General features: G+C 49.2%; 3 protein-coding genes and 1 non-coding gene across 22 annotated transcripts; 1 reads left to right on the top strand and 3 right to left on the bottom strand.

Annotated features, from left to right (window-relative positions):
- Window positions 1-19,123: 19,123 nt before the first annotated feature.
- On the bottom strand, window positions 19,124-35,571 carry GOLT1A (golgi transport 1A). 2 transcript variants are annotated; one of them, XM_045183413.3, is made up of 5 exons: window positions 35,449-35,525; window positions 23,804-23,994; window positions 22,642-22,820; window positions 20,618-20,681; window positions 19,124-19,965 (listed from the first exon to the last, which is right to left on the bottom strand). In XM_045183413.3, exons 1-5 carry the CDS (start codon window positions 35,471-35,473, stop codon window positions 19,927-19,929), a joined length of 498 nt encoding a protein of 165 aa, XP_045039348.1. In that variant the 5' UTR covers window positions 35,474-35,525; the 3' UTR covers window positions 19,124-19,926. The 2 variants fall into 2 exon arrangements, with proteins under 2 accessions (XP_045039348.1, XP_045039354.1); XM_045183419.3 differs by having other exon boundaries at window positions 19,126-19,965; window positions 23,804-23,895; window positions 35,449-35,571.
- A 4,887-nt stretch (window positions 35,572-40,458) lies between these two features.
- PLEKHA6 (pleckstrin homology domain containing A6) lies at window positions 40,459-173,155 on the bottom strand. Of its 17 annotated transcripts, none has more exons than XM_045182340.2 (28): window positions 172,384-173,155; window positions 167,125-167,201; window positions 163,993-164,050; window positions 82,682-82,762; window positions 81,896-82,010; window positions 77,352-77,456; window positions 76,591-76,663; window positions 74,085-74,185; window positions 70,545-70,747; window positions 68,566-69,117; window positions 66,966-67,455; window positions 66,386-66,472; window positions 65,278-65,331; window positions 61,277-61,357; window positions 60,288-60,356; window positions 58,948-59,028; window positions 58,511-58,660; window positions 57,612-57,707; window positions 55,978-56,089; window positions 55,267-55,406; window positions 52,765-52,894; window positions 52,449-52,555; window positions 51,399-51,575; window positions 50,239-50,406; window positions 50,030-50,163; window positions 49,367-49,512; window positions 44,940-45,063; window positions 40,459-44,275 (listed from the first exon to the last, which is right to left on the bottom strand). In XM_045182340.2, exons 1-27 carry the CDS (start codon window positions 172,464-172,466, stop codon window positions 44,948-44,950), a joined length of 3,786 nt encoding a protein of 1,261 aa, XP_045038275.2. In that variant the 5' UTR covers window positions 172,467-173,155; the 3' UTR covers window positions 40,459-44,275; window positions 44,940-44,947. The 17 variants fall into 17 exon arrangements, with proteins under 17 accessions (XP_045038275.2, XP_045038277.2, XP_045038286.2 ...); XM_045182342.3 differs by having other exon boundaries at window positions 51,399-51,572; XM_045182351.2 differs by having other exon boundaries at window positions 70,545-70,687.
- LOC112318431 (U6 spliceosomal RNA) lies at window positions 137,535-137,639 on the top strand. The gene has a single exon (XR_002976214.1). It is a non-coding gene; the product is annotated as a U6 spliceosomal RNA (small nuclear RNA).
- A 26,893-nt stretch (window positions 173,156-200,048) lies between the features above and the next one.
- Window positions 200,049-208,226, bottom strand: PPP1R15B (protein phosphatase 1 regulatory subunit 15B). Of its 2 annotated transcripts, none has more exons than XM_024575005.4 (2): window positions 205,711-208,226; window positions 200,049-202,692 (listed from the first exon to the last, which is right to left on the bottom strand). In XM_024575005.4, the coding sequence occupies exons 1-2, from the start codon at window positions 207,625-207,627 to the stop codon at window positions 202,435-202,437; spliced, it is 2,175 nt and encodes a 724-aa protein (XP_024430773.2). In that variant the 5' UTR covers window positions 207,628-208,226; the 3' UTR covers window positions 200,049-202,434. The 2 variants fall into 2 exon arrangements, with proteins under 2 accessions (XP_024430773.2, XP_024430779.2); XM_024575011.4 differs by having other exon boundaries at window positions 206,464-208,224.
- Between the last annotated feature and the right edge of the window lie 8,914 nt (window positions 208,227-217,140).

The following is a 217,140-nucleotide window of genomic DNA, read 5'->3' as shown; positions in this document are numbered from 1 at the left end:
ACGAAACTTCGCAAACCACTTTTGACACGTTTGATCAGTCACAGCACCTTCTCCATACACTGCACAAATCTTTTATTGTGTTTCAGTTGTGTGTTTACCTTTTTTGAAATAATAAAGCATAATATGCCGAAAATGTTGCTCATTTTCTTCCATCTTCAATGTTAAAATGGCTACACGAAAAAATCACTAATTTTGACAGGTTTTTTTAAATGCACACTGATGTGACAGCTGTCACAATACAATCTAACAAAATTGTTTCAAATGAAGGTAAAGAGAAGTAAGTGCTACTAGAGCCACCTTACGGAAAACAAACAAACAAACAAACTTCTTGGCCAACCCAATGTACTAACAATGACCAGTACCAGTCAAGGAACTCCAGGAAGGTTCCCCCAAGGAAATTACCTGTGATCGGAAGGTCGCCCCAGCAGGCACTGAATAGCTGAAGAGGGGAAGAAAAGAGTTCCAATGGGAATAGCATGTGCAAAGGCCCTGAGGAGAGAGGGAACATGGTGAAAAGAAGGGCCTAAAGAAGAGACAGTTTGGCTCAACAGAGAGGAGAGGAAGTGAGGCGGGTAGTGGGGCTGGGATGGCAGAGGGTAAGGAGATCTAGCACGTACTGCATGCATGGCGATATACGCTAGGCACCACTTTAAGTAAGTGCTTCATGCATTTAATTCTTATAACAACCTTCTGAGAAAGTACCATTATTATTTCATTTTATAGGTGAGGAAATCAAGATATAGGAGGGTTCAGAAAGTACTTTGCTCATGGTCACACTGACAATAATTGATGAAGTCAGCCTATAAATTTAGTCAGTATGACCTAGAACTCATGACGTAGCTGACCAGAGTATCTTGAACTCCATGCTATGTTTATCCTAAAAGCAGTGGGTGAAGAGGTGAAGGAGAGACTGATGATGTAATTAAAAATGTTTGCAAAAACACTCTGGCGACAGTATGATCTAGCAAGGACTTGGGACCGGTCCAGAGTCATGTGGCCGTACCAGTTATAGGAAGCCATGGCGCTTGAACCAGCACGGTGGGCACGGTGGAGATAGAGAAGACTGGATGGAATCGAGAGAAATTTAGGAAATAAAATCTGCAGGATTGGGTGGTGGGTTGGATACGAGGAGTAAGGGAGATGCTGGATGCCTGGGGAAAGAGGGGGTACAATGAAAGAGAACCAGGATTCTGGAAGGAAAGCGGGTCGGGGAGACCATGAGTTTGAGGATCTGTTAAGAGCGGGGTTCCTTTGAGATATCCCAGGAGTGATGTTCGATGGCAGGTGCATGTATGGATCTGGGTGATAGATTTGTGTGTTATTTGTGACTGGTAGTTGATGCCACGGGTGTGGATGAAAGTAGCCAGGGAAGAGGGTGGAGAACAAGAAGGCCCAGACTCCAAGCTTTAATGGACCAGCGGTGGAAGAAGAGTCTGCAGAGGACGTGCCAAAGAGAGGCCAGAAGGTGGGAGGAAACATAGGTGTCCCTGGTGAGAGGGAGGAGAATGGCATGGAGGGATGGTGAGCAGTGGTGGTGCTGCCACCAGGGCAGAGGAGGTAGATTAAAACCTAGACACGTAGCCATGGTGCTGCTCACGCAGCTGTTTTGGTGGTACAGATGGCCAGAATCCAGGCAGGGATGGAAGCAGGGAGAAGAAAGCAGTGGGCATAGTACAGCAGCTATTTTGAGAAGTTGTGCTGTAAACAAAGGAGGGGATAGCTGGAGGGGAACGAGGACAAAGTGAGGGGGTTTCTTTCTTCTCTCTTTCTTCCTCCCCTCCTCCTTTTTCTTCCTCTCTTTTCTCCTCTCCCACTGCCCGCCCTTTTCTCCCCCTTTCTAATGATGGGAGGGGGCTGACTCTATTCAAAGGCTTAGAAAGGTCTCCTTTGAGAGGAAGGGATAACCAGTACAATAGGGTTCCTTAGACGGCAGAAGCACACGAGTGGGATACACTGGGGCAGAAGGGAAGGTGGGCACGTGCAGCGTCCATAGTTTATCTGTTTGGTATTGGAAGCTGAGGGACTTTCTGTCTGGTGACTGTTTTCTGGAGGGAAGCACTTCTACTGGAGTTGGGAATGGGAGGGGACTTGGAGGCATGAGGAAGATGATGAAAGTTTGAAATAATTATGGAATGTGGAAGGTGGGAAGAAGCTGGCCAGGAACACTAAGAGGATTTTTGGGAGGAATTAAGATGTCTGGAGATCATGACTTTATAGGAAGCCAGTTTGCTCTGTTCTCTGCCTCTCCTGCCACCGCCATAGTGCTTGGCTATTTGGGGACAGACACAAGGAAATTACGTGGCTGGTGTCATAGAGGGCTGGGCTGATGCCAGATGTGGTGATCAAAGATGAGAGACAAAGGGACCTAGGGTTTTAGCAAAAAAGTTAATGAAGGATAGGCTGTGGACTAGAAGGTGGGTATGGGGGGAAGTCGGGAAAGGACAGGATGAATGGGGCTGGAAGGAAGCGGAGGACCCAGACAGGTGAGGGGAAGAGCCATGGCGGTGGGAACCGTGGCAGCGTAAAGCTGGACGGCAGGGAGCTGGTCAAGACCTGGGCGTTTGAGATAGTCTCCTCAGAGAAGCAGTTCCAACGACAAACCCAGAGCAGGATGTTGGGGAGGATGGCTGCAGTGGAGTGGGGTGAGGCTCCTGCAAGGAGGACACTCGGGAAACTGGGGAGCAAGGGGGCTGGCCGTCACTGTCTGTGTGGGTGGTGATGTCACCCAGGAGGATTGCAAAGGGTACCAGGTGGAGGAAGGCCGTAAGCCAGAAGCCATGGCCTTTGAGAAGTGATGGGGTGAGACCTGCAAGTCCAGTAATCACAGCGGCAAGTGAGGGAGGGGGAGGAGTCCAAGGCAAAAATCAAGGGCCCGGAAGGAGGAGTCTTTTCCCCATGTCTACATCAGCCCTGGAAGCTGCGTGGACCAGTATCCTTGGAACATGGGGGGAAATCAAGACCTAGGGGGATAAGTAATGTTCCCTCATTCACACCTGGTAGGTGGCAGAGTGGACACTTGCATCTCCTATGTCATATCCTGCGTTACATGTGGGTCCAGCTGCCCAGGTGATGGGTGCCCTGCCCCAGAAGCTCGCCTGTCTCCCCCTTGAGGCCCTCAGCTGAGGGAGAGTCTGTCAGGGATCTCAGGAGAGAGGCTCCAGAGTGATATTGTCTCCTTCCTCACCAACAGGCCCCCTCAAGATTATGACCTGTCGTGGCCAGTGAACGTGACTGACCTCCCATCCTTCCACTCCCTCCCCTCTCTTCTCTAGAGCAGAAGGAGCAAGGAGCAGGGACAGAAAGCCGGTGGGGAGAAGGGGTCAGCCTGGAAGCTGCATCAGATCTCTAGTAACACCAGCAGTTTACTGAGCACTTACTGAGCACCTACAGTGTGCTGGGAAGCACAGCGGCCCTGTGAGTGGGTACCGTCACCCCCACTGTTCAGACGGGAAGCCGAGGCTTCAGAGAGTTGAGAGAAGGGCGAGCTGAATGCCCCACCTTGCAACTGCTCGTCCTGCTCTGTAGCCATGGGTGTCAGAGGTGACTGGCAGAGCCAATGGGGTTCACAAGAGTGGTGCCGAGCAGTGGCTGAGCTGCAGGGAGTGCAGCTAACCCCACAGAGCTCTCTGCGGGGGAGAGGACATTTTTTAAGTCCTACGCCCAGTTGTAGTTTAGACACCCAGTGCAGTGCACAAGACCCTCACATATATTTGAGGTCAGCAGTCCCCTCTCTTCTACGGCAAAAGCAGGGCCAAGGGGTCCTGCCGGCAGGTCTAGGCCCCCCCGTGGACCCAGGCTTCCACCCCTCCCCACAGCCCTGCCTCCTGCCTCCTGCCAGTGTGTGTAGTGCATGCTGGCCCTGAGAGCAGCGGGGGGACGAGTGTGAATAAGTGTGAATCGCCGCACCAGGACGGAGAGAGAACAATGTGAGGCGCAGTCAAACTGCACACCAGTGTTGCCGGGGGCCAGAAGAGAGGAAAGGGAATCACCCCCCAGAGGGTAACAGGTCCAGAAATAACAATCTCATGTTTTCCTGACACTCCAGCTCAGAGCCTGGGCAAGAAGCAGCCGTTCCTTGCTGTTTTCAAGTGCTTCTCTTGGTCCACCTTCTCCATTTGGCCGCAGGGTGTTACAAAGCCCTGGAAGGGTTTTCCAAGGGAAGCACAGCCAGCCAGGCCTATTCGTGCAGCCTGAGACCACAAGGAGTGGCCAGGAGTCTGGTTTTTGTTCTGTTCTAAGGAAGAAACACCTAGCAGCCAGCATTGCCCAGCGGAGTGAACGCCCGGTGAGGTGGTAAGCTCCGACCTGGGACAGAGCTCTGGGGTTTTAGGGCCTGGTGTGCTCTGACCTGTTACTGGGCCATTTCCGTTGTCAGGGTGGGGACAAGCCGGCCGGGGAGGTGGAACTGCCCAAGAGGCTCTCCTCTCCAAACGTAGGCCTTCCAGGGCCCTGGGCTGTGGGGTGGGAAGGAAAGTGGGTAGGGACCCTTATCAGGTCATCTCCCAAGTCCCTTCAGCCCAGGGGTCCAGTTTTTCTCACAGAGGCTCCCCGGGATCCCACGTCCGGGCCCCTGGCTGCGTCACCATGAGGTCAAAGGAAGTGGAGCGAAGAGACGCAGAGGGAAGGGTTGCGTGGTACTTGCCCTTTCCCAGTGGAGCAGACCCACGACCTCAGGAGATACATAAATCCAGGAGCCTGGCGCTTGCATCTCTCTTCAGATCCCATGGCTGGGCGTGTGGAGTGGGGGCAGGGACTTGGGGGATGGGGGCATCTCTAGACAAGTGGTGCTCAGGGTTTCTCTAAAAATGGCCCCAAATCCCATTTTGCTGTAGATGACCCTGAGGAGGTTCAGTGTTCAGACCAAGTCTGAGAGTGGCCAGCAGAAGACAAGGGCGGCGGGAGAAAATGCCGGTCACAGGAAAAGCCTGATTTTTGCTGCTTTGAAACAGTGGATTTATGCCTGGCCACCCTTAGTTTCAAGAACAGTTGCCATGGTCACTGCCCTAGGGAAGGAGGTAAAGAGGTGGGAATTGGACTTACTGAGGCTTGGAGTTGGGGAGCGAAACATCTCTGGCCCAGTACTGCTTCTGTTCATAAAAAGGAAATGGGAAAGCAGGAGAAAAGATTAAAAAATGGACGTGCCTTTGTTCACCTGTGCCCTGCCCCACATCATGCTTAGGCTCCAGCTGGCTCCTCTGAGGAATTTTTCAATTAGATGGGGGCACTGAGCTCAGCAGAGATGAGCAGATGGGGCCTTGAGACGAAAAGAAAGACCCAGAATGCAGTTTAATAAGCAGCCAGGGCTGCCTTGTGTGGGTGGACCCTCCGGAAGGAGTAAAGACACGGAGACCTCGGGGAGGCACTGGGGCTGGGACAGGAGAACCTTGAGCTGGGGGATGGGGGAGAGAACCAAGCATCCTTCTCTGGGGACCTTGAAGGAACAAGGAATTCAGACACAGGGTTGGGGTGATCCCAACCCGGGGCCTGCTCAAGGGGAAATTGAAGGCAGGTCACACAGGTCTTAGAGCTGCAGGGGTCTGGAGGGGCTGGGGACCTGGTGGAGAGCCTGGGGGAAGGGTGTCCCTGAAATGAGACACACCCAGTGCAGTGGGGCCAGATAGGGCATTCCGAGTCCTGACAGATAGACACATTATGCACAGACTGCTTTTCCCTGAATGGCACCAGAGGTCTGTTTCATTACAGAAAAGTTTAACCTGGGAAGTTCCTTTTGCAGAGGAGGGCATGAGGGCAGAGCAGCCTGGAGGTGTGTGTGTGTGTGTGTGTGTGTGTGTGTGTGTGTGTGCTGCTGGGGGTGGGGTGGGGCGCAGGTGACGCAGGATGGTGGTTCTGATGGGAGGGTGATGGGGGTTGTGTGCGAAGAATGTTACCAGCAGGAGGATGGCTGGGCTGGGGGAGGGCTGTTAGGGTAAGTGGTTGTGTCCCGAAACTGCATTGCCCAGGAAATGGACCCTTCCTCTCCCTATCTCCTCTTCCCTATTATTTTTTATTTGAAAAACAAATGCTCGTTTAAAAAATCAATAGAACTAAAAGGTTTATAATGAAAACTAGCAGATACCAGTCTGCTCCCAGTCCTGTTCCACTGACAGAGGCTGTGTCTTTCCACTTTTCCTGTTTTGCTTGTTGGTGGTCCATATTCCTAAATGTTATGCTTATACTGCCATTTCTTACATTTTCTATGTTATGCCTTATATATTGATCTTTTTAAAAAAGATTTTGTTTATTTTCAGAGAGGGGAAGGGAAGGAGAAAGAGAGGGAGAGAAACATTCATGTGTGGTTGCCTCTTGTGCACCCCCTACTGGGGACCTGGCCCTCAACCCAGGCATGTGCCCTGCCTGGGAATCAAACCAGCGACCCTTTGGTTCGCAGGACCCCGCTCAATCCACTGAGCCACACCAGCCAGGGTTATATATTAATCTTTTTATGGCAGGTGAGAATTTCTTTCTCTTACACTCTGACCCTTCAATTTTGGCAAAATCGAAAGTCAGTATTTACATTATTATAATTATTGTTCACATATTATGATTACATTTTTCTTTCTTGTGTAACTTTTGGCTTTCCACTAAGTTTATCACTGTCCCCCACCCCATTTTCCCCTCCTTGCTTCTCTTTTTAAAAATTTTATATATTTCCATCGCCATTTACCCCCCATCCCCTCTTCCATCTCCCCGCAGTCACCACCCTGTGTTCGTACTCCATCCTTGTTTTTCTGTGATCCTGTGAACTGGGCCCAGGGGCTCCAAAGCCCCTCTCCACCCAGTGTGATGTCCAGCACGATTTCCGCCCGGTAATCCCAGCTCCGTGTTCCTGCGTCGGCTGCACACTGCTCTCCGCACGCTGCATCTCTTCTGTCTCCTCTGCGGCTCTGCATCCCAGCTCTGGGGATGTCCTTTCGCAGTTTACACTTTGGCTGCGCATGTGCTCCCAAAGCTTGCTGAGAGAGGGCGCGTGGGAAGTAAACATTGCCAGCCCTGCCATGTCTAAAAATGTTGCCATTCAACCCTTCCTCGTAATAGTTCAGTGTGAATAGAATGTAGTTGTGAAATGTATTTTCCCTCTGAAATTAGAGGTTGTTTCCCAATATCTTATCATTTTAACAAGTCCGGATTCTCGCTCTTCTGTGGTTTCATCTCTAGGTGCTTTCACCGCCGCTGCCTTATCCCTGGCGTGGGACTTTCCCCACTGGTCACCTGGGCACACAGCGGCCACCTTCAGTCTGGAAATCCACACCTTTCCATTCTGGAACGGCGTCCTGCATCAACTCTGCCAATCTCTTCCCTGCCATTTTCTCCTTTCGTTGGAGCTCATGTGAGCAGGGCATTGCAGCTTCTGTTTATTCTCCAAGTGCCTTATTTTATCCCCCGATTTCTTTTTGTTCTGCCTTCTAGGAGACTTCCTTAACTTTATGTTCCAACTCTTTTGTTTCTTTAAAAATTTCCTTCTAAATTTTTAACAGCCAAGAGCCCTTTCTTATTCTTTGGTTATTTATTTATTGCATCTACTACTTATTTTATGTCCCCTGAAGATACTAATTACAGTCTAATTTTTTAAAATGTTTCTATGTTTGTTCACTTTTGGCTCCCGCCTCCCTCTGCCACGTGAGGACACAGCCAGAAGACAGCCGACTGTGAGCCAGGAAGTGGGTCCTCAACCAAGCACTGAATCTGGGGCCCCTTGATCTTGGACTTCCAGCCTCCAGAGCTGTGCGAAACAAATTTCCGTTGTTTACAAGCCATGCAGTCTGTGGCATTTTGCTCTAGCAGCCTGAATGGACTTGGACACCCTCCAATGCCAATGTCGAAAGGTCTTTTCTGTGGGGCTGTCTCTCTCCTGTCTGGGGAGGCCATACCTGCTGCTTTAATTCTGGGAATAGAGATTGGGACAGAGCTGGGGCTCGCCCAGACAGGCTTTCACATCATCCCTCTCTCAGCCTTTCTCTTCATCTCCATCCTTGCTGTCTTGTGTCCCCATGACTGGAGGTCGCCGCTGCGTCCTCTGGAGAGAAAGCCTCTAGCTTCTTCCCACTGTGCTGGTGGGTTAGCCTGGCTGTGTTAGCTGGGGATGTGGGAAGTCTAGCTTTTCCCCTCATTTGCAGCTCAGGATTCATCCCAGACACCTCCAAGTTCTGAGGCCCAGTCTGGGCTGAATCAGCCGTGTCCCCTCAGGAACCCCCTTTGCAGCTCTGAGAGGCAGCTTCACTTGTCCTGCCAAGCCCTCCCTCTAATTCCATGTAAGGAGTCTGGGTGTCATTTCTCATCTGCTGGGGGCTCTTCTCCCTTCTCTTTGACCTTGAGAGTTTATACCCATCTTGTTCCTTTGCTGTCTCTTAAGAGGCATGGGGAGTAAGCACACATAAAATGTGTCAAAAGTGGGTTTTTTAAAACATTTTGTGAAGATTATGTCTTGAAGGGACAGTTGTTGACTATATTGGACAGCTTTAGAGAAAACGTAGGCAAGCAAAACCTGAGAAGATGAGGAAAGTGGGGGCTGTTTTGTCTCAGCTCTTCCAACAATCAAAACCAGCTCCTGCCCCCAGGCTGGGAACGCATTGGGCTCTGATGCCTTTAAAGTGGGAGAAGGCACCAAAAGGGGAAGGGCATGCTGGCACTTTGTGGACGTGACTTCTGACCCCTCCCTGTGATCAAGTCTGGACTAGGGAAAGCTGCTTCCAGAGAGACAAGGAGACAGAGTCGATATTCAGATGCCTGGCCCCTGGCAGGAGGTTTGAGGGGAGGTGGTCTGCTCTGGGAGTTGGTGACTTCACCTGTATTGTCACTAAAGAAGTCTGGAGACGGATGCGATGGAGTTATACTCACTGCCAGACCTGCTTCCCAAGACAAAACACTCGGGAAGAAGGCTAGCTCTGCCCCACAGTGGGCTTGAGAAAAAGGAAAGGCTGTAGCGCAGAGGTCGCAAACACAAGGCCCGAGGGGCCGAATCCAGCCCTCCACCTTGTTTTATCCAGCCCGGCACCTTGTTTCTACCGAGTGAGCTCCTTGCCCCTAGTTAAGGAGTAGTTACATTTATGCAGTCGGCCCTTTGAAGGTAACCACGAGGCTGATATGGCCCCCGGTGAAAATGAGTTTGACACCCCGCAGCATATGGGAGACTGTGGTGTGTGGAGTTGGAAAGCAGTCTGACTCAGAGCTGTAACTTTCCAGCCACGTGGCCTCAGGCACACCACCTAATCTCTTTGAGCCTCGGTTTTCTCTTCTGCACAACAGGGATAGCATTGCCCACCTCACTCAGTTGCGAGGGTGAAATGGAATAGCCCGTGCTGGGCACACCGCAGGGACTCAAACATTACTTATTATTTTATCAAGAGTGATGCTAGAAGCAGAAATTTCCCTGCATCCCTCCCAGCCCCACCCACCATGTTCCTTTGCACAGGGGCATGAGCCCAGCTCCTACTATTATAACAGACTTACCCAAAGCAGTGGAACCTGGAAAGAGACCCTCCTACCTCCCTGTCTTCCAATGAAGGATGCCGGGCCTCCCTGGATGGTTTGTTTTTTGCCCCTTGGGACTGTCCAGAGACCCCCAGGAAGGAGTGGATTTGAGTGTCCCGAGGCAGCCCTATCTCCAGGTTTTGGGACTCTGGTGCCCTAGCTCTCTGAGCCCACTCAGAAAGTCTAAGGAGGGGGAATGGGAGTCCCTGGTGCCAGCAACGTTCATAGCCCCTCACAGCCCCCAACCTGCCCTGCACCCTCCCTTCAATCCAGGGGGCAGATTAAGAGCCAGGCTGGGAGCCTCGTGAAACCAAAGATGTGGTCCAAGAACTGCAAAGCCCAGAGTCTCACAGGCAGTAGTCCCAGGACAAGGAGCATGGGACAGGCAGACCCAGCTCTCCTCCCGCTCCCTGCTGGATCAGCTAGAATGGACATCTTGGAGGGACTTGGGTTGCAGTGGGAGCTGATAAGGCCCAAAACGTAGTTAGAAGGGCCCATCCCACACATGGAGTCACCCAGACACATGTCTATGGACATGCATAGTTTCTCGTGGTTACCCCCTCACACTCTCGCAGTGTGCCTCTCCTACCAGAGAACACGTCTCACGCCCCTGCCCCCGAAGCGCCCTTGCCCCCTTGAGCAAGCACACTCCCACGCTTCCACCTCCTATGTGTCTAACCCTGGCTCCGAGGAAGGGTGAGAGGGGGTCACCAGGAATTTTGTAAAATGAGGCTGGCTAAGAGTGGATTTCAAAGACCCATCAGGCTCTTCCTACTACACAGTCTTCACCAAGGAAAGACTGGTCCAGGCAGCAGGAGATAATTCACTTAACAAAACCGGTGTTGGGCTTATGATCCCTCTCCCTGAGGCAGAGACACCCCAGGCTGCTTGAGGGGATGCAGTGCCCTTCCAAATCAAAACAGCTCCCTGTCATGCCATGCTATAACATGAGCTCACAGCAGTATGGGTAATTTGAGAGGTCCTGGGAACAGTTTCAGGGGAGAGATGGGCTGGGACAGGTTGTCGTGTTCCCATGGCAGCCTATCTCATTGCCATAGCAACAAGGTTCTGACTCCGATCTATGGAGTCCTGGTTTCCATAATTGGTGGAATACTGTGGTGCTTCACAGGATGCTAAGTGGTCCCTATAACCCTTATGGGAAAGAACATTTTCATCCTAGACCAAGCAGTGGTAGTTTGAGGCTGTCAAGTAACAGCTGAGTTTTCCTGTGGGCAGAAAGAGGGCTTTTCTGGAGTTTCCCTACTGACAAACTCTACTCTTCCCTCCAGAAATTCCAACTCCCCAGCTATTGGGGGCCCGCCGAAATGTCCCCACAAGGCAGACATGGCTTTCCTGATGCCTACCACATCTGAGATGGAAACCCTGCCATTTCAGAGAGGCAAGACAGTGCATTGGGGGAGCCCAGCTCTGGCATCAGAACCCTGAGCAGGCTTGCCTCACACTGGCTGTGTGTCTTGTGTGAGTTATCTTTCTGAACCTCAGGGTTTTCACCTGTGAAATGTGTATACCATGCCCAGCTCCCTGGGTGGTTACAAGCATGCAGAGGAGTGAACGATATGTGTAAAGTACTTGACCCATTCAGGGCTCCCGTGGGGAAGGGGTTGGATAGCCCAGGTCACTGTGGACACCCCTTGTACACAGAATGGGACTTCAGTGTCTTGGGGCTGAGCACCTGGCACAGATCTGACTGTGAGGATGGGGTGACATTTAAGCCTCAGTGGACAGGACAGTGGTTGGCAACATCTTCCAGATCAAACTGTCCAACTGGCCAAAAACTTCCCCAGGGATTGGGAGGGCACTTAAACCATCCTCTCGCTGGCCTAGATCAGGGCTTCACACAGTGTGGGCTGTGGCTCACGCCCCTCTGCAAATCTAAGAATGAAGAGGGATAGCATTTAGAAAACTTTACAGAAACTCGGTTTGTTTTGGTCACTATTCAAAGTCATTTTTATTTGGTTGTGTAACCCTTCTTCCCTCCCCTCCCCATACCTCATACCCCTCCTCCAAGAATGTAAGCCTCCTGGCATTTTGCAAATCCTGGCAAAGAGGCATAGGCTCTGGGAATGGCAGCCCCTGGACACTTGATCCTGGTCTGCTGACCCCCTCCCCCGGCGGTCAGGCTCTTCCAGTTCGTCTGCCTGCCCACAGACCCAGGAGGAGAAGGCTTTGAGTGAGCCCATGACTGTTCCCCAAACCGAAGACCTCGTAGGCACCATCTTCAAGGGGCTCACCTTGGCTTCAGGAGTGTCCTGGGGGCAGAGTGGGCTGACTGGGGAGCAAGCTGGGCAAGGCGCCTACCACCCAGAGGGCCTCCTGGGTCACATGGGTCTCCACAGAGCAAGATGTAGGTCTTCACTGGAGGGGTGACACGTCCTAGGTTGGAACTGGGGGCTCAGGGCAGCATGGGGGTGCTGCCAGGGAGAGTGTTTCCCGCAAGCACGGTTGATAATGAGAGTGAGCTGAGCTGTGAGGACGGCCTTTTGACGGTGGGCCCGCTGCTCGCCTGAACTGCTGTCCAGATCTATCTTAAGGCCCATGACTCTGTGGGCCCTGGGGTCTTCTGATGAGGCCATTGCTGCTGTCACCGCACCTGGTCTAGCCGGGCCAAGCGATGGAAGGAAGGGCAACAGTTTTTGGCAGCCTCTTCTGGGATGTAGTTCCCCATCCAAGGACCAGATCTTTGATATTTACGGGATCAGATCCCCTGAGTAGCTTCTGCTGGGAGCTACAGGAACTGGCCTGGGGCAATTACAGGATTCCTTTCCATCAGCAAGATTGCTGTTGGGTCTTTGGGAGGCAGGCCTTCCACCACACAGACACCACTTCCTCCAACTCCAGCTGCTTCCTGACCCGGCATAGGCCTTGGAACCTTCTCATCCAGGCCTCAGTTTCCCAAACCTCAGTTGTTATCCGTCTGCATCACCAGTTTTGTTTTGCTATGTTCTTTACCTGTGGAATGCATGGAATACTGCTTACGTAACATGTCCTTTGTCCGGGGAACCTAAATAGCAAACAGTTATTTCTCATAGTTCTGGGTTTTGGGAAGTCCAAGATCAAGACATATGGGCTAGAAATTTGATATTGCTGAAACACCCAAGCAGCATCTAATTTGGGCTTCTCTTTAGTTATTTTTAAATTTTTCACTTTGTTTTAGAGAGAGAGAAAGTGTGTGTGTGTGTGTGTGTGTGTGTGTGTGTGTCAGAAGTATTGATCTGCCCTGGGAAAAAACAACCTGGTTCTTCAGCACCTCTAGTTTGAAAACCACTGCCCTCAATATTAAAACCATCTCAGAACCAGCTAAAGAGCCATTTGAGGAGAGAAGGAGAACAGTCTGTTCAGCACTGCTTGCAAAGATTAGCCACAAATCACACACGGGTGGATGAGTTGGCAGCATTACCTTTATTGATTCAAGACTGGAAACTCCAGACCCCCTCCCATTGCCTGCCCCCTTCTCCTACTCTGCGTGCCCAGAGCCCCTGTCACTCCAGGGCTAGAAGTTCCTTGTCCCTGGGCAACATCCCGGGGCACCTGCCGCCGCCTGCCATAGCGCAGTCCGAAGGAGTTCCAGTTGTAGGCAGGCAGGTCCTTCTCCCGCTGCACCAGTGCCGCGCCCCTCTGGGCTGGGATCAGGCGGCTCTGGGGCACGCACAAGGCTGGCCTCCGGGACCCCACCTTGCTCTCTTCGGCTGAACAGCGTGGGCTCTGCTCCCAGGCGGCCAGAAGCGGCAGGGGGCTGAGCTGCTGGCCTAGGACAGAGCCATAGGGTGAGACTAAGCCAGGAGAGCCTCCTTGAACACCCGCCCAAAGCCCCATCCTGTGCTTCCATTTTTTCCTTGGCCTCCAGGATACTCGGAGCTCAGTGCCAGCAGGGACCACCAGCATCTGAGCTTGGTGGTTAGGCCATTTGTTCCTCCCGCATTCAACACAGCTTTGATTGCAAATGTTTCCCAGAATTATCTTCGCTATCTTTATATGAAATTACTTCCTGCCCTGACTGGTGTGGCTCAGTTGGTTGGGCGTCCACCCGCAAAGGAAAATGTTGCCAGTTCCATCCCTGATCAGGGCACGCGCCTGGGTGGCTGGTTCAGTGCCCACTCAGATGTGAGAGGCAACTGATCGGTGTTTCTCTGTCACGGCAATGTGTCTCTCCCTCTTTTTCTTCCTCCCTCCCCTCTCTCTACAAATAAGTACATTTAATCTTTTTAAAAGAGAAGTTACTTCCTTTTAGGAATCAAACAGGGTAGAGCCTGGAAATAAAGAAAACTAAGATATTGGCTAGAAGTTCAGCTCGGCTCACTGCCTGGCCTTCTGCCTGGTTTCTATGTCAGGCTCCTCAGCTGGACTGTGTGTCCCTGGGCAGGTGGGGCTGTGTCCGTTCATCTCCTTATCTCCCAGAGCGCTTGAAACAAGGCCTTGCACGTCATAGGGCCTCAGTAGACACTTGTTAACTGTATAAAAGCTAATGAAATCTTGTAGTTACAGATGCCAAGAAAGTGAAGCTAAGATCATTCTGTTCCCACAGCCCCCAATTATTTAGCCCCTAAATAAGCTATATAAGGACTCAGTGAAAAACAGAAAATTATCAGAGTCACCCTAACCAGTTCAACTCCCACATTTTGGGTATAATCTCTCCTCTTTACACCGAGGGCTAACAAGGCTGATTTGGAAGGCACTCCACATGCAAGGCTCACTAAGTGCACTATGATTTCAGCAGTAAAATAGTGCAATGAGCTCTGAGTACACAATGACCCCAGCCAATTGTGGTAAGAGATTAGTGGAAATGAGGCCCAAGGTGTGTGAGTGGGTGTGTGGTGCAGGGGTGGTTGGCTTTAAGGCCCACTCCTCAATGCCCTGGCATATTTTGGAGAAGAGGGGTGTGGGTATGGCCCAGAATTCACGACAGTCTTCCTAGGAGGGCCCTCCCATGCCGCCTGGGGCCTGGCTGAGATGGGAAGGGGCGATGGTTTCATTCCAGGTCATACCTACTCTCCCAGCAGTAGAAGCACTTCTGGGGCTGCCTTTTGTGGCCTCATCTAAAGCCTTTTGCCAAAAAACAAACAGCAAACACAATGTCCCTGGGGCAGTGGTGAGGTCATTTTTACCCAGAAAGGACATCTGATCCCAGGAGAGAAAACACTCTTGGCAAAGGACACTGGGGGCCATGTTCTCTTTGTTCTGGAATATTTTATGGGCACAGTGATACCGCATGTGCAGATATGCTCCATGCTCCCAGTTCCGTAGCCAGAGGAGCTGCGGTCCCGGGAGGCTAAGCCACGCTTCTAGTTTGCCCGGAAAGCTGAACCCAGCTCCTGACTTGGGGGCAGCGCCAGTCCTCTCTCGTGCCACTCAGAGACACCCTATCGGGGAAGTCCCGCACGTGCTGGGCTTCTGTAGCGTTTGACTGAGTGATTGGGGAGCGTCTTTCCATCTTGGGGCCTCAGTTTCTCCAGCTCATCAGTACCATCACAAGCCCAAGAAGTTGACAGGATCTGTCCTTTTGTTTAGGTTCTGTTTTTTCAAACGCCCCATAATGGGACTGAGGACACTGATGAAAGAAACTTGCAGAGTAAATTCCTCCCCCGCAGATCTGCCCAGAGAGGTGATTGGCATGGAGGAGAGCACAGTGTGAGAAAACCAGGAAGGAGCATGGTGGTCAGCAAGCACCTGAACCTGGGGGAGCCTTCTGTGGCCCACAGCAGGTAAGCCAACCCTAACCTGCAAGGTTAATGGGGCCACCAAATGAGTTGCATGTTCCAGTTTTGGGTTTCCATTAAATACATTGTTTAGTCCACATCAGCATTCTAGCCAAACTCTGAAAAATGTAGTAAATTTCATTTTAAAACAACTCACTTGCTCCCTTCTGCCCTTTTCCCCAGACAACACATACCAGTGGATCTAGGATTCTCCATGGGTGCCTCCTTTTCTAAGGTTTCCCTGAAGGAGATAGCGCAGAGGAAAAGCATCAGCTGCCAAGAAGCCAGTAGGTTCATTCTGGTGAGAAGGCGCAGGTCCTAGAAGTGTCCTGAAGCCGAGACAGAGAGAGGGAAGAGGGGCTGGGTCAGGCACAGGCCCCAGCTGGGGGCTGGGGCATAACCCAGTGTGAAGGGAGGAGATGCCCCTGCCCTTGGAGGCCCCAGTAGAGGGATGAGTCTGAACTGACATATGATGGAGATGGGACTGAGACCACTTGCGCAGTATAGTCAAAGCTGACCTCATGCTAGGTAAGGATCATCAGGGAGGGCTTCCTGGAGGCCAGTCAGGATAGGGAAGAAGGAGGGATCCCTATTGGTGGGAGGGGCGGGACTGCTCAGATTAGAAAGCAGCCATAATTCTGAATCTCAGGGTTGCAATTCTGAATGTTGGGGAAATGAGCGGTGAGATATGACATGTAGGAGTGAGCAGGGAGGGGTGAAGTGAAGTGGGGCAAGGGGTTCCACCACGTGGAGGACACTGAGGTGCTTCCTCCCTGCTGCTGGGCTCTGCCTAAATCCATGACTTTCTGGGCTCCACCCTCCCCAGGGGGCTGTGCCTTCACTAATCTGGCCCAGTTCCTTCCTGCTGTGATAGAAACTTAGTTCTTTTCCTTTTTCATGAAAAAAAGGAAGAAAGGCAATGATCTTGCTCTCTGTGTAGCCGTTGACAGCCTGAAGACCATCGTTACATTGTCTTATTGCCTATAATTCAGGGAAAAGAAAAGCCTTTTCCTGATATGTCAGGTCACTTGTCTCCATATTCTGTTCTCTGTGGGCTCTGAGAGGGTATGAATTGAACTGACCTCATAATTTTGGCTGTAGAGGTGGGATCTGCATACCCTGACCCTCACTTCAACCCCTTTCCCTTACCCTTTCCTGCCCCCTCCCATCTCTTCCAGCTTCCAAGTCCAATTTCTCTTTGAAAAAGTCGTCAGACACTTGGAGATTGTCCAACAAACATGATTAAAAACAAATGATGGTGAGGCAGGAGAGCTGCAGGTGGAGCCAAAAGGGTGTGGACACCAGCTCTAAAGGCCAGAGCCACGCTGGGGCCCGGTGACGGGCCAGTGGGCGGTCAGGACCACCACGTGTGCCCTTCAGTCCCCTCCATCCCTCTGTTCTTGCCCCCACTCCCCATTCCCTTCCTGTTCCCTTCAGGACCCAGACATGGGGTGGAGGGGAAGAATCCTCAAGTGGGATCAGAAGTTCTTGGATCTGGCCCCAGCTCTGCTCGCCCCTCCTGTGAGACAGGCGCAAGTCACCCCCATCTCTGGGGCTTGGTGCTCCACCTGTAAAATGAGACCATTGGGTCAGAATGGCCACCGACTGTCCCCGCAGATGGCCACTTATCCTTGCAGACTTTGATTCTGTGACACCCTGAACCCCAGACCACAGCTTTCTGCACCTGCATTAAGGTGGGGCCGGGAGTAGAGGTGGGATTGATTCATTGGAGAGAAGAGCATAAAATCATTTTTTGTGGCTTCGAACTGTGCACACACAGTTTAATTTGGAAATTATTCCTTGAGTACCGCCTGGGTGCTGTGTTGGGTGCTAGGGTGCACAGGTGCTAAGACATAGGGTTGCTGTCAGCTGCTCAACCCTCATCTCAAATCTAGCACAAGAAATTGAGTCCCAAGCAGACCATATAAAAATAACACTGTAAATGACAGGCCAACAGGGGTCTTTGGAGACTATGGGAGCCTGTCCTGGAGGGTCCAGGTGGGTTTTCTGCAGGGGGTGGCCCCTGAGCTGAGTTTCTGAGCAAGAGTCAAGCAGATGAATAAAGGCTTATACGGAAGGCAGGAAGGCCAGCCAGGGCTGGGTGTGGAGGGAACTGCAGACCCTGTAGCCTGCCAGGAGGGCGGGCTTTGCTGGGGAGAGTGATGGGTCTAAGGAAGGGCCACACAGGGGCGTCACCCCAGAGGGTCTGAGACAGAGAAGAATGCATGTAGACCTGCATTTCAGATGGAGCACTCTGGCTGCTCTGCAAAAGCAGGAGGGTGAGTGAGGAAGGGAGCAGTATGCAGGCTGTGTGGTCCTCTCACCTGGCCCCATCGCCTCCTCCCCATCAGACATAGCACTTGCTGTGGCGCCACGTGAGAGGTGTGGTTTTCCCCACCACTTGTTCCCACCACACAGACACACACACACAGACACACATGCATGCCTTCACCCAACTCCTAGCAGACGTGGTAGAAATGAATTGCTTAGAAAAGAATAGTCAGCTTCCAAGGGGCCACAGTGGCTGTCCTGCTGTGGGTAATTTTTGTGGCTCCCCTATCTCAGGGGCTTTTGTGCCTAGTACCAGAGAAATTTCAGGCATGGCCAAAAAGCTTTTGAAGTGGGGTGGCTTCTTTCCTGGGGTGGCTTCCTTCTGGGGCAACCTTCTTAGTGCAGGGGTCCAGCAGGCTGTGAGGGGCTCCTTAGTTGGGTTTGTATTTGCCAGCCATAAGTTGGAAGAACTGTTTAGAGGAGACCCGTTGAGCTCATGAGCCCTGAGTGGTTCCCCAGCTCCCTCCAAAAGTTCCTCTGGCCTCTAATCCCAGTCACAAAGTTCATTCAATAATTGCAACGAATTGCATTTCATTCATTGCAATTATTCCTGCCACAATAAGAGGAGTCCTTGAGAGAGTCCTGACTTCACAAGTACAATGCAAGTCAATGTATTTACCCAGATACCCTAGAATAATCTGGCCAACCTTATAATTGGGACTGACCAGGCCCCCTTTGCCTGCCTGGGACACAACAGTCTTGGAACTAAGTTCCTGCTTCCACCTGGGGAGCCTCCCTGGGCCTGGGCAGACCCCTCCCCAAGTGTGGATGCCACAGTGTACCTACCTGGCTCTGTCCTGGGTCCTGTCCAGGGTCCTGGGGGGTGGCTGCTCCACAGGGTCTCTGGTGATGACACTACTTAGGTGGGTGAACACCCGTAGGGAGGGAGCTGGCTGTGCTCTTGCCAGCTCTCTGACCACATCCCTGGCCCTTTTATAAAGCCCTCCCTTTGTCTCCCTCTCCCTCCTCCTGGAGAGAAACTGCTGTCTCCGCCTCCTGGCTTTCATGACCAAATCATCCTCTTCTTCCCCTCCAGACCCCTCCAAGGCTGGTTTTCTGAGTTCTTTCTGGTCTCCTCCCCCTACCCCTGCCCAGACCACACAGTAGGAGACCCACTCTGCTCCAATCAATGTGGAAAAGGACTATTTGAGGAAGAATGTGGTGAGGGGCGAGTATGAACCGGTCCCCTCCAGACAATAGCCACCAATACACCCCGTGTGACATGAGAACCATGTGGGATCCGGGAGCTCTGGGTTCCCCACATGTCCCCAGCTCAGACCAGAAGGGGGCTCCTGGGCTGTAATCTGTGATGGAGGGTGCCTTCCTTTTTCCTTCCCCAGACAGTTACTGAGCACGTACTCCACACAGGGCTCTGAGGTGAAGATGACATGGTCAGCTGGGCGAGACAGATCTGCAAGCAGCTGTCTAAAAAAGCAGGATCCAGTGGTAGCTCTAGAAGGTGGAGGTACCCGGGCAGTACTGAGGGAACACAGAGAAGTGACTTCCAGGTGACAGCATGTCAGAAGGTGCTACTCCCTCCTTTGTGTCTTCGGCACCCGCGATTACAGCGTTTTGTAATTGCTGTGTACCCCGTGTTAAAGGGAGGGACAGATCTCCTTCCCTTTGTACCCTTAACACCCACTTTATTGCTCAGTACAGACATAGGGGGTCCTCAAAAATATTTACTAAATGTATCCATTGCAATGGACTCTCGTCTGTTTCTTGGGCTTGCAGCAATACTCGTTACCCTTGGATGGGGGCTCCCTCGGGCAGAGACGATTCCTTCTGTCAGACTGGGGCTGTCTGAAGGCAGAGGCCATGTCTTTACCCTCAGACAGGAAGCTCCGCCAGCTCAGGCTCTACCCGGCAGGTGCACTGTGTGCACGTCCACCTAACAGTTGAGAAGCGCTTCCTGTGGTACACAGGATTTATACCCACCTCTCGTGTAATGCCTCCTGCCAACGGGGGCTTGCAAACACAATACGTCACTCATCAGGATCAAACGAGCCAATAAGGGCAGGCCTGCCCCTCGCTATACGGAATGATGTGTACGTCGGCCTGCCCTGAGTCAGGAGATGGCCTTAACAGGCTAGAGACACGGACTTTGAGTCTCAGACGCAGTCACAGCTTGGGGATTTAATCTTTGCTTTTCCTCCCATAAATACAGAGCGGGATGTGGTACCAGCCCCAGTCCAATATCTGTGGGGCCCTGGGTCTCTGCTGCCAATGATCCTGATGGCCTCTTGAGCCGACTCGGGAATTTGAGGTCAGTCACCCAGCGCCATCCTTCCTTCTGGACTCAGGTGTGCCAGGTAGATGAGTCAGTGCAGGGTGGGGGCCTGAGAGGGTGGCCCCATTTCCTTTCCAGCCCCCTCAACCAATAATCCAAGTTCAAGGAGCTCATCTCTGCTGTTCAGACCATTGAGTTGGTGTCTTGAAGCCTCTGGAACAGCTGTGGGAGCCAAGAATCATTACTGAAGACAAAGAGTGGAGAGCAGACTCGATATCTAAGTTATTACCAAGCTGGCCTTGAGAGGTCGGGGCTGTGCCAAGCACAAGTGTGGAGGGGGGTGCAGGGATGTGCCCAGCTGGCAGACTGGCTGGAGGGCCTCGCTGGGTTTCTCAGAGAGCCCGTATTCTGTCAGGCGCTTCAGAGAAGGGTGGGGCAAGCACTGGGGACAACTGCCCCATGTCTGCCCCAAGGAGAGGACAGAATCTGCCACTGCTTTTCCTGCTGTCATTAGCCATCACACATCACCTCCACATCTGGGGCCCAGACTCAGCCAGCTCCCCAGGAATCTCTGCCACTTTCTGGCTAGTCTCCTAGACTCTCTGAGTCTCTGTTCCTGTGTCTCTAATAAGGAGCTATTAATAGCCACCGTCCTCTATAGGCACAGGTGCTCACGGGTCCCCTCAGCCTCATCTGCTCTTGTCAAATGGAGGTGGGTCAGGGAGGGAAGAGGAACTGAGGCAGGCCAACCTGGGCGAGGGAGTGCAAGGGGAGGTGGGGAAGGTCCCCTGCACCTGGGCAGCAATTCTACCAACTCCATTTGTGCCCCCCACCCCCAGGACCCACCACCAAGCCACATGCACCATGCACTTACCACACTCAGAAATGGGATGTTAAAGGCATTGCCCAGGAAGCCAAAGACAACAGGGAAAAAGCCCCTAGGAACAGAGGGGTGGAGGAAGGGGTCAGTGATGATCTGGGAGGGGTGGACAGAGGGGAGCAAGGCTGAGGTCCACAGAAAGGCTCCAGCTTTCACTCCCAAGAGAGAGGCCCCCAGGCACAGGGCCAGGCTTGGTTCTGCACCCCTGGTGCTTTAGAGGCAGCCAAGTGGAGTGGTTAAGAATGGAGGCCCTGGGGTGAGACTCCTTGGGTGCCAATGTTGGCTCTACCATTTACCAGCAGTGTGTAAACTTGGGCAAATTCCTTAATCTCTCTGGATCTGCTTCCAGCTGTAAAACTAGGTTAGTGATAGTATCCATATCCTAGGGCTTTACATGAGAAAATGCTCGGGAAATGTTTGTTTTTATTATTGTCACTGTCTTCTCCCCAGAATGGGTGTCACCACCTGCTGCAGGTCCCTGGGCTCCAGGCGGGGCTAGCTGTTGGGGGCTGTGCTCCTGTCCGTTCTCCCTCCTGCCTCCACCTCCCACTCTCATCAGACACACCCTACAGGGCCCGCCTGGGGACACAGGTGTGATCCCTCAAAGGGGCGCCAGGCTGCAGTGGGAAGGGAGCCCTGTGCGTAGAGGAGAGGTCAGGGGTTGGAAATTTGAATCCTGCCTTAGTCACGTCCTTTTCTTGGTCCCAGTTCGCCGAGGTTCGCCTGCATCCCTGGGGTATCTTGTTGCTCTGATTTATCCCCCACAGTGCTGCTGTAGAATGTCTCTGCCCAGGTTGATTTTGGGTTTGAACTACCGACTCAGCTGTGGCCCCACTTAGAGTCCTAAGGTCTCAACACCTGGTCTGAGTGACTGCTGTCAGAGCTTGTCTTCCCTACTGAATTGCAAGTCCTTAGGAAGTTTCTCCTTGTTTAGCACCATGTCCCAGACCTAGCCCTGCATTGGGCACATAGTATGTGCTTTTTATATATTTAACTCTGAGCAAATGTCTGAATATTAAATAAATGGATAGCAGAACATGTGTGAGAAAAATTTATTTCTAGAGGCTACACTATGTGATGTTTATGGAGTCTCTGCATTCAGCTAATCAGGGTGACTTCAAGGCTACACTGAGCAGACTCAGGGCTCCTATGAGAACAGAGGGGTTCCTGAGCCCAGCTGCTTCCCAGGATTCCATAGGCCATGCTTCTTCCAGGCCTCATCACCCCCATCCCACCCCTGCTCTCTCCACGGCACCGTGGAGACACTGGGAGTCTTCCCTGTCACCCCCACCTCCCCTAGGACCCTTTCCTTCTCCCTAAGTGCCCTCCAGTCTTCTCTTAGACCCTGCTCATCCCTCAAGGCCTGTCTCAGGTCCTGCTTCCTGTAGGACACACTCTGGCCCTGACAGTGGCTGCACATCTTCAGTGAGTCCCACCATGCCTTTCACCAGGCCCAGGCTGACACGGGACAGGCCAAGGGAGGGATAAGGAGCCAGGAGCCAGTGACAGCTGGATCAAATTCACATCCTCTGCACACTACCTGTGAGACCTCAGGCAGGGGCAGCCTCTCTGAGTGTCGGTTTCCTTATCTGTAGAGGACAACCCACACTGGCTTGTGCAGACGACAACGTAGATGATGATGGTGCTGGTGCATGTTCGGGGCCTAACAGACGTTAGCTCGCTACCCTTCCTCCCCACCTGGGTCATTTGACTTGAGCGTGGGCCCTGTGTGTTCTCCCTGGTGACAGACACAGTGCCAGGCACACAGCAGGTGCTCAATGTGTGCTGGTGGATAGGCAGATCACTGCGATTTATCCTTCAGCCTGCTGCTGGAGGGGCCTTTCCAAGTGTCTACCTGATTCCCCTCCCCATTTTCAATCCTTCCACAGTCCCCGTCTCTTGGGGGATAAGTCCAGCTTCTGCATACCCTGCTGGTCCTGCTACCCAAACCTGGTGGGCTGACCCCGGCTACCCAGAGGCCCTGGTGTCCCACCCAGGGCCAAGGGATTTGCACTCACTTGAAGAGGCTAAAGAATCCATAGGTTTCTAGAAACATGCCCAGGAGAGGCCATCGCAGGAGCACAATGACCACACCCCCCAGGAAGAAGCTGGTCCCCTTAAGCTTGTGCCTCTGGAAGAAGAAGGAGAGCGTCCTCCTCAGGCCAATGATGAGGGAGAGGCCGGTCAGGAACAGCAGCTGGGGAGAGGGAGAGGGGCATGAGCACGAACAGCCGCCTCCCGCCCCAGGGCCAGGGCCAGGCCTGGAGCGACTGGCCATCAGGTGTGGGGCAGGACTTGCTCGCTCTTCAAGGGGGGGCGATATCAGACCAGGTGACCCAGCCATGTGGCAAAGTTACAGAGCCTTGGATAATTTGAGTTGGTTAGGAATGAAACTGCCCAGAGGCAGGGGGCTGGACCAAGAGAACTCTGAACTTCTCTAGTTTCTCACCCGATTCAACCCAATTTCCTGGGTCCCAACCAGTTCTTCATATAGGACTTCATTTCTCATCACACTTCCCAAGGAAGATGGGATAGCTAATGAGGTTCTCTCTGCTTTAGGAAGGTGAAAACTGGGGCCTGCATAGGCTAGGCAGCCATGGAATTACTCCAGGCCCTCTGTTACCTGGCCGTCTCATGGTCTTCCACTTGGCTCCTAATGACCCCTCAAGAGTGAGTGCCCAGGATCTTGTCAAATGAGAGTCTGGCTTTCTTCCAGCATGTTCCATTCACCTGGAAGTGCTTTATCTAACCCCAAACCCACTTTCCTTTTCCAGATTCCTTTGTCATCTTTCTCTAACTGGGTAAGCTCTCTTTCCTCCAAGCACCTTGTTTCATATTAAATGTGTTTGTCTTATGGTGACTTTGCTGCACTCCTGCCTTCCTCCCCAGTTGTGTATGTTGGTGTGACATCCCTATCCCTAGTCGGTGGGATTACAATAGAGGGACAGCGTGTGATTCCTCTTGGTGCCCCCCAGGGCCTCACCCAGAACTTGGTGTGAGGATCCAGGTCCTCAGATTCTCTGTCCAGCAGGACCTGCTGTCTATCCCCAGCCACCTCGCTGGCCCAGGCTTGATGGCACCTGACTCCTGGATGGCCATAATCAGAAGGAACTTAGGGCTGGCCCCGGCAATAGAGATCCCAGGTAGGTTAGGCGTGGTTCACAGGTCAGGGGCACTCACGTTTCCAAAGGCCAGGAGCACAGAATCAAAGTACAGGAATACTCCAAAGAGGATGAAGAAGATGCCGAAGCCAGTGGTGCCCACACCAATCTCTGCAACAGGCAAGGAGGCTGTGATGGGGTGGGCTTTGGGGAGAGGGTGGGACAGGTGCCCTTTGGGGGTGGTCAGTGAGATTCCATTTCCATCAGCTTCTGTGCTGCCAGGGAGTGACGGAACGGGAAAGGAAGGATGGGCATGAATGTACATTTAGCACCTGAAAACTTCTGGTCGGTTCTACATGCCACAGCATTCTGTCCTCAAAACAGCCCTATGAGATAGCTAGAGCCACCACTATCCATTTTCAGCTTTCCCCTGCTTCCAGCCCTGCATTACTCAGGTCAGTAGCAGGGCTGGGCTCCCGGCTGAACACAACTGTCTGCCTACACTAATCCTGTCTGCTTGCAATTGGGAGCTGCTGGTGCTCAACTCACTCTCAGGCAACTGACAACTCATGGCCACCAGCCCAGAGGGTCTCGAAACCATCTGGCTGTCCTGCCTGTTTCTCAAGAGGCTAGCCCTCCTGAGTACCTCTTCACACTATCTCCATCCTCCTGACTGTCCCTGTCCCTGTCCCCAACTCTCTGGCGATGACTTCCCACCCTTGTTTGTAGAAACAGAAATCATCAGTCAGCAGTGTGCTCATCTTTCCACCTGGAGTCTATACCCTAGCAGCACCTGCTCACCTCTCCTCCCTCCCTCCTGCAGCAGCCTCCTTGGGTGCCACCACGCATCCCTGAGCCTCCTAATTTCAGCCACAGTGGCCCCGCAGTTCTGCACACGATTGGACCCGCACTGACAGCGCCCTGGCTCTGGTTTGCAGTGTGCCATTTCCTTTGGCTTTGTGTCTCAGGACATTCTCTGAGGCTGTAAGAGTTTGCTCAGAGCTGGTAAGTACAGCAGAAAGGTGTAGGACGTTAAGGTCCGTTTGTTGGGTCAAGGGCTACATTTTTGACATTTTGATACGTATTTCGGATTGCTCCCCTCAGGAAGAGTTCTGACAATAACAGGATATGGATTTCTTTTTTTTTCTCAAACCCTCTTCATAACACAGAATTGTTAATTTTACTTATCTTCACCACCGAGAGTCAACAAATGGCAATTCATTATATTGCTTCATTTTTAAATTGAAATTTTAAGTTGAGATAAAATACACATAAAATCTACCATCTTAACAATTTTTAAGTGCACAGCTCAGCGGTATTAAGTACATTCACACTGTGTGTTACCATCACCAGCATCCATCTCCAAACTCTTTTTCATCTTACAAAACAGAAACTCTGCCCCCACCACACACTACTTCCCCCTTCCTGCCTCCCACAGCCCCTGGCACCACTGTTCTGCTTTCTGTTCCTATGACCCTGGCTCCTTTAGGTACCCCACAGAAGTGGAATCACACTATCTGTCATTTTGTGACTGGCTTATTTCACTTAACACAATGTCCTGAAGGTTCATTCATGTAGTGGCACGTGTCAGTCAGAATTTCCTTACTTTTAGGGTTGAGTAACATTCCATGGTATGTATAGACCACGTTTCGTTTTTCTCTTCACCTGTGGATAGGCACTCGGGTTGCTTCTGCCTCTTCACCATCGTGAATATGCTTCTATGAACACGGGTGAACAAATATCCCTTCGAGACTCTGCTTTCAATACTTTCAGATATACACCCAAAAGTGGAATTGCTGGATCGTGTGGTAGTTCTATGTTTAATTTTTTGATGAACTACCATACCACTTTCCATAGCAGCTGCACCATTTTACATGCCCACCAGCAGTGCGCAAATGTTTTGCTTTCTTCACATCTTCACCAATACTTGTTATTTTGGTTTCATTTTGTTTTGGTTTTGATAGCATCCATCCTAATGATTTTGAGATGATATCTCATTGTGATTTTCTTCTTTTTTTAAAAAAAAGCTAAGTCACACTTTGTTTTTTAAGGGGGGGAAAAGGGAGAAAGAGAGGGAGAGAAATAAATATTGATGCAGGAGAGAAACATCGACCTCTTGCACCCTGACTGGGGACTGAACCTGCAACCTAGGCATGTGCCCTACTAGGAATCCAGCTGGCATCCTTTCACTTAGCAGGACGACGCCCAACCAACTGAGCCACACCCGCCAGGGCTCTTCTTGTTGTTTTGATTTGCCTTTCCCTACAGATTAGTTACGTTGAGCAACCTTTCATGTGCTTCTTGCTCATTTGTATATCTTCTTTGGAGAAGTGTCTATTTATAGAGTCCTTTGCCCAGTTTAAAAACAGGTTTTGTTGTTGTTGTAGTTATTGAGCTGTAAGAGTTCTGTATACATTCTGGATATTATCAGATATATGCTTTGAAAACATTGTCTCCTGTTCCATATGCTTTGAAACTATTTTTACTCCATTGATTGTGTCCTTTGATGAACAGAGTTTCTTCATTTCGATACAGTCCAATTTATGTCATTATTCCTTAGTTGTCTGTATCGTATCCCAGAAGTCAGTGTCATGAAGCTTTTCTCCTATGTTTTCTTCCAAGAGTTTTAAGTTTTAACTCTCACTTTGAGCTAAAATGAACTTTGAGTTAATTTTTACATATGGTGTAAGGTAAGGGTTCGATTTCTCAGTTTCCCCACATTATTTGCTGAAAAGACTACCTTTTCCCACTGAATGGCCCAGGCACCCTTGTTGAAAATCACTTGGCCATATATGCCAGGGTTTATTTCTGAGCTCTCTATTATATTCATTGGTCTACATATCTGTCTTTATGCCAGTCCCACACTGTTTGCATTATTGCGGCTTTGCAATAAGTTTTGAAATCAGAAATTGTGAAAAATCCATCTTTGTTCTTTCTTTTTAAGATTGCTTTGGCTATTTGACATCCCTTGAGATTCCAAATGAATTCTAGGATAGGTTTTTCTATTGCTGCAAAAAACACCATTGGAATTTTTTTATAAAGATTGAATTGAATTTGTAGATTGCTTTGGATGGTATTGACATCTTAACAGTATTAAACCTTCCCATCCATGAACACAGAACATCTTCCTATTTAGTTGTGTCTTTTACAATTCCTTTCAGTAACAGTGTGCAGGCAACCTCATTTTACCGTGCTTTACAGATGTTTCATTTTTTACAAATTGAAGGCAAGACCCTCTACCAGCAAAAAGATTATGACTTGCTTCATTGTGAGGGTTTGGAACCAAACCCTCAATATCTCTGAGGGATGCCTGTACACATCTTTTGCTTCCTTGATTAAGTTTATTCCTATGTATCTTATTCTTTTTGACATTATTATACATGGAATTGTGTTATGACCTTTTAAAAAATTACTGATGGGGTTGTACAACTTTAAGTTTATATTGCACATACAGTTTTGCAATTTGCTTCATTGACTTAATACAGCTAGAATGCCTTATTTTCTTTTTATTGTAAATTGTATGGTACATAGGGGTGTTGCATGGGTGTCTTTAAAAGATAAAGCAAAGAGAGCCATTTAAAACTGTAACATGTAATGTATAGTTTTTTAAAAAGATTTTATTTATTTAGTTTTAGGCAAAGGGGAAGGGATGGAGAAAGAGAGGGAGAGAAACATCAATGTGTGGTTTCCTCTTGCACACCCCCCACCAGGGCTGTGGCCTGCAACCCAGGCATGGACCCTGACTGGGAATTGAACTGGCAACTCTTTTGTTCACAGGCTGGTGCTCATTCAACTGAGCCTGTCAGACCCCTCCCCCACATACAGCACCACAACGCAGCAACCTGGGTTGCCCCGCTCTGGTGAATACCTAAGACTCTGCCCCTTACTAACAGGCCCCTATGTAACAGGCATGCTGAGAAAAAAAAATGGCCCAAATGAAAGAGCAGATCAAAGCTCAAAAATAAAACTAAGTGATGAAGAGATAGCCAACCTATCAGATGCACAGTTCAAAACACTGGTAATCGGGGTGCTCACAGAAATGGTTGAGTATGGTCACAAAAAAAGAGGAAGAAGTGGAGGCTATGCAAAGTGAAATAAAGGAAAATATACAGGGAACCAACAGTGAAGGGAAGGACACTGGGACTCAAATCAACGGTTTGGACCAGAAGGAGAAATAAACATTCAACCAAAATAGAATGAAGAAACCAGAATTCAAAAACATGAAGAGAGTCTTAGGAACCTATGGGACAACTTTAAGTGTTCCAACATCCAAATCATAGAGGTGCCAGAAGGAGAAGAGGAAGAGCAAGAAATGGAAGACTTATTTGAACAAATAATGAAGGGGAACTTCCCCAATCTGGCAAAGGAAATAGACTTCCAGGAAGTCCAGGAAGCTCAGAGAGTCCCAAAGAAGTTGGACTCAAGGAAGCACACACCAAGGCACATCATAATTACATGAACCAAGATGAAAGATAAGGAGAGAATCATAAAAGCAACAAGAGGAAATGAGACGGTTACCTATAAAGGAGTTCCCTTAAGACTATGAGCTGACTTCTCAAAAGAAACCTTACAGGCAAGAAGGGGCTGGGAAGAAGTATTCCAAGTCATGAAAGGCAAGAACTTACATCCAAGATGACTCTATCCAGCAAAGCTATCATTTAGAATGGAAGGGCAGATAAAGTGCTTCCCAGATAAGGTGAACTTAAAGGAGTTCACCATCACCAAGCCCTTATTATAGGAAATGTTAAAGGAACTTATCTAAGAAAAAGAAGTTGATGAAAAATATGAACAGTAAAATGACAACAAACAAACAACTATCAACATCTGAACCTAAAAACAAAAACAAACTAAGCAAACAACAGGAACAGGAACAGGAACAGAATCACAGAAATGGAGACCAAGTGGAGGATTATCAGTGGGGAGGTGGAGGGACGAGAATGGTGGAAAAAGCACAGGGAATAAGAAGCATAAATGGTAGGTACAAAATAGACAGGGGAAGGTTAAGAATAGTATGGGAAATGGAGAATCCAAAGAACTTATATGTATGACCCATGGACATGAACTAAGGTGGAGGAATGTTGGTGGGAGGCTGGGTGCAGGGCGGAGGGGAATAAAGGGAAGAAAAAATGAGAGAACTGTAATAGCATAATCAATAAAATATATTAAAAATATTGATGACACTGGTATAACTATACTTGATCCATTCCCTTCTACATATATAAACAAAGTTTCTGAGCATTTACAAAAAATGGATTAATTTTTAAAATTTGAAGTTGGCTCAATTTTTAAAAAGAAAACATATAGTAATTTTTAAAGAGAAAAAATTTACTCATTAACTAACATCTTAAAATTGACCCTACAATCTCTATGAAATTGGAATTATAGCTATGCTTTTACAGTTAGTTGTAAAATGTTAACTGTCTGGCTGTTAAGAGGCAGAACTGTAAAAACGAAATACAGACAAAATAATTGAGACTAGACTTACTGGCTGAGCTATATTTACAAGTGAAAGAAAATGAAACAGTCCCATTCTGGGTAGTTAAGCTTTCATAATCTGTCACTCTACAGACTTTAAGAGGATTAGGACCCGTTCCAGTATAGAAATATGGCCAAAGGGCTTCCTCAATAGAATTTTTAAAAATACTCAAATGAGATTTATTGTCCAAATATAAACCTCCCTCAATTTCTAGGCCAGACAGGTGCCGTCTTATCAGGTCTCTCCTTTGGCAGAGCTGGATTCTATGAGGTCCCAGTGCAACATCTTATCCGTCGACCTGTTTGTCCAGCTGACCAAACTCCGTGATCTAGCTGGGCTCGTTTCCTGCTTTCACCGCCCCGCCCCCCCCCAGTAATGCCTGACTGAATCCAACCTCTCATGGCCCAGGAAACTGGGCAGAATACAACCCCCTTGGGTCATTGCAAAGTTTGGGTTCTTTCCTTCCGTATTGCGTGACTCCTTCTATCCTCAGAGACACTAAGTCGAGGATCTGGAAGCACATCTGCTTTGTCATGATAATGTTATAGGCTGGGACGTTGCGGGGGAGGACCAGGACCGTATTCTTTCATCTGAACGACAACGGTATTTTACGTTTTTGTGCCCGTTATAAAAACATCTGGTCTTAGCTTACCCCTGCCACAGAAATACATCGTCAATTCCAGTTCCGACAATCCATCCTTCCCTCTGTCTCCCTTAGGTAGATGTTTTTTGTGTGGGAACAAAATGTGAACATTTTATTGGGTTTTCATTTTGTTTTGTTAAAATATCCATATGTTCATCCTGTAAACACTTAAGAACAGCCTCTTGCTCATTTTGTAGAAATAGCATAAGTTTTTCAAATTCACACTTTCTGTCTTGTCTCCTACATTACACCTTTTTCTGTAACAGGGATTTGCTGGCTTACATAGTTACTGCTTTCCCAACTTGCCCCACACTCGTCGTCAAGGGCTGGTGCAATTCCACAGACTGCCTGTGGTGGGCGCAGCCTGCTTTGTGGGCCACACTCAGTGCCTCCAGTGTTCAGTGGAGAAACTGCACCATGGACACAAACCCTCTCGGAAAAGGGTCAGAAGCGATTTCTCACACAAGCCTCAGACCTTCCTCTCCATCTCTCTCATCTGTCCCAGAGTAGCTTAGCAATTTCAGTTAAGTTACCAGTCTGGGGTTGCTCCTGAAGTTCTTCTTGGGGCACAAGCATGACAGAGGGCAGAGGTATGTGTGTGTGTGTGTGGCAGGGCGGGGAGGTGGTGGTAGTGGTGCACGTTACCAGGAGTGACAGAAGTGTCTGTAGCCCCATGGGATCTGGGCAAACGGGGCAGTGCGCCCCCTGCTGGAGAAAAGGACAAGAGGAGGCTCTGTTAACTTCAGGGAGGCCTGGCTCTCCAAGGCACCACCTAGTTAGAAGCGGGGGTCTCCCCAGGCCTCAGAAACAGACTGCCGTTAGGTCTTCTTGTCATGGCAGGCTGATGGCTGCCCTATTTAGCAACAACCTCAACCTGTAGCTCCAGAGCAACTGGAAAGAAGAGTCCACAGCCTACAACTGTTGCAGATGAGCTGGGCTGCCCCAACCCCCACTCTGTCACTTGCATTAACCGAAGCCAGGTTCAAAGTCTTTCTTGCTCCAGAAAGGAAAGCTGTATCTCTTGGAGCAGGTGGATGGGGCCCCTGAACCAAGGCTGTGCAGGGACTCTTGGGACACCATTCATCTCTCTCTCTCGCACACATACACACACACCTCTCTCTGTCTCTGTCTGTCTCTCAACAATCAACAAATGTACAGAAAAGCTGCAAATATAGTACAATTTTTTTTCCTGAACTATTTGAGAGTAGTTGCCACGGGTTATCTCATCATCCCTGAGTAATTTGGTGTGGTTTTCCTTTATTCTCCTATGTGGCCAGAATACAACCGTCAAAGTCAGGAAGTTACCACGGCTACATTACTACCATCTACACTCAGGCCATATTTAAGTTTCATCATTTGTTCCAGGAATATCTTTTTTAACAAAAGGATCTAATTCAGAATCACGGGTGGCATTTGCTTTCCATGTCTCTTTAGTCTCGTGTCTGGAACTGTACCTCAGTCTTTCCTTAACGTGACCTTGACACTTTTGAAGACCTGAGCCGTCTGTCCCTCTGTGTGGACTTGTCTGATGTCTGCTCATGACTAGATTCTGGCTCTGCAGAAATATCTACAAGGCGGGAAGCTGTGTTCTTCTCACTGCATTTGTTGGGTGATGCATGACTTCAGTTAGGCCCATTACGGATAGTTTCTTTCACCACTTGATTAAGGTGGGATCTGCCAGGTTCCTTCACTATGAAGTTCCTTGCTACCTCCTGCCCTGACACTGCCAGGACACCCTCCTTGCCCTACCTCGGCACCAAGCCTCCCCCACTGTGAACCCCTTCCACCTAGCTAGGGTTCTGACACCTGCTCTGGTACCCCCGCCCCATTCTACCTAATTGCTTTAGGACTGAATTGTTCAGGAAGAGGAAGGGGAAATGGGGAGAGGAAGAGCCTTCCTTCACTTTTCAACACTAACAAGCACACAGTGCCAGGCACAGTCTAGGCACTTGAAGTCTTCTTAACTCATTGGATGTTCATACCGCCTGTGAGGGAGGAATGCTGTCAGCCCCATTTTACAGGCACAATTGAAATGCGGCGATTGAGTCTGTTGCCCAGGGCACCAGCCAGCAGCCGGCAAACCAGGCTTTGGTCCCAGTAGTCTGGCTCTCAAACAAGTGCATTTAATCAACCCAGTCCAGTCCACTTCCACCCCCATACTCCTCCACAAGGATCGTTCTTGCTTTGGCCATCTGTGATGTCCATGATCTCAAATCCAACGGACAGTCAGTCCTCATCAGTTAGTAGTTGGCCACTCCCTTCTTGAAATAGCCTTTCTCTTGGATTCCATGATAGCATGTTGTTGGCTTCCTTCCTGCTGTCTGGCCACCCTGCCCCAGTCCTTTGCCCTTTCCCACTTCTCTCTCTCTCTCTCGGGATTCGAATTGCTCAGGGTTTTGGCCCAAGTTCACGTCTCATTCTGTTTTCGCATGTATGCCCATGTTTTTACATATCACTTGTGTGCTGACAATGTTGATATTTATCTTTAATATATTATATTCATGTAGCCCGAATAAATAAATAAGAGTGAGTCTGAGCTTCCAAACTCATATCCATCTGCCTACTTACATATTAGCTTGATTTTCTCTCTTCAGGACATCTTGAACTCAACAGGTGCAAACTGAGCTATTGATCTTCTTTCCTTAAACTTGTACTTCCCTTGGTTTTCCTCAAATGAATGAAAATGTCGCCACAATCCACCCAACAGCTTGCAGCAGAAGCCTGACAGCCATCACTGAATCTCCTCGCTACTCCCTCGGTCAGCTAAGTTTTATTGCTGCTCCTTCCCAAATGTACGTTTAAATCAGTCTGTTTCTCTCCACTCTTACCACTTAAATTCCAAGCCGCCCTCATGTCTGTTCTGGACCATCCAACATTCTCCTGCTAGCCTGTGCTTCACTCCTGCCACCCTCTTATCCCTTCTCCACACAGCAGTTGCCAATCGCAGAGAATACAGCATCCAATCATATTCGTGCACAGCGCAGAAGCCTTTGCAGCTCCCACTGGACTGAGATGAAACATCCGCTTCTTCTGCTCACAGGCCCTGCACAGTGGGGCCTAGGCCTGCTTGTCCAGCCTCATCTCCTGCCGCTGTCCTCCGTACCTGCCACGCTCTAACCACATCATTATTTCCATGATGAGCCTCCTGCTTCAGGGCCTTGGACTATGCAATTTCCTCCCACTTATCGCCTGCCTAATGCACACTCACCCTTGAGGTCTCAGTGCAAATGTCAGTCCCCAGGGAGACCTGTTCCACAATCCATTCCCTGACCTAAATCTGGTTCGCCCCTTTCTTTCCTTCATAGAATTCGGCACATTCTTCATCAGATTTAGCACATTTTGGTTTAATAAAATGTTGGTTTGCCACTGGGCTCAGGCCTCAGCCCTCTTCTCTCTGTGTTTTTACAAATATTAACGTCAGTTACTCTCAACGGGGGAGGGGTGATTTTGTTTCTCAGGGGACATTCGGGAATGTCTGGAGACATTTTTGATTGTCACAACTGAGAATGGGAGTGTGCTATTGGCATCTAGTGTGTAGAGGCCAGGGATGCTACTAAAATCCTATAATGCACAGGACAGACCCCACAACGAAGAATTACCCTGTCCCAGCCTTGGCTGGTGTGGCTCAGAGGATTGAGTGCCGGCCTGAGAACCAAAGGGTCACCGGTTTGACTCAGTCAGGGCACACGTCTGGGTGGTGGGCCAGGTCTCCAGTAGGGGGCACGTGAGAGGCTAAAACACATTGATATTTCTCTCCCTCTCTTCCCCTGTGTCTAAAAATAAATAAATAAAATCTTTTAAAAAGTTATCCTGCCCCAAAATATCAGTAGTGGAGAGGCTGGGAAACTGTGCCTCAAATGATCTCAAAGAACTTCATGGTTTTAAATACTGCCTATATGTGGACAACTCCCAAATTCCTCTCTCCACCCCAGACTCCTTCTCCTCACTACCTGCTTGACATCTCACCTGGATGCCTAACAGCAGCACACCAAACTCAACCCTTCTAATAGCTGTGGTTAAAAATATCGGAGGCATTCTCGTCTTTCTTCTCTCCCGCTCCACATCCATCAGCAAATCCTTTCAGCAATGTCCTCCGAACAGATCCGGCATGGGCCCCTCCCACCAGTGCGCTGCTACCACCTTGGTCTTCTCCATCCCACCCCCCACTGCAGCCCTGATATCCCTGTTGCTGACCCACCCCCTACAATCTATTCTCAACCCAATACCCAGAGTGATCTTTTAAAAAATAATAATATATTTATTGATTCCTGAGAGAGAGAGAAACATTGGTGTGAAAGCAAAACATCGATTGGTGCCTTTTGCAGACTCCCCAACCAGGGACTGAACCTGCAACCCAGGTAGGTGCCCTGACCAGGAAACAAACCCGCAACCCTTTGGTGAATGGGGTGACGCTCCAGCCAACGGAGCCACACCAGCTGGGCCACAGTGATCTTTTAAAAAGACAAATAGATCACATCACTCCTTTGCACAAAACCCTCCAAAGGCTTCCCATCTTTGGAGGCAAAAGTGAAGTGTTTACACAGTCTGGCCTCTCAGCGGCCTCCCTAACTAGACTCCTACTACTCTCCCCTTCGCTCACTTTGCTCCAGCAACACCAGCCTCCTTGTTTTTCAAGTACACCAAGTACGCCAATGCATCAGGGCCTTTGCACTGGCTCTCCCCTCTTCCTAGAACATTTCCCCTCCAGCTGCATGGCTTTTCTTCCTCACTTCCTGTGAGTCTCTGCACAAAGGGCCCCTTCTCAGTGAAGCCTCTCCTGACCACTGTATACAAAATAGTAGCCCTTCCTGCCTCTCCCTAGCCTACTTACCTGTTTTATTTTTGTCCAGAGGATGTATCATCATCTGTCATACTACATACTGACTTTGTTATCTGTTAATCTCCTATTCTCCCACTCTAAACTGTAAGCAGGGGATATGTCTGTTCATTCACTGTTGTATACTCTATGCCCAGTACAGTGTTCGGGACAAGAGGAGACAGATTTGTTCAGTGAATGAATGAGTATCACCTCCAGTTCACAGATGAGATGCTGGGGCTCAGAGGCTGTAAGTAACTCACCAGTTCCTGCCCTGCCTGACCTGCAGGCTACTTCCCTGCCCTCTCCCAAAGGAAGGAGAAGATTGTTTAGAAGTGAGGATATGGTGATTTGGAGAGTGGAGTGGAGTTTATTTTCTGACAAGAAGGGACCAGGGCCACAGGGGACCCTGAGAGCTGGTGGGGGAAAGATGTCTGAGTGAGCAGCAGCCTCCTGGGGCTAGCTTTGCAGCATCCCAGGTCTAAGAACCCCAGGTGGGAAAGGCACCAGCCTCAGTGGTGAACCTGCCAGTTCCCCCAGGCACCAGCCTTTGGGTACCTGAGGGCCCTGAGCAACCCCCAGCCACTGGAAGGCAGAGGAGCCACACCCGGTCACGGCCCTGCTGCAGGGAGGATGCCAACACAGCAGCTCTGGGCCATGGCTCCAGAGGTCACCTTACAGGTTTGCTACAAAGGGATCCCAGCTGGGAGGGGCATCATCTTGGCCCCCACCAAACCCAGACACCCCATTCCAGCCCAGCTCCTCTGCGGCAGGGCCCCTCACACTCACTTTGCCATTCTGTAATGGAGATCATGCTGCAGGCTGCCAGGGGGGCCTTCTGGAGTCGAAGCCGGCCAGGGGTGACAAGCGCAGAGAACCAAGCTTATGCATGCTACACGGAAGCCGAACCTTGGTAAATTGTGAAAGGACCGTCTGGTAAATCATTAACTCTCCCTTGACCACACTCACACACAAAGGGCTGCTGAAAGTCACAGGCTTCCTTCTCCTGGTTCTTCCCAGAGGGCAGTTCCACTCCACGGCTGGCCACCTGGAGCATCTTGTACCCCTCCTGACTCTTCTATTGCACCACCGCCCCCATGCCCTTGGGTTGAGTTCAGTTGCTTCCTACTCCTCCACAAAACTTGGACTGTGTATAAAAGAATTGAGACCTAGGGGTCCCCAGGCTCTTCACTGGGTTTGGTGAAGCGTGTGGGAAGAGTTGGAAGCTGTGTTTCTCTTTGCAAAAGTACGAGATTCATCTTGTAAGTAGTTTGCTTGTTTTGCGCTAGTACCCATGCTATACCCTAGGGGGCGGCAAGCAACTGAGTAAAACTTGCTGCTGCTAGTCTCTTGGGAGTGCGAGACTGAGTCAAATCTAGGACAAAGGCTCCCCCGAGGAGTTAGGCAACAAAGGGCTCCGACCTTCTTTTTCCCAGCTTTGGACTGTGGCGTTGAGTTATGGGAGTTAAAAGATGAATTTGGACTTGGGGTGGGGCTGGACTGCCGAGGAACCCTGGTTCTAGTCTACCTACCAGTTGTGTAGACGTGGGTACATCCTCTTCTCCCTCTGGGGGTCTGGAAAAAAGAGGGGTAGACGGTTCCTAACATCCCTTCTCCCATTGTAGAGCAGTGCCTCTCACACCCACTTGACCGAGCCCCCTTTACAACGTGCCCTCTGTCCTGAAATGAAGTTCACAGATGATATGACCAATCTACACACATCATTTTAAAAATGCAAATAAAGCTAATTATAATAAAAAAGAAAAAATAAGTTATAATAAAACATGATGTTCCCCAATATATAAATGCTTAGGCAAGACTTAGCAGAAGACATAAATGAAATAGGCAGATTACTTGCACTTATGTATAATGAATACAGTTGAATTTAAGAGAAATAGAAGACCAGAGACATTATGTAATTTTTAAAAAACCAAAAGAGTAATAGGGAGTAAATACTATTGTGGAATCAAAATTAATGTTAGGTAAGTAGTGACAGACAAGATGCTGATGTACTTGCGCATAAAAAGAGAAAAGGGGAAATAACCTACATTGAAGTAGGAATAATAAAGCAAGGCAAATTAAAGATGGCCAGCTGGAGAACATGAGGAAGCACAAAGTGAGTGCAGAGGAACTGGTTCTTGCGGGTGTTGCTGAGACAGCTCCCTCTGTTATGGCCTTGTGTGGGGCCAAGGGGGCGTGTCGCAGACACAGGAATCTCCGTCTTAAAATGCCATTATGTGTTGAAGTAAAATTCAGTTTGTAGGATCTTAAAAGGCCTTGGAGCTCATATATTAATAGGCAATGCGGAATAAAGGATGAAGTAGAAAGAGCGATGGTGATATACGTGGTTTAAAGCAATTGCGTGTAGGCGCCTGACACAGTGCCAGAGAAAGATTTTAAAAAACCCAAAACAAGCAACTCCCCAGAACGTTATTTTTAAAGATTTTATTTATTTTTAGAGAAGGAAAGGGAGGGAGAGAAACATCAATGTGTGGCTGCCTCTTGCGTGCCCCCTACCGTGGACCTGGCCCACAACCCAGGCATGTGCCCATGTACGAACCTTTTGGTTCGTAGGCCAGTGTTCAATCCACTGAGCCACACCAGCCAGGGCCAGGGCACATTTTTTTTTTAACCACACATAATCCTTACAACATAGGTGTTCATCCTAGGGCTGCAAAAACGTTAAAAAATATAAAGGATGGCAATAATATGAAATAATTTTTGGAAATATTTATTAAAGAGATCCAGCCAAATCCCGTGTTTCACGTGTCTTTGCTTTCATGCTGTTGGAGTCTCCCAGCTCTCCTGTTAGATATTTACACTCAGTCTCTTGTTCAGTCAGAGGTATTGCATTGGGACCATTTCCAACTGATACACAGGGCTGAAATGTTATACTATATTGTGTAGACATAATGTATTGTGGAGTACATTACTCAATAATTTTGAGACAATGTCTTCATTTCCTTTAAGTTATTTCTTTATAATAACCATCTTCTAACTTACTGAGTTAATCAGGAAACATACAAAAACTTGGAAGCTTATAAAAATGTTTCAGTACTACTATGAATTGCGTGCTTATGTGGTATCAGCTGAAGCCCACTTGCTCGCTACAAAGTTGTGTAGGGTCCAAGGCCAGTGATTATTGTGGAACTCTGTCCTGTGCACCGCAGCCACTAAATGCCAGTAAGAGTTTTGCCCCCTTAGCCCTGAGACAACTTGAGCTGCCCCCAAACTTTCCGAAGTCCCGCCAGGGGTGGTATCACCCTCATTGAAACCACTGGTCAGTTAGGGGCTCTGACTCTGAAGTCAGAGTACTCTGGGCTTCATCCTTCATCCGTGAGACCTTGGACATCTTACTTGTCCTTTCTGTGCCTCAGTTTCTTGGATAATGATAGTACCTTTCACATAGAGATAAAATAAGGATTAGCGAGTAAATTCATGGAGTGGGCCGAGGACCAGGTACCTGGCACATAGTGGACTCTTTGTGAGCCGTTATCACTCTTCTCGCCACAGCGCCGTCATGTGTTGAGGTAAAACTCAGTTTGTAGGATCTTCTCGTATAGTTGTAATAATTACCAATGTTATTAATATTACTATTATCAGTATGCTATTAAATGCTCTTACGTGAAAGACTTCTGCTCTCATCTTGAACTGTGGTTCTAAACTGCTTCCGCAGGTGTACCAAGTAGCTTGGAATACCTCTCCCCCGGCCATGGCGCCCGCGTGTGAGCTCCGAATTAAACTCGCCTGAAACTGGGCCCTCCGGGGCTGCTTCTCAGCTGGCAGCCCTGGGTACTGGAGCCAGGCCCAGAGGGGTTTCCACTGCCCACCCTCCGGGGGAGGAGCCTCTTCATGTGGGCAAGCCCCCGGAGGAGGATTTGGGCCCGGGGCTGATCCTTAGTCTGTGGCATCCCATGCCCTGGCCACCATGGGAAAGGCCTGGGAAGTGTCCTCTGCCCTGGGGCTGGAGGAGTAGAAGTGGAGAGGGGAAAGACACCTCAGAGGGCTAAACAGCAGGAGCCCTGGTGACATCTTCCGGTGAAGGGGGGGCATTGAGCAACACCCTCCCACTTCCCTCCTGATGCTCCCGAAGGCAGTCAAGGGGCCACACAGATCACCACCGCCTCCTCATGTTTGTGAGTGAATCTGCACTTCCCAAGTGTTTTTCTTCTATTTTCTCATTTGAATTTCTTGAGAGCCCTATAATGTGGGATAAATATTCCCATGTCACAGATGAGGAAACGGGGACTCAAGGATTTTAGTGACTAGTGCACATCTTTACGGAGCTAGCAAGGAGCCGAGCCAGGAGTTGAGCACGATATAACCTTCTCTCCAATCAGTCTCAGCAACGTGGGGTGCCAGCTCTTCACTGGAGGCTCAGGGGTGAGAGGTGCAGCCGGCCCAGTTCCCTGGCAACAGCGGGCCCGAAGCCAGGCTGCCTTCCTGACACTGCTATGCCATCATTTAAGAATAAATAAGTGGCCACACAGTTGCAGAGCACCACTCCTAAAAGGGCATTCTGCTAGTTGCTGTTTTATCGACATTTCCTGAGTGCCACCCCCTTTTACAGCCCAGCCTGTCTCCATCTGAGGGCTGTGCTGGGCCCCCATGTGCAGTGGACGGGGACCTGTGGGCATCATCCCTGGAGAGGAGCCAGCCTTGTTCGTGGGTATAGTGACACCCAGTGGTGCTCTGTGCTCTCACATGCCATCTCCTCTCCAAGCCGTGGGCTCTGGCCTACCTGGGGCTGCAGATACAGACGCAGCCAGGGAACTGACAAGTTCTGCAATACACCTCCCCAACCCAAAAGGCCTCTGTCTTGAGCCTGTATCTGGTCCCAACCCTCCCTGATTCTCAAAGAACGTGAGGGTTTATAGCACTCCCCAAGATCTTACAAAACCCCCAAAACAGTCACTTCATTTGCACCTATTCTACTAGCCCTTCAGGGATGAGGACAGGTGTCCGGGGTTCAAAGTCAGCCATTAGAACCAGACCAAGGCAAAATCACAGATTGGAGGAAGCTTGCCTTCCCATCTCCTCTTTCACAATTTTCTACTCTTCCTTGAACCATTAACACCTCCTTCTCTCCCCAGACATCCTGCATGAGTCCAGCTGAGGCCCACCACTGTCCTCACATCCTGTCTACTGCCCAGCCCCTAGAATTTATAGGGCTTCTTGACTCATTGTTCACAGAAAGAATTCAAATTGAGAAGCTTTAGTTCAGTCTTTCACATTGTCAATAACTGATAACCACTGATTGATTACCTGCCAAGAGAAATAAACCAAAGGCATTGAGTCTGGATGAAAAGAATTTGGGTGGCCTTTCTGACACCCCCTCCACAAATCACAGCGCTTCTTGTACCCTAAAGTAGAAATGCAGGGCATTGTGTAGTAATTGAGAAGGGCTGAGAATTATTTTTCTTCTACAGTCCTACTCTAAGCCTCAGAGACCAAATCAAGGAGAAGGTTCAAGGGCGTGAAGCATCTGATACTCCCAGTGTACAGGACCGTGAGACAGGCCTTGATCTGGGGCCACCCGAGCCAAAAAGATGACTGTGGGTTGGCAGCATGCCGTCAAGCCTGGTGCACAGGGAGGTGCACTCTTTTGAGAACGCTGGGGTTGCTGCCTGGGCAGGGGGTGGAGCTGTGCAGCCTGATGCAGAGGGTTGGGCTGGGCGTACAAATGCTTTGAACCCAGCTCTGCTCTTAGGAAGGCCTGGCCCCAGAATCCCCATAAATTGCCATGAACCCTGAGGTCAGCCACAAGCAGACATGGACACAGAGTGCAAGAGACACACCACTTGTACAAACCATTTTATTTCCTGCACTGGGTTTATACAAACTTGCAATATACAAACGCAGAGCTCACGGGGTTCTTCAGTCCCTATTTCTAAAAAGAATGCTGCTGAGCATGGACCCAATGGCTAGACTGTCAGTCAGGATGCCCCTCCCCGGGGGAGGGGACTCGATGGCTAGAAAGATGCTAAAGGGCTGCTACAGCTGTTCAGTCCCCTGACAGAGATGCCCTCTCTTTATTTAACCTTAACTTTTCTTCTAAGGTCACTTTTATACTAAATAAAGACACTGAGATCATACATTTCCTTGTATGGTTTATTGTCTAACACTAGCAAATCAGATTGGCCCAAATATGTGCATAAATAGATATATGTATATATGTATATTTCATATTTTTCCTTAGTTTTAAGAGCTTCCAGGTTGGGGGCAGTGCCCAAAGGGGAAAGGAGTTGGTTTCCTCTTGCCATACCAGCCCTGCCCCAAGAACATGCCTCTCCCCAAGGCAGAAGGGCAAACGCGCAGAGTTTGCAACCTCCGAAAATCTTTAAAGTGACAGTAGCAATATTTGATTGCAGCCTCTTGGTTACTGATCAGGGAGGTAATGTGCTAATTGGGAAGGCTCTAAATTAGTAACTAGGACTATACCCAGGTGGGTTACTCAGCCCTGGGCCTCCATCTGGGCCCCATTCATTCATAGCAAGATGCTGTAGGCTGGGAACTGGGGCCAGTAAGCGTCAAAAGTTGGGAGGTCAGGCTTCCAGTGCTGGCAGGAGCTCTGTGCTAGGTTCCAAACCTCGATTCCAAATCTAGACAAAAGAGTTCCATCTTTCCCAAATCTGTAAGAGACAAGAGCCACTTGCCCACTTTCACAGTTGATAAGCAGTTTGGAAGGCTGAGCTGGCTTAGTTCGGCACCCAGGGACAGCTGGCTGCGGAAAAGTCCTGGGGTCGTGGCCAAGGCTGCTGCTACATTGTCTGTGGGACCCTCCTCAGAAGCTGACTGTGCAGTCTGGATGCCAGACCGAGGTACCAGGCCCTTAACGACAGGCCCCAGAGGAAAGGTCCCAGAGGAAAACAGATACCACAGACGTGACCCAGACCAGAGAGAGGACAAGTGAAATGGAGTGTGAGAAGTCCAAGGAACTTGAACATGTCTGCGTGGAAGGACCAGGAATCCCAAACCATTTCCGTTGGCCTTTACTCCATACCCTGGGTCCATCAAGGAACAGACTGACATTCTTGGTGCTGCTTGGCACAGGCTGCCATGAAGCCATCCTCCCATTCAAGCAGGGTGATGGGGGAGGAGGTTCCAGAGGGTGTCTAGAAGTTCGGTGCCTGTATGGGCGTGCCTCTGAGCTCATGTAAACACTTTCCTCCAGAGGAGGCACATCTGTTACCCTAGAGGGTCATCAAGAGTGGACGGTGTAATCAGATCCTTAGACCAGGACTTCCAGAGAGTGTCCTTCCCTGGTAAGGTGCTCTCTGGGCGAGCTCTGGGGACGGCCCCATGCAGACGGGGAGGAGGGATAGGCAGCAGGGGGCTGCTGGGCAGAGGGAAGGGTGGAGGGCTGGACCTAGGGGCAGCCGCCCCAGTCTCCTCACATTTTTCACCAATTCCATTCAGACATTGCACATTTGAAAATAGATTTGCTTTATAATAAAAGCGTAAAATCGATCTGTCTTAAAATAAGTCTTTCTCTTCCCTTCTTTGGATCAAAAGGCATGGGGTACAGCTGCAACATGCTAGGAATGGTATGGAAAGTAAAAAAAAAGAGAAAATGAGCTGGGGAGGAGTTCTAGGAAAGGATCAGACATCCAAACAAATATATATATATATTACATATATATCTATAATATGTATAATCTTCATAAAACATATATTAAGGCATGTAAAGCAACATAAAGGGCCAGCTTTATGAAATAAGAGCTGAGAGAGAGGTGATGGACATATAGACATTAATCCTTGGTATTTTACATGTACTTCTTAAAATATCATTTTTTAAAAAAAGGAAAGACAGACAAATGAAGGGGAAGACATGGAAGGCCCTGAAAAATCTGTGTCTTGTGGATGGAGAAAGGTGTGGGGAAAGAGGAAGAGGATTACCTTGGAGCCAACCCCACCTGCCAGCCTGGGGGCAGAAGGGACAGTTTGGGGTGCTTGAGCTGTGCTAAAGGTGAGAAATGCAGCCCAAAACCTGCTAGAAGCAAAGACAAGTGGAATCCCCCCAGTCTGTACTCCCTCAGAAGCAGGATACACCATCCTAAGTACCTAGAATAGTGCCTGGTATGTAAAAGGTGCTCGATAAATATTTGTTGAATGAACTGCCACCTTTACTTGCATATGAACCAGGAACTGTCCCAGCCCTGAAGGAGTGGAGAATTGGTGGAAGATAGAGTAGTTGTTCTCAGGGACGCTGGAGGTCAGGCTGGAGTCTAAGCACAGAGGCTCTGGCAAAGAGAAGGTCTGGGGACTGAGGTGGTTCCGTTGTACTCTCTCCCCTTCCTCCTCTCTGGCTACACACATTGCAAGGTGGGCGAAGAAGAGAAGAATGAGTTTGCTTCTGTCTCTCCCGAAAGAGCCAACCTAGAAGGGGACCTCTGGTACAGCCTCAGCTGGTCTTCACCTGGGATGCCTGGGAGGCGGGGCCTAGAACCTGGCTTCCCAGGTTCAGACTGCATTTCCTCTCGCTGGTCACGCTCTCAGCTAGCCCACAGCACATTCCAGAAATGTCACAAAAAACGGTTAGGAAAGATCCCAAGGCTGACCACACTCTGCATAAGACAGGTCCTTCTCTCTGCTCCCGAGCCCAGGAGGGGAGGCACATGCCAGGCCCAGACCTATGAAGGGCTGTCTATGTCCCAGGCTGTCCTACCCAGCCCCTCACTCCCAACCCACATCCCCATGCCAAGTGCTTCTGCTGAAGGCCACCATGCGCTCACTGGTAAGGCCTCCTGGGGCCAGGCATCAGCAGGCCTGCTGACCCTGGGGATGGGGTGGGAAGGGCTGAGCTGACAGTCTGGCGCTATACTTGGCACCAAACTAAGGCTTGCCTCAGGAAACCATTCCTATCCCCCCTTCATCTCTGTCCTCTTACTCGCAAACGAGTCCTGCTGCTTCTTTTCCTTCCTTTCCTAGGACCTCTTCCTTCTTCCTTCTTCTCTCCTCCCCTCCCAACCTCCGCCAGACCCTGCACAGACCTGCTGCTCTCTTTCCCAGCCTGCACTGCCCCCTCTGGGGGCCCGGGAGTCTCTCCATCTCTCCTCACCTTGTCTTTGGCTCAAGCAGGGTGGTCAGTCTCCACTGGACTGCAAAGGAGCACCCATAAGCAAAGATGTGTCAGAGCCCTGGGTACAGCGGGGCAGTGTGTGGGGCCGATGGGGGAAGAGGAAGATAGCAGGTGCTGTCCTTGGTGTCAAGAAGGGCTGGAAGAGGCAGAGTGTTCATCTTGTCTTCACCTCTAGTCCTAACCTAAGGTAGCCCAGAGCATCTTTCCCACCAGGGTGTCTTCTCCATCAGGGAATGTTCTAGTAGGGCCATCACAACCCCAGCCAGAGTCAGGCCCAGGCTCCCTGTGACTTGGGCATCAGAGAGGATGCTCCCCACCCCACCGTCTGAAAAGTGAGGGCCAGGTGTGGCGGGTATGTGGACACCGTGCTCCTCTCGGCAGCAGCCCTGGTCCCCAGCCTGGCAGCGGGCAGTTTTCCCACAGGTGCACGGGGGGCTGAGGCCGGGTTGGGGCCAGGACTGCAGGAGGGCACAGGAGGGCTTCAGCGGGTGGCTCTGGGGAGCTTCACAGCGTTGGCGGCAGCCAGGGCTTGCACTGAAGAAGAGAGAAATCGGGTGAGAAAGGTGCCGCACAGAACAGACCTCAGACGACTCTTCCCAGGAGAGAGATGACTCTGGCTGTGAAGGCCTTGTGGGAACCCACCCCATGCCCTCAACCCTGAGGGAGGGGCAGAAATACATAGAAGTGAACATGCTTCTCCACCTGCCTGATACTGAGCGGCCGTGTGCTAGAGGTAAGGACGGTGCACAGCCTTGGCTATAGATTCCAATGTTAATTTACAGTAAGATCTGGGAGAAACAGCTTCTGGGTGCCCCTGAGGCAGGGCTACTGTGTATCTCAACAGATGCAAGGCTTGTGGGCTGACAGGAGGTATGGGAGAGGGGGCAGCAGGGGGTGTCTGAGAAGTCCCTTCCCGACAGCAGACAAGGGAGACCTCAGCTCTGTTCCCTGTCTGCTTTCCCAGAAGCAAAGCCTGTTGGCGTTGCAGCATCCAAGCAGCAGCCCTGCCAGCAATCCCTAGTGCAGCGCTGCACAAGGACAAGGGGGCTCAAGCAGAGGGATGGTGGGGAAAGAGCGGCATGGGTGCTGGGGCCTAGGGGGAAGTGATGCTGGAATGAGGCGGTACAGATGGCTCAGTGGAGTGAGGGCGGGGCTCCCACTCCCTGGGGAGGATGAAACACAGTAGAAAAGTGCTTACGTCAGAGCTCAGACCCGCATGGTATGGCTGCTGTCGGCGCCCCGTGGGGATTCAGACGACAGGGGGTTGGCTGGTGAAGTCGGGGAAGCAGGGGAGGTGGGAGGGCTTGGGGTGGCACATTGCACTGGAAACAGAAATGAACAGGGAAGTGAATCGGGGTGGGTGGGGTGAGCAGGTGAGGCCCTGCTCCAGGTGGGCGGGAGGCAGGGCAGGAGGCAAGCGGAGAGGAGAGCTGAGCCTGGGGACCTGCTCAAGCTAAGGCAGAGCGGCCTCGTTCCAGGTGCCACGGGGGAAGAGCATGGGACCCCAGAGGAGACCTGGCTGATCCAGGCTTGGCTGACAACCAGTGTGACTTGGCTGTGGGCAAGGCCCGGCCTCTCTGGGCCTAAGGCTCCCCTGCCATTGGGACAATGGGGAGGTTTGCACACCTCTCTACTATTGCGTGGATAGAATGGGGGATGGCACCTTATCTATGGTGATATCGCTACGATAATGATTAATAGTACAGTATAATCACACCAATCCAAATCATCAGGCCCCCATTTATGACTAGATCAAAGTGAAGTGATCACCATGTTAATCAGTTACAGTAAAACAGAGCCTTCTGAGAGGCTGAGAGTGAGTTCTGCTAACTGGGCTCGAGGGCTCAGCGTGTGTGCCCGGCTGCCACTCAAGACCCCTCGCTCAACCCAGGGAGGGCAGACTTCCCTCCACCCCTGGGCAAATCGTTATAAGCCTTAAAGTGGTGACTTTGAGTTAATGAGATTTTACTCTATTATCATTATTTTTCCATGTTGAGAACAATGAGATGGGAGCTGGATTGTTAGGGATCAGCTCTATGCAATCTCGGGCCCTTGGGCACCCTCCGCCCAGCTATGAGGCAGGAGGGGGACGGAGAAAATGTCTTCACTCAGGCCCAGAGAAGAACCAGACCTCAGCCAGGGTCACGCATGCTTACGGCAGGAGAGGGGTCCTGACATAAACTCCCTGCTCAACTCCCTCCCCACCTCGGCCTGGACCTCCTCACCTTCCCTGCCCTGTGTAAGAGAAAGGGCCTATGCGCTGCCCATCACACATGTACACACACCCACGCATGTAGCGAACACTCAGAGCTCTCTCGTGAGCGGGAGGCTGTGTCTGCCCACGCACAATACAGACTTTGTGCACGGGACCCAGCACAACTGCATCTTTACTTATTGCACACAACTCAGACATGTGTGTGTTTGTGCACTTCCACACGGCCCAGCACACCTGTAACTTTACGTACAAATCCATCACAAATGCTCTGAAACACACACTCCTGAACGTGTCTGTATCATGGTGGTTATCCCCTGGCAACCTCAGCTTCTCAAACAGTCAAAAGCCCAAACGCTAGGGCAGAGCTGTCTCCAGGAAGCCAGACAGAAGTTACAATGTACCTGTAGTGAAGCTCTTACAATTTACTCACAGGACAGCTCCTTGGAGTTCAGTTACCCTTGTTCATACATGGTGCTAGTAGGTGTTGACTGGCTGGGTTTCTAGCCCATGGGAAAATTAAAACGAGAACATTTTAAGAGAGAGGAATTGAGAGGCCCACTGACATCCATAAGAAGGTACAACTGAAGAGAGGAAATCTTCTGTAAAAAGTAGACATAATAACTTTAAATGTGTGACAGTTTGGGAGTATTTAATTAGCCACGAGTGGATCTGAACCAATTATAGCCTCTAACGGCATCCCTTCGACAGAGGTATGTGTGAAATCAGGATTATATGATGATACTAAAGGAGTAAGAGCAAGCAAGATTAATTACGTTGAATGTAACCCATTTAAGAAGGCAGAGAAGTCCTAAGTATATATTATTAGAAGTACATCCACTGAAATCATTAAAATTCATATATGTGTGAAGTATGTACGGGACAGATATGATATTATAACTGTGTGTTCACAAGTACTACCACATCTGCACGCACCAGTAAGCAGTCACACATACTCACTTTCACAGGCTCTCCCTCAGACCGCACACACAGAGAGGGGCTCGCACACTGCACAACACACACAGATCTGTTGCTGTCCCCACACGGCGAGCAAAGCCGGTCACACATGGGCACGTGCATTCATAAACGCTACCTCCAGCCGTACTGTGCCCCCACGTACACACATACCCATGCTCCAACGGCTTACCAGACACCACCTGTACTCACCGATAACGGATCTCCACACACCACCCATAGACGTTTTGCACACACATGCACGCAGTCATACATACCCCTGTATTTGTGCTCAAATACTCCTTCCCCCATGCACCACACACTTGCATACACACAAATAACATGTGTATCTACAGACACTACACATGACCTCAGGCCACATCTTCCCATATACCATGCAACCGAGTTTGCTCACACCGGGTGTTCCTGCCAAATGCCGCACTCGTCACGGACCACACCGTCCGCGCCACACACGCAACTCGGGTGCTAACTCTGCGTCCTGTGTCTGCTGCACTGTCCTCACGACCTGCGCCCTGCACCCCATGCCCACAGGCCCCAGCATGGACCTACACCCACACTGTGTGCCCAGGAATGGCCCTCGCTGTGCCTGGAGATCTGCAGCTCTGGGGACCTGGGCCACAGGCCATAGGCGGTGGGGACAGTGGGTTAAGTCTGAGGGGTGCCACAGCCATCTTTTAAATAGTTGGGGTTTTAGCAAAAGTCAGGTGACCGTCTGTTTTCAGTGCACAGACCCCGAAACGGAAGCCGGTGGGTAGGGAAGGGGAATCTGATAGGCCAGCAACTTTTGGCTGGGGAACTGTGGTAGAGAGAGCCAGGGGCTGGGCAGAGGGAACTACTAAAACAGTGTTGTATGCTCTAACCCTTGAAACAGGAAGTTTCCTTATGTTCAGAGCGTGTGGAATTTGATCTTTGGAGGGTTCAAGTGTGTTTCACAGCTAAACTACAGGGAGGTTTGACACAGGCCTCCTCGCAGCCAAATTGGTTCTGCTACCTTTGGCTACAGGACGGGCTCCCTGAGGCTCATCCTTCTCTTGCCCCCAAGTCTAGCCCACTGACAGCCTCCTTCTGATATATCTCCAGGGACTTCCCCTGGCCACCAGCTAACGTCCACTCTAACCTAACCACCTGCAGGTTCTTCCCTAAGGCTTCCTTAAAGCCTCTTCGTTGTAGCCTAAAACCCTCTGGTTTCTGAAAATATCCTATTAAAACAGCTAGAAAGAGCACAGAGAGTCCCTGTTCCCACACCAGCTACCACTGCTGCAACTGTGCCCCCACCATCACCCAGCGCCACCGCTCCCACAGCTGGCTGGCCTCTGTCTCGCGCCGGCTGAGTGCCTGGTGCTGTGCTGGGTGTTCAGCACACACTGTCCATTTCCCACACGACCAGACAGGAATTTTGATTTGAATTTTACAGAAGAGGAGCTGGAGCCCCAGAGAGCTAGAACTCAAACCCTCTTAATCACCAACACGAAATGCCATCGCCTCCAGGGAGCTCTTGGCCACCTTACCTGTTCGTGGCCCGACTCTCAGCCAGGCTGCTGTCACTGTGGCCAGCACCCCTGTCTCTGCTTCCTTGACCAAAGTCGTCCAACCTGGCATCCTCCCAGGGCATCCCTCTTGACTGGCCTTCAAAGCCCTCCCTTGCCCTGTCCCTTGTCCTCTCCCTCACACTCTCCCTCTCCATCCTAAACACCTTGTCTTGATGGGGAGAAAATATTTCATCTCCAACCTTTAGGACTTAACCACTCTTTTTCCTCTACCTTTCATGCTCCCATTCACACAGAATCTCTTCAATTCTTCCCATCTTCATCCATTTCATCCTTGCCAATTACACTCTGATTTACTCCAGGTAATGACTCAGGCTGAGTAGGAGTCCTGTTGACTTAACCTCACGGTGTCTATTCGGTACCTACTGCCCTTGGCACCAGTGTGAAGTCAATTCCTCAGACCATCATTTCTTAGCCGAGAAGTGTGTTGGGGTCAGTAGCCAAAAGGGTGATCATATCACTCTCAGCTCCTGGTTACCTGCACCATCTTCTCTTATCTTCCTCTCTGCATGCAGCAAGAACCGGAAGTGAAAGGATACCCTGGAATACCTGGCCCTCACACCAATCAAGTCAGTTATCACCTTTCTCTGTGCCTTTTCCAACCTGCCCAGGCAGAATGGCTCCCTGTGCTCCCCACATGGCCTCGGCCATTCCTCCACACAGGGCCCAGGAGGGTCATCACAGCTCTGAGCTCCTGCACATCAGCAACTCTGGCCCCTGTGCACCCCGAGCCTAGCACAGTGCCTGGTGCTCAATGGATGCTCTCCTGACCTTGAGGAACCGCTCCCTTGCCCAGTTCCTCTCTATCTCTGATCCCTGGTAGCACCGTGCCTCCTCCCCTACACATGGTCAGCTGTTCTCCCTGGCGGAGTGAGGTCCAGCCCCTCTCACCAGACAGCATGCGGCCCCTGCGGGAGGCCTCGGTCGCCAGGGCACAGGAGATTTCAATCCGCTTCTCCTGCTCCTGCAGCTGGCTCTCTGAGTCCTGGGGTATGTCCACAAGGTCCCCCTCGCCGACAGGCACCACGTTCTGCATACTGAAGAGGCACAGACACACAGACATGGTGGGGGGACAGGATGGTCCAATGGGCTTATGGGGGGAACCTATGGACTGAGGTTGGTGGAGGTGAGGGGGGGGGAAAGGGCATTGCAGACTCTGGTCCCCAACAAGGCTGTCCCCAGGGGAGTGGGACCTGGCAAAACACATGTTGGGACCCCTACCCACAATGTTTTAAAATGAATTAGAAGGTTCAAGTGAACATTTAGGGCTGCCTCGAAGGGGAAAAGAAATCAGCAGAGGGCAACCCATTGGCTTGTCTTGATGAGAGCGTGTACTCAAGCTCAGCAGTCCTTTGGGCACCCATGGGCACCTTCACTGCCCTGGCCTCAGAGCTGGGGCCAGTTCGCTGCCCTGAGCCACGGCCTCCATTTGCTCCACTCTGGGGGTGGGGGGCTCAGGGTCCCCAATGACATGGATTGGAGTCAGTGGCACCTGTGCCCCAGGTGCCCTAGGTGCCAGGTGGGCAGAAGTAGAGGTTCACCCAGGCTGGTTACCTGGACTTGGCAATGAGCGTCTTGATCCTCTCCACCTTCTTCTGCTTCTCCTTCAACTCCTCGGGACTCAGGGGAGTGTCAGGCTCCAGGTCAATGTACCGCTCAGGGATGAGGACTTTGTCTGGGGTGGAGAGCTGTGGAGGGACCAAAGTCATCGCCTTCATTCCTCCCAGGGCTTCTGCCCTCTCCGCCCCCTGGACTCTGCTCACCTCCTTATTGATGTCCACATCATAGTGTTGGGGCTCCAGCTCCATCTTACGAAGGCGGGCAATTTCCTCCCTGGGCGTCTCATAGGCCTGCCCACCAGGCTCCTCAGCCCGCAGGGCGGCCTCCAGGTTGGAGATGTCCACTTCGTGTATGCTGCGGTGACGGCGCACCTAGGGCACGTGGGCACCTCCACTGCTACCAGTGCCTCCGGGGAGCCCTAATCATGCTGTATCCTCGCCATCCCCACCCAGAACGCCCGATCTGGCTGCCACCCCACCGCTCCCACCGCAGAGCTGCCCTTCCTCACTGCCTGTCCAAAGCCTGCCTCCCTGCAAGGACTTGGGGGTAAAACCCCATCAATGTCTCTCCCCAGTCCTTGTCACTTACCGTCCTGCTGTGCCCTTTGCTCACTTCCTGTGACTTATTATTTTGGGCACTTGATTCAGTGTGTCTTTCATTAATCTCTAATCATTTCATGTTATAGAAGTCCCAATCCACTAAGCAGAATGTAAACGGTTTGAGGTCAGGACTTATGAGTCATAATTTCTTAATATTTTAGATATTTAATAAAAAGAAAAATTAGGCAGACGCCTTGGGCTCCCCCCAGCTCTGTACTTACTGGCTGTGTGGCCTAGGACCTCCCTAAATTCCCCTGACTTTGTTTCCCCATCTCTGAAAAGGCGATACTAATCCCTAAGCCAGCGCTGTGGGAAGGACTAAACGAGACGACACGACAAGGACTTATGAACTGTACTGCGCCAGGCACTGCCGAGCCACCACGGTGATTTTCGGGACACTCGGCCCAGTGCCAAGCACACAGAAAGTGCTCCAGACAAGTGATGGCTACTTCTGGGTGCTGGACTTTGTACGATCCTCTGTTAACTGAATTTTACATAATCTGTTTTAACCAAAACAATCAAGGCATTCCTTTGTGTGAATTATTTTTCTTTAAATACAAAAAAGGAAATATTTGTTGCAGGGTCTTTCCTTCCCAGTGGGCAGAAGCCTCCCCCATTCTCCTAGGTGCCCAGCCTGACCCTCCCCTGTCGCCTCCTCTTCTAAACCCCAGGCCATGCCCAACTACTCCAGCCCAGGCTGGCCACACCCTGGGAGTGGGCGGTGTTGGCAGATGTCAGGCCCTTGAGTGCCTGGGAGGACTTACTACTTTGTAGGCTGGCTGGGGGCTGGGGTCGGGGGCCGGGCTGGCTGGGAGCTGCAGGCTTCTCCGCTTCTCCTTCATGGAGCCACTCTGGTGCCGCCGCATGCGGTCAATCTGCTCCTCCACGCTCATTTTGACCTTGCCCTCGCTGGGGAACACAGCACTCTTGGGGCGCTCCTGCTGCAGTGGGAGACGGGGCTCTAACAGGTGCCGCACCCTCCACCTAGCTTTTCCATCTGCCCTAATGCCTTGACATTTGCCTTCTCTGGGAAGCTTGCCTACAGTAAATTAAATAGTGGTCCCCAAAAGGTCTGCCCAAGTCCTGACCCCAGTACCTGGGAATGTGACCTTATTAGGAAACAGGGTCTTTGCGGGTGTAATTAAGTAAAGGATCTCAAGATGAGGTCATCCTGAATCAGGGTGGACCCTGAAACCAATAATGGGCATCCTGAGGGGAGGACAAGAAGACACACGGAATAGGTGCAGTGAAGCTGGAGGCAGAGACTAGAGTGATGTGTCCCCAAGTCAGAGGACACCAAAGACTGCTAGCAGTAACCGTGAGCTGAGAGGGGGCATGCAGTGGGCTCTCCCTCACTGCCTTCAAAGGAACCAACCCTGCCAACACCTTGTCTGCAGGCCTCTGGCCTCCACAACTGTGAGAAAATAAAAACTTCTGTTGCTTTAAGCTCCCAGGTTTGTGGTGCTCTGTTCACTTCCTAGCAGCACCCGGGCACCGACGCACTGCTCTGGGCAGCACGCTGCCCTCTGACCACTGGTTTTTGCTATTCTTGTATTCCATCACTGGCACATCATCATAATTTTGTTAAATATTTTTATCATTGTTGTATACATATTCCTTGTCCTTTGACATGTCTCCTAGGAGAAGACCTCCTCTGGTGGGGCTGCAGCCCTCCTCCTGCTTGTTCTGCCTTCTGCCTGCAGCCCTGGGTTTTTTGAACAGTGGTGACAGGTGGGTGGACCCACAGAAGCCCCTGGGCTGCTGGTCTGGCCCAGGCCCACCTGAGCTCCCAGAGCCTGCAGGTGTGTACTCACCTGGGCGGAGAGACCATTGGTGAGCCTGTTAGCATTCCTCCTCACCACCGTTGACGGGGTCACGTCTTCATCGGTGGGTGACTTCGTCCGTGGGGGCACAATGCCAACTGCAGGGAGACAGAGCAGCTAGTGGGCCTCGTGGAGAGAGGAAGGCAGAGAGACAGGGGAGCCTGCTTCTCAGAGAGGCTCAGTCTCACCCCTGTGGAGATGAAAGGCCTGGGCAGGTAAGGACTCTCTTTGGAAATGAATGAGCACCTCCCAGGGCTCCTCTCTGACCCTCAGCCTTACTTCTAGGGGAAGATGAGTCAGGAAGTACCTTTGTTGAGAGCTGCCTGCTTCTCTACCTCCACCTCTTGCCTGGTAGGCACAAGGCTGATGTCTCTAGAGGTGTCCGGGGGTGATGTCTGGTGGGGCTCTTTTTTGCTTGGCTCATAGCTTGCCTTGGGCTGGGAAGAAAGAATGAAAAGATGTTGAATGCTAGAGTGACTGCCAGGAATTGGGCCCCCAGTGGTAGTTCTTTGTTTAACAATGGTTGGCGCACAAACCCTTGAAAACAAGGGGGACAGGGATACTCTATGTGTGCCAGCTATGCAGGGGGCAGGGAGGCATTAGGCTGGCCAATGCAAGGTCCTCTTGGGGACCTCCAGGTGGCCCCTCAACCTGACAGGTCCCCTTAGCAAGCACTAAGAAGCACGGACTTTCTGTGAGCCAGAAAGGAGGGGGCAACAAGGCCAAGGCTCTCTGAGGATTCTGTCAGTGTCCTGCCCAAGACTTGAGCAAAAGGACCAGGTGAACTTTGGTGCCAGTATTCTGGGGGCAGGAAAGGGGCACTTAGCTTGTGGCTCACAGAATCATGAGACTACAGAGGACCTTCTACCCCCACCCCCGCCCCTCCATTGTGCAGTCGAAGAATCTAAGTCTCGGTGAGGAACAGACAGAGAAGCCTAGGCCAGACAGAGGTCAGAAACCTCCACTCTAGCCCAGCTAGAGAGTACAGGTAAGTCCTACCACCTTCCTTCATCTGGAAAACAGAGGTGCCGTTACCTGCTCTGCCCACCTCGCGGGGCGGACCCTCAGGGTTATACACATGCCAGTAGCTGAGGTGAGAACATGAGTTTACCAGCTTTAGGCACAGGACTCTGTCTACTCACCGTGCAACCTCTTCCGAGCCTAACTGCACACCTCTCCTGGATCTTCGCTGGGATCCAGGTGAGAGAATGGCCAGAAGAGGGGAGAGAGGGGCCTGTATCATTACACCCCAGGGGCTGGTAAGACTCAGAGAGGACACAGACAAGGCAGAGACAGAGAGAGCATGGGAAGACTGGGGCCTGGGGTAGACAAGAGCAGGAAATTGGAATGGCACCAATATGTATGTGGGGGGTCACTCGATTCCCATCGGCTGGTCGTGCTGGTAAGGTGGGTCATATCACCACCTGGAGCCAAGCCCTCCCTCCGCCCCCCCACAGCCTGGGCATGGGGCAGGGCAGCGACTCATTTCCCCATTGTCCATAGAAAGCAAAAGGGGGAAAGAAGGCCCATGTGAGTGTCTCAACCGTCCTTTCCTTAGTCCTGAGTCCAACTAGACAGAGGGTCCAGCAGAAACTCAAGTGTAGAAAAATTAGTACTGGAATGTGGAAATGATTCAGCATCCTGCCTTGCCCCCTCGCCTGGCCTTTGGTCCCGTTCCCTCCACCCTACCCTCCAGGACCCAAGGGCACTGGGTACCTGACCCCTGGCTGTCTCGCCACCGCAATGCCAGGAAGGGGAGTTGGGATATGGCCAGAAGTGGCTCTCGTTAGGGAGTGGAGGCACGGTGGGAGGAGACTCCAGGGGGACGTAGGCTTTGGGGAGGGGGGGCCGTGGTGGGCCGGGCTCCTGAGGCAGAGAGAAGCCAGAGCATTAGGAGGAGCAAGAGCAGCCACTGTGAGAGCAGGAGAGAAGAGTGTTAGCAGAGGCAGACGACGTCGCTAGGACCCCGGGGTGCCCTGGACCACCAAACTCCCACCTGTGGCCTGAATGGAGCTCTAGCAGCAGAGCTAACTCTGCCTGGCCTTCCAGGCTCTCCTCCACTGAGTACCCACCTGGCACCCTCCCCATCGCTCCCCAGTTTTTTCCCAAAGTTCTCTCCTCGTTGCTTCACCAACACCCTGGACACCTTCCCACCCCTGTCCCTGCACTTCCCCATCTCCTGCCATGGCTTGTTCCGCTACCTGTGCCAATGTCCCAGGGCCCAGTTCAAGTCCCACCCTCTCTTTGGAAGGTCAGAGCATTTGTGGTCTGAACCACATGGCTCGGCACTGAAACACACATCGCCGTATTCCCGAGGCTGTTTACTGTATTTCAGTCTCCGTCCCCACTGGACACCAGGCTCCCCGAGTGGAGGCCTTGGGATGCATGGGTGTCTTTCTAGAGGGTCCTGCCTCCCTCTCCCACAGCCGGGCTTCAGTGAACACTTGCTGATTGACTGACTAGCAGACTGCTCCCTACACCAGCCCACGACCCTCTCACTCCTGGAAGCAATCCTGGATTTAAATTCCTAAGAAGTATCTAGTGTCTTTGCTACCTATCCTGGTGCTCTGGGAGAGACTTCTCTGGCAAGAAGCTAAAGATAGCAGATAAAGATGAGAGCAGGTAAAGGAGAGATCTGAAGGGAAGGCCGCGCGCTGGAGGTGAACGGCTACCTTAGACAGAGTGCCACCCAGCATGAGGCCTGGAGGCCTCTGGGGAGGAGATGGGCACAGAGTTTGTGGAGTTCCAGGCAGACAAGGATCTGGTCCTCCCTCCCCCAACGATTTTCTACTCCATTTTCTCAGCTTACCTCATTGGACCCAGACTTGGTGGGGGACCCTTGAGAGCCAGACACCAGTGAAAAGGGGCTCAAGGGGCTGGTGAGGCTGGCGGAGCTGAGAGGGCTGGCAGGGCTGTTGGAGCTGTAGGTGGCCGAAGGGCCAAGTCCTCCTTGGGGAAAACAACAGGAAAAAGATGAGGGATGGGGTAGGATGGTGGCTTGGAGTATGGATGGACTAGGTATGTGAAGGAGGCAGGGAAGGACCCAAGGACCTGGGAGGGAGGGCTTAGTGTCTTGGGGCCACCCAGGCCTGCCAAAGGGACTTCCTATAAAGGCTGGCTCACAGGCTGGGGAAGTGCACTGCACAGGGGAAGATAATGGAAGAATACTGTCCCCCCCAAGATGTCAAAGAAAGCCAGCCCCAAGTTCCAAGGCTGAAGGAAAACCCCAAGGAAGAGGTCTCAGACCACCAAGGGTCTGTGGGCTTAGCGGCTGGGAAGGCCAAGGTGCTCTATGACCTTTTCCGGGGAGGAATCTAGTGTATCAGAGCCAACAGCATCTCTGAGTGGTATGTGTGGTCTATTCCGGGACAAGGGGTAAGGCAGTCCCACCCACCATCCCAGGGTCTGGAGAGAGGAAGATTCTGGAGCCATGACAGGGCCCTGACTGGTTTTGAGCACGGCAGTGCTTCTGGTAAAGACAGAGGCCCAAGAGGTTGGTGGAGGAGGAGGAGGTGCCCACCTCTGTGCTTGGCCGTGTCTGTGCCCCGAGATGGGTTATTCTTCCTAAGCCCCTCCATCACGTCCTGGATCCTCCAGATCTCCTTCTGGATCTGCCGGTTGAGCACCTCATTCTGAAACAACCACGGAGCAGGTCAAAGAAAGTGGCTGCCAAGGAGTGTCCCAGCCCTTTCCCTGCGTCCCTTAAACCAGAGGTAGACGGAGCCCTGTGCATGCAAACTCATATAAATACACACACACACACCTCCAGCAAACAATTACACACACACATCCTCCGGCACACACCCCTCCAGCACACACACACATTATCCAGCACACACATCCCCCTCCAGCACACACACACCCCTGCAGCACATTTCTCTTTCTCATGGGCAGCCTCTGCCTCCCCAGCCTCCATAAAACAGAGCTGAGAATTAACAGAGGAGAGGACCCTGTCATCACAGGAAAGAGCCCCCTTAGGTAAATCTGAGGACTCAGCACCAAATGAGAGTAAGGACTCGCCCCTTACAGCCCCTCCAGGGGAGGCCAGGGTGGTCTTGGAGTCAAGACCCCTCTAGATGAACGTTTTATGGTAGCCTATTTTCCAGGGGTGAGAGATTCCAGTTTCCTGTTTTTCTTCATATCCAAATAGCTCTTCTGTAATATCCACATCCAACATATGCCTAAATACTCATGAATTATATTCAATTACAGCACCCACTCTTTGAAAACTAATAGCCGCCACTTATTTAGCTCCCCCATACCAGGCACTGTGTTAAGTGCTTTGACGAACCCATTTTGGCTCACAAATCTATGAGGCGAGGGCGGCAGCTGTCCCTGCTTCAGAGATGAAGGGACTTGGGTCCGACCATCTGTTGTAAGACCAGCATCTGAACAGGGTCTTTTTGTTCCAAGAGCCGTTGCTCCTGATCACAACACTACCCTACCTCCTGAAATCTGCCACAGACATGGTGATGTTTGGGGCCTCTGGACCAGGAGGGCCTTCACCTCCCCCCACCCAACCAGCTGCAAGGCTGGTGTGGAAAGTGTTGTTACCAGGAGGGAGACAGGAGTAAAAACGGGGAAACCAGGGTTCCAACTGCACAAGAGAAACAGGGCTCGCAACGCTAGCCAGAGAGGAGGCATGGGGCGTGTGTGCTGGGTAGAGAAAAGACAGAGGGAGGCAAAGAACAAGATGCTCCAAGGTCAGTGTGTCCAGCCTGCTGCCTCCAGATAGAGCTTTCGAACCAGTCCCAGAAAGGAAAGCCTCTTCCTATCTTAAAATACCCGAGTGCATCACTTCCTTGCTGACTACTCTTCTGAGGTCGGGAGAGATTCGTATTTATCTTGTATTTGTGTGTCTGTTAAATTCTTCCAGTCATGAAACTCCTGATGCCTAACTGAAGTTCCAATGCTTCTACTTGACTCTATCCCCTGTGATTTCTTGGAAATGAAGAACCCACATTATTTTCATCCTGAAATTTAGCATCTGCTTTAAGTGGCCCTGAACCTTGTCTTTTGTCTTAGAACCAACTCCTCATCTTAAATCTGAAATCTCTAAAGCAAGAAAGGAAGCCACCCTGGTCTCTTTCGACCAAAAACACAAGGAAGACCCAAAGCACACGCCAACCCCCACCTGCCCAGGGCCCTCTTCACCTGGACGTCCAAATTGAGCTGTTCCCAGAGGTCGTCGTGCAGGGCAGAGACCTCCGACTCAAGGCTCTCATACTCCACGGTGCTGTTGGTCAGGGCCTACAAGGGGGAGGGTTTGCTGAGACAGCGGCCATCACCCAGCATTTCTCCTCATCCTGCTGTTGGGCCTGGGGCCACGTGCCTGCCATCTGGCAGGTCTGGGAGGAGGGCATAGAGGGCCTGGAGGAGAGTGCACAGGGCTGAGGCATTCTAATGACAGCCAAACACCAACCTCACAGGAGGTGCCCCAGCCCACCCCGCTGCAAACCAAAATAGAGAGGACATGTCATTCCCTCCAAATATGTGGGTTGGCCGGCGTGGGAAACATTGCTCCCTCACACTCCTGTCCTCCGAGATCTGGCAGTTGAAAGTGGAGGACGAGAGGGAAGGAGATGGAGGGAGGGCTTGATCTCCTTTCTGGGCCATGCTTTCCTGGGGCTTTGGCTGCTGTCCCTAGAGCTATTACTCAGGCCTTCAGTACTGGAGGGTCTCCCTGTGCCCACCAGGACATGACCAGAACATCAGCATTGCTGCCAGTGTCCCGGGTCTCCAGGAGAGAAGGCAGAGGTGGGCAGCAAAGGTATTAGAGCAGCCAAGGAAGTAAGTGGCCCTGATTCCACGCCACCCTGAACAAATCCTGGTGCAGTTATAGTTGGTGGGAAATTCACCAGTGTTCATGGAGGCCCTGGAACAAGTAGGCTGGTGTGTCGGCTGTTTCTTTGCCAGGCAGTGTTAAAGTCTTTGTTTTCCGTGCCCCTCCCGGAGGAGCATCCTGCTCTGGCCCTCCAAGAAGAACTGGGTTAGGGGAGCACCACCTGGGAGGGAGGTTGTCCTGATGGGTGCAGACCCGGTGCTCAGGTTACCGTTGTGGCCTGTGACAGCTCCACCCGGATGTGGATGAGCTGGTTCTGCAGCGACTCCTTTTTATGCAGCAGCTTCTCTGGGTAGGCGGGTTGGCTTCCAAACATCTCCAGCTCCTGGTGGGTCCCCATCAAGGCACTTTCCAGGCTCTCCTGAAGAAAGGCAGGGCAACGGCTATGAGCAGCCCTGAGAGCTCCTCTGTGGGACTGTTAGCAACACAAGCCGGAGCCCTCGAGGTTCAATCAGGCAGAGCAGTGGAGGTTATCCTCACGCTGCCTGAGCTTCCCCAGGAGAGCTTCAGCAGGTCTGACTAAGCACAGGACACAAGTTCAAAGAAGGCAAAACTCTGTCAGTTTAGTCAGGGTGGAGATAGCAGCCCACACCTCCTCCAAGCCAGTCCCCCACCTGCCCTCACTCAAGGCCACCCCTTGGCTCTCACCTTCTCAGCACGGAGCTGCTGCACCAGCCGGTCCTGCTCCCTCACCACCTTGTTCTGCTCACACAATTTGCCCAGCAACTTCTAGGGTCCCGAGGGAGTGGGGGGCAGGAAGGGAGAGAGAAGGGGGTGAAGGACACAGTTTGATGGGGACCTGAGACATGGGTTGGCAGGGCCCGGCCTCTGGATACCGCCTCCTTTACCCTGCTGAGAAACCCTAGCCCTTCACCTTGACTTTGGAAACTCCTGGGAATAGGAAGGTGGTCTTTACCTTGGGAGACTCCCAAGTACCCACTGGGAGGGGAGGTGTGTTTATTTTCTGAGGGAGTGAGTCAGCTTGAGAAGAGAGGGCTGAAAGCCAGACATTAAGCTCCTGCATTCCTGTCCTCCTAAGGCTTCCAATTCATGAGGGTTGGGAGATAATGTGGCCTGACCTTCCAGGCCTCCTAGGTGAGTATGGACTCAATGGGTAGGTAGGGTGCGGTGCTTGGACCCCAGTCTCAGAAAACCAGTGAACAATGTAAACTGGTTCCACAGTTCCACATGATGCGCTCTCCCCTCCCCTCCCCAGCATCTCAGGATGGCTGACGCTGGCGTCCCTCGGAGGTCTGGTCCTCGTTTGGATGGAACCTCTCCCGGGCCTGCTGAGCAGATCTGCTGCCCAGGCAAGCCCAGTGATGATTGGGGGGGGGGGGGGGGGCGGGCAGGGTCGGGAGGGCTGGTCAGGCCAAACTTCTCTTCGGGAAAGACCTGTGCTTCTCTAGTGCACACCTTTATCCATGCCGACATTCAAACACCCCATGGCTCCTTTCCACTGAATCAGATCTTGCCCTCCGGGCCTTTAGTTCAAGGCCAGCTCACATGCTACCTGTTTTGTCCCTGACTCACCAGCCCGCAAGGTCTTACTACCTCACACTCCTGCAGAACCTACTGTCAGCTGTTCAGTCTAGGAATCATATACTGCTACCTCGTGTCTGCCACTACTCTGAAGTGCCCTGAGGGCAGGCGCATAGCCATGTTCTTCTTTCCAGTTACCTAGGGACTACCACTGACCTCCTGACAAAGTCTGTGTTCCTGCAATAAGCAGATCCTACTGCTGGAGACAAGGGTCCTAGAGCTCAGTGGGGAAACACACAGACAGCGCAAGAGGCAGGGATGAGTGGGAAGAGTGAGACAAGGGGGTGAGGAGGGACAGGCAAAATGTTGTCTTTGCAGTGAGAAAAGGACAGGGATCAAATGGATGAAGAGCCGTGGGGAGGAGAGGCCCCATGGAGGAGCCCGAGGAGGAGGACAACAGCGGGAGGGGCTGGAGTGCACAGAGGGAGCAGGAGAGCTGCTCTTACATCTGTATCTTGCTCGTTTAACTTGTAGGTGTGGAGGCTGTCCCGGAACACTTCTGGGTACGGAGGGACCTGCAGGAACAGGAGGCCGGTTACTGCAGCAGGGGACAGAAGGGCATGTGGAGGCGGGAAAGTGACAACCTTTGCTCCTTTTTTGCCAGAGACTGCATTACATCACCTCTGGTAGCTTCCATCTGGGGCCCTGAGCTAACTCTCTGTGCCCTGGCTGAGCAGCCTGGGATGGCCCAATGTCAGCTCCATCCCAATTGTCCTAGGCTGACCGTGGAGACAAAGATGCTGCTCAGCTCCTGCTATGTATCTCCCCTTCCCTAAGCTCTAGGATCTCCAGCTGAGAGGGATCCCAAGGGTGTAGAGCTCCTGACGGCCTGTTGGCAATGACCATGAGAACAATGGTGAACCTTCAGCTGTTTTTGAGAACAACTCATGGGAGAATGGAATGAGCATAGGAAATATTTGAGAACTATTGGCCTAGCAGATCGAACACCAGTCACAGGCTTGTGTTTAAACCAGGATTGGTACAAATTCAGAAGTGTCTCTGGGTCCAGTAAATGCATCCTACCCTTGACGACACATCCAGTAGCCACAGAACACTCTTCATACCTTTGGCATTGAATGGTTCCATATCACACCCCCATGCCCTTAACCCCAGTAATGTCTGTGGAGAAGATACCAAATAAAAAGTGGAAGGCCTAGGCAATTAAAAAGCAGATTTGTGATCCCTGCAGGCATGAGATGTTGATGCTGGCTATTTTAATGGTTTGGGAGATGGGCATTGGGTTTATCCATGAACACGAAGAATGGAGGAAACATAGTGGAATTAAAGGAGGGAGTCCAGGCTGAGCCTGGGAGATGAGGCCTGGCAGATGAGTGGGTTGGGAGGAGCAAGCCCCATCCCAGATGGGTTGACTCGACCATGCACAAGCAGCTGAAATGGTGTTGACAGGGACCGTGCTGCCAGGCAGAGGCCTTACTTGCATGAAGAGCTGGGCCCTGGGGGAGGAGCTCTCCACCATGCGGTTCACCATACTGATGAGAGTCTCGCTCTCACTCATCTGCAGCAGAGGGAGGAAGGGATGATTCAAACTCAGACTCACAGGTATCTTCCCCACACCCCCCTGTGCTTGTTTTCCAGGAAACAGAAAAGGGCAACTCCTCTTGGGGACTGCAGCAACCTCTCCTTGACCTTACCCATCGCTCTCCCTCTGTGAACTCCATCTCAGGACCAGCACTGAAGCTGCCTTTGAGGAAAGGCCACAGAAGGAAGCTGGGAGGCCACTGTGCCCTAGCTCACAGCTCTGAAGAGGCCCCAGCCCAAGGACACTTCCCCAGGGTGCCTGAGTATTGTGGGGCTCATCCACATTGGCCAAGGTCGTCATCTCCTTGCCCCAGCTCTCATTTCTCACACTGCTTTGGTCAAAGACCACACAGGCAGTCGCAAAGAACAGTCTCCCAAAATTTGAACTAAATGAAACAACAAAAAAAGGACAGCTGGGACCTGCTCTTTGGGTGGGCCTTCCCAAACATATAGGCACAGGTCTCTCTCCCCAACCCCTGCCCACCTCTTGGCTCTAGAGTAGAAAGGATTGCTAAACACGGTTTCCAGAGCTGGGCTGGTAGCATCCATGCCGATCTTGGATGACGCTATGGAGCAAATAAGGAGGCCAAAACAAGCAAGCCATGTTAAAGGGACACCAGATATTGGAACACTGCTCTCCCAACACGTTATCTTATCTTTCAAGGATCATTAGGAACATGGGGGGAAAGACTATTTGCCAAACGAAAAAGACAGAGAAAGAAAGAAAGGTGAAGGAGGGAAGGAGGGAGAGAAGGAGGGAGGGAGGGAGGGAAACGGGGGACAAGCCAACCAAATCAACCAGAAATGCCATCATTTCCCCCCACTGGTTCCACTGTGACAGCATCCAAAAGTGAACATATTAGGGAGTATCCTTGGCTATGTCCCTTTAACTCAATTCATCTGCAGGAACAGGCAGCAGAAGGGGTAGTGCAAGAAAAGCTTTTTGGGGAGGAGAAGTGAGTGAGGGAAGGGACAGGGCCACCTTAGGGCAGACCTTCTGGGTTCACAGTTCAGGAGGCCCCATGTTTTTTTGCCCTTGTCTTTCCAATCTTCACTGGACCCACATGCATTTCCCTGTCCCGTTCAGATGGCAATCCAAAGTCAGCCTTGCTTCCTTTCCGCATGCTGTGGATGGCGAGGGGCGCCCATCCACTCCCATTTGCAGGGTCTACAGCATTTTAAAAGGCTTTATGTCCTAGGATCTGATTTTTCTACCTCGTTAGCCTCGTTGGAAATTTTCCTATGGCATATAATGTCATTTAAGAGGCTTTCAAAAGAGCAGTTATGATATGAGGTTGAGTCTTTGTGAAACAGAAGTCAACAGGACATCAACCGTATTTTCTATAAGGGTCAGAACTCAAATTGATCCCTATTTTCTTGGCACCTGTGTGTGTGAGGTTGCATTTACTGTGTATGGTGGTGCATATATGTGTATGCTTCCGTCTGCTGCCTGTGTGTCAAACCTGTGGCCCGTGTGTGTATGGTGTGTGTATGTATGTAGGGAAAACAAGGCAGATCTACCAACACATCAGGCTTTGAGAGGGCAGGGGAGGCCCAGGCTCTCCCCGGACACCCCCTGATCTCATGCTTTCCCCACCCAGTGGATCTAACGTGATAAAGGAGAGAAGCAGGCTCTCTTCTCTCCCTGGCCTGTTCCCACCCCTGACGTGGCTTTGGGGATCTTCCAGCCCATGTGGGTCCTGTCTCTAGAAGAATTCCTGTGTACCGTCTTCTGTCTCTCCAAAGTGTTAGAGATCTAGTGAGAAAGCACCTGGCCTAGTGCCTTACACATAGTAAGGGTGCTCAGTTAATATTTTAAGTTCTAGAAGAAAACGAACAATAGAATAACCATAGCAGCAGTTACCACTCATTGCCAATGCCTGACAAAACGCTCTCATTCTTATTGGGGTCTCCCAACACATCTGTGAGGTAGAGAGGGCAGGTTCCATAATGTCCATTCTATAATTGACAAAACAAAGGCCCAGAGAGGCTAAGTGGTATTTGCAAGATTGAAAACAAATTTCTTGTAAATGGCAGAGCTGGAACTAAAGTGCTGTGTCTGACTCTATGTTCTGAACTCTTATCATATAAAACTGCCTTTTAAGAATATCTAGAATATCTGTTTATCCTGGAGGAGGTCCTCTGAGAGGTTATTTCTGAAGCTCCCAGCCTAAGGGCCCCACCTCTCTGGGGGGACAGAAGCCCAAGGAAAAGTCACTGTGGTCTGAATTGAATAACTGGCCTGTCTATGGCCGTACTACCCTGAACGTGTCTGATCTCATCTGAATAGCTGGCCAGCCAGGCACTGTGGGGGGGCCACAGGGAGCAAAGCCTGCCCAGAGGCCAGGGGCACAGAGCCCTGCTCCTCACCACTCCCGGGCACAGCAGAGCCTAGCAGCATTGGGGCAGGGGAGGGGGTGAGTGCACCCAGGCCTGCTCAGGACTGGCATCCTGGACTGGACGCCCACATGGACTGGACAACACATGCTGCTTTCTGGAATGAAACTGCAGTTCCCTGAGGGCTGGGCGCCTTCCCTGTTGATTAAAATACAGGTATCAGTGCTTCCAGTGCCCAAGGTCTTCATGAGGATGAACGCACAAGGACATGGAGGCCCAGTGAGATGCTGGCCATGTGGCCTGTGACTAGTACCACCAACAGTCACAGCCAAATCCTCTGATTTCACATTTATGGTGCTTTCTACAACATTGAGAGCACAAAATCATCCTGATGAGGCTGAGCCTAGCTTCGTCACATGTGACATGTTTCCTCAGCTACAAACTAGGTCAAAAGTTCAGAATCATATTCCAATCTCTGCCACGCACTGGCTGTGTGCCCTTGGCATGTTTCCTAACCTCTCTGTGCTTTCGCTTTACCAGTTATAAAATGGGGATAATCCGAGTACCCACCTTTGCAGGGTGGTTATAAAGACTAAATGAGTTAGGTTCTGTAAAGTGCTTAGAATAGTACGGAGCAGGGAGGAGGCCCCCCCTTATGGTAGCTGCTGCCATTGTTATCGTTATTACTGTCATTATTATTTTCGCCCCCACCTCAGGCCACCCCCATAGGGCAGTGTGTGTGTGGCCAGGTCCCGCATGATCTGTAGCGCAGATCTGAACGTCGGAGTATGTGCTCAGATAAATGTCCAGCATGTTGACCCTGGCCTGTCTAAAGTCACAGAGTGCTACAGCCCCCTTGGCCCCACGAGGCCTGGTAGCCAAAGGGTAGAGCCCTGGAGCCGGGAGCCCAGGCAGCCCACTGCCTCCCTCCAGTGGGAGTTACAATCACTGCCACTTCAGGACACTCATCTGTAAAACTGGGTTGAAACTGCTTCCTCAGTTCACCCGTGTGAGTTCTCAGGAAAACACAAGCTGTGTGTACAAAAGGACTGCAGGGAGGAACTACCAATACATGAATCAACAGTTTTCAAATCATCCTAGGATGGGTGTGAAGTCCTCAATTCACAAACCGTGGAGTTTAACAAGAACCTGTGGAGTATGATAGGATAATCTCCCAGATTTGTGCTGAACAAAATCCTAGCATTTTAGGCCCAAGCAACGAGCTCCCTCTGTCTCGGCTACTCTCTCCAGCAAAGATGCAAATTCCTGCCTGCCTCCCGGGGGGCATTTCCACTTAGGCCGAACAAACAAGAGGTAGCATTAATTATTCATGTGGTCATTTATAGTCTCTTTTTTCCCAAGAAACTCCCAGCTGCCCTAAAGAGCTTTGAAGACAAGGGGAGTGAAGGTGCAAACCAAAATATAAGCCACTTTGTTGTGTCCCAGTTGTGCCAACAAAGGTTATCAAATGGATGGACGAAGAGGAGGTGGGAAGGAGGTAGGAAGCGAGGAGACAGGGCAGGAGCAGGGGGGTGGCGAGGGAGCACCAGCTCTGCCTACCTGCTGATCCAAATACTCTAGGTTTCTTTGCAACTGAAGGTCTAAAAGTTCATCCTACCCGGAGCCCGAGGCCCAACGGCAACACAAACAAACAGGAACAGGACAAAAGAAAACAATAAAAAGGAAGCAAAGCAGTTAAGAGTTAGCTGGGCAAGGAAGAGCGCCTCTCCGCCCTGGAGGAGTTCTGGGGCAGGGTGGGTGGGGGCAAGGGGTTGGACCACCCAGAGCAGCCTCCACCAGAGACACACTTGGGCCCCCACTCCATGGCTCCCTGGTCAGCCTGGCCCTCCCCCGGTGAGCGAGACACCACTGAAGCAACCTGGCCAGCACCTCCTGCAGGCATTTTGAGTTTTCTGGGGAAACCTGTTGTTTCTGGATGGGTGCATTTACCGTGTATCAAGGCTGGAGTTTGGGCACTGGCAGGGGAGAATGAGAGAGGGAACAGAGGGGCAGCCCGCCCCGCCAGCCCAGGCCTCCTGCGCCTGGCCTCTGGGACCTGTGCAGGGAGAGGGGCCAGCACCAGGCCTTCGGCACGAAGACTCTGCCTGGGGGTTCCAGTGGGTCTCCCCAGCTCTGCAAGTGGGGCATCTGCCTCTAGTTCTCCAAGTGGAGACAAAAATTCTCAAGAGAACAAAATCCAGGAAGAAACACAGTAGAGAGGAAGAGGAAAAGAGGAAACACAATATGGAAAATCTTTTCTTCCTCAGTCCTGCCACTGTCTCCTCCCCCAAAGTGGCATTGCAGGCAAGGACAAACTGGAAGCTTAGTGGGGAAAGGCTAGATCGTGCCTGCTGTTGGGAGCTCTGGTCTGACTTTCTTCCCAGCCCATAATCTGAGGCCCTGTCCAGGCCCCTCGGCATGCTGCAGGATTGTTCTGAGGTCCAGAGGGTCAGGACATGACATGCTTCCAGCTCTTGTCCGTGCTTCTCTGCCCTGTGTCACAGAGATGGGGTAACTGGCACCAAACTCTGTTGGGGTTAGAGTCCTGGCTGGGAGGAAGGAGGTATCCAGAGGCGACTAAAAACCAGATGGGCCACAGATTGGGCCCAGAGGCCCTCCCTGGGAGCAGAGGTCCTGAGGGGTGGTGGTGGGGGAGGAGAGGACGTACCATCTTATCGTGGACCGTGGGGGGTGGTGGGTAGTTGTAGGGGTACAGCCCTGCAGGGACTGGCCGCCTGTCTCCCAGGTAATCATACTGGAAGAGAAAGGGAATTGGAAAGGTGAGGGGGTCCGGCTGGGACACGGACTTCCCCACCAACAGCAGTTCAAGGTTAGGGATATTTGTATCCTGTCCCAGAGCAGACTCCAGACTGAAATGGACAGCATTTATCCAGTGCAATATCCTAGCAGTGATCTGTTCAGGTCCTCAAGATTTGAAAAGACAGAATCTTCTCTGCCCTCCTATATAGAATTAAGGTTCTTGGCATAATCTGGCGATAGGCACAGAAAGCAATGTTCCTACATGGTGGGCAAAGCAAGGCCCCAGGGCAGCTCTTCTGGGGATGGAACCACAGGACCAGTGGCTCCCTGGGCAGTGCTCCTGGCTCTGTCAACACACAGCCCAGTGTCCCCGTGTCCTAGATGCTTCCACACCTCCACTTCTTTTCAGCAGGTGGTCTCGGGCTCCTGCTGGACCTCAGGGGATGAGGAAGGAGGGGACTTCAGGGATGAGGAAGGTGGAGGCTCACCTTGGGAGAGCTGATGGATCGCCTCATCACGTAGGCAGTGGGGTCGGCATAGATGTCCTCACTGCGAGGTGGCAGACGCTCAAAACGGGCACTGGGTGAGCGGACCGGGGAGTAAATGCGGGCGCGGTTGTAGGAGCCCTGGCTGGGCGAGCGGGGCACAGAGTGGGACCGCAAGGACAGGCGGCGCAGGGAGCTAGAGGCAGCATCCAACTCATTGTAATAGACCGGCTGCCGGGAGGGGCTGGGGATCCAGACGGTGCCATCCTGCCGTCCGTAGCCGGCAGGCTCCTTCCACCCACACCCGTTGCGGAAGGAGTGGCGCTTGTCCTCCAGGGCCCAGGGCGGGCTGATCCGATCGTAGGCGGGCATGGAGCAGATGCTGTCCGGCCGCACCCCTGGTGGGTAGTACTGGTAATCGTCGGGGTACTGGGAGGAGTAGGGGCCATAATACTCAGGGGCCCTGCGGGACATGGGGTAGAACCTAGAGGGACTGAGAGAGAGGACAGTGTAAGGAACTGGGCAGAGTGGGCACGTCCCTACCCCTCCACGGGGCCCCAGCCCCACCTCGGAGTCCTCTAGCCTGGAGTGGCCTTGTGAGCACACAGAGCGCCAGGTTTGTTTCCAGAGGTTCACAGAAGAGCCGCCCTCAGAGCTCCTCCCTCAACCAGCCCCCTGAGGCCCAAACGTCCACCAGCCAGAGCTTCCATCTTTACCTCTTTAAAATGAAATACCCCTAGGGAGAAACTTTAAGCCTTATTAGCCATCTCTATCTCAACGCTAACTGATTTATCAGATCCTGCCCAGAGAGGCAAACGGAAGAAAGCAAGCGTACCAGACACCTGAGGAAAGGGGCAGAGGAGGGACAAAAGGCATCTTCGCTGATTTTATGGGAGTCGTATGAAGGGAGGTGCTCCCCTGCACCCCGTCCCCAGGCAGGCCAGAGGCCCCTGGCGCCGAACCAGGCCGTGAGCAGCTTTCCCTGAGGCTGTTGTTACCTGCAGTTCCGAGCTGCCCAGACCCCGGGGCACAATAAGTACCTTCAGACGTCTGAAGGCCAGTCACCAGATAAAGGAGGAAATTGGTACAGAGGGCAGAACTAGGATCAGTGAGTGGCAACATTTTCTTTCTTTTCTCTTTTTAAAAACTGCCTATAAACATTGGCTTTCAAACAATTAGAGCCATTCAAAAATGGAGTTGGCTTGGCAGTTGATCAGTGAGTCTCCTGTTGGTAGAAACACCAGAACGGAGGATGTTGTTTGTAAGAGGGTCGGAACCTCAGGCAGACAGATGTCTGTCTGAAACAACGTTAAGGCCCCTCCCTGTGATCGCCTGCCTGTTTCCTGGGCCATCCAACACCCCTGTGGAGAGACACTGGGCACTCTGTCCCTTCCTCCGGAGGAAGTAGACAGAAAGCAAAATCAGGGGCAGAGAGAGAGCCACAGGGGCAGGGAAGGATTGGGGCAAGCTGGGAGTCCTGGGGTTTTCTTGGTTTCCCAACACAGCCTGTCTTCCCGAAGGTTTCCAACCGGGGTGCCTCTCACATTACACCCCCAGCCCAGCTTTAGTCATGACAACACCCCGGCTTTACCCCAGGCCTCACCTCCGAAGGTCTTCAGGTGGGAGCACCCCCCGACGCAGGTTCACCCACTGCTGAAGCTGGTTCATGGAGCTCTTGCGCTGGGCAATCTTGTCGGGGTTAGCGTGTTGGGTGAAGCTTGGCTGGTGGCCCCCACTCTCTGAGCCCTGAGGCGGGAAAGCTGTGCTCCCTGGTCGGCTTGGGGAGCTATACTGCCAGCCGTTGGGCTGGGTGAGCCGCTCCCTGCCCCCTGGAACCCTTGGGCCCTCGGGGTAAGGGCTGCCTGGTTCTGAGGCTGGTTCTAGTCCAGCTTGGATGCCGTTGACTTTCACCAGAGGCTCACCCTGGACTTCAGGCCTCTCAGGCCTCCTCTCTGCCTTCTCACAGCCTCGGCCATCCCCCTCCCCTCGAGTCTTGGCCTCCGGCTCAGGTTTGGGGAGGCTGTTGTGAGGTGGCTGGTGGAGGTGTTTGCTGGGTGGGATGTTTTCTGAATCTGGCTTCTCCTGGCTGCAGGGTGGCAAGGGAGATGTTGGAAGTGATTCCAGCCCAGCACGGAGTTGGGTAGGGGGTGGTACACTAGGAGGGAGAAAGGAGTGGAGAAGTTTGGGCAGAAAGGTAGCAATAAGAACAGAATTTAATACATTTCAGTTGTTTTCCAATTATTATAAAAAAGTCATCCGACTCTGCCTATGCATGGCATGCTCATTCTGTCCTCCGGGTCTCCTCCCATGGGTCACTCTACTCCCTTCGGCTGACCTGCTGTTAGCCCAGCCTTCAAGCTGTGGCCAAGACTAACCTCACCCAGCCTTGGTTTCCTCTGCAGTCCGTCCCTGATACAGCCCCCAAACTTGGCATACACTATACTAAGGGTTCACAACACCAACTGTCCTTGATGTCCCAGCTACAGAGGCTTGTCATAGGTCAGCCCACTGTCCTACAGAAAGTTCCTCAACTTCCATGAGCCCCAGGTTCCTTGATGGCAAGGAGGGGATAACCATGTCTCCCTTTGCAGGACTGCTGTGGGGTCAAACACAGCAGGTGCCAGGGCAGAGGCTGGTGCCTCAAACTTCACAGACATTGAAACATGCTAGTTCCCTTCTCAAAAACAAGCTTCTCGCGGGGTGGACTTTTTGTTAGAACATAAGCTCTGTGAGGCAGGATCATGTCAGAATTCTGCTCCCTAGTTTTCCTAGCACCTGAGAGAGTGCCTTACACATTTCTATTTAGAGTAAATATTTATGAAGTGAATGAGCAGCCTTCTGGAAGTACGCCCCTTGGGTGAAACAAAAGTGGAATCTCGTGAAGGTATTCTCCCTATAGTTTCTCCAAGTCAACATCTTTAAGCATCCTTGCTGACACCTTGCTTGGTAAACATTTCTAAGACATGTGACTAGACTCGGAGTCTATACTCTGACACCTCCTTCTGGATCCCCGTTAACATCTAACTCGATACTCAACTCCCAGTTCAAGTAGAGACAGACCCCCAGACTGAGGACGAGGGAGTGATGGGCACAGCCATGCACTGAGCATTTATGATGCAGCAAGCATTTTACATACTATTCAGTCCTCACAACGACCTATGAGTCAGGATTATAATTGCTATCTTTGAGGAAAGGAAACTCAGGTTCATGGAGGTTAAGTCACTTACACTGAGGTGGCACCGGGGCAAGTGACCAAGTTGGGATTTGAACCTGAGTCCACTTACCTCCAAAGGCTGTGTGCTTAACATGCACAGCCAAGACAAACTGAGCAAATGACCCTGGCCCTGGGCTCCTGGCCAGGCTCCATGGAACCTGACTTCTCTCTGGGCTTCTTCCAGCTCAGAGAGAAGACGAAGAGCGGCCAGGAGAAGAGAATACCAGCTCTGAAATCAGTCAACCAGACACACTCTCAGTGGTTCGAGACAGCACACTGGGTTCAGAGACAGCACACAGCACAGCACTGCCTGCTTCTTCCTTTTTCCCTAGCACTCCCCATCCCCAGGCCCAGACCCTGGCACTCACTTGTGACGCACAGCTTGGGGCACAGACTTCTGGGCTGGGGGGATCTGCACTCGGGCCGCCTCCCCCATGGCCTGGATCCAGGCCTCCTGCTCCTCAGGGCTCTCAGCACTGAAGAAGTAGGTGCGGACCCCGGCATGCTCAGCCTGTGGGGAGAGGCAGTGCGTGGAACTGGCCCCGGCCTCGTCCACCCAGCACACGGTCACCTGTAGGGAGAAGATGCCCATGCCCACAGAACACATGGTCAGGAAGGCCGCTCCCTCGACCTGCAGCTCTTCTTCCCACATGGAGCTCAGCAGTAACGTGAGGAGGGTGGCCCACACGTATGCCAAGTGCTCCAGCTGGCACTCAGGTACCTGCCTTGGCCAGCTCTCTGGACACCACCACTGGGCAGCCCAGGTAAGCTTACCTGCCCCACCTGAGGTGATTATAAGCAGGAGGGACAATTACCATACCCATTCCCCTATCAAATTCTGTCTTTGATTTGAGGGGCAATTACCAAATGTCTGGGAGAGATGCCCCCAGCACAGACCAATCTCTTGGCCTCTAAGAAGCTGGCGCTGTCTGTTCCGTGCAGACAGCCAGGCCTCCCTCTCGTGGCATGCAAGGGGCATGCACAGGCGGTCAGAGCACACTACCTAGTTGGCGGCCGCGAGCAGGTGCGGCAGGCGGGAACCCAGAAGAGAGCTCCTGTCCAGAGGAGGGGTCCTCACGCAGTCAGAAGGAAGAGAAGCAGAGAACAGGTCAATCAAACACCAGAGGGAGAGACAGAAGACGACATGGAAGGAATGTTGAGAAGCAGATGAAAGTGGGGAGCTAGTCAAACTATCCCCTTCTACTGGTGTCACCATCAGGACAACAGCACCCAGCAATGCCTGATCTGCCCACCAGGAAGGGGAGTGGACAGCTTGCACCAAGGGAATTGGGGCTGGTGGTGGAGAGAAGTCAGGGAATCCCAGCACTAATGCTAGCTCTGTTCCTGACCAGCTCTGGCCTTAATGCTCATGTCAGTTGAATGGGGAGGGGTCTCCCTGGTGAAACTGAAGGTTCTTAGGCCGCAAGGAGAAGATGCTCCAGAGCTAGATTTCTTTCTGGGACCTCAGCACACCCCCTAGGTGAGACTTTCAATCTCCCAGGAAAAGCATGTTTATCCCACCCAGCATAAGAGATCCCAAAATGATCAAGAGTCTCAGATGGGAACCTCACTTTGGCCTCTGACCCCTTGGGCCCCTGGGGGTTGAAAGCAGAGAAGACAGAGCTTCTCTGACCAAGCCCCAGGGCTCTCCTAAGCAGCAACACTAAATCCATACCCTCCAAATGTTGTCTCCAGACCTTCACTCCACTGCAGCCACGTTCCCCGGCATGGGATTTCCCCCTGCAGGAGCCCTTTCCCACTGAGGATATGTCTTCCTTCTCTAGGGACAGAGCGGGGCCTCCTTCCTCTGGACCCTGCCAGTCCCCACCCTCCAGCAGGGGGCCCAGCACGGAGGTGCTAAGGAGAAGCTGTGAAGCTGTAAGGAGGTGTCTGGGGACTGGAACTGCACAGAGGTGGGGAGACCAGGGGCTCAGGACAGCCTTCTGTGGTGGCGGACAGAGTCAGGGTAGAGGGGAGACACGTCGGGACTCTGGGTGTGTCCTAGGGCTGGTCAGAGTGGGGAGCAAATGAGCTGATTTGCTAAGCACCTCATGAGCCTCTGTGAGTGCAGGGCACTGCTCTGGGCACCGGGCACAAGGAAAGCAAAGTCAGGCTCTTTGCACTTGAAGAGCTCCCAGCTAAGCTGGAGGACATGAGATGCCCACGGGGAAACAGGAGGGAGCAAAGGCCTGGGAACAACTGCTGGCGACAGGGGAAGGCAGAGAGTCTGGGGAAGGCAGGGCCACTCAAGGGGAGCCCGGAGGGAACACCAGCCTGGAGCCAGGAAAGAGGACCAGAGAGTTGAGGGAGGTGCCCCAGTGGGGTGAAGTCCACCGAGCCCCCACGGGGCTGGGGCAGGAGGAGGATAAAGCATTCAGCAGTAGGCTGGGCAGGAATAGTCCAGGCTCATTACCAGTCATCCAAGAGTCTCACTTGGTGGCCACAGCAGGACAAGCCTCCCATCTGTCTCAGCAACCCTCCCTTCCCTGGGGAAGGGCCTCCGAATAGCCACAATTGGAACCCTTTGTGGCCACTGAGCACAGCTCTCTGAGTTGGCTTAAAGAGGCAGTGAACGCCTTGCAGACAGGAAGGAAGAGCGGGGCTGACGGGCACAGAAGTGAGGCCTGGGGTTTATGGTGGGTGGGTGTCAGTCATTGGGTGTTGATCTGATGCCTGCTGAGCCGCACACGGGAGTGCGCCTGTGTCTGCACAGGTCTGGAAGGGAGGGTGAGACAGGCTGTCTGCTCGTGTGGGTGTGTGTGTGTGTGCGTAGAGCAAGGTTTTGTTGTTGGTTAAACAGCCTGTTCCCGTTTCCCCAGCTAGAACCCGGCTCCCTGGAGCCAGAGTTTTATTAATTGTTCATTCTGTTCACACCTCCGGCAGACAGGACCCGGGAGGCTGGAAACTAATTATGTGCCAAAGAAGTCCCTCCTTGTTCCCAGAGCAGCACCTGTGCACGCTGCCCACCTCTTCTCTGTGGCCAGGTGATCAGAGTCTGAAGGACAGAACGGGGCAGTCAGTCTCTGAGCACTGACGTGGGGTGGCCGCAGGCCCTACTGTCCAGCACCACGGCCCTGGGTTTTCAGGCCCTTGGACAGCAACTCTCAACTGGCAGAGGGGCTTTGTGCTAAGAAAGTGCATGGGCAACATCAGAATTCGTATTTGGACAATGAAAGGGAACCTAGGGTCTTTACATCATAAAATACAAAAAGAGCCTGGGATTTCTATCAGTTTTAATAGGTCATGAATTTTTAAATGTAAAAATACACTGCCTAGGATAAGCCAGCTGCAGCCTTTGATGGGTGATCCCGAGGGCTGCCGGGGGGCCGTGCTGAGCCCTCAGGCGAGGCCCTTCTTCCTGCATACCCATTCTCTTGACATGTCTACATGAGGTTTGCTTCTCTTGCTTGTAATGAAACTCAATTCCTAATTTTCTCTAAAGATTGAAATTTGAGTGAGTTTGATTGTGGATCTAGGTTTTCAGAAAGCACATCAGCCCCTCCAGCCCATAGCTCCTGCCTCTGCTGTGAAGGGCTCCCAGGTGCCAGGCCACCGGGCAGAGGGTCCACAGACTCAGGAATTAACTGGGCTACTTTTACTGATATTCATCCCAACAGGGCTGATACACTCCTTCCCCCTCCCCTGGAAAAAACTGTGGTACCACTGAAGCACATCCCTACTGGCCCACCCTGGGGAGAATCACCCACCCAACCCTGCAGGAAACAGGAAGGGGTCCAGGCATGGCCTCACCTTAGTCTTAGGACAGCCTGCACTGAGTCCAGGGGCCACTGCCCACTCCCTCCCTCTGCTACCACTTCAGACTCCTTTGGGAGGTGGCTCTTGACCCTTCTCCATCCCCCTATGCTCTTCCCTTCCCCATCTGACCTGGGAGAGGAAAGCCAACTGACCTTAAAGGTATGTTTTCGGCTGATGTTGTCTGAGGGCTGCACGGCCGCCACCCGGAAGCTCAGGAGGGGGATGCTGCCCAGGACGCTCTCCTCCTTCTCATCTGCCAGGAAACAGAGGCCCGGGTGAGATGTGTGTGCACGTGCAGGGGGAGAGGGGAGAGGAGCGTGTCAGCCCTATTGTGATAAGTTGCAATAAATATTTGTTGCTCATTTACTGTTAGGCACTCAGGGCCACCAAACACCACCACACAGGGTGTGCTCCGCCCAACACCAAGAGGCACACTCCCTGAGCTGGGGCACTGGGGCGCGCGGCGGCTCTGCAGACAGAGTGTAGACATGTCTAGAGGTGAATGAGAGGCAAGTGGTCCCACCCTCAGGAAGCTGGCATTCTGGTACACAAGTAAGTCAGTCAGTTAGAGCTAATGTTCTGGAGTGTTCACTCTATGTTGGACACTGTTCTGAGTAAAATGCCTTCATGGATGCTCTCAACAATCCTTTGACCAAGTTCTGTTATTACCCCCATTTTATAGGTAAGGAGACTGAGACACAGAGAGGGTAAGTAATTCGTCCAAGGTTACAAAGTGGTGGACTGGTCTTTGAACCCAACCCAAGGAGTCTGACTCCCAAGCTATCATTCTTAACCACTCCACTATTCATAGTGCCTGTCCAACACAAGATAATCCCAACGGCCATACACGTAGCAGGATAGCAGGACGGGGCACGGGAGAGTGGATGGTCTCCTCTTGGGTTCTGGCTCCTCTGGGTAACTGTTTCCCAGGCACCCTGCAGCCTGCTTTGTCCTCTCCTGACGTACACACCCCGCCCCTTCCAGGTCCCTTGTCTCAGGGAAGACCTGCCCCTGCATAGCCTCCTGGCCCTCAGGTCCCTGGATCAGGCTAACAATTGGGCTGTTACATAATTCATCCTGGATCTCCAAAGCAGCCTGATGGATTAGCTAGTCGGGCCCCCAGCTGTCAGCAGGGGACCTGAAAGGGTGAGGGTATTCTGTGGGACAGGACAGGGGCAGCCACGAGGCCATGGCAAGACCCTCCACACCTGCCCAGGATCACTCTTTATTCCCTGGGCAGGAGACCCTGTAAAACTCTCCGATTTATAAACTCCACCAGTTCTCTTTTTCCTCTTACTCAACACTTGCACAAGATACCTGCCCCAACATCCAGCTTCCTGTGCCGGCCTCAGCGTGGTACCGAGACAGGGGCTAAGCCTTAGGAGTAGGAGGGGCTGGGGCTGGAGACCCAGAGTTTTTTCAGGAAAACAGGCTGTTGGCCCCTGGAGCAGTCGGGCCTCTGTCTGATCCTGTCCAGGCCTGTGTTTAGGGGCTCTCCCGAAAGCATCTCTGGGGGGTCAGTGGTCCCACAGCAGTGCCCCTTGAAGTACACAACTTTAAGGGTCTGCCCTCATGCCAGCCTGGAGTCTCTCCTCTGAGGAGAGCCTGGCTCTCCCCCAACTTTGTTCACATCTGGCTGCACAGCAGCCCCCTATCCCAGAGGCCCAGCCTGGGCAGATACTCCTCCCCCAATCTTGGGGTTTCCTCTGTGACTGGACCCTATATATGCAGTCCCTTCCTGATTTCTCTCCTCAGAGTTCAGGTGGCAGCAACTTAGGGCACAGAAACAGCTGCGTTGTGGGGGTGGGGGTGTCATGGGGAACAACCTCTGTTTGCCAAAGTTAATGATTCACTGAATTGCTCCAGGAAGGCCCAGAAAAGCCTGGGCTCTGCGGTTCCTGGGGCACGGAGGGCATGGAGGGGAAGGGAACAGTCGCCCCCACTGCCAAGTCATTTCACCTTACTCTACCCAGTGCCCCATATCCGTGTGATGGGACTGCCATTGTCTTCGCCCTCACTCGTCCCCTGTGCCCCCTTGACACAATTTTGCCGTGTACATTTTAAAAATAACTTCCTAAAGATTGCTGCACCAATGTCATCAGATCTTTGCCCTTCTTTCTTGGAGAGGGTCAGGAGTGAATGTTGGGTGTGCAACAAGGACAGAAGTCAGGGACATTCATTTATTCCACATTAATGGAGCATCTACTATGTGCCATGCAGTTGTAGGTGCTGTGGATACAGCAGTGAACAAAATGGACAAAAATTGCTGCCTTCATGGACCGGATTGTGCACCCCACGGGGCAGGAGGAAGATCAGCATACAAGCTCCGGTTAGTAGGTGACCTGCTAATAGGGACCTTCTTCTCTTTCTCCTTTTTCTGCCCCTGCAGTCCTTCCCCGAGGCTTCATCTGTCATAGGACTGTCCAGTTCACCCCCTCTACCTCCAATCAGGGCCTAGAACTCTGCTTGAAACCTAGTAGGCACTTGGTAAATATTGAATGTGAGTGAGTGAATGCATGGGCAAGTGAGCTTTGTTTTTATCCCACAGTGACACCCCTGTCCTCCCCCAGAGTCCATCCAAAGCAGAGCCCAGTGACCTGCCAGAATGAGAGAGAGCAGTGGGCACCCTTGCCCGCACTGGCCGAGGGGCAAGCTCACCTTTATAGTAGAAGAGGCAGCGGTCCACCAGGACGAACCAGCGCTTGTTCCACTGCTTGACGCCAGAGCTGGCCTGCAGGGCACGTGGACAGAGACAGATGGGGGCTGTGAGCTGGGCATGAGGAAGAGTGGGATTTGATAGGAAGAGAGCTGCACTAACTATAGGGATATCCTGCCTCTGGTTACAGCTCAGGCACTAACAAGCGGCAGCAACCCCCTTGAGTCCCCAGATGCAGGAACCTGACATTGGATTACTGCCTGTGACCTTTAGTTTTGTCATCCTTGGCCTCAGTGCCTTCCCCTGTAGGGAAGATTAAAAGGGCAAGAGATGAGCCAGAATGATAGAGCAGAGGGCAGGCAGGGACAGTGGCAAGGCTGATGGGGAGAACTGCTGGGCCCTAGACTTCAAGGAGACACCACCACCACCCCCCTTTCCATAGCAAGAGGGACCAACTGAGGATGAGCTGTTAGGTTGCTCCAATTGGGTAGGTCACCCAGCGCATTTCAGAATCATTGTATCTGTCCATCAGGAGATCTAGCTGGATTCCCAAATATGACACTAATTGATCAGTGTGATTGTGGGAAGATTCTTGACTTCTCTGAGCTTTCATAAAATTAGGAGATTCATTCACAGAGTTATACCAAATGAGGAACAGGAGCACACACCACAACAGACGTGGTCTATGGTAACCACGGAGGACTCACAGTGCTATGAGGAGAAAGCGCTGGGCATGGGGGCGGAATGGCGGAGGGGGCCTCACCTGTTTGAAGAGCCAGCCCGCCTTGGTGACAGGGGCATTGGGGTTTCGCTTCATGGAGTGTGAGCGTTTGCCAAAGGCAATGGCCTTGCGGGATGTCCGGGTGGCCTAGGGAGGCACAGAGAGAAGCTGGCCTGACTTCGTCCCCCTCCTGTTTTCTATTCCACTGGCCAGGGGAGCAGCTGTACCTCCCTGGGGTCACCCCAAGGTGCCCTCATGCTGACAGACCCACGTGCGAATCTTGGATCTGTTACTAAGTCAAGAGCACATCCTCCTAAGTCTTTGGTTCTTTCTCTGATTTCTAAAATAGGGTTCAAAAATAATCATCTTTCCTTCCTGACAGCAGTGGGGGCTTGGGGGTTTTCTTGAGGAGAAAATAAGATTTTTCATTTCACTCCTGGCCTACCCTTCTTCTGTTGTCCTTACTCGCACATCACCATCCCCTCAGAATCCTGTTCACCCCCACACATGCCCCCTACCACTGGCCGGGAGCACCCACGCGTGCTCCAGCTCCTCATCGCCAGGGGGCCCTGCCATTCCTCCACTTCCGGCAACGGCCCCTCTTTCCTGAATCACCAGAGGCAGATGGATCTTCCACCATGGAGTCCTTCTCATCACTCCCAGCTTCTAGAGCATTTTTTCAGAGTCAGTCATCCTTTGCATTCAGTTCTGCCATCCCTAGGGCACTGTTCTTAAGAATGACCCATCTGATGCCTTAACTTTATACAACCTTGATGTCCTCACCTCAGAACCTCCACTGCCACCCAGAACTGCCTCCCATGGCCGCACCGTAGACCTGGTTAGCACCAGAGCCCCTTCATCGCTAACATCTTCCATTCTAATATTCCCGTTTTCTGATCACAACATCCCATTCTTTGGGCTTTCTCACTCCACTGGGACCCCCAGCTTCTCAATTCTTCCCTTTCTTTCCATCAGCCACCTCGCAGTTTTAGTTATTTCCCTACAAAGTGTAGGCCCCGCGGTAAAGCAGATCAACTGCACTCTCTGCTGTCTTTCTGCTCAATCTTCTCTAAAACTCAAAATCCCAGATTAGGCAAAGTTATCTATCCTCCCTCCACTCAGCCAGATTATGGTGCTGCTGCTGAAAACTCACAGGCCATACAGATGAGGCCACTGCAGATCCACAGTCCCCAACCCCAGCTGGGCTCAGCCCCAGAGGGCATCTCCATCCTGCTCCCCCACTGTTCTCCCCAGCCCTGCAATTTCCCACTCTGCCTTCCCCACAATGGACCTGGATCCTCTTCTACAGAGAAAATTGAAGTTATCAGACATGCACTCCCTCAATTTCACACCCTTTTACCCGGAAAATTACTGCCCTTAGCTGTCTTTATCTCTTTCCCTCCAATGTCAAAAAAAAGTTGCCATTCTTTCTAAGGCTAACACACCTAATCCACCATCTTCTCTGAGACTTTGTTCCATTAATCATAATCTCCTCTCAATTCTGTCTTCAACTTTTCCTTCTCCACTGGCAGCTTCTCCTCGGCAAACATGCTCAGGTAGCTCCATCTTAAAGCTTCTCTCTGCCTCTCTCTCTCTGTCTTATCTCTCTATCTCCCCCTCATCCCGCATACCCCTAAATGCCCCCTTAACCCTGCATTGGTTGTCAGGTGACACCTTCCCTCCCTTCCCTCTTTCTCTTCAGGAATAGGCTCCTGGGAAGAGTCCTGACTTCTCTCCTCCCATTTACTCCTAACCCTCCTCCACCTCTTGTCTGAAATGGCTCTTGCAATGACATTGAAGCAAGAGTGTGCAGTCCTTGACTACTCTAAAGCACTGGGCAGTATCAGCCATACTGTCCTCCCTGAAACTCTTCTTTTGGTCTCTGTGATGCTCTTCTTCCTTTTCAATACCTCCATCTGTGGCCACTCCTCCTCTACCTCCACTCTATCTGAGTGTTGGTGGACCTTAACCAAACTTTGATCCTTTTATTCTTGTTTATATCATTATACATTGTGTCCATATAACCTCACCTACCAGCAATATGCTGACAATTCCCTAACCTATATCTAAGACCTCTCTCCTAGCCCCAGTTCATGTGCCAACTGGTTATCCACATATGATTAAGAAAAGTACAAAACCAAACTCATCCTCTTTGTAACCAAACCTGTTCTTCCAAGTCTCTCCTCTCGGTGGATGGCACGGTCCTCCCAGTCACCCAGACCAGTGCTCCGAACTGCCTCACACTGTCCCCTCCACTCCTTTACACAATCACTTATGCAGGACCAAGGAGTCTATCTTCCTAAAAGTTCTCAAATTCCACTCGTTGCCTCACAGGTTGTCATCTCCTCTGTCTAGCCTCTGCCACAAACTAAGGCTATCTTTCTAAAACACAATATAATCCCATCACTCTCTTAAAATTTCTCACTACCACTTACCACTTAGAAGTTAATTCAAATTCCTCAGCACAGCACACACGGGCAGGTCCGTAAGACCTGGAAGAGCCCATAACCCACCTTCTGCCGTGTCAGCAGACAGGCCCTGCCTCTGGCCGTGCCTAACTCCTGTACTCCTCCCCCGCACTCCTCTCCCGCACCCAGTTCCTTGGTTCGCGTGCTCTTCCACAGGGGGCGGGGGGCCCATGTCCCTTATCTACAAATCCCAACTCATTCTTTAAAGCCTAGTGCAGACCCGCTACTCCCCCCAAGCAGTTAGCTGCTCCCTCCTCTCCATCCATTCTTAGCGTCTAAAAGTTATAGTCAAAACTGTTAGCCTTCCATTTCCTTCACTAGACTGTGAGCTCTTTACAGGAAGGAACATTTATCTCTTCATTGCCAGAGCCTAGCAAGGGATCTGGCTACATGTAGGAAGCATGCTAAATACTTGTAGAGGAAGAAAAGAAGAAATTGGGCTTTATTATAAAGTACTCCCCAAACTAGGAAATAAAATTACTTTCCAAACTTTACTTGTAAAATCCCACATATATGGCTGAGATTAGCCATCTGAAGAAGTCTAACAACAGGCAAGCCCCCAAATCCTTCCCTTTCCTCTCAGTCCATCATTGTCATAACCTCCTCTGGGCAGCCTAGAGGCTGCTCCCCATAGTTCACCACTCCAGCTAATCTCCTGCTAACCCCTCCATACTTCGGCCTCCTTGTCTTTCTGCCACAGCTCCCTAGCAACCCTCAGCCTTAGGTGAATTCAACCACCTGCCTTCCCTGCTTCCATAGCTAGTCTATGAGCATTGCTGGAGGAAATCCACACACCTGGGGATCGGAGCCACACAGATTGAGTTCATGACCTCAGATGACCTTTTCACCTATAGAGCAACCTTTCGTATGTCCCTTGTTGACCACTATTCCTGACCTCCAAACCTCGGGCATATTCTCAAATCCCCAATGCCTCTCCACCCACCCAGCTCCTCTGAGCACAGAACCCTGCCTGCTGCTTCCCAGCACAAGTTGAGGATGTCAGGTGGGGATGCCTTTAATTTCCTAGAGTCACTTCCCACCCTCCTGCACTTCAAATGCTTTTTTTAATGCAGTCTCAGGAAGAGCATCTCCGGCCTGTCCCGGCTTACAGCACCTCTGCATCTCACTCTGCATCCACAGAAACGTGACTCATTCACTGGCTATCCCCTTTCTCTTAAACCCCTTTCTCCTAAATGACTCACTGGCTCATTCCACCCCTGCTTCTAATGTCTTAAAACAAAACAAAATGAACAAAGAAAACCTACCTCCATCTTGCATATCTTTCTAGCTTCCACCCTCTGCCCCTCACTTCCTTTAACAGTCAAGTTTCTTTAAAAGTATTTTTTGAAATAGTTCGGACATTTAGAAAAGTATGGAATAAATCACCACTATGTATTAGGGGGTTTTTTCCCTAATAAAACATGGCAAATAGACCCGAAACTCCCTTTGAGCCCCTCTGCAACCTCCTTATCTTTCCTTCCTCCCTAGAGGCAACCACTGACCCAAAATGAGCCTGCCTGTCCATGGTCATGTGCTTGTACTGCATAGTTAGCTATAAATATGTAATACTGCTTTTCATGTTCGTTCATTTTACATAAATAAGTTTTTCATATTCTGCAATTTGCTTTTTACTCAGCATTATGTTTTCAAGTTTACCCTTGTTAACACACAGAGTTCTAGTCCATTTAGTTTTTGGAGAGTACTCCATTGCATGACTAGACCACCACTGATCGTCTAGTTTCTTAGAACAGTTTCTTCTCTCCAGTGTTTCTATATCTCCCCTTCCACCTCCTCTTTAGCCCTCTCTGGCTTGTCTTCTACCCTCATCACACCACTGGACTCCCCTAGTCAGGTGTCCAGTTACCACAATGCTGTTTAACCCCCTGGACGTTCTCATCTAAGTGAGACCTTATCATACCGACCCCTTGGCAACATCCTTCTCTGGATTACTTCTTCCTCCTGGGACCCTCTTCCTTCCCCCTCCCTTTCTGAGCTCTCAACTGTCATGTCCTTCATGAATTATTCTTCTTTTGCTGTCCTCCCGATCAGTGGTTCTCAAAGAGGGTGGAACAATTTACTCCTGACCGACAGACAGCCTGCCTTGGAGGCTGGACTCACCCGGACGCCGGGCCTCTCGGGAGGGACCTCAGACACCATGTTGTGGTTGGATACGTCACTGTTGGTGGTAGCCGGGCGTTTCCCACCTGCTTTATTTGACATGTCCAAAGCCGATCTGATTTCAGGTTAACCAGAAAAGAAGAAAGAGTCTATTCAGAACCAAGAAACAATTGAAGCCACCATGCCTTTCCCACCCTGCCACCCACTGTTCCATCAGCACAGAATTACACCCTAAGTGCCATCAGGAGGTCAGCTTACTACTCCCTCAGCTCTTCTGAGACTGTATGCCAGGAATCCTCACTGTTTCCTCTTTCCTATAAATTTATTTTAAAAACCTCAACCCTAGGACTCTGGAACTCCCTTTCCTTTTAATCTAAAAGACACAATAGCTCAGTGCACCGTGAGAGCCATTTAATTATCTTTTTTCTTTCTTTCACCGAGCCAAGATCCAGAGCGAGTGGAATCAGCACTTGGCTCCCTTGATTATACCAGATCCCCTCCCTCCTCTCCTCAGCAGCCCGCAGGTGATACGCCAAACTCAGGCCTGTCTCACTGCTTTAGCTCAACCTATGATGTGCGCCCACCTGAGAGCTGCTAGGTTTTGGGAAAAGTGGACGAGTCTGTTAAGCCAGAGGGCCTCAGAGGCTTCCAGGCCTCAGAACTGAAGGGAGTGACCCTAAATCCCTTCGCTCTCCTCCCCCATCCCCTCCCCCTTCCCAGCTGCAAAGCGGCAGTGGGGTGGCAGTTAAAGGTGGAGAGATTAGGCAGTAAGTGGAGCAAACCTACGTTTTCAAGTCAAATTTTTTGTTCTCCTCTGGGACCTGGCCAGTCACTGGGTGTAGAAATGTGTTCCGTCTTTCATTGTGGCTGTGGAGGCAAAACGGAGAGAGAAGTTGTGGTCAACATGAAGAAAGCACAGGCACAAGAAAGGGGGGACAGGCGCTGGGCAGTGACAGGGCTGGTGACAATGTAGGAGCTCGTTCCTCGCTCCTCTGTCCTCAGTGGGATCGTGAGAGGCTGAGAGACACAGCTGCAGTCAGGTGGGGCTGGAAAACACACCTTTCACTAGCTTGTGTTAACCACTCACTAAGATCCCTGAGGCTGGAAATAAGTCCCATTTAACCCTCTCAGTGGCCACCCTGGGCGGTTACGTGGGTGGGGCAGGGAGGGGATCCGACACTCAAGATGCCCCGTGTGGCGGTTCTCTCTAGGGACAGTGCCTGCCAGTGCTCCACATAAAAACTGCTCACTCATTTCTGCTGGGAGAATTCTCTCGTGACCTTGGACTCTTTAATCTCCTGCTCTGTGTTCCATGTCCTTAAATGAAGTAAGAGATCCAGAAACTCCATTCCTGAGCTTGGGCTGGAACCCACCCGCACCCTAAGTCCAGGGTCTCCCAGGCTACTAGATATTGCAGAGACCTCGGGGGTTACCAGGCATGAGGTGAGGTGCTGGCTCCACAGTCAGATCTAATGAAGGGATGGGTTGCCCAGGAGTGGGGTGTTGTGAGGACAGTCTGCAGGAAGCAGGGGGGCATGGGCCAGAGGCAGGGTCTGTGCAGAGGCAGATGGGGAGCAATATTGTGGAGGCTCCTTTGGGAAGTCCTGCTGTGGCTCTTCTGGCTGAGTGAATGTCAGGCTAGTTCCCTGGTGGCTCTTTGGGGAGATGGGGGGAGGGGCAGTAGACAGAGAGTGGAGGGGGTGCGTACAGTTGGTCTAAGCCACAGCTGGCAGCCATTTGAGATGGGTTCTGCACACAGAGGACCACCTGGCAAGAAGGTTGTAGGAGATTCAAGCATGCAGCCAGTGAGGGGCTGGAAGAGTGTTAAGGTCCCCTTCACCCACCCCTCTTCAGAGAGACACTTGTAAGGGCCCAGAGCAGGCTCAGTCCACCCCTGGGCAGAGCCGGTGGAGGTTGTGCCGAGGCTGTGGTCTCAACACCAGCTGGCCACATTAGCGTTGCCACAGCAGAGGGCCAGCTGATCAGCTTGTGCCAGAGGAAAGAGATTTTAGCTTGGTCCCTTCAGCTGCACAAGAGAAGTAAAATAACCTTGTGGAGACCCCCTTTCAATAGCCCTGGGCACATCCCAGCCCTCGAGCTTTCTGTTGAAGCTAAAGATAATGTCAAAAGGCATTTTTTTCAGCTTCCAAACCAGTCCTGTTCAGATGGAATTAAAAGACATATAGTAGGTAGAATCACAGTGGGCGGTGGCTACAGCCTAGGGGAAATCTAGGTTTTGCAGCCTGGGCTGGCTGACCAAGACCCTACCTCTGGCCCTGTCCACCTGGCCCGGTTTCTAACACTACTACATTGATTATCTGCTCCTGCTTCCAAACTCTCTTCCTCCCTCCCTCCCTGCCAGGTCCAACCAGGATACTCTCTTTGACCTAACCGCAGGGGAGCTTTGCAAGGGAGGGCAGCCGTTTAGTCACCCTCATCCCTGGCTCTGCTCTAAGTAGGGGTCCAGGGGGCTGACAGTCTGTGACAGCTCAGGTCCTCAAGGAGCCAAGATCTCCGCTTTTTCCCAGTGGCACAGAGCACCTGTCTGCCACCCCAGCCCCCTTCTGCTCTACATGTTCCTGTGCTAACTCTGCTGAGACCTTCCCCGCAGGCCCTAGTAAACACACGCGCTCGCACAGAAGCACACAGTCTGCTGTCGGCTGGCACACTTCTTCCAGGAAACAGCGAATCTCTCCCTGCCCCAGACTCTCCTACCCAGCAACCCCTACAAATGACGTCCTCTCTCCATCCCAGCACTACCAATTTCAAAATAGCTTCCCCTTGACAAGCACTGCAATGCAGCAGCCACTGACCTAACTGCTCTCCCTCCTCCGGGTCAGGTCAGGCAGACCCCACACTCTGAAGCCCGGGATCTAAGGAGCTTCCAACTCCACAAGCTCCCACGACTCTTGGCTCATGTCCACTGAAGACATCCCTACCTGACCCGGCGATCGGCCCGAAATTTCAACATCTTTTTGGCAGCTCTGTCCCCGTTCGGCAGCCTTAGAGGACCCACCAGCCACCCTGCTCCTACCATCCCTCTGAGCAGTAAGTCCTTTGGTCCCGCGCAGGGCCTTGGCCAAGCTCCAAACACTGCTGGTCCCCCCTCCTCCTGGCTCTAGCATGAGGGAAGGGGGAGGGCTCTCCCAAGGTGGTGGGAGGGATGCCCAGGTGCCCGAGGGGGCCTGTGGCTCCCCAGCATTCAGCCCATCAGAGTACTCCAGGCAGAGCAAGCGAGCAGGGCATGATCCTCCCAGTCCAAGTCCCAAGTAGAAAATGCTGAGATGGAGAGACAGGCGTACGTGGAGCAGGTGTACAACTTCCAGGTAGTCCGACCTCACTGAGCTAAGGACACAGAGCAGCTGGGCGGGCGGAGGAGTCTGGGGCTGCCTGCCCAGGTCCATGGCAGAAACTCAGCCAGCCGACCTCTGGGAAGACAGTTCTCCCTGTGTCCAACTCCCAGCCCAGGACACAGGCCCTTGGGCTGAAATCAACTTGTTTCCCAGAGATGCTTCTGATCCTGTGGCTCAAGGGTTAAATGAAGCTCCGATTCACGTGCCACTGTTGCCATGCTGCCTGGAAGCTGAGGTTGATTACGCCTCCTCTCTCCTCTCAGCCTGCTCAGCCTTCTTCCGTCTGCAGGGGCAGAATGAGCGAAGCTTCTCTGCCAAGTCCCCTACATGCTCCCGTTAGACACAGCCCCAGCTCCCTTACCCTCCGTTTAGCTGATGAGGAGCATGTGGAGCACAAGGTGCTGGTGTTGTAGAGCCAGAGCTGGTGGCAAGAACTGGCTTCTTTGCTTGGGCAAAACTGAAGGAAAGCTCCTTCCTAAAGCTTACAATAAAGAGGGCAGCAAACAGGGCGCAGGGGGGTCACCATGTGATTATTTCTGAAAATCTTCCCAGATGCAACATGATAAATTCCAGCTGGCAACTGTCAGATCTGCTCAAGGGCAAGGAGATCTGCATTTTCATTCACTCCCCTGAACTCTCCAGACACCAAAGATGGTCAAATTCCCCTTCTCCTAGTGTCCTCCGTGACTTAGGGTCCTTGGACTGCAAGGGCCTCACAAGGTCATCTCTTCCATCTCCCTACCTCCTGGCAAGCCCGCTGGCTCTGCAGTCCATTTCATTAAGTGCTTTGGTTGTTTGCAAGGGGTTCGAGCAAGGAAGGCTCCACGCCCACTGTTCATACAGTGCCGAGATGCTCTTTTTATTATCAAATTTCAGTCCCTCTGGCTTTCAAGATTAATCCATTTTTATCTTCGGAAGAAAAAGTCTTTTCTGACTAATGTGGTTCCTTTTAGCAGCACCAGGCATTCTGTTGACATCACAGTCTGTTGTTATGGCAATTCTGTGATGTCACAACAGACAATGAAAGGGAGGGGCTAACCTACTGTTTTTGGACTGAGGCTAGAACTTGGTCAGAGGACAATGCAATCAATGAACAGAAGAGCAGATGGACAACATTATTATTTAACCTGTGATGAAACAAGCTGGTCAGATAGAGCAGGGGTCAACAGCTGTTGATATTTAAGCAACTAATCCTGAAATCAAAAGGCCTGAGTAAATGTCTATACTCAGACATTTAGTGGTATATTTGCAAATGTCTTCTAATGACAAGAGGCTTCAGTTTCCAGATGCCACATTCTGCCTGCCCCGTTCCCCGACTGCCCCTGTGGTTACGGTGACCTGGGCCCCCAGATGCACACCTGAGGTCTCCGCCTATGCACAGCAGAACAATATGTGTTGAATGAACGAGCCAGTAAATGAAGGAACAAAAGAGACTCTCCGTGCTGTTTTAATTTTTATCCACCTGCATTTGGAGTTTGACATTCTATTACCAAGGGCTTCCTATCTCTGCTCTCTCTTAAAATTAATTACTTCCTCTCCCCGACAGAAGTTGTTTCTGCCCCCTCACCCCTTCACTCAACTCCCCTGCCTGGCTTTCCCCTGAATGTACGTTTTGGCTTTGATCCATCTTCATTAGGAGGGGATGACAATTAAGCTCCTCTGCACAGGAGGAGGGGGTGGAGGTGCTTTGGGAAAATGAGTTTTCTTTCTCTAGAAGCAAAAATACCCCCTTTCCTTTCAAGTTGAGCTCTGGGGCCTCCCACAGCCTTTGCTTAAGTTGCAAGTTGAATTACTTTCCCCAGGCCCAGTGAAAGCAGCACAAGGAACAGGAATGGAGGCTCAAGTTTGCCCTGCCTGTCGAGAGCTCTGAAATCCTTGGTTACGTCAGCACGCAGAATGCCTAGCTCAGGTTCTTCTCCTTCGCCACTAAATTACACAGAATGGCAGCTTTTCATTCCAGTTTTGACATCAGGAAGAATTTACCAGGTGCAGAACATTTTTTTAAAAAGGACACAAAGAGGGGTAATCAGTTTTCAGTCCCCTCTGCCCTTCCTTCTGGGATGACAAGGGGTCTCCATTTCTCAAGGACAAATGGTTATGAACACATCTCCAAATGGACCTCTCAAATTCCCCCAAGGAAAGGCAGTAAAGGAGATTTGGGGATGGAGTCAGGAGCATCTCTAAACTGTCCCCTGTACCTGCGAAGGTGGCCCCAATGGCAGTGCCGTCAGTGGAAAGATAATTGACAGGACCAGGCTTTCGGTCCAAGATGCAACATGAATTAGCACTTTGATTTGACTTCTTTGACCCTTAGTTTTTTCTTGTTTTGTTTTGTTTTTTAGATTTTATTTGCTTATTTTTTTAAGATTTTATTTATTTTTAGAGAGAGGGGAAAGGAGGGAGAAAGAGAGGGAAACACCAATGTGTAGTTGCCTCTTGCGCACCCCTTACTGGGGACCCGGCCTGCAACCCAGGCATGTGCCCTGACCAGCAATCGAACTGACAACCTTTTGGTTCTCAGGCTGGTGCTCAATCCATAAGCCACACCAGCCAGGGCGGCCCTTAGTTTTTCTCCTATAAAATAATAGCTGCAAACTTTCAAAAATGTGAAATGTTTTATGCATAAGAGATAATGGTTATGATCATTTTGCTTAAAAACAAATAGAGAAATATGCCAGGTGCTGAAGCTAGAAAATGACATCACAGGGTCTCAGGCTTTAGCAGGCTGGGCATGAGGGGCTGGCATTCCAGAAGCACCAAGACCAATAAACGACAAAGAAAAGAGGCAGATCCTCTCCGCTCTCCAGGCATTTGTCTCTCCATCTAATTGGGGCTTTTCTCCAGTTCAAGAGTTATTCGAAGCCTCTAATGCCCTAGTGACAGCCTCACTGCAGAGATAACTGTGTACTGATTTCTCTCCAAATGTCCTCCCCAAGAATCAGCATCTATCTGGAGTGAATCTGGCACTACACACTCAAAGGCAGCAAATTCAACCTGAATCTTCACGACCCTTTGCAGGCATGCATGTTTGCACACTCACACACCCGGGCTAGACGCCCAGAGCTCCCACTGTGATAAATATTAAACAACTACAGGAAGGCACTCAACTCCTTCCATCCCTGGGCCTCTCTTGGTTATCTGCCGTACACCAAGCTGCTTCATTTCCATAGCTCCTGAGAATCTGCTGACAGAGAATTAGCCTTGGCCAGGCTTCCCCATCCGGAGAATGCTCTGGCTTCTGGCATTACAGCTCATTAGATTGAGAGAGGACAGCGAGGTGAGTGGGAAGGACGGCTGCCTATGGCCCACCCCTCCCACTTCATTCTTTTCCTCCGGCTAGCAAATTCCAAGCCAGTGCTGTCCACACCAGGGAGGATTTCTACTGCCAACAGAGGAGGGGAAGGTGGGGAGAGGTTTGGCTCCTTCTCATCACCTCCCCCTTCTGGATCTCATCATTATTTTCAAGGCACTTTATCCACTCCAGCATTCTGCCCCAATTAAAACCCAGCTAGGTTTACATCTCCAACAACCCTGATGTGCCTGCTTCCTGGAGCTCCCCTAGTCATCCCTGGGAAAACATACACTCCCCAGATGACTCCTCCCTGCCAGAGTCCCTCTGTTCTCCTGACTGTTGCTGCACACAGAGAAGAGGCCTAAGTGAGTCAGGCCCGGTGGCACCTCTGGGTATTTTCAAGCAAGGAGCTCCTCTGAAGACATGGTCCCTTTTCCATTTGCTGCCTACAGATCAAAACACCACTTCTGCAGGCTCTGGGGGCCCAGCTGCCAGCCTTGTACTTGCACTTGCTCCCTTTCCTCCCTGTCCTGGCTCCACCTCTCCTCCTTTGCCTCAGTAATTTCCAAAATGGCTGGAAGAGGGTATCCTCCTTCAAGTAAGGTCAGACCTCTGAAAATGCTAGGCCAGTGGGCTGAGTGTCGAGGAGGTAAGACCTGCACTTCTCCTTCCCACTTAACTCTGCCTGTGCTCACACCCTGTCCTTACCCTCAGGCGAAAACACATTTCCTTCCCCACCACCCGGGCAGGGGACACTGGGGAAGGTAGCCCTGAGCTGGGCCCTCACCTCAGGCAGAAAGCACAAGAGCTGGCTCAGGAGCCAAGGGGTGGAAATCACAAATCAGGGGCCCAATCCAGGTTTCCTCCCTCCCATCCTATGTGCGTGTCCTTTCCCATCTGCGTCCCTTGTATTACAATAACAGGAGAGAGGAAAGCCGAAGGCAGCAGGGTAAGGGTGGGAGGGTCTGTGTGCTCTTTAGTCAGGGTAACGGCTCACTGTGTACATGCACGTGTGCCTGTGTGTATGTCTACGTGTGTGTGGTGTCTGTGTGCATGGGTGTATGCAGGTGTGTTGTGTCTCTGTGGGTAGTGTGCACTGTGTAGTACGTGTGTCTCTGTGATTGTTGTGTCCATGTGCATGATGTGTGATAAGCCTATGTGTGTAGTATGTATCTCTGTGTGTAAATGTGCATGCATAAGTGTCTGCCTGTCTATGTGTATACGTATGTTGTTAGGTGAGATGTGTCTGTTATAGTATGTGTCTATGTGTACATGTCTGCTGTGTATGTGTGTACATTTGTGTCTATGTGTGTGATGTATGTGTAGTGTATCTATGTATGTGTGGTGTGGTATTTGTCATGTGTAGCACGTGTTACTGTAGGCCTGTAAATGTGTATACACACATGTATAGTGCATAGATGTGTTTCTGTGTATAATATGTGGGGTGTGTGCATGTACATGTATGTGTAAATGGGGGGGTCTGGATCTCAGAAGAACTTTGTGGGGAATCTTCACAAAGATCTTCCATCCTAGCTTGGATGATCTCATCTTTAAACTGATTATTTTACTTTATAATTTCCTTTTGTCTTCTGGAAAATGAAGACAACCAGGGTGGATATTCAGCATTGCCACGCCAGTTACTAAAATGTGGAACTTCCTCCTTATTGGTTGGCAAGGAGCTGCGCTGCCAGCCTCTCGAGTGCCCTTCCCACCTCTCAGTGATCCAGAGACACCACAGGGCCCTCCAGCACCCACGCCAGTGTCCCTCAAGATAGATACATTGTTGGCTGTCGTGCCTGGGGTAGCCATTCCTCAACTGTCTGAACATGGATGTCCCTTCAGGTGTTGAAAACCGTGGTTCTGGGGCTCAGAGGTGGCCATGGGCAGGATGAAGGCATTTTCCCCTCATACCCTGTCCCAGCATGGAAAACTGGGCCGACCCAGCTCCCTGGGACACCTCACACTCCTGTCCCTGGGCTTTCATCTTGTTCCCTGCAAGGGGGAGAGGGAAATGAAAGGGGGAGAAAAAGGAGCTCCCTGGGGCTCCAGCTCCATATTTTCCTTCTCTCAGCCTCCAGCTAAGCCAGAGAGAAAGAGGGAGAAGGCTCCAGTCCCCTCCCCTCAGCCTCCAAGTTGCCTTCTCCTGACAGTTGGCCACACAGAAAGAGTCCCAAGAGGTAACAGGGCAGGGCAATAATTAATTATCCCTCCTCCCCCAGCTCTGAGCCCAACCCCAACCCCCTACCTTTCAGAGGCTGAGGCAGCCCAGCTGTCCTCTCCCAGGCCCATGGAAGGTCATTCATTCCTAGCTCAGCAGATTTGGTTCTGGTGTCCCACAGAGAGCAGTGACCCCACCCCGCACGAAAAAATTTTACAAAGTAAGTGTTCATATGAGGCCGGGTTGATGTCCTTCCTTCCACATCCTCAAAAGCTACAACAAATGCCTTTTTGGTTTCCAATCCAGCAACTTTTGGGGGTCAAGCTGTTCTGTGCCTTAGTTTCCTCCTTTGAGAATGAAACAATGGTAATAAGTGAAGTCTTGTTCGGTAAACAACACAAATTTTCCACCAGACTAGACAGCAGAGGAAGAAAGGTGACCGTGCTGTGAGGGGTCAGAACTGAGGGGAAAATCTAAACTCACGGGTGTGGTCCCTGGTCCTTGCATTGGAAGGAAGACAAGGCCCCTTTTAGAATCAGGGAAGCTGAGGTCCACTGCCCCAGCTACAGTGACAGGAGACACAAGACGAAGTTCCCGACTCCTTGCTTGCCCTCGTCCCTTCTATCTGCCCAACCTGAGCTCCTGGTCTCCAAGAAAGAAAAGGAAAAGAGCTTCAGGGTTCAGGGAGATTCCAGCCCCATGGCCTGCTGGGAGGATGCTGGGATGAAAGCCACAGACCCTCCCACTCCTAACCCCTGTGGGCATATGTCTGGGGACAGTGTGATGTGGGGTGGGGGTCCTGCCTAAGCACAGAGATGTGGAGGAACAGCCACATCCACACCCCTTACAGCCCAGCCTTCTTTGTCACAGTGCCCTGGCTAGCAGTCACACACAGCAGGAACGGCATAGCTGTCTGAGGGGTGGCCGTAGAGGCAGGACAGTGTTCTGACCATGGCCAGGGGCGGGGACATGTGCCATTCTTTGCAATGTTGAATTGTGAGTGAAACAGGCAGGAGAGTTCAGCCTCAAATTTGTCTTACCAGACTCCATGAGCAGGTTCTCCATCTGCTCCGTGGCCCCTCCTCTCCCTGCCCCCTCCCTACTGGCCAGCTGGATTCTGATAAGCATCTACAAAGCAGAGGATTTGTCTGGGGAAGAGGAGAGCAATAAATCAACTGGAGTGGGAGAGCAGGAGCCTGGGTGTCTACTTCTGGAGGAAGGAACCTTCACCTGGGGGGTTGCATGGGGTGAGGGTGCAGAGGCAGGTGGGATGGCAGCAAATCTCTAGGGTAGAGCTGCTCCTGGGGACACAGGGCAGGTCTGCGCCTGTGCCCCAAGGAAGGCTCAGCAGCTTGTTCCTCCTAGACTGGGAATAACAGGCCAGCAGGGACACACATGGTTTGTGGGAAATTCTGAACATCTTTGCCAGGACTGACGAGTCTGGAACTTCCCATGTACTTGGGGAGCCTGCCAAGGGCTCTGAGGGCAGAGGGATGTCCTGGATTGCAGTCTGCTGGAGGCAGGTTCCAAAAGGAGCTTGGGGACAACGGCCACCAGTGGAACCAGGCAGAAAACAGCTATGCCTGGGGAGAGGCGTTGGTGTCATGTCCCTCTGCGGACTGAGGACAATTGTCATGAGCTCCTCTGACATCTCAGAGCAGAAAAGTAAGATTTGGACAGGAAAGGACTTGGAGAACATTTGAAGAAAGCTGTCTGGTGAAGACCAAGAATGGACCGCATGTGGATGATCCTTAAGGAAAAGGAGGGGTGGGGCAGGGCTCTCAGCCCTGACCCACGGCCTCCCTGGCCTCAGGTTCGCACCTATGTGTGCAGGACACTGCAGTTGCCGCGAGGGTTAAACGAGGTCACACTTACAGCACCTAGGACAGCAACTCCCAACCTTTTTCATCCCCTGGCACATAAACTACTAGTTCTACAGCACACCAAAAAATGTATTTTTGCCAATCTGACAAAAATAGGTATAATTTTGGTTGATTTACAAAAACTATCACCTACACTTTTGGCTCCAAAGTGACTTTTAAAAACATCAGGTGCTTATACTTGTATAGAAGGATTTCAGGTACCAAGAATTACACAATAAGATGCAACCTTATTATGCAACCTGACCTATAAGATGCCACTCTATTATATGACCTGTATGTTTGTGGTTTAAGACAGGGCATTCACACCAGACGGCTATTGCTGTGCTGGCTGCTGTCATTTTTTTATTTGACAGTTGAAGGGAAAAGAGGTCAGTGCCTCTGACTAAAGAGCCAGGTGTTGCATATTTTAAAAATTCTTGCAGCGCACTGGTTAAAATCTGCTGGTGTAAGAGAATGCTTGACATGGAATAGTTGCTAAGTGTCTGAAGTTATAACCATTCATAAAGGAATAAAAAAAACAAGTAGCACTAGCCCAAATCTGTGCCATCCGTTTTAGTAGCCATCGGTTATATGTAACCGTTTATAATTAATCATTAAAATTAAATAAAACGAACACCCAGTTCCTCAGTCATACCAGCCACATTTCAATAGCCACAGTGGCCACCGCACTGGACAGAGCAGCGGCGGCACGTTCCACAGGCGGCGCGGCCTATTAGGCAGCGCCAGGCTAGCTACTCTCTAAGCCACTGGCCAGTTCTGATATTCTGGGAGTCTATGAAATACTTGACTTCCAACCAGTCCGTCCTTCCACCAGCTGTGTGCTCAGTGTCCTCCGGGAATACACGAGTCCTTACAGTCCTCAGTTAAACAGAAAAGAAACAGAAATCTTCTGCCAGCAACAATACCAAAAATGTTGCAAATCTAAAATCAAATGACACATTTCAAAGCCCATTAAAAGTTAATTTGGATAATCCATCATTTTTTAAAAATATATGTATTAAGACTCCCCTCCAGAGTTTAAAAATACTGGTACTGCCCTAGTCCAGTGGCTCAGCTGGGTGGAGCATCCTCCCATTCACCAAAATGGTTGTGGGTTTGATTCCCGGTCAAGGCACATACCTAGGTTGAAGGTTTGATCCCTGGTTGGGATGTGTACAGGAGGCAACTGATTGTTCCCTCTCACATCGATGTTTTTCTCCCTCCCTCCCTCCTTTTCTCTCTTTCTATGATATATCTCCCCCTCTTGACTTCCCAAAGATGTCCCTGTGTTCATTTATTAAGAAAAAATAAAAATTTTAAAATTAAATGAACATAGAAAGATTGTTACTAACAGCCCTGCTAGGGCAGGCGGTGTGCGGGGAGGCATTTGGGGAAGGTTATACTGCAGCTCAAGGAGGTGGGGAGAGGAGAGAGAAAGAGTGCAAGAGTTCAGGAGAAAACGTCTGGAGCCACAGAGGACATCCTCCCTCCTGCCTTCCCTTTCTTCACGGATTGGCCAACTTCTGACCAAGGCTGCAGGGAGGAAGAGGTGGTCTGCAGGGTCTTTTGCTCCAGAGCGAGACAAGCCAGCACAGGGGTAAGAGAGAAAGGAGCTGCCACCGAGGGCAAGCAGGCTTAGGAGTCTTCCTTCCCCCGCACCTGCCCTGTCCCCACCCCAGCACCCACCCAGACCTGATGGCACCCGTGCTGACGAATGGCATATGAAGCAGGTGGCAGAGTGTGTCCATGGACAGCCACGGCTTAGAGAACGGAGGAGAGATCTCAGAAGAGTAGTAGAAGCGCTCCCAGGCCCAGACCTCAGCCTGGAGCCCAGACAAGGGAAAGAAGGGGCCTGGGGAAGAAGAGAAAAGGAGAAAGGGAATCAAGTAAGGGGCGCTGCTGTTCCCTCCCTTGTCCCCCTGCCATGCAGTGGCCTCGAAGGAAGATGAGCTGTGACAAGGAGGAACAGAATGCTTTGGGAGTCCAGTAGAGAAGAGGAAAGGGAAAGGGATGCCGTGCTGGTTCGCATCAGGACAGAAGCCAGTCTTGGTAACTGACACCGGAGTAACAGGTGCATCTCTCTACACCTGTTGCAGCACACGAACAGCTATCCTGCTGCTCCAACCTCTGGCCGGGCCTGCAACAGCAGGGGCTACGGAATGTACAAGGCCCAGCGCAAAATAAAAACCACAGAGCCCCTTGCAAACTAAAAATGTCGGAATTGGGGAATAGACAGACAGCTGTACGCGGGGAGGAAGGAGGTGGGGCTGACTGAAAGAAGGGGCAGGGACTAGTCAAAGAACACACGTGGAAGACCCATGGGCGGTGGGGGGATGGGCTATGGAAGTGGGGGGCGGGCTGGGTGGAAAGGGGGGAGGGGGAAAAGGGACATCTGTGATAGTATAAACACTAAGACATCAAAAATGAAAAATAAAAATCTCAGGACGGCAGCAGCAGAGCGGCACACCAAGCCCTTCTGAGCGCGCAGGCTGACTGCACTGTCGCTCATCCGTGGAGCCCCCACTGGCCGGGAGCTGCAATTCCTGCGAGCGCTGCTCCTGGAAGGCTGGTCACATTCGTGTCCAACTCTCAATACCAGGCAGATCATGACAAGTGGCCCCACTCCGCTCCCAGTCTCTACCTCCTCCTCTTGCTTGGCTCACATGCCCAGAAACTCGGCTGTTCTGCTCTTGCCCTGTGGCTCTCAGGGCTGGCACCTCCCCTCGCTGTGCCCAGTTTCTGTTTGCCTGAGGGCAGTCCGGCCACAGAGAGCACCAGGAAAAGCCAGCCACCAGGGGGATTTGCCTTATCTCTCAGATCTGCCTTCAAGGCACAGGAGCACTCTGTTCCTAACCAAAGACCCCTCCGGAGCTGCCTCATATCACCACTATTTCATCTGAAACTTTTTCCTCCCAAGAAGGAGGTGGAGGACAAAAGGGCTCCCCGCTTCGAGGGGGTAAAGTCAACATTTCCGCTCCGGAGCCTAATCAGGCTGTCCTTTTCTGTCACGTGCACATGTGCGTACATCACACCGACAGCATCTGAGAAAGGCGGGCTGATCCATCTCCCGCAACAGAGCCCAGGGCTCTTGTCCACCTTCCCTCACAAGTCTGACTTGTCTCGAGAAGGTGCCCGATTCAAAGAGCCATGTGTTTTGGAGGGTGAGGGAACAAGGGATATGAATGGGAAGATAGGGAAAGTGGACAATAAATACCTGACCCCAAAGACAGGTGCCCTTCCTTCCTAGATTTCAACTGTGCTCCTAAACAACTTTGTCTTCTTACTGAGTTGAGTTCTCCCTCCAACTCTCTGCACTACCGCCCGACTGGCCATGTCTCCCTTCCGCTTCTCCACACCTAAGTAAAAAGGATAAAAGGCACGACACCGCAGTCGGTCTCCTCTGGCTGTGCTCTCTCACCATCCTTCCATGGCCGGTCCCGGGGGAACTGGTCCTCTGGAGAGGCCCACGGCGCTTCTTCCCAGAGCTCTGGAGACAATGGCTCAGAGAGGGAGGAAGAGCAGCCGTTGCAGCTTTGCCGGCAGAGCGGCTGCACAGAACCATTGTCTCCACACAGAACAGACAATGGTGTGTATCTCCGGCTTCTGCGCCAAGTAGTTTACCTCCTCAGACTAAAACAATCCTGAAGGTTTCCTTCTAATAACCAGGAATGATGTCGAAATCCGGCCCCAAGCTGAGAATTGGTATCTGGCTGGAACAAAAGCCAGCTCCAGCTGCAGGAATGGATCTATCTAGTGTTCCCTCACCTGGTCCGCAGCCACCCAGACAAACACACAGTGGACAGATAACCAGCAACTCACTCACCGGAGCTCTCCTGCTGTCCCCAGCGCTCTCACCCTGCCTCCTCTCACACTCAAAACAGGAGAAAGGGTTCCCTTTAATACTCACCAGGTCCCTGGTGAGTAACAATCATTAACAGCCACACATGCTGACTGGCCTTAACCCCTTCAGCACTGGGCTGCCTCCAGCTGGCTGGTGGACTGCCTGGTCCCCTCTTCCCAACCCTGAGGAAGTGGCGACTCTCACCTTGACGCCATGCACCTGAGTAGTGCACTGCCTCCCATGTGCAGAGGGAGCCTTCTAGTCCCACCCCAGCCGCCCCACCTGATTGGAGCACACTCACAACCTGAGGCGCTTGGCTCTGGCATGATGCCCAATTGGATGAGCCCACATTATGAAATATTTGCTTCACGGGCCAATAGAGGAGCTGGGATCTGGGGGAGGGGATGATATTTTTATTTATTCCTGGTGGAGGAAGAACAGACAATGGTAGTCATAGCATTTCCCAGGCCTGGGACAGAAGTGGTAGGAAGGCGGGCTTCAGGTTGGAAGAAGAGCCTCTGCCAGGGCCAGTGCACAATCCTGGGAGGCGGCTAAGCAGTTTCAGCGCCTGGCTGTTTAGCTAGATTGCTTTGCCTTAATCATTGCCTGCCTCACTCAGGAGTTTGGAGGGTGGAACTAGGAATTGTAATGGAACGGAAGAAGGGAACCATCTTGGCAGGCAAAGGATTGCTCATGTCTGCATAAACTGTGGCCACAGGTGGTAGTCTTTACAGTTCAAAGTAGCAGAAATCGTTCTTTATATCTTCGCAGGATGCAGATGAAAGGTGGGGAGAATGGGTACACACAGATCCCCTCTTTAGCCCTTTAAAAATAGCCAGCTGATTTAGGGAAATCTAAATCCAGCATAAAAGTATCTACAGGTAGGATGTATGCAAATCTATGCAGATATGTGCAAATGAGCAGCTCCAGGCTCTTTGGAGTAAGTCCTTGCCAGGATTTTTGTAGTTTTCCAAGAAATCAGGTAGTCTCCAGATCCCGTATCAGAGCATCGCACTAGAGCATAAAGATATTAGTAGAGAAAAGCATTAAGAGCTCAGTAAATATGCCTATTGGACATTTACTACATATAAAGCCTTTAAGTGCAGTCTAGAAGGGATTTTAAACAATGATCATAAATATAATAGGATATACAGGAGAATGCAAATGCCCTCAATCTAACACCCGCAATTAACACTCTCTTCCCCTTTCAGGTCCCAGTGGGTGCCTGGGGCTGCTCCACCTCTGGTCTCACTGAGTCAAGAGTGGCTGGCACCTTCCCCTTATCAACACTGGTTCCTGTTTGTCTATCAGTAGTCCAGCCACTGTGGCTCAGGACCTGGGCTTAAACCAGCCAGGAGCCTTATCTTATCTCCTGGGCTGCCTCCCCAGTGGTCTGACGGTTGGTTGGCCCTGGTCTCTTAAAGGGGCTGCACTGCATTGCCACCTGTTTCATTCACCCTCAAGCATACCCCAAAACCTGAGGAAGCACTGCCTGTGGAGGGTCAGGTTCGCCATACCACCCCTGCCTGTGGCAGACTTTCCAGGCCCGGCTGGCTGCAGGGTTGCTAACGGAACGTGTTATTGATGTAAAACAAGGAAAGATGCTGATGTTTTACATGCCATTTTAAATGCTTATCATATCATGCAAATGCCCTGCACCTCAGTATTTCCAGGCTCCTGTTCTGTTAAAGCAAGTTTTTAAAAGGGGATTATGATATAAAGTCCGTGTTTTAAAAAATCAGTTGTATTTCTATATATTAGCAGCAAACAATTAAAAATTAAAATTTAAAAACATCACTTACAATAGTGCAAAAACTATGAAACACAGATAAAATTGACAAAAGATATCCAAGACCTATACACTGAAAACTACAAAATGTTGCTGAGAGAAGTTAAATAGAATCCAAATAAAGGAAGAGATAAATAGTTTGCATGGATCAGAAGACTCAATATTGTTAAGATATCAATTGGCCCATATTTGTCTATGGAGTTATAATCCCAAACAAAATCTAGGCATATTCTTTGTAAAAAGCGACAAGCTGACTCTGAAATGTATATGGAAATTCAAAGGACCCAGGTTAAGTGAAACTTGAAAAAGAAGAATAAAGTTGGAAGATACATTTGAGAGCAAGACTCACTATGAAGCTGCCGTAATCGAGACATCAGGTATCAGCATAATGATAAATGTGCGGATGAGCAGACAGAAGAGTCTAGCAATAAACTCTGCACACAAACTCAACTGATTTTCAACAAAGGCATAAAAGCAACTCAGGGGCAGAAATGACAGCCTCTTCAACACACACAGCTGGAAAAACTGGCCATCCACATACCAAGACAAAACAAAAAACCCTAGAGCACAAGCGGCAAACACAAGTCCCACAGGCCGAATCCGGCCCTCCACCTTGTTTCATCCGGCCCGGCACCCTGTTTCTACCCGGCGAGCTCCTTGCCCCTAGTTACGGAGTAGTTACATTTAGACAGCCCTAAAATTACATTCGGCCCTTTGAAGGCAACCGTGAGGCTGATGGGGCCCCCGGTGAAAATGAGTTTGACACCCCTGCCCTAGACTTGTCTACTGTATCATTGAAAATGAACTCAAAATGGACTAAGATCTCAATGTAAGGGCTAAAACTAGAAGACAGCAGAAGAAAATCGTGGTGACTTTGGGTCTGACAAAGATTTCTTGAATATGACACAAAACGTACCAATGATAAAGAAAAACCAATAAACTGAACTTCATCAGATAAAAAACCTTGCTCTTCAAAAGACACTGCTACAAAACGGTAAGCCATCAACTGAGAGAAAAGATTTGCAAAACATGTAACTGGCGCAGGACTTTTATGTAGCACATATAAAGAACTCTTAACACTTAATATAAGGCGGCAAAAATAAACCACTATAAAAGTGGGCAAAAGATTTGAACAGACGCTCTGCCAAAGAAGATACGTGATGTCGATGCTCAACATCCTTGGTCACTAGAGAAGTGCAAGTACGGATGAGATGACTCTGCACACCCACCAGAGGGGCTCAAATGAGGACCAGGCACACCAAGCGCTGACGCGAACATAGATGACCTGGAACTCAGACACTCCTGGGAACAACGTAAATGACACGTCTACTTTGGAGAAGTTGGGGAGTTTCTTAAAAAGTTAAACATACAGTAGCCAAACAAGCTGTTCATTCTCCCAGGTTTCTAACCAGAAGAAATGAAAGTACACGTCCACACAGAGATTGTTCACCAATGCTCACGGCAACTGCTTTGGAAGACCCCACACTGCAAACACCCGAAGTCCATGAAAAGGTGAGCACATATATGTGTCACGTCCTTGCACCAGAATCTGCCTCAGCAATAAAAAGAAATGAATTATGGGCCTACACAGCAACATGATGCATTTCAAAATAACTATGCTGAGTGAAAGAAGGCAGACCCCACCCCTCCCCATAAAAGTGCATAGTGTATGATTCCACTGTATAAAATTCTTTAAAAATGCAAACTAATCTATAGACAGAAAGCAGTGCAGAAGTTGCATGGGGGTGGGGCGGATAGAGGAATTTCAAAGAGGCAAGGAGAAACTGGGGGCTTGATGCATACAGGTGCATTATCTAAATTGTGGTTACAGTCTCACAAAATGTATCAAATTTCACTCTTTAAACATCTGCAGTTTATCATAAATCAATTATACCTCAGTAAAGCTTTAAAAAAGAAAAGAAAAGCCTTCAGCAGAGACACACACATACCCCCGCAAACTCTTGGGCCCCACCTATTAACGTTTTGCACTGTGATGGAATGTGGGGAAGTGGGTGGGGGTAGGGGAGGGGATTCCAGCTTGGCCTAGTAACCTGCTTCAGTGTGACAGAAATGCTGGTTAAAGGCAAGGATGGACATGGCCCCTGAATCAGCCAGCACTCCTCTCATGGGTGAGGTCAAATAGCGTGGCAGATCTGAATACGGTCTTTATAAAAAGAAAAGATTATTTGTTTTATGACAGAGGGATAGTACCGAGTTAAACCCTGTACAGTTCACAAAGCACGCTCTTCATTATCTCATTTGGTTCTTTTATGGTCCTATGAGGTAGGCAGAAAAATATTTAGAAACAACTGAAGCTTAAGAGGTAAATATAACCCGGCTCTTACATGGGAGGCAAGGCTGACCCTACGGTTGGTCCAGAGCTCTTTTCCGCTCCCTCACAACCTGCTCCTCAGCCTGGCTAACACCTTCCCTGTGTCCCTTGGCCCTTGTCCTTTGTCCCAGAGCTGTGGGGAACGTGGACCGGTACCGTGGTGCTCACCCAGCACTGGGCAGATGCTCTCTCTCAGAGAGGGGCCAGTATCAGACCTGAAAGGGGCTCCAAGGATGAATGAAAATGGGCAGCTCTAGGGTGAGAATAGGTTCAACTAAGGGGAGCAATGCCGTGTTAAGACAAGGAAGACTGGTAGACATGAGGGGATCCAAGGATCTAATTAGATCACACATTTGATGAGAAAAGAGGAAAAATCCAACCAAACACCACTCCCAAGGCAGGAAGTCTGGTGGGTGTGGAAGCAGCTGGAAACTGTTAGAGGGCTCCAGGCCAGATCCACCACTGGGCTCCAGGCCTCGGCGTCCCTCCTCTCCCGCCTGTGCTCTCTGTCCCCCACTCTCCCTCCTCTTCTACTCTGGCCAGGGTGCAAGAACAGTGCTGGCTGGGAGCCCCACCTCTCTCTCCCCCTTGTTCTGAGGACAGGATGATGGGGGAGGGAGAAAATCCACCCTGCAGAAACTCAATAATCAAGATTAATAATATTTTTATGCACAGTTTTAAAAATAAAAATTATCACAGACATGGACAATAGTGTGATGATTGTGGGGAAGGGGGGTTCAAGGAGTATAAATGGTGATGGAAAATACAATTTTAAAAAGGAAAAAAATAATAATAAAAATAAAAATGTAAAACGTCTGTGATGAATGAAGTACAGTCAGTAAAGACTGGACCAGTGTTACCGAATGTCCCTTTCGCTTGAGGCTCCCACAGGGCTTGCGGTGACCCTGGTACTCCTCCTGCCTTTGCTGAAAACGTCAATATTGTGTTCATGAAATTTTTATGCTGATTTTGATGTTTTTAAAAGATTTTATTTATTTATTTTTAGAGAGAGGGGAAGCCAGGGTGAAAGAGAAGGAGAGAAACATCAATGTGTGGTTGCCTTTCACATGCCCCCACATCTGCCCATTTTCATGCCTACAACCCAGGCACGTGCCCTGACTGGGAATCAAACCAGCGACCCTTCGGGTTACAGGCCAGCACTCAATCCACTGAACCACACCAGCCAGGGCTGATTTTGATTTTTTAAAATATTGCATTAAAATAATGTGTCAGACCTGAATATGGTCCTTATGGAAATAACGGATTATTTGTTTTATAGCAGGAAGGAAAATATCAAGTAAAACTCTTTACAGATCACAGAGAACTCTCATCATCTGATTCTTTTATGGTGCTATAACGTAGGCAGAAATATGTTATTTATCTTGATTACTGAGTTTTTTGACACCCTCTTAAAGTTTGAGGCTAAGGAGAGTACCTCAATCACCTTACCCCAGTGAATCTGGGCAGAGTGGGAGGGAGCTGGGGAGCCTGGACAAGGCGCGCAAAGGACTAATGAGCATTCTTACTCTTCAAAAACCCTCAGTGCATGGATAACAAAGAAAAGGCTGAGACACTTTTCCAGTTTTAAGGGGGGTAGCAATATGGCCCTGAATTAAACAGTAATGACATAATTAGGGCAACTGGTGAAATTTAAATATGGACTGTATAGTAGATTAAAGTATTGCATCAAGGTTACATTTCCTGAATTTGTTAATTGTATTGTGGTTATGCAAGAGAATATCCTTGTTTTTAAAAGAAAAAAAAAAACCATGAAGAAAGCCCAGAGGGTGACGGCGCCTGAGAGCCACAGTAAACCAAGAGCGGACAGAAGAAAATAGTGACGGCAGGAAGTCTTGTCCAGAGACTGCGTACTGGAGGGCTGGTTGGACATTTTTCTCCTGAAGTAAGTCTCCTCCCTCTCCCCCCAAAGACTTGACAACTAGCACAGGAAGAAAGGAAATTAACACCTACCTAGGCCGTCACTCCAGCAAATTCTCTGCCTAACTTCTGGAAACAGGTACTGCTGCCCTGGGCTAATGGAGGAGAAACCTGAGAGGTCAGGTAAGTAGCCCAAGGCTACATAGTTTGGAAGTGGGTGAGCCGGGATTAGAGCCCAGGACACAGTCCAAAGTCAGCTCTCTTCCCACTTCATGTTCATTGTGCAAATCGAAATTCCCTTCTCATGCATCATCCTACAAGCTAATCCTTTAGTTTATTTTTAATTACTTGAATCCGCATTGGCCTTGAGATTTTTGGCTCCAGAGTCAGACAGCCCCAGTTTAAATCCTGGCCCCACCAGTTACTACCCAAAGGAGGCTTTGGGTGCGTGAATTAACCTCCCTGCACTTTCATTCCCCCATCTGTAAAAAGGGCTCATAGCAGTACCTACTTCATGGGGTTTTCATAGGATGTAATGAGATCATACAAGTAAAGATTAAGAGAGGTCCTGGCACCTAGTAAATATTCGATAAACGCCAGTAATGATTGTTACCTGTCTGCCTCTGCCTTGGGCTGTCCACGCATGGGAAGCAGTGGCCTTATATTGACTGTGAAACCCCTCGGCACTTTGACACGTGAAGATGGATGCTTAATAATTGCGCCTAAAGATGTTATCCATCGAGATGCACTTAGAGATTCCTAAATCAAGTTTGTCATGCCCTTGAGCGGCCCCCCACTTCCTCTTCCTGAGGAACTGGAATAATCAACACCTGAGAAGCTCAAGTGAGCAGGAGGTCTGCCCCTAGCACACTTTGAACTGGAGGTGGATTTTTTTTTTCTTTCTGTCATAGCACTCTTGGAAGTTAAAAAGCAAGTCAGTTCCAAGGGTTACATCACTGGGCAGAAGGAGTTAACCAAAAAGACTCAAGTTCTAGTGCTTACCCTGTACCCATCCAGCTGTATATAACACGGGCAAGTGCTTACCCCTCAGGGCCCACTGGCCATGGCGCAGGGGCTCACCTTGCCCCGAGAGGCAGTAACAGGAGGAAGGAGGCCACTGAGTCTGAGTAGTTCAGGTCCTTGGAGAAGGCTGCTTTCTAAGGCCAATTTCCCCCTGGAGCCCTGTGCCCATTTTAGAGGTTTGGGTTGATCTGGGGATGGCCCAAAGCATGAGAAAGTAAAAAACCCAGCAGAGTATGTGTGCGGGGTGCTGAAGAGGGGCAGGCTAGGGGCAGGGTGGTCAAAGGTCAAGCAACTGTCAGGTTTGGCCAAGATGTCCTTCTGTGAAAAAGGCAGAGCTGGAGCAGGGCAATTTTCTGTCTATAAACAGAAACTCAAGAAGCCCCTCGCCACACACAGGCACGACACAGAAGACATCGCAGGTGAGGAAGGGAAGGGCTGTGTGACATGGCGGTGAGGGAAGGAGGGAGGCTGAGTGGATGCTGCTGCATGTGGGTACAGGGGCAGAGCCAGGTGTGGTGGGGCCTGCAGCTTAGACAATTTGGGGCATCCTCATTACAAAAAAGCCTGCAATACAATTAGAGAGGACACTGGAAGGGCCAGTGCAGGTGAAGGAGCCCTAAGCTACCTGCATCACTCCAGGGGATGCTGGCCCACGCTCCTGCCAGCACCCTGCACGTGGGTGCTCACTCTCACACCTGAGTCCATCTGAGCCCCCACCTCAGCACCGCTTCTCCTCCCCTTTCACACAGTGCTCTTGCTAGACCTGATCTATTTTCACAGCGGAGCACAGATTGGAGCCCCTGCTCCTTGGAATTGAATACCCCACTCCGCGCAAAGGGTGTTTGTATTTTGCATCCCTTCCCCATCCCCTCCAATGCACTACACCATCACCATCAGCACCAGAGCCCAGTGCCCCCCCACCCCATGCATTTTGCTGTGGGCAGCCCCACCTTCCCCAAAGGGCATTGCAGGGGCCCTCCAAGCTTCCAGAAGCGGTGAAACCACAGCTCCCCCCGCTGCCTGGGCCCTTGCATTCCAGCCCTGCGCCCAGAGTTTGACCTTCTCTGCGGCTGGTTGCAGATGTGTTCTGTGTTACAGAAATAGCCCAGCTTCTGGGCCCCTGCAGGCCCTCCCTCTCCTTCACTCAGAGACACCCCCACCTCCCAGGCTCCAGGGGAATCAGGCAAGATCACAGGGAAGTGCTCAGTTCTCCATTCCCCTCCCACACACCCCTGGCAGAGCAGAGCCAAGGGAGGCCAGCCCCCCAGCCCTCCTCCCAGTCCCAGCACTTCTGCTCCACGTCTGCCCTTACACTGGATGGAGGCGAGAGGTTTGGCGGAATAAGGCATGGAGAAGGCATAAAGAGAAAGGGGTGGCACCATGAAGAGATTATACAATTGACCCCTCAGTTTGTCTCTTCTTTGCTCTGGGGTTTCTTTGGATGAAGGCAGTGGCCAGCCCAAACCCCTGTCTTCATGCACGGGGTTGATTTCACAGTCACTAATTTGACCCTAACCTAAACAAAATAGTGGGTGCGGTTGTCTTCGTGAGCCCAAGATGGAGTGGGGACAGTGGGTTCAATCACATTATAAATGACCAAATTCGCAAATGGTGACGAGCTTTTGGATGTTGACTCCCTAGTGTCTGACGGAACAGTTAATTAAATCTTGTCTGGAGGACTTTACTAATGGGATAGAGTTTTAGCAATGGGCAACGTGGAGGCCTGAGTGGCAATGACACCTCAGCCATGCTCTGCTTGCGCTCCTTCAGTCACACTGGCTGCTACCTACTAGGTCTTGTCCATCCTCTTGGTCAGGCAAGAAAAGAACTGAATAAGAGAGGTTAGGGGTGTGTGAACTCTTTACCAGGGGTGTCCAACCTTTTGGTGTCTCTGGACCACACTGGAAGAAGAAAAGTTGTGTTGGGCCACGCACTAAATACATTGCAACACGTCATCACTAAAAAATCTCATAATGCTTTAAGTAAACTTATGATTTGGTGTCGGGCCACATTCATAGCTGTCCTGAGCTGCATGCGGCCCATGAGCCGCAGGTTGGACACCCCTGCTTTACACCAAACTCCTCTAGGCTTGGAGGTCCAAGAAGGGCTAATGTCGTGATAGATAGAAAGTTCCCACCCCTTTCTAGAAACTGCCCCTACCCTGATACCAACACAGTTATGGTGGTAATAGCCACGTTCTTAAAGTCTGGCAACACTCTCTTGGTTATGGGGGTAGCCACCTGATCCCAGCTCAGCCAAACCGCTTGCCAGGGCTGAGACTTGGGACTGAGAGAGAAGAGAGAGCCATCCTGTCCAGGTGATGGGCACACAAGGTGTCTTCTGGGCACACAAGGTGGCTCCTAGACACCTTTCCACCCTGTAGACGGACCCAGAAGTTGAGGCCTCTGCAGTGAGAGCAACGACTGAAGCCAGAACACAGACAGGAGCAAATAAGAGCACACTTGAGGCATTGGCTTCTTGCTTCTAGTTTGTTGCTGTGGTCCAGCCATTTCTCTGGCCCTTACACTAAAACCCTCTTTGGGGCTTAAGCTGCTATGAGTAGTTTCAGTAACATGTACTCAGAAGTCCTAACCATACCAGGGAGAGGGACAAGGTGACCATGATGACTTCTGGAGGACCCAACATCTCGTCACCTCTGCATACTTGGCATGAAGAAGACAAGGAAGGTGAAAAGGAAAAGGAGTGGGAGGTTTGCCCAAGGGCAGCAGAAACCAGTGCTGGGAGACCTCGGCCGGCCTAGAGCTCAGACTGCCCGAGAGGCAGGATGGAGGTAAAGGTCTGAGAAAGCAGGTGAGGTTACTACTCTCCAGTTTAGAAAAGCCCCTGGGATGTCTAGGAGGGACCTGGCAACAAATGTGGGGCCATAGGTGAACTAAGACCCCTAATGAAGGTGGAGGTGGGCACTGCTGACAGACGGGCTTGGGGAGTTTGGAACTAGCAAGCTGACAGAGCTTGACATGTGTCCCATAGGACCGTCATTATTCATGGGAGAAAAAAATCCTCGTGTTCTTTCTCCTGCATTTTCTAAGGCAAATGTGCTTCCTTTGCTGCCTCAGAGCCTCACAGTTCTCTCAGGCCAAGGGGTCCAATCTGCCCCTCAGGTCTTCTTTAGAAAAACCTACTTTCCTGGCACCAATTTCATGAGCTAATGGTCCCTTTAAGAATATTTCCCCCATCTGTTCTCTAGTTGGCTAGAGCAGATGTTCCTTGTTCCTATGGCAACTAACCTACCACCCTTCCTAATGGGTGTCTTCCTAGTGAAGGACACAGCTCAGGCTGCTCCCCTGTGCTGCTTATAGTTCAGTGACAGCAGGCTCCTCACCACACAGCAACACTGCGGACACATGGGCCTGGATTATTAACAGTTCAAATCTTATGTGACCTGGAGATGACCCAGAAATGGCAATTGCCATCTGACAGCTCAGACAGCAGACCAATGTCCATCTTTCCAATAAAGTATTAAAAGTACATGGTGTGTCTTTAGCAGATTGAATTAGTATTTCCCTTGACCTTTCCCACATCACTAGTGAAGACCAGTGAAAGCCCCTAATTGAATTTTCCTTATTTCAAGCTGCATATCAATATCATCCTTATCTGGGGTTCGTGATCCTTCCAGACAGTTCTCTCAAGACTGGCCCCTAGTCAAGGCAAGACTTCTAGCAGAAAGCACTATGCATTCCATGGGTTCCTCACAGGGGATGGGGGGTATCCCCCTACAGGTGATGCTTCTCTCCCTAAACCCAACCTGACCCTATTGTTCTTGGCTCTTACAGTTCCCCCAAAGCCAGCTGAGCTCCTCCTGAAGCCACAAGCCTCCTGGGATTCCAAGTCGACGTATAAATATATAAAACCTATCAGATGTACAGAAAGTGCCTCCCTAATCAGAGCTCCTCACCTCCACCCTTGAGTCTCCTTCACTCACTCCTGGAGAGCTAAAGGGTGCCACACCTCCCACAAAGAAGCCTGGATCTGGAGGCCGCAGTCCTGCATTGGAATTACAGCTCAGTGCGCAGCTGGAATCATACTCATGGGCTGACTGGCATTAGGCAAGTTCTGACCCTCTCTGAGCCCGAGCTTCCTCATCTGTGAAATGGGAATGCTGATCGCACCTGGTAGGATTTTGGGAGGCAAAACAGAACTGCAGTGCCTTAACAGCACTCCCAAATCCACGGGCATCTGAGAATTGAAAGCTATTTTGTAACTCACCTGGTGGCAAAACCCAACCTGACTTGACCCTAGTTGGCAGCAAAGCATGACCTGGACTGGCATAGACTATAGCCTTTGATTTATTCCACGTAATATGACCCTTTAAATAGGTCTTGTTGCAGAAACAATAACATACTTGATTTTGGAATGGCTCCAGGCCCTGCTGGAGGTTTTAGGTAATACGCAGTATGTGGACCGTGTTACTATTCTGAAACCTGCAGGCCCCAAGGGTTTCAGATGAGGAGCTGTGGAGCTGTCTCTGCCGCTCCTCCAGCCCCTGCAGACAGGGGTTTCAGGAGAGCCACCAGAGTAATTGAAACTAAAGCTGCTGACAGCCAACCAAAGCACTTGCCTCATCACAGTCTGGGTGTCCCCTGGGTCCCTGGGTTCCTGCAGCCTGGAGCCAGCCCCCTGGAACTCGAGTTGGCATGGGGCAGGGGAGGTGATCGAAAGACAAGCCCAGCAGCCCTTAAGGATCTGCTGCTTTTCCATACAAGCAAAGCCAACAGAGGCAGTGCATTGCTGTTTCTGCACTGGACTTCAGGTGGAGACACGCCTGAAGATTCTTAACACACATGCCTCCCAATTCCCCACCTCACTGGGCTTCCAGCCCTCTCTTCACCCCATCACCCCCCAGTTTCCTCCATGCCACCTCCTCCCTAGAGGCATTCCCAGAGGAGTAAACAACTGGGCTGAGCATCGGAAAAGGGTAATGGGTGGAAGGGGCCAAAGTTCGTGGGGAGCTGGGCTGCGTAAAGGGAAAGATGCTGGGTGTGAGGGAGATGATGCGGATGGGACACGCAGTGGAGCAGGTTTGGCGTGTTTCTCCTGATGTGTTTCATGGCCCCAGGAGGCTTTTCAAACGCAAACCAGCCCCAGCTGATAACTGTGAACAATATTGGGCAACTGCTGTCCTCAGATCTCTTGGCTCCAAAAGTACGTTTGAAGGACCTACTGGTGATTATTAGGGACTTGACCCAATGTGAGGCACAGTTGTCCAAGTGGGCTTCTCATTTCTGACTGTGGATCTGCTATCTGGAGAATACCTGCCTCATGCTGCCACCTCCAGCCACCTTTCCAACCGACATGCAGCTGTTGGACAGTACGTAGACCTGCAATTCTGGAAGAGATAGAGGACACTCCTTCTCTTGCAGTGGTAAGGTTCACCTGAAGTTCTGGGGAAGGCCCTACTGTCTGCCTCTGAGACTGAGGCATGTACAGTTAAACAAACAGGATGATGCCAATCGACTTTAACTCCCTCAGTTTACAGGTGAGGCATCTGAGGCCCAGAGAGGGAATGAGTTACCCAAGATCACACAGCCAGCCGAAGACGAAGGTAGTCCTAGAGTCAAGATGGTGCTTTCTACAGCCTCAGCCTCACCATGACGGGAACGGGGACGTCTTTAAGGGCCCGACTGTGTCTTTGCTGAGCTTCACCGTCAGAAAAAGCGATGCCACATGGTTACACCTCCTGCCCTCTTGGCTTGAACATCTCAGAAAAGATCCCATCTCCACGAATTTGACCATCCCCAACGTCCCTGTGTCCCAAACCTACCCAAACTTAGGACAAAGTTCTCAATAAAGCCTCCTCAGGGACAGCCACCATCACTGGTGACCAGAGATGCCTTGTCACTATCATTCGCCTGCTCCACACCGAGGTGGGGCCCTCAGGTGAACTGTGGCAGAGGTCTTTAATGAGCACCCCTTGGATCCTCCTTCACTTTGCCTTTTTCTCCCAGCAAGTTTGGGTAGGTCTGTGGTACCTGTCACCAGTCACAGGCTCTGTCCCACACACTATTCTGATGGGCTGAGCCGCTGCCCTGATTCCGCGCGGTCCAGAAGCCTTTTGGTGAGGAGAGTCTCATGCACCTGGGCTTGGCCTTCCAAGGCAGAAAAAAGGGTCCTAGATAAATCTCCAAAAGAGCATCTAGTTCAATGCCTAGGGTGATTTCAAACTAATTTTCCCCTAAACAATTTCCCTCCTGCAAGTCTGCACACATGTGCACGCCCAACCGCGTGTCTCAGGCTGGCAGCTGGGGCTGCCTGGGGATTCCCGCGTGTCTGTTGCTCTTCCAGGCCTGACTCCTCAGATGGTGGAAGATTCAGACACTCTAATGCCTCCAGGAGCCTCCTGGTTTAGAAAAGCTCCAGTTGATATTCTTGAGGGCTCAGGAAGATTCACCATTTCAAACACTGAAAGCAAGATGTTTAAACGCCCTGGACTCTTGACCATCTGGTTACAAAGGTGTTTCCAAATGATTATCACTGGACACCAAGACCCCAAATGTAAATTATACATCATGCTGCTCCTTCCCATAATCCAGGCCACATATCCATTTCACCTTTCCACAGATAGAAGGTGACTCCTGTCATTTCCAAAAGATGACTACAGACAGGAACACGAGGTGGCAAGTCCTGATTCCAAGAGCCTTAGGGATGGGAGAGTCTCAGGCTCTCTGACAAAGGGGAAGAGGAACTGAGAGTACATTCCTTTGCCAATGGCCTTGTCCTGGGGGCAGGAACCTCCCACATCTTAAAAATGAGGAAACCAAGACAAAGTGAGTTTATCATAGACAGATCAGAATCCAAGTTTTCTGGAACCTGCCCAACCGAGCCTTTATCAGGGAGACTCTGATCTGTCTGGAGAAGATCCTGCCTGAAGGCAAGATTTTTGGATTTCCTGAACCAGTTAAACCCCAAAATGAAATTTAACAAACCATTAAAAGGTTGCCAGTTTTCAATTTTGCCAAATAAGGACATATTAAAAGGCCAACTACCATCAATTCTCATCATCAGCTCATGAAAATAAGAAAGCCATAACCTCAGAATAAACATTTGAGTACATCTCCTGTCCCCCAAAAGAAATTCTGTGAACAGAATACACTCTGCTTTCCAAAAAAAATTCAATACGTTTTCCCTAGTTTTCTCACTTCACCTCGACTGGTGACTTGATAATCGCTGGGCCAGATGACTTCTCCATGTCCCTTTTAGCTTAAGCCTAAACATTAAGAGAAAAACCTTAAGCTTTGGGGATTTGGACCTTTCCAGGACACCTGGACAGGACAGATGTGGAAGGTGTGGGGGGGAATCAAGAAGCCTACACTATTCTTTGTTTATGTGAATGCACTCTGTCAATTACCAAGAACCGAACAGATGGTGGCTGTTGTTTTATAAATCCAGTGTTCAGTGAGCATCTACCACCACGTGAGGCACTGAATGTTACAGTCCCCTCACCTGATCAGACAACTCAGGGAGGAAGGGAGGAAGCCAGTCTGCCCCAAGTCAAGAATGATCTGAGACCTAAAGGAGGTCTCTGGTGAGTGTTAGCACCAAATCCACTTGAGAGAGACCGAAACCTGCTGGCACCGTTCCAGCTGCACGATTAGAAGCCCAGGGAGGACCAACTCCATTCCAGCGAGCAGTTTCTCCCTCTGCCTTTCTCAGATTACTGCTCTTGCTCACTACTCGGTGGAGAAAGTACGAAGATGAAGAGGTAGAGGGTAGAGGGAAGTGGATGCAGCACGGAGGGTCTGGAGTTGGATCTTGATTCCAATCCTTGCCCTTCTGCATCTTTTGGCTCCAGTTTCCCCATCTCTTTTGTAGGAATAATTTCCTCTCTGCTTTCCTTATAGGACTGTACTTAGACTGTGAGATCTTTGAGGGCAGAAGCAGGTCTCATCCAGCTGTGCATCCTCCATATCTAACACAGGACCTCAGAGAGAACGGGGATTGGTAGACATCTGCTAAATTGAGTCTATGGGGGTGGGTTCCAAGCTGGAGGATCTACACGACTGAGAAAAGGTTATTATTATCTGTTGGCCAAAATTATGCACCACACCACCTATCAAATATATGAAGACACTGGAATTCTATTTGGAAGTAGCCAATGATGTAAATAAAAAATAATTTTTAAATACCCATAGTTTCAAAAGTAATCAGACTGTACAACCCATTAATGACATTGCCTAACAAACAGCTGTGTGATCGCCTTGCAGATTCAACTGCAGATTTCGGTACAATTTCTTGCACTGAAAGTGTGCTTTACACACTTTGCCCAGCCCCCATCGCCTCTCAGCCATTTCTCTGGTTATATGGAGAACTCAGTAAGCAAACCCTGCTTCACTCACTATTTTGGGTTGCATCTATATTGAGAGCTGAGGCCCCCTGGATGGCAGCAGCTTTGGAATGTATGAGAGCTTAGGACTCCTCGGTCCCCTCTCCTCACTCCCTTCCGTCCACTCCATTCGGCCTCCAGCTCACTCCACCACAGTCTGTTCCAATGCAGTCTCACCACCCCAAAAGGGCTTTTCAAAAGCCACCTCCAGCCTTGTACAGAATCCCATCGGCCCATCCGCCATGCCTGCCAGACCCTGCCTCACTGCATGGGCTGCCCACTGGGCATGACTGCACAAACAACAGGCCTGGGCATGTAGGCAGGGCTGCCAGCCCGCCAGCCCCCTGTACAAGGTGGGCCTCTGACCTCTGCTCTTGGCCAGTGAGAAACATCATGCAAACCCTGGGAAGACAGAGCCACTTTCAGCCAGCCTTACCCACCACCCACCCATCACCTCCTCACCCAAATGTTTGCTTTCAGGAAGAGTGCCAAGCCCCACCCCCACCCCGGGCGTTGGCCTCATGCTGCCCCATTCTGAGGGGCTGGGAAGAAAGTGCTCCTGGCACTTGGCCTTTCACAGCTTTAATCCCTTTAGGATGGTTCAAGCTCATTTCACATGAAGGCCATGCTGGTATCCATACCGGTTACACCTTCCCAACATGCAAACAGCCACAGGACTCACAGCTTATCAGGAATATTTCCCAGTGCCAGCGAAAACCAGGACTGGCTTTAGGGGCATTAGTCCTCTGGACACATATCTGTGGTACCGATCCTTGTCCCTAAGTTCCCTCTGCAGCCCCCTACCTCCAAGTGAGGAAGTATTTACATTCTAGAAGTCAGAAATTTTCTATTTCTTGATGGGACATCTGAAGGAAGATGGACATTCAGGGGACATTTTTATTTGTTAGGAGAGACATTCTTATTCGTTAGGAAAGAGGGGATAAATGAAAGGAAAAGGAAGTAAAAGATTTGCTTTCAATATCATAGAAATGCCTCAACTCTTTCTTTCTCTCTCTGCCCCTCCCTTCCTCCCTCCCTCTCTCCCTCTCCCTCTCTCCCTCTCCCTCTCTCTCTCTCTCTCCCTCTCTCTCTCTCTCTCTCTCTCTCTCTCACACACACACACACACACACCCTCATCACTCCTCTTTGCCCAGCATGTGCACCCTTCTCCATAGTCCTCTCCACTGGATCATTTAGGTAGCCCCAGTTCCTCCTAGCCCAGGTCCCCTGGACTCCAGACTTTACCTTCCATGCTGGAGGACAGGGCCCCCTGGAAGACTCAGACCGCCGATTGGGAAGAAATGAAACAACGTTCCAGATCCAAGAAAATTGTCAAAGGTGGCGCATGCAGCTGCTGTGGGAAGGAAGGAGCCCGGGAAGTCCAGAAGTGCCCTAGCCTTCCAAGGTAGGCTCTGGTGTCAGCTCTCTCTCCCTGCTCCAGTATTGACTGAAAACCAGGGGAAAGTCTCCGGATAAAGCGGGGTCTGAAATCCGAAACTGCAGGTTGGCTGACTCCTATATAAACACACTCACGCCCAGGCTCCTTGGTCTGATGGCTTACCCGCCCCTGTTCCCCTCCCTCTTCTCCCCGCCTGCAACTTAGTAACATCAGACAGCCCTCTAGCTGCAGCTCCTCCAGAAACCCAGAGCAGAGCCCTGCAGGCTAGGGAGAGACCTGTCAGGCATGGTCCAAGGTCTCTCCCAACCCTAACCCCCTCCATCAATTCAAGTCTAGGTGCTTAAGTGGTGCCCAGGGTCCTGGAAGTAAGGGTGATGGGCAAGTTCCCAGTTTAGAAGCAATTTCTAGACTCTTCCTCTACCTCAAGGAATAATAGTCTCATAAGGTTCGGATCCCAGATTACTGGTCTGGAGGATACTAACTGATAAACACACCTCTTCCCTCCCCTCCCCTCCCCTCTGTTCCCCTCCTCTTCCCTTCCTTTCCTCCCCTCTCCTCTCCCAAGTCCCAGGGTCTGGCTGTTAAAGAGCCCTCTCTTTCCCTAATGTTTCACCTGTAAGAGAATCAGGCCACGGGAGAGTGGGAAGGGAAGTCTATGGTGACAACTGCCTCATTTTGCAGGTAAGGGACTGAGGCCAGGAAGATGAAAGGACTTGTCAAAGCTGGGGAGGGACTCCCAGCCCATTCGGCATCTTCAGTGGTAGAATGGAAAGAGAAGGCTTTAAATGTCCAATGGAATCACGCTTTGGTACAACTTAGACACTCACTTGAATCACTGAATGTGAAAAAAGTCACTTAAGCTTTCTGGGCCTCAAGTTTCCTCATTTGTAAAATGAGGTAAATGATACTGCCTGAGAAAGTAAATTAAATAAGGTAACAAGTATAAAGCAGTAGGCACACAGTAGGTGTTCAATGAAGGCCCACCGCTCTCCTGCTCTGTCCACTACTGCCCCCTGCCCCCTACTTCTGACTCAGCAGGTGCCTGTAACCTGCCTTCACAGTATGTGCTGCTCCTTCAGGCGCTAGCTTGATGCTTCTCATTCACTGTCTTTATGTCACACTGACTAGTGACATTCACAGGTCACTTCATACAGTGCTAACAGTGCAGCGCTTCCAGTCGCTAAAGGGAAATCTTTAATTTGCAGACCAAGGTCACAGATGCGCCCTGCAGACCTGCCTGTAAATGTCCCCACCTCCGGGCGCCAAGTCTCAGTCCCCTGAGTCCAACCAGCTATTGAGCATTTCCCCCAAACTTACAGGCACGCCTCCTTTTACCGTGCTTCCCAAGTACTGAGTATTTTTCACAAAGTGAAGGCAAGACCCCCACCCACACCCAGCAAAAACATTACAACTGGATTTATTTGCGCTACTCTCTTTATTGCAGCGGCCGGGAACCGAACCCACAATATCCCCCAGGTGTGCCTGCAGTCTTCGCCTGAAACTCAGCATATCTAAAACGAAATTAAGATTCACCACCCACTGACTGACTACATTGTAGTACAGTCTCCAAGATAGAATAAATGAAGATAGTAAGTGGCAGAGCTATTAACGTAGTATGCTACCATCTGGGTTAAGAGATAATTTGTAACTAACTGGATGATTATATTTGCCTAGATAGGGGTCAGCAAACTCTTTGTGTAAAGGATCAGATAGCAAATATTTTTAGCTTCATGTGCCACATAGCCCCTGTGGCAAGTACTCAATTTTGCCTTTGTAGCATAAAAGCAGCCAAAGATATATGCAAACAAATGAGCATAAATTAGTATACACAAGTGAGTATAAATGAATGAACATAAAGAAGTGAGCATAAACGAATGAGCACGGCTGTTTCAATAAAACCCTACTTGAATTTCATATAATTTTCCTGTGTCACAAAACTGTTCTTCTCTTTTTTTTTTTTCCCCAACCATTTAAAATGTAAACATCATTTTTGGTTTGCGGGTCATGCAGAGTTAGGTGGTGAGCCGGACTGGACCCATGGGTCATAGCTAAGACTGGCTTAGAGCACCGCAGGAAGGACACGGCAGACAGTGGTGACAGTGACCATCTCCAAGGAGGGAGTAGGTCCCAGATGGGGCAGGAGGGAAACTTTTCACTGGGTACTTTTCTGTGCCATTTGAGTATTGTGATCTTTGCACATTTAAAACACTTCGTAATGGATGGGCTCCTCACCCAAGTTCTCTGACTTCTATCAAGGTCAACGTTTACTGCCCCAGTCAGACAGCCTTCCCACTGCCAGGTCAATTTCTAACCTCTCTCCTGCTCCAGCGTCTCACCCCGGCAGTAATCTGTGTCCAAAACCCCCTGGCCCGGTTCACCGAGTGCCTCAGCCCACGACTAGCTGTCTACTACTCTCCCTACATTGCCATTACTCCCACTTAAGTGTCATTCCATACAGCCCTGTGCCCTTACCTAACTTTTTACTTGTGTTATTTCCAAAAGAGAGACTGAAGCTTAATAAGGACAGGGACTATATATTACAATCTCATGCCTTCCCCCTCAGCTCCTGCACCAGGGCCTTGCACCCTGAGGAAATTCTGCAAACAGCTGCTTGATCGTTATCTCCCATCCTGCTGGAGATGGTTTGGAATACAGGGCAAGATCCACGAAGAAGAGCTGAAGCCAGTTCGGATACACGCAGCAGAGCGAGAGTGCCCAGGAGCACAAGGCCTTTGATGGCGGTAATGAACATTCAGGGAGAGGAGAGATGTTAGAGTCAAGGCTTGGCCCTTAATAAAAGGATCTGTGCTTTGCGGAAGGAGATCAGGAATCCCCAGGGGAATTTCCTCCTAATTCCAATCTCTCAGGCATTAGCCTCGTAGGGTAGGGAAATCTTGGTGGTCGCAGAATCAGAGCCTCCCATGCTGAGCAGGATCTCAGCACTAAGCAGTCTGCCCTCCCTCCCAATGCAGGAAAACTCGCCCCAGCTCCTAGAAAACGTGGGCATGGCACTTGAGCTCCGAAAAGGACCAGATGCTCACGACTTTTGCAGGTAGCCTGTTGAAGGGCTGTGAGCATGATTTTCTGCTTCCACCCGTGTTTCCCGTTCTGGGACTAAACAGAAAAAGACTTCCTGAACGGGTAACAAAAAACTACTGATAACTGCCAAATATAAGAGAGTTTTCAAATATTTCTTCCTCCTAAGATGTTCAAAGGGTTTTTAAAGACACAAAATCATTGACTCTTTGGAACTCAAAATATTTATTGAACACCTTTGCTCAAAATATGTATTGAACAAAATTGAATATAGTCACTCTTCCTGCTTCCCAACATGAAAGAATTCGGGTTATGCTGTAAAAGCAATTGTGCTATTGCTCTGCGGGAGGAGACGTCACAACCACCTATGGCCATGTGGGCCCGAAAATCCCACTTCACACCACAGGAAACTCTGGGTAGAGGAGTCAGCTAATTTGTGCAAAGTCGCACAGCCAGTGAGTGGGAAAGTCAAAATTCAAAACTAGCTTTGCCCAGCTTCAAAATTCAGCATTTTCCTACAGTCTGATGTTCCCATGGCAGTAGATCATCACCCTCCCCCATCTCTGAAATGCACAGAAATGATTATTTCTATCATTTCCATCAGAAGCAGGGAAGAAACCACAGCCCACAGCAGTCCTGCAGTCTGACAACAGATTCCGGCCTCTTGATGTAGTCGGGCCTTCCTGAGGTGGAGAGGATGAGAGCAAAGGAGAACCAAAGCCAGGAGGATATCAGCATCCCAGAGATACCCAAGGGGCAGAGTGGCCTCTCCCTGGCTCACACAGGGTGTCCAGTCCTGTGCTTTCCTACAGCCCACCTTTGTGGGGGCCCGACTCCAGTCTCCCAATGGGGCTTGGCGTTTGGGAGCCCATGGAACATGGCATTGTTTGGGCGCACAAACACAACGTTTACCTGGTCCTGGCCCCTTTCTTGTGGTAAATATTTGGCTGCCTCACCCAGGAGAAGGCTGGGGACTCTGCCCCACATCCCAGCAATCCCCGTTCTACGAAGATGAGCTAAATGGGCTCAGAAGAATCACAAACACTTACATCCAGCCACTCCGCAGTCAGTCACCTGCATCAGTCGCCTCTAGCACACCCCCTGAACAGCTCGGAAACCGTTGCTTCTAGGCTCTTAGCACATTATGGAAACTCAGCTTCAAATCCCAGAGTGGTTCCTGATTGGCTGTTCAGACGGAGTTCGCAAGGCTCAGTGATGCACTCCTCCACACAATCGGCAGAGCTCCCTACAGCCGGCTCCCTCCGCAACCTAACGCAGGCACTTGGAAAAACTCCTGGTTGCTCTCCACCTCAGAGCTCATACACTCAGAAACACACACATTCCTGAATTCATCTGGCCTCGGGTGCTGGCGGGACACTGGGGGTGATCCTCCCCATTTCTCTAGAGGGAAAACCACAGCCAGGAGTTTGAAGCTCACACACACGGCATGTTAATATTGCAGGCAGAAACCGGCCCCAAGCTCACTGCCTCTCTTCTCAGTGGCAGAGAGAAAACATCCATGCTCTTTGATAGTCTACAGTCTGTACTGGCCTAAGGAAATCCCATGATTCCCCACCTCTGACGCCCCCATTCTCAGAGGGCCATCCTTCAGACCTTCACCTGGCTTGCACCAAGTGAAGTCACTGACCCTTTCATCTGCCATCTCCCTGGGAGATGTGGTCATTAGCAGGGAGCACTATGTAGGTGTCTAATTAAGCAATCAGCAGCAAATGCAGAAACCTGTTCAAACCACCTCACAGAGCATCCACCCCCGGATCCTCTTACAGGCAACTCCCTCCCCAGAGCTTCCTGGAAAGGTTCCTATTGTTTGCCTAGAACACAGAAAAGTGTCTGATTCTGCCCTCCTACTTATCTGTGGCACTGACTTCCCGGCCTCTGTACAACCCCCGGGGGTGCCATTCACATGGAGCTCGGTGTGAATGGTGCCCCCAGAATTGTGGGACACAGCAGCCCCAGGCGGGTGGGAAAGTGAAAGCCCCACATGGCAGGGACAGGTATTCTGAGAGGATGTCTGCCTACCTGACCTCTTTAAGAGTCCCAGAGCCATGTCCTGCCCTGCTGGCATGTTGGGGTCAGGGCACAGGTAGCACGGAGACCCTGAGCAGGTTGGTAGAAGGTGGCCAAGGTGGAGGTGGGCAGTGTGAGTGGCTCAGCACTCCTCGCACCTGTGTTTCTGAGCGCTCTCTCGTCTGTACTGTATCTCACCTGTTCCTGTTTCAGCCTTTAAATGGAATGTTCCACTTGTCCCAGAAGCCCAGGGGGAGAAATCATCTGTTTAAGAAAAGCTTTCTTTTTCAGGGACTGCAGTCTCTGGGGTTCCATCAGATACTGCTGCAGATGACAGGTGGAGAAAATGGGACAAGAGCAACCGCAGAGGAGGACCCGTGGAGGACAAGGCAGACTTGAACTCCTGCCCAGTCCCCCTAGCCTGGGACGGTCTAAGCTGGAGGCTGGAGGGGAATGGACACCTGCTGCCTCTGTGGCTCCTTGCAGATCCCCCTCTCCGCACCCCAACAAGCTGGGGTGAGAAGCAGTAAGCCCCCCCCCTTAACCTCTTCTCCTGTGCCCCTCTTTGAATATCTTATCTTTCTTCTCCTAGGCCCTTATCTCCTGGCTCCAGACCTTCATCAGCCCCACCTCCTTCACCTGCACAAGGGAGCAGGAGGGGAGAGATGGCTGTGTTGATGCCACAAGCTTTTCAAAGACCCAGTGTGCAAGCCAGTACTGGGGCGGGGGAAGGGGGCGGGGGGACGACAGCACCTCAGGGACAAACCCAGGCCTTCAAGTCCCACAGGGGCTTAAATTACCCCAAACCCACAGGAGGTGGGCACCTAGATCCGTACCCTCACACGGCCCTAGCCTCTGCCAGCCTGGCCCAGAACCCTGACACACTCTCTCATTCCTCCCAGACATGTGGGTTTTTTCTGACACAAATGGGGGAACAGCTTTTCTTTCCAGTCACTGGGCCCTGGCCAGCTGTTTTCCAACTCCTATGAGATAAATTGGACTTTGATTACAGCAGAAAAGATTTAGGTTAGACACGAAGAAGCGCTCAAAATGAGTGATAATGAGTGATCAATGGATTGAGTGCAGGCTGTGAACCAAAGGGTCGTGGGCTCGATTCCCAGTCAGGGCACATGCCTGAGTTGCAAGCCAGGCCCCCAGTAGGGGGCGCACGAGTGCAACCACACATAGATGTTTCTCTCCCTTTTTCTCCCCGACTTCCCCTCTGTCTAAAAATAAATAAATAAAATCTAAAAAAAAAAAGAAAGAAAGAAAGAGGAAGCTTAGGACTCTGCCATTGCACTTTTAAAAACACTGCAGCCAATTTCCCCTGGGTAGGTGCGGTGCAGCGCCTGTTTTTATCCTGTTACCCTCCCGGTTAGAAGTTTCCCGTGGCTGCCTCTCCCCTGCCTGCGACCTAAAGTCCTCACTCACTCCTTGTCTTGGTGCCCAAGGCCCACTACAGCACATCCTCATCCACCTTCCAGTGTCGTATTCCACTGCTCAGGGTGTAAACTTTCTGACCCAGCCAGAGCCTCTCAGTATCTCCCCAAATGGCCTCAGGCATCTCTGCTTTGACCGTGGCATCCCCACCCTCTTTCCCAGAAGTCCCTCTCCTCTTCAGCCACCAGAGCAAGACAACCTTTAAGATAGCGGATCTCAGCCAAATCGATTATCTGATAATCCAAGAAATGTCTCTAAAACACAATTCCCAGGTCCTGTCCTAGAAGCCTGTTGAATCCCAGCCTCCTGGGAGACAGGCAGCCACTGCTCTCAGGCTGAGCTCTGATGCCACCTCTTCCAGAAAGCCCTGGTTGAATGCCCCACCTGTAGAAAGCCCCCTCCCCAGGGAGGCCAAAGATGTGAATTGATCATTCATTCCATAGACAGTCCCTGAGCATCCACAGTGCTAGATCCTGAGACCAGGTGAGGCCCCTGCAACTCGAGGAGTTCCCAGGCTTGTGCCTGGATGCAGACAGAACCGAACCCACAGAGCCCTCCTCCCCTCCAGGGCAGCCCACCATGGGGGCAGAATGATGGAGCCGGGGGATGACCAGGGGAGGCTGCAGCACTGGAACAGCAACAGCTCCCGAGAGGGTGCCACAGGCAACGGGTGGGAGAATCTTGGCCCTTGATTAGGTCGGGGAGCGGGGGGGGGGGGGGGACGACGTTGTGCTGGAGGTAAGAATGGCCTTTCCTGTGTGTTCACCGTGCGCTGAGGGGACTGCTCACTAGCTAGGATCTTATTTATCCCGCAGGACTAACTGAAGCAGGAGGAGTATTTGGGGCCAGGCTGTGGAGTCCCACCAGGCATGAAGTGGCTCCTGCTCAGGAAATATTTTCTTACTGATCAATAGATCAAATGATCTCTGAAGGCTTACTCCCAGCGGGAAGAAGCCAGGGTCCTTCAGGAACAACTAGAGCCCCGGAAAACGTTTCCCTAACTTGTTCAACTATTAAAAGCAACACCAGGCCTGAAGAGGGAGGAGAAGCGCTGGGGGGTGGGAGCCCGGCTTTCCTGACACAGGATGGAAAGTGGGTGTTAGAGCACTCCCTGTCCCTGCAAGAAACCCACGGGAGGCTTGGGGAGCAGCTGCTGTGAAAGGCAGCCACAGGTCACTCAGGGCAGACCACAGGAGCAATGCTGTCAATGGGCCGGCCTAGGAGTATCCACCTCCCCACCAGCCCCTGATCCCAAATGCCAGGGTGGGACCTGCGGGACCAGGGCTCCCTCAGCAACCCCAGAGCTGGCAAGGCCTCTTCAGTTGACCTTTTCCTTTCTCCTGCTCCTGAGGGGCACACCACCTTAGTTGGCCCAGCCCAGAAAGAAGATGGTCCCTTCCCATAGGCCGCAGGTCCCCTGGTTTCCACCTTTTGCAGCCATCCAGTCCTGAGTTAAACCTTTATCTGGCTGGCTGGCATCTAAATGTATTCCCCGCTGGGGAAGGCAATGTGGCAATCAAACTTACCCAGGTAAGAAGGACACTACCAGGCAGACAGAAGCCACAGCGCACCCCTCCGTCCTCTGGCCTATGCATTAGGATGTCCCAGGGTGGAGATGGCTCCACTGTATCTCACCAGTGGGCAACTGGGGCTGAGGCACAGCAGAGCCAAATGAAGGACCCCAGATAGGAGAGGCGGCCTGTTCATATCCACTTCCTCAAACACCTCCAGGGTTAACACGGAATCCCACCATCAACCGTGACCTGCAGGCGAAATCACTGGAACCAGCAGCCAGGAGACCTGTGTCCTAGTCTGCTCTGAGCCGTGGCCACATCACTGAACATGTCAGGGCCCCTCTTCCTTCACCTGGGAAATGGGACAGAGCCTCCACTACTCTATTCAGTTCTTGTGAGTGTGAGATAACTTGATAAATAAAGAAATGTTTCAGAAGTCAAGCCTAAAGCAAAACATGGAGTACTGTTGGCGGCACACTGATCAGCGCATGGGGCCCAGGCGCTGCAAGCCTGGCAGTCAGCCCCACACCCTGGGCGCCCAGCAGGGCTGCAGGCTGGCTGCCACTCTCTGACTCGAGTCCAGTAAGGGACAAAGTGGTGACCAGCAATATCCCCACAGCCAGATCTGCAGGAACAAACACCAGTGCCCAGCTGCAGCCATCTCTGCGCCCGTCTTCAGGGCCCCGCGTCTGGGAACCACAGGGACCCTCCCTCGTCTCAGAGCCCCGGCACCCCCAGCTGGGGCTCCATCCACCTCTGAGGAAAGGCCACGATGGAGCTGCTGCTGCTCTTCCCTCTGTCCCCGCAGGTCACTACCCAGCTCGCTTTCTAAGCAGATTCTGTAGGACAGCCACTTGCACACTAAGCTTTGACTCATGAGTGGGTTGGGGAAATCAGTTCAGTAAATCAAGATGGGCATTTTTAAAATTTAATGGAACAGAATAGAAACCCGTGTGTACTGCACTTGGTAAGAGTTAAGTATTAATTTCTGAAACTTTAACAGCCCGGAGCTCACACACAGCGTTAGAATCTGACTCAGCCTCAGTCTCTCGGTTTCAGCATCCCCGTCTGTAAATCAGGGACACTGGCGGTGTCCACCTCATAGGGCTGTTGTGAGGATTATACTCGTTAATACACATAAAGCATCCGGAAAAGTACTCAGCACAAGTTTTACATAAAAGTGTAACTTCATGTATTAATATATGCACATAAGAGCGTCTGTGTGTGTGTGCGCGTGCCCACACCTTTGCTTACAAGGTAAACATCTTCCTAGAGTGTGGAGAAAAAACTGAAGCTGACGCTGTGGGGGAAGCTAGGAATTGTCTCTGAGGACAGCAGAGGCCTCAAGTCCAATTCCCCGGGCTCAGGTTCCTCCGGTGTTCCTCCCCCTCATGGAAGGGACAGAGGGGCAGGCGGCTGGGCAGAGTGGGTCTGAGTATCTGAAAGCACGGTGCAAAGCGCTTTCCAAATTAACTTCTACTTAACCCACATTCAACCCTGTGGGGAGGTGTTACCGTGCTCCCACTTTACAAGTGAGGAAACCGACACACAGGGAGGTTAAGCTGCCTCCCAGCTAGTAAGTAGTGGAGCCAGGAGTCACATTCTGCCTCCCAAGTCTGGGCCTTTTACCACGGTACTACCCTGTCTGTCTGTTTCACTTTGATGCCACCTTCTTGCACTAAAGAGGGAAGCCAGACCTAAGACGGTTCTGAGACTGAGGAGGTGGCCCTGTTTGTAAGAGGGGTAGCTTCGGTTGCCCTGGCCTCAAAACCAAGCAATTTAATTTTCTAATGGCTTGAATTCAGGAAGCAGCACCTCCAGGGTCCCATCATAGAGTCCAGAAAGTTCTGCAACAATAGTTGGAGGTAATAAACTTGGTTAACAGGGCTCATAACCATATGATGTGTTAAGTCCTCAATTTAGCTGAGCAGTACCAACCTGACTAGAAGACATAAAATTCCCCGCACCTTTTACTGTACTGTAGAAGACCCACGTTCTGTCTGGTCGTGCCTCATTCTATCTTCTCCAAGGCCAAGAGGGGCCAGGAGGGGCAGCGTCTCTTGTTTCCAGCCCCGAGAGGCTCATGACTTGCCAGGGGCCACTCTGCGAGTCAGTACAAGATGAACACTGGGAAGGAACACTGATGGGCGAAAAGAAAGTGAGGTGGCCTCCGTGTCAGCATTCCCAGCACCACGTGACCCTCCCAGTTGGCCCTTGTCTCCTTACCACCTTGACACTGATATAAATGTCCCCAATACTAGTAACAAGTGCCAGCGAGAATGTGGAGGAAAGGGAACACCGCGCACCATTGGTGGGACAGTAAGCTGGTGCAGCCCTGTGGAAAACAGTACAGAGAGTCCTCAGAAAATGAAAAATGTAACTACCACACAACCCAGCAAGTCTCTGGGCATTTATCTGAAGAAAACAAAAGTACTAATTCAGAAAGACATATGCACCCCTATGTTCTTTGCAGTGTTATTTACAATATGGAAGCAACTAAGTGTCCATTGATAAATAAATGAATAAAACAAGATGTGGTACAAGCCTTGGCCAGGTAGCTCAGTTGGTCAGAGCATCGTCCCAATACCCCAAGGTTGCAGGTTTGATCCCCTGTCAGGGCACATGCAAGAATCAATCGGTGCATGCATAAATAAGAGGAACAACAAATCAGTTTCTCTCTCTCTCTCTCTCAAATCAACAAGTGGAAATGAATTTTTAAAATGTATATATATATACAATGGAATATTACTCAGCAATAAAAAAATAATGAAATCTTGTTATTAGCAACAACTTGGATAGACCTAGAGGGTAGTATGCTAAGTGAAGTAAGTCAGAAAAAAATGATATGATTCACTTATACGGGGGATCTAGAAAAATAACAAACTGACGAACAAACAAAGCAAAACTATAAGCAGACTCATGGAAACAGAGAACAAGCTGATGGTTGCCGGGGGGCAGGGGGGTGGTGGAGGGATGGGTAGAACAGTGAAAGGGAATAAGAGGGACAAACTTCCAGGCATAAAATAAGCAAGTTCAGGAGATGTCGTGCACAGCACAGGGCATATAATCAATACTATCGCAATGGCTTTGCATGAAGACAGGGCTTACTAGACGTAGGGTGTGGTTACACTGTAATTTGTAAGGTATATAAATGTTAAATCACTGTGTCCTACACCTGCAACTAGTGTAATATTGTGCACAAATTACACTTTAATAAAAAATTTATTTTAAAAAGTTTCCCCCCAAGCATTCAGTCTGTCTCTGGAACTGACAGGGGTTTGTCTAACCCAGAGGACACTTCTAATGAGGAGAAGGAGGGGACAACGTGACGGAAGGTGCAGCTGCGGTCGGGTCCCCTTCCACAGCCCTTCACCTGCCATGGAAAGTCCCCGACAGCAGCGAGAGGAACACGCGTCCCCACGCCACCAGCTGGACAGACAGACCATTTCCTCCGAAATTCCCAGCATCCGTGTTTCCTGCTCTCTCCAGCGAGAACTGGCCAACACTTCCTCATACTAGGCCCACGGCTTTGTTTGTACATTTTCATTCTGTTGTAAGCCTCAAATACAGGTTTTTAAAAACAAATAAGGAAACTGAGACCCAGAGAGGTTAAGGGACTTGCTCCCGGTCACAAGCTTTGTGACTGTAAGTGTGAGTGGGTCCCAGCAAGGCCCCTCCAGAACTCCCCCATTCCACACCCGATGAAGTGACCTTCCCCCTTGCCCCCCTGCAGCCCTCACACAGGGGCTTCTGAGCCGCACCACAGTCCCATATCGTGATGATTTTTCACCTGTCTGTCTCCCCATCAGACTCTGACTGCCCTGAGGGCAGTGACCACATCTTACTTATCTCTTTTCCTGGTGTCTGGCAGGTAGTGATTTCTCAATAAATGACTGGGGGGGAGGGGTGGGAAGGGCAGAGGATGGGAAAGTGGGAGGGATAAAAAAGGATGAAAGAGGGAAGGGAGAAATGGAAGGGGAGGGAGGGATGAGGAGGGATGACAGATGGAGAAAGAGTGAGCAGGAAGCAGGAGAAGGGGGGAAGGGCGGTGACCAGGTATCCAGAGATAAGGGTCACCTCAAGTCAAGGGACTTGCACCATGGCGCTCCACTGGTCTCAGTCCAACTGGGACATGTGGAAGCAGGCTGCCCCCACCCCAGCCTGTCCAGAACAGAAATGAAGGGCACCTTGCAGCGACCAAGGAGGCCAGGAAGTTTCCAGGACTCCAGGCACTGCTGCACCATCACCCTCCCTTCTCCCCTGTCGCACTTGCAGAAAGGGAATGGAGCCAGTGCCTCTTCTCCTCGGCCGAGCTCTGCCCACTTCCCACTCCTGCCTTGGTGTCGTTGCCCCCGACCCTCCTGTTAATGGAGGATCATTCCTGTCCCAGACGATGGGAATGGATTTAGGAGAATGGGCGCCCACAACTGGCCACCCATCCACTGGACTCCCAACCCCAGAGGTGAGGTGAGGGGCTGACACCAGCAGGACCCTGAGGAAAGAGCCAAGTTTCTCCATCTGGATTCACCACAAACACAAGCACTGTGTCCCTGAAGGTGCAGTGAGGCGGAGGGAGGGGTGACTTCTAGAGGGAGGGGCTTCTGAGCAGGCTTGGCCCCTGCCTGACTCTGGGAAACAACTGGAAACAAGGACTTTGCAAGTAGGCTTTTCCTTGGGGTTTTCCTGGGGTGAGGAGACAGACTTTGTGATCAGCCCTGTTCAGACTGAACCCTTGAGAGGCCCCCACAGTTCCTCCTCCTCTCCGGGAAGATGATCTGGGAAGACCCCCTCCCCCTCCCCATATGGGCCACAGTCACACTCAGTCATTGTTCTGCACACGTTTGTGAAGACCTCCTATACACACATCTGTAAGGCATGCTGGCCTTGGGGCAAACTGGAACGGATCCCTAGAACAGGTGGGGGTAGGATGGGAGGCAGAGAGATTCTTGGCCTCCTCTTAAAAACCCAGAATAATGCCATCACAGTGCAAATTCTGCCCAATCTCTTTTGAAAAACAAATCCTCAAGCCAAACCCACTCCATGCCAGGCAGCCAGGCACCTGGAAGTGAAGCGGGAAGCTATTCCAGAAGATCTTGTGGCTTCTCCTTTGTGCCAAAGACCTGGGCAGTGGAGGGTGGGGGACTGGGGTGGGGGGGTGGTCCAGGCTCAGTCGCACTGGGCTCTCTGAATGGACAAGGCTGTTGTTGCAAGACAGAATGTGGAGAACGTTAGCCAGAGGCCACAGCTGCTGAGGTGACCCTTGAGAGCACCCAGAGGACAGTAGAAGGAGTCAGGCAACATGGACAGGCCAGTCCACTACATAAAGCATGACTTCGTGAAAGCCAAGGGCACTGAGCTCTCATTCCGATCCAACAGCTAATATGTCCTGTGACCTCAAGCAGGCCACAGTCCCTCTGACCCTCAGGTGGCCCTTCTGCACAGGGCCTGAAGGATGGGGGCAAAGAGAGGAGAGGAAGGAAACGGTGCCCCATGCCTGCTGAAACCCTTAAAGGATTAAATCCATTCTCCTGGGTAAGGCTACCAAGGCTTTTTCGCAAGACAGCCCACTTTCCAGCCTCCTCCCCTGACACCCCTGACAGGTTCCCCGTGCTCCTGCCCCTGACCACACCGATGCATCTCCAGTTCCCAAGCTGCCTGGTGCATCCCACCCATGCTGTTCCTTCTGCGGCAGCCGCACTCCTTCCACTGCCCACCCACTGTGCTCCTACAGCTGCTCCTGACTTCCATCCAGGCAGGCTTTCTTTCTCTGTTTCCAAAGCACTCTGCACATCCATTCTTATTTTTCATAATTCTTTGTCCATAAGGATTATGGACAAAGGGCATAGTCTGTCTGCCCTACTAGACTGTGAACTTGAAAAGACCACATCAAATTCCTCTTTCATTCAACAAACATTTAGTAGCAGTCTGCTCTGTGCCAGGCACTGGTAGGCGCCAGGGCACAAAGGAGAGAAAGGCGGTCTTATGGTGTGCCGCCCCTAGTGCTGAGGACAGTGCGGGCACAGAGGGCCCAGCTGCTGCAGAGTCAGGACAGGCAGGCACCGGGCGCTGTCTCTGGGCTCTGCATTGCAGGCCTCGCCTCCTCTCCAAAGCAGGAGACTCAAGGATATTGGGAAGAAGGAACTAAATACTAAACCATGACCTCTTCCTAAGTACCTTACTATGCACTATGTAGGTGCTGTTGTCAGTACTGCGGACACAGTGTTTTTCTTAATATTTAAATAAACTCTCTGACAAAAGCTTCATAGATGAGAAAAGTGTTGTCCAGAGAGGTTGGGAAACTTGCTTGAGGTCACATAGCAGGTGGCAGAGCTCAGATAGGACCTCAGGTCTGTCTGACCACCCTCTGCCCATAGTCTCTTGCTGCCGAACTTAAATACATGAGCACACGAGCACCTGTGTGTCTAGAGTTCTCCTTCTTGTTCTTCTTCTTGTTGTTGTTTTGTTTTTTTTTTTTTGAGAGGGAGAGGGGGAGGGGGAGAAAGAGAAATATCGTTGTGAAAGAAAACATTGATAAGTTGCTTCCTGTTCACACCCTGACCAGAGATTGAACCAGCAACCCAGGTATGTGCCTTGACTGGGAATCAAACCCTCAAACATTTGGTGCACGGGGTGATGCTCCAACCAACTGAGCCACCTGGCCGGGGCTGGACTTCTCTTATAAAAGAAGGAAATAATAATCTATTAACCTCAAGGCTCTGAACAGTAGAACTTTAATCCTAGTGGCCCAGGCAGCCTTCTGGAAATTCTCTGTTGCCTTCCTTTCCCATTGCAACAGCAGTTCCCAGAAGCCTAATGAGCCAGGCTGGCTCCCCACCCTGCCTGGGGATGCCAGTGGGACTGCACTCCGAAGTGCTGCCTTCCAGCTTTTGCCACCTTCAAAGTGTCATTAGTGACTGCTTGGCAGGTAGTCCCAGGCCCCTGCAGCCTCAACCAATGTCTCTATTATGCAGAGCTATCTACCAGTGGGATTCTGACCGTAATGGGGAGACAGCAGATAATGGGCAGCCTGTTACTACTCCCCCACCAACCACAGCCCCACCTTTCTCACGTGTCCCTGCATTCTTCTCTCAAGACCCAGCTGTGACTACTTCCCATGCAACACCTCCTCCTGGGCTCCATGGGTTCTTTCCCAACATCCCTTACTCCTTTCACTCCTTTCTTCTGTGAACTGTCCCCTCGTCCTCCCCCTGCCCCCACAATACACCCGCATGCGCACATGTACACACTCAAACCAAGCTAACTGGCCCTGAGGTTTTGTGCACGGCCTTCCTGTCACATGGGGTGTTGTTTCACCAGTGCAAGTTCCAGTGTTCTCCCAAATCTCACCTCTCCCAGGAAGTGTCCCCAATAGATTATGCCCAGCCTTGATCTTGCCTTTGTTTTGCATTTCCTCAGAACTTAATACCCTCCCCGCATTTACAGTGGTTGGAGCCATTTTTTATATTCGTTCATTTGACACACATTCACTAAGGATCTACAACCACATGCCAGGCAGGCACTTACTGCGTGTCTGCTGTGTGCTAAGCACTGTGCTAGGCACTGGGCGTTCAGTGCCCTCAAGGGCCTTACGCTCACGGTATTGCCTTCAGGCCCTGTCCTGGGGAGGCCCACCTCTGCACTCAGACCTGACATTTACAAAGGACTTTTACTTTTGCAAGGTGTTTTTACATCCATTATCTCCTTTTATCCATACAACACCCCTATACGGTAGAAGAGAAGGTCTTATTATTCCACTTGAAAGACAGAATCACTGAGGCCCAGAAAGATGAAGTGACCCCAGCTGGTTATCAGGTAGGTCACCCGTAGAAGTCAGGCGGGTGGCCTTTGCACCGAATCATGCCCCACACCATGCAGACTAGGCTCTGAGAGAGCTCAACGGCACCGCGTAGTGATCTGTTTCTCAACCTCCATCACTGCTGATTAACGTTGGGGAAGAAAGAAGACCAAAGTGAAAATAGAGGGTGTTACAAGATGCTGTGAAACTAGAAAGTCTGAACAAGTCTGTCCTTGTTTTCCTGGCATATAATGGACACTCAGTACATATTTGTCACATGAATGAACAACTTACTAGAGAGGCACATGGCAGAGGGTATGAGCCAGCTAATAATGACAGCACACTTTGTGTCAGGCATGATTTTAAATGCAATTCATTTCATCTTGATGACATCGTCACAACTTTCACAGTAGCTGTTATCACCTCCCTTTTACAGATGAGACAAAATGAGGTTAAACACCCAAAGTGGTACCTGGAAGACTGACCCTAGCGCTGTGCTCTTGACCACGTTGGCCAAGGACAGGTCGTATATTTCCGCCATCCACGCTGTCGCTCAGTTCTCATTACAAGCGCACTGAATGAGTGTTCTGGTGAGTGCTGAGTGAGGACTGAAGTCACACTTCTGCCCTGGGCCATGAGGTTCTGCACGAGCCTGCCTGAGTCACCTCCCGCTGTAATGTGGCGTAATACAAATCCAGTTTGGGGGTGGAGAGGGCTGTGTTTTGGCTGCACAAGAACTTCCCGAGTCCTCTGAACTGTCCACATCCCAGAGTCCTGCTGCTCTCAAGGGCCTGTCCCCAAAAGAGCAGCTCTGCTCTCTGACTTGATTGTTAACAGGTCTGGTAAAAACCAGGGTTATGGCCCTGGCTGGTGTGGCTCAGTGGATTGATTGCCAGCCTGCAAACTAAAGGGTCACTGGTTCAATTCCCAGTCAGGGCACATGCCTGGGTTGTGGGTCATGTCCCCGGTGTGGGGCGTGTGAGAGGCAACCACACATTGATGTTTCTCTCTCTCTCTTTCTCCTTCCCTTCCCCTCTCTCTAAAAACAAATAAAATCTTTTTTTTTTTTTTTTAAGCCAGGGCTATGGATTATACAGGATGGGAGGGAATTTCTGGCACCTTAACCAAGTAGAAGAGGAGGACAGGGGTGAGGAGGGCAGAGTCATGTTTGTCACTGGGATGTTTGCAAACAGGATGCAGAGGGTCCTTGGTGAATAACTCCGGGATGGGATGGGACGGGACGGGACGGGATGGAAAGGATGGGGTTCGGCAATTCCAGCTCTGGCAATTTTTTGGCCCCAGTCAAGAAAGGAAAATCTCAGCACCAACATGACAGGAATGGAGACCGAAGAAAAAGAACACATAAATAATCTTCTCCGACATCAGGTTTCTCTTAAAAAAATCCTAACTGGGAGGAATAAGATTCAGAAGAAGGGATTTAGAACAGGAGAGCCTATCCCAGAAATGACCAAAGCTAAAGTTTTTGTGCCTAAAGGTGCTGAATTTGAAGTTGATTCTGATCTTAGTGCTTCTAGATGACTTTGGGTCAGTAGCTCATTAAACCTTCCACAGACTTCAGCTTCCCCATTTATTGAAAGGGTATCATGTTGTCTGTATGCATCTTTATCCCTTGAGATAGGAACTGTGTTAGGGTAAAGCAGACCAGAGACCAGACCACACCTGGAGTTATTTAGAGAAGAGGAGATGCAGAAATGTGAGATCTGATCAGAGCTCCTGGCTCTAGACGGGCAGGAGCCATCTCCAGGTAATGCTTCAGCTGCTCTAACTGCAGGCTGTTTTGATTGTCTTAGAGTGCCTGAGATAGGGAAGAGTGCCTCATGCACCCTAGGTAGGTGATATCTGAGTTCAAATCTCTGGGTCAGCTGTACAAGCTGAATGGCAGGAAGAAAGGTTCCTGTGATTTAAGCAACACAGACAAATGCAAACCTGGAGAATCCCCAAGGATAGGTCTGCCAACTGTTCCAGTTTGTCCAGCACTGAGGGGGTCCCAGAATGCACGACTTTCCGGTGCTAAAATGGAGAAAGTACCAGGCCAACCAGGACAAATTGGTCATTGCACCAAAGGACTCACCCATGAAATAAGCCCCTAGTTTGCCAAAGGACCCATCGGCACCACATGAAATCCTTAAGTGCAGAAGGATTGAGAGCTCAGGTATCCGGGGATGGGAAGCCGAGTGTCCCCATGCCTGTCCTGGGGAGCCCTTGGCACGCGTTACCGTGCCCGTGTCCCAGCCTCGTTGGGCTGTGGTTCCTCCAGAATATTTGGTAAGTTTATCTTCCCAGCTGGAAGACAAAATACTGTTAGAAACTAACTGAGGTTTCTTGGGACCCTGGGCCCTGAGAAAGGTCTTTCTTGGTGATTTCTTAGAGTAGCCTAGGAGCGAACCCAGGAGGGCGCCACAAACAGGACTCTGCTTCCTGGCCATCCCAGAGATCACTTAGTTCTTCAAAGAACTCAGTGGCTGGGGCACATAAGGGGCAAAGGATGGGCAGGGGGAGAAGCAAGAACAGCCATTACCAGGCTTCCAACACCAAGGACAGCTGAGCTGCCATTAATTTACCGATGGCACAGAGAAAGGGGCAGTGCCCCTTTCCTCACCTGCCCCAGCCCCATCGGAATGAGTCCAGCTCAGGGAGCTGAGTTCCCCTGGCTTGAATCCACTTCATTTTCTCCTAAGCTGCTTTGTGGGGCAGGCTGCTGAGCACTGGACGTGTCCAGTCCTGCTGTAGCCGACTTTCTCTACGGCCAAGGGCAGGCTCCAGTTCCATGCCCCTTCTGCCAGCTGAAACAAAGCCCGGGCTCAAACTGGGCCCCTGAGTTCATGGAGACCAGCGGGCATGAGTGGATACTCAGCTCCTCTGTCCCTTAAAGGCGGTCTCTTATTCTAGGGCCAGGGTCAAGGAACAGGGCCAAAGAAGTCAGGATGGAGAAAGCTTCTCCCTTCCGCCTTTGCCAACTTATAGTATTTCTTAATTCAGCAAACGTGTTATCAGTGCCGACTATGTGAAACACAATAGGAAAAAAACGGAGGCAACTAAGTCCCAGGCACAGAACCCTAGACGGGACGGGAGGACGTGAGAGTTGAAATCTACAGATCCTTCCCGATGCTCATCCTGAGGAGTCTGTGTATGGCTGCCCCTCTCTCGGTCCCCACATCAGTGAGCACCTGAAGAGTCGGGAAACAAAAGGGAAAGAGAAGAAGCCAAAATCCTGGTTAATTCACAAAGCAGAGATCTGTGGGACGGATAACCAAGACTTACTTCAACTTGGAACACACCTCTAACAAGCAACTTTTACTGCCTGAGCCCTAAGTCCAACCCCTAAGGTTCAAGCTAGAGAATGAAAAGGGTCTAATGAGATCTGTACTCAAATTTCTTTTCCTTCTCCTTGACTGATTCATTCATTCATTCATTTCACATTTCTTTTCTTTTCTTTCTTAATTCTCACCCAAGGACACGCTTATTAATTTTAGAGAGAGGGGAGATGGGGGAGAGAAACATTGATTGGTTGCCTTTTGTACGTGCCTTGACGGGGGACTGAACCTGCACCTAGGCATGTGCCCGGATCGGGAATGGAACCTGCAACCTTTTGGTTTATGGAATGATGCTCTAACCAACTGAGCCATATCGGCCAGAGCTCAGTTCACATTTTATAAGAGGCTTCTGTGTGCCAGCACAGACCTAGGCACAGGGACTCAGGGAGGAGTTTAATCCGACCTTACCCTAGCATCTACTGTCCCCATCATCCCCATTCTGGCTACATGATTCCAGTAGATTACTGCTGTGCGCCTTCGAACTCTCCTTATCGGCCAAACCCTGGGGCCCTGTGCCTTGGCTGGGAACAGTCTAGGCAGAAGCCCACTCTGAACAGCAGCCTCTATAGTATGAAATTATGGACAAAGAAGCTACTTGGGTGTTTGCCTCTCCCCTCCCCCTTTCTCATCTGCCTGGGATGGAAAGTCCACTGCTCTCAGCTTGCATGCTCAAATCACAAGCTGAACTCCCAGAAAAAGAAGTAGCTCAAGGATGTTAACAGGCAGGAGCCCAGTGAAACAGAAATATAACATTTCATTTTGTTCCTTAGGTACCAGTATCTTTTTTCTGATGCCTAAAAAAGCAGTTCTAGTGCTTCTGTTTGCCTAGCCTTCCGACCTCTCCTTCCCTCCTGGAACTGAGGCCTTGCTTCCTATTTATCCTCAGCTCCATTCCTTTCTGTATCTCTCTGAAAGCCGCAAATGGTGTCTTAACTGTATTGCCCAGCACGTGGAGAGTTACAGGAAACAGCCAGTGATAAGGAGCTAATACAGAGCAAATGTGCTTGGAGCCGACCAGTCTCTCTCTCTCCAAGCCCCTCCTCAGGAGCCCTTCCTGACCTGGAGTCTCTGGCCCACTTAGGCCAAAGAGCGTGCTGAGAGCCCTGAGGTTGATTGGCACCCCCTCTGCCCAGGCAGGTTGCTCTGTTTAATTGTCTAACTGCAGACTTCTGTCTCTGATCTGCATGGGAAGATGGACAGGCAGCTGTGCCAGGCCCCAGGGGACCACAAACTCCCAGGGAGGAGGCTTGATCACCTGGTTCTCTACACTGGAGGCCTCAGGGGGCCGCCTCAAGCGCAAGAGACAGCCCAGGCCTCCAAAAGGGAAAAATACAAGAGCAAGTCTAAGCCAAACCCCACGTCCTCCCAGTCCCTCCCCACTGCTCCCATTCCTAAGGAAAGGACAGAACAGGTATCAGACGGCCAGGGTGGCCAGGTCTCCTTTCCCATTATAGGCACATCTTCTGACTCTCTGTGTGTTTCAGAGAGCAAGTTCTCTGACCTCTCTGGACACAGCCTCATCAGCCTTAAAATTTTGTCTGGGGTCCTGGCTACTTTGAGATGACCCTGTCTGGGTAAGAAGGAAGGAAACTGCTATTAAATGCTTGTACTTCCTTATTGCTGGATTCAGGAACAAGCAGCACACACTTCTAATCTGCGACATCCGGTCAAATTTCAATTGTCGCCACTACTGTGTCCTTCTGTCATGTCTGCGGGTTCTTGCAGTTAGATACTGCATTGAGCAGATGATTCAAGATAATAATGGCTATCACTTACTGAGCACCTACTATGTGCCAGGCACTGTTTACATTATCTAAGTTAATGTCAGGTCAGTGGAGACACTGATGCAGAGGGAAACTAGCTAAGTTGTCAGGGCCAAGCAACGACAAAGAGGTGGATCAAAATCCGCATTCAAGTAAGCTGATTGCAGGGCTTCCCTCTTAACCTCTCATGAGTGCGGGCACATGCTCTGCAAACTATAAACTGTCATACAAATGTGAAGAGTGATTATTAGGTAGCTGATAGTAGCAAGAGCCAGGGATGGGTGCGGTATAGTCAGGGAAGATTTGTGTCTGAGCATTAATTTAATTAAATGCAGCTGAGCTGTGTTTCAGAGCTAACCTGAAAGGCTGTTTGGGGTGTCTTGGGCTCTGACTCTCTCCATGAACACAAATAACTGGAATTTGACTAAATGGGATGCACAGGACTTTTCCCGAGGCTCCCAGACTGGCGTTTATGGGAGGCCTGCCTCACCAGTCCACAGTGAGGGCAGGACGGGTGGGAGGGGGCCTCCCCGCAGCCATGCGGTCTCAGCCTCCTCGGCAACACCTCCCAGAGAAGGAATCCTTTTTCCAAAGAAAGAGATTACTTACTGTGGGGTGAAAGAAGTAACATCCAATTAGGGAGAGTCATTAATAGGCAATTAGTGCATAATGAATGAATGAGTCTAGGCAATCATCATCAAGGCTGCTAGCATCACAAAGCAAGAGACGGCCAGACATGTGTGTCTCCTGATAGATACATGCACCGTCACCCAGGGATTCTTGCTTCCCTCCCCCAGATAAATACATGAAAGAAACCGGAGCTTGACTGGGGCTGCAATCTAACCACATGCACAGAGATGGTGGAATGAATTAAATGACATAATGAGGGTGCAATGGGGCAAATCCAGCATGTTAGAGACTCTACAGGACAAATGACCTGATTTCTTCAGCAAAACATTGCGAGACAGAAAAAAGGAGAAAAGCGTATCTATAGACTGAGTGACTTAAAAACTGTAACAAGTAGTCACAATATGTAGATTTTTTTAATCCAAATTAAAAAGAAAACTAGGGGAAAACAAATAATAATCAGAGAAATATGAAATTTAACTGAATACTTGATTATATTAAGGAATTGTTCATATTTTTAGGTAAGATCATGATTTTTTTACGTTCCTACATTTAGAGATGAAATGATAAATTGTCTAGGATTTGCTTCAAAATGATGAGAAGGTAGCAAAGGCTGGGATTATACCTAAAACAGGATTGACCATGAGATGCCTTCAAAACCACTAAGGCTTGGGCCCTGGCTGGTGTGGCTCAGTGGATTGAGTGCTGACCTGCAAACCAAAGGGTTACCAGTTCAACCCCCACTCAGGGCACTTGCCTGGGTTGCGGGCCAGGTCCCCAGTTGGGGGTGCATGAGAGGCAACTACATATTGATGCTTCTCTCCCTCCCTTCCCTTCACTCTAAAAATAAATAATATCTTTTCTTAAAGAAGAGAAAAAAACTATTGAAGCTTGGGTCCACAGTGATTATTACACTATTCCCTCTACTTTTATGCATGTCTGTAATTTTCTACGATGAAAAGTTTGTTAAATAACAATGAGACCCCACAATCGGCACTGTGGCAACACAGCAGAGTGCTCTACGCTCCTCTGAGCTGCCCAGGCCTCTGGGGCTCCCGAGCCTTGAGAACACGATGGGGGAGGACCCCAGGCTGCTTCCCCCTTTCCAACAGCTCCCCTGCAACAAGTTAGACCTCACTTTCTACAGCTATGTCCCCTTGGGGACTTTGACAGAGGCAGAGCCAGCACAACAGCAGAAAAAGCAGCCCTGTCTCGATCCCAGCACAAGGCAGTAGTGGAGATGCACTCAGAATCCCCCACTGCCCTTCCTCCCCAGAGCTTTCCAGCCCTATGCTGAATTTCACCTCTCACTACACTAGGAGATGAAAAGAACTCTATTACCACAAAGCAGCATCCGCAGTAGCTGGAGGGAGGGCCTGTTGCCTTTCTGTCTCCATTAGGCGCCAGAGTGGGAAAGGGGATGAGGGGAGAAGGAAGAAGTTGGGAGAAGGACAGGCCGTACAAGAACTAAACACCCAAGCCCACACTCCAGCCTAGCCCAGCCAGGGGCCCAGGCGTCGCCCACCCCACCTTAGGCAAACAGCCGGCACCTCCCAGGCCAGTCCTTCCCTTAGCACTTCCTGGTGCTGCTGACCACAGAGCTCAAGGGAGAGGAGAGCAGACTGAGGGAAAACAGGATGGAGAGTTCAGAAGGGAAAGGTGAGGACTACAGCGTATCTGGAGAAGTCCCTGGGAAATGAGAAATAGACGGGGAGAGCGCTCGGCCTGGCACATTCCAGAGCTAAGGATATAACTGAGTAAAGGAAAGAGAGGAGAAGAGAGAGCAAGGGAGAAAGAAAGCAACAGTAAGATGTGAGGAGAGATAGATGGAGCAGGAGGGGAGAGTTAGAGGCCCCCAGGAACACGTAACCCGAGTGACTGCTCACCCTTCTCCACAGCCCATGCCTCCAGGGTCCCTCAGCCCTACCCAGCACAGTTGCTCAGAAGGAGTTTCCTGCCCTTGCAGGCCCAGGAGGGGTATCAGGCACCAGCTCACAGGCACGCCTCCTGGCCCAGCTGGTCCCTTTCCTACCTCCTAGCAGCCTGCTCCTGGAAGAGAAACCAGCAGACCATCCACCTGCCTCCTGAAGGGCTGAGTGCTGGAAAGGAGGTTCCACCTCAGACCAAGTGGCCAATCAAGGGAGCCAGCAGGAGCCTGCCCAGAGCCCGCCCTTTTGGGGCACAGTGTTGAAGGGGACACAAGGTTAACTTAGTATTCATACCAGGTGCCTGTTCCATATTCATGAACATGCTGGGTGGCCACAAGGTGACAGCCTCCCACCTCCCAATACTCACTGACCTTCAGGGACCACAGGGCCAGTCCAAGGTTACCTCAGAGCCAACCCACGCCAAACCTGGGGCAGGCAGGCATCAGCGCTGCCCCCTATGCATGGAGCCAGCAAGTGGGCCAACAAGTGCCTTGCTGACAGTTGAGGAACCTCGTGACTGATCCCTGGGCCGTTCCAACTCTGAAACTCAAATCCTGGCTCTGCCACTTGCTGTGCGACCTAAGGCAAGCCACCAACCACCTCGCAGCCTCTGTTATAAAGTTGCCGGGATCCTGTCCCCCTCAACCTGCACTTCCAGAACTGTGGGAGCGAGCACAGAAGGAAAAATGCTCGGGGTTCACAGAAGAAGCGACGCCCTATAAATGCGAGGTATCGTTACCATAAATGAGAGTGCCACACCTAGGAAGGGGGAGGCAGGCTTCTGTCAGGCTTTGCAAGGCCATCTGAACGAGGAGAAGGCAGAGGACAAGGTGCGCCAGAGAACAGCAAGGCCCCCAGGCTCCATGGTTCATGATGGGGGGCGGGATGAAAGATGCTTCAAGAAGGCTCGCTTCGGTGGCACATATACTAAAATTGGAACGATACGGAGGAGATTTGCATGGCCCCTGCGCAAGGATGACAAGCAAATTTGTGAAAAATGCTTCAAGAAAGAGCAAAGAAGAAGAGGACAGAGGGATGGGCAGGAAGGCATGCTCTGGCCCTAGGATTTGTCTGTGTGGGTTGATGGGGTCTCTCCAGGGCTTGGCCCAAAGCAGGTGGCTACGAGGGGCAGGCAAGTCACACCCAGTGGCTCCTTCTCCTCACCCCCCTACCCTGGGAGGAGGCTGTGGCTTCAGGAACTTCACAAGGAATTAGGGCTGAAACCTAGGACGATAAGGCCTCCCCTCAGAATAATAATATTCACAACAATCTCTGACATTTGCATAACTGCGTATACACGCTATTTTCACTGTAGCTTCACAAATCCACAGGAGGGAAGACTCATGTCTGATCCCTGGTCCTCAGCCAATTAACAGCTGGCGTTGTGAGGGGGACTCTCCATCCGAAGTTAAGCATCTCAGGGAAGCAGCTCACACCCAGGTGCGGCCCAGGCTTTGGCGCTCAGCGGGGGCGGTGAACATGAATGCTCCGGCCTGTCCCACTCTCTGGAAGGAACCTCCTTGGTGCTGCTCTCCAGCGCCCAGTGGGGTGCACCCTGCCTAAGCCACCTCGACCAGGAGTCAGAGACGCATTTACAGACCAAGCGAATTCAGGGGCCTCAGGGGTTAAAGGCAGGCTGTTCTACAGTGAGCCCAGGGTTTTACTAGCAATAGGTTCCCTTAAAAAACCAAGAAGTATCCTGCTTCAAGTATCCTCATCCTGCTCCTGCTAGACAAGGACATCTTGATCAGCTTATTTAAAATCATAAGGTCCCTCTGAGGAGGTCCGGCCTTGGGCCATTTAACCCCAGGCCTTGAACACAAAAGGCAAAGAGTAATATGATGCTGACTGTGGCAGGGATGGGGAAGGAAGAGAATCCCCATCTCCAGAACCTTCCCTGGGGACAGGCCTGGGCTGGAGTGAAGCCTGCAGGGTGGACTAGACGTGCCTTAGCCCAGATGCCCTGAGAAGCTCCCCTGAGGCAAACCTCTGCACAGGACAACAAGACAAAGGCCACAGCTAACACAACCCCCATCTTGGGGTGGGAGGGGGGTGGGGCAGGTAGAGCCGGCAACAAGGTGAAGTAGAAGCAAAGCCCTCTTTCAGCCTGTTCAGTGAAATCTTAAATTTTTGTGACTCGAAGACCCTGACCATCCAAACAACTTCTCTAATAAGATGACCACAGGAGGAAGGCTCTGGGCCGGCCATTCTGGGCTTGACAAGACCGCCTGTCTAGGAAACGGACAGATACTTTCCCACCGGACTTTCTCCTTCCCATTGGCCTCCCAAGGGTTAACCTGCAGACAACCACCCCCTCCAGCCCCCATCCCCAGCCAGGCCAGAAAAGCAGGATGGATGGGACAGTTGGTGGGGAGGTGTTTAGCTTGGCCCCAGCCCAGCATTACAGACATCAGGGTACAGACATCCCGCCTGGGCCCCTCGGCCCTAGTTCCTCCCTCCCTCCCCCACCGGTGAAAGGTTGTAGCAGGGCCTCTCTTGGGTGAGGGGTGGCAGAGGCTGTTTTCCAGGATTAGAGAGCAGTCTGAAGGAGGACCTCTGTCTCACGTGCATCTTCGAAGCTGCAGCAGGCAGCTCCACCCTCCTCTGCCCTCTGCCGGAGCAGCAGGATGAAGGCAAGGAGACACCCAGGCAGCAGCGGGCAGCCTGCAGCTGTAGGGACAGCCGTGTAGAAACAAAAGTGACCTTGGGAGATGGCTGACAGACAAGGAGTCTGTCCTTTCCTCCCCCTGTTCTGTCTGGGCAGCCAGGGCTGCGTCCCCAGGGGGAACAGGGAAGGGCCAGCTGTTCTGAGCCAAGCACTGGAAATGAAGGTGCCTATGTGACATGGGGGTATCTGTACCCTCCTTCCACCCCCTCCCCCCACAGCCACTGTTCTACCACAGTCCTCTGTCACCTTGCCTCCACTACTTGGAGCCAGCAAATAATTCTGCCAGGTCACCTATAAGAGGTGCCTCTAAGGTGTTCCAGAGCAAAAGCCCCTGCATGTGGGAGTGGCCCAATGTGAACCCTTCTAGAGGCAAGAGAGGCTTTTTACGGGGTGTTGCACCCCTTAGATCTAATACCCTATGCTCTGAGACTAAATCTCCTGCCTCCAGTCACCCACTTAACTTTATCCTAAGACTTGGTTTCCCAACTGCACCCCTTGAGCCCCCAAAATAGCTCTCGTTATGTCACCAGAAGCCCCCGTTACCAGAAAATCTTCTCTGTCTGTGATGTGGACTTTAGAGCATAGATTAAACGTGAGACAGCAACCCCAGTCCCATTGCCCTGGAGGTGAAAGAGCACCTCTGAGTGTGTTCTCCCTGTTCTCTGCAAATGACAGTTCGGTCCTGCCCTGGCTCACAAACCCTCAGGGCATCTCGCTGCCTGCAGCACAGAGGCTAAATTCCTTAGTTCAGAATGCAAGACCTTATATAATCTAGCCCCAATTTGTGTGTCCAATACAATCTTCTACTACCACCCTACAACTAAAAGCGTGAATATCCTGTAAATGTGATAAGTCACTGGAATTCAGTAAAAGGAGTGGTCACTTCTGGCTGTGGCCATCAGGCCAGACGCCATGGAAGCTGCGGGGGGAGGGGAGGGGGAAGGAGGTATTATTCCCAATCGTGCACCGGTCAGCTTGTATGCTATTCTGCCCTCCTCCTCCCTCCATCACTCCACCACAAGCTTGTCAACACGATGGACATATGCGGGGGTGGGCAAAAGGAGGTTTACAGTTAGTTGTTCGCATGGAAAAAGGCATGCAGGTTATGACTATCACCATAGTTTGATTAGCTCTGTCTCACATACTCACAACTGTAAACCAACTTCAGCCCACTCCTGTATTTGCAAATCCACATGGATACCGGAAATGCTTTTCCGCACTTGAAGATCTGTCAAAATCCAGGCACCCAGGAACAGAATCACAAAAGCCAGTAGCTGCCTGTGGGGAGCCCCCTGCATGTGCTGGGGTGGCTTTCGTCTGGCCTCACGGGAGCCCTGCACTTTGCCAACAACCCTCCCTGGAGGAAAAGAAGGGCCTAAAGGCCTGGCGAAAAGAGTTCTAAGAAACTCTGGTCTATCTGGATTCCTAGACTTTTCTGTTTGGACCTTTGGAGGGGAGGGTGTGAGAAGAGTTAAGAAAAAAAATGTCCAACCTCCTCTGCCTTCTGTGACTCTGGCAACTCGATGCTATTTATCAGTGGCCAGGCAGGGGAGTGGGAGATGGAACTGAGCTTGGAATGAAGGGACAGAGACCAGACCAGACTAGTGGACGCCTAGACTAGCTTGCTCCTCCCTTCCTGGGCAGTGTCTCGAGCCAGAAAATGATGCGGCCAGAGCCAGAGCAATAAGGGGGAAGGACATCAGGGAAGGAAAGACATAAATCATCACCATCCCCAGCTCCACCAAGGACCCTCCTTCACAATACTGCAGTCTCTTTTCTGGTCCATATCATAACTCACCCAGCAAGGCGTCACCACTGCAGAGTCATCCTGAATGGGGTCCTCATATGTGACGAGACAGAGAGAGACCAAAATGAGTTAGAACCAAGGGGTAAAGGGGGCACATGAACGTGAAGATGAGAAAAAGAAAGAGAACGCATGAGCTCTTATTGGAATTAATTTTCAAAGAGCAGACAAAAGCAATTACTGTGGGAGGGCAGACTCCTGAGGCTCAGCTGCAGGGGAAGCGCCTGGGTGACGGGAGACCTGGCTGTCTGCACTGTGATTGCTAAGAAGGTGGGAGGTCGCACCTGGGAAATGACTGCCCATGTGCCCCAGGGGGAGGGGCAAGGGATTCGGAAGCACAGTGCCAGAGTAATTATGTGTATGTCAGTGAACAAGGCACACACTAAAGGACAGCGACAGAGCAGTTCTGTCAACTACTTCTGTCAACAGCCATAAAGCCATCCCAAGGCATAGAGTGCTTGCCAAACCCCGGAGAACAAGAAGTCATGTCATCACGGGCAACATGACGTGAGTGCTTACTCTACACCAGTACTGGATGTTTGGCATGTCTTATTTCCCTTCATCCAAACAACCCTATGAGGTAAGTATTGTCTCCCCATTTTACAGAGGAAGAAACTGAGGTTCCAAGAGGTTAAGTGTACAGAAGGGAACTTTCGTCCTAAGTTCCCAAAGACCTAAGTTTAAATCGTGACTCTACAACTTTCTAGGTGACCCAACGATATCACCCTGAACACAGTACTTAACATCTCTGAACCTCAGCTTCAACATCCGTAAAACAGAGATACAACTAAGTACTTCCCAGGTTATCGTGAAAATTAAGTAAGATAATTTATATAAAGCTCCTAGCTAGTGCTGGTAAGTGCACACACTAAATGTCCAGTAAATGTCAGTCCTCTTCTCTGCCCCTCACTCATTGAGATGACTTATTCATTCATTCATTCAACAGACAGTGGCATGTCCAATGTCTGAAAAGGGGGCAGGGAATGGGACTGATGGAAGCCCTTTTACATGCCAGGCACTTCACGACTTCTTTAGGGTAGGGCATAGAGATCAACAAGAGGGACAGGACAGAATCCCTGCCTTCCAGCAGGAGCTGACAGCATAGTGAGCCAAACCCATTAAATAACTGGGTGCTGTGGTGTGTGATAAGAGCTGTGTAAGACAAGAGCAAAGATACAGGGCCTTGGGAGTTTAGGAAGGTGAAGGAGGGAGGTTGCAAGAAGAAGATGACTCCTGTGGGCCCATCAGGGAAAGTTCTGAGAAGAGATCACATGACTTCTGAGCTGTGGGAATGGGCAGGATTTGGAGTGGAAATGGAGGGGCAGGGTCTCTTATATGGTTTCTCTTAAGGAGATGCTGATAGGATTCATAGGATACAAATCAATACAGACTTTCTGCACTGGCTGGTGTGGCTCGGTGGATTGAGTGCTGGCCTGTGAACCAAAAGGTTGCTAGTTCAAATCCCAGTCAGGGTACATGCTTGGGTTGCAGGCCAGGTCCCCAACAGGGGGAGTGTGAGAGGCAACCACACCTTGATGTTTCTTTCCTCTCTGTCTCCCTCCCTCCCCCTCTCTCAAAATATAAATTAATTAAATTTTTAAAAATACAGACTTTTTGTCTTCAAAAGTCTTTGCAACTTCTACCATTGAGAGGTGGAGTCTATTTTCCATCTCCTTTGCATCTGGGTGGGCCTATGATTCCATCTGACCAATGGAATGTAAAAAAGTGATGTCATATGACTTCTGTAGCTAGGACATAAGAAACCTTGAAGTTTCCACTTGGGTCTCTTGGCCTATTCTCCCAAGACACCCGCTGTAGGAACAAACTGCCACACTGAGTGGCAGTCAGGTCATATGGAGAGGCCACATGGAGGTGCTCAAGTTGACAGCCCCGCTGGGCTTCCAGATGACAGCCATGTGAGGACCCACCTTGGCCATCTGGCCCAGTCCAGCCTGCAGATAACTGCAAGGGCAGAGGACAGCCAAGCCAGCACCCAGCTGAGCTCAGGTAACCCAGAGAACCCTGAGAGACAGCAGCAAATTTTATTTACTTTTAGAGAGAGAAGAAGGGAGGGAGAGAGAGAACGGGAGAAACATCAATGTGATACCCCCAACTAGGGACCTGGCCTGCAACACAGGCATGTGCCCTGACAGGGAATCGAACTGCCGACCTCTCAGTTGGCAGGCCAGCACTCAATCCACTGAGCCACAACAGCCAGGCAACAACACATTTTTCTTTCTAAGTCTCTACATCTTGGGGTGATCTGCATGCAACAATAGGTAACCAGAGTGCCGAGACTCCACGTCACTAACTTGGGGTGTTTCTAGGGAAGTTGGAGCAGGTACTATTACAGAAATGGACAGGAAAAGAGGTGCAAAGAGAAGAAATTGTATATTGGGAGGGACAGAGAGAATCAGTTAAATTCTCCCAGTAGCCTCCAGCCCCCCACTCCCCTCAACTCTTTCCAACATGACGCCAGATCAGTACAACTTGTCATTCAACTCACCCCCTGGGAAATAGCTGGGAGAAAATCAGTAACATATAAAGATGTTTATAGCAGAGCTATTCATAATAGCAACGAACTGGAAACAACCCAAATTCCCAGTCATAATAGAAAAGCGATACAGTAATGGAGTAACATGACAGAGTTATTTACAGCTATTAAAATGACAAATTTATGGGCCATTGTCATACCTGGAAGTGTTTATATAAAATAACGTTAAACAAAAAAAATGCATGGCACAGAACAACAGCTACACACTAATTACAACTACATAAAAATATTAACAAAGAAGGGCCCAGGGAATAAGGCACAGAGTACAGTATTTACTGACCCGTTTTTTAAGCAAAGTTGGTTAAGTACCACTTTTTAATAAGGCACAAATTCGAACTCGCAAATATTAAAAAAGGGGTCACGTCTGCCTGCAGATTAGGAGATAATATTTTTGGGAGACGGGAACGTACTCTCCGTGGCCCAGGGGATGCGGGCAAAACCCAGGTTGGGGGTGGGGATGGGTTGGGCTGGATGACAGGGATGAGTGAGCAGAAGGGGGCTAGGGCATCTCCTCAGGAGAGTAGCTGAATGTTAGGAAACAAACCCTTGGTGTTTGCTGACACAGTGCAAGGAGAAGGACTCACACAAAAGCCACCCATTATCCCATAATTATTGTCTCTCGTGCCTGCAATTAACGGCTGTCTGAGAGGCGGCTGCCGGGTAACTAAATGTTCGCCTGCATTAGAGTCAATCAGCCAGCTAAAGCGCCAATTAACAAGCCCACTGCAGAGACACTCCCAGCACCCAGCAGCAACGGGGAGGGGTTGGGGGTGCAGGACGAGATAATGCAGACCTTGGGTACACTCCTACTCCAGAAGCAGAAAGGGATGCTCAAAGCAACATCCATCCTCAGCCAGAAGCCAATCATGCCCCAAATGAGCCAGCAGGGCATACAGGTGCTTTGACCCCCAGTGCCAAGCCAGAGGGCTCCGTACACACTCACGGGCTGGCCCCCAAGGTTCCTGGAGCTGCCGCAGCCAGCCTGAAGCAGCCCTCAGCCAGTGGGAGTTGATGAAGAGAAAGACAAGGCCCAGAGGTGCTGTTGCCTCCTGAGTTCCGGGGGAAAGAAACAGAGGGCAGAGAGGAACCAGGCAGGGAGCCATCTCTGCTGACCTACGACGCTGAAACTGGCTTACACTGGCCTTGGGCTGTTTTTGTTAGGCAGCAAGCTCAGAAACACAGAAAGGAGCCAGTGTCACAGAATCCGAGACCATTATTCTGTCCTGAGGAAAAGCGTAGGAGAGCAAGCAGCTGACAGGAGGCATCCACAAGGGTGCCCTGTGGTCCTGCATGGCCCGCCCAGTGCACACCACTGTGCTACATCAGTCAGCCAGGCCCTCCCTCCGACCGCAGACCACGGCCCGCAGAGGTCAGACTGTGGAACCTGCGGCCCCAGAAGATGTCTGCTGGGACTCCGGGGAGCAGGGGAGCCGCTGAGATCAGAGAGGCAGATCATCACTTTTAGAGATCATCTAATCCAGTGGTTCTCAATCCTGGCTTCATACTAGAATTACCCAGACAGTTTCTTAAAAATACTAAGGCCTGGGACCACCGCTACAGACCAACTGAATCAAGATCTCTGCATGACAGAGGTGGGGGTTGAGGTGGGGGGGGGGGGGCGGGGGGTTGTCCAGACACATGCATTTCCTTAATGCCCCCCAGGGGATGCCAATGACTACTCCAACGCCCTCAGTTACAGAGGAGGAAACAGGAGTCTGGCAGGGCAGTGATACCTTGCCAAAGGTGACAAAGGCAGCAGGCAGCAGAGCCAAGCTCCCACCAGCCCGTCTGATTACAGGGCTGGCTGAACCAATGAATGAGCCTCTGGTGGTGCCCTGCAGGGGTCTGTTCTCTATCCTGCTGTGTCCGCGTCTTCATCCATGATTTGCATAAGAACTCAGAAGACAAGGCCACCAGATTTGCTGCTGACAAAGCCAGAGCTGGGAGGGATGGCTGGCACATACACACAGGACTGAATTCTGAAATGACAGCCTAACGTTAACAAGACGAAATACGTCCTAAACGTAAAACCCTACATCTAACATTTAAAAGATTCCAATTGTACATATATGCCAAAGTTTGAGATATGCTCAAAAGCCTGTTACTAATAAAATAGGAAAAACACAATCTAGATTTTTTTAGATGTATGAATGTTTTATAAAAACCTTTCTATTGGCATTCCAAGAAGCACATGGGGAGTGTGGGGAGTTTGTGATCAGCTAACCTGGAAATAGTGTTATGTCTGTCCCAGGAGCCTGCTCGGTGGGACTGATTTCAGGATCTGGGAAGATGGGATTCCTCCCCCGCAACCTCATTCCTACCCCAAGGTGAACAATGTAGAGTGGCACTTCTCACATTGTGACGCGCATGTGAGTGTCCTGGGGGAGCCTCGTTCAAACACAGATTCTGATTTGGTGGTTGGGGGTAAGCCCTGAGATTCTGCGTTTCTAACAAGCTCCTTGGTGGTGTAGATGCTGTTGGCCCACGAAAAGCAAGGATGTAGAGTCTCAAAGGTTCACCAGTGGAGCTGGAAGTTAGGAAGGTCACAACAGTACTTGCCCAGCTTACTTGATAAACAAGTGCAGAGAAAAGTGAAAGACCCACCGAAGAAGGAAAAACCCATGAGCAGGGAATTTTATTTCAGGCCACTGCAGGTCAAGGGATTTTCCAAATAGAACACCGGTCACAGAGCAGCATTATAAAAAGGGCCAGACTGCTTCCATGAGGATTCAGGTATGTGTGGAACCAATGAGAAGGCATGCTCTGGGCCCCCTTAACACTGACCTTCCCTCTGAAGCAGATCACACCTTTTGTGTAAAGACGGGAAATCCAAACCTACCGGCTGTCCATGGGAAAGTGACCTGAGGACTTCAGTACAATGAGCTCAGTTTAAACACCAGTGATTTGCAGACAGTCTGACATAACAGAAGTAGACTGTCAAGTAGAGGGCCACAAGTCACCCTGAATAGACCACATCTGGAGTACCGCGTTCCAGTCTCCTCAGCTCATTTTAAGAGGAGACGAGAAGTTAGCATGCCCTGAGTGGGCTTACAGTTGCCAGGCACTGTCCTAAGCTTTTTACATGTGTTAATTCATTTCACCCTCTCAACAACCCTGTGAAGTAAGTACCATCACAGCTCATGGTTTAGGACTGGTAAGGTGAGGCTTAGAGAGGTTAGGGATTATAACCAGAGGCTTAGAGAGTAACAAGATGGTGAATGTGAAGCTAGATGCAAACTCAGACAGACGGACCCCACAGCCCATATTTTTCCCACTGTGTCATATTGTCTCTTGACACTTGTCTGACTCTTGAAAGGACGACAAACAAGTGAGGCCAGGAGGGAACAGCCAGGGTGTCAAACTGGATGGTAGAAGAGTGGATGGTGGAAGAAGAAAAGTGTAAGGTCAACGCTGAGGAAAGACAGGAATCGGCACTGTCCACACTGATGGAAGAGGCCGCCGACAGAGCTCTGCCCCCAGCCGTGGAGGGGTCAGTGGTGCCGTGGGGCGCGGGTCCGGGACACTGGAAAGGCAGCTGCTATGGGAGGGGTGGTTGGAAGGAATGAAAGGTTGCTGTTGAGGCTGAGACTTTAGGTCCCTCTCCCGTCGTGGTCTGTCCATCTAGAAAAACAGACTCCGACACCAGAGTCCAGAGTTTACGACAAGTCACATTAGCCTGACTTGCCCACCAGTGCTGGCGTGTGTGGTAGAAAGTGGCAGCAGTGCCCCGAGGGCAGTTACCCAGGACAGGACAGCCACAGACTGAGCCAAAGGAAGGATTGGGGGACTGTGCAAACAAGTTTCTGCTGACCCCCCTTCCCTGACCTGTTATCTCATAAGGTTCTTGTGGGAGGGATAAACCGCTCTAAAATGGCTGAAAATAGCTCACTTCTTCTCAAGAAATATGAATAAATACAGAGTCATCATGACAAATACATAAGAGACTGTGTTTCCCGTCCCAAACTACACAGTGGGCCCGCACCTCCTCAACATTCTCAGAGTGCCCTGGGAGTGAGTGACAAGGCCGCGTCTCCAAGGAGAAAGGCATAGACGGATGGACAAGATGGGATCCAACTCTGCCTTGCAAACCCGCCAGCCAGTGTCTGGGAGACAGTGGTCCCGGCTTGAGCTAGGTGGAGAAATACAGCTGACCCTTGAACACCATGGGTTTGAACTGCTCCGGCCAACTTACATGCAGATCTGTATCAACGGACCCGTGTTGTTTCAGGGTCAGCTCCTTTGTTGGGAACCCACATATGCAGAGGGTAGACTGCAGATATAAGTGGCTTTTCGACTGTGCAGGTGTTCAGAGCCCCTAACTTCCACGTTGTCAAGAGTCCACTGTGATCTGAAATCTCAGTCCACGAAAGGATTTGGGCTAGAGCGGCTTCCTATCTTACCCTCTTGTGGGTTGCCCCACCCCCAAGCAGAGTGCCCAGGGAGGGTGGGAAGGTAGGTATCAAGCACCAGCAATTTTAAGGCATTATGCTATTTACTGTGGGGATACATAAACATCATAGAGAAGAACATATGTGCATAAAAATATTCTGCAACTATTTCCAGCTGGCTGTTTCAGTCAATAAAAGGACACTTTAAAAACATGACTTAATAAGCCCTGACTGGTGTGCTTCAGTTGGTTGGGTGTCGTCCCACAAATCAAAGGGTTGCCAGTTCGTTCCAATCAGGGCACGTATCTGGTTTGCGGCTGGGTCCCTGGTTGGGGTGGGTGCAAGGGGCAACCGATCAGATGTTTCTCTCTCACATTGATGCTTCTCTTCCTCTCTTTCTCCCCCACTTCCCTTCTCTCTAAAAATAAGTAAATAAAACATTTTAATACATATATATAACTGAATCAGTATAAGTGTTGATGACTCAGTTCCGCCCCCCCCTTCCTCCTGCTTTCTTCACATCTGGGACCTGCCTCCATGAGGCAGGTCTGCGGGATCTCCACCTTTACTCCCCCGCAGAACCCACACGCACTCTGTCTTGGGCACAGCCTCACCCATTGCACAGCCCTAGAGAGACGGGGGAGCTGGTTGGGTCACCACACACTAACAGGGACACTCTAGAATTACCCTGAACAGGACAGCAGGATCAACCACGACTTTTCCTGTCCCCCACCGCCCACTCATGTGCTGCTCCCTCCCTTCCGGCAGGTTCCCCCACAGAAGCCACTGGAGCAAACCCTCCCTTCTCTGCTGAGTCCTTTGACCTTAATAGTAAGGGACCAGAGGCACTGGGGAAAGGGCTCACCCAACTTGCCCTGTCACTAATGCACACTCACATCTACACACACTCACACTCAGAAAGGAACCATAGTGATAGGGACATCAGGGAAGAGCAGAAACACATGGGATTAGAGCACAGGGAAAAGAAGAGACTCAGTTAAGCCCACCCTGCTGGCTGCCACCAGAGGGTCATTTGGGTTGAATGAGGTCATTGGGTTTCTGGACTCATGGAAGACCTGAACTTCAAAAGGAAACTGGGGCTTCCAGAGGATCTACTGCCTCCTTGGATAATCCCCCGCCTCCCCTCCTGTAGTGTGTGGGCAGAAGGGAGCTGTACGGACTAGACAGGGTTTCTGATTCTCCCCCCAGCCCAGCTCTGCCTCCAAGCCTCTGCCTCAGTGTCTTTGTGGAATTTCTTTCTGCGTGGCCTGAAGGGGCCCCTGATGAGACCAAGAGCAGCTGTGGGCCCTCCCTATGTGCACGTGGACATGCAAGTAACACACACACACACTCTCACTCCTGCAGAGGAGACCACATCTACCTCCCGCTCCCAGGACTCAGGGTCTGGGCACCTGGGGAGAAGAGGCCAGCTGGGCAGTCGTGAGTGGCTGCAAATAAGCTGTGACTATTGAGGGTGTCAGGACAAAAGTGGAGCCAAATAAATCACCATGTCTTCATCTTTCCCCCGGCCCCATTTCCATGATCTGCATTCAAATGTGGGCCACATAAGGGGTGAGGAGAGAGCTGGGCAGGAAGCATGAAAACATCTGTAAATTCTAATTCTGACTCCCCCCACCCCCCAATGTGCTCTTGAGTCCATCATCTCAGATAGATTCTGCAGAGGGAAAAAAGGGTCATCAAAGGTCACCCTACACAAGCTGGGGACATGCAGAATATACAGATGCAGAATATAAAGGTCCCTACAAAAAAGGTACTCACCCACCTTCCCTGTGTGATCAGTTCTTATTCAAGCATCAGGCACAACTGCCTTATACAATCCTAGGGTACTGAATGTCCTTATCAGAAACCCACATTGCCCCGGCCTCTGTTCACCCTGCCTCAGAGGGAAGCCTACACCTCACCAGACTTCCAGCAGATTTCCACATCACACACCCACCACCCTGGCCTGACACACTACAAAGGCACCCAGAGCCTGAAGTTGGGAACCTGGATGAGATACCTCTAATTGCTCTCATTTTTATGGTTGGAACTGATGTTCAATCGGTGGGTCTGAGTAAATTAACAAGAAGCCTAGACAGACAAGGAACAGCTGGGCTTGACGGACCACTCGCCCCACACCCCATCCCCTCCCAGGGCCACAGGCATGCATGGCTGTTGGGCAGCAGGGCCCTGCGAACTCTGAGAGGGCAATACACCCAAACAGAAAGGCGCTGCCAGTCAGCCCTAAACGCCCCCTTGCTTACCCATGTTCTGTTTGCCAAGGGTACAGTCCTTGGTGGGAAGGGAGGAAGCTGGCACCAGCCACTGAGCACCCACACAGGGGAAAGGTCCTGCGAGACGGAGAAACAGGCTAATTCTCACAGCACGGCTGAAAATGGGACCGGGCAGTATGGACTCCTCCTCATGCTCCCGATTCGGATTCTAGGCCTTCTCTTTAACTTATCCCAATAAATATTTATAGGATAGGCATTCTGTGCCCTCCCAGCCCAGCCACTCCTCACCTCGCCGACACTACAACCACCGGTGCTAACCTCTTCCCCCAACTGAACCGTGGCAGGCCTCCTGCTGACTATCATATCCAAACTGGAGACAGACAATTAGAAACTGGCCTCTCTGGGGACTGGCTTAAGGCTTTCCTCACGGAAAATCTCCCAGAAGCCTGAGGCGCAAGGCACAGCCCCAGGACCCTGACACCGGCTCCTTCTTTCCTCACAGCTGTACCCATCTGCGGCGCAGCAACCAGAAAAGCCAGACCACACTTCCCTTTCATTCCCGGACTTATTCCTCACAAAGGCTAAGGGACCCCCCAGACTGCTTCAGGCCTGGCCCCACCTCCCTCAGCTCTCCCCAGCAGCCAGCTTCTCCCATCCCTGCAACAACAGGCAAGAGGCGCCAGCTTCGAGGCTCAGCTCCAGGCCCTTGATTTTAGATCCCTGTTTCTCCTTCTGTAAGAAGAGTCCTTCCATTCCTCTTGCAGCAAGAAAAAAACTGGGCAACAGCATCAGCAACAGAGACCCTGGGCAAAGCATGTGACTTCTGATCTGTGACTCTGGGCAACTCGAGTGACCTGTGAGCCTCAGTAACCTCACAGACTGGAGCTGTGAGGTTACTTGGAAGGTGAGAGAAGCCTGAGGAGGGTAGGCTTGGATTTTCTCCGAGAGTCTCTCAAACTGAAGGCAGTGACCCCACTGGTTGGTGAAGACTATATATATATATATATATTTTTTTTTTTTTTTAAACAAAAGAGACCAGACTAGTCTGAATGTAACTGGAAGCTAGCAGTAAAGGTAACACATGTGTTTTCTTGTGATGAAAAATTTATTCCTACCGGTTGTCGTCAAAAATTTCCGTCAGGCCTTACTTTGAACACTTTCTTGCAGGTGTTCCTGCCTGACAAACTCGCTTCCTGCCCTGGGTAGGCTGGGGTGGTAAACTCCTCGAATGTGAGAGCCAGGTTTTCTCACCCTCCCACCTCCAACCTGCCACAGGGCTGTGCTCAGACCAGGTGGTTCTCCCAGGAGCTATTCACAGGCTGGGAGGCATCTACCCAGGAGGAAGCCAGCATGGAGGTGAGAGGGGACCTCCACTGACAGTATCAGGCACTGTCCCAAACGACGCTTCTGGACGTCCATGTTAGCACCTCCATTTTACAGATGAGGAAAGTAGAGCTCAAAGAGGGGGCTGGGGAACAGGACTGAGAGCTAGGTTTGGAAGCCCATGGCTTCCTCTCTGGACCATGGCGCCGTTGTCACTGCGCAGGAGAGCGCCTGCGCATCGCCCTAGCTCATCTACCAGCGTCCAGCATTGGCCAAGATGACTCACACCACAACACACACACACACACACACACACACACACACACACAGAGGCGCGTGCACGCATGCGCTGTGGAAACCACACGGCATCCTTTCCTACCTGCCCTTCTCAGGCTTTCCCAGTCCCATGCTAGTGAGAGGACAGGGCTGTGCTGGGGGCATCTGGGGTTTGTCTTCCTCTTGGTCTGCCCTGTCCTCCTCTGCCTCCTTTGAGGCTGATTTCCCCCTAGCTTACCACCCCCTCCTCCAATGCCAGCTAACTGGTTACCCGGGCAACCCAGCTGGGAGGCTGCCAGTTACCATGGCAACCCAGCATGGCTGCCAGGCTGTGTTGCTTAGGAAGGTCAGGGGACCAGCCAGGCAACAGAGCTGCTGCGAGGTTGCCAGCAGGACTGGCCCGGGTGGGGGGAGGGGTGGCCTATGTGCCTGAGGGAATGAAGCTACTGCTGTCAGGGGGCCACCTCTCAGTTTCCCCTGAGGCAGCCTGGGGCATGAGCCACAAGATGACTTCCCCAGTTTTCTTGTTCAGGCCTGGTCCCTCCGACCTGTTCTAGAGTTCCAGCGACCTCGCCTCAAGTAAATTTTCTCAGACTGAGGAGCAACTGGCTGTCACTCAGCCTAACCCTGAGCTCCCCTCACCCTCCTCCCTCTCTGAGCATATCTGAGAGTTAACACACATGTGACATGTGTGTGTCTGTGTACAGTGTAGTCTCTCCAGGAAATGTGCTGGTAATAACAACAAAGAAGAGCTATTATTTTCTAGCTCATATTTCTTACTTTGTGCCAAGCATGGTCTAGGTACCCTGTGTGAAGCTCCTCTACTGATCCGCACAGCAAACTTATTATCCCCACTTTGCAGACATAGCAACTGTGACTTTGGGAAGTTAAGGCACTTGTTAAGGTCATGTAGGTATTAATCAGCAGAGCTAAGATGAAGAGTGGATCAGCTTCTGAAATTCCTTGAGCTTTTGGCTCCTGTCTGTCGCCCACCAACCTGGCCTGACCTCAAGGAAACATTTTTAACCTTTATTAAAAGACTATTCAGTGCCAGATGTTTTATTCATGTTATTTTACTTAGTCCTTACCTCTGTGAAGGAGGCTTTAGACTCCTCATGTGGTAGCTTACGAAACCAACACCCCCCAAAATTAAGCGACCTTTCCAAGCTGATGAGACCCACCTTAAGGTCCCTTCCTTTGGGAACCCTTTCCTGACTCTGCTGGGAGAGCCTGCCACTCTCTTTTCTTGCCCACCAGCATATGTAGCATACGTATGTCTCTGTCCCAGACAGGACAACTGTTTGCTCACATGTCTGCTCCCTGACTAGACTATGAAGTTAAAAATTCTTTTTTGCAACCTAGTTCCTGCCTGGTACATAATGAGCATACAGTAAATATTTGCCAAAGGAAAGTGGAGGGGCCAGGATTCCAAGCCCCAGTCATCTAATTCTCAATTCCATGTGCTCTCTACCACATTACCCTGCCTCATTCATTCATTCAAGTAGCAGTTATCACACAGTTGCTATGTGCCTGGCTCTGTGCAAATCATCACACAAAGATGAATAAGACCATCTCTTGCCTTGAAGCAGCTCAGTCTAGTGAAGGGAGAGGCAAGGCTGAACAGGATGGGAAATAAATGCATCCCCACCACTGCCATCAAAGGCTTTCTCCTGACTGTTTCCCCACACTTATTCCTTGGGCCAAACTCTTACTCGTTCAAAGTTTTATATATCCAACCAGCATTTATTGAGCACCTACTACTATGTGCCGATGCCCTCAAATCACCCATGGTTTGGGGGAGGGTGGGCAGCATGAGAAGGCAGTGGAAATGAAGAATTACTGGACAGTGTGGGAAGTGACTAGTAAGGCACAGGGGTCTAGGAACTAGTGGCCAGGGACGCTGAGGCCATCTGTGTAACGTTAAAGAACTTTCACGTCTGATGTGATAAAGCCATTTCAGGTGGCTTTACACTCAGACCCACTTCCTACATGACCTCATTTGAACCTCAGTGATGTAGGCAGGGCAGCAATTATTGCCCTCACTTTAGAGCTGGGGAAACTGAGGCTCAAAAGGGGAAGAACATTGGATTAGAAGGAAGGAACCTGGGTTCTAGGCCTCGCTTGTGATTGTAACAAGTCTAAGGACCCCTTCATCAGCATACTTCCACCCCACCATTCCACCTTACCGAAAGCCAGCTTTCCTTCCCAGCTATGACCTCTTCAGTTCCCCAGCTGGGCAGCCAAAGCTTCAGCTGAGGCAAGCAGGCTTGCCTACAATTCTTTAGATAGCCCATTGATACTAATGAGGACCCAGGAACCAAGCAAAATCAGAAAAATAATCTTACCACTAGAGGGTAGGTTTATTTTAATGGGCTAATTGCAATCATTGGGCTAATTGAAAAAGCAAATTGGCACCTGTAATCATAGACCCAGGTTCTCAGGTAATGATGAGTCAGACTGGGTGGACTGGGTGTCGTCAGTGCTAAGGAGGGACCTCACCTTCCCCATGGAGGGGTTTCCTAGGCCCTCAGCATCCCCAAGTGTTGATCAGATCAGCACTGACATGCCCAGCCCAGCTTCCTGAATTCACACAACCCTCTACAGAGACTGAGTAAGTGACCTGGGAGTGTTTAACAGTCGCCCTGAGTACCATCTGCCCTAAACACATTTTTCCCCTAACCCACCTCAGCACCTGTCTGGCCTTTGAGTGAAAGTATTGCCTTCTGATATACCCTGTTCAAATGATAATAATAACCAACAAATACTTGCTACAAATCACACAGCTACTAATTTGGGTCAGAATTTGAATTCATGTCTTCAAATCCCAGATGAGCGGTCTTTCCGCAACCCCGGCAGGCCGCGCGCCACTCTCTGTCGGTAACGCTCGGACACTTGCCACACTGGAAGGTGCAGGGAGGGCTCACCAAGCCTATTCTCAACTCCTCTTCCTCTCTGCTCTGCATTTGTTCTAAATGTTCCCCAAACAAACTCTGGTCTCTCCTCTCTAAATGTTTTTTTGAGAGGTTGGAGACTGGCCTGCTGAAGTCATCGCACTGATATGCTGGCTTCCAGACCTGAGACCAGAGCTCAGAGCCCATGCAAAACCTCTAGAAACCAGGACCCACTCCTGCAGTTACAGTCCAGTTTCAACCTTCTTCCTCCTAACCATCCTCTGGGGGACCCCCATGCCCAGTGCCAGTGGCCTCAGGGAACCTCCAAACAGGCCAGGAAGGAAGACAGAGAGGAAATGGGCTCAGAGAGACCCATCAGAACTGGTTGTCACAGGGCTTCCTCACTCTGGGCTGGGCCCACTCTCAGCTTAGTTCCTCCCGGTCCAGGGCCCTGCTCTGAGCCCACAGACACAGGCTGGGCCTGGCTGGATGGGGGCATCTCAGGCCCACCAGCTGTGATGTCGGCCTGGGAGCCAGAGCTGGCTGCCTGGCTCACTGACTTCCTCTGTAATTACTTCATTTACACAGAGCAGGAAGAATCCAACTCAACCCAGGCAGACGTGTTAAAAGTAATTATCTGTGTAATGCTTCCTGCACCATCACCTTCCTGTAAAGAAGGGAAAGAACCCAACGGAGCAAGAGGGGAAAAAAAAAAAAGAAAAACCCATATTGTCTAGAGCCTGTGCAGCTGCCCAGGATTAATTACACTCTGCGCTAACACATTTATCACCTTGCCACTGATTGGAAAACCAAGGGCTTTTAATAATTCCTGTCATAGCCCCGCACTCCCTGAGGTGAGGAGACACAGAGCTGCTTGATTCCTGTAGGAAAGCCCAGGGCAGTGCCAGGCAGCCACCTCGGCCCACCTGCCATCCCCACCTAGAGATGGCTGGAGCCTCAGGCCTGAGTCTCTGTGGGACCTCCCTTCCACCTCCTCTCCAGCAGCAAGACCTGCTCATGTACTGCCCAAGCCGAAAGGCAGGCACAGTGAGGTGGAAGTAATGCTCCTCTGGGGGGACCTGGAAGCCAGGGTTTGGGGGATCTTAGGACATCTAGACCACAAGCTCAGGCAGAGACAGGCCTACCGGGGCTCCCACCCTACATGTATCAGAGCCTCAGTGGAGTGCGCCACCCACACCATCAGATTGAGGGCGAGGGGTCTGTGAGGATAGGGAAGAACTGCCAAGCTCTGAAGGCTGCAACCCCCTAGGACTCAAACTCTGAGCCCATCCCCTTCCACCACCTTCCCCCCTGCAGCTCAGCCTCCTTGCCCCTGCAACCCAGGGTTGGCTCCCTCCACCCTGGCTCTCCCCTCTCTTACCTTCCCTAGGTTGCCCGTGGTCACAAAGAGCATCTCAGGTAGCCTCTTCTCCCTTTTTGTCCCCAGCCTTTCCTGTCCAACCCCCCTTCTTGCCTCCTATCCCTGTCTGCCTGCTCCCCAACCTCACTCTTTTGCTCAGAACCTCATACAGGAAGCCTGAGGGCCTTATCCAGCTGCAGCCTGGTCCCACCATTATAAACCTGCTCCCTCAAGCCCCCAGTGCCCACACCAGGCTCCAGCTTCTTCAGGTGCCCCCCGACCTGATCTCAGACTCCAGAGATCCGATGCCCCCTAGGAGTCCAAGAGCCTCAGGAGATCTGGGCCCCAACCTCTGACCCATCAAAGACGCACACCCTGAGCCCTGCCCACCTGAGTCTGGCCCCAGGCCCTCCCTCATCTTTCCTTCCTTATTGCCATCAACATAGTCCTTCTGGCAAGAATAGAGGCAGGATGGGGCTGGTCTCTTTGCTCCAGACAGGTTGGGGTCCCCAGCTAGAACCTTGTGAGCTGACAGCCCCAAGCTGGCCTCACCTAGGAGGTGCAATTCAAATATAATAAATTCAAACCACATCAACCCTTCCTGGGGGTTCTGGGGGCGTTGGGGGTGCCGGGGAAGGGGACACAGAAAGGATTATAATTAGCATTCTCAGAATCCATGATCCCCAAGTAACGCTGCCAAAAATAAGGGAGGGGGAAGGCAGTGGCACCGCAGGGCCAGCAGCCCAGGCTCACAGGGCAGGCGGCTGCCAGCCCCGACCAGAGCGCAACCTCCCTCCTCCCACCCCCTCTACATGATGCATCAAAACAGACTCACCGGCTTCTGAGGTGTGAGCCCCACGCTGAAAAGCTATTAACTCTCTGGGCCCCAGAGCTCCCCTCCCCCCAGCTCAGGCCAGCTGGGGTCCTCCTCCCCCGCCTCTCAGGGCCCCCTTCGGAAAAGCGGGGCTCTGGATCCTATCTGGTCTAATTAGTCATCTCTCCAGCTGGCGGGGCCCTGGTGCTGGGAGAGGATGCTGTTGTGGTGACTGCAGGATCCAGCATCTTTCCCAGGCAGAGGCAGCTGGGCATGCTCCGTGGGCTCCCGAGGGGATTTCAGGGCCACGTGACTCTCCCTCCCCAAGCTGTCACTTAGGATCAGGAGTAAATAGTCCCCCGGAAAGATTTAACTCCATCCACACCAGCGACAAGCTGCTAACCACCCATGCTGCCACCCCAAGAGTACTTCAGCACAGCCCACCCAGCCTTCCATCACCGGAATGAGGCTGCCCCTCAAAGGGGATCTGGGCCACCTTCTGTGCAAGCAGCATTTTTCTGTTTTCCCCAGAGTGCAGGGAGCCAAAAGGTGCCCAGGGGTCTGGCCTCACCAGGCCTGTCTGTGGTAGCCTTCACCTCTGTGGTTGTTCACCCAAGATGGCTGGGCACACCTCTGGGTGTCAAGATGACTTGGCCAGGGCCCTGGCGCCTCCACATCCCCACCCCGACTCCAGCACAATGAATTTAGGGAAATAACATTCGAAGCTGGTAGGAGTCCATTACAAGGTGCCAGGACCTTCTAGGTCCTTAACCCAAGTTGGTCTCCAATGACCCTGGGCAAGGATGCTGGGGAGCTAGGGGGCCCCTGTGTTTTGTATTATTGAGGGTCAGGGACAGAGGGAGGGCTTCAGACAATAGGATGGCAGTCCTGTTTCTGCTGCAGATAAAGCCATACCATTAAGAGATTCCCTCTCTCTCTGCATCTCTCTCACCCTCAGTTTTCTTCTCTTCTTCACATTTCTGTAGATGCTAGAAAAGTATGATTCTCTGTGACAATGGGCAAGACTGAGTTTCATAACCAAATCAGAAAGAAGGAAAGAAAATGGAGTTTCCCCCCTGAGATCCCCTACCAGCTCATCGGGTCTCAGTCCCACCCTGAGACCCAGAAGCTGCAGCCTGAAACAGAGGAGCTCCTGGGGTCACTTCTGAATATAGAAACATTTCACAGAGCAGTGGCTAGAGATAGGGCTTCTACAAGGACCCACCCACATGATTATTCTGTCTTTTTTGAATGTTTATTATTAGTACAACTTAATTTTTAAAATTAAGCCTCTCTTTACTCAAATACAAATACCCTTCTCTGTAGGTCTTTTTTTTTTTAATTGATTTTAAGAGAGAGAGAGAGAGAGAGAGAGAGAGAGAGAGAGAGAGAGAGAAACATCGATGTGTTGTTCCACTTACTTCTGCCTTCATTGGTTGCTCCTTGCATGTGCCCTGACTGGAGATCAAACCTGTAACCTTGGGGTATCAGGATGACGCTCAACCAACTGAGCTACCCAGCCAGGGCTCTGTGGGTCTTTTTAAAGCATAAGCATCATTTTTACCAACTGAAGACTTTATCTTTACAAGAAAACTCTATGATATAATCAGAAATGCAGTCTTCTCTTGAGGTTCAGGAGGAGACCTGCTGGGGGATCTTAAAGGGATCTGATCCAAACCCCACTCCCCACACCACAGAGAGCTAGATGAAGGATTATCCTTCTCACCATAGAGCAGGCCAGGCTGGGGTGGGACCCCTTCGATTAGAGTGGCATGCGCCCACCTGAAGCTGTGGTGGGCAGAGCGATCCCTAGGTACCCCCCAACTCCCCTAGCCCAGCTAAGATGCTGAGCTCATCAGCTATGGGAAGGCCACTCAGCAGTAGTGGCAGAGAAGTCCTGGGTGCAGGCTCAGTGCCAGGCAGGGCGGGTTAAGTCCAACCCACCTGCCTTGGCTCTCCAGGATTTGGCAAGGCCACCCTGTACAGGCTGGGGAAGAGCCGGCTTCCCGACAGACAAAGGTGAGGGAGGGGCTCCGGGGGCATCTCTGCCTTGAGGAGCCAATGGAGCAAAGCAAGGCAGGGGCCAGAGATTACAGCACCTGGGAGGGGAGAGAGGGTGGGGAAGGAGACAAGGACCCTAGCCCCCATCCCACAAAACCCTCAGGCAGCTGCAAAGGCCAGGAGAGACAGATGGGCCTGCTGGGAGGAATTCCCCTCTGGCAGACAGAGGGCACAGGCTGCAGACAAGCCCCACGGATCCTCTGAGAGGCTTGAGTCAGAATTATTAAGGGTTCTGGGAGATCTGGGTGGCTGTGGGGGCCTGAGAGGCCAAAGGGAGGACTGCGGTGGGGGGCAGTGCCCTCATTCTGAGGAGCAAGGTGGGGGGATGCAGCAAATGGGTCTCAGAGTTCCCACAAGGACAGGTGAAGTGGAGCAGAGAAAATAGACTCCCCTGGCCAAGTCGAAACTCTCTTTGTCCCGAGCAGCTGAGCTGGGAGGGGTGTGAGGACTCAGGCAAAGGAAAAAGCGTTCCTAAGAACATACCTCTGTGGTTCTATTTCCCACCCGAGAATCCACAGCCCCAGTGCTCAGAGGGGGAAGTCCACAACTCCCTAAGTCCTCCCTGCCTTTCAGGTGTCATTGCCACTCCCATCGCGCGATCGCAGAGGCCACCACCACGAAGGACTTGTTGACTGTCACACACGCCCTGCCCATTCCTCACCCAGGCCACTTGCACGTGGGTCTCTCTCCCTCCCAGAATGTGCCAACTGGGGAGCAGAAAAGGGAGCCCCATGTGATGAATTGTCTTTGAGACCTACCCGAGCTTGAACCCCAGTCCCATCTCCCACCCACAGAGGGACTTTGAACAAGTTACTTGACTACTGAGCCTGAGTTTTCCTCATCTGCCAATGAACCCTGTGTCACTCACGACCTTTTCTCCTCATCTGTCTCGTTCTTTGTTGGTCATGGTTGATATCTGCCTTTCTGAAGGCAGAACATGGGCACTAACTGCAGACTTGCTGCCCCATGATCTCTCTTCTTTGTCCCACCTACCCTCTGGAGGCAACGGAACAGGTCTTGGCATCTCCACTGCACTTCCCGGGCACTGCTGCCTTGGGTTCCCACAGGTTAGGGTGTCCCACAAGCACCTGGGGACAAAGCCCTGGCTTCTGCACCCCTGCCTCCCACAGCCCCTGTGTGGCCATGAGCAAGCAGCTCAGGTGAGCCAGAGGCACTGGAGGAGTGGCTGCCTATGTTGACACCTTCTTGGATGAAGTGCTCAGACCAGAACAGAGACAAAGTGACAACAGCTGGGTGGGGGTCCTTGGGCTGGAGGAGGTTCCAGGCGGGCCTTCCCTATGGCCAGTGTAGTGATGCCCAGCCGATCCCTTGGCCTTAGCTGGCCAATCGTGTGTGCTTTGGTGCCCTCTTCTGGATTTATTTGGTACACACACAAGGCTTGCAATGGGTTTTACCCACATTTTAACCCTTTGTTTTTTCTCCTCCCTGCACCACCCCTTCCTGGTAAATGACAACTTCAAAACTGTAGGCACACTTAAGCAATGACATTAGTGTGGGTACCATGAGAATCACCTCCCAAGCAGCATGAAGGAAAGGACTTATTGACACACGATTGATTATATTTGTCTGATCTTGGGCAAATGTTAATATTTGTCAATGAAATTTGACTCACTCACACTAGAAGAAAAATATAGCTTCTGGCCTGGCTGATGTGGCTCAATGGATTGAGTGCCAGCCTGCAAACCAAAGGGTCGTTGGTTCGATTCCCAGTCAGGGCACATGCCTGGGTTGCAGGCCAGGTCCCCAGTAGTGGGCATGCAAGAGGCAACCATACATTGACGTTTCTCTTCCCTTTCTCCCTCCCTTCCCTTCTCTCCAAAAATAAATCAATACAATCTTTAAAGAAAAAAAAGAGCTTCCGAAGTTGCCTGTATTTCTCACTTTTATTATTATGTTTTTGGATGCATATCTTGGGTCCTCAGAGTTTGTAACTCACCCACCAACCACATGCCATAAACCGTTTTAGGGGTTGATTATTCAGGGAACTGTGAAAATAAGGAGTGGGCCATTCACTCATTCAGTCCGTCAGTCGGTCAGGTTTTATTGAGCACTGCCTTGCCCGAGCCCGGGCCGGGGATGCTAGGGCACAGCCTGTGAAATCAGGCAGACATGGGGCTGGGTCCCAGCTTTGCTTTCTACAAGCTTTTTGACACTAAACAAGTTATTTACCAATTCTTAGTTCACTTGCTGAAATAGTTAGGGGTGATAGCATCTCCCTCAAATACTGGAGTGAGGATGAAATGAACTGATGCAGGAAAGCGCTCGGCTCTTAGAGCATCCACTGCTGCTCTCGGTATGTGGAGTGACCACCACGTCTGGGAACAGACTAGAATGCACAATAGACGGCTTGCTGACATTCTGCCACAATACATAATAAAATAGCATCATCTCTGTTTCCAGGCTTTACAACCACCCCGTGCTCACCCCTGCCCCTGACGAGTGTTCAGTCTACAGCAGCGGGTCTCCACGCGTGGTCTGTGGACCAGCAGCATCAGCATGACCTGGGCACCTGTTATGAAATGCAAATCCTCAGACTCTCTGAATGAGAAACTTGAGGGGTGGGGCCAGGCAATCTGTTTGAACAAGCCCTCCAGGAGATTCTGCTGCACACTCAAGTTTGTGAGCCACTGATCTAGGGAAAATGACAACGTGTAAACGAGCAATTACAATACAGGTGGGCTTCCCTGAAGAAGTGATGTAATGAGCAGAGTCTTGAAGGAAGAGCAAGTGTTCACAGGTGGACACAAGTCAAGCCAGAGAAGGGCTTAGCACTTGCAAAGGCTGGGAGGCACAGAAGGGAGGTGAGTGTTGAGGAGACCAAGGCAATTCGGTCTGGCCAACTGGGGCGTGGCGGGGGGTGAGGCTGGAGAAGGAAGGCAGGAGTGCCTCAGCTTACCCTATAACCGAAAGCATGAAAGGTTTTCAATGGAGAATGATATGACCAAATTTGCATTGTAGAAAAAAGCATTCCTGGAGCAGTGTGGCCTGGAGGCAGGAAGCTCAGTTGGGAGGCTGCTGGGATGATCTGGGTGAGAGCCTAGGGAGTGGCGGTAGGGTGATGAGAAGGGGGAGCTGAGGGCTGGCCAGGAGAACTGACAGACCCTGAGGGGCAGGGCCTGAGGCTGTCTCTTGGGGTTCTTCTTTGGTGGCCCCTCTGATGAAGATGGGACAGGTGTCAGTGATGGGCAGGCCATGAGTTCAGGACTAGACGTGCCCTGGGCTGGTCGCTGAAGCAGGAGTTAATTATGCCACGGTTGTTTATCTCCCAACAGTTTCCAATCATTTATTCCAGCAAATATTGAGTCCCTATCATATGCCAGGAAGGTTCTAGGACAGCGGAGAACACAAAATAGCCAGAATCCGCTCTCAGGGCTGACGTGGCAGTGGTGGGGAACACCAGCGATAAATATATAAACAAAAAACTTCCAAGTCGTGGCAGGTGCAATGAGGGGAAAGTAAGAGGCAGTGAGGAGCAGTGGGGGTGATCTTCAGATGAGGTGGTCGGAAAGGTCCCTCTGAGAAGGTAACACTGAGCTCAATAGTAAGTAAGAGCCAGATGGGCAAAAGTAGGAGGACAGTGCTCCCGGGCAGAGGGTACAGCAAGTGTGAAGGTCCTGAGGTGGCAATGAAGTTGGTGTGATGGAACTTGGTCCTTGGACGGAGGAGAAAAAGAAAGGTGAAAGTCACCATAACTGGATAGCTGGGGGAGAGGAAGACAGGGCCAGACCATAGCAGGCGGAAGGTTTTTTGTGACTGATGAAGAGATGGGACATGTGGAAACGCTTGGTCAACGACCTTGAGAACCAAATGCACATAACTGAATGCTGAGATGGTGCCTTCAAAGAGCAAAGGAGAAACGTCTTAACTGAAGCAGGAAGGATTTGGGTTCAGTTTCAGGGAAAGCTCAGGCTGTGAGAGCCATGTGATATCAGAACAATTTCCAAAACAGATAATTTGTCACATTTTGGTTTTGTTTTAACCTCAATGGTTAACAGTCAGGCTGGTGTAAGTTCTGGCTGGTCTCACAGTGGGAATTGAAAAGCGACCTCTCACGGTATAGACGGACGAAGATTTCAAAAAAGAGAGGGAGGGGAAGGAGGAAAGAGGGTCCTCCTTCCCCTGGCTGGGCAGGGGCTCCCTCTGGGCAGCCGTCTTCTCTACCAGCCCTGCAGGATCTGAGGCCAGACCACGTGGGAAGGCCCACAGGCCTGAGCATGCTGAGCTTCACCCACGGGAACAAAGCCAGGACCCAGCCCGGCTGGGAGATGGAGAGACCCAGGCCAAGGCAGGGGGAAATGAATCCAATGGGGTAGGTGTGTACCACCCTGGCCCAAAGAGCTGCTTCCATGGTGACATTGATGGTGGCACCTTCAGCTGCTGAGAGCATGCGCTATCCTGGCCCACGGAGGGGCTTGACCAAGCCCCTGAGGAAAACAGAGCACTGGACCCACACCTGCCCCCATCGGGATCGTGGTGACCACACCCAGAAGAGCAGGAGTAACGCAGGCAGCCCTGCCCCCACCCAACCTGCCTGCTGTGCACCCCACTCACACCTGCCCTCCAACTGGCTCCCTTTGCGTTTCTCAAGGCACGCAGTGCTCCGTTCCCTTCCTCTGAACCTTGTCCTGTGTGTCTAGAACAGCCTCTCTCCTCTGTTAGCCATCTCCCTCCCACCTCTGCACCCAAGCCCAATGCTCCACCCACCCCACCCTGCCTCAGAAAACTTCCCACGATCAATGCTGGCTCTCCCGGGCCAACAGAAACACACGCAGAGACACACACCTCACACACACACCCAGCTTTATCTGCCGCTGGCTCGGAAGGCTTGACACCTCCTGGCTGGAGACCCCGGCAAGGCCTTCAGAGAAAAGCTGGATGCTGGAACCTGCTCCCCTCTCAAGAAGGCATCAGTGACAAGCACAAAAGCAGAACCAACAGGGAGACCAGAAGCAAACTGCATCGTACTCACTTTATGAAATACACAGCTCCTTCCTGGGTGGAATCCATCTCCCAGCCCGTGGGCAAATCTGTGAGAAAGCAAAGTCACAAAGTCACCCTCTCTCCCTTCTCAGCCCCACAAGCCCAATCTGAACTCAGGAGGGATGGGAGCTGGGAGAACTAGGAAAATTCAGAGAAGCCAACAGCATTCAAACCCAACATTTCACCCTTTTTGTCCATTATTCTTATCAGTCCGTTTCCAGCAAACAGTAAGAGAGAAGGTAGTAAACGGAACATCCCCTGTCAATGAGCAGTGACCAAATGAATCATCACCGCCCAGGATTCACTTGTTTATTCAACGGACTTTGATGAGCATCTAGTGTGTGTGGGGCTCTGTGCCAGCCCCCAGGGATGCAGCAGTGAATGCACAGACGGTGGCCCTGAAGGGTCCTCAGGGTTCTCCTACAGCCTGCTTATACCACAGCCGCAGGAGCTGGAGCCAAGGGTGGTTCACTTGCCCCAGGCCTCACAGATAATTAGCTCCCAATTCTGCTGCTGAAGATAAGACACCAGTCCCAGGAAATCAGACTTTTTAAACAACTTTTAATAGCACTTCTGAAAAAAAAAAATTATCCATAGAAATGTTCAGAGCAGAGAATCACAGACCCACTAGGTGAGCAGGGACTGCATAGCTGAGGAACCCAGGGGGAGGCTCAGCCCCCACTGGACAGCTCTAGAGTGGAGCACCTCCATTTCCTGAGAGCGCCCTGCGGTCTCTGTCTCGTCCTGCCTGCCCTTCCCAAACAGCTCCCTTAGCAGCATCCTGTCTCTCCAGCAAACAGGACTCCTCCTCCCTACAGAGGTGCAGAAGAGACCAGAGGGGATCCACTGTCAAAGGTGGGGACAGGCAGGACTCTGGGGGAGATCATTCACTTTGGGGAGCAAGAGGTCCCTGGCTGACATATTAGAAAACAGGTGTGGGGTCTCTTGACACTCACTGCCACCTTTCCGGTCAGCCCAAATGCCCACCTTGTGTATGAGGTCTTATAAAATATAGGTGTGGATCTCCCCAGCTATATTACCAGCTGGGTTCTGTAGAGTGGAGAGCCCAGTTTTGATACATTCATTTTACTCATCCCTATTCATCAAAGCCTATTTCCAGAGTTGCAGCGGATGGTAATGCTGCTGCTTCAACACAGGAGAGCAGTCAGCAGGCCCCGCTGCCCTCCCAGAACTTGGTCCGTAGAAATAGCAGCACCAGCTACCACTTAGTGGGCACTTCCTTCCTCTGAGCCGCACGTCGCACCACTACTGGCACGTTTCATCTGCACAGCAACATTACGTAATAGGCGTCATCCCGAACGTTCTTACAGGTAAGAAAACCGAGGCCCAGAGAGGTCAATCAACTTGTCTAAGGTCACATAGGAAGTGTCTGAGCCGGAATGAGTCTGGTCTGCTGCCTCCAGAGCTCGCATTCTTTCCTCTGTGCTGCTCTATAAATGCTACTTGTTCCCCTCTGTCCCTGTGGGAGGACATTCCCATTCAGAAGGGTGTGGGTTGGCAGACTCCCCAAGTAGAGGGACCCCCATTGGGTCAGGATCATAAAAAATCCTGCTACTGTGATGTGCCTGGGAAAGAGGCCAGTATGGATTATGTGCCCTGCCTTTTCCAGCAACTTCCCTCCACACTGCCCTCTCCGCCTGGGCAACACCAAGGGCGCTTATATTCTTGCCCAGGCGGAGTGCCCGCTGAGACAGCTGCCCTCCCAGCAAGCTTCAGGGGCATTTAACCCCTTCCCAGCCTTGGACAACCAGTTGGCTGCAGCCAAAAATGAAGGAATTGGCTCGAAGGCTTTTATTCCTCTTCCAGTCCTACTTAGAGTCCTGATAAGGTGGAGGGACTCAGACTGTAAACAGCTGAAACACGGAAGAAGGAGACAGCCCTGCCTGGGGTCAGGAGGCCCGCTGTCTGTCAGAAAGATGCCTCTGGCTGTAACAGCAGCAGTCGCCTCTGCGGAGAGTGACTCACTCACGTACTCTGTGTGCTACAGCCTTTTGAGGTCCATAATCCTATCCCCATTCTACAGTGGAAGAAGCTGAGTCCTGGAAAAGTTATTGCTCAAGACCACACTACCAGAAAGTAGAGCCAAGACGTGAGCTCAGGTCTCTGTGCTCCTACAACGTCTGCACTTAACCCTGATTCTGCTTCTCTCACTGAGTGGCCCTGAGCCAGGGACTGCTCCTCTGATCTCCAATTTCCCTACTTTAAAATGAAGGACTTGGACTCCAGGATCCCTGACATCCCCTCTCTAAAAACACAATGATTCCAGCCTGGAATCCAAAAGAAACTAGGCTGGGGGCAAGTCAACAGCTTACCCCAGTGTGCCCAGCAGAGCCACCGCACCCAGGGGTGACCCAGCCTCTCAGGACCACGGGCCTGCCCTGCGGTCAGGTGAGGGGATGGACGGCCAGTGGGGATGGGTCTATGGAGGCCTGAAGAGGACAATCGGTTGTTCACTGAAGTACCCCAGGCTTGTGATTCTGTGTCTCCACCCTTCCTTTTGGACTGAAATCTTTGCCTGTACCTGTCCCCTGTTTACCACTAGCCTGGGAACTCCCTGAGGGCGAGGAATGTGTCTCCTGTATAGTAAGCGAGCCTTGCGGGCCCTGTCCCCTTTCCTTTCATGTTCCCCCATGTGAAGGAGTTCCTACTTACTTTAAATTTAACTTAATTAAAATTAAAAATTCAGCTCCTCAGTCACACCAACCACACTCCAACTGCTCACTGGCGACTCGCGGCCGGTGGCAACGGCACTGGCGGCACGAGCGAGGTCGTCCTGTGGTGGCAGTTCTCCGCGCGGTACTGGGGGCCGCAGCTCCGCCGGTCAAGGCAAGATGGAGGGGATTTGCTGACTGAGCAGGAGGATGAGACAGGAGTAAAACCTTTGTTCTCAAAGGTCTTTCCCAAAAACTAATGGTAAAGCTAGAGGCTTCGAAAGGCCGACAGTGAGCATCGGCCCTCCTGTAACGTCCCCCAGGTGGTGGATGTGATGTTCAGCTAAGTCCATCCATGGAGAAAGAAAAAGTCAGGAGCAAAGTCCTACCCCCACCTCAAGCCATTGCTTCCTCTTCGATTGAAAGGCAGGTACAGGTGAGCTTCTTACCTGGGCTGGAGCAGTGTCCACTCTGGATGGGTGATTTTGTACCAGGGTGCACCCAACTGGTTGACTTGTCCTCGTCGCTGTAGAAAACCAATAAGCACGCGTCAGATTCAAGAGAGGCTTCCCTGAGCGGGACAGTCCCCAAATTCACGTCAATACCGACTGTCTGATCCCAGACACATGAGGCAGGAGCACCCACATTTCATTCATTCATCCACATTCACAAAATGTTTATCGAGCAGGCTCTGAGGATTCAGAGAGGAATAATATCTGATCCCTGACCTCAAAGAAACAAACATAAAAAGATAGTTGCAAAATATAATGTTGCATGTCAACTGTATCTCAATTTTTTAAAATAAAATAAAAAGGTAGTTACAATATGATGTTATAGGATGTATACTCCCTATTACAGCTGTGCACAGAGAGTGTATACATCACAGGGATGAAGCTGAGGAAGAGGAGCAGCATGAGGGCTTCCCTAAAGGGGTGACGTCTGAGGTGATGATGAAGTCACGTGGGTAGGACAGGAAAGGTCCCTCAGTGGCAGCTGCTCAATGAATCAGAAAGGAGGAGGCCGGGTAAAGCGGCAGTTCTTGGGTGTCTACAATACTATATATTTTCATTCACAACATTCCCTCACATTAGGAATTTACAGATGATGAATTTGCGGTTCAGAGAGGTGTAGTAATTGGCCCAAAGTCACACTGTCAATCAGTGATGACGCCAGGGTTCAGACCCAGACGCGCATCTCTAACACCTGAGTGTTTTCTCGTATCTACTCCCACCAGTGCGCACTCCCCAGCCATGCGGGGCCTCCGGGCTCTAGCCTCCGAAGAGATGGCCCACTGGTATTTCTCAGCCCTCACCAACCAAGCGACACGGACTTTTCCAGAGCTGGGAAGTACCCAACCTTCTTGGCCAGTCCAGGAAGGAAAGGACTCTCAGGTCCCTTGTGTCATCCAGGCTTTGTGTGTGGGGGGGGGGGGCAGTCCTCAGGGCCCAGGACAGGAAGACACTCAACGCTTTTAAGGCATAATTAATACTTTGATGGATATAACAAACTCCACTAAGAAGGACTCACAAAATTTTTAGTGAAGCAAGATATATAATAACTGCACATATTTAAAATGTACAGTTTAAAGTTTTAACATAGTATTTACCCACGAAACTACCACACAAATCAAGAGGTGAATTCCCCTAAACTTTCTTCGTGCCCTTTGTAATTCCTCTCTACTCCCCTCCTACAGCCTTTGCTACCCTCCCCCTCCCCCAACAACAACTAACCTGCTTCCTGTCACTGTAGATTAGTTGGCACTTTCTAGAGTTTCTAGAGTGTTGTGTACATGCATCATACAACTAGACCTCTCCCCTCCCTCCCGTGTGGTAGCACGTGTTCATAGTTCACCCCATCTCATTACTGAGCAGCAGTCTGTTGTAGGAGATACCACGGTGTGTTCCTCCACTTGCTTGTGGATAAACATCAGTTTGGGGCCATTCCACATGAAGCTGCTATGAACACTAGTGTCCAAGTCTTTGTGTGGACACAGGCTTTCTCTTCTCTTGACTGAACTAACTTTCTCTAAGTCGGACACCCTCTGCAGGAGGAGACTTCCCGGCTGAACCGCCCCTCTAACAAGAAGAGCAGAGAAGAAACAAAGTCCCTGCTCTGGTGTTCTTGGGGCCCTGGAGACAACGTGCGCCCTGGGAGATGGCCTCTGGGCTGGGCTTTGGTCTGGGAGGCCATGGGAGAGGCGCCCGAGGCAGGGAAACCCGGCCGGCACAGAACTGTAAGTGTGAGGGAGACGTTGGTCCTCACACCTCCTCTCCTGCTGCCCTAAGACTTTCTGGCCCGTGATCCCTCTCCTGCTCTCACACCCACAGCTCCCTCAGACGATGGGTCTATCTCCAGCTTGCCTGGATATCACAACTAATCACGAGGTCACCCGTGGGGGCACAGCCCCACCACGCCCTTTACTTCCTCTTCCCCTTATCCCTCCCCATGTCAGCCCCCGGTCTAGAACACCACAGTCACAGACTGTCTCCACTCCAGCTTTGGGCTGATGGGGAACTGGGAAGACTGATGTCATTGCAAATCCACAGTCCCCAAGCTTGGCTGGGCCCTGAGCACCACCTAGAATCTTCTTCAGGGGCCTCAGTCAGTTGCCATTTGCAGATGGTTCTAAGTTTTCCCACCAACCTCAGGTAGCACACCTGCTTCTCCTCCCCAACCCTGCCTCTTCTCAATGAAGATCTTATGTCTTAATTCAAGAAAAAAAGAATGCCCTGACTGGGGTGGCTCAGTGGGCTGAGCGTCACTCTGTGGACTGAAAGGTCGCTGATTGGATTCCCAGTCAGGGCACATGCCTGGGTTGCGGGCCAGGCCCCTGGTTTGGGGGTGTGCAAGAGGCAACTGTGCTCCCTCTCAAAGCTGCCTCCACTCCCAGCTCCTCCTGTCTCATGCTCCTCTTCTTATTGACCAAACATCCTTCTTGGAAACCAGTTCCTTCTGGTTGTCCCCACTTCCTGGCCTCCCACTCAGCAATCCTTGTAACCCGGTTTCTGTTTCTAGCCCTCTCCTAAAACTACTTTTCTAAAGGTCATTAAAGAACTTTGCCCCCCACCCCCCGGCCAACCCCAGTTCCTAAATCCAGTAGACACTTCTGACTTTTCCACTGTTGACCCTTGACCCTTCCTTCCTTCCTAACATCCCTCCTCCTCACAGTCTGGGGCGGCTCCCTTCCCTGATCCTGGTGCTGTCCACCTCTGTGACCCCTGGCCTTCTTCTCCACCCTCTCTTCCTCTACCTTTTCCTTACAAGCTGGTGCTGCCTGGGTTCCCTCCTGTCTTCTCTCTCCCATACTTCTGGGCGGTCCCACTTCTACATGATGACTCTCAGGATGCTCTAGCCCAGGCCTTTCTCTTCAAACTCTATCCTATTACACATCATCTCCTGAATATCCTGTGGGGACCTCAAATTCAATTACCCTGCCCCTCCAAGCTTGTCTCTCCCTAAAATCTGTTCCTCCTCCCATACTCCTGATCGCTGTCAGACTGAAGTTAACAATTTCGAGATGTACTCTCCATTCTTCCTCTTCTCTCGCTTCCCCAGCATCCAAGCAGTACGTGAATGCTCTCAATTCCACTCCTAAAGCTTTCTCCCATCTCTCCCTCCCCTTCTCTTCCGTTCTCACCACTGAAATTCAGGTCCCCACACGTATCTCCTGGACTTTTGCAGTTGCTTCCTAACTGCTCTCCATCCCTCAAGTTCTTCCCCTGCCTCCCTCCACAACCCTCACATCACCTCCCCTCCTGCAGCTGCCAGAGGGAGTCTTCTAAAAGCCGGCTCTGCGTCAGTTCTCTGTTTAAAATCTCCTTCGGTTTCCCTCCACCTACAGAATCAGGTTCAGACCCGCAGCCTACCACACAAGGCCTCTCCGGAGCTGCCCTCTTCCTACTTCTGCCTCATCTTCTCCAGCCTCCACTCCATCTGTAGAGACCCCCTCAGCATGCCCTGCATAACCTGTGCCCTGGCACCCCTCAGTGCCCTCCTTCCCACAAGCCTCTGCTTCAAGGCCCCTTTTACTCCAGTCTCTATCCTACAAAAGCAGCTCAACTATTTCCTCCTGGGGAGGCCCTCCCTCAACTTCCCAGAAAACATTAGTTCTTCTTATGTTCCTGGAGCATCATGCAAATACCTCTAGAATGTATCCTATTATTTCCTAAGTATTTATTTACATGTTCCTTCTACTCCTTTCAAGGAAAATCCTGTGTCTTTTTTTTTTTTTTTTAATCTCCAACATCTAGCCCTACGGCAGACAAACAGTGGAGACTCAATAAATGTTTGTGGAATGAATGAGGAAAAGAAGCTGGAAGGCAAAAAAGAGATGGGAAAGGAAGATGAAAAGAGTCAAATTAATATTTCATTAGAATAACGGAGAACTTGTGGAAATTCCGATTCTAAGGCTCCACCCCAGGTCTTCTGAACCAGAATCCCTGCAGGTAGGGTCAGAATCAGCCTTTTTCATAAATTCCTTGGGTGATTCTTATGAGCAATAAAGTCGCAAACCATTGACAGAAGGAACTCCAGTTTCAATACTGGGGATGTTCTGTTATTTAAGAATCTAACTCAGGGTCAAGAACTTTAGTGGCATTAATTTCTAAGATGATCTAATTACAGCCTCAATTATGATAATAGTGATAATTACAGGAGAAAGGCCTACAGCAAATGTGAAAACTGAGAAACACCAAAGAGAAACCACTGGCTACCTACAAAGGGAGTTTAGCATGGGGGAAGGCAATGCACCGAAGTCTGCACACACTGGGCTCAGTCTGAGCTCCCATTAACAAGTGGCTTCATCTCAGATGAGGACTCTCAGGTTCAGAGGCCCTAACTCTCCCATCTGAAAAGGAGGCGGCTGTGGCTGAGACCCCTCCAGCTCCAGTGTTCTGTGAGTGGCTATCTTGAGGAAGGGACACTCATCCCGTGTGGGTAACAGTTCCAAATGCTGTGCTTGTAGACTTGCTACATTATCGGGAGATTTCTCTCCTGGCAAAAGATGACTACAGTAGGAGCGGGCCAAAATAGCGCCAGCAGGGCCACTCTGTTATAATGAGACTATGCCAAGGCCATTTGGGTTTATGAAATTAATATAACAGTGCTAATATATTACTGAGAGCAGCAAAGACTCCGTCTCTCTAAAGAATGCTGAATGTGCTGTGGGTATCTTCTCCTTCCCCTTGACCACAGCCCCATAAGGAAGCAGGAAAGGAAAGGCTGTGGGCTTGGGGACACTGGGAACGGGGTGGTAGAGGCAGGGTCTCCTGGAATTTTGTCACGTAGCCCAGGTCTTCCTTTAGGAAGGGGGGAGTGGGCAAGAAAGAAAGAAAGAACTCACCCCTGGCCCTGCGGGTGGACTGCACAGAGCTGAAAGGAAGGAACTGCAGGCTGGGCCCTGGGTCCAGTCATCCTCCTCAGATCCCCCCTTCCCATCTGTGACTGGCAGGCAGGCGGAGGGCCACCACCTACCCTGCCTGGCCCTGCCCTTCCAGACTTCAGGAAGCTGAACCTGTGCTGGACTTTGATCCACTACGGAAAAGGCGGGAGCCCCACTCCAACAGGCGTGGTGATAAACTTATTAGTCATGCCTGTGGTTCCGCACCGCGTCCCGCTCCCACCGCAGCCAGCCCCCAGCCCTGCCACCTTTCAAGTTGGACAACTTTAAAGAAATGCAAAATAAAAAATAAACGCGACAGACAACATACTTGATGAAGAAGACTCTTCCACCGTGGTCAACTCCATAGGTCCACCGGCCCGGCAAGTCCAGCCAGTCAACATCATCGGCCATCTCGGTGTCCCGCTGCCCCTCTGGCTCTCCAGCCGCCCGGGCGCTCAGCTGGCAGGGGCTTCCCACCCGCAGCCCCCACTGTCTGCTCCTCCGCGAGGCAGTGATGGGGCGGGGACGGGGGTCTGTTGTAGGTGCAGCCCCAGCTGGCGGCGTCCCTCCGGGTCCCTGGTAGTGGCTCCGGCCTCTCCCTGAAGGCAGCTGGCCGACAGCCGGGCAGCAGGGAGCCGGCAAGACTTAACCCTAGCGGGGCCGTGCGTGCTCAGCGCCGCCCAGCCGGAGCCCCAGCGCTATCTGTCTCCCGCTCGAGCCCCGACTGCACTTTGGACGCCTGTGAACTTGGGGACTGAAGATCCGCGTGGGTCGAGTTCGGTCGCTGCCGGCCTGGACCGCTCAGGGTAGCGCCAGGTCCCCGTCCCTCCAGCTCCCAGCGGCCAGCGGCCAGCAGCCAGGCGGCGGAGCGGGGAGCAGGTTGCTGTGTGAGCGAGGAGTGTTTCCTCACCGCTCCAGCTCCCAGCCCACACTTGAACCTGCAGGGGGTGGGGAGGCGGAGCCAGCGCACCGCCTGAGAAGGTAATTCACAGCCAGAACGTCCGCAGCCCTCAGGTCCCCAAGTCCAGATGCAGAAACCAGTTTGGCTGAAAGCTTTGAACCACGAACTTGACGGACATGTCCAGCCACTGAACGGAAAAGGGGACGTGGTCAAACCTGGTTATACTTGGCGGGAGTTTAGTAGAGGAACAAAGGTCAAATTCAGGGAAGGGTGGTGGCATGGGTGTGAGTAGCAAGAGGCCCTAGGAGACTCCTCTTGCTAAGATGCCAGCCTCGTTAGTCAAGCTAGCCCTTACTTTTCTTCCTGGGCACTTCCTCCAAGAAGTCCACCATGACTAAGTAGAATCAGAGGACACCTTAGAAACCGACTCAGAAACCAACAGCTTTTACGTGCCTTCCCCCCAACTTTCAGCAGAAGAGGAAAAGGAAAACAAACAAGCAAGCAAACAAAAGCAGAGGAGAGAGCATGTTCTGTGCACAGGACACAGGGTGCAGCTTCAGTGCTGGTATGTGAGAGATGGGGCTGCTGGAGCTCGCAGCTCTCCAGTCGCCGGGTCTGGACTCCAGTCAGCTTTCCCAGCTTAGACAGGACCTTCCCCTGGGGCTTCAGTTAGGTGCACACTGTTCCAATCCGTGTGTCAGACCCAATGGAAGAGACGAGGGGAGAGACACCTGCATTTAGAGGGAGCAATGTGTCCCACGGCAGGTGGCAAGTCTCTGCTGCGTGAGCATCCTTACTGGGAGCACCATAAGAGACTGGATCCCTGTTCCACCTGGGTAATTCCTATTCACCCTTTCAGGCGTCTACCCATGTGTCACGTCCTCCAGGAAGCCATTCTTGACTCCACCAAAGACAGATTAATATGTCCTTCCTCTATGTGTCAGGCAGCCTTATTAACAACCCTACAGTGGAGCTTACCACTCTGCAAAGCAGTCCTTGATTTGTTCATCTGTCTCCTTCGCTGGGCTGTGTGCTCCTCCGGGCAGGGTCTCCATCTCATTCCCTAGTCTAACACCTACCTGGAGCCCCCAGTTCATGTCTGATGAATGACTGATACTGGCATAGCTGGGTACAACTCAGTTCTAACCACAATCCTGCACTTTGGGACCTCATTTAGGGTCCTGGTAAATTTCACCATCAGCAGCATCAGGGTGTGTAGGGAGAGAGCTTTCTGGAAAAAGAAGCAGCCAATGAGCCTGACAGGTATCCCAAATGCTCAACATTGAAGGTATAATATGTGTGCATCTGATCGTGAAGCTAGAAGTTGCCTCAGAGAACATCTGGTCCGATCCTCTTGTTTAAATATGGGGAACTAAGGAGCAAAGAAGAAAAGGTGCCAGTTAAGGTCACTGAGCAAGGGAGTGGCAGACAAGAGTCAGCCCACCAATGTCCCCGGCCAGAGTTCTTCCTATTACATTGTTCTGCCTACAACACTGGAAATTTACTCTCCCAACGTGTAAACAGGTTGATTCCTGTGTGGCAGGTGTAAGCTGAATATATCCTCCAGATGCAGAAGAGGATCAGAAATCATAACACCCAACTCTTGTCACCCTTCCCAGGTCCTACAGGTTTCTAGAAGAGAAAACAGAGCCACGCCTGAGAATCACAGATGAGTATCTATTCCCCTTAGTTCCTGAACTGGCCAGGGTGAGAGAGCTAAGGGATGACTCCTCACCAGTCCCCCATCCCTAGTCCCCAGCCTTGTGAAACACCTGTAGGACTAACCCCGCTGATAAAACACAGAGCCACTGCCCAGCCCCTGTGATATCGGAGGATCTGAATCCAGACTTGCTGCCAAGATGCCTCCAGGGAAAATACCAGCAACCAGTGTGTTCCTGGTCCAACCTGAGCAACCAGTAAGGGCGGCTGCTTGGGCTGAATGTGGGTGGAAATAAGGGACAAAATGACATATATTTGAAAACATGTATTCGGCCGCTGTCTTCTTTAAGGAGTAGGAGCTCCTGTTGATTTCTTCACAAGATTTGTGTCTTGTTTGTCTCTGATGTAGGCTCAGGTTCCTGCAAACATTTACCTAGTCAAGAAAAAGCCAGCGGTTGGGATTTTTAATGTTTTTACTCATTTAATTAGGAAAAGAAATCAGGTTTGAAAATAGCTTTCTGTGGTGTGTTCTTGCCAGTGGTCTTTTCAATTCAAGTTCTTGTTTATAAATTATTATCAATATTAATACAGTTGACCCTTGAACAACATAGGGGTTAGGGGCACCAACCCCCTGTGCAGTTGGAAATCCACATATAACTTCTTTTTCAATTACAGTTTACATTCACTATTATTTTATATTAGTTTCAGGTATAAGCATAGTAGTTGGACAATCATTTACGGCATATAACTTTTGACTCCCCCAAATTTTACTATTAATAGCTTACTGTTGACCAGAAGGCTTACTGATGACATAAACAGTCAATTAACATTTATTTTGTATGCTATAGATTTTGTTTATTTTTCCCCGCAGCAAATTTTCTTTTACCTCTTTAAAAAAGCAACAAATCATGTGGATAAAATATATCAGTAGCATTTAGAAATGATTCTCATTCTCTCATACATTTTGAGACCTTGGTCTAGTCACTTAAATGTTACTACGCTTCCGGTTTCATCCCTGTGGTAGGTTGAGCCATGGCCTCCCAGAAACCGTCCACATCAAACTCTGAAACCTAAGTATGTGACCGACCTTGGAAAAATGTCTGCAGACGTAATGAAAATAAGGATCTTAATCAGATTATGCTGGATTGTTTGGGTGGGCCCTAAATTCAATGACAACTGTCCTCATAAGAGAAAGGCAGAGGGATAGTTGAAAGGACAGAAGGGGAGGAGGTAATGTGACCACAGAGGCAGAGATGCGATTGATGTGGCCACAAGTCAAGGAGTGTTGACAGCCCCCGGAAGCTGCAAGAGGCAAAGAAGGAACTCTTCCCTAGAGCCTCCAGAGGGAAAACGGCCCTGTCAGCGCCTTGAGTTCAGACTTCTGGCCTCTAGAATTGTGAGAGAATAAATGTTTATTGTTTTAGGCCACCCACTTTGTTGTAAGTTGTTACAGCAGCCATGGGAAATTAATAGAGTACTTATAAGAAAATCAAAACTTAATGAGGACTGAAATTAATATCTATTATTTTTATTTGTCCGATATCCTGTCTCCCTTCTTCTGTTATAGCCCCCTTCCTTTGGACATCTGTCCTTCTGCCACTGTCAGCCCGTGCGGACTGGATGGGCTGGCTCCACTCCCACCGCAGCTCCACTGGAGAATGGGGCACAGATGAGGCTCAGCTGACTCTATTTCCCTGGACATAGTGATTGGTTCAGGAAAGGCCACATGACTCACACCAAATCAATGAGATTCAGTTTTAGGAAGATCCCGGAATTCTTGGGAAGCCTTTTTTCTCTCAGATGTGAAGCCGGCACTCGTCATTTGTGCTGTTGGAATCTTCGTGTGAGGAGAGCCTACTGAAGGAGAGGCTGGTGCAGGAAACAGTGGGGCAAGAAGATGGAGTGAGACTGGGCCCACCTTTTATCCCATGAGCCCTAGAGCCCAGCTTGCCAGAAAGGCTGTATCGCTGGAATTTCAACTTGGAGGTGCTAATAAATACCCTTATTTGCTTCAGCCAATTTGACTTGGGTTTCCCCCCCTAACAACGGAAAAGTCCTGACCAATATAAAGGTCACATTGCCTTGTGTCCCTGACTTTGGCATAACCAATGCTTCTTTGGAAAAGCCCACGAGATAACCACCTGTATTTCTAATGACTTGAGAATAGGAACCCTTCTCTTCCAAGGAGCCCACAATTTTAGATCAAGAAAGGGTCTTAGTGGTCATCTAGTTCAAAGCCTATATTCTCCCCCTAGAGAATTCTGGGGAACTCAGGCAAAGTACCCAGAGTTATGGCAATTCCATGGTAGAAAGCTGTATTTCAAGCCATTTGCTTCATCATTTAAATATATTTGGTGAAGGCCTGGCTGGTGTGGCTCAGTGGATTGGGCACTGGCCTGTGAACCAAAGGGTTGCTGGTTCAAATCCTGATCAAGGTACATGCCTGGGTTGTGGGCCAGGTCCCCAGGTGGAGGTGTGGGAGAGGCAGCTGATCAATGTTTCTCTCCCTCTCTTTCTCATTCCCGTCCCCTCTCTCTAAAAATAAAAAGGTAAAGTCTTTTTAAAAAACTAAAATTTAAATATATGTATGTGTATGTGTGTCTATATGTGTGTCTATGTGTGTATGTGTATATATGTGTGTGTATATATGTATGTATGTGTATGTATATATGTATATATGTGTATATGTGTGTATGTATATATATGTATATGTATATGTGTATATATATATATATATATACATATATATATATATATGAAGAGACTCACATAGTTACTAGAAGGTTATAACAACAGATTCCGCTAGTCTTTAAAAGAATAACCACAACAGTAATTGTTTTGAGTGCTAGTGTTTAATAGTTATGTTCACCTGCAGGCCAGGTCACCAGTCACTGGTGATTTTCTTACAGGAACTAGGAAGCAAAGGAAGAGAAGGCAAGTGCCACATCTGCTGGAAATAGGTATGTGATGGTATAAATACGCAAGAGCCCAGACAAAGTAGTCGCTTTATTAAAGTTGTGTTTCTAGAAGAGCTAGAGAGAAAAGGTGTTTGTTACAAAAACTACTGTACTGGTTCTGGTAACCAGAGGATTGTAGAATATGGGGGGTTCCCTACATCCAGTTGGACTGAATTGCATTTGTTCCTTGAATTTCATGAGTGCCTTCTGTGAGCCAGGGACCCTTCTAGGTACAGGGGACCCAGGAATGAACAAAAGGGAAAGTACCTGCTCTCATTGAGTTTCCATTTAGTAATATGGGATCTCAGAGGATGATGAGTTTATGGAGTACAGCTGAAAGAATAGGGGGAGGATGCTGACACGTTGTGTGCCATATACTTATATAGGGTGGGCAGGAAAGGCCTCGCAGAGAAAAATAACATTTGAATAAAGGCTTGAAGGAAGTGAGAGAGCAAACCATGTGGACATTGGGGAAACCTGTTTCAGGCAGAGGAAGTAACAAACACAAAGGCCCTGAGGTAGGAACACTCTTGAGGTGTTCGAGAAACAACAAGGAGACCCGTGTGGCTGAAGCAGAGTGAGTGAAGGAGAGAATAGTAGGGGACGGGGACAGAGGCAGTGAGGGGGGCAGATCAGTCCAGGCCATTGTAGGCAGATTCGCTGTTATTCTGAACGAGGCGGGAAACTACTGGGGGCTGAGGGCAGGAGTGACGTGATCTTCATGACAATTTTTTAAGAGGCTCGTTCTGGCTGCTGTTCGGAATAGGGCAGAAGCACATTCCCGTCAGAAGGTTACTGCAATAATTCAGGCAAGACATGATGACAGCTTGGTTCAGGGTGTTGGGGGTTAGAAGCAGCGAGGAGAAATGGCCACATTCTGGGTGTCTTTGGAAAGTGCGATGGACAGGATTTACTGACAGATTGCAATTGCGTTGTGAGAGGAAGAGAGGAGTTAGGTTGATTCGGAGGTATCTGGCCTAAGCCGTGGGAAGGATAGAGTCGTCGATGACCGAGATGGCCATAGGCTACAGGGAGAGAAGGCATGTCAGGGGAGAATGGGAAAACACGAGTTCAATTCTGAGCATGTTAAGTTGGGGATGCCTGTGAGACACCCAATTAGGATACAAGGAGATAGCAGCGTATGTACGACTGGAGTCTATTTCAGGAGAACAGGTGTATACACTTGGTGCTTTTCACTGATTAGACAGTGTTAAAGCTATGAGGCTGGTTGAGATCACGAAGGAAATGAGTGTAGGTAGGGAGGAGGCGGAGATCAAGGGCTGAGAACTGGGACACTCCAACTTTTAGAGGTCCAGTTAATGAGAAGGAACCTGCACAGGAGGCTGAATAATAAGCAGCTAGTGAAGCAGGAGAACAAGAGAAAGTAGTGTCCTGGATGTAAGCCTTGAGAGTATTCACATCGCGCACAAGGAGCAGGAAAGCGCCAACGGTGCTTGTGTTCTAGAAGGGCTGAGGTTAGGGTGGGTTCTGTCCGAGCAGGAAGCAACTTGTACTGCTGTGTGAAAGGGTGGAGAGACAGCGCAGGTTATTTTTAAGCTGGTCTGAGACTGAGCCTAGGAAGATGATCATTTTGGCTAATGAGCCCTTGCTCACTGATGAGAAGTGTGCCTGAAATGTGCTTCCTTCAGCTTCATCTCTCAAAGTCTCTGCTCTGGTTTCTCCTGGGAATGATGCCAGCCCAAGATGGCTGGCTGATTTTTCCTGCCAAGACTGTGTCATGGAGCAGGGAACCGGCACTGGCAACTCCCCAGGGGGGGGAGGGGAGGAATGAAATTGTCAGTCATCTTGCTCAGGGCAAGACGTGGGCTGGGTGAGGCCCAGAGGAATAGCCCGGTAGTCAACCTGGTGATATTTCTCTTCTGGGTCTCTTCTTGAATCTGCAGCTTGGACAACACTCTTTCTGTGCTGACTTTAATGTCTGACCTGGGGTTTTTCTAGAAAATGGCAGCTCATGCTTGCTTTGGCATTTCCTGGAACTAACACAGCAAGCACTTCGGTTCAGCTTAGTTCAATATCCTTACAAGGCACCATCAGGCCACTGTGTGTAAAAACCGTCTCAGCCTTCAGTTTCTTCCCTCTCATCTTTGTTATCCACCAGCCTACTGACCAGTCTTCTATATTCATCCAAGGCCTGGGCTCCTGGTTTAGCCCCTTCCTCTCCATCCTTTAACTCCTTTATTTGGGGGGAATTTCAGTTCTAATGTTTATTAACTTCTCCATTATCCTAGCCACACAATACCTTATTATCTTCAACTCCAGGGATATTAACCTCCACTTCAATAAGTTACTCACACTCACCCTGGCCGGTGACTCAGTTGGTTGGAGCATCATCCCAAACACAAAAATGTTGTGGGTTTGATCCCCAGTCAGGGCACATACCTAGGTTGTGGGTTCAATCCTCTATATGGCGAGCATGGGAGGCAACTGATCGATGCTTCTCTCTCCCTCTCTCACTCTCCCTTTCTCTCTCTCTCTAATCAATAAAAATATCCTAGGGTGAGGATTAAAAACAAAAGTTACTCAAAACCAAGGCCATGCCTTAGACTTTCTCACCACTTAGATTTACTCCAACTTGAAAAACATAAACTCTAATATCCCTCTTTCTGACCACAGTTTCGTCCTTCTGACACCCTCATTCCTCTCTTCCCTTTACATCTGTGCCTTGCCTTCCTATAGTACATTTGGCCTTTCAAATATTTTCTTACTGTAGCAACTAAAGCCTGTTTCATTCCTGCACTATTCATCCCAGACTCCTAGCCTCTCAGTTCCTGCCTTCTCTAGACACTATTCTTGTTCATTTGTCTTCACCTTTATCCACACTGTAAAACTCCATCCAGGATTAATCTTTCCACCTTTTCTGCTCATATGCCCAGAAAAACATCACACCAAGCCATTGGAGGAATTAATCACATCGATGCTCCATCATTCACACTCTTCTGCCTTCCACATGCCTCTCACTGGGTCTATGTTCACTCTTGGCAGCAGACCCCACCAGGACTCCAAAAGAAAATAAAGGTAACCAGAAAGGCACAGCTTCAGCCTAGAACACCTTCATTCAATCTCTCCGTGGCCACTGTCGCAACCATCTATATTTCTACCCACCTGTCTCTCTGTTCCTACCCAAAGCTAAGTTTCTACATGTTTCCACCTTTACAAGTACGCATTCCTTACCAGCTCCTCAGAAATATTTCTCTATCAACTATCTCCTCTTCCCTCTATTTTTAAGCTTTCCCTCTCCTTTAGTTCTTTCTTTCAAGCATATAACTAAGCTCAAGATTTCTATCATAGAGATGGGGGATAAATTATGATGGAAGGAGACTTGATTTTGGGTGGTGAACCCACAACAAAATATACAGATAATATATTGTAGAATTGCACACTTGAAACCTATACTTTTATTAACCAATGTCACCCCAATAATTCAATAAAAAATTTTAAAGACTTCTACCATAATAAAACACAGCAAAACCCAATCCCATGCCCACCCCCATCTCAATCAACTTACTACCCACTCTCTCCTTTCATTTCAAGTTTCTTAAAGGAGTTATCTATGCACTTGGTGTGTCTAATTCCTTGCCTCTCCATTGCTTACAGTCTGGTTTCTGTCCCTACATCTCCTTGAAAATGGCCAAAACTATTCTGTTTAGCAAAGATAAACACTTACTACCAGATTGCTAAATCCAACACACTTTTCTGTCTCATCTTATGTGAACTTTCGGATGCAGTTAACAGCTCTAGCCCTTCCTGCATCGGGTGCCCCCATTTATTTCACCACTCTATGTCCCCACCCTCCTGAAACCGCTACAGCTGACTATCCTGTTGACTGTCCCCTATCAGTGTCCATGGCCTTCTTGGCCTAAAGAACCTTTATCTGTCTGCTTCTTATTTTTCACTTCTCCTTCCAAGTGCATCCCAGGAAGGAGCCCCATGCTCTTTCCTGGCATCCCGTGCATATTACTGTCATAGCACTCTTCACTGTATGGAATTCACTCTCCTGTCTCCCTGTAGACTGAAACTCCTTAGGACCAGGGACTGCCTTTTAAATCTACTCTTTTTTGTTCATTTTACTCAGCAACATTTGATGCAGCTGGATGATACACCTTCGTGAAGCTTTTTTTTTCTTCTAAGCCTTCAGGATACAACATTCCCCTGTTTTGTTTTTCTCCTCTTCTCTGGCTATCCCTTCTTAATCTTTAGGGTAATCACTTCTCCTCTGCTTAACCTCAAAAAGTTGGCATACCCAGCCTCCACCCTCAGACTGCTCTGTACTCTACCCATATAATCTCCCTAGGCCATCTCCCCATTGTTTCAAATGCCATCTGCACGCCGCTGGCTCCCAAATTTCTGTCTGAAGCTGACCTCTCCCTTGGGCTTCAGATGTGTAAATCCAATTGCCTACTCCTTTTCCACGTGGGTGTTTAATAGCATCTCAAACTTAATGTGGCCAAAATAGAACGTTTGATTTATACCTTTCCAAGTCCTCCCTATCTCAGTATACAGCACGATCAACTATCACCCCATTGTTTGCCCTAATTCCCAGCAGGAGTGCAACCAACTACCTTTGTTTACCTGGGGTTTGTCCTGGTTCAGCTGGGGCTTGTCCTGGTTTTGGCTCTGAAAGCCCACGTCCCAGGAAACTCCTCGGTCTCAGGCAAACCGGAATAGGAGTCACCCTAGATTTCCTTCTATTCCTCACACTCCACATCCAATCAGTTGGCTCTCCCTCCAGACATACCCTCTTTCCACCTCCAATGCCACCTTATCTAAGCCTCCATCATGTCCCACCTAGACCATCCCAATAGTTTTCACATGGTTCCCTGTTTCCTTGGTTGGCCCACTACATTTTTCACGCAATAGCCAGAGGATCTTCTCGAAGAGAAATATGATTATAGCATCCCACACCCGTACCAGTCCAAACCCTCCAATTATACTTAGAATAAATCCAAATTTCATTCCTGCAGGCTCTGCATGATCTGGCCCTTGCTTACTCACCCACTGCCATCCAATAGTCTGTTTCCTCTCTTCCTGTCCCTGCTTCCCACATCATTTGATGATTCCCTCCATCCAACCATTCAGGTGTGAGGTCAAATGTTCCCTCCTCAGCAATGCCCTCCCTAATGGCCGTATCCAAAGTCATTCCCCAAGTTTCTCTCCATGTTTATTGACTCCCCTATCCAAGATACAAGCTCCTTGAGAGCTGAGACCTTGGCAGTCTTGTTCATATCTGTGTTCTCAGCGCTTGGCCCGGCGCACTGTAAGTGCTCAGTAAATATTTGCTGAATAAGTGCATACTCAGCATGAAGCACAGGGCCTCCTACAGTCTCATAAGTGATACTGAGTAAACAAATTAATAAGAGTCAGCCCAGCTCTATGCTAGGCACTGAGCTCACCTTAATAACATATGTTTCTTTAGAAGTTTATGGTTTACTGAGAAACAGATGCATAAATCAAACTTTTAAACTAAATAATCATAATAGTTACAAGCATGCCAGGAAGTAAGAAATGTCACATTCTGTTATTTTCTCAAATAAAATGTAATCTTCTCTAGGTCCCCATCCCACTGGGGTAGTAGCAAGAGATTGAATCTCAATTAACTGAGCTCCTCCCCCAACCTCTAGAGTCATAAGGAGTTCCTGGAAGTCCAAAAGATCCAGGAACGGCCCTTTACTCTTCAGTTTTCCCTGGCCACCTCCTATATGGTCTTGCCTCAAGCCTTCATAGTTCCTTGAAGGGTCAGCTTCTTCTTGGCCAAGCTTGGACTTGAGGGAAAGGATAGGTAGCAAGTTAAGGTAGGAATTTTGTAGAGCAAAGTGCTGATCCAGGCTACTCATAAGATCTTTCCAAACCTCCATGCCATTTTTCAACCCATGCCAAATCTGCTTCTGTTCTGTGAATTCCACATCCCTTCCCCCTTGGAACTATCCTACGAAACCTCCCTTAGGTGGCCCATGTTACTGCTTCCTGCAGATGGAGAAGATGCTAAAATGGTAAGTTATCTGCACAAAGCAGAGTCTTTATATCTCCCTTCGCCAACCTGCTCCTCTTTTAGAATTCCCTGTCTTAATTAATGACATCACCTTCCTCCTTGTCATAAAGGATAGTGAAGCTGACTCATTTGTAATATCACCTTCTCCTTCATCTAATAAGCCCCTGAGTCCTGCTAACTATTATACCTCCATGATTTCCCCTTTACACTTTAAACCCCTCTGGTGAGCTCATTACCTCATACCTGCAATTGTACAAGAACATTCTACTTGACCTCTCTATTCTAGTTTCTCCTCAGTTCAAGCCATCCACCAAATGACCCAAGAGCTATTCCAAACAACCCATCTGACCATGTTACTCCCTTGATGGCTTGACACTTTATATAGAATGAAACAGGCCAAATTTCTTTTGCATGGCCTTCAAAGTACTCTATCATTTAGAGTCTACGTAACAAACCTTACCCTCCACTACACTTCTCCACCCCATGGAACGCATACCCAGCTTGACCAGCTTGTTGGCCTTTTCAGCAACATGCTTCCTACATTCCTCCATTTCAACCTTTTCTCCAAAGCTATTTTTTCCTACACTAAATGTCTTTTGTCTCCCTACCTTTAACCCCTTTCCTCAACATCCCCCCAATTAAGAGTACTCATCTTTCAAAGTACAGTCCTATTGCCATCACATCCATTAATATTTACTGAAAGAAGGAGAGAAGCATTGTAGTTAGAGGCATGGACTCTAGAGCCAGGCTGGGTCTAACTCCCAGTTCCCTGCCAATCTCCCTGGTTGTGTAATCGTGGGTAGGTTACGATGCCTTAGGTCCCTCCTCCATAAATTGGGAGATATACACATACATCAAACAATACACACTATGTGAGTGCTTGATATGATAATGTGCCTAAGACTTTTCAAATATGATCTACTTTAGTCCTCCTAACTACTCTGAGAGAGCTTATTATTCAAATTTTATAGAGATTACTGCTAAGGTTTAAGTAATTTTGGAGCTTTGATCTGTTCTTTCATTGGGGCTATATTTCTTCGTCTTGGTGCACCTGTTACATAGTAAGGGGTGGAGCCTTCGGTATTCACCAGGGCAGGGCAACCCAGGTCACTGTTGTGGCACTGTATGTGGGGGAGGGGTCCAGGAGGGAACAATGCCACTTGCTCTGCTCTCAGCAGGCTTTCAGTCACTTCCTCCACTACTGACAAGCAAATTGGGCCCTTCTGGTGCTAATTCCTGGGTGGGTGGGTGGGTTTGTGTACATTCTAGGACCCAGTGGGTCTCTCCAATGAACTCTCCTGTAAAGTTGGGGGTTTCTCCCATGACCTCAACCCCCCCCAGATTTTTATAGCCAGAGGTTTTGAGGTTTTCTTTTTCCCATGCTAGAACACGGGGTTGTGAGGTCTGTCTCATTCCCCAATTGTTCCTCCCAGTTTATCCAGACACAAATGTGGGACCACCCAGTCTGCCAGCCGTCACCTTGCCACGCATCCTCTCTGGCCCTGGCTGCCCATCTCCGCCCCTCCTATCAGTCTGGATGAAATGTTTCTTCTTTAACTCCTTGGTTGTCGGACTTCCATACAGTTTGATTTTCTGTCAGTTCTGGTTATTTTTTGTTTTTAAATTTGTTGTTCTTCTTTTGGTTGTGAAAGGAAGCAAACTGTATCTACCTATGCCTCCATCTTGGCCAGAAGTCAAGAAAACTATTTTACATATAAACACAGATATATTCAAAGTAAAATGATGGTCAGACCTCCAGCTATGGTGGCATGAAGAGATCAACAAAAGCAAATATAAAACTGGGCAAAAAAAATGCGGAACCCCCCCCATATTTCAGGCCCTGGAAGTGAACAAAAGGCAGGCAAAAAGAAAATCAGAAGTATTTATTCTTTTTTGTTGTTGTTGATCCTCACCTGAGGATATGTTTATCAACTTTAGAGAGAGAGGAGGGGAGACAGAGAGAAACAGTGGGGTGAAAGAGAAACATGGATCAGATGCCTCCCATATGCAACCTGGCCTAGGATCAAACCCACAACCCAGGTATGTGTCCTGACCAGGAATCAAACCCACAACCTTTTGGCTCCAACCGACTGAGCCACACAGCCAGGGTTATAAAGAAAATTTTGATGAACATAAAGGGAGAGATCAACAATAATACAGTCACAGTAGGGGATTTTAACATCCCACTGACGTCAGTGGATAGATCTTCCAGACAGAAAATCAAGAAGAAAACAGAAGCCTTAAGTGATACATTAGACCAGATGGATATAATTGATATTTTGAAAGTATTTCACCCCAAAGTAGCAAAATATATATTCTTTTCAAGTGCACATGGAACATTTTCCAGGAGAGACCACATTTTAGGCCACAAAATAAATCTCAATAAATTTAAGAAGACTGAGTCTCTCGGCCCTAGTGCCATCTTCTTAAAAACCTCTGCACCATGAGAGCCAAGTGAAGGAAGAAGCTAATGCACAGGCTGAAGCACAAAAGGAGAAAGATTACACAGAGGCCCAAGTAAATGGCCAGCTTGTGTACCAAGGAAGCCACAGGAGAAGAAATAAGGGAAGCCAGAGGATAGGGACACCGGTACAAATGGATGGACAGCATGCCTGCTATCTACAACCTCCCATTGGATCTAGAACACACATTGCCATCTGATCGCCACAGCCACCTTTTGAGAGACCCACCCTGCTCGTACAACGTCTCTTTAGGTCCTTTGTCCTGGACCTGCAACATTCTAGACTGGTTCTGTTCTCATTTGTGGCTGAATGTGTACAATAAATCTCTCAGCTAAAGATAGACAGACAGATAGATAGATAGATAGATAGATAAATAAATAAATAAATGTAAGGAGATTGAAATTATATCTTCTTCTTTGACCGCAGTGGTTTAAAACTAAAATCAGTTACCAGGAAGAAAGAAAAAAAAGCCCTGAGAAACACACTAGCACATGGAGGCTAAATAACATGTTACTAAGTAATGAAATGTATTAACAATGAGATCAAGGAACAAATCAAAAGATGCCTTGAGAAAAATGAAAGTAAAAACACAACAACCCAAAATCTATGGGATAGAGAAAAAGAAGTCCTAAGAGAGAAATTCACAGCAATACAGGCCGACCTAAAGAAACAAGAAAAAAAATCTTAAACGATCTAACCTAATATCTAAAGGAACTAGAAAAAGATCACAGCCCTGGCTGGTGTGGCTTAGTGGTTTGAGAGCTGGCCTGTGAACCAAAGGGTCACTGGTTCAATTCCCAGTCAGGGCACATGCCTGGATTGCTGGCCAGGGTCACAGTGCAGGGCGAGCAAGAGGCAACCACACATTGATGTTTCTCTCCCTCTCTTTTTCTCTCCTTCCCCTCTGTCTAAAAGTAAATAAATAAAATCTTTTTAAAAAAGAAGCAACAAACAAAGCCCAAAGTGAATAGAAGGAAGAAAATAATAAAGATTAAAGCAAAAGTAAACAAAATACAGTCTAAAAAAGAAAATACAAAAGATCGATAAAACCAAGAGCTGGTTCTTTGAAAAGATAAACAAGATTGATAAACCTTTAACCAGATTTATCAAGAAAAAAAAAAGATAACCCAAATAAAATCAGAAATAAAAAAGGAGAATTGATGACTGATATCACAGAAAAACACAGGATTATAAGATAATACTATAAACAATTATGTGCCAATAAATTGGACAATCTGGAAGAGATGGATAAATTCCTAGAAACATACAATCTTTTAAGAATGAATCAAAAGAAACAGAAAATCTAAACAGACCAATTACCACCAACAAAATCAAAGCGGTAATGAAAAAACAAACACAAGTCCTGAACCAAATGGCTTCCTAGGTGAATTTCACCAAACATTCAGAGCATAATTAACGCCTATCCTTCTCAACTATTCCAAAAAATTCAGGAGGTGGGACAACTCCAAAGCTCATTTTATGAGGCCAGCATTATCCTGATTCTAAAGATATTATTTAAAAAAAAGAAAATTATAGACCAATGTCCCTGATGAACATAGATGCAAAAATCCTTAACAAAATATTAGCAAACCAAATTCAGCAACACATTAAAAAGATCATACATCATGATCAAGTGAGATTTATTCCTGGGATGCAAGCCTGATTCAATATTCACAAATCAATTAACATGATACACCCCATAAACAAAAGGAAGGATAAAAAATCACATGATCATGTAAATAGATGCAGAAAAAAGAATTTGACAACAACCAGCACCAATTTTTTTTTTTTAAATTCTTATATTGAGTTTAGAGAAAGAAAGGAAAGGGGAGAGAAAGAGCAAGAGACATTGATTTGTTATTCCACTTACTTATGCATTCATTGGTTGATTCTTATATGTACCCTGACTGAGGATCAAACCCACAACCTTGGCCTATCAGGACAATGCTCTAACCAACTGAGCTACTCAGCCATGGCAGCAGCACCCATTTATGATAAAACTTCTCAGGAAAGTGGGAACAGAGGGAATAAGCTTCAACATAATAAAGGCCATATATGACAAACCCAGAGTTCAATGACAAAAAATTAAAAGTGTTTTCTTTAAGATCAGGAAAAACACAGGAATGTCCACTTTCACCACTCTTATTCAACATATTACTGGAAGTCCTAGTCAGAGCAATCAGACAAGAAGAAATGAAAGGCATCCAAATTGGAAAAAAAAGAAGTAAAACTGTCATTATTTGCAGATGACATGATACTGCATATAAAGAATGCTAAAGATTCCATCAAAAAACTACTAGAATTGATAAATGAACTCAATAAAGTAGCAGAATATAAAACAAATATTCAGAAATCAGTTGCATATTTATATACCAATAATGAACAATCAGAAAGAGGACAAAAAAAATCCCATTTACAACTGCATAAAAAATAAATTTCTGAAAATAAATTTAACCAAGGAGGTAAAAAACCTGCACTCAGAAAATTATAGGATATTGAAGGAAGAAATTGAAGAAGATACAAATAAATGGAAGCTATAATGTGCTCATGGATAGGAAGAATTAACATGCCAAGCAATCTATAGATTCAATGCAATTCCTATCAAAATACCAATGGAATTTTTCACAGAACTAGAAAAAATAATACAAAAATTTATATGGAAACATAAAAGACCCCAAATAGCCACACCAATCTTGAAAAAGAACAAAGTTGGAGATATCACACTACCTGATATCAGACTATACTACAAGGTTACAGTAATGAAACAGCATGTTACTGGCATAAAAACAGACACATAGATCAATGGACTTACACCATATCCAAGGATAAAATCAAATAAAACAATCAAATAAAAAACAATCATAAGACTCAAAACCATAAAACTTCTAGAAGAAAACATAGGCAATATAATCTCTGACATTTCTCTTAACAATATTTTTTTCAGATATATCTCCTCAGGTAAGGGAAACAAAAACTATATAAATAAATGGGACTATATCAAACTAAAAAGTTTTTGCACAGCAAAGGAAACCATCAACAAAACAAAAAGATAACCTATTAAATGGGAGAAAATATTCACCAATTACACATCTGATAAAGGGTTAGTATCCAAAATTTATTAAGAACTCATACAATTCAACACCAAAACAAACAAACAGGGAAGGGGGGACTAAAAATAAATCAATCCAAATAAAAAATGGGCAGAGCACCTGAATAGACACTTTCTAAAGAGGACATACAAATGGACAATAGACATATGAAAAGACGCTCAACATCACTAATCATCAGAGAGATGCAAATAAAACCATAGTGAGATATCACCTCACATCTGTCAGAACGGCCGTCATCAATAAATCAACAAACAACAAATGTCGGTGAGGATGTGGGAAAAAGGCAAACCTCATGCACTGTTGGTGGGAATGCAGATTGGTGCAGCCGCAATGGAAACAGTATGGAGATTCCTCAAGTAATTAAAAATGGAATTGCCATATTACTCAGCAATTCCACTTCTGGGTATACACCCAAAGACACTCAAACCACTAATTCAAAAGAATAAATGCACCCCTATGTTCATTGCAGCATTATCTATAATAGCCAAGATTTGGAAGCAACCCAAGTGCCCATCAGGAGACAAGTGGATTAAAAAAAGTGATGGTATATTTATACAATGGAATATTAAATCAGCCATAAAAAGGAATGAAATATTACCATTTGTGACAACAGGGATGGATTTAGATGATATTATGCTAAATGAAATAAGTCAGACAGAGAAAGACAAGTAACATATGATTTCACTTTTATGTGGGATCTAAAGAACCAAATAAATGAACAAACAAAATAGAAGCAGATTCATAGTTTCAGAGAACAGACTGATGGTTGCCAGAGCAAAGAGGTTTGGGGTGCTGATTGAAAAAGGTGAAGGAATTAAAAAGTACATTGGTAGTTGCAAAATAGTCACAGCACTGGAATATAGTCAATAATATTATAACTATGTACGGTGCCAGGTGGATACTTGAAATACCAGGGAAATCACTTTGTGAAGTAGATGACTGTCTAACCACTATGCTGTTCACCTGAAACTAATATACAATATTTCAGAGAGTGAACTGTAATGGAAAAAAATTAAAAAATTAAAAATAAATCTCATGGGTCAAAAAAGAAAGCACAGGGAAATTAGAAACATCTTGAGCCAAATTAAAATGAAAACATAACATATAAACATATTTGAGGAGCAGCTAAAGCAGTGCTTATAGGGGAATTTATAGTGTTGTGCACTTATATTAGAAAGAAAAAAGTTTTAAAACAGTAGTCTAATCTTCACCTTAAGAAATTAGAAAAATAGCCGTGGTTGGGGTGGCTCAGTGGACTGAGTGCTGGCCCACAAACCAATATATCACCAGTTTGATTCCCAGTCAGGGCACATGCCTAGGTTGAGAGTCAGGTCCCCATTTGGGGACGTGTGAGAGGCAACCAATCCATGTTTCTCTCGCACATCAACATTTCTCTCCCTCTCTTTCTCCCTTCCTTCCCCTCTCTCTAAAAATAAATAAATAAAATCTTACAAGAAATTAGAAAATCAAATTAAATGCAAAGACTATAGAAGGAAACAGACTTTCACATACAAATCAGAATCCAGTGGACTAGAACACAAAACAGAGCAAAGCAAAACAAAAACAATAGAGGAAAATCAATGAAAGCTGGTTCTTTGAAAAGATCGATGACATTGACAAAGCTTTAGCCAGAATGCTAAGGAAAAAAAGAGAGAGGGAAGACATAAATTATCAGCGTCAAGAATGAAAGAGAAGATAGCACCAACCCTATTGACATGACCAGGATGTCTGCTCTCAGCACTTCTATTCAACAATGTACTAAATATCCCACCCAGTACAAGAAGGCAAGAAGAAAAAAAGGCATACATATTGGAAAGAAAGGAGAAAAACTGGTTTTTAATCTACTATGTGATGATCAGTGTAAAAAATCCTAACAGCCAGGATACAAGATCAATACACAAAAATAATTGGAAATTGAACTGAAAAAAGTACAATTTACAATAGCATTAAAAATAGAAAATATTCAGCCTCGACTGGCATGGCTCAGTTGGTTGGGCATTATCCCACAAGTGGAAAGGTCACCGGTTCAATTTCCAGCCAGGGCTCAAGCCTGGGTTGCAGGCCTGGTCCCCTCTTGGGGTGCATGTGAGAAGCACCTTGATTGATGTTTCTCTCACACATTGTTATTTCTCTCCCTCTCTTTTCTTAAAAATATACTCTATTTATTTATTTTTAGAGAAAGGGAGGGAGAAAGAGAGGGAAAAAAACATCAGTGTGTGGTTGCCTCTCACATGCCCCCAACTGGGGACTGGCCTGCAACCCAGGCATGTGCCGACTGGGAATCCAACCAGTGATCCTTTGGTTCGCAGGCTGGCACTCAGTCCACTGAGCCATATCAGCCAGGGCTCTCTCCCTCTCTTTCTTTCTATATTCCCCTCTCTCTAAAATAAATGAATAAAATCTTTTTTAAAAAAACCTCCAATGCTATTTGGATGATAAAAAGTAGGAAATATTTAGGGATAAAGGTAATAAAATATGTGCAAGATTAGTATATTGAAAACTACAAACTTTGCTGAGAGAAAATTTTAAAGATCCAAATACCTGGAGGGATATACCAGATTCATGTGAATCAGAATACTCAATATTGTTATCAACTTGTCCTCAATCCATCTATAAAGTCAATGCAATCTCATTCAATAGCTCAGCAGCCCTTTTCCTTTTTTGTAGAATTAATAAGACAGCTCTAAAATTCAAACATAGCCCTGAGCAGTGTTGCCATTCACCTTCCAGGTCAGGACACACGCCTGGGTTGCAGGGCCAGCTCCTGGTCAGAGTGTGTACAAACGGCAACCAGTAAATATTTCTCTCTCACAATGATGTTTCTGCCCTCTCTTTCTCCCCCCTCCCTTCCCCTCTCTCTAAAAATAAACAAAATCTTTAAAAAATAAATTAATTGAATAAAATTCAAATATTAATGCAAATGCCCTAGAATAGCCAAAACAATTTTGAAAAAAAAAAGCGACTTCAAGACTTACTATAAAGTTATAGTAATCAAGTGACTACGGTATTTATGAAGGACAAAGGTACAGAACGATGAAATAGAACAGAGGCCCAGAAACAGACCCAAATATATGGTCAGTTAATTTTTAACAAAGGTGTCAAGATTAGGATCATAGACTTAAATATCAAAATTAAAACTATAATTCCTCCAGAAGGAAACAGCAAAAATATCTGTGACCTTGCATTAGGGAAAGGTTTCTGTGATAGGATACAAAAATCATGGGCCACGGAAGAAAAAAATTGATAAATTGGGCTTCTGAAAAGTTTTTGAATTTTGCTCTTCAAATGACATTATTACAAAAATAAAAAGGCAAGTCACAGACTGGAAGAAAATATTTACAAATATATAATATTATCATTTATATGATAAGGGACCTATATCTAGCATATGTTGAAAACCACATACACACACAAACAAATAATACCTTGGTTTTAAAAACAGACAAAAAGACTCCTGGCCAAGATGGAGGTGTAGGTAGACACACTGTGCATCCTCGCACCACCAAAAGAAGGACAACTACAAATTTAAAAACAAAAAACAACCAGAAATGACAGAAAATCAAACTGTATGGAAGTCCGACAATCAAGGAGTTAAAGAAGACACATTCATCCAGACCGGTAAGAGGGGCAGAGACCAGCAGCCTGGTGGAGAGGACTCACAGCAAGGCGGCTGCTGGGAGACCAGGCTTGTGGGTGGTCCCACATTCTCCTGCAGATGAACCAGGAGGAACCACTGGGGAGTGAGACAGACCACAAAACCCAGGGCTCCAGCGCAGGGAAATAAAGCCTCAAACCTCTGACTGAAATACATCTGTGGGAGTTGAGGCAGTAGCAGGAGAAATTCCCAGCATCATAGGAGAGTTTGTTGGAGAGACCCACAGGGTCCTAGAATGTACAAAAACCCACCCACCCAGGGAATCAGCCCCAGAAGGGCCCAATTTGACTGTGGGTAGCAGGGGAAGTGACTGAAAACCTGTAGAAAGCAGAGCAAGTGGCACCGTTCCTTCTCGGACCCCGCCCCCACAGACAGAGTCACAACACATTGACCTGTGTTGCCCCAGCCTGGTGACCACCTAAGGCTCCACCCCTTACTACGTAACAGGCGCACCAAGACAAAAAATGTGGCCCAAATGAAAGAACAGATCAAGGCTCCAGAAAAAATACAACCAAGTGACAAAAAGATCAGCAACCTATCAGATGCACAGTTCAAAACACTGGTAATCTGGATGCTCACAGAATTGGTTGAATATGGTCACAAATTAGAGGAAAAAATGAAGGCAATGAAAAGTGAAATAAAGGAAAATGTACAGGGAACCAACAGTGACAGGAAGGAAACTAGGACTCAAATCAACAGTTTGGACCAGAAGGAAGAAATAAACTTTCCACCAGAACAGAATGAAGAAACAAAAATTCAAAAAAATGAGGAGAGGCTTAGGAACCTCCAGGATATTTTTAAACGTTCCAAAAACTGAATCAAGGGGGTGCCAGAAGGAGAAAAGGAAGAGCAAGAAATTGTAAACTTATTTGAACAAATAATGCAGGAGAACTTCCCTAATCTGGCAAAGAAAATAGACTTCCAGGAAGTCCAGGAAGCTCAGAGAGTCCCCAAGAAGTTGGACCCAAGGAGGAACACACCAAAGCACATCATAATTACATTAGCCAAGATTAAAGATAAGGAGAGAATCTTAAAAGGAGACAGTCACCTACAAAGGAGTTCCCATAAGACTGTCAGCTAATTTCTCAAAAGCAACCTTGCTGGCAAGAAGGGCCTGGAAAGAAGTGTTCAAAGTCACGGAAGGCAAGGACCTCCATCCAAGATTACTCTATCCAGCAAAGCTATCATTTAAAATGGAAGGGCAGATAAAGTGCTTCCCAGATAAGATCAAGTTAAAGGAGTTCATCATCACCCAGCCCTTATCATATGAAATGTTAAAGGGACTTATCTAAGAAAAAGAAGATAAAAAAACATGAACAGTAAAATGACAACAAACTCACAGCTATTAACAACCGAACCTTGAAAAAAAACTAACTAAGCAAACAACTAGAACAGGAACAGAATCACAGAAATGGAGATCATGGAGGGTTATCGGCAGGGAGGGGGAGGATGGAGAATGGGGGAAAGGTACAGAGAATAAGAAGCATAAATGGTAGGTAGAAAATAGACAGGGGGAGGGTAAGAATATTATAGGAAATGTAGAAGCCAAAGAAGTTATATGTATGACCCATGGACATGAACTAAAGTGGGGGAATGCGGGTGGGGGGGTGTACAGGGTGGACTGGAATAAAAGGGGGAAATGGGACAACTGTAATAGCATAATCAATAAAATATTTTTTAAAAAAGACAAAAGATCTAAACACATACTACCCCCAAAATTTGTGTATTTGCCATTGCAAGTAAACATATAAAAAGATACTCCATGTCATTAAACATCAAAGAAATGCAAATTTACACCAAAGTAAGGTGTCATTACAAACCCACTAGAAAAGCTAAACTTTAAAAGACTTATAAAACCAAGTGCTGGTAAGAATGTGAGACAAATGGACCTCTCATACATTGCTGCCAAGTGGAACTTTTCTTATGAAGTTAACCATACACTTACCATGTGATCCAGCAATCTCACTCCTCAATTTATCCAAAAGGAATGAAAATGTATGTCCACAGAATACTTGAATGCAAATACTTATAGCAGCTTTCCTCATAATAACCACACACTGCAAATAAGCCAACTGTTCCTCAACTAGTAAACGGATGAATCGTAGTATAATCACAATGGAACACTACTCAGCCGTAAAGAGGGAGGGACTACCGATATACTCAACAGCGTCAATGAATTCAAAAGCATTACACCAGATTAAAGGAGCCAGACACGAAACAGGTACATCCTGCATGTACGATACCATTTTTATGAAATTCTAGAAAAGGTTAAACAGTGATAAAAAGCAGATCAGTGGCTGCCAAAAACTGGAGGTTGGGTGAATACAAAAGAGCATGAGGGAGCTTTTTGGGGTGATGCAGATGCTCGTATAGATTGGGCAGTATTTACATGTTTCCCAAAACTCATTGAATTTTATACTTAAAATGGATTAATTTTATTGTGTGTAAGTTATACCTGAATAAGCTGATAAAAAATGTTCTGAACTCCCTAGGAAAATTGTGCATGAATGCTAAGAAGTGCTTTTCGTACCACCACTGAGCAAGTTCCACCAACCCTCACGCTGTCACTCGAAAGATCAGAAATGAAGACATAACATCAACTGGTTCAAAACCTTAGGTATAAAGTCATCACTAGTGATACCAGCTTCTCAAAAATACCTCCAGTACTATAAATAAACACAATGTATACATTGAATATACACCTTTTCACACGTTTCTTTGAAACACAAACTAATGAATTATTTAATTGTTGTGTGGGTGGGTTGGGGGTGTCTGTCCATCAGAAGGTGGCTATGGAAACTGTCACTTGAATTAAATGGAAGTTTATTGTGTACCTAAGACATTCTGGTCTCTACATCATGTAGAGAACCCTCCCGCCAAAGACGTGCCACAGTGTACAGGAGGAAGAGGAAGTGCAAACTACAATTACAATTCAATGTGACATGAACAGTGATAAAAAGGTGGACAGGGTGCTGTTAATACTGAAAACGAGATGAACTATGAAGACACAGAAATGGAGTCATCAGCAGGGAAGCCTTTGCAGGGGTGTCCAACACACAGCCCATGGGCGCATGCGGCCCAGGACGGCTATGAATATGGCCCAACACCAAATCATAAATTACTTAAAACTTTTTTTTGCTCAGTTTTCATTAGTGTTTGTGTATTTAATGTGTGGCCCCAAACAACTCTTCTTCTTCCAGTGTGGCCCAGAGACACCAAAACGTTGGACACCCCGAGAGGGAAGATGAACCTGACTGACGATGGAAGGTGGAATATTCCCCAATGACCCGAGGGAGTCTTTCCCAAATGCGAGGGATAAGAAGGGACGCTGATTTAACGTAACTTGTCATCTCACTTGACACAACCTGGGAAGTGAATTGCAAGAAAATGTACTTGTTTCAACATTTTGCCCAGCAGGACTTTTCTTCTGTAAAAGACGGCCCCGAAAGACGGCCATCTCTCAGGCAGTACTGGGGTATACCCTGTGGAATAGAGCTGTGACTTTTGGTAGGTTGTCCTGGGAAAAGGATTCTGTTCCAAGCTAGATGTCTAGAAAATACAGCAATCAGTAGTAAAAATAAAAAATAAATAAGTAAACCTCCTCTGTAAATTCCTGAAGGTATTAAAAAAAAAAAAACACCACCACCCACCTCTTACCCTCCTCCCTCCTCAGTTAAATCAAGCTGAAATAAAAGAAAGGAAAAGCACCACAATGATGCAGTTGCAAGGTGCCTCGGTCACTGCAGGCGCAGGAGGACTATGCAAACACGCAATGGCCTTCCATTCTGCACCCCTGCAAGTGGGTCCAGGGCAGCCCCTTGGAGCCAATACCAACCTACTGGAGGGCAGTCCTGGTTATCCACCTGGCCTTGGCTACTAGCTCCAAGGGAAACAGGGACACCGCATGAGAACCCAGCCCGATAGTTCTCAAGGCTCTTTTCCTCCTTCCAGGCTAGTTGTGTGTACAGCTAACCATAATCAGACTGATTCTCCACACCCTGAGCGGTGTGCACCATCTCCCTCCTCCCACTGAGAATGACTGCCCTTATGCCCAGAAATGCAATACAAAGCTGAATGCTGAGCCAACAGTCCAGTAAAAATAAAAGCCCTAACTGGAAAAATTCCAGTACACAAAACCCAGCAAATATCCCCATGCCACACTCTCAGATGTCACCTCCAGTCTCCTAAATCACTATATTCTATTCTATTCATTGTTTGAGTTCAAATACAAATATAAATCTTGATTTCCACATAAGAAACAGCCCCCAATTCTGGGTAGTTACTACAACCTAGGACGTTTTCCATCTTGATCATTTATACCGAGAAATGACCTCCCAGCTAGCAACCGCCGTTAGGTTCGTAATAGGGATCCGCCAGGCACTCCAAGGTGGTAACACCATCTAGTGGAATTAATAGAGGATCTCCAGCGATCCAAAGCCAATCTTTTGTCACAAGGAAGTGGAACTGAAACCTCTGGTGCAGTGGGAAGAATACTTTTATACTCCAATACAGATTATTAATTACAGGAGAAAAAGTCTCAGATGATTTGATTACATATTAAATTCATAAATTAACTTGTACCTTATTAATGACACTCAAATTAATTGATGTGGCATCCCTAGCCAAACTGAAATTTGTAATTACATTCTACAACTTTAGAGCTTATGCAGCTTCCCTCTAAGGGCCTTTCAGTTCTGTGATTCTACATCATCTATGACTGTGGAACATTTGTTTCTAATCAGACATGGCTGTGTTGATAAAACCTCTGTAGAGGCTGGATGATAGGTGACTTTATTAACTCATTTAACAAATACCTGTTGACTATGATGTCCTGAGCACAGTTCTAGGCTTTGGGCTCAGAGTGAATAAGACATACAATAAGACACACTCTGCTCTCTCGGAGTTTACAGACCGGTGAGGGCGGCGGCAGACAAGAAACAAGTAAAAATGTTAACAAAATGAGGTCAGAGCGACCATAATTTTAAAAGGAAAATGAAAGGGAAGGGCAGGGTTGGTGGTTTGGGTGGTGAAAGGTCTCTTGGAAGGAGTATTTGAGATCCAAAGAGGAGCTTGTCTTCTCATTATGAAAAACTTTTCAAACCACCATTTCAGAACATACATCCAGATGAGCTTTTTCCAAAACTCTTTTGGGACTTCTCTCAGGTTTCTGCTTTCTGAGCCAACGTATGGACTCCATTAAGAAAAGCAAGCGTGACTCAAAGCAGCATAATCCAGCTTTACTTGGACCCTGAACAGCTTTGGAATATTTCTGAAAGTTTTTCCAGTCTCAAAGTGTATACATTAACCTAACATTCTGGTCAGGAAATGTGCGGTAAGCTCTGAAGAGATTGAAGAACTCCTTGAGGTCCTTTCTTCTTGATGGAAAGTATCTCTAAGAAACACAAACCTTGGCAACTGTGCTGTTCTTATATTGCGAAGGTCCTCTTCCTTCTTCTAGGTAAGGATCTATAAAACAGCAGTGAAAAAGAATTCTGCAAAGGCAGGAGGAAACCGTATGAAAAAGATAATACTGAGATGAAGGGAAGGGTAAAATAAAAGATTAAAACAACAGAATCTGAAAAAATAGCTCCAAAACTTCTTCCCTTATAGTTCAGCTTTCTAGACCTTAGGTTCTCCTTAGATCTCTAAGGTACCCTCCCCATGGGTCCAGCCACCCACTTTCCATCCCTGCTTAGATGAAGGAGTCTGCCGATGGTAAAACACTGATGTAACTCAGATGTCGCATAGTAGCACATACCCCCACCTCTGCTGCGCTCTCATTCCATGTGTAAAATTATTTCTCTGAATTCCCTAAGTCAAACCTGTCACTGAAACATTCGAATTGAAAGCTTGTTTGATATATCCTCAAAGTCAACAAGGTTAAAAGAGATCTCATTTATCCTGCTTATTACACCTATTGTTGTAGATCTTGATATCCTGCTGCCTCTGTATTTTAAAGTCACAACTGACCCACACACTTATTTGCTGGAGCAAATCCAATGAACAAAAGTCTGTTTTGTATTGATCACAGAGCATTCAACTAAGTCTGTAAGTAAAGAATTCTAATTTCTGGTGTAGGAAAATTCCGAACACCGTAAATTTTTTATTTCATGATCAGTTAAATGACAATGTATCAAAAACCTCTTTATACACACAAAAAGAAATTAAGTCTCTCACCTCAAAATGGCACCCTGGGCAGCATACTTTTAGACAGTACTAAGAACACCGTTATATAACTCTGTATTAGGTACTTTTATAAATGACACTTTTTATGAGAAAAAACTAAGTATGTCCATTACTTTCAAAAGATACATAAAGGACTCAAAGGAAGTCTGAATGAGACCCAATTCTAGGTGTAACTATCGAAACTTCTTGGGTCAACAATGAAGTATTTGCTTTAAACTTTATTAGAATAGAAAAAGCACACAGCACAATTTATGTATCAGGACAGTCGTGCAATAAACCTGGCTTGGTGTGACTACAGCCATTTGCATGTATTTCCCTGGAAAGACATCCAAAAATGCTTAAATTAACCCCAAGATGGTAATATAACCTAGGGCTGCCAATTCAATTTGTGCTGAGCACTAATTATCTGCAACTGTTAGTTTCTTTCCTTCCAGTTCAGAAATATACCTTTAAATTTTCTTCATTAGCCAGGAAGATCCATATGCCTTAATCTATTAACAGGCTTGCTATAATCCAAATCTCTTTTTTTCAGGATAAAGTGTTTGTTCTGATGTTACCATCAGATTCAAAATTATACACAGGAGAACATCATGATTTACAAAGCCATGGTTATCATTAATAATCACAAAATAAGAGAAGCAGATTTCCCTGCTACTTAGGAGAAATTCTATGCTAACACCTGCATATGAATTTTACTACTTTTGTAGTTACTTTTAATTTTACTGTTTTCTTTGCAAAAGTAGATGGCTGGAATCAATTTTAGATTCTAATCCTCAGTCTCTAAGTGGGGCCTTTCATACTCAAGGAACCAAATTGTCCTTCTTATTACTAAAATGTGGTTTGCAATTATATTTACCCGATCGCCATTCCTGCCCTTCAGTCAGCTGAGGCGCACTTTACATGTCACATAGCCTTTTTAAACCACAGAAATTTGTCCAGCCCCTCCAAGCTTCTATAAAAATACCTGATTTAAACCTGAAAATCCTGCTCAGTAATTCCAAAACCAATGTAAAGTATTATGAAACATAAAATACAAAGATAAACCAAAATCACATATTTAATAATTGCAAATATATTTATTACATTTTACAGATTAGTTAAGTTATATACAAACAGTTTTACTATAAAATCCCAACAAACGTTGTATTTTACTCGCTGGATCTGTAGAAGTCAATTTAGAAGTCTTCTAGTCCCCTAAATTCACCTTCCTTAAATTATAAAAAAATAAAATCTGATAGTATTGATTTCAAGTTAAAGACGAAGAGGTGCTGTTATTAGATTTGAACACTCAAAAAGAGAAGTTTTACCTGTCTGTACAAAGCTTTTCATATGCTACTTTGACATTTAAAGCACCATTGCAAGACTTTGAATGTGTAAATTGTTTGATTAAAATTTCTGAAGATTTTCTTTTTAAGATGGTGGAGGTTTAACTTGGTTCTAACTAGGTTTGGGATGAAACTAACAGGAATTGTTCTCCTTCAATCCAACTTAAAAATGGTCCCTTCTGTCTGTCTCATCGCCCTCTGATCGATTCTTTTAAAGGAGGGCAGGACGTGGGAGAATGGTTAGCCAAGCTGCTGCTCATTCGGTAGTGAGGCTGAGGTTGGAATTCCAAGGGAGTAGTTCCCCACAATCCAATTAATGTCAGGATATCCTTAAATAGGGCAGAGGTGCTAGATTTCAGAAACACAAAACACAACCTAAATTTCTGACATTTCATTCTGTCTTTAAAAGAATGCCTTTGCATTTTCAAAAAGCTTTTTTCAAGGCAAATAATGCCGCCTTCCCACCTGACACAGCTGGCGCCTGGAACCAGCCCGCTTCGTAGTGTTGTATTTTCTCTGACTACCTAAAGTGGAAGAGCACAAAACACCTTGACTAAGGGCTCTGAAAAAATGTGACCGATTTTTGTGTTGTTGCACTCTCACTGGGTTTGTGTATGTGTGCGCGTACACATACAGACACTAGAGGCAGTTCTCAGAGCAAACCAGATAGAAATAAAATAATAACCAGGTAGATTACTAACTGAGGTAGTAACTCTGCAAGCACTTCTGATGAAAAATCGCCCCCACACGAAACAGGTTAAAAATTAAGAGGTCATCTATTCTACTCATGTTTTCCATTACCTGTGACAGAGGCACATGGACTAAAAGCAGACCACTAAAGGAGCTGGATAATTCCCTCAACCTAACAGATGCACACCATGTAGAGCCACCTAAATATAAGCCAAGCACAGTCACTGCAAAAACCTGGATTCAAAAGCAAACTTTGGGCTACAGATACTAAGACTTTATAGTTGTTAAATCTATAGTTCTATCCTTTCCTGAAAGTACAGGCCTTGCCTCTCTCATTATTCCTTCTCTCTTTATTGAAATAGAACACAATAAACTTGGATACTGGCTGAAGTCTCTATTTCACATTTCAAACTGGAAAATTCAGAACTGCCCATTTCCAAGTTTATGGTGTCACCCAGACAGGTCTGCAAAGTGACAGTGCTGAGGACGGACATTAATAACACTGCTTTTCTGCTCCGAGCATATATAACAAAACCAAATTGCTCTTATATCCCCTATCTTTTTCCTAGGAAAAGTCTAGGCTTTTAGTTAAAAAAAAAAAAAATGCCTGTGATGTAATTATTACTTCCTGGTGTCTTTTACAACTTTCATCTGTTAAGAAACAAAAAAAAAAACCAGTTAATTGGAAACTACAATAACTCATACAGAACCCTCTCCAAAAAAAGTTTGTACAGAAATGAAATATATTAGATGTTAAAATGTGGCAAAAAGATACAGCTTTCCCAAAGTAACAGAGGACCACACACAGTTCTGTGGCAATCCTTGGAAGTATCTTAGGTAGAACTTAATGTAAAAATAAAAACCCACCACATATTTTTCAGCCCAAGTTATTCTTTGAAGAAAAATAAAAGTGACACAAGGTGATATACCTTAAATTGGTAGCATATATAAGATTATTTTCTGAGCCTCAAGGTAGAAGGGCCAAATCACTGAAATAAGAAAATACAGAGAAAACATAAAAGCCCATTAATTTCAGAATGTTAGAGGGCCAAAAAAGAGCCCAAAGTTTTTAAACATGTACACATAATTTAAATTTAAATGGAAAATGGGCTTTGAACCCTATATTGTTTCCCAAGAAAGTTAAGTTTTGAAAGTGCAAAATTATACCTTAAAAGTTTCCCTCTTCACCTCAATAAACAAACAGCATCTAAAAACACATTCAACTAAATAAAACAGGGGAGGGTTATAAATCACACTATCTCATCCTTCATTATCAGGGCTTGGCTTCAACCCTGGACATTTCTGAGTGGGTTTTGTTGCAAAACAATATTAAACAAGGTTGCTGGATCCAAGCCGCATATCCTCTTAAAATAAAGTCAAAGGACAGCTGCCAGTTTTTGTTTTAAAAGAAACCTCTAAAGTAGGAGTTAGTGTACGCTAGGGCCAGAGGCTATCAAACCATCTGAACACGGCTGCAAAACATCAAGTCCGTTGAAGCATGTTTTCTGGAGTCTACGAAACATTCTTTCTCTGTGCTCAAATGTCAAGCAATATCCAATAGCGTCTTCTGTTTCTTGAATTCGTTTCTGGAACCTGCATCCATCCCGTGCAAATTCCTCCCATGGTCCTTTTCGGTCCTCGTCACCACTTACATAATACTCGGTAACTTCTTCAAGGAATGTTACCTATGAAGACAAAGACTAATCACTCTCTAAGATCTTATAATCATCATTGAGGTAATTAACCCTTTTTGCTACTAATTCTTTAGAATATCAGGTCTCAACTATAAAAGGAAATTAAAAAAAGAATGAGTACTGACTGACTAGATGGCATACGAATAAAAAACAGTGGGCAGCTCATCATCTACCCTCCCCCTTTTTGGTTTTTGATGTCAATAAAATGAATACAGATGAGGAACCGCGATTTTCTTAGTGTTATTAATTCTTACTTTTAAAAAATCCTTAGTGAAATATAATTCTGTGATACTCCTCTTCCAACATAACAAATATTTCCAAACAAAAGATTTCAGAAATATACACCTGGAAGGCAATGCTTTTATTAGGAGAGAAACATCAAACAGTTGCCTCTCACACACCCCCAAGCGGGGACCTGGCCCACAACCCAGGCGTGTGCCCTGACTGGGAAACTGAACCTGGGACCTTTCCACCTTTCTGGTTTGCAGGACAACGCCCAACCCACTCAGCCAATATTATTCTTATATTAATACTTCTGTAATCAGAATACAGAAGAGGAATTTACCTTACAAAGTACGGCAAAATTAACATATCTTTAAGGCTATAATACTATAAGAGACTTTATAGTTAAGGTAAAAACCCTCTTTGTATTCCTCCTCAATATGCTATCACCAAGTATCAATATTCATGAGAATGAATATTGTCATATACATGGTCACATATAATGAGTGACAGTCCCTATTTACTACTTAATTTCTAATATAGAAGTTTCTTCATAAGATAGGAAACTCAAGAATAAATAGGTACTTGCTTTTAAAGCATGTTCAATAGTTACATCAGCTAATCCCACTGTGGCCTACCACTTTCATTCCCTTTACATCAGGCTAACAAATGCCCCTGAGGACAATTAGTAGGTTTGTAAACCTTTACTAGTTATTGCATTCTAGTGTCACTTATTCATTGTCACTAAAATAAATAATAACAACATTTACATAGTGTTTACCATATATCAGACTCTTTTCAAAGCACTTTATAATTTTTACCTCATTTAACCCTCATATCAACCCTGTGGGGCACTATCATCGTCTCCATTGTACAGATAAACAGACATGGAGAAGCTAAATGACTTCTTCAAATCACACAGCTTCTACATAGTATAATCAGGATTCAAACCCTGAGTCTGGCTCCACAATCTGTACTATGTTATGCATTTTAAACTCAGATCTGAGAGCTTCATTATAAGAATTTGGCAGTATTGATTACTCCCATATACCCAAAGAATGGCAAGTAGTCAAAGGCTGTCAAATAATTTGAACATATTTGAAACATAATCTTTTATACAGGTTGCTTCTAGTTCAGTCAATAGTCTCATCCCATTTTTTACTCAATGAGTAAGCTACAATGAGACATGCAGCTGGCCTGATGTCCCTGAACGTAAGAGCTACCATTTAAAGGTAAAGGCAGTGGATTGTAAGTTTTATTTACTCATCTCATTTGAATTCTGCAGTAACTCATATGATATTATTATTATTCCCATCAGATAAATGAGTGATTCAAGGCCATGAGAGGTGAAGTTACTTCACTTCTTTGGCTGTATTCCCAAATCTCTTGGACCTAACCACTCAGAGTAGGGAACACAGGTCTCTGGGTGTCAAGTGCTCATTCCATTTCCAGACAATTTCTTAGCTATTCATTATATAAGTCATTGTGTTAGTGGTCCTTTAAAAAGGTAGAGAGAAAGCTCTTTTATGATGACATTTACAGAACTGTAAGCTAAAACTTGACTTTCAATATGACTTATTTTGCATCGACAGGTAAGACATAAGATTACCACATTTAAAGATATTTTCTACCCCAAGAATAGTTTCACAGTATTAAACCAGACATTTGGAACCAATGGATAAGGGTCCTGTACACTAGAAACTCCCTGTTGTTGCCGAATCTGAAGTCAAAAATAATTTATCCAATCCCTTCTCTGCCCAAATAAAGGTACAGGGAACTAAAGAAACTTTGTCTCTATTAATAAGAGATATCCTGTGTGTTTGGGGAGGATTTCTCTCCAAATAATAATTTTAGCTGAATAAACAATGGAGAAAACAAAAAAGCAACTGAAGAGACTGCCAAAATAAAGTTAACCTGACAATGCATTGAACAATAAAACACTTAATAAAGTTTTAAGACTAGCCTGGAAATTGGAAGCAACTACTTAGGATAAACCATATAAGTTGGTCATCATTGTTTTACATGATTATTAAACTGTAGTTGGCTAATGATAACTAGTACTGTACTTTTTTTTTTATTCCCTTCCGCCCTGTACTCCCCCCCCACACACCATCACTCCCCCACCTTAGTTCATGTCCATGGGTTATAGTACTGCATTCTTAAAGAGGCAATCTCTCCTGTACTGTTTTGACTAGCAATCAAAATCATGTACCTGTCACACAGAGTTTTTAATACTCAAATTGTTTCCTTTCAGGGCAAAAACCAAATAAATCTGACTTGCTTCCTGGTACCATCATCCCTCTGGGTTCAAATGGACAGGAATGAAGACACTTATTATGACACCACATTTAACAACATTTTAAAACTCCGTGGCTATACTAGGACCTTCCCAACCTCCAGAAAAAAATTAAACATGTATACATTAGGTTTAGTTTTTCTATTCCTTAAAAAAGAGTGAAAAGTTGAAGCTTGTAGGCATAGAGCTCAGAGTTGCCAACTCAAACAAAAATGGCACTTTCCTGCTAACGGGTATACACTGGCATTTTCTATTTACACAGGGACAACACTTTACCTGAAGGGGGGGGGGAAAGAGGGCCACTTGTCAATCCAAGGATATGGAGTTAAGAAGCTTACAGGCCTTCTTCAAACATATGTGCTATTATGCCTCCAGAAAAGTCATGCCACCATATTTAACCACATCGAAACAGTCTGTACAGATTTATCAGGCAAGTTAAAAGACACAAACATAAAAATATACATACACAAAAAAAGGAGAAACAAACAAACCTTTTTCTTCTTGGTATGTGTGTGTCTTTCTCCAGAAAAAGCCCCACCCTGTACCACGTCTGGAAATTCACTGTCTCGGCTCCCTAACAGTTGCACCTTACAGGAAAGTAAGGTGCGACACTCAGACGTGGCTACAGCGGGCGCAGATGGCCTCTCTGAGTCCTGACAGCCTTCCCAACTTTTCCCTGATGTTTGAAAAGGAGCCTTAAAATTTAGAAGGTTGTAGGGGTCATCCGAATTACAGAAAGAATTCCACAGTTTGAGGCTCTCTGCTTCATCTGCACTAGATTCCCAGTCATCTTCCTCCCCAGAATTGTGGTCAGGAGACTCAGGAAGTCTTCCAGTCTGGAGAGAATTCTCTAGGTCAGACTTGTCAGACAAATCCTTCTCTGAGTCGGAAGGGTCTGGAGGAACAATTCTGGCAGCAGTCTGAATCGCTGCTGTAAAGTTTTGGGGATTATAAGGATCTACACTGTAGAAAGAGTTCCAAAGGTGAAGCCCCTCAGAGTCCTGTTCAAGGTCGGACTCTGAGAACGAGCTATCACTATCAAAACCATCGTCCTCAGCTTCCTCATTCCAATCCTCCCCTCCCGAATCAGAACTTGTTTCGAGGTCACTGGATGCACCTCCTAGAATGTAATCTATCAGTTTGTTACTACACGCTGGTCTGGCAGAAATGGGAAGATCATTTTCTACGTCTGAGGAGTCCACTACACTTATTTGGTCCTCCCCAGGCTCTTTTTCCATAGGTACCTCACAAGACGGACAGCTTTCCGAAGAGCCCTGTTTTTCCAAAGCAAGAAGAACCTCTTGAATCAATTCTGTTTTTTCTTCTGTGGATTCCTGGGCAGTTCCGGGAATGGCTCGAGCAGGGGGAACGCACTGTGTCGCACTACCTCTGCAGGGCTCTGGATCCATCCGGAGAAGGTTGTGTTCCTCTTCCAGGCTGTGGTAACCATGATCTTGATCGGGGGTGGGTAACGCCTGCCCCTTGTTAGCCTGCTGAAGGAATTCAAGCCGCTTCGTGCGAATATGATGAATTTCTGGCAGGCCTTCGCTAGAAAGAGGGGGGCATTCCTGCCAGGAAGAGCTAGTGATCTCCGCATTCAGTGGCTGGGGCTGAGAATGGTCCTCAGGCAGACAGCTGCTTTCTGGGCTTACTGTCTGGAAATCCACTAGCTCGCCACCTCCGGTGCCCTTCCGAGAGCTAAGCTCTACCCGAGGATGGCAGTCCAGATAAGAGGGGTTCAGCAAATAGGAGACGGCGCTGAAATTGCTTAAGTGCTGAATGTTTCGAGGCCAGGAGGAGGAAAGGCTAAGTTTCCGGTCAGAGAACAGCCGGGCGTGAAGGCCACTAGGCAACAGCTCCAGTCCCCACAGCTGCTGCTCAAAGAGAAAAGTATGGGCCGCAGAATCCGAGGCTCTTCCCTGGGCTTTCAGTTCCAATTCTGGATCGGAGGATGAGCACTGCCAGTGGAAACTCTCCTCTACCCAGCCCAGAAGGCTGGCAGCTGAGTCGGCTGAAGGGTCCAGCTGCAGCGAACTCAGAGGTTTCTGCGCCTCGGGGGCGGCCAGTTCCTCCCGAGCCCTCAGCGCTCTCAGGGCGCTGTAGCCTCCAGCGAAATCCAGCCATCTGGTCGGGATTATGCCACCCAAAAGCTGGCCCCAAATCTGCAGTTTCTGAAGAAGGCTGGGAAGCGGTGCGACGAGCTGGGAAAGCAGCTTCATCCAGTAGCTGGTCCGAGCCTCAGGCCGGGTAGAGCAAACTGGTTTGTGGTCCCGGAGTTGCTCTGCAGCAGGAGGTGTGGGGAACCTGCCAGGGCCAGGTGGCGGGGGCCGAAGGAAGAAGGGCAGCCGGAACAGAGGGCCCGCTCGGGTCGCCGGCCTTCCCCGCGGCAGGTCCGCTCCCGACTCCATTGCCCCTGCTCTTGGCAGCCGATAGCGTGGTGCGCAGACTAGGCGGCTGGACCTTGTACGGGATCCGGAGAGGCCTACACGGTCCCGGCCTGGCCTTGCGGAGAAATCAGTGCCCCAAGTCGGTCCCCGGGCCAGCAGAAGAGCCACAGAAGGCAGCGGCTTCGGCTTCGGTCAGCAAACCACAGTCCGGAAAAGCAGGCGCGGAACCTGGCGGCAGCGAGGACACCCATCCCGGTGGGGAAGAGGCGCCCTAATCCGCTCAAGGCCTCTCCACCGTACAGAGGAGATCTCTCGCGGCAGCTGCGTGACTTTCCACCAGAAACAGACCGTTAAAAAGCCCCTCACGGGGCGCCCCGGAAGGGCTGGGCGGCAGGGCAGGCAACCGGCGCTGGGATTCACCCAGCTCAAAATGGCTGCAGGGCCAGCGCTGAGGCTGGACAGCAGGCAACCGGATGGGGAACTAGGACACCGCTGCAACACCACCAGCTCTGCGCCACTGAACGTCCCTCACGGAGCCCAGCGGGCGGGCCCTTCCGCGCTCTTCCGGGCGGGGGCGGCCACTTGGCCTTGACAGGGTCCCTGTCGGCTTCCTTACCCGGGTAGACCGGGCTTGCGCAAGGGCGGTTGCATCAGCCAGGCCTGGGCTCTGCGCCTGCGCACTTGCTTCTCCATGGACTTCTAGGAGACCGCTCCCTCCCCCCGCCCTCGAGGTGGAAGTGTTTCAGATAACTGGAGAGGTTCCTGGAACCCGTTTGAAAGTATAATGCACGCCCAAGTGTACACACTTATCATAGACTTTCATATATCGGGGTTTGGTGCTAAATAGCTCATCACCCGAGATCTGAGTTTAATAAGAGTTGGACAATGCTATGTAAATATATCTCTAACACAGTGTTAAGACACAAATCTGGAGTGAATAATAATAGAAGTGAAAAAACAAGTAAAAATTAATCACTTTTATTCGTGTATTCCTGCCCCCTTGATTTTAGGATTTCTAAATCACTCTGCCTGGAAATGGAGCTTTGCGGTTGGTTCTTCAGTGTCCAATCCACATATACCGACCCCCTCACCCCCAAGGAAGTATAAATTCTTGTTTCTCAGGTGGGTCTCTATTAGACTATCTTTTTTCAATGGGGCAAACTGAAATCACAGAGGAGGAAGCATAGTCCCCAGAACTGTTTAATCTCTTTAATACTACCCAGCAGGCAATGCCTTCAAATCATATTTATATCCTGAGCCCCCAGAACTATAGGATACAACAGCCAAAGAAATCACAGACCATTATCCTTTGAAAAAACTTTGTTGAATAATTTTAGCTGCTATATTTGATTCTCGTGGGAGTTTGGTCTTAGTTCATTTCCTTATTCCTGCTAAAACGTTTTAATTGACACCCTTAAAGTCAAGTATCTATTAGGGAAGGAGGGCAGCAGTTATGGGCTGGAGGAACAGCAGGAAAAGCTTTCAAAAGCCAGGAGAAGCCCTGCTTCTCCTGCTTCATTGGGAGTGCTCAACCAACAGCCACTTCCTTCTAGAAAACTAAAAGGTCCTCAATTTCTATGGTTGAAATTGAGGACCTCTTATAATACCCCTTATTATATTATTCATATCTATGGAAATACCTCATTTTCAGTCCTAAGAACTTCAGAAAGATGGATTAGTAATACGAGTCAGTTTTAAAATAGAAGAGAAAGAAATCCAAATATGCACATTAACGACTCAGAAACCTCAGTTTCTTTGATTGAGAAGTGAGGCTAATAATTCCTTTTTCAATGGGATGGTGAGAGAACTAAATTCTTAATACAGAGCCTAGCCTAGATACAGTAGGGGAACAAACATCAGTTAATATTATTACTTATCAGCTAATAACTGTTTCCCATTGCCTACAGAATAAAGACTCTACACAGTCTCCTCCTACTATACTCTTCCAGCCTTTTCTCAAGTAACTTCCCTTTATGCATGTTATGTTCTAGGAACATTGGACCCTCTTTATGCCTTTACTCACGTTATTTCTCAGCCAAGAAAGCCCTCACCTCCCCTGTTATACACTTATTCATATTTCAAGGTTGAACTCAAATGTCAACTCCTTGAAGTCTTTGCTAACAACCTCCTCAGTCAGAATTGTATTACACTCTTTTAAAGCACTTAACTCACTATATGATACACTGCATGCTTATTCTCTCCTGCTGGTCTCAGTTCCATAAGGGCTGTGTTCCGATACCTAGCACAGTGCTTCCCAAAGTATAGCCTTGAGGATCTCATTTTAAGACCCTTTCAAAGGATTCTCAAGGTCAAAAATAATTTTTTAATTAAAATGTCACTATGTTAATGTGCATTGGGCTTATTCTTTTTAAATAAATATTTTTCAATCCCTCAGTTTTGAATTCTAAAACAGTAACTACCAAGATATAATCCACATAAACAAAAATTCCTTGGGGTCCTCAATAATTTCTAAGAAAGTAAAGGGGTCCTAAGATCAAAAAGTTTAGGAACCACTGACCTAACATGTTGACTAGCATATAACAGGTGCCCAATAAATGTTGAATAGAAGACTAGTAATGCTTTAACATATTAGCATCTTCCTTATGGCCAAGCATCTAGCATTCTGCTCTCAACTTTGTCACTAACACTACTTACATGATCCTGAAAAAAATTTAAAACTTTCTTAAATGGAATTCCCCTTCCTCCAAAATATCTAATCATTGGATACATAATTTTATTTTTTTTAAAGGGGAAAAAAATCAATGGCTAACACTGTTTGACCTGCATTGGAGATCCCCAGAGACTCCGACCCACCCTACTTATGAACCCACCCAAGCTGCTTTTCTATACAAATGGCTGGTCTTGGCTCAAGCTGCACAACTTCCTAACTCCTCTCAAACAAGTAACAGCTGGCCTCAGAGAGCCCCAGGCCTGGCACTAGCACCACCCGCCTACATTCAGAGCTTGGCTTCACCTGGGAATCTCCAAGCCAAGCACAAGTAGCAGCAATCTCAGATTCCTTTATGGTTCAAAGCAGGGTGGCCCCAGGCAAAACACAGGTGGGAGCTGACTTTGGCCTGCATCACCCAGGACACCCCAAGGCAACGCACCCAGTTCAGAGCTATAGACCACATCGGAGCACCATCATGCTAATGCTACCCCTGCACAGCTGATCCTCCACAGAGGGCAGAGGTTGGTGGTAAATGGTCACAGCCAATCCTTGCCCCTGACTGGCCTGGGTAAATCCCTCCCATTGAACTACCAGCAACAACCAAGGCTCAACTACAAGAGGATGGTGTTCTCAGCCCACATGAAGGGCTCACCTCAAGTACCTAGCTTGGGTGATGAGAGGCTGTGCCACTGGACCCTACAGGACACCTACTATATTAGGCCACACTACCAAGACTCGGAGTAAAAGCAGTTCTATCTAATACATAGAAACAAACACAAGGAGGCTGCCAAAACAAGGAGACAAAGAAAGATGGCCCAAATGAAAGAACAGATCAAAACTCCAGAAAAAAACTAAACATAATGGAGATAAGCAATCTATCAGATAAGAGTTCAAAACACTGATTATAAGGATGTTCAAGGAACTTAGTGAGGACCTCAAGAGCATAAAACATATCCAGTCAGAAACAAAGGATACACTAATTGAAATAAAGAACAATTTACAGGGAAACAACAGTAGAGTGGATGAAGCTGAGAGTCAAATCAATGATTCGGAACATAAGGAAGCAAAAAACAACCAATCAGAACAAGAAGAAAAAAGAATTTTTTAAAAATGAGGATACTATAAGCAGCCTCTGAGGCAACTTCAAGTGTTTCAACATTCGCATCACAGTGGTGCCAGAAGGAGAAGAGAAAGAGCAAGAAATTGGAACCCTATCTGAAAAAATTAGTGAAAGAAAACTTACCTGATTTGGTGAGGGAAATAGGCATGCAAGTCCAGAAAGCACAGATAATCCCAATGGTGGATGCAAAGATAATCCCATGATGGATGCAAAGAAGCCCACTCCAAGACACATCATAATTAAAAGGTCAAGAGTTAAAGATAGAATTTTAAAAGCAGCAAGAGAAAAGAAGTTAGTTACATGATGGTTGCCAGATAGGAGGGGGTAGGGGGAGAATGTGTGAAGAGAGGAAATTAAGAAGTACAAATAGGCCCTGGCTGGCGTGGCTCAGTGCATTGAGTGTGGGCCTGCAAACCCAAAGATCACCGGTTTAATTCCTGGTCAGGGCACATGCCTGGGTTGCAGGCCACGTCCCCAGTTGGGGGCGTGTGAAAGGCAACCAATTGGCGTTTCTCTCCCTCTCTTTCTCCCACCTTCCCCCTTTCTCTCAAAATAAATAATATCTTTTTTAAAAAAGAAGTACAAATAGGTGGTTACAGAATAACCATGGGAATGTAAAGTACAGTATAAGAAGTGGAGAAACAAAAGGACACACGACCCATGGACAGCAACAAAGGTGGGGGGATTGCCTGAGGGAGTAGGGAGTGCTGGGTGAAGGGGGGCAAAGGGGGAAATTCAGGATAACTGTAATAACATACTCAGTGAAATATAATTTAAAAAATAAAAGGGGAAAATGCAATTAGAAAGTATTGAAAAGCTATAAAAATATGTGACTGCCTTGTCAATCTTGACAGGTAAATAAAGTGTGAGCCAGCCTCCTCTAGCCTGCTATCAACTAGAGGGCAGAGGCAGGGCAGCTCTGTACATAAAGATAACAGGTTGCTGTGCCTGTGTACATGCTGGTGATGCCAAGAAGTCTTTGGGCGGGCAAACTGACTGGCACTTTAGCAGATCATTTCAATGTCAGTTACTTATGTTTACTTTTAAAGATTTTGCTGGGCCTGAGGTATAGCTTTTGACTTCATTTTTCAGTATTAGTACCACCTCCAAAATCTTATTTCCAAGCATTCCACACTCTAGACACCACTTCCTTTCTAACTCACTGCCCTGGTATCACTTATTAAGTGACTTATTAACCCCCAGAAATCTCAAAAACATTGCCATTACCACTGTTTTGTGATTCATCCTCCTTCACTTCCCTCCTCACTGAGCATAAATTCCATGATCCAGCATTAAAACTACCCCTTTGCAAAGACTCTTCATTCTCTTGTTCTGCTCCTACTCCAACATTCTTCTTTGGCAAGATTCCCACCTTAGTGACACCCAGCTATGCAGTTGTTCAGAGCCTACATTCTTGCAGCTAATCAGTGCTGGAGAAAAGCACTCAACTATGCTGACTGACGCATTTCCTGTTTGTGATCACAAATTTCATCCATGCCAGGCATTGCTTCAGATATCCATATCCATAGTAGCTTTGCTTCTCCTACACTGAGACTGTTTCACGTTTCTTTTTCATATTTCCAGCATGCTCATAAACATTCTCAACTTATGATCACACTGCATACTTCATTGAGAAAACAGATACAATTGGACTTGAATAACCTCATCTTTCCATCACCAAATTCACCAATTTACCTACACCTGGACCCACACACTCTGCCTTCAATCCCATTACAAGCAAAGAAGCTTCCTGAATCCTATCCCTTCATGTCTTTTCATGGAATTCTGGCCTCCCTATCGCTTCTTTCCTGTAACATATAATTTTCTCTCTCAAGCCACTAGAGCACTCACATTAACATAGATTAACATTACCTATCTTAAAAATAAACTTTCTCAAGATACATGTCCCTCCAAGTTTTTGCACCACTACAGCAAAATTTCTTGAGAATTATCCATGTTGGAGTTCTGGCCAAGATGGAGGTGTAGGTAGATATGCTTCACTTCCTCACACAACCAAAAGAAGGATAACAACCAATTTAAAAAACAAAAACAATGAGAACTGCCAGAAAAGCAAACTGTATGGAAGTCCAATAACCAAGGAGTTAAAGAAGAAACATTCATCCAGACTGGTAGGAGAGGTGGAGATGGGAAGCTGGGGTAGAGAGGATAAGCAACAAGGTAGGGGCTGGCAGACTGGGGTGGGCAAGGTGGCGGCTAGTAAACTGGACAGTCCCACATTCACATGGGGATAAGCTGGGAGGAACACTGGGAAGTGAGACAAACCTCGCAACCCAGGGATCCAGCGCCGGAAAGTAAAGCCTCAAAACCTCTGGCTGTAAAAATCTGTGTGGGGGGGCGGCGGCAGGGGGAGAAACTCCCAGTCTCACAGGATTGTCTGTTGGAGAGGCCCATGGGATCCTAGAATGTACACAAGCCCACCCACCTAGGACTCAGCACCTGAAAAGGCAAAATCCACTTGTGGGAAGCAAGGGAAGTGACGGAAAGTGGGGTGAGAACTGAGCAAGCGAGCTAGCGGCGTTATTCCCTCTCTGACCCCTCCCCTACATATAGCGCAACAATGCAGCAACGTGGGTTGCTCCGCCTTGGCCAATACTGAAGGCTCCGCCCCTTACAATATAACAGGAACACCGAGACAAAGAACTATGGCCCCAATGAAAGAACAGATCAAAACTCCAGAAAAAGAACTAAGCGACAAGGAGATAAGACAACCTATCGGATGCAGAGTTCAAAACACTGGTAATCAGGATGCTCACAGAAATTATTGAGTATGGTCACAAAATAGAGGAAGAAGTGAAGGCTATGCAAAGTGAAATAAAGGAAAATGTACAGAGAACCAACAATGAAGCAAAGGAAACCAGAACTCAAATCAATAATTTGGAACAAAAGTAAGAAATAAACATCCAACTGGAACAGAATGAAGAAACAAGAATTCAAAAAAATGAGGAGAGATTTAGGAACCTCTGGGACAACTTTAAATATTCCAACATCCAAATCATAGGGGTGCCAGAAGAAGAGGAAGAGCAAGAAATTGAAAGCTTCTTTGAACAAATAATGAAGGAAAACTTCCCCAATCTGGCAAAGGAACTAGACAGGCAAGTCCAGGATGCTCAGAGTCCCAAAAAAGTTGGATCCATAAGAAACATGCCAAGACACATTGTAATTAAATTATCCAAGATTAAAGACAAGGAGAGAATCTTAAAAGCAGCAAGAGAAAAAGGGACAGTCACCTACAAAAGAGTTCCTATAAGGCTATCAGCTGATTTCTCAAAAGAAACTTTTCAGGCCAGAAGGGGCTGGAAAGAAATATTGAAAGGCATGAAAGGCAAGGACCTACATCCAAGATTACTCTATTCAGCAATGCTATCACTTAGAATGGAAGGGCAGATAAAGTGCTTCCCAGATAGGTCAAGTTAAAGGAGTTCATCATCACCACAGCCTTATCATATGAAATGTTAAAGGGACTTATCTAAGAGAAAGAAGACAAAAAAATGTGAACAGTAAAATGACAACAAACTCACAATGATCAACAAGTGAACCTAAAAAACAAAACCAAAAACTAAGCAAGCAACTAGAACAGGAACAGAATCACAGAAATGGAGATCACATGGAGGGTTACAAGTGAGGAGTGGGAGGGGAAAATGAGGGAAAAAGGTACAGGGAATAAGAAACATAATTGGTAGGCACAAAATAGATAGGGGAAGGTTAAGTATAGTGTGGGAAATGGAGAAGCCAAAGAACTTGTATGTATGACCCATGGACATGAAATAGGGGTGGGGGGAATGATGGTGGGAAGGGGGATACAGAGTCAAGGGGGATAAAAGGGAGAAAAAAACGGGATAGCTGTAATAGCATAATTAATAAAACATACCTAAAAATTAAAAAAAATTATCCTTGTTGATGGTCTCCACTTTCTCATCACCTTATTCTCTTTAAGCTACTCCAATGTGGCTTTCATTCCCTCCATTCATTCAAACAGATCTTATCAAAGTCACCAAGAGCATTTTGCCAAATCATTTTCTGGCATAGGTTGAACTGTGCTACCCTAGAAGATACTGAAGTCCTAATTTCCTAATTACATATCTTTGAATATGACCTCATTTGGAAAAGTTCTTTGCAAGTTAAAATGAGGTCATTAGGGTACGCTCTAATCCAGTGTGACTATGTCCTTGTACAAAGGGGACATCTGGACATAGACAAACATGTGCACACACAGGGAGATCACCATGTGAACGTGAGGCAGACACTGCGGTGACGCATCTACAAGCCAGCAATGCCACAGACTGCCAGCAAACCGCTAGAACCTGTGAAGAGGCTGGAACAGATTCTCCTTCTCAACCCTCAGAAGGAGTCAACCCTGACAATACCTTGATCGTGGACGTCCGTACTCCAGAACTGAGAGAAGAAACTTCTGTTGTTTGAGCCACCCAGTGTGTGGCACTTTGTTATGGCAGCCCTAGGATATCGACAGTACTTATCTTTAGGCTCCCATGACACCAATTTCTTGGTTTCCATGCAATTTCGGTGGCTCCTCCTCTACATGTCGGCCTGCATCAGAGCTCAGTCCACCCCTGTGTTTTCTAGCCTCTCTAATCTAGGTGATCTCATCCAGTTCCATGGCATTCAAGGCCACCTAAGTGCTGAGGACTTCCATATCTACACTCCAGACTGACCTCTCCCATTTCCACTTTGGCCCTGAGATACTGCCCTGCAATTACCTTTGTCCATGTCCGCCTCCCTAGCTGGACTGAGAGGACCCACACCTTTATCATCTCAATCGCCACAGAGCCCGGAGCCTCTCCTGACCCCAAGGAAGCTGTCAGTGTTGCTTGTCGACTAGACTCCTCACACCAGTCCCAGTCACTACAATTACCTCACAGCTTAAAATGCTGCCTCACTTTTAACCTTTCAAGTCCAATCTAATCTTTGCCTCCCCCAAATTCCCAGCAAGTTGGGTTACTTCATTCTTGCAACCTCTCTTTGAACTCAAGAGAACCTGGCCTCCTGGACTTCTTTTCTCTCCTCCTCAGGCAACCCCATTCCCCACTCTGCAACTCTCTCACTCTCACTCCCTCAGGGCGGCTCAGATTTCTGCCCCATTTGGCCAAGAAATTTCCTTTAACTACACCAGACCCACATTCTAACTTTTTAAAAAATATTTTATTTATTTATTTTTAGAGAGAGGGGAAGGGAAGGAGAGAGAGGGAGAGAAACATCAATGTGTGGTTGCCTCTTGCGCGCTCCCTACTGGGGACCTGGCCTATAACCCAGGCATGTGCTCTGACTGGGAATTAAACCAGCAATCCTTTGGTTCGCAGGCTGGTGCTCAATCCACTGAGCCACACCAGCAGGGCCCCACATTCTAACTTTTAAAAGGTCTCTTGGGACTTGTCCAGCACTGTGTTTACCTCTCAAAACCACTTAGAAACACAGCAGGTGACACTTCCTCCTGTTTACTATTAAAAATCCCTTGGAAGCTCCACGAAATTTCTCAGCATGAAATATGACTCCCCCTGGAGAGTTCTGAAAACTTCTGGGTGAAATGCTTGAACAAAGATCCCATCACATTCATCTTCCATTTGGGGGATTCAACTCTGGGCCATGGCTCTGCTCTCTCATAAAATGGGGTTGGGCAAATATAACCAGGCAGTGACTTTTTTAAACGTACAGGATTGTCTTTTAAAAAAACTTTTATTTATTGATTTCTTTTTTTTTTTGAGAGAGA

The sequence above is a fragment of the Desmodus rotundus genome, chromosome 12 (genome assembly GCF_022682495.2).
Source record: "Desmodus rotundus isolate HL8 chromosome 12, HLdesRot8A.1, whole genome shotgun sequence".
NCBI classification, from domain to species: Eukaryota; Metazoa; Chordata; class Mammalia; order Chiroptera; family Phyllostomidae; genus Desmodus; species Desmodus rotundus.
This window is presented reverse-complemented; position numbering and strand designations above follow the sequence as displayed.

Coding starts and splice junctions, on each gene's coding strand:
- PLEKHA6 (XM_045182340.2), bottom strand. CDS start 172,466: ATGGCCGATGATGTTGACTGGCTGGACTTGCCGGGCCGGTGGACCTAT. Junction 61,358..65,277: donor TAGAGTATTTGGATCAGCAG/GTAGGCAGAGCT, acceptor CCTCTGCTGCAG/ATGAGTGAGAGCGAGACTCT. Junction 52,895..55,266: donor CCAAGTCTGGGTCCAATGAG/GTAAGCTGAGAA, acceptor CTTTCTTCCCAG/CCCAAGGCAAGCTATGAGCC.
- GOLT1A (XM_045183413.3), bottom strand. CDS start 35,473: ATGATCTCCATTACAGAATGGCAAA. Junction 23,995..35,448: donor CTCCATTACAGAATGGCAAA/GTGAGTGTGAGG, acceptor CTGGCAGCACAG/AAGCTGATGGAAATGGAATC. Junction 22,821..23,803: donor TGCTCCTGGCCTTTGGAAAC/GTGAGTGCCCCT, acceptor CCCTCTCCCCAG/CTGCTGTTCCTGACCGGCCT.
- PPP1R15B (XM_024575005.4), bottom strand. CDS start 207,627: ATGGAGTCGGGAGCGGACCTGCCGCGGGGAAGGCCGGCGACCCGAGCG. Junction 202,693..205,710: donor CACATACCAAGAAGAAAAAG/GTTTGTTTGTTT, acceptor TTGTCTTCATAG/GTAACATTCCTTGAAGAAGT.